This window comes from Rhinopithecus roxellana, chromosome 10 (assembly GCF_007565055.1).
Source record: "Rhinopithecus roxellana isolate Shanxi Qingling chromosome 10, ASM756505v1, whole genome shotgun sequence".
Lineage (NCBI taxonomy): Eukaryota > Metazoa > Chordata > Mammalia > Primates > Cercopithecidae > Rhinopithecus > Rhinopithecus roxellana.
In genome coordinates this window covers 97,170,606-97,458,963 of record NC_044558.1, presented here as the reverse complement: position 1 = coordinate 97,458,963, position 288,358 = coordinate 97,170,606, and the positions used below count along the sequence as shown (strand labels likewise).

At 46.0% G+C, this 288,358-nt stretch overlaps 6 protein-coding genes, 1 long non-coding RNA gene, 1 other non-coding gene and 1 pseudogene across 17 annotated transcripts; 4 read left to right on the top strand and 5 right to left on the bottom strand.

Moving 5' to 3' along the window:
- The first annotated feature begins 10,490 nt into the window (after positions 1-10,490).
- FICD (FIC domain containing) lies at positions 10,491-16,514 on the top strand. 4 transcript variants are annotated; one of them, XM_010360611.2, is made up of 3 exons: positions 10,491-10,668; positions 12,220-12,578; positions 13,708-16,514. In XM_010360611.2, the coding sequence occupies exons 2-3, from the start codon at positions 12,278-12,280 to the stop codon at positions 14,787-14,789; spliced, it is 1,383 nt and encodes a 460-aa protein (XP_010358913.1). In that variant the 5' UTR covers positions 10,491-10,668; positions 12,220-12,277; the 3' UTR covers positions 14,790-16,514. The 4 variants fall into 4 exon arrangements, with proteins under 4 accessions (XP_010358913.1, XP_030794582.1, XP_030794580.1 ...); XM_030938722.1 differs by having other exon boundaries at positions 10,505-10,668; positions 13,711-16,514; XM_030938720.1 differs by having other exon boundaries at positions 10,505-10,668; positions 11,493-12,578.
- A 1,346-nt stretch (positions 16,515-17,860) lies between these two features.
- Positions 17,861-57,109, bottom strand: SART3 (spliceosome associated factor 3, U4/U6 recycling protein). The gene is made up of 19 exons (XM_010360600.2): positions 56,555-57,109; positions 44,519-44,645; positions 43,318-43,422; positions 40,555-40,739; positions 39,838-39,889; positions 38,423-38,547; positions 34,328-34,483; positions 33,458-33,596; positions 32,884-32,991; positions 32,097-32,174; positions 31,903-31,961; positions 30,760-30,869; positions 27,598-27,710; positions 26,599-26,675; positions 25,534-25,702; positions 21,406-21,860; positions 20,766-20,918; positions 19,627-19,817; positions 17,861-18,947 (listed from the first exon to the last, which is right to left on the bottom strand). The coding sequence occupies exons 1-19, from the start codon at positions 56,864-56,866 to the stop codon at positions 18,770-18,772; spliced, it is 2,892 nt and encodes a 963-aa protein (XP_010358902.2). The 5' UTR covers positions 56,867-57,109; the 3' UTR covers positions 17,861-18,769.
- A 1,181-nt stretch (positions 57,110-58,290) lies between these two features.
- On the top strand, positions 58,291-65,104 carry ISCU (iron-sulfur cluster assembly enzyme). Of its 2 annotated transcripts, none has more exons than XM_010360580.2 (5): positions 58,291-58,504; positions 60,031-60,144; positions 61,035-61,145; positions 62,940-63,018; positions 64,580-65,104. In XM_010360580.2, the coding sequence occupies exons 1-5, from the start codon at positions 58,391-58,393 to the stop codon at positions 64,663-64,665; spliced, it is 504 nt and encodes a 167-aa protein (XP_010358882.1). In that variant the 5' UTR covers positions 58,291-58,390; the 3' UTR covers positions 64,666-65,104. The 2 variants fall into 2 exon arrangements, with proteins under 2 accessions (XP_010358882.1, XP_030795141.1); XM_030939281.1 differs by having other exon boundaries at positions 58,295-58,504; positions 62,940-63,061.
- Positions 65,105-92,904: 27,800 nt separating this feature from the next.
- TMEM119 (transmembrane protein 119) lies at positions 92,905-109,909 on the bottom strand. 3 transcript variants are annotated; one of them, XM_030939252.1, is made up of 2 exons: positions 109,457-109,909; positions 92,905-95,449 (listed from the first exon to the last, which is right to left on the bottom strand). In XM_030939252.1, the coding sequence occupies exon 2, from the start codon at positions 95,433-95,435 to the stop codon at positions 94,584-94,586; it is 852 nt and encodes a 283-aa protein (XP_030795112.1). In that variant the 5' UTR covers positions 95,436-95,449; positions 109,457-109,909; the 3' UTR covers positions 92,905-94,583. The 3 variants fall into 3 exon arrangements, with proteins under 3 accessions (XP_030795112.1, XP_030795111.1, XP_010358866.2); XM_030939251.1 differs by lacking the exon at positions 109,457-109,909 and adding an exon at positions 102,826-102,921; XM_010360564.2 differs by lacking the exon at positions 109,457-109,909 and adding an exon at positions 101,063-101,211.
- Positions 109,910-126,191: 16,282 nt separating this feature from the next.
- Positions 126,192-137,857, bottom strand: SELPLG (selectin P ligand). Its single transcript, XM_010360556.2, has 2 exons — positions 137,643-137,857; positions 126,192-128,268 (listed from the first exon to the last, which is right to left on the bottom strand). Exon 2 carries the CDS (start codon positions 128,261-128,263, stop codon positions 126,995-126,997), a length of 1,269 nt encoding a protein of 422 aa, XP_010358858.1. The 5' UTR covers positions 128,264-128,268; positions 137,643-137,857; the 3' UTR covers positions 126,192-126,994.
- A 75-nt stretch (positions 137,858-137,932) lies between these two features.
- Positions 137,933-146,323, top strand: LOC115899985. 3 transcript variants are annotated; one of them, XR_004059630.1, is made up of 4 exons: positions 137,933-138,532; positions 139,975-140,035; positions 144,645-144,849; positions 145,958-146,323. It is a non-coding gene; the product is annotated as an uncharacterized LOC115899985 (long non-coding RNA). The 3 variants fall into 3 exon arrangements; XR_004059629.1 differs by lacking the exon at positions 144,645-144,849; XR_004059628.1 differs by having other exon boundaries at positions 144,645-146,323.
- A 2,684-nt stretch (positions 146,324-149,007) lies between these two features.
- On the bottom strand, positions 149,008-274,079 carry CORO1C (coronin 1C). 2 transcript variants are annotated; one of them, XM_030939249.1, is made up of 11 exons: positions 274,062-274,079; positions 205,012-205,211; positions 181,921-182,043; positions 165,141-165,270; positions 161,521-161,702; positions 160,099-160,218; positions 158,854-158,958; positions 156,224-156,369; positions 152,799-152,856; positions 152,441-152,686; positions 149,008-151,420 (listed from the first exon to the last, which is right to left on the bottom strand). In XM_030939249.1, exons 2-11 carry the CDS (start codon positions 205,204-205,206, stop codon positions 151,301-151,303), a joined length of 1,425 nt encoding a protein of 474 aa, XP_030795109.1. In that variant the 5' UTR covers positions 205,207-205,211; positions 274,062-274,079; the 3' UTR covers positions 149,008-151,300. The 2 variants fall into 2 exon arrangements, with proteins under 2 accessions (XP_030795109.1, XP_010358838.1); XM_010360536.2 differs by lacking the exon at positions 274,062-274,079 and adding an exon at positions 234,952-235,106.
- LOC115900168 lies at positions 171,908-171,968 on the top strand. Its single transcript, XR_004059838.1, has one exon. It is a non-coding gene; the product is annotated as a U7 small nuclear RNA (small nuclear RNA).
- A 10,804-nt stretch (positions 274,080-284,883) lies between the features above and the next one.
- On the bottom strand, positions 284,884-285,003 carry LOC115900198 (annotated as a pseudogene).
- Between the last annotated feature and the right edge of the window lie 3,355 nt (positions 285,004-288,358).

The window sequence follows — 288,358 nt, the reverse complement described above, 5'->3', positions numbered from 1 at the left end:
GCTCTTCCCCACACAATGCCACTTTTCAGCAGAAAGTAGCCAGAAAGAGTCATCATCCAACACCCCCTAATAGAAGTTAGGGTTACCACTCCAGAGTGGGGAATGATACAGGAGTTAAGAAGAAATTACTTAGGCAGATAGTGATGGTACGTAAGTCCTCAGTAAGGGTTTCCTTTTAATGAAAAGCAGCAGCCCCAAATCATTTTCCTTTCTAACAAAGAGCAGCCTGTAAAATCAAGAGGCAGACATAGATGCCAGCAGTTGAGCCAATCATGTTAAAGATGGCGGCTCCATCTCCCCTTCTCTTTGTCAACCACGTGTATAGTAAAGACCAGACACGATGACCCCAGTCAACTGGAAAGCCTATTCACATAACAAGATTAGGGTGGGGTGGCCAGCCTTTCCTGTGCGCTATATAAACGTCATACGTGATCGAGCCAATCTATGAGCCCTTTGTAAATGAGACACCACCTCCTCAAGCCTGACTATAAAATCCAGTGCATTGGTTCCTGGGCAGTCTTTCCTCTCAGAAGTCCCAGAGAGAGAGGTGGTTTTCTTTCTCTTTCTCCTGCCTATTAATCCTCCACTCCTAAACTCAAAAAGAAAAAGAAAAAAAAAGGTACAGCCACTATGGAGAACAGTATTGCAGTTCCTCAAAAAACTAAAAATAGATACGACGATATGATCTGACAATTTCACTCGCGGTTATATTTAAAAGAAAGGAAATAAATATATCAAAAAGACATCTGCATTCCCACGTTTACTGCAGCACTATTCACAACAGCCAGAATATGAAATCAACCTGTGTCCATCAGTGAATGAATGAATAGAGAAAATATGGTATATACACACAATGCAATATTATTCAGCCATAAAAAAGAATGAGCTCCTGTCATTTGCGGCAACATGGATGGAACTGGAGGTCATTCTGTTAAGTGAAATACGCCAGGCACGGAAAGACAAAGATCTCATGTTCTCACTCATATGTGGGAGTTTAAAAGGTATATCTCATGAAATTAGAGAGTAGACTGGTGGTTAACAGAGGCTGGGAAGGGGCAGGGGGGCATGATAATGAAGAGAAGTCGATTAATGGGTATGCATATGCAGTTTGATATAAGAAATGAGACTCAGTGTTTCATACATCAGTGGGGTGACTATAGGTTACCATGATCTATTGTATATTTCAAAATAGCTAGAAGAGAAGAATTTGAATTTTTCTAGCATGAAGAAAAGACAATATTTAAGGTGATGGGTATCCCAAGTACACTGATTTGATCCTAACAAATTACATGAATGCATTAAATTATCAAATGTGCACACTGAAACTATGCACATCTATTGTGCATCAATTTTTAAAAACAAAAACTTGATTGTCTGCAAAGACTCTGTTTCCCAATAAAGTCTCACTCACAGATCCTGGGGTTAGGACTTCAACATGTTTTGAGAGGCACAGTTCAACCCATAACACATATTTGCACATAATAGAGTGCTTAAGAGCTTCAGATCCCCCTTAATCAGATCAAATCCCAGCTCCACCACTTATAGGCTGATGGCCTGTGACACGTCACTTCATTTCTCTGGGCTTCGGTTTCCTCATCTGTAAAATGGATCTCATAACTCTACCTACCTTGGGGGGTATCAAAGGGGCATCAAAGGATTCAACAAAATCATGTATTTGTTCAACTAACGTCGATGGCACTCCTGTGGCCTGCCAGCATCAGGCACTGGCACTGTAGCTGTGAACAAAAGACAAATCCCTGCCCCCGCTGAGTTTATGAAGGACAAAGGGGCTGCAGAGACACTTTATATTTTTAAAAATAGGCCAGGTGCAGTGGCTCATGCCTGTAATCCCAAAGCTTTGGGAGGCTGAGGCAGGAGGATCGCTTGAGGCCAGGAGTTTGAGTACAGCCTGGACAACATGGTGAAACCCTGTCTCTAACAAAAATACAAAAAGTTAGCTGGGTGTGGTGGCACATGCCTGTAGTCCCAGGCATTTTGCGTGAGCCCAGGAGGCGGAGGTTGCAGGGAGCCGAGATTGCAGCACCGCACTCCAGCCTGGGCGACAGAGTGAGACCCCCTCTCATATAAATAAATAGATAAATAAATACATAAATAAATAAACAAACAAACAAACAAGTAAAATATCTAGGCTAGCAGAGGGCAAAGAGTGAGATTATTTCTATGTGCATCATTTACGGCTGAAAAATAGAAAAATGACGCAAGTGATAGCCTCAGCAAAACAAGTGCATGAAGTAAAAGAGGTGGCTGTTAAGTGAATCCCTATAAAAAGAGAGGGGGGAAAAGGTCTGTAACAATGAGATCGTCCTAACTCATGGCATGCTCGCAGCATGGTGCCTGGCACCTGGTGATCTTCTGCTGCTCGTGATTATAACTCTCCCGAGAAAGGAAGTCGCAGGAACATGTCCACTGTATGCCGGTGTGAAGCCCAGCCAGCCATGCTCCCAAAGGGCCACCTTTCCCACCACAGTCCCAAAGCAGCCAGGAAGGCTCAAGAAGGAACAAGGAAGGCCAGGTTGGTGGCCTTGGAGGAGTCTGCTCCCTTTCATCCATCCCCAGGCTGGGGGTTAATTTTGCAGCTGCACCCCCAGTCAGTGAATTGTTCTCAAAGTGCATGGAAACACTGCTGTTGGAAAAACTGTGAAGAACCATAAGGGGGCAAGGAATAAAAATGCTGAAAGAAGCCAGACCCCAAAAGCCATCATATTATAGGATTCCATTTACAGGAAACATCCAGAAGAGAAAAATCTATACAGACAGAAAGTAGATTGCCAGGGGCTGAGGGAGAGGCTTGGGGAGAAACAGGAAATTGCTACTAAAGGGTCTTTGCTTTCTTTTGGGGGTGATGAAAATTGGGGTGATGGTTGCACAACCCTGTGAATATATTAAAAACCACAGAATTGTACACTTCAAATGGGAGAATTGTGTGGTATGTGAATTATATCTCAATAAAGCTGTCATTTAGAAAAGAAAAAAACAAAAAAAAACAGTTGCCTCGGCTCTAAACTTATTTCTCCAATTCCTGTGAGAACGACAAATCACTGCCATCTCTCTGATTAGGGCTGAATTCATTTCACAATAATTTTTAAAAGAGTATTTTCTCAACACCTGAAATAGGCCCTTTGATGTCTGTCCAAAGCCCTCCTGGGAATTCTTATCTATTTAAAAGAGGGAATGAGTATTACGAGCTTGGCTTTCTTGGCTAGCCAGACACCCATGTTAATTTCCACACCTCCACGTTACTATGGCAACAGAGAGCTTCCACTGAGAGCTTTTGGGGGGGCATCAAAATGGACTGCAATTTGGACTCAGGAGGGTCCACAGCCTCTCTGCCCAGCAGCCCCCAGACCCTGGCTACCTTGAATCAGGTGAAACAGAGAAATCAGAGAAGGGGGAGGATGTAGGCTCCACTGGGTCTTCACTCCATCCTGGCCCAAACTGAGTCACCGTCCCCATGCAGGAAGAGAAGTGTTAGTCACATCTTTCAGAGGCTGTGATCTAAAACAGCGTATTGAGCACCTGAATCAGTCTCCATGTCAACATGACCATATTTTTAGGCAGGAGTAGGCAGCTTCTCAGGCCAATTAGAGTAGTAGAGCTAAAAAGCAGTCAGTAAACAGCTGGGAGAAAGGCAGTCAGCCACTGGGAGTCCACTGTTCTCACGGAGGAGTCTCACAAATGCAGAAGCTCCCTGCCTTGAGGTACCCGAAGAGTCCACCACACAAGACCCAGGAGGCCTGAAGTCCATCCTGTCAGGCAGAATCATTGGGACTGAGAAGGGAAGAGGCAGCGCATAAGACAGGCAGCCTCGAAGATGCACCCCACTGATCCTCATCTCCTGGTGAGCCTTATGTAGCCCCCTTACACCTTGTACCAAGATGGATCTGTGTTGTGGCCAATAGAGTAGAGCAAAGGTTAAAGCATGCCTTTTGAAGCTAGATCATAAAAGACATCACACTCTTGGGTCATTCATGCTGGAGGAAGCCAGCTACCATGTTGAGAAGACATTCAAGCAGTCCTGTGAGCCCACATGAGAGGAACTGAAGCCCCCAGCCACCAGCCATGTGAGCCACCTTGAAAATGGAGCCTTCAGCACCAGTCAAGCCTTCAGATTATTGCAGCCCCAAACAATGCCTTGACTTCAATCTCAAGAAAGTCTGCCAGCTAGAACCATCCAGCTAAACTGCTCCCAGATTATTGACCCACACAATATAATGTAAAGTAAAAAATATTTGCTATTGTTTTAAGCTACTAAGCATTGGGATTATTTGTTACACAGCAATGGATAACAGACATAGGGTGGATGTCAGGAATTGTCTCAAGAAGATGACTTTATGAAGATTTTTCCTCCTTGTTCCTTCCCCTACCCTCAAAGCATTTTTACAGTAGAAGGTGACATGTTAATGGGTAGGGAATCCAGAGACTTGGATTTGTATTCTGGCTCTGTCCTTAGTTTTCCCACCTCCAAAGGTGAGGAGCTAACATGTAACCTGAGATCTCTGAAAGCCTAGGGTCTCATAATGGTTGAAACCTTAAGTTTTGAGTCAGGAAGACTGGTCATGAACCCTGGCTCTGCCACTTGCTTGCTGTGTGACCTCAGACTAATTACTTAATTTCTCTGAGCCTCATTTTCACCTTCTATAAAGTGGGTTTAATAATATCTACTTCGTGGCATTGTTACAAAAATTCAAGCAAATACCCTACAAATTACTTAGCACACAGTAAGTGCTCAGTTGTTACCACTACCAAAAATGAGACAGCATGGTGGGTACGATTATTTCCACTTGTAGCTAAGATATAGGAGGATCAGAGGAGCAGTCAGAGGATTTCGTTGGTCTGGAGCAAAGCCCCATGTGGTTGTTTTTCCAAAGCCCCCCCAAATGATTCTTTGAGAAACTTTGTCCTAGAGAAACTTCCACACATGTGCCAAAAAATCATACAAGTATTTCACTGAAGTCTGTGATAGGGAAAGATTGGAAACAATCCAAATTCTCATCAACAGGTAAATGGGAAATAAATTGTAAATGGAATACTATACAGCACTGTAAAACTAATGAACCAGAACTATGCATATCAGCATAAGCATAAATCTCTAAGACATAATTCTGAACCCCAAAATGCAGAAGGATCCACAGAGTATATATCATGTGTAAAAATCTGCAGAATATCATTATATATTATTTATGGATACATGCATATGGATAAAAGCAAAAAACCATGCATGGGGGCAGTAGCACCAAATTCAACATGATAGTGACCTCTGGGAGGGAGGGAAGGGCATGTGAAGGGGAGGCTTCAGTGTATTGGTGACATGGTATTTCTTAAACTGGATGGCAGGTACACAAGTGCCCATTGCACTATTGATGTCTTTTGGATATCAGAAATATTTCATCATTTAAAAATAGATGTAGCCAGTTGTGGTGGCTCATACTTATAATCCCAGCACTTTAGGAGGCTGAGGTGGGAGGATTTCTTGAGCCCAGGGGTTAAAGACCAGACTGGGCAACATAGTGAAACCCCATCACTACAAAAAAAAAAAAAATTGTTTAAATTAGCTGGTCATGGTGGCATGCACCTGTAGTCCCAGCTACTTGGGAGACTGAGGCAGGAGGATCACTTAAGCCCAGGAGGTTGAGGCTGTAGTGAGCCGAGATCGTGCCACTGCACTCCAGCCTGGGTGACAGAGTGAGACCCTGTCTCTACAAAAAAAAAAAAAAATTTAATTAGCCAGTCATGGTGGCACACACCTGTAGTCCCAGCTACTTGGGAGGCTGAGGCAGGAGGATCACTTAAACACAGGAGGTTGAGGCTGTAGTGAGCTGAGATCATGCCACTGCACTCCAGTCTGGGTGACAGAGTGAGACCCTATCTCTACAAAAAAAAATTTTTTTTTTAATTAGTGAGTCGTGGTGGCACACACCTGTAGTTCCAGCTACTTGGGAAGCTAAGGCAGGAGGATCACTTAAGCTTAGGAGGTTGAGGCTGTAGTGAGCCAAGATCGTGCCACTGCACTCCAGCCTGGGTGACGGAGTGAGACCCTGTCTCCACAAAAAAAAAAAAAAAAAAAAAAAAAAAAAAAAAAATTAATTAGTCGTAGTGGCACACACCTGTAGTCCCAGCTACTTGGGAGGTTGAGGCAGGAGGATCATTTAAGCCCAGGAGGTTGAGGCTGCAGCGAGCCGAGACTGTGCCACTGCACTCCAGCCTGGGTGACAGAGTGAGACCCTGTCTCAAAAATAAATAAATGTGCATGGAGAAATATGGAGTAGAATTGTGAATGTGTATTTTTTTCCTTCTCGTTTTTTGTGGATTCTGTATCTGTAATGATCTCATGTTGTTTTTAAGAAATAAAATAGTTGTTTGACAGGTGAAAACCAGTTACATTTAATTTTTTCCAAGCAAGAAGTATCACTTCCCCAAATGATTTGCTCTGAAAACAACACTTATCGGCATGCCTGAGTTTTGAAATATTGGTGATTTGAGACCATATGACACAAGAAACGTCCTGAGGCCAGAACACAAGCCTTTAGCCCAGGGACACTCACATGGGATCCCCCAAGCCCTGTTTCTTGGGGATACCTCAGAAACTGAGTCTGACCCCACCAGGTATGTCTTTTTGTTTGTTTAGAGATGGAGTCTCGCTCTGTCGCCCAGGCTGGAGTGTAGTGGCGCAATCTCGGCTCACTGCAAGCTCCACCTCCTGGGTTCACACCATTCACCTGCCTCAGCCTCCGGAGTAGCTGGGACTACAGGCGCCCGTCACCACGCCCGGCTAATGTTTTGTATTTTTAGTAGAGACGGGGTTTCACCATGTTAGCCAGGATGGTCTCCATCTCCTGACCTCGTGATCCGCCTGCCTCGGCCTCCCAAAATGCTGGGATTACAGGCGTGAGCCACCATGCCCAGCCCCACCAGCTATGTCTTAAAAGGAGGATTAATCAGTAGCAGGGAGAAGGGCTGCTGGGCTCTCTTTTTCAGCCACAGCATTAAGTTAGAAAGAGAAAAAAAACCAGGGGTAGAAGTGAAGAAGCAAGAACAGGTGTGGTGTATGTTCTTTTTAATGATGTCGAGTCATTCTGCAGCCAACTCAATGCCATGTAGCCTCAAGCCGGGGAGTTTTGTTTTTCCTAAGCAATAGAATCTGACTCTGCCAGCAAGAAGCGCTTGACTGCTGTTCCTTAAACATGCAGAAGGGTTTTTTGTCTTGTTTTGTTTTGCATAATGGACACATTTCCCATGCAGCGACTTTCTGGGTTCTTTGTCACATGTCAAGGTAAGCGTTTAGAAAACTCCTCCGTGGGCCACGGGGAGGCAATTTTCACCTAATACAGAATGCTTAAGATGGAGGAAGCCAACTTTTCAATATCGCTTCAGGGACCATATTTTGTGCATTCAACACAGCTGAATGCAGACAAAGTCAAGAGTTAAAATTTAGTGTAAACTCCCGACAAGGAGATTGAAGGGGGGAAGTGATGTCTGGTGAATTACTGTCCCCTGGTGGCCACACACAGTAATGGGATCATTTTGCTGTAATAATCCTTCTGAGTCTTCCTGTTTTCCCCTGCCATCTTCCACTAACTTCTACAAAGGGGTTGCAATCTGGCGGCCCTGGAAAGCCAGCTGGCAGCCATGCCAATTGCCTTAAAATCTGGAGATACTGCTTAAAAAATCTAGGCCTCACATTTCTTTTGAAAAATTGAAAACTCTGTCCACTTTTAGACTGCATCTCAGCTAATAAATATAGGTTCCAGCTGAGAAGCTGCTGCCCACTTTAGACAAGGTATGTGCTCTCAAATCTGCCACATTCCCCACCTCTCCCTATTGTCTCATGGCCAGTAAGTTTCACTCATTAGCAGTTCCTGCATAGCTTCTGGACTTACTACTCTACTCGTAGCCTAAGCTAATTAAAGAGCTAACAAAGAGAGGAGGGTGCCTTCAGAAGCAGACAATTACATTGCTTTATACCTGGGTGTGGACAGGGGTTGACAAGTCTCATAATACCCGGCTCAGTGAGGATAAGTGACTTGTTCAAGGTCACTCAGCTAGCAAGCGGGGGGCCTTGCATTTCAATGCACATCTGTCTGATCCCAGAGCTTCACTGTTTTCTAACATACCAACAGTCACCCATACCTACCAGGCCCTCCTCTGGGGAAGGTTTTTACAGTGACATACTTGGGCCATCAGGAAGTGCAATTCAGAGGACTCCAAGAGAAAAATGTTCATGACCTTTGTTGAAAAGATTAAAAATGAGAAGCCACCAAAATAATCACCACCCTGATTTTGTTCCTTAAAAACTATGAATCTTCTGGTCAGGCACGGTGGCTCAAGCCTGTAATTCCAGCACTTTGGGAGGCCAAGGCAGGCAGATCACTTGAGGTCAGGAGTTGAAGACCAGCCTGGCCAACATAACGAAACCACGTGTCTATTAAAATACAAAAAATTAGCCGGGTGCAGTGGCACACGCCTATATCCCTGCTACTCAGGAGTCTGAGGCAGGAGAATCGCTTGAATCCAGAAGGTGGAGATTGCAGTGAGCCAAGATCAAACCACTGCACTCCAGCCTGGGTGACAGAGCAAGACTCTGTCTCAAAAAAAAAAAAAATTAGCTTGTGTGTGCCTGTAGTCCCAGCTACTAGGGAGGCTGAGATGGGAGGATCACTTAAACCCAGGACATGGAGGTTGCAGTGAGCAAGATCACGCCACTGCACTCAGCCTGGGCAACACAGTGAGATCCTATTTCAAAAAAGATAGATAGGTGATAGATTGATAGACAGATACATACATACATACATACATACATAGTTTGCTCTGTGCCAGATGTATAGAATCTCATTTCACCCTCACATAAAACCCTGTGAAGCGGTAATATCATCACATTGTGTGCAGTTTACAGAAAAGCCTAGACAGATGATCAACTAGATCAAGTCACTTGCTGAATGTGATTCAGTTTGCAAGTGGCAGAGCTGGGATTTGAACCCAGGGCTGTGTGACTCCTAACAGTGACACCCACGACCACCACCTAGCCCTGCCTCCAAGAGCAGTACCTGTCACAGAGGAAGTCAGATCTTGAAGCACCAAGCCTTCTGCAAATCCTGAACTGGATGCCAAAAGCAAGGTAGGCTGTTTGTCCCCATTTTACAGGTGGGGAAAGTGAGGCTAGGAGTAACATGCCCAAGGTGACACAGAGAGTAAATGGCAAAGTCTGAATTTGAGCTCAGGTCTCTCTGACTCCCCAGAATCTGAACTGCTAATTTCTAAATACTTAGCGTTTCTGGGGCACCTCCCTAGATGTTTAATTTCAGTATTTGTGGATTAAGATGGAGGTTTCCATTCTCTGCTTCAAGGAAAAAATTTCTCTATGGGAAGCCAAAAGAACTAGCCAGATCCTTCTGGAGAGGATACAAATTAAAAACTCAGGGAGGACCGAGGGGGTGGCTCGTGCCTGTAATCTTAGCCTTTGGGAAGCCAAGGTGGAGGGAGAGCTTGAGGTCAAGAGTTCAAGACCAGCCCTGGTGATATAGCCAGACCCTGTCTCTAAAGAAAATAAAAAATCAGAAATAGGTCGGGCGCAGTGCCTCACTCCTGTAATCCCAGCACTTTGGAGGACGAGACAGGCAAATCTTCTGAGGTCAGGAGTTCAAGACCAGCCTGGCCAACATGGTGAAACTCCGTCTCTACTAAAAATACAAAAATTAGCCAGGCGTGGTGATGTGCGCCTGTAATCCCAGCTACTCAGGAGGCTGAGGCAGGAGAATCGCTTGAACCCGGGAGGCGGAGGGTGCAGTGGGCCGAGATCGTGCCACTTCCCTCCAGCCTGGGCAACAGAGTGGCTCCGTCTCAAAAAGAAAAAAGAAAAAGAAAAAGAAAATTCGCCGGAGGTGGTGGCACGCACTTGTAGTCCCAGCTACTTGGGAGGCTGAGGTGGGAGGATTGCTTGAGCCCAGGAGGTGGAGGCTGCAGTGAGCTGCAATTGCTCCACTGCACTCCAGCCTGGGCGACATAACGAGACCCTGTATTCTAAAAGAAAACAAAAGTTGTTTAAGTCAGGGAGGAAAAGACACAGGGAGGGAAAGAGAAAATTAGAAGGCGGCGGCAAATTCAGCAGCACGGGGTGGAGGCTAAGAACAGGGGCTGCGCAGTCAAGGAGGCTAACAGGGTGAAGGGGTGGAAAGCATCTGCTTCTTCATTTCACACCCGGGAAAAATGAGGCACATGACAGCGGATCCGGGACGAGGAGACCCGAGGAAGGGACCGCCGCGGAACTTCGAATTTCCGGGCCCGCCACCTAGCGTGCAGCAAATCCCCACGCGCGTCGGATTTCCAGCACCTGCTCCTCCAGTCTGTGGCCTAGGCCCCGCCCCTCCCGCTGCTTATTGGCTGCTACGTGAACGGGACAAACGCAAGCGACAACCAATGGGAGTGGCCCACGGCGCGTCTTTCGCTGGGAAGCCGACGCGGACGCGGAAACCCGGAAATGCGAGGGAAGGACGAGTGGAGAAAGCCAATCCGCCGAGACGAGGGCTGCGGGCGGTTCAATGGCGAGTCGCCGAGGGCGGGGCCAGAGGCCGGCGGAGAAGGAGGACCCGGGAGCTGGCGGCCTCGGAGCTGGGAGCGCGGGGAAGGCGGTTGGGGTTCTGACAGTCACGCGCGGTGAGAAGAGGGCAAGCCCGAGGGGCTCAAGAGGACGGAGCCGGGAAGGGTGCGGCCCGGCCGCGAGCTATGGGCGGGGTTCGGGAAGGGGAGGCTCTGCAGTCTTGGAGGGGACTTAGACCGGCCCCCTCTCCTCTCCCGGCCTCAGTTCCCCTTTTCTTGGGAAGTGCGGGGGAGAGATTCGCGCCTCCCGGAACGCACTTCTTCCCCGCACACACCCCTGGCACCGGCGAACTGCCCCTTGCCTGTACCGCCCCGTCCAGGAGCCTGTCCCCTCGGGAAGCCGGCCCAGACCCCTGGACCCGCGCAGCACTCCAGGCGCACCCCTGTTAAAGCTCATCCCAAGCCATTTCACATGTTCTGTGGCAAAGGGCCAGGCTCCATCCACATAAGATTCCGAACCCCCTGATCCATCAGTCATTCCCGGGTCAGTACCAGCCCAGAGCAGGTGCACAGGCCCTGCTTAGTAATAAGGTAGAAGCTGAGACCCGGGGACCGGGCTCAGAGGCCCTGCTGTTTCCTTCTGGATGCCTCTGTTTACCTCCTGTGGGCCTTCTGGAATTTAACTTATGCTCTCTGTGCCTTGGTTTCCCTTGTCTGTAAAATAGAGCTGGGGTAGCTCTTCCTTCATAGGGTGGCATGAAGGTGAAATGAGGCAATGTGTGACCAGTACACAGCTCAGCACCTAGCACACCATAGTTGCTTAATAAGTGCTTATTGTTAGCATAGTGTTTGCATACCTGGGCCCCACCACTCCCACTGCCAGCCCCAAGTACATACAAGCCCTGTTGTCACTGAGGCCAACCAAGCACTATGGCCCGCAGCCTGAGTTCCTTTCGAGATGCTCGAACTGCTCCTCCTCCTGGTGGGGTCCCTTCTGGACAGGCCGGAAACGGAAGGCCAGAGAGAAGGGCACTGTGGGAGCTGTGGCTGAATATCAGGGTGAGGGCAATAAATGAGGCCACCCAACAGTTGTGCTTATCAAAGATTGGGCGTCAGAACTGCTGTGGCTGATCTGCATGTGTGCCTGTCAGTCATTTGCGTCCCAAATGTTTGACATATGTCCACAAATCCAGTGTCTGTGGTCAGAAGCCACAGGGATGTATGGAAAGGGGGAGCACGTTAGAGCCGTGGGGTTCCTGAGTTCCAAGTCCTAAGGCTGTCACTTGCTCCCGGCGAGACTTTGGGCAAGGGACTTCACCTCTCTGAACCTCAGTTCCCTCACCTGGAGAGTGGGATGAAAACATCAGCTCAAGTCGTTGAAGACTATGACCCATGGGAGGCATTTGTTGCTTAGCACAGGGCCTGGATTATGGCAAGTGCTCAATAATTGTTGGACCACAGTAGTGTTATTTTCAGTCACACTGCTCAGGAGGTGGCACCAGTCCTTCTAGGCTGGTCCCTCCTCTAGTGAGATCCACTCCTTGACTTGCCCCCACCCCGTCTCTCTAGTGAGCTAAAAGCAGAAGTCTCCAAACCCATCTTCCTGGCTGAAGTCACAGCCGTGTCCTGAACGTGTCTGTTTCTCCTGCAACTCCTGGCTCCTTGCAGGTCCTGCTCTCTCTCAGCTGCCTGTGGACATGCGCAAAGGGCCCTCTCCTGAGTCCAGATGATGCTTACACCGATGGCTTCAGTGATGGCGGTGACTGAACCGAAATGGATCTCGGTCTGGGGCCGCTTCCTCTGGGTGACGCTGCTGAGCATGATGCTGGGGTCCCTGCTGGCCCTGCTGCTGCCACTGGGGGCTGTGGAGGAGCAGTGCTTGGCTGTGCTCAAAGGCTTCTACCTGCTCAGGAGCAAACTGGACAGGGCGCAGCATGCCGCCACCAAGTGCAGCAGCCCATCCACGGAGCTCAGCATCACCTCCAGGGGCGTGACGCTGCTGGTGGCCAAGACCAAGGCCTCTCCAGGTAAGAGTGACTGGCTGTCTTCCTCAATGTTTAACTGAGCAGACAGACATAGAATGTGTGCCGTATCCTGTGTGCAGGGTCCTGTGTGTAGGGCATCGGGGTATTGTGAACAAGTCAGCCCTGGGCTCCTAGTATAGACAAGGTGATGTGACTGAGACAGTGTCACAAGTGTGGTGATGGGGAAGCACAAAGGGCTGTAGGAGCATACCAGGAAGGCTCCCTGGAGGAAGTGACACCTGAGCTGGGACCCAGTTGTTAAGTAGGAGTCATCCAAGGAGAAGGGCATCCAAGGAAAAGGACTCCAGGCAGAGACCAGAGGTTGTCATAACTGACATAACTGTCATAAGAGAGCCTGGGGGCATTCAAGGAACTAAAGGAAGTTGAATGTGTGGAGCTGATCCTCAGGTGGCCGAGAGGGGCCAGGACAGGAAGGCTATGGCTAGAGCAGGCCCCCCACCTCCACCAGTTCTCTGTGGTGGGGACTGAATGTGCATTGTTAGATGATAGTGGCATCCCTGGCCTCTCCCCATGAGATGCCTGTAGCACCCCTACCACCACCCCAGTTATGACAACTAACCAGGTCTCCAGACATCACCAAATGTCCCCTGGGGCGCACAATCAAACCACTGGGTTAAAAGAGTGAAACAACAGTCCTGCGATGGTGAAGCCCCCAGCGTCTAGGAAGAGTCGGGAGTTATTAACACCTTTGGGCCTGCAGGAGCAGGAACCTGTGTCACCAACACAGGACGAGCTGGAGATGTAGGAGAGGGCCTACGTTGGGAGCTGTGGCCAGTGGGAAAGGCCCAGCAAAGAGGCCCCAGGCAGAGTAAATGCCTAGAACTTTCTATGTCCAGAAGGCAGGAGGCTAGGAAGCCAAGGAGGTGCCTCCCTGAATATAGAGTGTGGCTCTGGGGACACCCGGATAGTGACTGGCATACCACCACACGGCTGGGGGATCAGTGGTACTGGGCACGTTGAGTACACACGATGCGGCTGGAAGAAGCCCCCCAAGGCCAGGGACCAAGGCTGGTCATCATGGTTTTCCGTGGAGACTAGCACAGGTGACAGCCCCCCTGAATGTCCTCTGCCCCCTAGCCTCCCTCACATCGCTTCTGTGGCTCTCTTCCAGCAGGTAAGTTGGAAGCCAGAGCCGCCCTGAACCAGGCCCTGGAGATGAAGCGCCAGGGCAAGCGGGAAAAAGCCCAAAAGCTCTTCATGCACGCCCTCAAGATGGATCCGGACTTCGTGGACGCGCTCACCGAGTTTGGCATCTTCTCAGAAGAAGACAAGGACATCATCCAGGCGGACTATTTGTACACCAGAGCATTGACCATCTCGCCCTACCATGAGAAAGCGCTGGTCAGCCGTGATCGGACGCTCCCACTCGTGGAGGAGATCGACCAGAGGTATTTCAGCATCATCGACAGCAAAGTGAAGAAGATCATGTCCATCCCCAAGGGAAACTCGGCTCTGCGCAGGGTCATGGAGGAGACCTACTACCATCACATCTACCACACAGTGGCCATCGAGGGCAACACCCTCACCCTCTCAGAAATCAGGCACATCCTGGAGACCCGCTACGCGGTGCCCGGGAAGAGCCTGGAGGAGCAGAACGAGGTCATCGGCATGCATGCGGCCATGAAGTACATCAACACAACCCTGGTTTCGCGCATTGGTTCCGTCACCATCAGCGACGTGCTGGAGATCCACAGGCGAGTGCTGGGCTACGTGGACCCCGTGGAAGCCGGCAGGTTTCGGACGACACAGGTCCTGGTCGGACACCACATCCCTCCCCATCCGCAGGATGTGGAAAAGCAGATGCAGGAGTTTGTACAGTGGCTCAACTCTGAGGATGCCATGAACCTACACCCGGTGGAGTTTGCAGCCTTAGCCCATTATAAACTCGTTTACATCCACCCTTTCATTGACGGCAATGGGAGGACCTCCCGCCTGCTCATGAACCTCATCCTCATGCAGGCGGGCTACCCGCCCATCACCATCCGCAAGGAGCAGCGGTCTGAGTACTACCACGTGCTGGAAGCTGCCAACGAGGGCGACGTGAGGCCTTTCATTCGCTTCATCGCCAAGTGTACTGAGACCACCCTGGACACCCTGCTTTTTGCCACAACTGAGTACTCGGTGGCACTGCCAGAAGCCCAACCCAACCACTCTGGGTTCAAGGAGACGCTTCCTGTGAAGCCCTCACCCTAGAAATCCTTCCTCCGTGACAAAGGATGTCCTGAGGTTCGGGGGGAAAAAAAGAAACAGCATTTCTAGAAACCTAGTCACTTCCCAAAGCAAAAGGAGAAACATTCTTTACCTCCAAATGTTTAGTTTAAAAAAAAAAAAAAAAAAACACTAAGTTATGAAGCCTTGTCTCTAAAATAACTTATAATTCAAGCAAGCTATTTATTTTCTTTGGAGCAAGCTCGTCAGTGTTGTGTGGTGTCTGCTGTGTCTTGCTGGTGGCCGTGCTTTAGGGGCAACAGTGCCACCATGTGATCAGAACACAGGTTCTGGAGCAGAATTTGCACTAAGGGGGAGGAGCGGCCAGGTGTGGGACAGGGCCCAGAGCCACTGATATAACGCCTCCAAGTACTTCTCTGAAACGGGCTGAGAGGTTCTGTGACTGCAATTGGGAAGTCAGACCCAAGTCGCAGCTGAGAGAAATGGTTGAAAGCTCACTTTCTCGAGGTTTAGATTAGTGGTGACTTTAACTTCCAAGCAAACTTCATAGAAGAGAAAATGAATGCCGACATTCCTTACCTCCAGGAACTTTTTGAGCCATCGTTTGCAAACTTTAGTGCCAGCGGCTGTTTTTTTCCATATCGAGACTATTTTTCTAATTAAGAATAGGGGGTAGCTATAAAGAGCTGTATGTTGGAGGGGGAAACATGGGGGGTGGGCAGTTTGGTTTTCTTTGTGTATTGGTGTTTCTCTCACACTTCATTTGTAGTAACTCAAGCCAGATGTTTTCGTCTAAAAGTTCTCTGGGCTTGTCATTCCACCTGTATCATGCTGCCAGCCAGGTGTTATGCTAGTAGGCATCTGCCCTCACCCCTCTGCCTGAGTTTTCTGTAGGTAGATGTTAACCTATCTGAGAAAACAAGTGCCACGTGGACACCAAATAAGCATTTGTGATAATGAATTAGAGCACCAGTTTCTACTGAATGGAGCAAAAACCTTCAGCCATGGCCAGGCTGCATCCCTCTGGTCCTGGAGTTTCATCTACTTACTGCCTGGACCCCCACCTTCCACAGTCTTTGCACTGTCCCATGTCCCGTCCCCCATGGGGAGGCAGAAGAGATTGCCTCAGAGTGGCCTTATTTTTCGCGCAACTTGTGAAATGATGCAGTGCTCTATGTAATATGGCCGAGTTTCCAAGCTGTCATCCAGTGGAAGTAGGATCTTCTCTTTCAATCATATGGCACAGGTGCCAATATGACTGCTGCTATTTAGAGTCAGAGTGGTGGAAGTCACTGGGTACCTTTCCCAGTGACGGAGCCCGTGATGTCTAACACTGTACTGCACTTTGTCAGCGTGAGTGATGGCGAATACGCAGTGTTGTCTCTGATTTGGGAATTCCATTCCTGACAGTAATGAGGCCACTGCTCTAATGTAGTTTATACAGTTATTCTGTTGTATAAATAGCACATTCAGAGTAGTGTTTGAAAGGTTAAGGAAAATAAGTGAAAAGATATATGAAATGGCTCCAAATGATAATTATTCAAACCTCTATAAAATATGTTTTCATACTCTTATGCTGCCAGAGGTACTTCTTAAACTCTTCTCGTCTTGGTTTTATAAGCACACCAAGGAGGTCTGACAGATGTGTTTGCTTCTACTATAGAGCAAGAGAATTTGCACTTTAGCTATATGTGAAGGATATTATTTTAACAAATTCCTGATTCTAATAAAGTTATTTTATTACATGAATGCCTGAGACTTTGCTGTCTTATTTGGGAGATGCTCCCCTCTGTCATAAGGGCAATGGGGGTATTCTGACCTTCGGCCCTATTCATAATACTGTTCTGGGAGAGCAACAGATCCAAGATGGTGATTTCCATGGGCAAGCGAGCCAGAAGTTGGATAAACTGCCTACCTAGGTGGATAAGGACAAATTACTGATTTTTTTTTTTTTTTTTTTACTAAGACTCAACTGGAGTAGTTTTTCACGTTTCTATTTACCATCAGTTCTGGATTTTCTGCAGAAAACACAAACCCACTCATGTGGTCCTGGAAATCCATTTCTAGAACAGTCAACACCCCGAACCTAAACTGGATTCTGCTCAAGCCTGAAAAGGTTTGCCCCTGGAACAAGCCTGGGTTGACACCTGCAAGTATGACATTAAGGTCAGAATATTGGCTGCAGGCAAGAAAGCCAAACCGTTAATGTGAAGCAGCGAAAAGTAAGGCCACACTCACCCATAGTGATATTAACGGCTCTTCATGTGTCAGGTCCCCAACCATGAGGGCTCCCTCTGAGCTACCCAAATCATCTCACCAGCTGAACAGCCTTCCAAACAGCATCACAGAGAACACTGCAGGAGGAACACGTGGGACAGCAAAGGTTCTTGCTGCTGTCAACAGCCAGCGCTTGAATTTAATTCAGAAGTCTAGTAAAAAGTTTGTTTTGTGTAAAAAAGAGACGGAGGGGAACCTACATTTTAAAAGATGTAAGAGGCTTACGAACCAATAATTTACAGGGAGGAGAGCTGATATTTATAGGAAGGTGGAAATTTGAGTGGACAGTTGACATTAAGGGATTACCACTAATGTTTCTAGGAGTGAAAGCTTTTCAGTCCTCCTGAGACACCTGCCACAACATTACTGGATGAGCACAATGACATCTGGAACATGCCTCAATATAACAGAAGGTGGAGGGGAGACAGACATAAAGGAAAAGGGGCTGGGAGTTGAGGAATGCTGGAAGCTGAATGGTAGGCACACAGGAGTTTATTTTACTGTTCTGTCTACTTTTTAATCGGTTATATTAAAAAATGTTAAGTTAAAAAAATATAGAAAAGCCCGACTGATGCACAAAAACTTAAACTTACACAACAGATAAATGAGGAGTTGATTCCCATGACATACACAAGGATTCCCTGACGTCTTTCTCCAGAGTGTGTTAATAAAGTAAGCTTCCCCTACTGAACTGGCAATGCTGTTTTCAAAGCAATAAATATTTGATAAAAGATGTGAGGTAAAAAAGCTCAAAAGCTCCAGTGTCAAACTGCTATAAACTGAATTGTATAAAAACTGAAGACACATCACAGCTGAAATAATTTAAATCAAAGTGACAATGGGATTTGACTTACAGAAGTTCTATTTACACATCTATTAGGTAAAGCAAGGTACACTCACTTCAAAACACATCTGTATGTGAATGCACATCTAAGTACCATTCAGCAAGAAGTTTTGAAGAGAACTTCAGTTTAATAAAGCTAAATGGGGAGAATTGAAGTTTGCATTTGACATGGTATTAAACAAAACCAAAGGGCTGAACTCATGTTTAGACAACACAGGTCACTAGTCACTAGGCAAAGAAAACAGTCCACAGCAGGTGGCACAAATAATTCCTATACAAAACAAATGTTGCAAATATTCTGCTTTTAGGAAACATGAAACAATGGCTGACATGTCATTTACAAATACATAATATAAAAATGCACAGCCCCCTTGAACAAAAATCCAGCAAATGTTATATAGATGACTTCCCTCAGACCCACCCCCATAATAGGCCATTCTGGTGAATTACTAGCATCTGCCATTTCATCTTTTAAAATTAAAAGAATGACGGGCACGTGTGCTGTGCAGGGTAGAAGAGAAGTGTCATACAAAAAGGGGCCGGAGCTGGCCAGAAACATTTGGACAACTGCGTCTCAAAAACCGTGTTCTCGTTTCGCTTCTGTGCCTCAGTCTTTAAGATACAAAAGTATCTTAGGACACCACATCCTGGGCCCAGGGAGCCTGCAGAGTGGTCACTTTTCTGCCACTGCCCTCAATATGAGGGAGCACTGAAAGGCTCTTGACTTAGAACCCCTTCCCCCTTTCTGTCTAAAGCAGAGGAGCCATCTGTGGTTGCGAGCGGGCAGCACACCAGGCCTGTCCATCCCCAGTGCACCGCTGGGTGGTGGGAGGTCCGCCGGGCCAGAGTGAAGTAAGGCATTTCCTGTCTCCCAGAGTCCCGTTCACTTTCTCAGAAACAGCTTGGCAAAATCGGCATTGGACATCTTGGGTGCCTCGGTGGCCGCTGGGGCGGCAACTGCAGGAGCCGCGGCAGGGCCATTCTCGGCCTGAGGAGCTGCAGCACTTGGGCGCTGCAGGGCACGAGGCAGTAGAGACAGCTGCGTCCTTCCCTTCCCCCTCCTAGAAGAGCAAACACTGAATCGACCTTTTGAAGCAACAATTTGTGGCCCCTCATTTATTTGTGAAAATAAGCCAAGATAGTTTTAAATATAATCAGAAGCTAAAAGGGGGGGAAAAAAGGATGAGATAATCCCTGCCTCCTTAATTCTGGCTGTTAAGTAAAAACTGCTTCAACAGACTTGGCCTTGTTTAGTTTTGGCAAAGATCAACCCTGAGCACCAGTCGCACTCAGAGGGGATCAGTGTGACTATCACCTCTCAGAACTCGCCAGTCACCCGGCAATTCTGCTATCTCCTCCTCATCCCTGGCAGGCGAAAAGCACAGCTTATGTGGATCATATAGCTAGGGCTGTAGACGCACACACGTGGGTATAAGATTTCATTTTAAAAACAGCTCCAACTGGCAAAGGGGACTTGAAAATAATCACTGCCTTTAGTTTTGTCTGAAATAAATGACAAGTGTAAATTGGCCAGTACCAGGCAGAGGTCACTGCCTAGGCTTGCATCCTGCTCTGGACGCCTTGCTCCAGTGGAACCACAGTGATTACCACAAGGTATAGCGCGTCTTGGCTTTTCTGTCCTAACAGGAAACTAATTCATCCCGGGTTAATCTCCCTATGGTCCATGAACTGGTGCCAGCCAGGACGAAGTTCGCACTGGTCTACCATGCAAGCACTTACGCTCCGTATGTCTGTGGCAAAAGCATGGGGCCACCTGCTGCCTTCCTGGTCTCTGGCTTCTCTGGAACCTTCCTCTGAGGAGGGTTGCTGATTGCCACTTTGATGACGTTCTCTTTGATAGTCATGCCGTCCATCTTCATCACAGCCTGCGACGCCTGGGATTCATTTTCATATTCCACATAGGCCAGGCCCTGGAAGAGGCAAGATTCAGAACCAAGTCAGATCCCACAGACCAGGGACGCAACCTCCTCCCGCAGGGCAGGCACTGGGCTTCCTCCTGGAGACCAGCAGACCAGGCCACAGCAAATGACCAGCCAACAGGTTACCTTCCCCACCACTGCATCCTCTGTCTACAGGCTTATTTCCCCACCCTACTCTCCTTCCCAACTGTTGCTACGCACTGTAACTTCAGATAACCCTTCCAAGTTCAGTACACCTTGTACGTGCTGCAGAAGTAGAAAGAAGGAAACAGACAGACGGACCAGTATAAATCCAGCAAATAAACCAAGAGGTGGATGGGACACAGGGCCAGCAGCCCAGGTGCCCAGGTGAGCCCTCATGTTTCTATGCCTTCACCCACTCCCTCATTTCATCCTCTTTTTCTCTCCATTAACCTGGATAAAGGGTAGGGAGAGTGGGCGGTGGGTAGACAATAACAAAACCACTTACTACACAAAATGGGGTACAAAAGGACTTAGCTGGAGACTGAGCGTGCAAGAAGGAAGGACAGCAGAAGAGGCACTGCAACGGAGGGACTCAAGGGACCTGGCTGGAGGCCCCAGGGAAAGAGAGGCCTGGGACAGAGGGAAGAGGCTGCAGGAGGGTCCCCACCCCAAAGCCCATGTGCTATTGGTCACAGGGCTTCCCCCAAGCCCCACAGCCAAGGGCCATAGTGTGGTGAATTCATGATCATCTATTTCCAACTGCTCTATTCTTTTTAGCACAATTAACTACAAACCAGTTAATCTGACTCCAAATGTAAGCAGAGCTAAATGTGCAGATCTTTCTGTGAAATTAACTTTTGTTTCTCAGCAGACAAACTAGGAACCCATTCTAGAGGCTAAATCATCTTTGAATAGAGACAGACAGGAAGTTTGCCCAAGCCTTGAAGACAAGGCACGATCTGCTCTGACTCTGACCTTTGGTTTGCCAGCCCGGTTGGTGACCAGCCTGAGGTCCTTCACGGTGCCATGAGCCTTACAGATTTCTTCTAGTTCTTCTTTAGTACAGGAGAAAGGCAGGCCTGAGATGAACAGCTTGTGTTTCTCTAGGGAAGTGCTGTACCTGAACACCTATAGGAAGAAGGAAGACAGAGAAAAACCATGATTCGAGGCATGACACAGCTCACCTGACTCCTCTGACACCAGCCTTGTCCCCAGGAGCAGCCCAGCCAGGCAGACTAGAGCCAAGCCATGCTCTGAAACTTGTTAACGGGGCCACCGGGGTGAGTCACTTAACCTCTCCAGGCCTCCATGTCTTCCTCTGTAAAACGGCAAGAATAAAAGTGGCCATTCACAGAGTCTGATGAGGAGTCAATGAGGTGACACACATAAAGCATTCAGCACAGTCCCTTGCATTACTAAGCACCCAGCAAGAAGGTGCCATGCCATGAGTCAGACCTCAGTCAGCTGGCTCAGGACCGACCTTGGCTCACAAGGAAGTTTACATCCAAACACAGCATAAAACTTCCATGTCTACCCTAAATATCACTGCTGCAGGAAGAAAGTGCCTGTCTAAAGCAACCATGATGAAAGGTATTCTTTTTTTCCATAAACCTACCTTAAAATCAGGGTTTTTGCTCTTATCCACACAGGGGGAAACAAACATTGGCCTCCCTTCTACACTTTTCCGGTCCATCTCCAGTGCCTGAAGGGCTGATTTCTCCTCTTTAAACTCCACGTAGCAGTAGCCTCGGAAATCCCCGCGATTGCTGAAGATGGGTCTGATCTGGACCACCTCCCCACAGGCCTCAAAGAGTGGCCTGAGCTTCACGTCCGGCTCCTGCATGCTGTAGGGCAGGTTGCTGACAAAGACGGTGATGCTATCCTTGCTGCTGTCGTGCAGCACCTTAGGCATGTCCCTCTTCAGGGAGGCTGCCTTCTCCTTCTGCTTCGAAGGGGGTTCCACATCTACAGTGGCACATTTCCCAGCAAGCCCTGCTGCTACTTCTACGTTTTGTGTTTCTCCAGCTGCAGGGATGCTGTTCTCGACCCTTCTGCGTTTGGAAGGCTGCTCTACAGGTTTTCAAAAGAAAAGTAGCCATGGTTAACTGTTACTTCTCTTCAGGGAGCTTGAACAGAGGTGAGGCAAGCATCACCCCTGAGAAGTCTTTTGTGACCCACCTGACCTGTCCCACAACTTTCTGTGCCCCAATTACACTCGGGCAAGTGGGCTCAATCAAGTGGAAGTAACAACATAAATCCCCACTGTCCACTCTTAAATTATACAAAAGGCAAATTATACAAAAGGTCAGTGGATCTCAAAGTTCAGAAGGCAAATTCCAGGGCCCCTCTCCTATAAAGCCCAGGTCAACAGGGGTGGGATAGGACAGGAGAATCTGCACTGGAAAAGCACCCTAGTGACTGATGCCCATGCCCCAGGGAGCACATTAGGAAAAGCACTACAAAGGGTCTGTGGTTTCTAAAACACTTTCAGTAAGGTCTTGTGTCCTTAAGAGAGCCTAACCACAATCTTCTACTGCAGCCTGTCCTCACCACTGCCTCCACAGGGCCAGTACTGAAGTTCAACAGACATCAGCCTCCGGCAAACAGACCTCCCCATCAGTTCACCCACTGACTTTACAATGCAATGTAAGCCCTGCATACTGCTACTGTATTCAAGAGTGTCCCTGGGCTGGGTCCAGCTGACTGGCCCACCTACCACCGCAGCCTCCTCAACCACTGCCCCATCCCTCTCCCACGCATCCGAGTTCAAACCCAATTATCTGCTGCTCACAGAGAATGCCAGGCTGTGCTGTGCCTTCAGGCTGTGCTGTGCCTTCAGGCTGTGCTAACATTGGCTCCCTGTCTAGCTCAGCCCTTCCCTTCTTGCTGCCAGACAGTCACTCGGTCTTCCCCCTGGATGCCGCATCTCTTCCCCACAGTCTTCCTAGTATGAAGCTGACCCACTAGTGCCTTCTTTGGCCTCCACCAGTATTAACAACTCCATCTCCCACAGTCCTGATCACACGCCATGCCCTGATCACACGACACTGCGGTCACACATCACATTTGCCTTACTCTGCTAAACTGTGAGGCCAGAGGAGCAATAAGCCACCCTCAGTCATTTAGGACAGCCCAAACAAGGTGTACAAGCAAGGTCAACTCAACGATGGATGATTCCATTCCCAGTTCTCTCTGGCTCACACATCTGTACTAAGAAAGTGTACAGAGAGTCCTTTCACGTCCAGAGACAATTCTTTTTTTTTTTTTTTGAGGCGGCATCTTGCTCTGTCTCCCAGGCTGGAGTGCAACAGCATGATCTCAGCTCATTGCAACCTCCGCCTCCCAGACTCAAGTGATTCTCCTGCCTCGGCCTCCCGAGTAGCTGGGAAAACAGGCGCCCACCACCACGGCCAGCTAATTTTTGTATTTTTAGTAGAGGCAGGTTTTCACCATGTTGGCCAGGTTGGTCTTGAACCCCTGACCTCAGGTGATCCGCCCACCTCAGCCTTCCAAAGTGCTGGGATTACAGGCGTGAGCTACCACCCCAGCCACCAGAGACAATTCTTTACCTTGACTGACTCTCTGAAATAAATATGACCCAGAGCCGCCCATCCCTGAAATTACAAGGGTGAAAGAAACTGCTGGAAAATTCCACTAAGTCAGAACCATTAAAAGCAGGGCCAAGGCCGGGTGCAGTATCTCATGCCTGTAATACCAACACTTTGGGAGGCCAAGGCGGGAGGATCACTTAAGGTCAGGAGTTCCAGACCAGCCTGGCTAACATGGTGAAACCCTATCTCTAGTAAAATACAAAAATTAGCTGGGTGTGGTGGCGGGCGAACTGTAATCCCAGCTACTTAAGAGGCTGAGGGAGGAGAATCGCTTGAACCCAGGAGGCAGAGGTTGCAGTGAGCCGAGATCATGCAACTGCACTCCAGCCTGGACAGAGCGAGATCTTCTCCTATACTCCAAGATCATGCAACTGCATTCCAGCCTCAACAGAGCGAGACTCCCGCTCAAAAAGAAAAAAAAAAAAAGCAGGGCCAAGCTTGGCAGGTCTGTGCAGGGTAGGGGCTGCAGCAATGCTGCGGGATGCTAGAGCCTGAATGGAAGGAAGAAGACGAGCAGGCATGGGGCAGTGGCAGGGACCCAGCCTAGATCTGGAAGCCTGAGTGAAGGAGGCAAGGGTGTCCATGCAGAGCCGTGCCTGACCCCGGGTGTAGGAGACCAAACAGGGTGGGGATGGCACCCGTGAGAAGGGGAGGCAGGGACAGGAAGTTGATTACATACCTACAGGGGCTGGGTGGAATAAGTGAGGATGCTGAGGATAAAGGCAGCCAAGTTTCTCAAGGTCAGAAAAGGGCATGACATGGCTGGGCGCAGTGGCTCACACCTGTAATCTCAGCACTTTGGGAGGCCGAGGCATGTGGATCACTTGAGGCCACAAGTTCAAGACCAGCCTGGCCAACATGGCGAAACCCCATCTCTACTAAAAATACAAAAAATTAGCCAGGTGTGATGGTGCGTGCCTGTAATCCCAGCTACTTGGGAGGCTGAGGCACAAGAATCACTTGAACCCAGAAGGCGGAGGTTGAAGTGAGCCAAGATCACCCCATTGTACTCCAGCCTGGGCAACAAAGCGAGACTGTCTCAAAAATAAATGAGTAAATAAATTTTAAAAAGAGAGAGAAAGGCGTTGCAAGTACGAAAGGGAACCTTGTGGTGTTAGACTGGAACTGGAGGTACTGGTGTGAAATCATGATTTTCAGCATACACAAATAGTTACAGAAGTAAATACGGACATAAATATGTCTGCGTACACATGCACGCACGCGCGCGCGCGCGCGCACACACACACACACACACACACACACACACACACACACACACTCTCTCCCTACCCTCGACCACTCAGGCCTAGGAACAATACCCAATAGCAGTGAGCACAACCAGCACCTCCTAAATACCACTCATCACTCAAAGGAACCTTGGAGAAATGATGTCCAGGACTGAGTTATGGAAAGTACAAGATGACCCTTGGGTATTGTGTGCCAGAAGGTAAGGAAATGATCAAAGAACAAGGGGACAGGTCAAAGGGACACAGAAGCCTGTGTGATGGAACTCTTGCTAGCCAAACCTGGGATAAGTAGAGCATCAACATAAATAATTATCAAAAGGGTTGTCACCAGCAGTGGAACAAAGCGAATCACAGTCCACCTGACGGGACTCAATGAGCAGGCCACAGGAGCGATTGTGCACTATTCCTGCCCGAGATGCATGAGCGGAATCCAATCCCTAGGGAGCATCAGACACACCCAGGCTGAGGGACACAACACAGCAACTGGCCTGTCCCCTTCCAAGAGTGCAGGTCATCAGAGTAAAGAACAGCTGAGGAGTGCTCCAGACGGAAGGAGATCCAGGAGACAAGACAGCTAAACACAACAGTGCATCCTGAACCGGATCCTTTCACTACAAAGGACATTATCAGAACAAATGGGAGCCTATGGCTGGGGTCTGAGGATTAGATGGGAGTAGCTAACCCCGGCTCTGATGGTTGCATTCTAGTCATGGAGAAGAGGGCCCTTGTTTGTAAGACATACACCCTAACAGTGATCAAAGGGTGATGGGTATCAAGCTGGTAATGTATTCTCAAATGGTACAGGGAAGAAAGTTCTTCATACTGTTTTCGCAACTTCTCTAACTTTGATACGTTTCAAAACACAATTTCTCAAGAGCTCCTTACCTTCTTCATCATCGCCCCACTCTTTCTCATCGTCCTCATCTGCTCCGCGCTTCTCCGGGCCTCTGGTCTTTTTCTTCTTTTTCAACGCTTTCTTCTCGGCCCGGGCTCTTTTCCGTTGTTCAGCCTTTTCTTCTTCTTGCTGCACAAGGGCTGCTTCCTTCTCTGCAGCCTAGAAAAATGGGAAGATGATGCATCGCTGGATGTGGCAGTTACATTCACTATACTGATTTGTCATGAAAGGGGAGAGGGAGTGGAGGTTCATTACTAAATGAAAAGCAGAGATCTGGAGAAAAATGTGGACAGGCTCACAGCTGTTCCACACCAGGGCTCATTCAGGTTCTTTGGAATTCTGGATCTGATGTCTCTGTTAATATTAGCAATTTCCTCACCCTAATCATTACTCATCAAAAGGAAGCGAAAAAAAATCCGTAAAACTGGCCGGGGGCATTGGCTCACGCCTGTAATCCCAGCACTCTGGGAGGCCGAGGTGGGTGGATCACGAGGTCAGGAGATCGAGACCATCCTGGCTAACATGGTGAAACCCCGTCTCCACTAAAAAAATACAAAAAAATCAGCCGGGCATGGTGGGGAGCCTGTAGTCCCAGTTACTCAGGAGGCTGAGGCAGGAGAATGGCATGAACCCGGGAGGCGGAGCTTGCAGTGAGCCAATATGTGCCACTGATCTCCAGCCTGGTGGTGACAGAGTGAGACTCTGTATCAAAAAAAAAAAAAAAAATCCATAAAACTAAAGCCCTAAATAAGTTAGGGGTGTTCATGTTCCACTCACTAGGCTAAGTGAGGCTCTTCTTTATTCTTTTTCATCAATTCTAGTAAATTTTAGAGTAAAATTCCCTCACTACATGAAACAAGTACTTAATATTGGGGCTGAAGTTTTAGAACAATCTAAAAAGACAGGTTTAAGCATTGATCTAAATATTTTATAATTAATACTGAGTAAAAGACACTTAGGAAAATGTAAAATGTCTTGACAAGAAACATCCATACCAAACCGAGCCAAAACAGCTACCAGAGGTGCCAAAGACTTCAAACAAACACTGTCATTACCTTCATTCTCTGCTCATTGACACGAGCTAATCGGGTTTCAGTTTTCTGAACAGCTATATCCCAATCTTCTAAAGAACCTTGAAAGAAAGAGAAGCAACACTTTCACTCTTTAGGATTCTGAAGGATACAATCACATAAATTTTTCTTAATTTCTCTATACCTCCAGAAGAGATCTCTCCCATCAAATAAGAAGAAAATGTAATCCATGTAGCACTGAAGTTCAGAATTCAAATAGTCCTTCTGAGTGGGTTTAAAATGTCCCTTCCCTTTCAGGAGAGACTTGAAAACCAGAATATGATCTATTAAGGGCTCTAGACGGCAAAGAATATGAAAACGTTCTAACGCAAAAAGTACATTTATATTAAGACTGAAGAATTTTAAGAGCTACTCAAATGTTGAGGCATTTATTTCTTATTTTTTGGTGGTCTTTGATTCCCAGTTCTGAGGGATCCATACTCAAAATCCAGACCAATACCCACAGATAAGTTCATATTATTTTTCTATCTGAAGGCTCCGAAATTTAACAAGGGATGCAAAGAACACACTGAGCCATCTGCGTCTCCAAGGTCCTTTGTTGGACAGACGTTGTACTAGAGCACAGTGCCTCTCAAAGGAGGGATTCTGCCCATCAAGAGACATTTGGCAATGTTAACAGACATTTCTGGTTGTCATGTTTGGTTGCAGTGAGGAAGTTGCTACTGGCATTTCAGGGCTAGAAGCCAGGGATGCTGCTAAACATCGAACGCACAGTCCCCCCAACAAAGAATTAGAACTCTATGCTACAGTGACATCACATAGTCCTCCTGGTAGCTGCGGAATTTGAGAAGAGCTGCAGGAGGACTCATTTTCAGGACACTTGTGACAATCTAATCATAGGGTACCACTTAAGGGGTGGCAGCGTAAACACAGTCTGTCGCCAGACTATAACCAGATGCTCCTACTTGAGACCAAACAGCAAATGGATTAGGCTCCAAGCCAGAAGAAAGCCGGGGGTCCCACCTTCTGTCCTCTCCATGGTGAGTAACACTTCACAGACGTGCTCTGGGTAGTCACTGGTGCACTGGACAGCCCGGTGCAGGGCCTTCCGGCAGTGCTGGGTGTCACCATGCGCTCTAAGGCAGAAAACAAAAAGTTGCTGCCACCAGGACACAAAGTGGAAGGCACTCAAAGAGAGAGGCCGTCTTCTCCCAGGTAGAAACTCACTCTTCAGTAACTCTAGCTTCTGAGAAGACCTTTGCTTTCAGATCTATCCACGATGCTTTCTCCTTCCACAGTCTCTACAGTCACCTACTAAGGATTTCCCTGAAGCACTCTCTCCCTCAGCCATGCAGGGGCTACTGGAAAGCGTACCTGAGAATGTGATCTGCAACCACCACTCTGCCTTTACAGCATTCACATGTGCGCACATGGCGGGGGAGTCCAACAGCTCTCTGTAACCTGATACAGTCCCCAGGGAAATTTTACTATGGAGTCCTACTGAGGGGAGAGTCATGAATCCAGGGAAGTGTCAAATTTCATATCCAGAGTCAAATCTTTTTTTTTTTTTTTTGAGACAGAGTCTCGCTCTTGTCACCCAGGTAGGAGTGCAATGGCACGATCTCGGCTCACTCCAACTTCTGCCTCCCAGGTTCAGGCAATTCTCCTGCTTCAGCCTCCCAAGTAGCTGGGATTACAGGTGCCCACCACTACAGCCAGCTAATTCTTGTATTTTTAATAGAGATAGGGTTTCACCAGGCTGGCCAGGCTGGTCGCCAACAGATCTTTTTTGTACACTGCTAATCACAACAGCTACACAACAATTCTGTTAATCATAACTGTTATGAAACAGTGTATTCGTATATGTTTTTAAAACATTTTAAATATACATAATTATATATACATATTATGATACTCAGAAAAAAGTTCAGAGCACTGGTTCTCAAAGTAGGATCCAAGTACCCCTGAGGCTCTCCCAGAGCCTCTCAGGAGGCCTGCAAAGTCAAAACTCCTTTTATAATAATAATACCAAGACATTACTGGACTTTTTCACTGTGTTGACATCTTCAAGACAGTGCACAAGTAATGGTGGCCCTTAGCACAAATCAAGGCAGCAGAAATCTTTTTAATGCACTGTGTGATGAAATACTAAGTACACTTAAAGCCCTTCTCATACTGAAGTACAACAGTGATTGCAAAAAAAAAAAAACATATTACCATTTGAGTTGCGAGCTGATCAAGTCACTTTTTTCAAGGACACCATTTTTACTTGAAAGAAAACTTGAGTGACAAACCACAGTCAGTTACTCAGACCTGGGTATTTGGCAGACGTTTTTGAAAATTTACAAAGTGAGGCTGCCACTCTGGGGAAAACCACTGACAGTATTTGTTGTATGTGATAGAATTCAAGCTTTCAAGTGAAAATTAGAATTTTGGAAAACTTGTATCTGCCACCACAAGTCTGACAGCTTCCTACTTAAAATACTTTTCTACTAAGATCAGTACAGATATGAACAAATACGATTTTTTAATACTATAGAAGAAAATGTGTCAACATTTGAAAGAGCTGCATGATTTAGTGAATTGAGATTTTTCCAAATAATGTCGTAGAATTATGGCATCGTGTAAAAGATAAAATAGACAAATGGGTACTACTGTAACAGAATCTGTCAATATGGTTTTAGATTCCACATGCAACACTGAAGTTTTGCTATAATATGTATGAAAGAAGAATACCTACGATTATCTGAAAATGCTTCTAAAATACCTTTCTTTTCTAACCTCTTATCACACTCTTCAATGAAAACAACAGATCACAACAGACAGAATCGGTAACAGACATGAGAATTTAGCTGTCTTCTACTAGGCCGGGCTAAATATATCCGCAAAAATAGAAAACAATGCCACTTTTCTCACTGTATTATTTTGGAGTCTGAAAAACAGTCACTGTTCAAAAAAGTTATTAATGCTAAATAATTTGTTATATTTAAATGAATGAAAATGTTTTTTACATTTCTCAATTTATAAATTATAAATATCAATAGATATAACTCACATACATTAAAAGTGTTTTGGGATCCTCCAATTTTAAGAGTGGAAAACAGATCCTGAGACCAAAAAAATTGTGAACTGCTGATCTAGGGGAATATTCAACAAGCTTTAACAGTGGTTTTCTCTGGGGTGGGATTATAACTGTCACTTTTAGCCGGATACGGCGGCTCACGCCTGTAATTCCTACACTTTGGGAGGCCGAGGCGGGAGGATCACTTGAGGTCAGCATGACCAACATGGTGAAACGGTCTCTTCTAAAAAAAAAAAAAAATACAAAAATTAGCCAGGTGTGGTGGTGCACACCTGTAATCCCAGCTACTCAAGAGGTTGAGGCAGAAGAATAGATTAAACCCAGGGGGCGAGGTTGCAGCTGAGACTGAGCCACTGCACTTCAGCCTGGGGGAGAGTGTGACTCCCCACCTCCCCCCAAAAAAGAAAAGAAACTGTCGCTTTCTATCACATATTTTTGTAAATATTCTGACTAATATGGGCACACAGTGTTTTTTAAATAGGGAAAAAACATTCAAAAAAACCCCCAGCAATGTAGCAATGTTATGCAATGAACAATGTTCAAAACAATGTTCAAGACAGACTGAAAAGGTGCTCACATTCTTTATGTTTTCCCCATGTTATAAATATTGTTAGGCATATCTTATTTCATTCAAACAGTTTTAAAGGCTTGTAACACATGTATGCTATAATTGCATTTTCATTACAAAAAAATTTAAACATAGAAAAGTCTCAAAGAATGAGTCATGGTTATGACTGGGTCAGTAATTTGAGGTTTTTTTCTCTTAGCTTTTCAGTATTTTCTACTTTGCTATAAAAGCAAATATAAAAAATAAATAGCTCCAAAAGGTCAAATAAAGTATCATGCCCAAAAATCAAAACAAAAACAAATTAAAAGAAATGCACAGCTATAAGAGTTCAAGGCACAAAATATGATAAAAATTAAAAATGTACCCACTACTGAAAGAGACAGAATGAAAGAAGTTCTAAACCCCCAGCAATGTAGCAATGTTATGCAATGAACAGTTCTAAAGAGCTAGTCCAAGCTGGTAGGAGTCAGCCAGGAGTGAAGACGGGTGCACAGCTGACAAGCACTGCCTCCCTCCCCACCCCAAGATCAGTTACCTTTCCAGGTTGTAATACTCTAGCCACATGTTGGCGTACTTGGCGTTTCCTCTGGTCATGATGCTATCCCAGAGTTCCCGAGCTTTCTGCATGTTATTGCACAGTCGAGCCTAAAGTGCATCAGCAGGCTGTTAGGAGACCTGAACCTTATGATGTCGACACCCATCATACAACATACTTCCAACAGACACACATAAAAAGCACCCCACAACTATTACTGTTACAGATGTCCCTGGGCATTTCCCAGGCCTCCCTCCAGTGGTAAACGGCCCAGCCCAAACACTTGAGCCTTTCTGCAGCCACAAGCTAATCTGCCTATGTTTCCTGAGAACTGAGAGAGACAGCACGCAGTACTTATGCGACAGTACTGGATAGTCATTTGTTTTTTATTTTTATCAAGCTTAACTACAAGTGTTTGAGAGACAATATTTAAAAAAAAAAAAAAAAGCTGCTCTAGTATTAAATGCACACTCTGCTGCTAATGCTTACAAACTGTGACTTGGGCAACCTGTAATTCTCAGTTTTCTCATCTTTAAAATGGTTAAGAAATAAGCATCCCATATAGAAACTACCTGACAAATGTTAGTTTCTTCTATCTGATGCTCCCTCAGAGGAGAAAACATGATTAGAATTATTACAATCCTACCTGCTGATCAAGGCAGGTTCCGTGTCTTACTGACCTTGGAGCCCCTGACCCAGTAGAGACATTCAAATGATCATATCCTCTAATTACTTGTCAAATAATCTGTCTTCTACATTAGATAGAAGCCTTACTAGCACAGGAATTCTTATTCCCACAGCACCTAGTACAGTGCTGACAAACAGTACACGCTCACTGCGCTCTCACAAATGAAGCAAAGAGGCAGAGACGGAAGTAAACGAGTGAATACCTAGCATTTAAACATTTACTGCACAACTTCTAGCTGGGAGCTAATATTTTCACCAACATATTTACAAACATGTGTCAAGCTAGATAAATAACATGAATCCTTGTAGAGCCTAGACCATTACCTAGGTAAATAACATAAATCCTTATAGAGCTTAGGCCATTATCTGGGATTCTGACTCAATTTTAATTAAGGTTTAATAGGATGCTATTCAACAATGGTGGGTGAAAGTGGTAGATTTGTCGAAAAGGTTTACCTCAATCCTAGCCCAGTTCTGCATAATCACGCAGCTTGGATCACCACTTTCATTGAAACCTTCAAAAACAGAATTAGTAAAATTAGAAAGGAACTTGGAGACAAATAGCCTCTAGCTGGAAAGGTACATCAACCAGGAAATAGTACAGACCAGGAAATACAACTGGGCAAAACCACAGGCTGGGGCATACTTACGCTCTTCCACCTCCTGCTTCAGATACTCCAAGGCACGAGTAAAGGCGGCCCTCAACTCCTCCAGCTCTTTACTGGAGTCTAGTGGAAAGTGCAAAAAAAGGCTTTAAGAAACCACATAGCCTGGCTTTATTTGTCTTGTTTTTCATCCTATGCTGAAACTGCCCAGAGACCCATTATGTACCTGGCATCATGCAGGGGACACAGAAATAAAACTGCCAATTCCTGCCCTCATCACATAGTCAGGGAGAAAGAAATTAGAACAGAGTAGAGTATGGACAGCACGGTGAAAAAGGCGAACACAGGGCGCTGTGTGGGGGGAGTCTCCCCCAGCTGGGGTGACACAGGCAAACAGAAGAATGGCTAAAGGCTATCTGTATGAGGTGACAGCTGACACGAGTGTGCAATTACAAGTTAGGGGTTTTCTGGCTGTTTTCGGGGGGGGACATGAAGGGGCAGAGGATCCCACAGAGGTACAAACATTTTTCTAAAACACAGCAGTCTTATTTCAAGAAGTATTTAGGATAAACAAAAAGACCAGAAAAGAGAAATGAGAGCTAAGACTAAAGAGGCTGGCAGAGGCCAGTATAAACCATTACTCTCTTGCCTTACAATCCACAGCATGACTTGTTAAAGATAGAAATCGCTAAGATTTCTGGGGGAGAAAGTCACCAATGCCTAGTTTACATCATTTGCCGAATCACAATGTATCTGGGGAACTGGGACATCTCGCCAAAAGTTGTGTTAAGAACATGTTCAGCTCTGAAGTGAAAAACATGCGCTTCAATACCTTGTTTGAAATCAACCCTTCTCCTCAGGTAATCAAGGTATGCCTGCCAAATCTCCACATAATCAGTGGCCTGGATGAAGCCAGCATTCAAAGCTTTCTCGAAGGTTACTGGAGTTGGAGAAAAAGTCAGGATTTGTTACCAATTCAAATGGAAGCTAATATAAAGTTACTACATTCTACTGACTATAAAACACTACATGACTTTAAAGACTAATAGATGCAACAGGATGAAATGAGCTAGACAGGAATGTTGAAGAGAGAAGGTGCTACAACACTCTACAGACTGTGTTCTAGAAAAAACTTCTTTCACAAGACGTCCTGCAAGAAAAGTTCCAGGTCAAGGAAGTTTGGAGAAAAGACTACAACTTCTTAGAAAATGCAATGAATATGAGCACGTTAAAAAGCTCACAGAAGCCACAAATATAACCAGTTCATCTCTCAGAGCCCTTTTTGTCACTACACTCCAAATCGCAAAGAAAACCCCAGGGAACATTGATGTAATGACTTTGTCACCGCTCTCTGTATCTCACTTGGGACAAATAGCTTAGAAGTTCTCCCACAAAAACATCCGCACCAGAAATTACTTGATGATCAACTCCATGTCTCTCCATGGCCAAGAGGTACCGACTCCATAAGGCAACTGTCCAGGGGCAGTTTCTAACAGCGCGGTTATGTACAGACAAAACCAAATCCTTTACTTTCAGTTGCCGATCCTATGAGAAAGAATTCCAGAATTAGGAAATTAAACTTTATTAAGAATTCACCATCAACAAGACAGTGCCAGCACAACCAAGCGATGAAAGAAATGTCCTTATAAACGTCTCTTGTGACCTGGTTTCCTCAAAAAAAAAAAAAAAAAAAAAAAATCACTAGGGGGAGTGGAGGAAAAGGACAGAAGCAACTTATAGGTTAAACCAGCCTTAAGAGACGTCAGCCAACCCTACTGGATAGACCTCATTTGGATCATTTTATACATATACACTGAAATATTTTATATACACATACTGAAATATTTACCAATGAAATATCATTTCTGGATTTGCTTCAAAATAACACATAAAGGGCAAGTAGGTGAGACCACAGATCAAAGTAAACTAAAGCTATAATTGTTAATAATTGTTGAAGCTGGGTGAGGGGTACAGGAAGTTTCATTTTACTCATCTGTCTACTTTTATATGTTTACATTTTTTCCATAATAAAAAGTTAAAAGAAAAATATCAATTTGTTTTAAGTCCCCAACACAGACTATATGCTAATTTTACTTACAGTTAGTGACCATTTTAAAATAACCTGAAGCACTAAAACTTCCTAAATGAGTTGGCAAAGAGGAGAAAAAGTGGATGGAGGAAAAGCAAGAGCAGGGCCATATACAACAAACTCCTGGCACTCTAAGTAGATTATAAATATTGGCAAAAATAAAATGAAATTAGAACAGTGATCTTACTAGGTACTGACTGTAACGGATCCATAAGTCTGGGACAAGGCAGTTCTCGACCAGGGCGCGCTCAAAGATCAACTGAATGCGAGCAGGATCGCCAATTTTCATCTCAAAATCGATATATGCTTGATATTCTGACAGCCTTGGTGCCTCTGCCTGCAACTGGAGTACAGGAAAATTGTATTAAAGTTGAATTGAGTTACTGGCAGGAAGCACAACACATCTGCAAATAAGATAAATTTTGGCCAAACTGGCTATAGTAACTACGAATCGCCAAATCCTCACTCTCAGAACAACTCCACTACGGCCTCTACAACTTCTTGAGCACAACAAGAGTCTTCTCATCTGGTCCAAAGTGCCAGTTCATGGCAGTCATAACAAAGGCTCCATAAACCCTTTTCTAAATCCATTCCTAGACCACAGGGAATTTAAGTGGCCCATCAATCAAGAACTGAGGGAAAGAGCAACGCAACCCTTTGCCAGTGGCCACTGGTAACCACCCTTCCAAACCAGAAGCCATGTTCTTGGACTACTGAGTCGAGTTAATACAACCAAACTGGAAAATCGTGGTGCCTGATGCTATTTCAGGTTTCTTATTCCAAATATCAGTTCCTGGAAGAATGCAGGTAAATGCAGAAGATGGAAGCAGCTGTGCTGAATGTTTAATGATCCAAAGACATACGATCAAATTCTTTTTAGAAAAAATCTTATTCGACATGTTTTCTCTTCAGGCATATTTTGCTGATGGCCATGACATAACTTAATGATTGGAGTTTTGAGAAGAACAGGTACATGCAAATCATTTACACATGAAAAAGAAAGGAAGTAGTAGTGCAGAAGAGTAAGAAAACACACAGGCTCCGTACTCAGAAAGGGGATGTTTCACAGCCTCCATTTCTAGTAACGAGGAAGAATTAGTTACCCAGACACACTGTACCATTCAAAACAACTAAAACTACTAAATTAAATATAATATCTTCCTAAAATTCATCAACAAACTGGCAAAGAAACAAGAAATACTAAGGACTAAGGACAAAATCTAAATGAGGGTGGCAAGCTAAGTAAACGTTAACCTTTTGCTGGCTTGACATATATTAAGAATTTGATCTTCACAATCCTATTGTTGGCAAAGAAAGATAGAAAAAACAGTCAAAAAGCCCAAAAAACCTCAAGCCAGTCCACACATGGACCTACTGCAATGAAATCAGAGGACAGCAAACCAAATCAATGAGATCTTAAAAGCAGTCAGAGAAAAAACAGTGACTACCTCTGAAGAAGCAAGATTTATATAAACCGCTGACTTCTCAACAGCAACAACAGACATCAGAAGACAGAAAGATACAATCAATTGCTGAGAACACACTGTCCGTCCAGAATTCTTTTGTTGTTGGTGGTGGTCTAGAATTCTATAGCCTAAGAAAATAATTTTCAAGAAGGGAAGTAAAGACCTTCTTGAACAGAGAAAATCTGTTACCAGCAACTCTCCCTCGCAGGGGACTCTAAAGGTCACATGTTGAAGACACTGGACAAATTTATAATATTATTATAAAGCTTTACAGAAAGACAAGATGTAAGTAGCAGAAACCTATACTATGTTCATAGATTGGAACATGTAAATTCGTCCCCAGTTCCCCAAACTGATCTCCAGGTTCAATACAATTCCAATTAAAAAAAAAAAAAAAGATTTTAAAAACATAACTACAAAAGCTGATTCTAAATCTGATGGAAGCATTGAAGGCTAAAGAAAAAAAAAGCCAAGATACTCTTGAAGAGGAACAAGGTGGATGGGACTCACCCTATCCAAGAGCAAAACATTATAACTCTCATCATTACAAAAGTGTAACATAAGCCAGTGGGATAGAATAGAAAATCCAGGAGAAAGACCCACACATACATGGACAGCTAATCTATGACAGATGTGGCACTGCACATCAGTGAGGGCAGGAAGGAATAATCAAACTCAGTACTAGAACAACTGGTTCTCCATATGGAAAAATGAAACCAGACCCAGTCTCATACCACTTAAAAATCAATTCCAGGTGGATGAGGCCCTAAATATGAAACAGAAAACTATAAAATTTTTATAAGAAATTAGAGTTAACTAGGTAATATTTTTCAAATAAGCACAACAAAAGCACAACCAAAAGGTAAAGAATTTTAATCTAATTGGATTTATCACTAAGAACTGTTCATCAAAAGACACCATTTAAAAAAAAAAAAAAAATGAAAATGCCGTCGCGGTGGCTCCTGCCTATAATCCCAGCACTCTGGGAGGCCGAGGCGGGTGGATCACCTGAGGTCAGGAGTATGAGACCAGCCTGGACAACATGGTGAAACCCCATCTCTACTAAAAACACAAAAATCAGCCGGGCGTGGTGACGAGGGCCTATAATCCCAGCTAATCAGGAGGCTGCGGCAGGAGAATCGCTTGAAACGGGGCGGGGGGGGGGGGGGGGGGCGGGTAGGGGAGTTGCAGTGAGCCGAGATCACGCCACTTCACTCCAGCCTGGGTGAAAAAGCGAAAACTGTGTTTCCAAAAAAAAAAAAAAAAAAGGTGAAAAGACAACAAACTAGGGAGAAAATCTGCAACACATACAGCCTCAAATAAGACTTAAGACTCAGCACTCCCACAAATCAATTAGAAAAAAGGGAAATGGGTCAAAGACTTTTTTTTTTGAGACAGAGGCTTGCACTGTTGCTCGGGCTGGAGTGCAGTGGCATGATCTCAGCTCACAGCAACATCCACCTCCCGGCTTCAAGCGATTCCCCTGCCTCAGCCTCCCAAATAGCTGGGATTAGAGGCACCAGCCACCATGCCCAGCTAATTTTTTGTATTTTTAGTAGAGACAGGGTTTCACTATGTTGGCCTGGCTGGTCTCAAACTCCTGACCTCGTGATTCGCCTGCCTCGGGCTCCTAGGATTACAAGCGTCCAATGCGCCCAGCCCAAACACATTTTTTAAAGAAACAGGGTTTTGCTTTGTCACTCAGGCGAGAATGCAGTGGCATGATTACAGCTCACTGCAGCCTTGACCTCCTGGGCTTCACCTCTGGAGTAGCTGGGACTACAGACACACAGACACGTGCCACCAAGCCCGACTAATTTTTTTTTTCTGTAGAGACAGGGTCATGCTACGTTGCCCAGGCTGATCTCAAATTCCTGGGCTCCAGCAATCCTCCCGCCTTCGCCTCCCAAAGTGCTGGGATTATAGGCATAAGCCACTGTGCCCAGCCTGAAGACTTTAACACGCACAAAAACTTGAATGGCCAATCCACGTGAAAAGATGCTCAACTTCATTAGTAACCAGGGAAATACAAATTAAAACTACAATTTCAAATTCATCAAATTAAGTAGAATTTAAGTATGTCCAATATCCAAGATTGGCACAAGCAACGAGAACTCTCAGATAACGCTCACAGCAGTGCACACTGACAACCTGGAAAACACTTTAACAATACACTATGATCCAGGAAAGTCCTTCCTAAGTATTCTAGAGAAACTCTTTCTCATGTGTACAAGGAGACACACACAAGAATATTCAGAGTGGCACTGCTCCTCCTCCTAGCAAAAAACTGGAAATGACCCAACTATCCAGCAACATAGATAAATACATTGCAGTACACAGACAACTTTACAGCAGTGAAAACAAATGCACTGGAACTATACTTAGCAACATGAGTAAAACCCAAAAGCATGTTCAATGAAAATAAAATATACAGCATGATTCCAATATATAAAAGTTCAAAAGCAAGCAAAATTAAATATATTAATTAAGGATACTTTCATAGCTTGTAAAACTATAAAGAAAAGCAAGGGAATGATTATCACAAAAGTCAGGAAAGTGATTACCTCTCGGGAGAGGGAGGAGGAGGCAATCGGAGAGGGGCACATAGGAGACTTCTAAGGTACTGGCAATGTTCTATTTCTTAACCTGGGTGGTAGGTACATGGATGTTCACTTTATTATTAGTATGTAAACTGCATGTATACATTTATACACTCTATATATTTCACAACAAAACATTTTAAAGATGCTGTTTAACTTGCAACTATCCATCAGGGAAAGGTTTGTAGAGAGAGGTTTACTAAAGTCAACACTTACCAGTGCTTCTTCATAGGGTTTATATTTCTCCAGCTGCTGTAGTGCTTTGTTATAGTTCTGAATTACCGACTCTGGTACTGGGTCTTCTGACCATTCTTCATACTCTGCAAATGTGGCCTCCATATCTATTGAAAGATGGATTCAGCCCCGTGGGTGTTGCCATTGGGCTTTATCAACCCAAATACAGATTAAACCATGAGACTCAGGTGCCACTAGCCCCTCCCACATCTGTGGCCATGGCAGCTCTTACTGATCAAATTTTGATTTCTGCTGAGCCCAAACCTGTCTGCAGAATCTGTCTCAAAACAATGTCCCAGGCAACCCTCCCAGCTATAATTAATCAGTCAATGACACTAGTAGCAACAATTTAACAACACTTACCCAGTGTTGCCTATGTTCTAACACTTCACATCCATTAACTCATTCAGTCAGCTCCACTCTACTAAGTTATCTATTGTGATCCTCATTTTGCAGTTGAGGAAACTGAAGCAGAGGGTTCAGCTGCTTGTCTACAGTTAATGGTAGAGCAAGGCTGTGAACCCAGGCAGTCTGGCTCAAGTTCACACTCTAATCACTATGCTAGGCTGTTTCACGCTGGTAGGTGAAGTGAAATCTGCAAGCCAGCTCAGCTCTAGCCTTTGCTGCATGACACTCAATCATTTGATTAGACAACTACTTTATAACGTGTTAAATCCAATAAACCATGAAGAGAAATAACCCCTGGGCTCCAGTAAAGTTGCCCAGAGGTTCTGAGTATGTACAACACACGCCTGTGTCTAGGGAACGAACACAACAGCCAGGCCAAACTCTTCCCATACTCAGAAAAACCCTCCCAGCACACATACACTCACAGCTCCAAAGACTCAAAGGCTTAGATTGCCAAAATGTATTTACCCAATAAGGAAACTCTTTACCAACCCCCAAGAAACTCACTTATGATTATGAGTACTTCCAATCAACTGCACTTCTGAACCAAATCCCTCCCACCGAGGAATGATCTAAACCCACGTAAAATTCCTGCTGTTACGGAAGAGATTACTTATGAAGATAAAATGATTATAATGGAACTCTTGTTCAATGACGTTTCCCCCAAAAATACAAGTGTCATTCACTATTCCTTTCAGAGGCCCTATCTCTGCCTTTCCAGCTAGGTCTCAAAGGAGAAAAGAGCTCTCACCTGGGAATCAGGGAGTCTGGCTTCCAGTCCTGCTTCTGACCCTCACAACCCTCTTAAGCACTAACATTCAAGATGTTTTTACCTAGGACCTCATCCCGAGAGACAATATCCAAGGACAGTAAGAACACAAGCTTTACCTGCCTCACAGGATGGTGGGAAAGGTCTAACTACATGTCGTTCCCCTAAAGTATTTTAAAAACCACAGAGGGCTGGCTATTGACATGTCAGTTTCTCTTACCATAGAGTGGGATCGCCAACTGTCGCCGGAAAAGACTGTGGACTTTCTCAAGCTGTGAATCAAAGGTTTGTTCCCGGTCAAAAGGGGAAAGGAAGCCAGCTACGGGCTAAAGAAGCAAATTAGTAGTAAATAGCAAACTGTGGTTCTTTCTTTGTTTTTTCTTTTGAGAAGGGTCCTCACTGTCACCCTGGCTGGAGTGCGGTGGTGTGATCACAGCTCACTACAGCCTCATGCTTCAGGCTCATGCAATCCTCCCACCTCACAGTCCTGAGTAGCTAGGATCACAGGCATATGCCATCACACCCGGCTAACGTTTTATGTTTTGTAGAGATGGGGTCTCACTATATTGCCCAGGCTGGTCTTGCACTCCAGAACTCAAGAGATCCTCTGGCCTCAGCCTCCCAAACTGCTGGGATTACAAGCATGAGCCACCGCACTTGGCCAACTCTGGTTCTTTCTACTTCAAAAAATATCTCAACAAATTTTCAGTTCAAGCTAAAAAATTGTATACGACCTCTTCCATACATATTGTACCAAATGCTAGAAGGGGTATAAAAACAGGTTATCTATCACCCAACCACTAAGGGATTGGCAAAGACCATTTGGTTAACTATATGAACTGCAAGATTCATCCTGGACATGTGTTTCAAAATAATCCTTCCAAGGAGACTTACAAAGACAGCCCCAGCCCGTTCAGAGACAACCACAGGTACTCACCCGAGCAGCTTCCACGATCGCACTTTCAAACTCTCGGTAAGCCTCCCAAAGGGCGAGTCCTTTGGTCATATGCAAACCAACAGACGAGAGAGCCCTTTCAAACACGGAGCGAACTTTCTCAAGGCCACCTTTCTGACCAATTCCACCAACTGAGTACTGGCCATACTCTAGCCAAATGTTAGGACCTAAAAATAAGAAGTGTTCAATTAGTTTGGGATATAAAATACCCAAATATCAAAACTGATGCAAAACAAAAGAAATGTGCCTACCAAAAAAGTTCTCAGACAGCAGCACTAAATGACAGTGAAGGCCTAACAGCAGAGATGACCATAAAGGACCAAAAAACATTACAGTCTGGGGAAGACCACAGATCCTCAGAAAAAGATAACTGGTGCTATTAACAATGGCTGTGAGAGAGAAAGAAGTGGGTAACAGGATCATCAGAAATCATGGGAACACCATGCACTGCTAAAATTATCAGTGGTTCTAAAAGAAGACTCATGGGCCACAGAACAGAGGTACAGGTATAGTTTTTAAAAATACATTTGGCCAGGTGCAGTGGCTCACGCCTATAATCCCAGCACTTTGGGAGACTGAGGAGGGAAGATCACAAGGTCAGGAGTTAGAGACCAGCCTGGCCAATATGGTGAAACCCCGTCTCTACTAAAAATACAAAAATTAGCCGGACGTTGTGGCAGGCGCCTGTAGTCCCAGCTACTTGGGAGGCTGAGGCAGGAAAATCGCTTGAACTCAGGTGAGGGGGAGGTTGCAGTGAGCCGAGATCAAACCACTGCACTCCAGCCTGAGTGACAGAGCGAGACTCTCAAAAGAAAAAAAAAGAAAAAAAAGAAAACACACACACACACACACACATACTATACTTGTATATTCATAAAACACCTCTTATTTTCATTATACAGATCATAAACCAAAAAACTGTGAATTCTTTTTAGCTTGCAAAGATACACAAAAAACTCTCTATCTCAGAACAGTCTATATGGTAAGTAGCAATGCTTCTCACAAGGGGGACTGCTCCCAGTGGGAAATCAACAAGGAAGAGGATATGAAATCTGAAAGGGGAAATTGTCTGATTTTTGAGACAGAGTCTCATTCTGTCACCCAGGCTAGAGTGCAGAGGCATGATCTCGGCTCACCGCAGCCTCCACCTCCTGGGTTCAAGCGATTCTCCTGCCTCAGCCTCCCGAGTAGCTGGGACAACAGGTGTGCGCCACCACACCTGGCTAGTTTTTTGTATTTTTAGTAGAGATGGGGTTTCACCGTGTTAGCCAGGATGGTCTCAAACTCCTGAACTCGAGATCCACCTGCCTCAGCCTCCCAAAGTTCTGGGATTACAGGCGTGAGCCACCACCCCCAGTCTGAAAGGGGAAATTTTTTAAATGCCTTTTTTTATTTTTTTTCTGAGACAGAGTCTTACTTTGTCGCCCAGGCTGGAGTACAGTGGCACAATCTTGGTCCAATGCAACCTCCGCCTCCTGGGTTCAAGCAATTTTCATGCCTCAGCCACCTGAGTAGCTGGGATTACAGGCCTGCATGCCATCACGCCCAGCTAATTGTATTTTTAGTGGAGATGGGGTTTCCCCATGCTGGGCAGGCTGATTTCAAACTCCTGGGCTCAAGTGATCTGCCTGCCTTGATCTCCCAAATTGCTGGGATTACAGGCATAAGCCACCAAGCCTGGCCTTAAAATGCTTTCCTCTGAGACAGAATCTCACTCTGTTGCCCAGGCTGGACTGCAGTAGCACAGCCTCAGCCACTGCAACCTCCACCTCCTCAGTTCAAGCAATTCTCCTGCCTCAGCCTCCTGAGTAGCTGAGATTACAAGCACGTGCCACCATGCCTGGCTAATTTTTGTATTTTTAGCAGAGACAGGCTTTTGCCATGTTGGCCAGGCTGGTCTTGAGTTCCCAGTGTCAAGTGATCCACCAGCCTCAGTCTCCCAAAGTTCTGGGATTACAGGTGTGAGCCACCACACCCAGCCTTAAAACGCTTTTTAATAGCATTTTGTCCACAGCATTGTCTGATGTGGTCCCCAGTTCACATACAGAAAATATTTAAGACACTTATACTATATACAGGGGATGGTAAAGAGACTTAAAGGGAGGTGAGTCTTCTATACTCCACTTGCACTGGTAAGATGTCAATACCAGCAGGCGAGGGAGGTCTCTGTGGGGACAGAACGATTCTGTATCTGGACTGCAGCAGTGGTTAGATGAATCTACACATGTAATAAAATGTGTTTTTTTCCCATTGTTCCAAGGTCATTTTCCTGGTTTTGATTTTGTACTACAGAAACAAGATATTGGAGGAAACTGGGTAAAGTGAGTACACAAGACTTCTCTGTACTATTTCTGTAACTTCCTATGACTCTATAATTACTTCAAAACAAAAAGGTTTTCTTTTAATGTTTTCATCTTTTTTTTTTAAAGCATCTTGTCCAAAACCTCTAAAAACCTATTCAATGTATAAAAGATCAGCAGGAAATACCATGTAAGTTCTGTCAACACATTCTGAGTGTGAGCGTATTCATTCCCTTACTACAGGTGCTTCTTCCACTTTTATTTTAAAACTAAACTTCCCCAATTACAGAACAAAGACAATGATAAGACGACTGAACTTAAATCTTGCTAATTGTGAGACTAACGTTCCCTTTTCCGGGTAGCAGCATCTCATAATACAGTCCTCAACAGCAGACCGATCTACATGACATTTTCAGATATCCTAAAAAAGTCCACGGGAACTTACAAATGTAATCCTTCACAGCTTTCTCAAAGAGGTCATACACATGCTCTCTGTCCAGGCCGTCCTGGGCCATGCTGATCTCGTCATGCAGCCACTCCAGCCAGAGCTCTACGAGACAAGAGTACTTCCCACATTAATACCAAAGGGGAGGCTGAGAGCGGGGACTTTACAAGAGACATCAGCACGCAAATGTTTCATCCATCTTACACAACCTGGCATTGTTCCAGAAATTTACTTCTTAAAACCTGAACTAAGCACATAGGAGGTTTTATGCTTCCAAATAAGATCAAATCACTAAAATCATAATATCCTCCACTTGTTAGGCATTTCATATTTGGCAAAGCACTTTTCTCATTCAGTCTTTATCATAATCCTGTAAGGCTGGTGATAGTAACACTAAAAATAATGACATCTATTTAAGGATTACAACATGCCAGGCATGTGTTAGGTATTATAGGTAGAATAGCCCATCCTATTCTGTCATACATTACAAGGCAGAAACTACAGTTGCCATCATTTAACTGCTAGAAAAACTGAGCCTCACAATGTTTACATAATCTGCTTAAGGTCACACAGACAGTAAACGATGTAGCCAGGAATTAATCTAGGTCATCTGACTCTAGCATCTACACTCGGCAGTTATGCTTTGCAGAAGGGAAAAGGGGCAGAGTGGGATCTAGAACCAAAGTGTCCTAAGCACTGCCCAAAAGATCACTTATGAATATTCATGAAGACTGAACTAAAGAGTTGTTCAGTGCAATTATGTTTCTAATACGCAAATAAGTAGAAATAACCTAAATGCCCAACTATTCTGGAACAATTAACGTATGAAACATTTACATAAAAAACTGTCTGTAAAAGTTTAAATATATTTATAATTTTCTGGTTTCAAGAGAATGGATTAAATAAATACTGAAATGGGAAATAGAGAAATGGGATTCAAGTTTAATTACATTACAAATGTTTCCCATAACGTTATCATTAAAAAATCAGAATTCAAAATCCATGTTATATGATCATAACTACATTTTGCAAAAAACTACAAGATAATAAACTAAAAATAGCTAACCCTGATGGGTTTTCTTCCTTCCACTACACTGTATGTTCCAGGTTTTCTACAAGGAGCATGTCCCATTTTCAACATTGAAACAAATATACAAGTCTTGTTTCTGTTTCTAAAAGCAGCCTGACTGCTGAAGCTTACCTTCAGTCAAGGGAAAGATCTCACTCATCTTCTGGCGGGCCATCCTCACCTTGGTAAGCTCCCCTTCCAGCCGGAGCAGCCTGATCAAGTCCACGTGGCAGTTATAGTCATAGACGTTGATAGACAACTAACAGGAAAAGAAACAAGTTGAAATTTAAAATGCCATCATCAAGTAACTTAGCTTTTGTCACTACTGGTAACTACACACATACCTGCCACAAACAAAATAAATGTGCTATCTGAGAAAACCACTGAAACAGCAACCCAGCATGTACCCACCGGCAGAAGACAAAACAATGAAAGGGGCTTTAGAAACAAACATAAAGCTCCCTCAAATCTGTTACAGTTCCTGCCAGAAGACATCGGGGTTCTCTCAGAAATAAAGGAGGCATTCGAATGAAACAAATAAAAAGTATGTGACCTCAGGTAAGTTATTTACTTTCCTAAGCCTCTATTTCCTCATCTATAAAATGAGGATACTACTGTTTCTAGTTCATACCAGGTCTTCCAAAGATTTTTTTAAAATTCTACTATTACACTGGTCTTTAAGAAAAACTAAAAACCAAAAAGGTAATTTTATAGCATCCTTCAGCACATGTGAGATACACTGTAAGACCTCTTTTATTTTACTAAATAAAAAAGATGGAGGCCAGTTACGGTGGCTCACGTCTGTGATCCCAGCACTTTGGGAGGCCAAGGCAGGTGGATTGATGGAGCTCAGGCGTTCCAGACCAGCCTCAGCAACATAGTCAAACCCTATCTCTACCAAAAATACAAAAAATTAGCCGGACATTGTGGCATGCGCCTGTGGTCCCAGCTACTTCAGAGGCTGAAGTGGATCACCTGAGCCTGGGAGACAGAGGTTGCAGTGAGCCGAGATCACGCCACTGCACTCTGGGCCTGGATGACAGAGCAAGACCCCATCTCAAAAAAAAAAGAGATGGAAATCCATATTAGAGAAAGAAGAGTGGCAGCAGGTTGGTATCTGTTGATGCTGAGTGACAGGTACATAAAGTTTTATTTGTACATTTGAAACTTTTCACACTAAAATCATTTTAAGTTACCATATATCTGAGACAAAGAAAAACAAAAAGAATGTCACTAGCAGACCAACCCTTGAAGAATAGCTAAAGGAAGTTCTTCAAACAGAAAAGTTAAAAGAAGGAATCCCAGAGCATCAAAAAGGAAGCAAGAACAACGGTAAGAGCGGAAATACGGGAACTATGACAGATTACCCTCCTCTCTTCATGAGCTTTCTGAATCGTATGTAATGAAGCAAACATTGTAAGGACTTCTGATACCCAACACAGTATTATTTAAAAGTGGGGATGGAAAGAGAACTGAAATGGAAGATTTCCACACTTCATGCAAGTGGTAAAACACTGATACCATGTAAGTCAACTCTGTATATTTTAATACCCAAACCAACCACTGAGAAAACTATTCAAAGCAATTACACTAAAAATCACTTTAAATAAATCAAGATGGCCAGGCGTGGTGGCTCACACCTATAATCCCAGCACTTTGGGAGGCTGAAGTGGGCAGATCACGAGGTCAGGAGTTCAAGACCAGCCTGGCCAACATGGTGAAACCCCATCTCTACCAAAAAATACAAAAAATTAACTGGGTGTGGTGGCACATGCCTGTAGTCCCAGCTACTCGGGAGGCTGAGGCAGGAGAATCGCTTGAACGCAGGAGGCAGAGGTTGCAGTGAGCCAAGACTGTGCCATTGCACTCCACCCTGGGTGACAAAGCAAGACTCCATCTCAAAAAAATAAATAAATAAATCCAGATGAAAATCTGAAAAATATTCAAATAATCCACGGGAAGGCAAGAAAGGAGAAACAGAAGAATGAGAAAAAGAAAATAAACAGAAAATAGTAAAATGGCAGGCTCTGGTCTGAATAAACCAACAATTGCCTTAAATGTGAATGGTGCATATATGCTAATTAAAAGGTAGATAATGGTAGAGTGGATAAAAACACAACCCAACTATATGGTGAGTACAAGAAACTCACTTCAAATTCAAAGACACAGGTAAACTGGTTGAAAGGAAAAGGACAGAAAAAGACAACATGCAAGCATTAATTAAAAAGTTGAAGCGGATATATTAATATCACATGACGTAGACTTCAGAGCAAAGAAAATTACTAGAGATAAAAAGGATTATATTATATAATGACACATAATAATAAATGGATCAATCTACCAGAAAGACATAACAATCCTAAATGTGTAGGAACCAAAGAAAGCCTCAAAATTCATGAAGCAAAAACTATTACAGAGCTGAAAGAAGAGACATAGCAGCAATCACATTTGGGAACTTAAAATATCCCTTTTCAGCAACTGATAAAACTACTAGACACTTGAATATGATGAACCTGGTCAAAAACAAGATGAATAAAAGAAAAAGAAAATGAGAAAGACAAAATAAAATTTTTAAAATTTTAAGTTTTTGAAAAGAGAGAAAATTGTTTTTTTTAAAACTAGGCAGAACAGGGTTATAGAAGAACTCAACAACGCCATCAATGAACATGATCTAATTAATATATGGAACAGCCCACCCAATAATACAGAATATATATTTTTCTCAAGTACTTATAGAACATTCACTGAAGCCATATCCTTGGCCATACAACAAACCTCAACAAACTTAAGAGAAATGAAAACCATAGAGTATGTTTTCTGACCACAATGGAATCCAATTAGAAACCACTAACAGTAAGAAAATCTCTGAACACTTGAAAATTAAGCAATACACTTCTAAATAATCTACAGGTCAAAGAGGAAGTCTCCAAGAAAATTTACAAATTAAAAAAAGTGAATGAAAATAAAATTGAAACAAATCAAAATAAGTAGGATGCTACTAAAACAGTACAGAGGAAAATTTAAAGAACTAAATTCAGTGTATAAGAAAAATTATACACCATGAGCAAGTGGCATTTATTCCAGGTATGCAAGGCTAATTCAACATTTAAAAATCAATTACTGTAATCCAGTATATCAAAAGGCTAAAGAAGAAAACTCATGGTATCAACAGATGCAGAAAATGCATGTGACAAAATCCAACAACCATTCATGGTAAAAACACTCAGCAAGTTAGGAATAGAGGGAAACAAACTCAACCTGATAAAGAGCATCTATAAAAAATCTATCCCATAAGCTGGGCTATAGGGTTACCTTAACATCATTCCTAACGGTAAAAGATTGAATGCTTTCCTCCTGAAATCAAGAAGGCAAGGATGTCTGCTCTCACCACTCTTTTCCAACAAAGTCCTATAAGTTCTAGCCTGTTCAATAAGACAAAGAAAAGAAATAAAAGGTACACAGCTCAGAAAAAAATAAAACTGTCCTGATTTGTAGATGATATGGCTAAGTAGACAATCTTAAGGAACCAATTAAAAAAAAAAAAAAAAACTCCAAAAATAATGAACTGAGCAAGGTCACAGAATACAAGATAAACATACAAAAAACAAAAACAAAAAAATGAACATGCGGAAACCAAATTTAAAGACATAACATCATTTACAATCACTCCAAAAAACCTAAATAATTAGGTGTAAATTTAAAAAGTTTACAAAATCTGTATGCTGAAAATTACAAAATGCTAAGGAAAGAAATCAAAGACCTAAAAAAATAAACATTTCATGTTCAGGGATTGAAAAACTCAACATAGTCAAGAAGTAAATTCTCCCTAAACTGACTTACAGGCTTACTGAAATGCCAATTAAAATCCCAACAAGGTTTTTTGTAGACTTGGACAAGCTTATTCTAAAATGTATATAGGATGGCAGAGGCCCCAAAATAGCTAAAAATAATCTTGAAAAGAATAAAATGGGAGTAATCACCCAACCTGATTGATACTAAAACCTACCATATAGCTACAATGATCAAGGCGGTGTGAGAATGGCAGAAAGATACATAGATGAATGAAGAGAAGAGAACCCAGTAACAGACTCACACAAGTATGCCCAAATAATTTTTGACAAAAGCAATGCAACAGAGGGAAAAAAAGGTCTTTTCAAAAAATGATGCTGGAGCAAATGGATATCCATAGGCAAAACAAATACACCTTGACCTAAACTTCACACTGTACAGAAATAACTCAAAATGGATCACACTTAAATGTGAAATGTAAATATAACATCACAAAACGTTAGGACAAGAGAAAAATTTCAGGGCAACATCAAGGATCCTTATGGTGATAGAACTGATCTGTATCTTGACTGTATCAATGTCAATATCCAGGTTATTACATATTATATTATAGTTTTGCAAAGTGTTATCATTGAGGGAAACTTAGGGTAAAAAGGACACCAAAAATCTCTGTATTATTTTTTACAAGTGCATGGAAATCTGCAATTATCTCAAAATAAAAAGTTGAATTGTTTAAAAAGCTTTTGTGCAAGTTGGGATATAGGGATAATTTAAGTCTGTACACCAAGACTTCATTAGTATCTACTCTTCCAACATCTGCCACATTTTAGGTATATTTCCCTCTCCAGAGATAAAAGATTACCTATACTTCATTCAAATTACACTCTACCATCTGACAACATACCATAATAATCCAGGTACTACCTATTTAATTAAAATACAGAAAGATAACCAATGAATATGATTACTTGAACTTCAGGATAAAAATTTTAACAATGAAGTAGCCAGTGAACCTTTAAATGGAGTGGGGAGAAGGACCAACCATTCAGAGAATACTAATATGAAGGATTACAGGGTTTTGTTCAAGCATTTAGATTTTAAACAAGAACTCATTATCTTTCTCTACTAATTATAATAGTAAAACCCTTCCATGGCTTGCCAGTATCCTAGGAACAACGTGCAAATCCCTGCCTCATGTTCAATCCCAGCATGCTGGGCTCATCTCTCCAACTACATCTCAAACCACTGGCCTCTCAACATGGCAGCCAGCTTCGTGTAACTCAAACATTCCAAAGTCTCTCCAACCTCAGGGCTGGGCACCTGCTGCTCCTTCAGCCCAGAAGGATCTCTCCCCTTCTCTCTGCCTAGCCACTCCTTCTCATACTTCAGGTATAAACTTCACTTCCTCAGAGGGGTGCTCACTTAAGCCACTCTTTCTTAAGTAGCCCCCTACCTGCTGCAAGCTGTTTTCCATCTCATCATCTTGTTTATTTCCATCATCACCTAAAGGCTTCATGAGATAAGTACCTTGTATGTCTTATGCCTTGACTTGGTTACATTCTTTACCTACCTGGCACACAGAATTCAATAAATCACAGGTCAATCTCACTCAAGAGCACTAACACAAAAATCCTAAATAAAATATTAAAAAATCAGAAATATGGCCAGGTGCAGTGGCTCACACCTGTAATCCCAGAACTTTGGGAGGCCGAGGCAGGCAGATCACGAGGTCAAGAGATCGAGACCATCCTGGCCAACATGGTGAAACCCTGTCTCTATTAAAAATATAAAAATTAGCCGCATGTGGTGGCGGGTGCCTGTAGTCCCAGCTACTCGGGAGGCTGAGGCAGGAGAATCACTTGAACCTGAGAGGTGGAGGTTGCAGTGAGCTGAGATCACACCACTGCGCTCCAGCCTGGGCGACAGAGCGAGACTCCATCTCAAAAAATAATAATAATAATAAATAAAATAAAATAAAATAAAAAATCAGAAATGTATAAAGAGAACAATACATAATGACCAAATTGGGTCTATCCCAGGAATGCAAGGGTGTTTTCACACTACAAAATCATCCAGTATAATTTTTTCCACCATCAAATTTGATGAAAAAAAATATGATTATCTCACTGAAGAAAAAGCATGTGATTAAAACATCCATTCATGAGTCAAAATTAAGAACTGTCAAACTAGGAATAGAAAGGCACTTCCTCAACCTGATTTTAAAAATCTACAATAAATATGACTCCTAATGATAATATATTAAAATTCCTTTTAAAAAACACAAAAAGCTACCCAGTATCACCCTCTATTTAACCCTGTACTGGAGGTCTGGGGTTGGAACAATGAGACAAGGAAAAGAAACGGATATAAAGAGAGAAAAGAATGAGAACTGTAATTATAGTCAGATGATATCACTGTATGGTAAACTAAAACTCCTCTACAAACAAATCATTTGGAAATAATAAACAAGATTAGCAAGGTGACAAGCAACAAGAGCAATGTATAAAAATCAATTACATACAAAGAGACAAATACTGTATGATTCCACTTATATGAAGTATCTAGTCAAATTCATACAGACAGAAAACTACAATGGTAGTTACCAGGGGATTGGGAAGGAATGGGGAAGGAGAGCTGTTTAATGGGTACAGAGTTGCATCTATGCAAATGAAAACTTTGGAGATCTGCTTCAGAATAATTTGACTATACTTAACACTACTGAACTGTACACTTAAGAATAACATAGCAAATTTTACATTATGTGTTTTTTACAATAAAAAAATTACATTTCTATAAACCAGCAAGCTTTAAAATGCAATTTTAAATAGAATAGCATAAGCATCGAACACCATAAAGTACCTAGAAATACATCTAACAAAAGATGTGTGAGACCTGTATGGCAAAATGTTTTTAAACTTGATTGAAAGATATGAAAGACTTGGCTGGGTGCGGTGGCTCATGCCTGTAATCCCAGCACTCTGGGAGGCCAGGGTGGGCAGATCACTTGAGTCCAGGAGTTCGAGACCAGCCTGGGCAACACAGCAAAACTCTGTCTCTACAAAAATTGTAAAAAATTAGCTGAGTGGTAGCACATGCCTGTGGTCCCAGCTACTCAAGAGGCTGAGGTGAGAAGATTGCTTAAGCCCAGCAGGTGGAGGTTGCAGTGCGCTGAGATCATGCCACTGCACTCCAGCCCGGGCAACAGAGCGAGACCATGTCTCAAAAATGGAAAGAATATTCAATACCTAGACAAATGGAGTTATATGCATATTCTGGGTTAGAATAATCATTATGGCAAAGACGTCAATTCTCTCCTAAATAATCCATAAATTCAATGCAATTCAAATACAAAAACCAACAGGGTTTTTCATAGACCTTGACAAAATCATCCTAAAATTTATATGAAAGAGCCAAAACACCCTGCAGGGAAAGAAAAAAAAAATCAGGTAGGAAGATTTGTCTTACCAGACAGCAAGCCTTAGCAATAAGTTAATCAGTGGAACTGGCACAGGATAGACAAACTGAAGAGCCCAAAACAGACCCACGCAGTTGAAAAACATTATGGCTCAGGTGGCAATGGCTGTTTCAGCTAAAATAAATTTATGACCTACAACTGTGACCCCCAGGTTGAAAAATAGTGACTTTGAGAAACTCTTCTTTGTTTTTTTTGAGACAGGGTCTCACTCTTCCCCAGGCTGGAGTGCCGTGGCACAATCACGAATCACTGCAGCCTCAAATCCCTGGGCTCAAGTGATCCTCCTGCCTCAGCCTCTCGAGTAGCTGCTACTACAAGTGCACGCCACCACACCCGGCTACATTTTTTAAATTTATTTTTTGTAAAGAGGGGGGTCTCACCATCTTGCCCAGTCTGGTGTCAAACTACTGGGCTCAAGGGATCATCCTGCCTCAGCCTCTCAAAGTGCTAGGATTACAGGTGTGAGCCACTGCATCTGGTGAGAAACTCTTGTACATGATGTGAACTGCTTTGTATTTATCAAATTACATGCCAAAGATAATAATCAATTATAGATAAGAACTCTCATTTTTAAATCTTAAGACTTTTAGCAATGTTCTCCTGCTTATGACTCCTAAAACCAGACAAACTGAACTCATCCGATGATCACATGATAGCTGAAAAGCACTGGACCAGATCAGGACACAAGTGTTCTAATCCCCACTTGTTCTGTTTCCCTGTTTGTACCATGAAAGAGCTGGGCTAAAGCTCTGGTTCTTAAATGGGCTACCATGACACACTGATGTTTCAAAATCATGTATCAAGTGTGTCACACAAAGAAACCGCAGTTTGGGATATTTGAGAAATGAAGTTTGAGAAGGATATACTTTCTTCATTAAAGACCATTCAAGGCTCTCCGCGCCACATCACCACTCTGAACTCACTAGAGGTGCTTGTGGAGCACAAACAGGAGTGGGAGAGCACTTGCCAGTCAGTGTCACGAATATCTATGTATGCAAGCACCGCTCACATGAATACCATGTGTACATCAGCAGAAGAAAAAGGTGTAAAAGTCGCTAAAGTCAAGAAGCTGCCTTTAAGGTGTGGCTTTTGGTGTAAACTTCTGATTTTTTTTTTTTTTTTTTTTTTTTTTTTTTTTTGAGACGGAGTCTTGCTCTGTCGCCCAGGCTGGAGTGCAGTGGCCGGATCTCAGCTCACTGCAAGCTCCGCCTCCTGGGTTTATGCCATTCTCCTGCCTCAGCCTCCCGAGTAGCTGGGAGTACAGGCGCCCACCACCTTGCCCGGCTAGTTTTTTGTATTTTTTAGTAGAGACGGGGTTTCACGGTGTTAGCCAGGATGGTCTCGATCTCCTGACCTCGTGATCCACCCGTCTCGGCCTCCCAAAGTGCTGGGATTACAGGCTTGCACCGCGCCCGGCCTAAACTTCTGATTTTTAGGGTAAAATGATGAAGATACTATATAAGGATAAATACTCTGAAAGTACATATATTAAATACATACTGAAATGCATTTAAAAGAGCTATTTCTACATAGTTCAACCTATACTGATAAATGATAAATATGCTGGTCTATTCTGGTCTTAGAACATCATTAATGACTTTTTTTTTTTTTGAGATGGAGTCTTGCACTGTCACCCAGGCTGGAGTGCAGTGGTGTGATCTCAGTTCACTGCAACCTCTGCCTCCCGGGTTCAAGTGATTCTCCTGCCTCAGCCTCCTGAGTAGCTGGGATTAATAACATAGACGCTTTAAAGGAAACTTAACCAATCACAAAATGATACGTTAACTGATTGAACTCCCTAGCAATGTGAAGAAAGTGTTACACCTACCTGTACTAGAAAGGGGGAGAAATAAGAGAGGTCTGATGGAAAGAAAACAACTGGTGCGATCAAGGGAAAGGCAGGAAAGGGAGAATGGAGCAGCAACTATCATGTGCCAAACCGTGCCAGGAGCTTTACCCACATTGTGCCACACCCCACAACAGCCCTGTGAGGAAAGCACTATTACAACCTTCATTTTACTAACTGGGACACCCAAGGCTCTGCGAGCTGAAATAACTTGTACAAGGCCTTTCTACCACTCAATGGAAGGCTGGGGATCACACAGGGTTGCAAAGCCACAGTCTCTGTACTGCTGCACTGACAAATCTGCTGAAGCGACCATGAAGTGCCACTTTTAGTTTCAGCACACAAACACAAATAATGGAAAATATTTGCTTTTGTTACACAGATACCATAGCAAACTGCCAGCTTCCATAAAATATAATCGTGGCCACGTGTGGTAGCTTACGCCTGTGATCCAAGAACTTTGGGACATTGAGGCAGGAGGATGACTTGAGCTCAGGAATTCAACATCTACCTGAGCAACATAGTATAAGAACCTATCTCTACAAAAAAAAATTTTAATTAGCCAGGCGTGGGGGCTCATGCCTGTAGTCCGAGCTACTTTGAAGAATGAGCTGGGAGGATCACTTGAGCCTGGGTGGTCCCAGCTGCAGTGAGCCATGATCACGCCACTACTCCAGCCTGGGCAAGAGTGAGATGCTCTCTCAGAAACACTCAGGGATGAGAACCAGAACTCTCAAATATGGCGAGGCCAAGTTTCTCCCAGACTTATTTGGAAGCGATTCATCATGATGCTCTACCATAAGAGCAGCTACGGCAGGAAGCAGCAGCTGTGGGACCAGGTGAGGTGGGTGGGAGGCTTGGAGAAATTAGAAAAGTCCATTTCTAGACCCCAGGACAAACAGCATAAGGCCAGAGGGCCTTCATCACTTGCCAGGTCCCATACTGTGTGGTCACATTCTAAACTCCATCCCACCCTTGGTGATTTGTGGCAGGACAGGCAACTGCAGGGTACTAGTGGCCAGGAGACCTCTGCTCTCCCCTTTCTTGCTCCTTAGCAAGCTGTGTGCCCTCATCAAGGACTTAACCTCTCTGGTCCCAAACCTCTCTTTCCCCCATCTCACAGAATAGGCTCATCGAAAGGCCCAGGACTAGCAGTCTGAAGAAATGATATCAACAAGGGCAGGGACACAGTCAATCTGGTACCCAGTGTCACACTGTACTTGCTGAATAAGACTAAGTTAGCTTCAGTACACTTATTTATAAAAAGTAGAAATGGTTAACTACCTGCCAACCCCAACTGGTTCCTCTGTCAATCAAATGTAATGGGTGGGACAAGCTATACCTATGGATGACATCACTATCTCATAATGTAACAAAAATATCAGTGCCAGAGGGAGTATTATAAGGAAACTGACACGCAGCAACGTTTAGTGAGTAAACTAGATTAGCAACTTCACATTCACTGAGTGATTTCACATCCAGTGTGGCATCTAGTCCACATTTTCAGTGTAAATCCCACTATGAATGACTTAAAGCAAATCATTTCATCATTTGTTCTGAACCTCTGTTTCTTCATCTGTAAAAAGAGAATGTGGGCCGGGCGTACTGGCTCAGGCCTGTAATCCCACCGCTATGGGAGGCCAAGGTGGGTGATCACCTGAGGTCAGGAATTCAGGAGAAGCCCGGCCAACATGGTGAAACCCCACCTCTACTAAAAATACAGAAATTAGCCGGGCACAATGGAGTATGCCTGGATCCCAGCTACTGGGAAGGCTGAGGCAGGAGAATCGCTTCAACCAGGGAGGCAGAGTTTGCAGTGAAACGAGATGGTGCCACTGCACTCCAGCCTGGGTGACAGGGCGAGAGTCTGTCTCAAAAAAAAAGAAAAAAAGAGACTCAAAAAAAAAAAAAAGAGAATGTGCTCCATCTCTTCTGTTTGCCCCCTCCAAACACACCCTACCCTCTCCTCCCTGTCCTGTGTCCCCAAGTATAGATCCCATATACAGGTTTTCTGGCTCTCCAGCTTCCAGATGGGTCTGCCCAGCAGAAGGCACCAGCAGAAGTTTGGTGGAAGGAAGAAAGGGAGGTCAAGGTATTTCTTCCCCCACCCTAATCCTTGACAGGAAACTGGGGCTGCATCCCTTGAACAAAGTTAACAGCAGTTCTCAGGTGCCCTCTCCACACAACTCAGATCACTCCCTTCACCCCTTCAGGCCCAAAGACGGACACCAGGTTCTGGAGTTACTAGCCATGGGATACTAAACCTTCACTCCTAATTTCCCTACCCACATCTTTACTTTCTCTCAGATCATCCTAATCTAAACGTGCCACCTATTTCCTGCTGAGATCCTGGATTATACAGTAGATATCACCACCTCGTAAGGTCACAAATGAGAGACCATGTTATGACTAGATGCTAGGCACTGGGCTATAGTTACTGTTACAACAATTATATTATGCAGACATTGTTGCTCCCAATCTGCAGATGAGGAAGCCGAGAGGATCAGAGAAATTAAGAAATTCTCGCAAGCACATACAAGGGTGGAACAGCTAGAACTGAGGCCTTAACCTCCAGCACAGCAAACCTTTCCATTTCTAATATCACCATCGTAGTCAATATTTTTCCTACCACAAGTTTCATCACCGCCGTCATTCCTACATAACAAAATAACACTCTCTTGTGAATGAGTGTATTTCTACTGTTGGACGTGTGGCTAAGAGGGCGAGTTCTGGAATGGGATCAAAGTACGAGGCCTGACTTGCAGGAAGTATTATCTTGAACAACAGACTTTCCTCCACGAGCCTCAGTTTCCTCCAGTAAAATGGGGATAGATAACAGAGCTTCCATCACAGGGTGGTGGCGAGGATTCAATGGGATAACATTTGCAAAGCACCGGGCACGCAGTAAGCACTCAAATGACAGGAGCTACGGTCATGAAAAAGGGGTTTGCAGCCTTGGCGGCTTTATGGCCGCCGAGGACTAGGGAGGCGGGCCAGGACACGGGGACCTGAGGACCTGAAAGACTGGAAGGTGCCCGCTGCCCACCCCCGGGCCCACCTGCTCCTCCAGTCTCTCAATCTCCAGCTGGTTCTTCTCCTCCTCTTCGTCATATTCCCACTCGTACTCCCCGGGGGAGCTCTCCGCGGAGGAAGCCATGGCGTACTCATCCCCATCGCTCTCGCTCACGCCTTCCTCCTGCTGATCCCACCCTGGCCCCATGGTCTTGTATGTCGCAGCGGCCACAGCCCGCGATAACACCTTCCTTCTTGTCCTGGCCGCCTTAACCTCATCCTCCTCTCCGTCAGCCTTGGGCCCAGCCGTGGACTCAGCCTCGGGTTCTGAAGCCGAGGTTGCGGCCGCAGTCGCCATCTTGCGCTTCTAATGACTCTCGGGTCTTCCCGCGGCCGCCGAAGACCCGCTGAGGAAGAAGCTGCCCGCAGCGCGCGCCTTATCAAAAGCCCGTTTTCTTGACACTGAAAGGGAAGCTGGGAACCTTAGATAACGGGAAAATCTCCAAATACACTAAATTCATTTTATTTTATACCCCTGTAAAAACTCCCACCAGAGAAAAAACTCATTATCACGGCATACGTTCCGTCACAACTTCGGACAGAAGTTGGGTCTTTGGGCAGGAAGTGGAAGCCATAGAGGAAGTCATGGAGCGAGAGTGGTGTCTGTAGTAAAGAATTTGGCGCCATCTTGAGAAGGTCAAAATGATTCTTAGAAAAGATACCTTAATCGCCTAGTGTGACCTGGCGCTTGGGTTTAGTCTCCCCAGCAACTGCACCTCAAATGCAAAGAAAACTGCAAGTCCTCGGGGAAGGATCGATTTCACCATTCAAGAGAAAAATCCATTTCCCAAAGAGATTCCTCCCCTTTATGTAAACGTCTGGTACCTAGGAGACGTTAAATACACTTGAGTTTTCCGGTTTTATAAGCTCACATACTGCAAACCAACAGTAAATACGCATTTCTTTAGAAATTCTTAACTGCCAGGCACCGACATATAAATTGAGTTTGCTGTTGTTTTAGAGAGAAAAATAGACATATACTCTTTTTTTCAATCAGGACATGGTGTTCGTTTCCTTCTTTTTTTTTTTTTTTTTTTTTTTTTTTTTTTTTTTTTTTTTTGCGCCAGGTGACGTCAATCCGAAGAGACCAAGATTTACCTGGTGTTTCCTTCTTAAGCTTCCCATTTGTTGAGGTAGGCAAGTACTGGAGTGTGTCTCTCTCTACCTTGCTCCCTCATTAGCAAGCTTAATGGTCAGGAATTACGTCGGTTTTGCTTTCCGTTGGATCCCCGGGTCTAGTAAAGTGCCTTGACACATAGTAGGTACTCGACACAGATGCTGGCTTCATGATGACGGAATTGTACTCGAATTAATACAAAAGGGAAGATTCAGACTTAGCGAGCGGGTATCATTCGTCTAAGGACATACAGCCAGGAAGGAACCGAACCAGGATTCTAACCCAGGACTACCCAAGTTCGAATTCTAATTGAACCTAAGCCCTAAGCGACCTTGGACGGAGTGACCAAACTGCCCTGAATCTCAGCTTCCTTAGCTGCAAAATAAGGTTAGGAAAAGTGGACTCGGTGGTCCTCTGCGCCGCATTCCCACACTGCAGAAGGCTGAGGTCCTCTCTCAACCAGAATCCAGCACCCAGGCCGAGCCCTCCAGCGACTTCAGACCTTCCCGCTCCCGCCCCCGCCCGCCCGCCCCCGAGAGGCGTGGTCAAGGCGGGGCCAGAGGGCGGGCGCTTGCACGGAACGGTAAGGCGCAGGCGCAAAGCCTCGGTGACGCCAGAGAGGCGCGCTCCCAGCTCAGAGCCGACTCGCAGACGCGCCCCGCCCCTCGGTATCGCTCTGGACTGGCGCAGGCGCAAGCCGGCAAGATGGCGGCAGCTGGAGCTGGCCGTCTGAGGCGGGCAGCGTCGGCTCTGCTGCTCCGGAGCCCCCGCCTCCCCGCCCGGGAGCTGTCGGCCCCGGCCCGACTCTATCACAAGAAGGTAGGGACAAACGAGGGGACACGCGGAATGCCAACTCGGCGGAGGCCTGGGCTGGAGCGGCGGCCGCGGGGTTCTACGTAGCCAGGACTAGCGGTCTCCTCCCACGTCTTTGCCCTGACTCACTTTCCCTTGCTGCGCAGTGAGGTTCACTGCAACTGATAAACAACAGTTACCGCTCATTGGGCTGCGACTTCCAGGGGACCCCGCCGCTGGCCGCGACTTCGTGCGTCCCAACTTTAAATTCGCCAACAGCCCAGGAGGCAGGGTCTGTTGGGACTTGTCTTTTAGAGTCCAGGGACAGACACCCCCGGAGCGGGCTCCGGCTTCCGCCACGCTGCTGCCCTGGCCAGATGACCTTGCGCTAGTCACTGCGCCTCTCTGAACTTGTTTCCCCAGGTGTAAATGAGGGACTCTCAGCTGTCTCTTACAAAGGATACTGTGCGTGGAGTCTTGTCATGGTTCCTGGCACATAGGCCTCAGCACGAGGAGACCGTTTCTGTTACTGCTTTAAGAGTGCATAGGGGAGTCAGGCTTGTAACCAACATGCGTAGTGTTTTTGTTTTGTTTTGGGGTTTTTTTTTGGCGGGGAAGGAGGGATAGATGCATAGTTTGCAGCCCCTTGCTGTCTGCTGACGCAAAGTCCCCCAGACGTGAGACTCCCACTCTAGAAACAACTAAACAATGCCATAAATCAACGTGGCACAAAAAGTCCCTCCGTTAGATACTATCCTATAGGTGCCTTTACTTGGAGTCAAAATCCTCAGTGAGATGGGGAGGAAAAGGGGACTGGAAGATCGGGGTGCTTACTACTAACCAGTAACCACATTAAGGCCTTCTGTGTGCCAGTTCGAATGGATGTTGATTCTGATCTGGCCTCTGCCCTTTCTCCAAGGGCTTATTCAGTCCTCCCCCTCCCGGGGGTGTGTTTTGTTGAGGGTACACCCCGAGGAAACTTGGACTAGCAGCCTTTCAGCAGCCAGGGTGCGCTGCTGCACCAGGGTGATGACAGGCTCTGAACTACGGTGATGGCACTGTTTTTATTTGAAAAGACACATAAACGTACACATTCCATAGCATTGTTCTCTGTGTAACAGTCACCTTAAGGCTTCTAAGAAAGTTTTCCCTCCCTGGGCCATGGTTATTTTTAGAATTTTTAAATAGTAATCATCCTTTGAGGATCGTTTTCATTTGAAAATAACAAAACTGCTGTTTGAGCCCAAGTCTGGTGATGTAGGTGGGTAAAAATCAAGTATTTTTGTAAAAACCCTATGGAATTAAGACATGATTTCACTGATTTATTTTTTCTTCTAGGTATCGCTAATCTGTGAAGTAGTTGTAGAGGAGACACAAAAGGAATTGGGGGTCACAAATGGTTCTCACTGACATGAGTGTAGACCTTTCTACTCAGGTGAAATTTGGTGATTGCCTGCCAGGTTCAAGATGCTGACTTCCGGGAGCTTGCCATCATACCAGAGACCAGTACCAATAGAGAGTGAACACGATTTATCTTAATCCTCTCATTTTAGGTTGTTGATCATTATGAAAATCCTAGAAACGTGGGGTCCCTTGACAAGACATCTAAAAATGTTGGAACTGGCCTGGTGGGGGCTCCAGCATGTGGTGACGTAATGAAATTACAGGTATGGCTAGTCTTTAATAGTGATAACAATAATCCCTTTAAGTTTACAAAGCACTTGCACATACAGCATTTCACTCGGTCTCCATCTTTATTCCTGTGAGATGGGATGAGTCCATGTTAGACATGATTGGAACAGGGCCTCAGTCATAGCTCTTCTGCTAGGCTAGTGTACTATGCCGACTTTTTCCGAAATAGAAAAGTAATCTCATTTGTGTACTCACTGTATAAGTTTAAATTCCAACTTCAGCCAACGAAAGAGTTTTGTGAATTTTACTGATCAAAGGAAAATCCCAGTGAGCTAGCAGTCCCCAATGAGATAAGAAACACAGTAAATTAAACCTGTCCCCAGATTGGGGGCAACATGAAGATAGTGTCTAGTGCTTTGGGTAAACTGTTGTTGTAGCGCCAATCTGCTGCTTCATGGTGAGTGGGCAGCTTGCCAGATCTTCATACCTATCTTGGAATACAGAAACGAAACAGGAGGAAACCACTAAGTATAATCTGCTGCCCAAGAAAAAAGTATTAACCAGAGACCTTTATTGTGGACTCTGTCTGTATTTAAAGAGGCAGATTGCCCCAGCAGCTGTGAGCAGACTGCCTCTAATAGAAGTTCATAGCCAAAATGCAAGCCAGAGTCGCAAAACAAAATAATACTGGGGTGGAGGGACATATTTTTCAGCTGATCCTTGTCAGTTGGGCCTGGATAGTTGTCCCTGCATTTCACTTTTCATCACAGCTCTCTGAAACAAGGCAAAATCAGTAATTAATGCCATCACTTAGTATGGAAAGCAAGCCCAAAGCCTTTGGGGAAGGCCCCAGTGAATCTTCGTGAGTGCCAAGTTCCAGAGGGTGGTCCCAGGACTCACCACTTAACTCTTGTCTCTTTTCTAGATTCAAGTGGATGAAAAGGGGAAAATTGTGGATGCTAGGTTTAAAACATTTGGCTGTGGTTCTGCAATTGCCTCCAGCTCATTAGCCACTGAATGGGTGAAAGGAAAGACGGTAAGGTTGCTCACAAATCTGACAGAATGAAATTGCATTCACCCCAAGCCTGTCTCTTGATGGGTCTAATGGGTCAAAAACAACCATGACTGTTTTTTAATATTCTAAATTTTTAAAGTTTCTGCTATACAGATGTTGGTTATATTATTTCTTCAAATTGGGAATTATGGATCGTTCTAGATGTTGTTTGGGTTTTTTTCTGGTTGATCATTTTGTTTGTTTGTTCGTTTGGGTGTTAATTACATACAAAAAAGATCCTCACCTGTCCCTCTAACAAAATAGAATTTAAAAGAAATCTTTGGCTTTCTCTAAGGTTGCCAATACTCTTATAATTTGTCAAGTCAGAGAGTTGTTATATGGTAGTTATTTTCTTGCTTATTTCCTCTCATGTTTCAGGAAGGGTTCTAGGTGGTTTACAAGGATTGGTGAAATAAACTAGCCTGTGTTAAAAGAGGGATTAAAGAATCAAAAACACAGCAAGGGTAGGGGCAAAGTGAACAACGAAATCAGAACAGTGATCTAGGTGGCTGATCGCAAGCCCTCTAAAGGCAGAGATAATAAAGAGCTAGAACTTCTCTTTCATCCCTTTCTCTCCGAAGTGTCTTTCCCTGGTAGCTGCAGAGGTCAAAGGTCTCAAAAGCAGTGAAGAGCTGGACTTTCTAAAATCCAGTTGCTGTCAGAACCTCTCAGAAAGCCAACCAGCAAGGCACGCATCTTTGCTGCCCCAGGGGACCAGGTGCAGGGAGCTGAGTCATGGAGGAGCATGCTTGGGAGCTGGCCAGCTCCACGGCAGAGCGGTTTGCCAGGCCACGTGCCACCTGCTTCCTGTGGCTCACGGCCTTCTGGCTGGCAAGCTCCTGTGGGCCAGGAAGCTCAGACCTAACCTGCTCTGGCAGGAGGTAGCTCTGAAGTGATTTGTCAGGAACTGTCCTCAGGTGAAGGGAGAAATGAGACAAGGCACTTATGCTCCCAGAACCTGGCCCTTAGGGGACTGTGAATTGTGATCAGAAAATGGGAGAGAGAACATTTCTTTAACCTTGAGATCGCCCATCTGAGTTTCAGGAGCAGAACCTGAATCAGCCAAGAAGGGTTAGCAGAATTGGGAAATTGAACGATAGTCAGACATAGCCAAGGAGCCCAGCTGTTGGGAAATCTGGTTTTCTGTAAGGCAGTGGGGCACTGTTCCACATGGGCAAGGATCTGCTTGCCTCACATTATCCCCCCGAGCTGTCAACCAGACCCCAGGCATCCTCCTCAGTTGATCTGGAGGAGATGCTCCTATTGGCAAAGGGTGACACCAAAGAGAGCATTCAGCCTGACCCGGCTGTGCCACTGCCACTCTGCCACTTACCTGATGTCCCAACCTCTCTGATGTCATTTGGCACTTCTAGTCAAAAGGATTTATTCTGACATTTCGTATGAGGACATCAGAGAAGCTGATATTCACAAAACCAGTATCGGAAATCACTACCTTTTAAGGAAAAGATTCCTGACACAGGCCACAAGCAGATCCCTAAGAGACTTCTCACAGGTTCCACTCCTGGCTTAGAGAAGTGTCTGGGCGGTCTTTGCTTACCCAAACCAGGTAGTGCAGCTGTGTATACTTCATGCTTGAGAATCCCAGCTGCAGCTTTGATAAAGTGGAGTCCTGAGAAGACCCTCAGCCCTTTGAGTTATTAAATAGAAATCATCCCCACCAACCCTGAGGGCCTTTTTGGCCTCACTTTTTTATTGTCTGGCCCTCACAAGATAAAGCGTTGCTAAAACTGCCCATCTTTCCATTATGCCTCTCAGGTGGAGGAAGCCTTGACTATCAAAAACACAGATATCGCCAAGGAGCTCTGCCTTCCTCCCGTGAAACTGCACTGCTCCAGTAAGTCTCTGCTCTCCATACCAGTCAGCTGGGACATTTGGCGGTAATTTCAACTTGCATTTGCAACAGTCCTTTTAGGTCATGGAGCCCATGTTTATAACCCTCAGAATTAGAGCTCATGAGTCTGTCCTTACAACCTGCAGAGGGTTAGAGCCCCCATGGTCTCACGTTCATCCCTAAGAGAATCATGCCAGAAGGAGATATGCACCAGCCATCATACTGAGCACTTGATGGGCGTCATTTCTAAACCTCACAGATATTCTTGAGTGCACAGTAGACGTCATTACTTTCCGCTTATGGATGAAGGAGCTGAGGCTTGGGTTAAGACACCAACGTCACATGGCTAACAAGTGGGAGAGCCAGAATTTAAGCTCCAATCTTTGATTTCAGAATCTGCTGTTTCTAGCAGAGGAGAAAACTCAGCTTTCTCCATAATCCTGTTTCCTGTGTATTTCTTCACTTCCTGTCTGGATGCTATTACTGTCAGGGTCTGCATCTGTATATATGGAACAACTAAGCCCAGCAGTACAATGTCCCCCTCTCTGCTATCCTAAAAAAAGGCTCAGATGCCTTAAGACTTATACTTGGCTTTCCAGTTTGGTCTCTGTATTAAATCTAATGCTTTTTCCATCATTTCTTAACCTTCTCAGGGAAAGAAGGAATGAGAAACATTAGCCTTAATGCATCGATGGAGGTTTACTAACCAAATTAGTTAAAAATAAGCAGAGAGGCCTCTTGCCAGAGTAACACTCACAAGGAGAAGAGCCAGGTGCCGGGGCAGACACACTAACTCATTCTTCAGGAAGCCTGGTCAGACCCAAGTTCTTTCCACTTGATCTGGAATTTTAAGTACCCATAAAGAAAGGTCATCACTTGTAAACATTTTCACATGGTTTCAGGAAATCCCTCGCCCTTTTATTAGGCATTTTTAGGTACTGAAACCTCTAGCTGATGTTCTCTGCTATTTGCTTGCTTTCTGCTGTCATTCCAGCTCTCTCGGTTTTTATTTTCCCCATAGCCTCACTTTGAATATTGACTCCTAAATAAAAGTGGTGAAACTCTCAATCACTAGAGGGTGATGTGGCAAATGCCATCCCATCAACAGATTGACATGATCTTTTTTCCAAAGGTCATGTCAACTTTTTATCATGACATGATTTTGTCCAAAGCCAGACTTTGATGGGAGCAGGCAAGAACTAACATTTGCTGTGGTGTCCCTGCTATGTGTTAGACATCTTCTGTAAGTCCCCACACTATCCTGGCAAGACAAGCATGATTATCCCGGTTCTATAGAGTAGAAAGTAGGTTCGAAGAGGCTAAGGAACTAGGCTGGGATCACGGATATTTAAACCCTATTCTGTCTCCAGGGTTACCCACAGGAGTAACTCAGCTCAGGAAGCAGCTGCTGAGCTGCCTGGCAACTCCTCACCCCAGCTTTCTGGCTTGGTTACCCCGTTAGTCCCCACCAGCACCACTTCCTCCAAGCTCTTAAAATTTCTATTCCCAAAACCACTTCTTTCGAATCTGGAAACTTAGGCTTCTTTCCTTCCATTACCTGTAGTGCTGGCTGAAGATGCAATCAAGGCCGCCCTGGCTGATTACAAATTGAAACAAGAACCCAAAAAAGGAGAAGCAGAGAAGAAATGAGCCCTCCCTCAGCGAAGCCTCCAGCAGGCCACACCAGCTGTTTCCCACCTGCTGTGCAATCACCTTAGATGTTCAGAAGCCGCTCCCTCTCCACTGAAGAGCTATGAGATAACGCACAATACTTGCTGTTCACGTTATGACTCTCATGCAAGCAAAATACACAGTTTCATTGTTCTGAATCCCGTGGTTTCTTTCAGTCCACTTTTATCGCCTTAACCTAGTTAATGTATATTTTGAATTGTGTGTATGACCTCAGAACTGAAATTGATAAGTTGCAAGTGTTGATAGCCCATGAAGTGCATAAGTATCTAATTTTACCTGAATTGATTTGGGGGGAAATTACCAGTAGAATGCCTTTGTCTGAATATACAACTAATTGTTATACATAAAACAGATCTGCATATCTATATATATAAAAAATAATAAAACAATGGAAGATAATGGTGTTCTCTAATAAGCCTTGTCTCTTGGGCCCATCATTCACTCCATTCCAAAGTGGTGCCCAAAGCCCCCTGGGGTTCCCAGATGTTGGACCGCAATGACATACACAGCTCTCCAAGCAAACAACAGTAAAGGTCATGGACAAGACTTTTTTCCAAACACAAATACACATAATATTTTTTTGGAACAAGGATGAAAGGAGATGATTATCGCTTTTCATTGTTCTTTGTGAGGTAATAGTTGACAGCTCAAAGTGAGTCTTGAAGATTCTTTTTGTAATTTCACTGGTTGCTCAAATCTAAGAAGCATTGGCTTAGCACCCTAAAGATACGTGAAGAGCACCTCGGGAATGAGTTTAAAATGCAGATTTCTAGGCCCAAGTTTCTGACTTCTGTCTGGGCAGGTAATTCCAGAGCCCCTGACTTTTAAGAACCACTTTAAGAACCAAGGTCATAGATGAGCCAAACTTTAGGGAAGAAACTTCTGAATGCTCTGTTCTGCATAGGTGTAGTATGTAAGTGGTTCATTCTGAACTATCTGTACCTGCATAGTACACCTAAGGTTGTTTAAAAAAACATTCATCCAGCCGGGCGCGGTGCCTTACACCTGTAATCCCAGCACTTTGGGAGGCCGAGGTGGATGGATCACGAGGTCAGGAGTTCAAGACCAGCCTGGCCAACATAGTGAAACCCTGTCTCTACAAAGAATACAAAAATTAGCCAGGCGTGGCGGCATGTGCCTGTAATCCCACTACTCCGGAGGCTGAGGCAGGAGAATCACTTGACCTGGGACGCAGATGTAGCAGTGAGCCAAGATTGCACCAGTGCACTCCAGCCTGGAAGAAAGAGCAAGACTCTCAAAAAAACACCAGACAAACAAACATTCATCCCTGGCTTGGGCATAAGTCTAAGCACGGTTCCTCCTACCCTGATGTCTCCTTATTCTTAGCTACCCATAGTCATGCAAATCTCAATAAAGGATGCCCTATCTTCTAGTGAAAATGGGTTATTGAAATATTGACTCCCATAGTCTCAAATGTTCAACTTCAAAAGTAAGATGTGTTTGTTTTTTCTGGTGGTGGTTTTTTTGTTCAGGCATAGGCTGGCTGCCTCTTAAATATGCCTCCCTGACTTTTTTTGTTTTTTTTGTTTTAATGCTCTGGGTTCTGGTGGAGGGCACAGAACTTCAAAGACTGTTCCCTCTGTAGTCTGTGAAGGCAGCCACAGACCGGGGACTTTATAGGAATCTCAAATTAGAACCCGGGGTAGAACCATGTAAAATTGTCATGTGTGGCATGTTCTGCAATTTAATTCACAGTCCCTCTAGACTGAGCTTGTCTCTCCCTTGTTTATTATATGTGGCACCACCACAATTCCCCACCACTTTTCTTTGTGATTTTTTTTTAATTTAAATGAGACATTTCTGTCCCAGTTAACGTCCTCAGAGTTGACCATCAGGAGGAGCTTATAAACAACTGAAGCAATATTCCCAGAAGAGCCCGAGTCTCCAAACATGGTTGTGCTGCTAAAACGAATGGATATTTTTTAAACTCACATTAAAGACACCCTTTCCCAAGACAAATCTAGTTAGAGCCACATGAGGGCATCATGTGCCCTTCAGTGAGCTCAAGTCTAGGGGTTTTGCAGCCTCCAAATAGGTCTTAACATCTCTAAATAAACCCCTCCGTGGAAAACCTCCAAAGGTAAGTTACAACAGTCTTGTTAAGCATCTGTGCTCTGTGCCAGGCCCTTACATTTGTAATCTTGTTAATTCTTATGACAGCCCCCTGCGGTGGGCATTGTTTCAGACAAGGATACTGGCTCGAGAGGCCAACTGACCCTCAAGCCAGCTGGCTTGATTTGAGTGACCCAAAGCCCATTCTTCTGCCTTACCCCTCCTGGCAGAACTGCATATCTGAGGTTCAAACTGCATATCTGAGGTTCACCTGTGCCTTGAACATTCGATGAAGTAGCTGAACCAACACAGGTTGAGCCTGATGCATTCACTTGGCCAACTGGCTGCCAAGCACCATGGCCCTCACGCCAACCCTGGCTCCCACCAGGAGCCTAATTAAATCCTGAAGCCAAGTTAAAGCCAATGCTCTGAAGGTGGGGCCTGGGCACTGGCATCACCTGATGGGCTGGGTGAGTTTATGGGTGGATGGATGAATGGATGGATGGGAAAGCAGAGGCTCGGAGAGGTGAAATGACTTGCCTCAAGGCACACAGCTAGGAAGTGGTAGAATCAGCTCTGGCTGAGGTCTTCTGCCCACCTCCCACCCTCTCCTGGGTGCCACACTACAGCTATGACCACATCTCAGATGTAACCTTTCCTCATTGTGATTCCTGGACCAGGGCTACCCGGGACCACATCCAAATGCACAGTTCTAGAACCTTACATTAAGCATTGTCCTGTAAAAACTACTTGGCCCTAGGGTGAGTTTTCTTAAAAAGACAAATAAATGAGGAGTACTTCTCAATACTTCAGGCCCTTTGAACTTGAGGCAAGAGTGCAGACCTTGTGTCTATCCTTACGACAGAAGAGAAGACTTCTAGGTCCCGCCAAGTTTTGGTGGCGTTAGCGGGCTCCTACAGATGAGTTCCAGCCCCAACCAAAGATGGATGTGGAGCACATCCCCTGCCAATGGCTCTTTGTGGCCTGTCTGCTTGCTTTCCCCACCCTCCGAGATAACATCAGCCAGCCCCTCAAAAGGCCACCTCCCCAGAGAAGATCATCTCCACCCAGGGAGGAAGCAGCAGGGCAGAGTGGAGTGAGCTTGGAGTGTTGAATCAAATGCTGGCTACTGTTGTGTAACCCTGAGCAAAAGGCTCCACCTCCTCAAGCCTCAGTCTATTCATCTGCAAAATGGAAACGATAATAGTACCTACCTGATCAGGTAGACCTGATAATACATGGATAATACATGAGATAATACATGGAAAGCACATGGCACATAGAGTTCATTGTTGGGCCAGGTACAGTGGCTCATGCTTGTAATCCCAGCACTTTGGGAGGCCAAGGCAGGAGGATTGCTTGAGCCCAGGAGTTTGAGACCAGCCTGTGAGGCAGGATAGGTAGTCAAGGAAGTGACCATGTCCTCAAGATGCAGCATCCGTGGTGACTATACAGTCAACACAATAAGCCTCAGCATTCACATTGTAATTGAGCTCACTCAAGCAAAGTGATCTTCAGTAGGGACTTTCTCCTCTAGAAAGCATACGCACTTTGATTTTACTGTCCTCAAACTGACCCTTTGTGCATTAAAAGAGTAAAAAACACACCCCTAGGTGGAGATTTAAGATGCTAATGAGACATGCAACATATGAACAAGCACATACAGCTACTGTGCATGGGCACCAAGAGGACCACCGAGAACATGCTTACTAGTAATGCCTCTCTCAACCCCTTGTGAATAATCATGTAAAACCCCCTCAAAGGGAGTCTCCCAGCAACAATCAATGCTGTCTTATCCTTACAAGCAGTCTGCCCTGAATCCCGTCTCTCTCAGGGTGTCCTGTCCTTTCTGTACCTAACTTTCAAAATGTTCTTTTTTCTCTGCAATAAATTACTCTATACTGCACCTCCCCTTTGCTATGTGTCTCTTGTCTATATTCTTTTAAACTAAGAAGGCAAGAACTGAGATCTCGCAACAGCTGTCAACACCTGGGCAAGATGGCAAGACCCCATCTCTACAAAAGCACCACTGGCCTCCAACCTGGGTGAGAGAGTGAGACCCTGTCTCAAAAAAAAAAAAAAGAAGACGAAAAAGGAGAAGGAAGGAAGGAAGAAAGGGAGGGAGAGAGGGAAAGGAAAGAAAAGAAAAGAAAAGAAGAAGGAGGAGGAGGAAGGAGAGAGAGGGAGAGAGAGAGAGAAGACAGAGAGAGGGAGAGAGAGAGAGAAGACAGAGAGAGAAAGAGAGAGAAAGAAAGAAAGAAAAAGAAAGAAAGATGGCCGGGTGCGGTGGCTCAAGCCTGTAATCCTAGCACTTTGGGAGGCCGAGACGGGCGGATCACAAGGTCAGGAGATCGAGACCACCCTGGCTCATACGGTGAAACCCCGTCTCTACTAAAGAATACAAAAAACTAGCCGGGCGACGAGGCGGGCGCCTATAGTCCCAGCTACTTGGGAGGCGGAGGCAGGAGAATGGTGTAAACCCGGGAGGCGGAGCTTGCAGTGAGCTGAGATCCGGCCACCGCACTCCAGCCTGGGCGACAGAGCCAGACTCCGTCTCAAAAAAAAAAAAAGAAAGAAAAAGAAAGAGAGAGAGAGAGAGAGAAAGAAAGAGGAAAAAAATAGTTCATTGCTGTTGAGGTGGTTCTCATTATTATAGGTAACACTTCAGCCCTGACTACATCCTGGGCACTGTTGCTGGGTATTTTACAGAGGTCAGCTCATTTGCCTCACAAAAATCCTAAAATACTATCAATATCCCATTTTATAGGTAGAGAAACTAAAAGGTAAAGTGATGTGTCAGCAAATGGTAAGATCAAGATTCTAGCCCAGAGCTGTTTGATCCAGAGCACAAGCACCCTGCATGCTATGACTGTATTTTCTCTACTGCTATTTCCACTATTACTATTTGCATTTATTACTACAGGCACACCTCAGAGATGTTGCAGGTTCAGTTCCAGATCACTGCAATAAAGTAAATGCTTCAATAAAACGAGTCACACAAATTTTCCCAGTGCATATAAAAGTTATGTTTACACTAAACTGGAGTCTATTAAGTGTGCAATAACATTATATCTTAAAAAAAACCCAATATGCGTACCTTAATATAAACATACTTTATTGCTTAAAAAAAAAATGCTAACAGTCATCGGAGCCTTCGGTAAGTCATTATCTTTTTGCTGGTGAAGGGTCTTGCCTCAATTTTGACAGCTGCTGACTGATCAGGCTGGGAGTTGCAGAAGGTCAAGGTGGTTGCAGCAATGTCTTTTTTTTTTTTTTTTTTTTTTTTTGAGATGGAGTCTCGCTCTGTCCCCCAGGCTGGAGTGTAGGGCTGCGATTGATCTTGGCTCACTGCAAGCTCCACCTCCCGGGTTCAAGCAATTCTCCTGCCTCAGCCTCCTGAGTAGCTGGGATTATAGGCATGCGCCACCATGCCTGGCAAATTTTTTTTATTTTTAATAGAGATGGTGTTTCACCATGTTGGCTGGTCTTGAACTGCTGACCTCAGGTGATCTGCCCTCCTCGGCCTCCCAAAGTGCTGGGATTACAGGCGCGAGCCACTGTGCCCAGCCATAATTTCTTAAAATAAGACAACAGTAAAGTTCATTACTTTGATTGCCTTTTCCTTTCACAAAAGATTTCTCTATAGCCTGTGATGTTACTGGACAGCATTTTACCCATGGTAGAACTTCTTTCAAAATTGGAACTTATTGGCCGGGCGCGGTGGCTCAAGCCTGTAATCCCAGCACTTTGGGAGGCCGAGACGGGCGGATCACAAGGTCAGGAGATTGAGACCATCCTGGCTAACACAGTGAAACCCCGTCTCTACTAAAAAAAAAAAAATACAAAAAACTAGCCGGGCGAGGTGGCGGGCGCCTATAGTCCCAGCTACTCGGGAGGCTGAGACAGGAGAATGGCGTGAACCCGAAAGGCGGAGCTTGCAGTGAGCTGTGATCTGGCCACTGCACTCCAGTTTGGGCGACAGAGCGAGACTCCATCTCAAAAAAAAAAAAAAAAAAAAAATTGGAACTTATTTTCTCAAACCCTGCCACTGCTTCACCAAATTTCTTTCTTTCCTTCTTCCTTCCTTCCTTTCTCTTTTCTCTCTCTCTTCTTTCTTTCTCTTTCTTTCCTTTCTCTCCCTCCCTTCCTTCCTTCCTTCCTTCCTTTCTTCCTTCCTTCTCCCTTCTTTTCTTTCTTTCCTTTTTTTCTCTCCTTCCTTATTTTAAGTCAGAGTCTTGCTCTATTGCCCAGGCTGGAGTGCAGTGGCACAACCTCGGCTCCCTGCAACCTCTGCCTCCTGGGTTCAAGTGGTTCTTGTGCCTCAGCCTCCCAAGTAGCTGGGACTACAGGCGTGCACCACCACGCCCAACTAATTTTTGTATTTTTAGTAGAAATGGGGTTTCTCCATGTTGACCAGGCTGGTTTCAAACTCCTGTCCTCAAGTGGTCCACCTGCCTCAGCCTCCTAAAGTTCTGGGATTACCAGAACTTTAACTTTAATTTCATGAGCCACCATGCCCAGCCCACCAACTATACTTATGCAATGTTCTAAATAATTTATTGTTCTTTCAACAATGTTCACAGCATCTTCACTGGGAGTAGATTCCATTTCAAGAAACAACTCCTCATCTACAGACTCTAGTTCTAATTCTAGTTCTCTTGCTATTTCTACCACATCTGTTGTGTGGAATCTCCCTCTGTCGCCAAGGCTGGGGTACAGTGGTGAGAAACTCCTCATCTACAGACTCTAGTTCTAATTCTAGTTCTCTTGCTATTTCTACCACATCTGTTGTGTGGAATCTCCCTCTGTCGCCAAGGCTGGGGTGCAGTGGTGAGATCTTGGCTCACTGCAACCTCCACCTCCCAGGTTCAAGCAATCCTCACGCCTCAGCCTCCTGATTAGCTAGGATTACAGGTGCATGCCACCACACCTGTCTAATTTTTGTATTTTTAGTAGAGACAGGTTTTCACCATGTTGGCCAGGCTGTTCTCAAACTCCTGACCTCAAGTGATCTACCTGCCTCGGCCTCCCAAAGTGTTGGGATTACAGGCATGAGGCACCATGCCCAGCCAAAATGTGTTGTTTAATTTTAATAGAGATGGGGTCTCATTATGTTACCCAAGCTGGTCTCAAACTCCTGGCCTTAAGCTATCCTCCTGCCTTGGCCTCCCAAAGTGCCAGGATTATAAGTGTGAGCCACCTCATCCAGCTGAAAATCTGTTGTTTAGTGTAGCCATCTTCATCAGTGATCATAGCTAGGCCTTCTGAATAACTTAATGTGCTTCTCCATCAGCACTTGCCCCTTCCCCTTGCACTTTTATGTTATGGAGATGACTTCTTTAAACTTCATGAACCAACCTCTGCTAGCTTCCAGCTTGTCTTCTGCAGATTCCTCACCTCTGTCAGTCCCCACAGAATTGAAAAGAGTGAGGGCCTTGCTCTAGATTGGGCTTTGGCTTACGGGAGTGTTGTGGCTGGTTTGATCTTCTCTCCAGACAGCAGTGATGTGCTATCCACATCAGCAATAAGGCAATAAGGCTGTTTTGCTTTTTTTTTTTTTTTTTTTTTGAGATGGAGTCTTGCTCTGTTGCCCAGGCTAGAGTGCAGTGGCATGATCTTGGCTCACTGCAACCTCCGCCTCCCAAGCAGCTAGGATTCAAGCAATTCTCTGCCTCAGCCTCCCGAGCAGCTGGAATTATAGGCACGTGCTACCATGCCCAGCTAATTTTTGTATTTTTAGTAGAGATGGGGTTTCACCATTTTGGCCAGACTGGTCTTAGAACTCCTGACCTCGTGATCCACCCACCTTAGCCTCCCAAAGTGCTGGGATTACAGGCGTGAGCCACCGCGCCTGGCCAGCTGTTTTGCTTTCTTATCACTCATGTGTTCACTGGAGTAGCGCTTTCAATTTCCTTCAAGTACTTTTCCTTTGCATTCACAACCTGGCAAACAATTAAGTACAAGAGGCCTTCCTTTCAGCCTGTCTCAGCTTTCAACATGCCTTCTTCATCAAGTGTAATGATTTCTAGCTTTTGATTTAAAGTGACAGACATGTAACTCTTCCTTGAACACTTAGGAAGCCGTTGTAGGGTTATTAATTGGCTAATTTCAATATGTTTGTGTTCCTCTAGGAATAGGGAGGTTACAGGAAGGGAGAAAGGGGAACAGCTCATTGGTGGAGCAGTCAGAATACACACATTTATTGATTGCGGTCACTGTCTTATATGGACACAGTTCGTGGTGCCCCAAAACAATTACTGATGCGTGATGAAAAGGTTTCAAATATTATGAGAATTACCAAAGTATGACACAGAGACACAAAGTGAGTATACACTGCTGGAAACACAGTGCTAATAGACTTGCTCAAGACAGGGTTGCCACAAGCCTTTAATGCACGCATAAAAAACACAGTACCTTGGAAGCACAATAAAATGAGGTGGGCCACAGATGACCATGACTGATACTATTGGTCCTATTACTACTATTGTTGCTACTGCTACTATGAACGATTTTAAAAATATTATCGCCTCAAGGCTTCCAAGCTCTGGTGTCTTTGGCATAGAACCAACCCTCACAGTCCAGCCTCCAAAATTCTGCAAAGCAGTGGCCTGTCTGCATCCATGCAGGAGACACCCTAACGTGATTTTTGTCACACATGGCTTGACAAGCAAGCTCACCCCACAGCGAGTGGCCGACCACAGGCCACAGTTATTCCCCAGACCCATTCTCTAATACCACCATCCCACCCAGTGATCTTTGGAAATGTCACATTAGACACTCCAGCCCGTAGCCTCAGCTCAAAGAAACCCAACTCCCAGAATAACTCCAAAAGGCACCCCAGGTGAGGACAACTTTACTATCTGGAGCTACAGGTGCAAAGGGACTTCCAGGGGCCTCCCATCCTGCCCCCAGGACCTCAGTCCTATCCATCGAAGGAAACTCCAGTGGGGAAATGGGGCTGGATTCCCTTCTGCCCCAAACCTCTTCAATAGATAGCCGTATGTCACCGGTCCCTTTGGGCAAGACCACAGGACGTTAGGTAACAACTTTGGGCAAGGTCTTGGGGGCTCAGGTTCAGATCCCAACTCTGCTGTGATCTCTCCATGTGACCTTACACAAGTACTTAAGCTCTCTGAGCCTTGGTTTCTCTTTCTGAAAAATCAGGAGACAACTAGCTCCCAAGTCACAGGATTATTGCAAGGATTAAATAAATTATCCCATGTAAAGTGAAAAAAGCACAGTGCCAGGCATGTAGAAGGTGTTCAGTAAATGTTGGTTACCACCACCATTACCATCATCACCATCCTCACCATCACCATTATCATCACCATAAAAATCATCAGCTCTGCTGTAGTTGTTATTGCTACCAATCCCTGCTATGGACTAAGTTATATCACCTCAAAATTCTTATGTAGAAGCTTTAATCCCCAATGTGACTATATTTGAAGAGAGGGTCTTCAAGAGGTAATTAAGGTTACATGAGTTCATAAAAGTGGCATCATAATCTGAAAGAACTGGTGGTCTTATAAGAAGAGGTCTGGCCTGGCACAGTGGCTCACACCTGTAATCCCAACACTTTGGGAGGCTGAGGTGGAAGGATCGCTTGAGGCCATGAGTTAACGACCAGCCTGGGCAATGCAGCAAGACCCCATCTTTAAATATGAAAATAGCTATGTGTGGTGGTACAAGCCAGTAGTCCTAGCTACTCAGGAGGCTGAAGCAGGAGTATTGTTTGAGTCCAGGAGGTCAGGGCTATAGTGAGCTATGATTATGCCACTGTACTCCAGCCTTGGTGACAGAGATCCCATCTCAAAAATAACAAAACAAAACAAAAAGGAAGTCTATCAGTGTGCACTCACAAGAAAGGCCATGTGACATGTGAGAAAAGTGACCATCTATATGCCTGAAAGAGGCATATACCAGACATGCCAGAACCTTGATTTGGGGCTCTGTTGTGTAAGCTACTCAGTTTGTAGTATTTTGTTATGGCACCCTGAACACTAGTACAATCACCATCATTATTATCATCATCACAATCATCATCATCATTGTCATCATCACCACCCTTATTATCACCATCACCACCCCCATCACCATCACCATCACCACTATCACCATCACCACCCCCATTATCACCACCTGCATTATCACCACCCCCATTATCACCACCTCATTATCACCATTACCACCATCACCATCACCACCACCACCACCCCCACTATCACCACCCCATTATCACCACCCCCATTATCACCATCACCATCACCACCACCACCACTATCACCACCCCCATTATCACCACCCCCATTATCACCATCACCATCACCACCACCACCACCATCACCACCCCATTATCACCACCCCCATTATCACCATCACCACCACCACCACCACCACCATTACCACCTCCATTATCACCACCCCCATTATCACCATCACCACCATCACCATCACCACCACCACCACCCCCATTATCACCACCACCATTATCACCATCACCACCCCCATTATCACCATCACCACCATCACCACCACCACCACTATCACCACCTGCATTATCACCACCCCTGTTATCACCATCACTACCATCACCATCACCACCACCATCACCACCCCCATTATCATCACCACCACCACCATCACCACCACCACCACCATCACCACCCCCATTATCACCACCACCATTATCACCATCACCACCCCCATTATCACCATCACCATCACCACCACCACCACCATCACCACCCCCATTATCACCACCACCATTATCACCATCTCCATTATCATCATCACCACCCCATTATCAACACCCTGATTATCAACACCACCACCATCACCATCACAATTGTTACAGGGTGGATTCCGCAGGAAATTGACCCTGAGATGGAGATTAGTGGGGAGGTGTTTATTTGGGAATGGTTCTGGGATCAGCACTTATGGAAGGGGGTTAAGAAACCAGGATTGGGCAGAGGGAGGAGACAGGATGCAATGTAGTTCCAACAAAGGCTTCAGTCAAGCCCATGGAGAGCTCTAACTCAGATGGCCCCTCCAAGTTGTCCTGCCCTGGGGCCTCTGTCACTTACAACCTATACAGTTTATCACTCTACTGGGTTCAGGACATAATCTTCCCCCTCTTTTTCCAAAGGAGATTTGCACTTTACAAGAAGAGGAGCTAAGGACAATGCTTACACCAACGAATAAACCACTGGAATTCCAGGCATCTGTTGGGCTCACTGGGGGCAAAAGAGTTTGTGGGAGCTTCTCACACTGTTCCATTGGCCCTTCAGCCCCAGAATCTTGCTCACTTTCCCACAACAGCAGGGCCCCTGGGGACCATCTCCCATCAAGGGGGTGCTCATCCACTCCAACCCCCAGTGACTCTGGACAGGGTAGCCCTGTTTCCTGGCAAAAACTGCTGGAGCAGCCCGCAGGCTCTGAGTCTCCCCTTGTCTGTTCCCACCCTTTTTCTCCAAGGAGCTGACACAGGGGACAGTCTGCTGGTGTGGGCAAGTCCCTCTCTGGCTGAGCTAACGGAGCTGAAGGCCTCAAGAGAGAGGGCCTGGGTCAAGGATGCCTGCACTGAGTGCCTGCAGGCAAGCACGGGCCTCTCTCACTTGTCCTTCTTGCTTGGACAACCCGAGGGGTTGTTTGCACGACTAAAGGAGATCACATGGAGAAAGTGCCCAGCACAGCCATGCACACGGCAGGTGCTTACGATGCTCATTTGCCTGAAGGACAGGCTCTTACTGTGGTGCAAGGGAAGGAGTCGGGAGGGCGGCAGTCTCCTGCTCAGCAGTGAGCAACAGAACCTCTCTCCTGTTATTGTATTAGAGGTTTCCACGGAACCTCTCTCTTTGGCCTCCAAGACCTGACCTGACCGGACTCTGCCCACCTCTGTCCTCACTCAGCCCCCTCCTGTCTCAGCAGCCTCCCTGCTGTCCCTTAAATTCACCCAGCTCAATCCCATCTCAGGGCCATTGCACTTGCTGGTCCCACAGCCTGGAGCCGTGTTCCCCAGAGCTTCACAAGGCTGCCTCCTCTGTTCAGGTCTCACCTAAATGCCATCCCCCAGCTAGGTTCCCCCAACCATCTAGCTAAATAGAGACACATGCCTAGTCACTATGCCATCATACTGTACATTTCATTCACAGCATATATCACGCTGGATTTATCTGGCTCAGGGAGAGGGCACCTCTGAGAGGTCACTATTACATTTCTGATGCCTGGGAGAGTAATTACATAAAATAACACAGGAGGTGCTCCTTATACAATAACTACACAGGAGATTCTCTTTGTACAATAACACAGCATGTACTCCTTATACAATAACAACACAGGAGGCGCTCTTTATACAATAACACAGGAGGCGCTCCTTATACAATAACTACACAGGAGACGCTCCTTATACAGTAACAACACAGGAGGCACCCCTTATACAATAACTACACAGGAGACGCTCCTTATACAGTAACAACACAGGAGGCACTCCTTATACAATAACAACACAGGAGGCGCTCCTTATACAATAACAACACAGGAGGCGCTCCTTATACAATAACAACACAGGAGGCGCTCCTTATACAATAACAACACAGGAGGCGCTCCTTATACAATAACAACACAGGAGGCGCTCCTTATACAATAACAACACAGGAGGCGCTCCTTATACAATAACAACACAGGAGGCGCTCTTTACACAATAACAACACAGGAGACACTCTTTATACAATAACACAGGAGGCGCTCCTTATACAATAACAACACAGGAGGCGCTCCTTATACAGTAACAACACAGGAGGCGCTCCTTATACAGTAACAACACAGGAGGCGCTCCTTATACAATAACAACACAGGAGGCGCTCCTTATACAATAACAACACAGGAGGCGCTCCTTACACAATAACAACACAGGAGACGCTCTTTATACAATAACACAGGAGGCGCTCCTTATACAATAACTACACAGGAGGCGCTCCTTACACAATAACAACACAGGAGACGTTCTTTATACAATAACACAGGAGGCGCTCCTTATACAATAACAACACAGGAGGCGCTCCTTATACAATAACAACACAGGAGGCGCTCCTTATACAATAACTACACAGGAGGCGCTCCTTATACAATAACTACACAGGAGGCGCTCCTTATACAATAACAACACAGGAGGCGCTCCTTATACAATAACAACACAGGAGGCGCTCCTTATACAATAACAACACAGGAGGCGCTCCTTATACAATAACAACACAGGAGGCGCTCCTTATACAATAACAACACAGGAGGCGCTCCTTATACAATAACTACACAGGAGGCGCTCCTTATACAGTAACAACACAGGAGGCGCTCCTTATACAGTAACAACACAGGAGGCGCTCCTTATACAATAACTACACAGGAGGCGCTCCTTATACAGTAACAACACAGGAGGCGCTCCTTATACAGTAACAACACAGGAGGCGCTCCTTATACAGTAACAACACAGGAGGCGCTCCTTATACAGTAACAACACAGGAGGCGCTCCTTACACAATAACAACACAGGAGACGCTCTTTATACAATAACACAGGAGGCGCTCCTTATACAATAACTACACAGGAGGCGCTCCTTACACAATAACAACACAGGAGACGTTCTTTATACAATAACACAGGAGGCGCTCCTTATACAATAACAACACAGGAGGCGCTCCTTATACAATAACAACACAGGAGGCGCTCCTTATACAATAACAACACAGGAGGCGCTCCTTATACAATAACTACACAGGAGGCGCTCCTTATACAATAACAACACAGGAGGCGCTCCTTACACAACAACAACACAGGAGGCGCTCCTTACACAACAACAACACAGGAGGCGCTCCTTACACAACAACAACACAGGAGGCGCTCCTTACACAACAACAACACAGGAGACGCTCCTTACACAACAACAACACAGGAGGCGCTCCTTACACAACAACAACACAGGAGGCGCTCTTTACACAATAACAACACAGGAGACACTCTTTATACAATAACACAGGAGGCGCTTCTTATACAATAACTACACAGGAGGCGCTCCTTATACAGTAACAACACAGGAGGCACTCCTTATACAATAACAACACAGGAGGCGCTCCTTATACAATAACAACACAGGAGGCGCTCCTTATACAATAACAACACAGGAGGCGCTCTTTACACAATAACAACACAGGAGACACTCTTTATACAATAACACAGGAGGCGCTTCTTATACAATAACTACACAGGAGGCGCTCCTTATACAGTAACAACACAGGAGGCACTCCTTATACAATAACAACACAGGAGGCGCTCCTTATACAATAACAACACAGGAGGCGCTCCTTATACAGTAACAACACAGGAGGCGCTCCTTATACAGTAACAACACAGGAGGCGCTCCTTATACAATAACAACACAGGAGGCGCTCCTTATACAATAACAACACAGGAGGCGCTCCTTATACAGTAACAACACAGGAGGCGCTCCTTATACAGTAACAACACAGGAGGCGCTCCTTATACAATAACAACACAGGAGGCGCTCCTTATACAATAACAACACAGGAGGCGCTCCTTACACAATAACAACACAGGAGACGCTCTTTATACAATAACACAGGAGGCGCTCCTTATACAATAACTACACAGGAGGCGCTCCTTACACAATAACAACACAGGAGACGTTCTTTATACAATAACACAGGAGGCGCTCCTTATACAATAACAACACAGGAGGCGCTCCTTATACAATAACAACACAGGAGGCGCTCCTTATACAATAACAACACAGGAGGCGCTCCTTACACAATAACTACACAGGAGGCGCTCCTTACACAATAACAACACAGGAGGCGCTCCTTACACAATAACTACACAGGAGGCGCTCCTTACACAATAACAACACAGGAGGCGCTCCTTACACAACAACAACACAGGAGGCGCTCCTTACACAACAACAACACAGGAGGCGCTCCTTACACAACAACAACACAGGAGGCGCTCCTTACACAACAACAACACAGGAGGCGCTCCTTACACAACAACAACACAGGAGGCGCTCCTTACACAACAACAACACAGGAGGCGCTCCTTACACAACAACAACACAGGAGGCGCTCCTTACACAACAACAACACAGGAGGCGCTCCTTACACAACAACAACACAGGAGGCGCTCCTTACACAACAACAACACAGGAGGCGCTCCTTACACAATAACAACACAGGAGGCGCTCCTTATACAATAACAACACAGGAGGCGCTCCTTATACAATAACAACACAGGAGGCGCTCCTTATACAATAACAACACAGGAGGCGCTCCTTATACAATAACAACACAGGAGGCGCTCCTTATACAATAACAACACAGGAGACGCTCCTTATACAATAACAACACAGGAGGCGCTCCTTATACAATAACACAGGAGGCGCTCCTTATACAATAACAACACAGGAGGCGCTCCTTATACAATAACAACACAGGAGGCGCTCCTTATACAATAACAACACAGGAGGTGCTCCTTATACAATAACAACACAGGAGGCGCTCCTTATACAATACAGGACATGCTCCTTATAGAATGATAGGGGGTGCTCCTAATACAATAACAGCACATGGGGTGCTCTTTACACAATGGCTGCACAGGATGATGCTCCTGAAACTCTCTTGTTTGCCCCAGGCCCTCAGCCATAGTCAGGGACCTGGAGAAAGCTCAGAGGCAAGATTTCTAATTTCTAATTCCCTGGGCAAATCTCTCTCCCTCTCTGTATATGCCGTTTTCTCTGCAAACCTAAGGGACTGCATGTGATGAACCATATTTCCTTCCAGCTCAAACGAAAAGATTCCACAGACTTGGATAACTTCTCCTTTTAGCCAATAACCAACTCATGCCAGAACATGATTCATCTCTGCTGATTCTGCCTAGCAACCAGGCCTTCTCCCCACATCCCAGATCAACTCTTCCGCAAGAAAAATTCCTCGCCCACCACACACCCGCCCAGCCCCCAGCGTCCCGGAGAGGAATGCAAGGCTTCAAGATCCCCTCCTCGCCTGTCTGCCAGCAGCATTTTAACTCAACCTCAGAATGTCTCCGGCTCTGTCTGGAACAACTGGGGAAGCTGTGCCCCTCCTGGGATTAGTACAGGAAACAGCAGCAGAAGTGAGCCTGGCAAAAGCGCTGACCCAGCATGTGGAGATCATTTCTATTCTGATGCCTCACCCTCCTCTTCTGCTCGGTTCCTCAGGCCTCTTACAGTGTCTGTATTTGAGGGAGGGAGGAAGAAATGGGGCAAGTGAAAGAGAGGAAGGGAGGTTCCATGCTTGAGACAAAACCAGCTTGTTCAGATTGCCTGGGGGTGTTTTTATCCAGTTTCCCACAGTGAGGAAAAAAACTGTATCATCATTTTAGTAGGTCTGGATAAACATTTGATCAGCTTCAATACCCATTTGTGACAAAATTTTGGCAATCTAGGAAGAGAAAGGAATGTCCTTAACTTGATACGGGACATTGACAAGAAAACATCTTGCCCACTACAGCAAACATCTTGCCCACTGGCAAACCTTTGGAAGCATTCCCATTAAGATCAGGAACAAGGAAGGGTGCTCACAACTACCACCACAGTAACCACTATCACCACCTCCACTATCATCACCATCACCATGACTACCTATACCACCACCAACGTCGCCATCACCATCATCGCCACCACCACCACTACCACCATCCCTCCACCACCACCATCACCACCACCACCTCCACCACGATGACCACCACCACCACCATCACCACCACCACCACCACAACCACCTCCATCACCACCACCATCACCACCACCATTTCCACTACCATCATCACCACCACCACAACCACTGACACCATCACCACCACCACCATCACCACCACCACCACCATCATCACCACCACGACCACTACCACCACCACCACCTGTTTCACCTTCATCATCACCACCATAACTTCTACCACCACCACCACCTCCACCATTACCACTTCTACCACCATTGTGACCACCACCTCCACCACCATCACCATCACCATCATCACTATGTCCACCAACATTACAACCATGTCCACTGTCACCTCCTCCACCGCCACCATCACAACCACCTCCTTCACCACCTCCACCATTGCCCCCACCACCACCACTTCCTTCACCATCATCTGACCACCACCTCTTCCTCCACCTACACCATCACCTCTACCATCACCACCACCACCACCACCACCATTAACACCATTACCACAACGATCACCATGACCACCTCTTCCACCATTACCACCTACACCACCACTACTATCACAACCACCATCTCCACCTCCGCCTCTTCCTCCACCTCTACTACCAACACTTCTGCCATCACCATCACCACCACCTCCATCATCACCTCCACCATCACCACCTCCACAACCACCATCATTACTATCTCCACCTCCACTACCACTGTCTCCCTCGCCTTCATCATCACTACCTCCACCTCCACCACCACCACAACCAGCACTCTATTGAATTAGACGTTTTAGTGATTATAATAAGGCACATAAAAATATAAATGAAGTGAAGAGTATAGAAAGGAAGTGGTAAATCTTCCTTTCTGTGGATGCTTCGATCATCTACCTAGAAACCATTCTTGAATGAGCACTGGACAGAGTCAGGTGACCTGGACTAGAGACTGGCCTTGGCCGTGACCTTTCTGGGCAACTTGAGTCTCAGTTTCCCATCCATAGCTTGAGTGGAGGGACTAGAACAACTGTCTGCAAACTATGCTTCACTGAGCCTGAGGGCCCTATGGGGGCAAAGGGAAGTGAGCCTGGGTATCTCATCCCTTTCAAGGGTTTAGCTCTACTTTCATTTGACTTACATGTTAGGATTCCTTTATTTGAACAAAGGGTTCTGTGCCTCAAAAAAGTTGAAAATCACTGGATACACAACCAATGCAAGTATAGACCACAGACAGAAACAGGTAATTCACTGGGGAGAAGCCAGAGAAGCCAGAGCTCCATAAGAGAAAGGCCCCTGGCCGGGTGTGGTGGCTCACGCCCATAATCCCAGCACCTTGGGATGCCAAGACAGGAGGATCACTTGAGCTCAGGAGTTTGAGACCAGTCTGGGTAACATAGCAAGACCCCCATCTCTACTAAAAAGAAAAAAGTATTAGCCAAGCATGATGGCATGCATCTGTGGTCCTAGCTACTCCGAGGGAGGCTAAGATGAGAGGATCACTTGGGCCTGGGAGATCGAGGTTGCAGTGAGCTGTGATTGCACCACTGCACTCCAACCTGGGATGACAGAGCAAGGCCCTATCTCAAACAAACGAACAGAAAGAGTCAAAGCCCTGAGCCTCTCACTGGACGAGATGACTGTTTCTTCAACTGCCTACACTGATGGGCACATGGGTGCTTTGCTTTTTTTTTCACTTATTCTTTTTTTTTTTTTTAAGATGGAGTCTTGCGCTGTTGCCCAGGTTGGAGTGCAGTGGTGTGATCTCAGTTCACTGCAGCCTCCACCTCCCAGGTTCAAGAGATTCTCCTCCCTCAGACTCCCAAGTAGCCGGGATTACAGGGTCCTGCCACCACACCCGTCTAATTATTGTATTCTTAGTAGAAATGGGGTTTCAACATGTTGGCCAAGCTGGTCTTGAACTCCTGACCTCAAGTGATCCTCTCACCTTGGCCTCGCAGAGTGCTGGGATAGCAGGAGAGAGCCACTGCACCCAGCCTAGCCCTTTCTTTTCACTTATTCTGAACAACACTGGCATGAACATCCTTGTGTGCCCATCTTAGCATCCAAGCACAAGTATTTTTGCACGCAAGTTCCAGAAAAGAATTTCTGGGTCAAAAGGCAGCACATTTACAACACTAGGTGGATGCAGCCATGTGACTCTCCAAGAAAGACATTTATCTCCATCCTAGTCTGCTCCAAACCAGACAGCACAAAGAATCAGATCTGAACAAGGACAAGATGTTCTTATCTTATGAGAGGTCATGGGAAGAATTCAAGAGTGTTTCTAACTGGCTCCTCAATAGCTGGCCCAGTCCTCCAGCCAGAGCTCTGCTGCAGGCCAGAATGTGGGGAAACCGGCCTTTGGCCCACCCTGCTTGACTTAGGCTATATAGCAGAAAGAAATTCCGGAGAGTGAGGGGTTGTGAGATCGTGGAGAAAGGACCAAAGGAACTAGGTTTCTCCTAGGAGTCTCTTAAAATAGCGGGTGGGCAGAGGAGTTGATCTCTCTGGGATGGATTAAAGTGAGGAAAGAGTCCAGTTTCTCCTGAGACTTTGTGCAAGAATTGAGTGATTTTTTTTTTTTTTTTAAGATAGGGTCCCACTCTATTGTCAGGCTAGAGTGCAGTGGCACAATCACAGCTCACTGCAGCCTCAACTTCCCGGGCTCAAGTGATTCTCCCACCTCAGCCTACTGACTAATGGGACTACAGGCATGCGCTACCATGCCCAGCTAATTTTTGTATTTTTTGTAGAGATGGGGTCTTGTCACGTTGCCCAGGGTGGGCTCGAACTCCTGGACTCAAGCAATCTGCCTGCCTCAGCCTCTGAAAGTGCTGGGATTACAGGCCTGAGCCATCATGCCTGGCCCAATTCTTTTTATTTAGGGAAAAATGCCACCCTGTATCTCCTTTTCCTCCAGCGCTAACCATAATACTGCCCTGGAACACAGGGTTTGGGACTCATCAGCTCCCTGAAATCCAGCACAAGCCTCATTCTTCCCTTTCTCTGTCCAGCTGTGGTCCAGAAAGGGCAAGCAACCCTTTCTGTGCCAGGTGGCACAGCCAAGGAGGGGGCAGGGCCAGACCTCCACCCTGGGGCTCCCAACCGAGGGCCAGGAGCTGCCCAGGGACCCCGCCCACCCCCCACCTTCATGTGGGATTCTGGAGAGCCCCAGGGCTGCAGTCCTGGACTCCAGACTCCGTGGACACTCAGCACCTCCCGCATGCAGCGCCTGGAGCAGGAGTAAGAGTATGAGTCCAGCAGGCCTGGCGTGGTCATGCACCAGCCACGAGCCCCCAGCCAGGCCACTTCAGCTGCCGTGGGCTTCCCGCACTGTAAGATGGGGATAAACAGCAGCCCATTGGGTCATCCTTCGCGGGGCTAGGATGCTACGCGACCCACCAGCTTGGGTTCTCCTCCCGGGCTGGGTGCGGACATCTGCAGTTTGTGAACAGATAAGAAGGGCTCAGCCCAGCGGAGGCGTTTGTGGTCAAAGCCTCCGGGCGGACCTCAAGGGACGCAGTCCCCGGCAGCTGTGAAGACATCTGCTGCTGCCAACTGAGCTGTGGGGCCACTCAGACATTGGATACGTTAGCCGTGGGCCCCATTCCCCATTCATTCATTCATGCATACATGCATGCATTCATTCATTCATGGGATTGCAGCCACGGTGGAACAGTGGTTAGTGCTACAGGGTCCAACAACCCCAAAAGGTTCAAAGCTGGGCGCAGGCACTTTCTGGCTGTGTGACCTTGGTCATGCCACTTCACCTCTCTGAGCTTCCGCACCTTCCTCTGTAGAAGGTGGATAACAGCAGTGCTTCCCGCAGCTTTGTGAGGACCCGAGGTATAGAAACTGCTTAGTGCCATGCCTGGTGCACAGAAGTGATAGAAGTGATAGAAATCCTAACGGTGAGATTTAAACGCTGAGGAAGAACAGAGGCAGGAGGTATGGGGGTCGAGTGGGTGTCCCTGAGCCCCTCATATCACAGCCACCCTCTGGAGGCAGGAGCAGAGGAGATATCCAACACCTTTGATGCCACGCATCCCCTGCATCCCCTCTGCTCCTAGTTTGAGAGCCCAGCCTTGAAGAGGGCATAGCATTCCCTTCTCAACATTTATTGAGCATCTACTGGGTACCTAGCTCCACACTGGACTCTAAGCAGCAGGGCTCAGAGGAGGAGCCATGCAGTCTCACCGATCAGAACTGCCCGAGGGAGGCAGCGTGCTAGTTAGAGCTTCCTGAGGGCAGGGCCAGCAGGGATCATTGGAACTGCCCTTATTCCATCCTGGGCCCTGGGCCACACACCCCACCAGCATTTTCTCCTCGGGGCCCCCAACAGGGCAGGACCTCAGGACCAGGTGAAGTCCTGAGGCTCCAAGAGGAGGCCCAAGTTGCTCCACATCACAGCCTGGATGTGGAACTCTAAGGCTGGGATTTGAACCCAAGTCTCCTGGCAGGTGAGTCAGACACCTTGCGCTCTTCCCCCACTGGGCCTGGAGGATGTTGCTACCTAGGGTGCATGCTGACAAGTTTATACAGATGGGAACAAAACAGAGAGAAGGGGGAAGTTCCAGGTCACCTGGTCATTAACCCAGCTGGATCCCCCTTCTCTTTCTGCCCAGAAATAACCCTGGCGCCTGCCCCAGACCAGCCCTAGCCTCTGGGCTCCCCCACACTTGTCACCTGCTGCATCTCCAGCTACACTGGCCCAGACAACATCTAAGCTGCACCCCAGAGGAAGACAGGGAACAGCTGAGGCATGACCCCTCACCTCACTGGATGCACAGCCCCTGCAGAGGCATGCATGGATTGGGGGGCTTTTTTTGCCACCCAGAGGGTAGAGGGAAACTGTCTCTTCTCCGGCCACATCCTTCACCCCTCCCTGGGGTCTGCAGGTCTTCCCTGGCTCCTGGCCCTGCTCTGGCGTCTCCAGCACTTCCACTGCCCTCCCCGCTAAGAAAAGATGTTAAGACGTAAAGTTTCAAGCACCTGAGAACACTGATCTTATGATTCTGAAGCTTCTAAACTAGACCTGGAAAGAAAAGGTGACTCTAGAACAGCCGGCTGTTTAGAGATAGAAGTTTCCCCCTTTGCCCTTCTGCGGGCACTGACTTCACAGTTCGCAGCTAACCACACCTCACATTCCCACAGGGAGCCCATTCCAAGCACTTTAAGTAAATGAACTCAAATCTCACCTCAACTACACTCCAAGGTAGGTACCACCATTATGGCCATTTCACAGATCAGGAAATGCAGGCCCATAGGGGTTAAGTGACTTCTCCAGGGGAGATGGTAGAACGAGGATTCCAGCCTAGGGCATCTGAAACCCTGCACCCCTAACCACCACACACACTTCTGGGAACATTTGTAAAGTATACCCATATTTCTTAGCCTCACTGTATTCTGCGGGGAGACGAGAGGCAGGGCAGGGGCTGTGGCCCCAGTGCCCTTCTACCTCCCTCTGCCCTTTGCTGTCTGTAATCTTTGCCCCCTGTGATCCCCGGAGGGAGAAGAAAAAGAATGTAATCCCCATCCCTCCTCTTCCCCCTCCAGCTCTGCCGGTTGGGCCTGACTCCCCAAACTCTAAGGGAGAGGCTGCAGGTGGTCACCCCCAAGTCTGGACTCTCCAGCCTCCCAGGGCACCCCCAGGTGTCACTACAGGGCCCCAGTGGGTGGTAGACATCCCAGGGGCCTCTGGCATCAGTGTCCCTGGCCAGAGTGGATTTAAGAGCAGAGTTGTTATTTGCTTTGCAGCTGCTGCCATAAACCCTGGACGCCCCTGGGGAGAGGGAGCAGCTGCCGGGAAACCTCCCGGGCCCTGGAGCCATCACCAAATCCCTGCTGCTATTTCTGAGCAGCCAAAGGAGTTCTGAAATTAAAACCTCCTGAAAAAATGGCAATTCCTCGTCCCACTCCAGACAGATGAAGATACTTCTCCCAAAATAGATGAAGAACCAAGGAGGAAGCAGTGCAGAGCTGGACACAGCTCAAGACTTGCCACAAGAGACCTGATTCCTGCCCAGCTCTGCCCCACCCGAGCCCCTGTCTGGTTCTCACATGCCCACCTGTAAAATAAAGGGCTGGGATCTTCAACTTTAGTACATCAGAATCTCCTGCAGACCTAAAACAGCACTCGGGGGTCCAAGTGATGCTGATGCCCTCTGAACCTTAGAAGTTTCCCTAAAGTCACTTTCAGCTCTCACATCCCCACTCTTTAAGGTTCAACACTCCAACTACTGGCTGTGTGAGTCACCTGACCCCTCTGAGCCTCCACTGAGCCTCCATTCTTCTCATCTGTATAATGGAGAGAAAGAATGATCAGCTCATCTTGAAGGTTGTGAGGAAAAACATCAAATAACATTAGTAGTTCATAGCAACTTTCTTTGTAATATCCCCAAACTGGAAACCATCCAAATGTCCATTAGCAGGTGAATGGATAAATAACTTGTGGTACGTCCATGCGACAGAGTGCTACTCAGCAATGAAAAGGAGTGAGATATTGATACATACAAAAATATGAATACATCTCAAAACATTTATGCAGAGTGAAAGAAGCCAGGCAGAAAAGACAACACACATTGTATGTTTCCGTTTGTAGAAAATTCCAGAAAAATTAAAACCATTCATAGTGACAGAAAGCAAATCAATAGTTGCCTGGTCATTAGGGGAGGGAGGAAAGATGAGAAGGAAGAGTAAGCAAGGATTATGAAGGGGTACCAAGGAACTTCTGGAGGTGATGGAATGTGCATTATTTTGATTGTGATGACGGTTCTAGTGTAAACACATGTCAAAAATCATCAAAATGTACACTTTTTTGTTGTTGTTGTTTGTTTTTGAGACGTAGTCTCACTCTGTCACCAGGCTGGAGCGCAGTGGCGCAATTTCGGCTCACTGCAACCTCCACCTCCTGGGTTCAAACTATTCTCCTGCCCCACCCTCTTGAGTAGCTGGGACTACAGGCATGCACCACCACGCACAGCTGATTTTTGTATTTTAGTAGAGACGGGGTTTCACCATGTTGGCCAGGATGGTCTCGATCTCCTGACCTCGTGATCTGCCTGCCTCGGCCTCCCGAAGCGCTGGGATTACAGGCGTGAGCCACCGCGCCCGGTTGGGTTTTTTGTTTGTTTGTTTCTTTTTTGTTTTTTGTTTTTTTGAGACAAGATCTCGCTCTGTCATCCATGCTGGAGTGCAGTGGTACAGTCACAGTTCACTGCAGCCTCAACCTCCTGGACTCAAGTGATCCTCCCATCTCAGCCTCCCAAGTAGTTGGGACTACACACGCGCCACCATGCAAGCTAATTTTTGGGTTTTTTTTTTTTTTTTTTTTTTTTTTTTGTAGATACGAGGTTTCACCATGTTGCCCAGGCTAGTCTCAAACTCCAGGTCTCAAGGGATCCTCACACCTCTGCCTCCAAGATCACTGGCATTACAGGCATAGCCATCAGCATCCGGCCCTGGTTAATTTAATTTTTTTATTTTTTTATTTTTTTTTGGTAGTGATGGGGTTGGGGGGGCGGTCTCACTACATTGCTGGGCTGGTCTCGAATGCCTGGCCTCAAGTGATCCTCCTGCTTTGACCTCCCAAGGTGCTGGGATTACGGGCATGAGCCACTGGGCCTGGCCAAATTGTACACTTTAAATATATGCATTTTATTCTGTGTCAGTTAACCCTCTGTAAAGCTGTTAAAAATATTATTGGCAAAGCACCAGCCATGTGCATAATAGCCCTTTTACAAATGGCAGCTATTTCTGTTATTAATCATTGTAGCTGCGTCTAGATCATTCTTTGATTAATTTTCATCTGTTCCACTAGAATACAACTTCAGGTCTATTTTGCTAACACTGTGTTCCCAATACCCGGCACATAGTAGGTGCTTATGAAATAGTCATGGTTGGAAATCAGAGAAGCTATGAACTTGCTACTTTCTCCTGGGCCACCTCAGAACCCACAGGGTTAATTAATCCCAACAGGAGTAGATTGGATGATTCTAGGCCTGTGTGAATGAGAACCAGGACAGGCGTGACCCACAGTCAACACCCCCGGGAGAAGGAGGACAGGGGAGGCCGAAAAAGGGATGCACGACCAATGATGAAACACACACCCCACTGCACCGATAGTGGAGGGCTTGGCCTTCAGATCATAGATACGTTCTAAAATGAGGCAGCTGAATAGCCTTGAGGAACTAGACAGACCTGGGTTTGAATCCCAGCTTTGCTGGGCTGTGTGACCTCAGGAAAGTCACTGCAAGTCTCTGAGCCTCAATTTCTTCATCTGTGCAATATGGGTACTGATATTGCTCAGCTCTCTGTGGGGAATGCAGTGAGGGTTAAATATGGTTAGGGATGTGTGGTACATTGATTCATATGACCCCCTTCGGCCTTACACACTTGTACATATACACACACAGAACCCCTACTGTGTGCCAGGAACCATGCCAAGCGCAAGAGAGGCAGTCGTGGGCCAACCCCCAGGCCTCTCTCCTTGTGGACTTTGCATCTTGGCAGTAACAATTGCTCAGCTGTATCCTCAGAGATTCTGATGTCATTGGTCTAGGTGGGGTCTGGGAGCCAGTATTTTAATTTTTTAATTTTTTAATTTTTTAATTTTAATGGGGTCTCACCATGTTACCCAGACTGGTCTCAAAATCATGAGCCCAAGCAATCCTCCTGCCTCAACTTTCCAAAGTACTAGAATTACAGACATAAGCCAGCATACCCTGCCTAGATGTCAACTTTTTTTTTGAGACAGAGTCTCTCTGTCACTGAGGCTGGAGTGCAGTGGTGCGATTATGGCTCACTGCAGCCTCAACCTCCTGGGCTCAGTCAATCCTCCTAACTTAGCCTCCCAAATAGCTGGGATCAAAGGTGCCCACCACCACTCCTGGATATATATTATATTACTATTTTAAAGACAGGGTCTCCCTATGTTGCCCAGGCTGGTCTCGCACTCCTGGTACAAGTGATCCTCCTGTCTTGGCCTCCCAAAGTGCTGGGATTATAGAGGTGAGCCACCTAGCACCTGGCTAGGAGCCAGCATTTTGTTAAACTCCCAGGTCATCCCGACGTGTAGGTGAAGACCTCTGCTACCTGGGATAGGGTCATTCCGTCTTTACGCACGTGAAAACGGAGGCCCAGAGAGGTGAGGCAACTTGCCCAAGGCTCCACAGCTAAGAAAGAGTGGAGCTGGGACTGAACCCAGACAAGGTGACCACGGGACCAGAACCACCTTAAACATCACAAGAGGGTTAAAGACTATGTGCCCAGTAGAGATGTGCCCACTGCCCGATCTCGCTCTCACCTTTGACTTGATCCCAGCCAGGGAACACCCAGCACTCCTGGGTTGATCAGAGCAGAGCAAGGGGCTGGGAAGGAGTCCCACTTCCAACCAGTGGCCCTTTAGCACCCCCAGCACCCACACAGTTGACCAGAATCCCCCATCTCTACCCTGAGCTGGGGTTGAGGCCTTGGGGTAGTTTTGCTGCTCCTCCCCCTCCCCCTTTAGAATGACAGCAGGCCTGGATCAGGGACAGACTCACAGGCTGGGGGCAGCTGTGCCGTTTTACAAGCCCAGAGACAGTGGGGGACTGTTCAGGCCCTGGCAGACTCCTCAGCCCCTGAGAACAGTGGAACCCTCTCCCCCAGCCTCAAACCCAAATCTCCCCCAATCCTGTTTACCCCCTGGCAACTACCATCTCCCTCTATGGCTCAGTGTTCACTGGTGCCCAGTCAGATGTGTGCCCATAAAATGCCCCTTCTAGGTAACCCCATAGCAGATGTAAGAGCAGATGGGAGTGGCTTTAAGCAGGAGAGGAGCCCTGCTGTCTCCTTCCCAAGAGATTCATTCATTCATTCATTCATTCATTCATTCATTCATTCTTCAAAGAAGCATTAGAGCCCAGTGGAGAATTCAGACGCTGGGATCAGATTGCTGGGCTGGAATCCTGGCTCTGGGACCTGGGCAGCCGACATCATCACCTCTCTGGGCCTCAGTTTCCACATCTGTGACATGAGAATAATAACAGTGCCCACCTCAGAGGGCTGCAAGTCTCAACGAGTTAATGATGCCAAGTACTGAGAGCAGGGCCTGGCACATAACAGGGGCTCATTAATTGGAAGCCATTATTATCACTGAGCCAAGGGACTGTGGAAGGGGGGCGGGTGGAAGCTATCAGGGAAGGCTCCCAGGAGGAAGGGACATCTAGGCCAGAAGCTAAAGGATAAGGGGGAGTTAGCAAGGTGGCAAGGAGTTGGGAGGGGTGGAAAGGTGTCATAGGCAGAAGGAACAGCAGCTGTAAAAGCTCAGAGGTGAACTGCTCTGGTGCTCGGGACACCTCCTTCATCCACCCCCCACCAACCTTGGGGTTCACAGGCTATGGCTGAGGTCACGAACTCCATGTCCTCTAGAGGGTCCTGCTGAGCCTTAGTGAAAGGTTGCAGACTGGAGCCGCTGATCGGGGAGCTCACCCCTGCCTGCTCCCCCAGGGTCTCTAACGACTGCTTCTGTTTTACTAGATTTTTGTGTATTCAAGCGAAGCTTCATGCACTTCCCAGTCACAACACCTAAGACATCTGGGAACAAGAAGAAATCACAGCCTGTGACACCCAGAGAAGTTGAACGATTTGGTCAGAGCCACGCAGCACACACAGGTATTCCTCTTCCACCCTCCCGCTGTTCTTGGCAGGCCTGGCTGGGCTGAGAAAGGGAGGGACCTTCCCCACTGAGTGAGACAGAGGCCATTGTGTGTTATGAAACCCAAACCTCAGGGGCCCCCTCCGGGTGGAGGTGGGGTCGGGGCTGCAGGGGATGGCCCACTGCCCCCCAACCCCAGGGACCCAGCACATGCTCCCAGCCCCAGCCACATCTGGATTCCAGCTGGCAGCTCCTGAGGCCCAGGGTGCGGGGAAGAAGTCACTGCAGGAACTTGCCATCAAAGACCAAGAGGAGGTTGGTGGGTGGGGAGACAAAAGGCAGAGGCCGACTGCAGGGCCAGGGCTGCCTCCTACCCCCAATCCCAGCCAAGGGTGCGGTGAGGGGGGCATTGTCCATGAGACCCGTCCCAGTCCTCAACCACCTGCAGGGGAGACAGAGAGGTGAGTGACCCTCCCATGGCCACAGTAAGTGCAGAGCTGGGCCTGGAACCTGGGTCTGCGTGGCCACAAGTCCAGAGCTGGTGCTCCACCCCTGGGGACATGAGTTCCAGCCCATTCCTCAGGAGCACTGGTCTTTCCTTTCTTTCCCACATCAATCTGTCCCTTCAGCCTCCAGGGCTGGGCTGATGTGTCTCCCCGGAAAGTTGTCCCCATCCCCATGCAAGAGCCCCTCCCCAGCAGGCCTCTTCCCCCCAGCCCCCAGAAAACCAGTGAGACTTCAGGCCAGAATAAAGGTTTATTGTGCTGGTGCATTATATCTCAGCGCCCAGAGAGCTGTGCAGAGGTTGGGGGAGCCCCAGATGGAGGGATGAGGGAGAGGACCCCCCACCAGAGCCTCCCTGAAGCAGGACGGAGCCCAGGCTCCCTGTCGAGGACTGACAAATATTGTGGACACAGGCTGCCAGACAATGTGTGAGCGACGGGGGGTGGCCAGGGCCCCCCTGCTCCAGGCTGGGCGTCAGAAACCCTCCCCCAGCCCCTTGGACTCCCCCAGGGCGGAGGTCCATTCAAACACAGGCCCCCAGCTTCTAGGCTGCTTTGGAGGCCAGGTAGGAAGAGTTCCATTCGTTCACCCCATCCCAGCAGCAGTAGTGGGATGAGAAGCTCACCCCCAGGGAGAGGGTGCTTGGGGAGGGCTTGAGAGGGTTTAAATGCCCTACACCCCACATCCCTAATCCTGGACCAACCAGAAACAGGGGGGCACCTTCAGGAAAATTAAAAGCAGTATTTCCCAGAGTGGGTGCTGCAGGATTTTACCCTGTAGCTGTTTTAAAAAGCAGTTTGGGCCAGGTGGTTCGCGCCTGTAATCCCAGCACTTTGGGAGGCCGAGGCAGGTGGATCACCTGAAGGTCAGGAGTTCCAGACCAGCCTGGCCAACATGGTGAAGCCCTGTCTCTACTAAAAACACAAAAATTAGCCAGGCGTAGTGGTGGGCACCTGTAATCCCAGCTACTGAGGCAGGAGAATCGCTTGAACCTGGGAGGTGGAGGTTGCAGTGAACCAACATTGCACCACTGCATTCCAGTCTCGGTGACAGAGCGAGACTCCGTCTCAAAAAAAAAAAGAAAAGAAAAAAAAAATCTTGTTTCCGAAGAGTGCCTCAGGGAATCCAGTTTAGGAAATGCTCATTTAGGGACCTGTTGTAATGTGTGCAGGGGTCCTCTCACAGAAGTGTCCTAATTAACCACACCCACTTCTGCTGCTGTAGCTCTGAACACAGGCAGAATAACACTAAAATATTCAGGATTGAAACGACACAAAAGGGTGATCATTTGCAGTTCCAAAATATTGCTTCACGCCAGGCTGCATGTTGCCTTACGAACGCTGGGCACCTCAGCGTCTCTCATCCAAACTCTTCCAAAACTCCCACTTATTCTTTGCTCCCTTGATGGAAAAGCAGTGATGTTTGCCCCAGGAATGACCTGAGACATGATTCCCAGTTGATGTGGCTGATATAGTGGACTGTTTTTTGTTTTTGTAGAGATGGGGGTCTCGCAATGTTGCCAGGGCTGGTTTTGAACTCCTGGTCTCAAGCGACGTCTGGACTTGGCCTCCCAAAATGCTGGGATTACAGGCATGAGCCTCCGCACCCAGCCTCGAGGGATGTTTTATCCTGGCTGTCACAGGGACACATGCCCTCCCTCACCTTGTCAGGGGAGCTGTGCTTTAGGATGTAGCCCTTTGAGGCTGCAGAGGTGAAGGAGATGGCACTTGGTGAGAATCCTCCGGGGGACCGGCATTTCTGCCTGCTGTAGAATCAGCACATGCTGGGATTGGCACCACAAGGTGGCCAAGGAGGGAGTGTCAGGAAGCAGTCAGGGCTGAAGGTCTTTTCATGCCCAGGGAGGTGACCACTTGGGGCCCCGACAGTCAGGGCTGGCAGCCCGGGAGGACTATTAGACACTAGGGTGGACGCTGCTGCAAGCACAGGGACTTTCAGGGGGATGCACTGGTCCCTGGGCTTCCTGGGCTAACAAGAGAGACCCTTCCAGCTCCCCTTGGCCCTCACCGGCCACCAGAGCCCCCTCAGGCACCCCTGAACACAGCTCCTCCTGCACCTCTGGTGTCTCCACTGGGACCCCATGTCCCTGGACTTCCTGGTCCCCCTCCTGGCTGCCCTTCTCCTCTTCCTCCGCCCCCCTGCCCTCCACCATCCTGGCTCCCTCCCCACCGCCCAGTGCTGCCCTGGTGGGGGACTTGAGGTTCTGGGTGGCGGCCAAGATGTCGGCCTGGAGCTGCCGGGATGAATCCAGGGCTTCCTCGGGCCGTCTGTCGGGGCCTCTGTCGGGAACCTCACTGAAGGCCCGGGGGCCCCCGGCCCGGTCACTCTGGTCCACGTACTTCTTCTTGGGGAAGGATGATGGGTAATAGGCCGAGGCCTTGTGCTTCTGCCGGGTGATGACCGCGGCACAGACGATGAACATCAGCAGAAAGGCCAGGGAGCCCACCACAGCAATCAGCATCACGTACTGGCGGAAGAAGTCCACGATCCCATCCAGGAAGTTGGTAGGGGGTGACGGGCCCCCCAGGCGTGTGGGCTGGGGCCCCATTGATGTGGGGCTGAGGGCCGGGGTCCAGGGTGGTGGGAGGCTCGGGGAGGAGGCCGACGAGCCCTCGGCCTCCCCACTACCTGCCATGTCCTCCAGGAACGCGGCCTTCAGGGGCACAGAGCGGGTGTCGGTAGTGGGCACAGACCCCAGGAGCAGCAACAGAGCGATGAGGAGGCTGGGGGCTGCCGCCAAAACCATGGTGCCCCCAGGACCTGTGAGACAGGAGGGAGGAGAGAAGTCATGGCGGGACTCTAGAGTGTCAGGATTCAGAAACAGGCTCACCAGCCCCCAGGAGGAGCAAGGAGCATGAAACACCTTCCTGCAAGTCCCTTCCATTCCCGGGGCCTGAGCCCGGCTGGTTCAGGTGTGGGGTACAGATGTGCTCCCCCACTTCCCTGGAGGTCCCAGAGGGCAGAGGCTGAATCTTATTCATCTTGGCCTCCTCAGGGTTTGGCCCCATATCTGGTATACAGTAAGTGCTCAATAAACATACCCCGACTGACTTGGCTGAATTAATAATGATAACTTACACTTCCGTGGCTTTATGTGTCAGCCACTATTTTAAGTTTCTTACATGGAATTTCTCAATGAATCCTGATCACTGCCCAGTGTGGGAGGTTCTATGATTAGGCCCATTTTGCAGATGAAAAAACTGAGGCTGAGAGGGACATGATGACTTGCCAGGGAAGAGCTGGGTCTGGATCCAAGCAGAAAGGGAGAAATGATGGCAGGGCGGAGTAAGTGAGAAACCGAGTGAGTGACTGAGGTTGCCGAGTGATACCTCACCCCCTACCCACAACCCTGGGACCCTTCCCTCCAGCCCCTAGCCCCTCTGTGGTCCTGTTCCCCTCAGGGTCTCGACCCCATGCACTGGGCAGCCAAAGTGGCTCCACACAGTCACATCCTAGTGGTTCACGGGCTTTCTCAAACCTTCCCCCAGCCCAGCTCTACCTTATTCTGCAAAAGATTCCTAGCTGGGCGAGCACAGTGGCTCACACCTATAATCCCAGGACTTTGGGAGGCTGAGGTGGGCCGATCACCTGAGGTCAGGAGTTTGAGACCAGCCTGGCCAACATGGTGAAACCCCATCTCTACTAAAAATACAAAAATCAGCTGGGCATGGTGTCATGCCCCTGTAATCCCACCTACTCAGGAGGCGAGGCAGGAAAATCACTTGAACCCTGGAGGCGGATACAGTGAGCCGAGATTGCACTACTGCACACTCCAGCACGGGTGACAGAGCGAGAACCTATCTCAAGAAAAAGAAAAAAGAAAAAAAATTCCTAGGGTTTGAAGCCTCCAGGTCTCTGAGCTAGGCAGTGGTCATGGATGCCAGGGGCATGCATGGACAGCCCCCTGTGGCTGCCCTCACCCCCAGCTCCAAGCAGGAGCCAGGATGGGCCCCAGGGTGGAGAAGTCCTGGTTCCCAAAACAAAGCTGAGCTGCGGATGTGCCCCACCCCCACTAGATGGGAACCAGATGAGCCAGGGGCTTCCCTGCCCTGATGGAAGGCTGCTCCCGGGTGAACCCCAAGACCCCACCTGGCCCAGACAGCCCAGCTGATGAATTAATTCCTCATAGCCAGAGTTGACAGAGGAGCTGAGTTTCAAAACACTAACTCTCCCAGCCAATGTGGGCTGGGGGCTCCCAGCTGCTCAGACAAACCTAGGCACAATTCACTGTGCTGTCCTCTGAGAACCCCTGCCCGGCCCAGCAGAGGGCTCAGGTCCCCGAAGCTGGCTTGGGTCTAGAAGCTCCAACACAGAAAAGCCTTAGGATCTCCTGTCCTGAGGCCTGAGGGGACTGAGGTGGAGAGACAGAGGCCCAGAGAAGGCAAAGGGCAGGCCTGGGGTCACACAGCAAGTTCTGGGCTGGAGGAGGAAGTCAGGTTCCCAAGGCCTTGGCTGTGGTCACATCTCCAGCACCTGGGCCTCAGAACCTGCTTGGTGAAGCAGAGGACGCTACCTTCCCCACAAGTACCGTGAGGATTCCGAAGGTGAGGTAGGAACCAGGGTGGGCCATTTAGGGGCTTGTTCCAGGTCACCTGAGGCTTCTCCGTGACACGGCTTTCATTGAAATTAATTGCATCAGCTGGGTGTGGTGGCTCATGCCTGTAATCCCAGCACTTTGGGAGGCTAAGGTGGGAGGATCACCTGAACTCAGCCTGGTCAACATGGCAAAATTCTGTCTCTACTAAAAACACCAAAAATTAGCCAGGCATAGTGGTGCACACTTGTGGCCCCAGGTACTGAGGAGGCTGAGATGGGAGAATCACCTGAGCCCGGGAAGTTGAGGCTGCAGTGAGCAGAGTTGGCGCTGCACTCTAGCCTGAGTGACAGAGCAAGAACCTGTCTCAAAAAAAAAAAAAGAAAGAAAGAAAGAAAGAAAGAAGGAAGGAAGGAAGGAAGGAAGGAAGGAAGGAAGGAAGGAAGGAAGGAAGGAAGGAAGGAAGGAAGGAAAGAAAGAAAACAAAAAACAAAAAAAGAAATTAATTGTGCTGATGTAAGTGTGAATAAACTGGCTTAGATGACAAAAAAAAATTTAAAAATAATTCCAGGACATAAAAAGAGGCAAAAGTGGCCAGGCGTGGTGGCTCACACTTGTAATCCCAGCACTTTGGGAGGCTGAGGCTGGAGGATTGATTGAGGACAGGAGTTTGGGCAACATAGTAAGACTCCATCTCTACAAAAAAAATAAAAAGTGAGCCAGGCCTGGTGGTGTATGCCTATAGTCCCAGCTACTTGGGAGGATCACGTGAGCCCAGGAGTTCAAGACCAGCCTGGGCAACATAAGGAAACCTCCGTCTCTATGAAATACATTAAATTATTTCAATTTTTTAAAAAAGAGACAAAGCTTCTCGGGGACTCATTTTAAATGAGCTGGTCGCCCATGCTTTCCTCACGGGTACTCATCTACGCCCTCTTCATGCCTTTAATCCTACAGGAGCCCTGCGGCAGCTTCATTCTTTCCATTTTACAGATGAGGAAACGGAGGTTCAGAGACAGACAGTTACTTCCCCAAGGACACACAGATGGTGAGTAGCTGAGCTGAGATCCGAACCTTCCTCTGTCTGATCCCAGGAGTTTACACACACATTCACACACACCACACTCACATTCATACACAGCCATACACACACATGCACACTCACCACACACACAACCATTCACACATGCCACACACTCACACACACCCATATACACACATGCACAGACTACACATGCAATCATACACACACATGCACACACACCACACATAACCATGCACACACATGCCACACACTCACACACCCATATACACACATGCACAGACTACACACACAATCATACACACACATGCACACACACCCCACACACAACCATGCACACACGCCACACATACCCATATACACCCCACACACGACCACGCACACACATGCTGCACACATACACCCCTAAACACACATTCACATACTACACACAATCATACACACACGCACACACCACATACACATGCATACACTCCACATACACACAACCATACACACCACACACACACCTACACGACCACACACACCTGCACACATCACACACTCTGAGCCAGGAATGGCTTGTTCCCGCTGGTGGACATCACTGTCAGATGCTAAATGAGGAAGGGACCCCCTGCCCTCTCTGGCACCCGTTAGCAAAGGCTCCTACAGACAACCTTGAGCTTTGGGGTCTGTGACCCGCCAGTCACCTCCCTGACTCCCACCCCCAGTCAAGCCCAGGAGACAGCTTTCATGGCAACAACTACCACTTCTCACTGCAGAGGGCAGCTGGGACCAGTGGTGTCTGGAGACCCACTCAAGTTCTGGCTGGGTCAAGGATCCCGGCATCATCACGTCCAGCTCTGCGGTCACACACACACCCGGCTCCTGTGGGCCTCACTTTCCCCATCTGTAAGTTGGGAAAGGGTGACCACAGGTAGCACCTCTCAGAGCTGTTAGGGACACATGAGACAACTTTCAGGGAGTGCCTGGTGCGGAGTAGCTGAGCCCCGAGGAAAGATGGTGTCTGGGGTAGCTGAATTCCTTCCCTAGCCGAGCTCCAGGTTCAGCCAACAATTTCCCACCCTGAGCCGACGAATGAGCACCATCGCCGGATGGGAACATGCGCTTACTGTCTGCTCCAGCCACCGCCCAGGGAAAGACCAACCTTTTCACCCCATTCAGTGAGACCTCCTCAGCTCTGGCCGCCGAGGAATGCGGAACCAAACACACACATGCACACACATACACATATGCATGCACACATATACCTACACACACATATACATGCAGCGCACACACACACACAAAGTCGGAGACAGAGGGCAAGAAAGGAGAACACGCAAACTGCCACTGGCTCTTTAAGGCTGAGACCCTGACTCTCAGAGTCCCTTGTACCCCACAACCCCTTTTGGCTTCCAGGGAAAGGTGAGGGCAACGTGTGGAGGACCCAGCCCCACCTGCAGCCAGCAGAGCCTCAAAAAAGATGGCTGTGTGGCCCTGGATGGCCCCTGCCCTCTCTGAGCCTCAGTTTCCCATCTGTGAAATTAAGCACTGTCCTGGACAACTCTGAAGTCATCATTCTGCCTGCCAGGTACCTCCTACCTCCCCACTGGACCCTAATTTTTTCAAGGACTCAGAATCTCACAGGCCATTAGGAGCTGGGGTCAGGCCCAATGCTTCTTGCTTCACCCTAGAGGCAACTCAGGTCCAGAGACTGGAAACAGCCTGCCCAGGTCACAGCAAGACAGAGAAGTCTGTCTTGGTATATCCCAGAGGAGGTAACTTCCCGGCTATGTGTCCTTGGGCTGAGCATGTCACCTCTCTGAGCCTGTTTCCATATCTGTACGATGGGGATAAGAGCCACCTCCCTGGACTGCTGTTAGGACAAGATGCGGCCGTGCCTGGCGCATAGTGGGTGCCAATTAGCAGGTACCACGTGATTGCCCAGGACTCCCCGCCTGGAGACATGTCAGACAGGGCTGGCGTTGTGTAAGTGTGACAAATGCCCTAAGACGGTCCTGAGTATGTGGAGGAGTGCAGATCCACCCCTGAGGCCTGGGGACCCCAAGACTTGAAGGTAGGGGGCCGGGGGCTGCCCCACCCCCACCCAGAGACTGGTGGCCTTTGGGGGAGGGGTGGCCCTTGGAAACCTGGCTTCAATTAGTGGCCTTGTGCCGGGGAGGAGGTTCTGGTTGGAGCGCTGCACAAGCCCCCGACCCCAAGGCCAGCCGAGGACAGGGACCTGGGGCCCCTGGAGGTCTGGATGGGCACAGCTCCCCTCCCCACACACACACACACACACACACACACACACAGACACACACAGCAGCAGCATGGACACACAGTATAAAGACACACAACACAGGCACACCGACTCACACAGCACCAAGACACCCGACAGCACTCTCATGGCCCATGCACACAATACACAGAGAACACACACGGACACACAACACATACACATACACAACCCCCGACACACAGCCGATCCCCGCACACAGGACAATACCGTCCACATCACCCTCACACGGATCCTGGAAGCAACAGCCTGGCGTCCACTTGCAGAGAAGTGGGAGCAACACGCCCCCTACACCAAGGCCCCAGCTGCACACACAACACTCTGGCCCACCCCGGCCCACCCCAGCACCGCACATGGGACTCAGATTCCACCACACTCGTGCATACCACACCAAACACACACTCAAAGCCCACACACACTCAGAGAGGTTCCCCACAGTGCCCCGACAGTCCCCAGTCCCTAAGCTCCAAGACAGCCCCAGGCTCTCAGGACAGAGGAGAGGACCCCAGGACTCACCAGTTCCTTGGTGCACAGGACTGGGTGCTCCCGCCGAATGGAGCGAGAGCGGGGGGCGCCTGGGCTGGGAGAGATAGTCCGTGCTGGTGCCCGGGGCTGCTCTGGGCTGGCGCCTGCCCGCCCTCCCTCCTCCCGTCCCTCCTCCCGTCCCTCCTCCTTCCTCCCTTCCCGGCTGGGCCGCAGGGCCAGCTTGATTTCATTAAGAGGGTTTGGGGTGGGGACGGGGGAGGGGAGGGGCTACTCTCGGGCCACACGCAATCCCACCCTTGCTCACACTCCCGCTCTGGGGAAGACCAGATGCGGCACTTCCTCCCTGACCTCGGGTCCCCAGGGCAGGCTGACACAGACAGACAGACAGACAAGGCTGTCCTGCAGCGCTCCCCCAGACAGCGAACTGGGGTTCTGCCCACCCTGCTCCCCAATACCCTCCAAAGGGGACAAGGTCAGGAAGGTTCAGAGACCTCTGGAAGCGGGAAGGAAAATTCCCCGTCCTTGTGTGGCTCAGGCTTCCAGGCTCAGGGTGCAGCGTGGCAGCTGGGATTAGTTTTAGAGAGAGGCCTGATGGTGGGTCTGAGCCTGAGACACGGAGCCCAGCTCTGCCCTTCCCTCTCCAGACCTCAGTTTCCCATTTGTAGGGATGGGTGGGAAGCTTTCTGGGCTACCTCTGACTCTGATGTTCTGGGATCTGTGGCCTCACAATGTCCCCAAATGATAGTAGCTTGAATAGGAGTTGGAGCCCCATTTCACAGAAGGGGAAAGTGAGGCAGGGTGAGTTCTAATGGTTCAAGCAGGGCTCTGAGGTGACTTGGAACCAGGACATCTGGCTGACCTGAGGAGTCCTGTGGATTAGCAGCCCCTTGCATTAATTAATTAATTCATTCATTCCTGCGTTCATCCAGCAAGTGCTCAAGGAATGCCTGTAGCAGGCCACACACTGTGCTAAACAGGTTCCAGAGGCGAATCAGGCACAGCCCAGCCTTGGGGAGCTCACTGACTCCCAGGGAGAAGGACACAGAGGTAAATTACTTTTTTAGCAAACAGAAAGGGATCAGGTCAAGGGCTCAGAGAACCCCAAGACAGAGAGATGGATCACCCAAGGGAAAGAGGCAGGAAGCCATCCTGGAGGGTATGCCTGTGAATGAGTAGAAGCGGGCAAAGCAGGCCCTGGAAAGGCGTTCTGCATGGAAGGACTGGCGTAGGTAAAGGTGTGGTGGCTGGGAATGCCACCACGCACAAGCCACTGCAATTAGATTAGGCTGGAGCATGGACCAAAGAGAGGATCACGTAGTAAGGGTCGGAGACATTGACAGGAGCTGGGCTACAGTCCCGGAAGGTCATCCAGGAGGCAACAGGGAGCCAGTGAAGGTTTGGAACAGGGGAGTGCACTGTGAGTAGGAACCAAACCTAGATTATCATTGTTCCCTGCAATGGTCTCAGCAGCCCTCACTCACCCCCAGAAAACTGGGACAGTCATTTGCTTGGGAAATAAAATCAGAGACTTTCCCATCTTCTCTGGAAATCACCCCAAACCCTGCATCTTAGAGGGAACAGGGGACCATCCACCAATAAACGCACACACACATTCACGCACACACATGTCCCCGGGGCAAGTGACCACCCACAGACATGTTGTAGCAGCCGCACCCACTTTAAGGTGGCCAGGGGTGTTCCAGGCCTACCTGACCTATCTTAGACCAGACATGGGATAGGCAGGGGCAGCCAAACCTCCCCCAGGGCCCCCCAGCAGGGGAAGAAGACCTTACCCAACATTTTGAGGGCTGCAGTCTGGGGACCCTGGGATGTCGAGGAGCAGGGACACAACCAACCCAAATAGAGCCTGCTCCCTGCACAGGTGGCCCCGGAGGCCCAGCCTGAGGGAACCTCCCCTTCCCCTCGTTCTGTGCTTCTCCCTCCTGGGCAGAGCATCCCACTGAAGGAGGGGTGGTAAGGGTTGGAGACATTGGCAGGAGCTGGGCTAAAGTCTTGGAAGGTCACCTAGGAGGCAATAGAGAGTCAGTGAGGGTTTGGAGGGCTCGTTCTGGGATCTGTGGCCTCACAATGCCCCCAATGATAGTAGCTTGAATAGGAGTTGGAGCCCCATGTCACAGAAGGGGAAAGTGAGGCAGGTGAGTTCTGATGGTTCAAGCAGGGTTCTGAGGTGAGTCAGTGGCAGGCCCTGGAGCCAGGATGCCTGGTTGACCTAAGGAGTCCTGCAGATTAGCAGCCCCTTACATTCATTCATTCATTCATTCATCCATCCAGCAAGAGGCAGACAGACCCACTTCAAATTCTGCCTCCACCATGTCCTGCCCCACATGGAGCCTCTGTTTCCTCCTCTGTAAAAATGGAGATGGAGACTCCCTACTATTTGGAAGCTGGCGAGGGAAGGCAGAGGAGCTAGGGAGCATGCACATGCTCAGCGATGTCAAAAGCACAGGCCAAGGCCAAGGGTATGAGTTCTCTGTTGCTGCTGTAACAAATGACCACAGATTAGAGGCCAGAAGCCACTCACATTCGTGGTCTTACAATTCTTATGGTCAAGGGTCCCAAACAGGCCTCGTGAAGCTAAAAATCAAAGTGTCAACAGGGCTTGCGTTCATTCTGGAGTCTTTGAGGGAGAATCTGTTTCTTTACCTTTTCAAGATTCTAGAAGCTGCTGACATTCCTTGGGTCTTAGGCTTCTTCCTCCACCTTCCTGGCCAGTGGTAGCAGGCAGGGTCCTTTTCATACCACTGTCTCTCTTCTGGTTCCCTTTCCCACGACAAAGGCCCCTAGTGATGACATTGGCCCCACCCTGATGAGCCAGGATAATCTCCCTACGAGGCTTAATTTAACCACATCTGCAAATCCCTATTGCCAAATAAGGTGTGACACACTCAGCTGGGTGCAGTGGCTCACACCTGTAACCCTAGCTACTCAGGAGGCTGAGTGGGAGGATTCGTTGAGGCTAGGAGTTCAAGATCAGCCTGGACAATCTAGTGAGACACTGTCTCTAAAAATTTTTTTACATTACCTAGGTGTGGCACATCCCTATGGTCCCAGCTACTCGGGAGGCTGAGGTGGGAGCATTGCTTGAGCCCAGCAGTTCAAGGCTGCAGTGTGAGCTATGATTGTGACACTGCACTCCAGCCTGGGTGACAGAGCACAACCTTGAATCCAAAAAAAAAAAGGTAACATACTCCCAGGTTCCAGGGATTAGGCTGTGGGCATCTTTATGGGGAGGGGCATTATTCTGACTGCCACCCCAGGTTGAATATTATATTACTGGCTCCCTGTATGGCTGGAATCATCCACCCGCAAAGCACTGGGTTTTCTCCCCCAGCACCGTGCCTCAAACACAGTGGGCCCTTTATGTCCTGTGGGGAACTGAATGAATGCAGGAAGCCCATTTGGTGAACACAGAAACTGAGGTTTGTGGTGGTGCAACCTGCCCAGAATGAGTTAGCATGTTGGGAGGTCCGAGCCCTTTTCTTCTGCCCCAGTGCCCGTGTCAGAAAATCTGGAAATGGGACCACCCCCCTCCCAAGGGGCCCGTTCCCCAAAATAGGGCTCCTACTCCCTCTGTCCTGTTGAAGTGCTTTACCACCATGTCAACATACCATACATCACACACCACACATCACATACCACACACATGCACACACACACACAGGCTGTCCTTAAACTGAGCATCCCTACCCACAATCTGAGGGCAGAACAATGACAATGTCAGTCACTGATCAGAGGCAAAAAAGGAGCCTGGAGTCCCAGTCCCAGCTCAGGCAAAAACTATGGGCAACGGAGCAAATTACTGCCTTTCTCTGGGCCGCAGCTAAATGTGGGGTTAGACTAGATGCTCGGCACAAGCCTGCCAGCACTAAGACTCCAATGCTCTAGTACACTAATTTCATTCATTCTACAAATATTTCTTTTTTATGTCAATATATTTTAATATTTCTTTCTTTTTTTTTTTTTTTTTTTTTTTTTTTGAGACAAGGTCTCACTCTGCCACCCAGGCTGCAGTGCAGTGGTGCAATCACAGCTTACTGCGGCCTCGACCTCCCGGGCTCAGTCAATCCTCCCACCTCAGCTTCCCAGGTAGCTAAGATTACAGGCATGAGCCACCGCACCCAGCCAATGTAGTTTTAAATTTCTAAAAAAAATTTGTGGACACATGGCCGGGCATGGTGGCTTACCCCTGTAATCCCAACACTTTGGGAGGCCGAGACGGGCGGATCACGAGGTCAGGAGATCGAGACCATCCTGGCTAACACGGTGAAACCCCGTCTCTACTAAAAAAAAAAATACAAAAAAATTAGCCGGGTACGGTGGTGGGCGCCTGTAGTCCCAGCTACTCAGGAGGCTGAGGTGGGTGAATGGCGTGAACCCGGGAGGCAGAGCTTGCAGTGAGCAGAGATTGCGCCGCTGCACTCCAGCCTGGGTGACTGAGTGAGACTCCATCTCAAAAAAAAATTTTTTTAAATTTAAAAAAATTTATGGACACATAATAGTTGTACACATGTATACAAATATTTATTTTGACCTTGACTGCACACAGGCCAAGGTTAGGCCCTGGGAGGCAGTGATGGACAAACAGAGGCACAGAGTTTACAGAGTAGCAGAAAAACTTGCAATGAGTAAGTAAACAAACAAATGAATATCTAACTGCAAAGTGGGCTAAGAGTTGGAAGCGGTAGTTCAGGGCCCAAAAGAGCACTTGTCTGGGAGGCTGGTCTGGCCCTGAGCCTTATAGGGGCCTCCATGAAGAGGTGACAGTAGAACTGCTCTTGAAGATGAGAAGGAGGCATTTAGAAAGGCAAGGACGCAAGAGGGTGCCCAGTCACCATCAGTGCGTGCAAAGGTCCTGAGGTGGGCGGCAGTGCAGCACCTTCCAGGCAGCTCTTGAAGATTATTGTCATTGCAAGAGTCCAGGAGCCAGGTCTTCAGGCACCAGGAGCTCAGCCTGTTTTGTGAACTGCCATAACTTTGCATCCAGGACAGTGCCTGGAACACCGTGGGTGCTCCATAAATGCTTGTTGACTGTGTGAATGACTGCTCTGACCTCCACGCTTGCATTTTCTTTCTTTTTTTTTTTTAATTATACTTTAAGTTCTAGGGTACATGTTCACAACATGCAGGTTTGTTACATATGTATACCAACACCGCATGTTCTCACTCATAGGTGGGAATTGAACAAAGAGAAGGAACACTTGGACACAGGGTGGGGAACATCACACACGCTTGCATTTTCAGGTTTACACCAAATAGCGCTCTGAGGGTTCGCTCCAGCGGCTCCTCGTTCATCCCAAGAGACTCACATTCCACGTTCTCTAGTTCAGGGGGCCTGTTGGGGGACCCGTTGGGGGGTCCGGCCGGGATGCTCCTGTGGACTGTACTACCATGGTTCCCAGAGGCGCAGGCAGGCCTGTGGCATGGAGCAGGCTGTAGCCTGTAATTTCAGAGGCCTAGAGTGGCACCTGGGCCCTCTGCCCAGCCGGGAAGGGATTCAGAGACCTCACCCTGTGCCCGCCGTGCAATTAGCCCCTGGGGTCCCCACCCTGGTGGGCAGCCATGGCTAAGGAGGCAGGGAGGGTGAGGGGAAGATCCACTCTGCCTCAGTCTCTGCCAGGGTCCTCCCCATCTGCTCTTGAGGCGGCCGCCCTGCCCACCACAGCCCCTAGCTCCAGCCCCTCGTGGGTGCAGGACGTCTTCTAATTACACAGCCCCAGTGGCCACTGGAGCCTGTCCTCTGGGCAAAAATAGGCCAAGCCTTTCATGTGGCAAGAGAGGCCTGGGCTGTGGCCCCATTACAGCCCAGGCCTGGCCTTTGGAGGGACACCCGTGGAGTGGCCTCCCGCCTGGCACTCCAAGGAGGCAGAGTAGCCTTGTCCCTGAGGATGCTGGCAGAGTCCCGAGGTGGGGTGGGTTTTTCTCCCACCCTCTTTGCCTCCCTGGCCATGGCTGCCCAGCATGGTGGAGCTCTAGGTGTGTTGTGAAACCTCCCTGGGCCTCAGTTTCCCCACCTGTAAACCAGACATTTTCACTTATTCCCCAACTGTTGACTGAGCACCTGTGTGTGCCAGGAACTATGCTGGGCACAGAGAGAGAGCAATGAAGGAGGCAGATGCTGCCACACCTTCACTTGGGCTGTTCCTCTTGCCTGAAGCACTGTCCTCCACTGCCCCTTTGCCTGACCACTCCTACGCACCCTGTATCTATGTCATCACCACCTCCAGGAAGCCCTCCCTGAATGCCAGCCGCTGGAGAGGGCAACCAACAGCCTCCTCTACATTCCTTTACCCTCTGGACTCCTAGCTTTGAGCCCTGAGCACACTGGGCTGTAATGCCCTGTTTACATGCATCTCTAGATTGGGAGCTTCTCAAGGCCAGAATCCAGGCCTTTACTGTCACCGTATCGGTGTCACCCACACCTGGAATATAGTAGATGATCAATAAATGCCCTCCCACTAGCCAGTGCAACCTGCTCATGCTATATAGTTGAGGAAACTGAGGCTCAAGGAGGACACAGGATTCATTGGGGATACACTGATACTATTTTGCTTATTTGTGGGTTGATTCAACCAATATTTACTGGGCAACTGCTCCACACCAGCTCCTGCATGGACACTGCAGGGCAGCCAACAGCAAGACAGAACAGACTCCTGCCTCAGAGAGCTCCAGGTAAGGGAGGCAGACAAGAAACAAATCAACCAGCAAAGAGGGAAGGTAGCCCGACGCTGTGAAGTGCTGTCAGGGAGTAGCTGGGAAGCAGGTGGGACAGGTACCTGGGCAACTATTTTAGCCATTGTGCTCAAGGATGGCCTCAAGAGAGAGGTGTTTGAATGGACACCTGCAGAATCAGGAGAACCAGGTATGCAAGGCAGGAGGAAAAGCTTCCAGGCCAAGGGGATGACAAGTACAAGGGCCATGAGGCAGGAAAGGGCTTGGCATGAAACCTCCTCTGGGGAAATAAGACTGAGCACTGCTGATCCATTCTTACCAGGGGGCAGTTAGAGCTAGGAAATTGGGAGACTGGCATTAGCTCCTGGCTCTGCCCCTCCCACACTGTAACCTGAGCCTCAGTTTACCTTCCTATCCCAGGAAGGGTCAGAGGAGGCGTCTGTAAGCTCTGAGGTTCTGTGATTCTCAGTAAATTTTCCACTTGTTTCAACAGCCATCCCTCCTCCCACCCCCAGCAAATAACTGGATGCTCACCCACTGCTGGTGGGAGAGAAAAATGGCACAGCCACTTTGGAAAAAATGGTTTGGCAGGTTTTTTTTTGTTTTTTGTTTTTGTTTTTGTTTTTGTTTTTGAGACGGAGTCTTGCTCTGTCTCCCGGGCTGGAGTGCAGTGGCCGGATCTCAGCTCACTGCAAGCTCCGCCTCCCGGGTTCACGCCATTCTCCTGCCTCAGCCTCCCGAGTAGCTGGGACTACAGGCGCCCGCCACCTCGCCCGGCTAGTTTTTGTATTTTTAGTAGAGACGGGGTTTCACCGTGTTAGCCAGGATGGTCTTGATCTCCTGACCTCGTGATCCGCCCGTCTGGGCCTCCCAAAGTGCTGGGATTACAGGCTTGAGCCACTGCGCCCGGCCGGTTTGGCGGTTTTTATATAGTTAACCATCCACTTCTCATCTGACCCAGCAATCTCACTCCTAGGCATTATCCAAGAGAAATGAAAACACGCATCCACACAAAGACACAAACACAAAAGATAAAAGCGTCCATGGCGGCCGGGCGCGGTGGCTCAAGCCTGTAATCCCAGCACTTTAGGAGGCCCAGACGGGCGGATCACGAGGTCAGGAGATCGAGACCATCCTGGCTAATACGGTGAAACCCCCGTCTCTACTAAAAAATACAAAAAACTAGCCGGGCGAGGTGGCGGGCGCCTGTAGTCCCAGCTACTCGGGAGGCTGAGGCAGGAGAATGGCGTGAACCTGGGAGGCGGAGCTTGCAGTAAGCTGAGATCCGGCCACTGCACCCCAGCCTGGGCGACAGAGCGAGACTCCGTCTCAAAAAAAAAAAAAAAAAAGTGTCCATGGCAGCTTTACGCATAATAGCAAGAAACTGGAAGCAGCCCAAATATCCATCAACAGGAGAATGGATGCACAGAGGGTGCCATGCTTGCATGATGGAATACTACTCACCAGTGAACAGGAACAGGTGTGGACGAATGCCACAGACACATGGAGCAAAAGAATTCAATCCAAAAGAACACACATGTCTCCATGAAGTTCTAGAACACAGGCAAAACTAATAGGCCAGGCAAGGTGGCTCATGCCTGTAATCCCAGCACTATGGGAGGCAGAGGCGGGGGAATTGCTTGAGTTCAGGAGTTCAAGACCAGCCTGGGCAACATAGTGAGACCTCTGTCACTACAAAAAAATTTAAAAGTAGCCAAATGTGGTACTAATCACCTGTAGTCCCAGCTACTCAGGAGGCTGATGCAGGAGGATTGCTTGAGCACAGGGGTCAAGGCTGCAGTGAGCTATGGTCACGCCACTGCACTCCAGCCTGGGCAACAGAGCAAGAAAAGAAAACAAAACAAAACCAAGCTATGGCATCAGAAATCAAAACAGCAATTACCCTTGGGGAATACTGCCCAGGATGGGCACAAGGATCCTTCTGGGGGTGTACCTGTGTAAGATCTATACCTGGTTAGTGGTGGTTAGGTGGGTGGTTAGTGGTGGTTAGGTGGTTAGATAGGTGGTTAATGGTCATTCGGTGGGTGGTTAGGTGGGTGGTTAGTGGTCATTAGGTGGGTGATTAGGTAGGTAGGTGGCTACTGGTCATTAGGTGAGTGGTTAGGTGGTTAGGTGGGTGGTTAGTAGTGGTCAGAGGTGGTTAGGTGGGCAGTTAGTTAGGTGGGTGGTTAGTGGTGGTTGGGTGGTTAGGTGACTAGGCGGGTGGCAGGGTGTTTAGGTGGGTGGTTAGTGGTGGTTAGGTGGACGGTTAGGTGGTTAGGTGGGCAGTTAGTGGTGGTTAGGTGATCAGGTGGGTGATTAGTGGTGGTTAGTGTTGGTTAGGTGAGTGGTTAGTGGTAGTTAGGTGGGTGGTTAGTGGTGGTTAGGTGGGTGGTTAGTGGTAAGTGGGTGGTTAGTGGTGGTTAGATGGGTGGTTAGTGGTGGTTAGATGGGTGGTTAGTGGTGGTTAGATGGGTGGTTAGTGGTAGGTGGGTGGTTAGTGGTGGTTAGATGGGTGGTTAGTGGTGGTTAGGTGATTTGGTGGGTGATTAGTGGTGGTTAGTGTTGGTTAGGTGAGTGGTTAGTGGTAGTTAGGTGGGTGGTTAGTGGTGGTTAGGTGGGTGGTTAGTGGTAGGTGGGTGGTTAGTGGTGGTTAGATGGGTGGTTAGTGGTGGTTAGGTGGATGCACACATGGAAAAATCAAGCTGTAGTCTTCAGATGTGTGCCCTTCATGTAGGTTATGACTCCCTTAAAAGGTTTTTTTTAAATAATAAAGCACCCTGCATCCCTTTCTTTCGGGGAGAGTGACCCCCCCCGGCTGAAGGCCAGGGATCTCAGAGCTTCCGGTGGCTGCAGTGGCCCGGCCAGCTGCACACTCCATGTCAACATTTACATTCCCCAGGGCCTAGTGTAAGATGCGGCTTCATCAGCCCAGCATGGAAGCCAGATGGGCCCGGCAGGAATGTAAACGCTCACCACACTGCAGACCTGGCCTTGGTGCCCTGCTCTGCCAACTGTTCACTGGTGCCCTTGGGCCAGTCGCTACCAGGAGCCTCACTGGCCAGCAGGAGAAGGAACAGAGGCGGTGCTGCTGAAGACGCTTTTCGGCCATGGTGGAAATAGGGGTCCTGTGTGTCTTTGAGTCCTTGAGCGGGAGAGGGGCTAGTGGAGAGTCAGAAGCAGTGAAGGCTTGAAGCTGAAATTAAGGGGCCCTGAGCTACCCAAATTTTCAGGTAAGTCACCTCACATTTCTCCTGCTCTCCTCTACTTCCTTGCTTTACATGAAAACCATCTCTTCCCTCTTCCTCTCCCCTCTGCTCCCTCCTCCTCTTCCCTTCCTTTCTCTTCTCTCCCCTGCCCTCTTTCCCTTCTCTTCTCTCCCCTCCCTTCTCCTTCCTTCCCTCCTCCCATCCTCCCCCCTTCCTCCCATCCTTCCCCTCCGTCCTCCCCTCCTCTTTCTCTCTCCCACTTCCTTTCCCTTCCTTTATTCCTCTCTCTTTCTCTCTCTCTCTCTCTCTCTCTCAACAACTTATTAAGCACATACTATGCACCAGACACTTTCCAGGCAAAGAACAATACAGATTAAAAATCTCCATCCTAGCCGGGCGCAGTGGCTCATGCCTGTAATCCCAGCACTTTGGGTGGCTGAGGTGGGCAGATCACCTAAGGTCAGGAGTTCGAGACCAGCATGAGCAACATGGCAAACACCTGTCTCTACAAAAAATACAAAAATTAACTGACCACGGTGGTACGCACCTGTAATCCCAGCTACTCAGGAGGCAAAGGTGGGAGGATCTCTTGAGCCCAGGAGGTCGAGTCTGCAGTGAGCTGTGAGCATGGGTGACCTAGCAAGACCCTGTCTCAAAAAAAAAAAAAAAAAAAAAAATTCCTGTCCCAGCCAGGCACAGTGGCTCACACCTGTAATCCCAGCACTTTGTGAAACCAAGGCAGGAGGATCTCTTGAACCCAGGAGTCTGAGACCAGCCTGGACAACATGGCAAAACCCTGTGTCTACCATGAAAAAAAAAAAATAGCCAGGTGTGGTGGTGAGCACCTGTAGTCCCAGCTACTTGTGTAGCTGAGGCTGAGTAGGGACAATCACTTGAGCCTGGGAGGCGGAGGTTGCAGTGAGCTATGATTGCGCTGCCCAATAGAGCAAGACCCTGTCTCAAAGAGAAAACAAACAAACAAACAATCCAGGTTCCCAGAGGGACCCCACAGAAGACGGCTGAGCGTTGAAAAGCTTGCTTCGAGAGGCCCTGAGGTCTGGAGGAGGTGGGAGTCAGTATGGAGGTAAAGAGCAGGGGTGGGCGGCCTCCATACAAAGACCCTCAGGAGGCGGGCCAGCGAGCAGGGAGATGCCCAGAGGAGGAGCCCCAGCGGCGGGAAGGGCAGTGTTAAGGTCCTCAGATGGGGGCGACTACGTGTTCTGGGAGTGGAAGAGAGCCTGGTGTGGCTGGAACAGAGTGAGTTGGGGGAGAGTGGGAGAATGTGGGGCTTCTGCAGGCATTGGCAGGGGTTTTGGCTTTTTACTATGAGTGAAGAAGATCAACCGTGGGTCCCCGAGTGTGTAAAGCTTCACCACTCCCTTCCTCTCCTTGCATAAAGCCCCCTCGTCCCCTTCCTCACTGCCCCGCCCCCATTCACACACAGACACCCTCTGGGGACCCTGATCAAGAGACAGCGCAGGGCCCCATCTCTGGGGAATGGAAGGAGCTCTGCAATAAGACCCCACGAAGGTGACCAGCCTGGCCAGCATGGTGAAACCTTGTCTCTACTAAAAATACAAAAGTTAGCTGGACGTGTTCGCTTGAACCCTGGAGGCGGAGGTTGCATTGAGCTGAGATTGGGCCACTGCACTCCAGTGTGGGTGACAGAGCAAGACTCTGTCTCAAAAAAAAAAAAAACAAAAAAAACCCATGCAGGCCATGAGTACCCCAGGCCTCCCTTGGCCCCTTCCACACCTGACACCAGCTTCCAACCCAGCTGTGGCTAAAAGCTTGGCACCCCGGGGTTCCTGACCAGCCACCTCCTCCAGGCAGCTGCCACAAGTCAGCCTTCTGCCCCTAGGCCTAGGAACAGCCTCACAGAGAGGGTCTTCCACGACACCCAGACACACCCACCAGTGGGAAAGAGCCACATCGGGGGTGGCAGCATGGAGGTCAAACCATCAGGATGAGCCAAGACCACCTGCCCTTCAGGGACCTCTGAGTTCTGCTGCTTCTGAGCTGGATGACCTTGAGCTAAGTTACTCAGCCACTCTGACCCTCGGTTTATTCATCTGTTAAAATGGAGGTAATAACATCCACTTCTCTGGGTTCTTGTGAGAATTCAGTGAGCCCTTGGCAACTGGCACTTGATAAATATGCTAATAAAAATAATAGTAGCAACAGTAGTGACACCTGGACGGAGAGTTTTTTTTTTGTTGTTTTTTTGTTTTTTTTGAGTCAGAGTCTCGCTCTGTCACCCAGGCTGGAGAGCAGCGGCGTCATCTGGGCTCACTGCAACCTCCACCTCCCAGGTTCAAGAGATTCTCCTTCTTCAGCCTCCTTAGTAGCTGGGATTATAGGCGCCCGCCACCATGCCTGGCTAATTTGTGAATTTTTAGTAGAGATGGGGTTTTGCCATGTTGGCCAGGCTGGTCTGGAACTCCTGGCCTCAAGTGATCTGCCCACCTTGGCCTCCCAAAGTGCTGGGATTACAGATGTGAGCCACCGCGCCCGGCTGACAGAGAGTCTTTATCACACCATCTGGGCAGCAGCTAACACAGAAGCCTGGTATACAGCAGGCACTCCACAAGGCTACAGGGTGGAAAGTGACACAGCAATCAGTCACCTAGCCCCTATCCTCGGGGGAATGTGCATGCAGACCCAGGGCTCACCTCCCCACTTCAAACCCACAGCCCAGCTAGGGCTCAGGGGTGCATGAAGCCAATTGACCTCCCCAGGGCTGACTCCAGCCCTTGTGAATTGGACACACGTGGGTGCTGGCCAGGGGGGAAGGGCCCCAACAGCTGGAAACATCTGCTTTGAATTGTCAGTTGGAAGCACGGGCCAGGCGGCCAAGGAATTTGTGAGCTAATTTTAGGCCACAAGACAGCTCTGCAGGGCGGGGTCTCACTCCCCAAACCACAGGGGCGGGGGCTGTGGGGGCTGTGGGGACATGGAGGCCTCCACAGTACTCCTCGGATGGTCCACGCTGACCCGGCAGCCAGGAGCTCTCTCTCCCAGGATGAACATTAACTGGCACCGACTGTGTGCCAGGCTGTCCATGTTCACTCCACCCTCCAAATCCCTAGGAGTAGGAAAGATGCTTCTCCCCATTTCCTGGGTGAGGAAGGGAGGCTGCCAGAGGTTAGCAAGTTGCCCAAGGTCATGCAGCTCCTAAGCAGTGGAGCCAGGATTCGAACCAGGGTCGCCTGACCCAAGACTTCAACCTAAGGCCGCCCTGCTCTCTGCCCCTGCCGCTTAAATTTTGTCAGTCCCATTGCGTCGCCTCAGCCCCCATGCCCTCTGCAAAGCCTCCCTTGCTAATCCCTTTATTCAGATGTTTCCTGATTCCCTGCCGTGTGCCAGAAGCCAGGCAGGGACAGGGAGAGAGTGGACATGAGGGACAGAGGCCCCACCCGCAGGCAGTGCAAATCAATCTATCAACATCACTCTGACCGTCACCAGTGCCTTGAAAGGAAAAGGGGGTGTCCTAGTGAATATCTGGGAGCAGGGTTGCAGAGTGGGCCTCTCTGAGAAGGTGACATCCAAGCCGAGGCCCAGAGGATGAGAAGATGCCAGCCGTGCAGACATCTGGGAACAGGGCCCTGGGCAGAAGAAACAGCAAGTGCAAAGGGCCTGAGGCAGCACCACCTGAAAAAGAGCAAGACACCTCATGGAACCGGCGCAGAGTGGGAGGTGACAGGAGCTTTTCTCCACCCATCCAAGCAAGATGACTGTCAACAGATGAGATGGCATCTGAGCTGGGCAGGAGTCAGGGCCCAGAAGCGTCTGTTGGTGGGATCGGACAATTCTGCTAGCCCACGCATTAGTTTGTATCCAGAGATTTGCGGAGGCGCTGCTGAACCTCTCCGGAAAATAGGTTGAAGCCTGTGCCTCTCAGGGGCTTGGAGGTCAGGCAAAAAGCCAGATAACAGGAACTCCAGAAAGAGCGGCCTCAGGGGAGTAGCGGGCATCTCAGAACCAGGGCTGAGACTGGCCACCGTTACGAGAACTCACGCTCCCTCGGCCACCGGCAGGGTCCCTGTGCCTGTGAAAGGGGCTGTGCTTATGCTACTTTTGTGCTTAGCTCTCCCTGCCATGGGGCCCTTTCCTTTCTCCTTTTTTCTTGGCAGGAGCAGCAATAAGGCCGTCCCGATGCACATCTTGGTGTGGCATTCTGGTTCTGCCAACCTTGGGTATAGGTATGCCTGGTTCTGGGGGGCCTGTGCGTGTGCTAGAGAAGAGAGAGCAATCACTGCAGCCTTCCAGCCACCAAGACATGTGCAACGACCATGTTCATAATGACACAGAAGCCCCTCTGGGTTTCCAGAAATCTTTGGGAAGGGGGTTTCTGGGGATCCCACACTGCCGAAGAGGAAGCCGCAGAGCTGGGTTTCTCTACCATGGCACTTTCGGACTTCTGTGTTGTAGGGGGGCTGTCCTGTGCACTGTGGGATGTTGAGCAGTATCCCTGACCACCACCCACCAGATGCCCCCTGATTGTGACAACCAAACATGTCTCCAGACATTGCCAAATGTCCCCTAGGGGGCAAAATCATCCCCGGGTAAGAACCACTAGCTCAGAGCACTCCTGTTTGGGCATTAATAACTAGAGGATAATGCCTGGGGCCCCTAGATTTCCTAACACTTTGGGTTTCTTTCTGTCCATTTGGGAATATTAGAAAAACACAGAAAAGTTGAAAGAAGCAAATCAAGCTCACCCAAAATCCTACACTCAATGGCTAACCTCTCTTAATAATTTGGTATATTTCCTTCTGGTCATGTTTTCTTTATACTTGATAATCCTACTAGCCATGATTTATGGACTTACCTTCTAGCCACGATTTATGGAGGACTTACCTTCTGCAAGGCATCATGCTAAGTACTTTCCATGCTGGTCTCATTAAATCCCCCCAACACTCCTACAAGATGATACTATTATTATCCCATTTCACAGATGAAAAAACTAAGGCTCAGAGTTCATTTAACATCATGTCATGGGCATTTTTCCACATTATCCTTCAAAAACATCATTTTCAATTGCTGAATAATGTTTGATTAATCAGACACCTGGGGCTGCCTTATTTTCTTTACTTCTTCCAAGTTGCTGGCATATTCCACAAACATTTCCTGGGTCACCTACTCTGGGCTAGGATCACACCAGAGGCTGAGGGCAAAGATGAGTCACAACTCCTTCCCACAAGCACACACCATTTTATGCCCAGGGACTGTGTAGGCGAGTGCATGAGTGAGCGGTCCAGAGACCTTGTGCCCCTAGATGCTCAGCAATCAGGTCTCTGTCCACTTCTACCCCCAGGGGGCAGTGCAGCATGATTACTACAAAAGTCCTCAAGGCTAACCAAGTTTGGACCCGAATTCACACGACGCACAATGCCTCCAACACCAGTTTGATCTTTTGTCGATTGTCTCTAGGGGCAGTTGGGCTACATCGGTGAAAGACATTAGAAATAGTTGTTCACCAGTGGCTCATGCCTGTAATCCCAGCACTTTGGGAGGCCGAAGTGGGCAGATCACTTGAGGCCAGGAGTTCCAGACCAGGCTGGTCAACATGGCAAAACCCCATCTCTACTAAAAATACAAAAAATTAGCTGGGTGTGGTGGTACACACCTGTAATCCCAGCTACGTGGAAGGCTGAGGCAGGAGAATCGCTTGAACCCAGGAGGTGGAGGTTGCAGTGAGCTGAGATCACGCCACTACATTCCAGCCTGGGAGATAGAGTGCGACTCTGTCTCAAAAAAAAAAAAGTTGTTCACACAGGAGCTGTTTGTCATTATCTGGTTTCTCTCCCAGTGGATATAAAAAATATTCCATCATGTGGGGTGTGAGAACATCTTTGCCATTACCAAGAGGGGTCATATTGGAAAAGGCTCGTGTCCTTTTCTGAGGAGTGCCACCTCTCCCCACGGCTGCAGGTCCCGCCTCTGGGCAGATGTAATCACAGTCCTGCCTCCAGGTTTTCCCTCTCTCCCAAGCTGCAGCCTCCTGCTGCCTGGTGGGAGGCCTCTCTCGGGTCAGTACCCATTACATCAACAGGGTTCATTCACCTGCACTCTGCAGGCCAGGCTGGAGTGTGGTCGTGCAATCATAGCTCACTGCAGCCTTGACCTACCAGGCTCAAGCAATCCTCCCACCTCAGCTTCCTGAGTACCTGGGACTGCAGGTGTGCGCCACCATGCCAGGCTAATTACTTCATTTTTTGTAGAGATAGGGTCTCGCTATGTTGCCCAACCCAGGCTGGTCTCGAACTCCTGGCTCAAGTGATCCTCCTGCCTCAGCTTCCCAAAGTGTTGGAGTTACAGGCGTGAGCCATGGTAACATACGATCCGGCCAGGCTGTATGTTATATTGTGTGATTCCGATGATAAGTTCTGGAAAAGACCAGTGGTTACCCTTGGTGGGGAGGGAACGATTTGGAGGGGCTTGCAGGGACCCTCTAATATGATAGAAACGTGTCTTATTTGGGGGGAGCCATTGATAGTCTTTGAGCAGGGGAACAGCCACAGAAGGTAAGGACATTCACAGGGGACTTCCAGGAGGTGTGGCTTCCTTGGGCTTCCCCATCACCCAGTCCCTGGGAGGGGCAGGGACAGCAGCTGGGGCAGCTCCAAGGAGCATGCCCAAGGCCCTCTGCCCTCACACACGCCTTGGGAATTCCCCCCAGTTCTGCTTCTGGCTCCTTGAAGCTGTCCCTCCAGCGGGGAACTAATACAGATGGCTCCCATCTCATAGAAGGAGAAATCGGGGCCTGAGAAGGTGGTGGCATGCCCAAGGCCTCATAGAGTGAGTCCAGGGGTGGTGGAAGGAGGCAGCCCCCTCTGCTCCCTCAGCAATCTTTGGCACCACCTCCTCCCTGGCACCCAGCTCTGTAGAGGCTTTGTGGATGGGCAGTGGCCAGTGGCTGCCTCCCAGTGATCCCCTCTCCCAGCTGGGGATGCTGTGAGCACAGAGTGGCCTCCAGAGAGGAGCTCTGTGGCCGACGAGAAGTCACGCCAGGACCTGGCTTGGAGAATTGGAGATCTGGAGATTTGGGGATCCAACCCCTTCTCAAGGAGTCAGCCTTTGGTGACTGGTGGCCCCAGAAAGTCTTAGGATTTTACTCCCCAGTCTGTGATTTTTCATGCTGTGTGGCCTTAGGCAAGTCACTGAACCTCTCTGGGCCTCCTTTTGCTCATCCATAAAATGAGGTTAAAAATAAGACCTAACCTCACAGGGTAGGTCGACTTCTGCTATTGTCAAGGATAATTGTTTACAGTGCCCCAGGCACTATGACCATCCCATGTTACAGATGAGGACTGTGAGGCTCAGAGAGACAGATGGCAAAGACAGAACCAGGCATCTGATTGACTTCTGTCTCCTTCCCAAGTCTTCTGGGGAATGAAAAATCCCTGCCTTGTGTGACTCTTATCTGAGTGGGAAGGACAAATAAGCAGTGGCCGCTTGGTGGCATGAGCAGACACAGAGGTGCCCACTCTACACATGGAAAGATTGAGGCCCCAGATGGAGGAGGAATGATGTGGAGTTACCTGTTGGCCAACGACGCTGGTCTCTGTGCCCAGGACTGGGGCAAAGACGGGTGAAATATTGCCCCACAGGAAGTAGGGCGATGGGGGATGAGCAAAGGAGGAACCCAGAGACACGGCTGGATCCAAATAGATCTCCAGGGCCTGGGGTAGCTGAGCCCTAAAAGTGGAGACAAAAGGCAGAGAGGGCAGGAGGCGTGGGGCATGGGTGGGAGGAGTGAGAGGGCCGGATTGCCCAGACAGGCAGACGAATAGGTGAGTGGGCAGCAAGTGAGGAAGCTGGAAACTTCCTGTGGACTTGGGCAGTGGGGAGCCATTGATAGTCTCTGAGCAGGGGAACAGCCACAGAAGGTAAGGACATTCACAGAGGACCTCAGGAGGTGTGGCTTCCTTGGGCTTTCCCATCACCCAGTCCCTGGAAGGGGCAGGGACAGCAACTGTGGAGCTCCAAGGAGCATGCCCAAGGCCCTCTGCCCTCACACATGCCTTGGCAGACCTCTGGGCTCACACAGCCTCGTGAATTCACCTGCTTGCCTGCTTGCTTATTGGTTTGCTTGCTTCTTAGGGTGTATTTTACACACAGTAAAAAGCACCAGTTGTAAAAATGCAGTTCAATGAGTTTTGGCAAATGCAGACACCCGTATGACAACCAACCAGACCAAAATAAAACATGTTTCCATCATACCAGAGGGTTCCTGCGAGCCCCTCCTAATCATTTCCCAGCCCCAAGAGTAACCACTGATCTTCTCCAGAACTTCTTATCATTAGAATCACGCAACATACAGCCCAGCCGGATTGTATGTCACCACGGCTCACGCCTGTAACCTCAACACTTCGGGGAGCCAAGGCAGGAGGATCAGTTGAGCCAGGAGTTTGAGACCAGCCTGGGTTGGGCAACATAGCAAGACTCCCATCTCTACAAAAAAAATAATTAGCCTGGCATGGTGGTGCACACCTGCAGTCTCAGCTACTCAGGAAGCTGAGGCAGGAGGATCGCTGGGGCTTGGTAGGTCAAGGCTGCAGTGAGCTATGATCACACCACTGCACTCCAGCCTGGGCAACAGAGTGGGACCCTGTCTCTAAAAAGAAAACAAATACAGCCCTTTGTGTCCAGCTTCTTTCAGTCAGCATGGTGTCTTCAAGACTCGTCCATGCTGGCGTGTGAATCAGTGCATCGCTCCTGTTTATTCAGAATAATATTTCCTTGCATGGATGGACCACAGTTTATTTATCCATTCACCAGCTGATGGATATTTGGATTGTTTTCAGTTTGGGGATCTTATGAACAAAGCTGCTGTACACATTTGTACCAGACTTTGTATGAACATCTGTTTTCATTCTCTTGGGGAAATATCTAGGAGTGGGATTTCTGGTTTGGATGGGGAGTACATGGTGAGTACATGTCTAACTTTATAAGAAACTGCCCAACTGGTTTCCAAAGTGGCTGTATCATTCTGCATTCCCACCAGCAACATGTGAGTGTTCTAGCTTCTCCACATCCTCACCAGCACTGGGTGTTGTCAGTCTTTCTAATTCTAGTCCTGCTGGAGGGTGTGAAGGGGCATCTAACTGTGGCTTTAATTTGCATTTCCCTGATGGCTAATAACCTCAAGCATCTATCGCAACAGCTTTTCTGGAACCTCCACCTGGAGGTTGAGCAGACCCTGAGACTCAACTTGGCTGAACCCCAGCTCAGGATGCTCCTCTCACCACCAGCCCTGCAACCTCCTTCCATGGCTTTCCCAGCCACCCCGTTGCACCCCCATCAGGACAGCTGCCCAAGTCAGAAACCTGAGATTTCAACCTCCTTCTTCCTCACTTCCAACCCATCAGCAACTCCTACCCTTCCTTCTTCCCAATTATCTTTCAATTCCACAATTTCTTTGCACCCTGCTCTAGTCCAGGTTCTCCTCATCCTCACACAGCCTCTTCCTCCTCCTGGCTCCTTCCAGCTGCCCCCACCTTGTCCATTCCCCTAGGGCAAACTCCTGTGCCCATGATATTGCTCCCACTGCCTGGAACTTTCTTCCCTCTATCCCTCCCCTCCCAAGTCAATAACTCTGTGCCCTTCAAGTTTCAACTATGATTTTTCTAACCCATGCTCCCTAGCTCTGGTCCCATTGCTCTCAGCATTCTCTCCTCTGGGCTCAGGGCACAGCCATAATCTGATCTTTTCCTGGGTGATTATTTAATCAATCTGTCCCCCTGTAGACCATGAGCCCCAAAGGGGTCTCAAACTCCTGGCCTCAAGTTATCTGCCCACCTTGGCCTTCCACAGTTCTGGCATTACAAGCCTGTCCTACTCACATGGCATCCCAGGGCCTCTCACAGTGCCTGGTACATTACATAGTAATCGGTGGCTTGGTTGAGTGGCAAAGAGAGATGGGATCTGGGGAAAGAATTTGGGGAGCCCCTGCCAGATCCGCTGCTGGATGAAGCACCCCCAGGGTGGCAGCCCCAGCCTGTAAGAGACAAGGGATCTGGAACAAACCGAGCCCATCATCCCCCGCCCCCCATTTCCTGTCTGCCCTCCTTCCTTCCCTGCTGGCGGAGCTGAAGTCAGCACAGCGTGGTTTCCTACCCGTGCAACCTGCCAGCACAAGTGGTTCGGCTTTCTGAACCTCAGTTTCCCTGGCAAGAAAATGGAACAATCATTGCAACCACATTATGGGGTTGAGTCCTAAATGAGATAATGCAGACAAACTGTTTGGCAAGGCACTAGGTATGCAGTAAGTGCTCAGTAAAGGCCAGCTACTTGCCCCTGGCCAACCCTCTTAGTCCTAGGCCCCAGCTCTGCTGTGTTGTGTTCTCTGCAATGAGAGGGCTGTGCTGTACTCGGTTACCCTCCCAAATAACAGCGCCTTCCCTCAGCAGCCAGGAGCCACAAAGGGTGACTAATGGGGGACTTCCAGGAGCCAGGGCAGGTCAGCAGGGCTGAGGCTTTGGGGCGTGGGATTCCCCTAGAATCCCGCTGTGATCTCGAGGACAGCATGACACAGTGGCAAGATCCTGGCTTTCAGGCCTGGGTTCCAATCTCAAATCCTCTTCATGACCTGGGGCAGGTGACTTCACCTAGCTCTCAGCCTCAGTTTCATCTTCTGTAAAATGGGGAGAATACTAGAACCTTCTGTGAGAGCTGTTTGAGGAGATTCACAGGGATATTGCAGCTGTGTGTGTGTTAAGGATGTGTTTGCTGAATGGATGAGTGGGGTGATTCAGGCTGGCAGTCCTCAAGGGCATGGGAGGCCCAGGCAGGAGGGGAGGGCACCGGGCTGTACAGGAGCCAGACTCTATCTGCTCATGAGAGCTAATCAGCAAAATTTTCAGAATTTTGTGTCAGTTGTTTAATAAACTAAATTCTATTATATTAAAAGCCAAGGTCATCAATACTCAAAACTCACTAATTCCTAATAATTGTACTACATTATTCGATGATCGATGCTCTTGTTACTAACATTTATCATATCATCGACTATGTAATGGTTGGTAGCTCAAAATCGGCTGTGGGAGTATTTTCATGGAAGACATTGGCAAACGCTACAAATCAGGACTTTTTCCCATTGGAAGCCAGTTGTTAAACACTTACCAGCACGCCACTGGCTCTGGGGCTCCTTCCTGGCTAAATGATCTCCAAGTCTGGACCAAGGGAAACGCAGGCTTCCACCTGCTCTAAGAGCTGGCGGCGGGCGTCCCCTGGTGGCCGCTTCAAGCACTCGGCTTCGCCCACGCTGAATGAAATCCCACACCTTGGAGAAAGAGAAAACTGTAAAGGGAAGGTAGCCCTCTTCCAACGCAAATGGAAAGCTGTGGTTACACAGCATCCTCAGGAGCTGTCAGGGAATAGGGGAAACTCCCAGGAAGACGAGGTGACAAGATCCCTTGGGAACAACTCAGAGGTCCCCATGTCCTTCAGCCTGAGTCCACAACCCCCTGCTGTGGAGCCTTCAGCTCCTCTTCTCTGATTTTTCTGATCCCTCCCAAAGGAGAGGTAGACTCAGTCTCTCCTGACCCGTCAGCCTGGCGACTCCGGGTGTTGACTGACCCAGCCCATGGCAGACACTCCAACCCTCTTCCATCAGCACCCCCAGGACACTTTGAACACACCTGCCTGAGTGTATCAGATTTGATCCTTCTAGAAGTTCAGGGAAGGAGATAGACACTGCATTTCCAACATGTGTGGGCCCTCTCCCCACTCCTCCCCAATGCTGTCCCATGGCCCCTCCCCCTGACAGCTCTTTGCTGCCTTTCCCTTGTCTCTTCATCCAACCCCTCTCTCCCAAGCCGCAGTCCACCCCTGCCAGACTCAACCTTCTCTGTGAACTTCCCTTTTCCAGGCTAACTTTGGGGGCAAGAAAAGAAGTCCTTCACTTCCAAGGAATAGGCCATTGAAGGTTTTTTTTCTTTCTTTCTTTTTTCTTTTTCCTTTACTTTCTCTCTCTCTCTCTTTTTTTTTTTTTTTTTTTTTTTTTTTTGAGACAGCTTTTCACTGCTGTTGCTGCCAAGGCTGGAGTGCAATGGCATGATCTTGGCTCATGCAACCTCCACCTCCCAGGCTCAAGTGATTCTCCCATCTCAGCCTCCTGAGTAGCTGGGACTACAGGCACAAATCACTGCACCTGGCTAATTTTTGTGGGTTTTTTTGTAGAGACAGGGTTTCACCATGTTGCCCAGGCTGGTCTCAAACTCCTGAGCTCAAGCCGTCCTCCTGCCTTGGCCTCCCAAAGTGTTGGGATTACAGGTGTGAACCACCACACCCAGCCGGAGGTATTTTTCAAGAAGAAAAATAAAGATTATCCCCTGAGATGACTTTTATTCCTCTCCTAGAAGGTAGAACAGAGTCTGTTTTAAGCAGTAGCTTCTTTCTCTCTATATGGAAATGACTGGAAGGTATTTGGGAGCAGAAGACCAAGAACTCTCTATATCCTAGTTTTCCAATCTGACGGAAACTGCCTTTGCAAAAATTATAACTGAGGAAATTATGACAGTGAAAGAGACCAGACCTAACAGACTCCAACTTGCTTCTAACCGTTAAGCTGTCCTTGTTCATTCCTTCCCGAAGTTACGCTGAACTAACTTTGGGAAAAGAATTCAGTTCATGTTTTGACTCTGAAACAAAATTAATAATATCCTTTCCCCCTGAAAAGATCCCCTTCTTGCCTGGGGACCAGTCTGCCTTTGCAGGACTAACACATTAACTACAAGATTAAAAATTATGGTTTAGGGGTCATGCAGCCTCTGGCTCCAAGACTCTAAGCCTCCCCAAATTGCTTCTGGGGATAACATCAGTATTGTAAAACCTAAGATCACTGCTTGAGATATTTTGCAGACCCTGCACTGGATGGATCAGTTGACACCACCTAGACTGGTATTCTGGCTCAACCAGTTCCACCGTCACACCCACGAGCAGAAGACATTAAGAAAACCTCACTGCGACCCCTATGATTCTATCTTCAACCTGACCAATCAGCACTCCCCACTTCCCAAGCCCTTACCCACCAAATTGTCTTTAAAAACTCTGATCCCGGAATGCTTGGGTAGATTGATTTGAGTAATAAGAAAACTCCCTTCTCCTGTACAGCCTGTTCTGCGTGAATTACTCCGTCTCCATTGCAATTCCCCTGTCTTGATAAATCGGCTCAGACTAGGCAGCAGGCAAGGTGAATCCCTGACCCTCTCAAGGTAGTGTGGGTTTTGAATGGGGTAATGCAAGTGTTGCTTAAATAGCAGGGCCAACCTGGTTTACTGGGGCTGAGTTTCACAGAATATGGGACTTTCAGTGCTAAAATCAAGAAATTCCCAGGCAAACTAGGACGACTGGTCACCCTATGCTTAAAATCAGACGTCGGCAAACTGACAGAGCCGAAATGAGTTTGCCGCCCATTTGTAAATAAAGCTTTATTAGAACACAACCATGCGCATTCATTTGTGGATGTATTGTCAATGGCTGCTTTTGTGCTACAAGGACAGAGTTGAGTTGTTGCAACAGAGGCTACGGTGTTGCAATAGCTAAAGCCTACAATATTCACTGTCCGGTCCTTTAAGAAAAAGTTTGTTAGCTTGAACTTTTCCATTTGACAGCAAGTCAGTGCTTCTGTGAGTTGTACAAAAGGTTGCAGGCTGCATCTAGGCTCACCAATAAGCTACTGGCTGTTAATGGGAGACAGAGCCTGAGTGAAAAGGAGAGGTCAGGGTGAGCTTCTGGAGAGTGGGAAGGATTCCATGCTTGGCCAGACTTTAATCAGTCAGGCCCCCGAGTCCTCTCCTAAGCCCGTCTGTGCACTTCCTTGTAAAATCCAGTTCTGGGCCAGGCGTGGTGGCTCACACCTGTAATCTCAGCACTTTGGGAGGCCAAGGCGGGCGGATCACCTGAGGTCAGGAGTTTGAGACCAGCCTGACCAACATGGAGAAACACCATCTCTACTAAAAATACAAAATTAGCTGGGCATGGTGGTGCATGCCTGTAATCCCAGCTACTCAGGAGGCTGAGGCAGGAGAATCGCTTGAACTCAGGAGGCGGAGGATGCGGTGAGCCAGATCGTACCATTGCACTCCACCCTGGGCAACAAGAGCAAAACTCCATCTCAAAATAAATAAATAAATAAATAAATAAAATCCAGTTCTAGCAAGAACTCTGCTAAGTCAGCTTAGCAACAACCCTTCCCTCACCACTCCGTATCTGATCACTTCCTATATCTGATCACGTTCCTCATCTGCCACCATCCCCCAGGTGATGTCTGAGCACCTTGGCCTGCCTCCAGTATGAATCCTGTTAGGTCAGTGTAGAAAATGACTGAAAATCCATCCCCAACAGTCAGTTTAGCCAGAATTCCCCTTCCCCTGATGTTTCCTCTGGGTAATTTTCCAACTGCAGATGTCCAACCCTGCTCCCGGCTATCAGTTCCCATTTGCCCCTGCTGTACTCATAGTTGAGCCCAAATGCCCCCACTGCAAAATCCCATAGCTGCAGTCCCTGCAGTGATCGAGAGAGTCTCCCTCACCTTAAACAAAGTCTTCCTTACCATGCTTTAACAAATGTCACTGAATCTTTTTTTTTTTTTTTTTTTTTTGAGTCTTACTCTGTCACCCAGGCTGGAGTGCAGTAGCGTGATTTCAGCTCACTGCAACCTCTGCCTCCTGGGTTCAAGCAATTCTCCTGCCTCAGCCTCCCGAGTAGCTGGGACTACAGGCACGTGCCACCACACCCCACTCATCTTTGTATTTTTAGTAGAAACAGGGTTTCACCATGTTGGCCAGGCTGGTCTTGAACTCCTGACCTTGGGTGATGTACTCACCTTGGCCTCCCAAAGTGCTGGGATTACAGGCGTGAGCCCCCGCTCCCAGCCCCCCCTTTTTTTTTTTAACAGGAGGATAGATTGATGTTTAGATGGATATTGGTCTGAGGTTTGGGGGGGACCAAACTCTGTGGGCCAAAACTGGGTAATGGAGGAAGTGGAATAAAGTGGTCACTGGTGGGGAAAGGGCAGCCCTCCCTTTGGCCCCCAACAGCCTGAACTTTTCCCGGCCACCCAAGGATGTACAAGACCCCCCGTTGTCCAAGAGGCAAAACTGAAGTCAACCTAACAGCCCATGAAAGAGGCTTCCTGGGGGGCCAGGGGCTGAGGGTGGACAGCTGAGGACCAGCCCCCACCCTGCACTGAGGGATAGAGAATTCCGGGAAGGCTGCCTGAAGGAGACAGCCTTGATACCTTGAAGGATTCAGCTATGGTTTTTCCGTCACACATTTATTGCCAGCACTGTGCCTGCAGTTGGGATACTGCAGTGAACCAGAGTCCACCCTGGAAAGTGGCCACAGGGAAAGGCAAGAGAGGACGGCTGGGGGGTTACTTGTCTCTAGAGGGAAGCTTCTTGGTCCACACAGTCCCAAAGAAAGGTCTGCCCTTGGGCCCACGAAACCCATCCCAGCCCTCACAGGCTGAGCCTCACCCTGGGTTTTCCCAGAGAGGTGCCCAAGAAGTCCCAAGCTGCCCCAAGTCAGAGGAGTAGCAGGAAACAGCCTCAGGAGTCTGTCACTCTTCAGTACTCCTCCTTTAGAATGTCCACTTCCTGTTTGGTGACCATGACAACCAGAAGACAATGGCGGTGTGTGTGGGGTAGGGGAACTCCGTCTTCCTTGGGTACGTAGGGAGGAGACTCCAGTGACCAGGAGAAGCGGGGAGAGCCATGGGAGACGTTAGAGGGACCCAGATAAGATGGGGGACAGGAAAAAGGAGAGAATCTCTCTCAAGTAAATGGCCTCCTTCCCTGGACCTTGGCTGAAATGTGGCTGGAATGTGACCGGGCTTCATTTGAGGAGGGAGGAAAGAGGTGGCTCCACTTGCCAGTCTGCTTGGCCCCAGGCTGCTTTTGTCCTGTTTGGGTGGCCAGGGTTCCTTCCCTGAAGATCCCCATCCCCAGGGGTCTCCAAGGAAGCCCAGAGCTGTGGAATGAGGTCTGGGCACTCAGGGGAGACCCAGGAGAGTCCGTGGAGGCTGGGGTATTGCCAAAACAGATGGCAGAGGGAGCTAAGGGAGGAAGCTGTGCAGGGTGAGGTCATCCCCGTCACGGTCCTCCCCAGGCTCTGGCGTCAGGCCCTGGCTCTTGGCCTTGGGCAGGCCCCCATTGGCTGTGGCGGAGGACCCCTCACCCCCATCAGGCAACAGGGACGAGATGCAGACCATCTCGGTGGGGGAGTAATTACGCACGGGGTACATGTGGCCCTTGCGGGAGAGGCGGACTGCCAGCACCACAGTGCACACGAGGAAGATAGTGGCCACCAGCGCCAAGATTAGGATGGCCAGCAGGCACTGCTTCACAGAGATGTAGTCTGGGGACCCCACTGGGTGGTTGATGGACAAATTGCTGGCTGCCATGGGAATGCCCTTGTGAGTAACAGAGGACACAGAAAAGGGTATGAACAGACCCCTTTTGGTAGTAGGTTCCATGGACAGGGCCTCTGTGGCATTGGATTCTGTGGACAGGGCCTCTGTGGCTGCCAGTGGAGCGGTCTGTGCCTCTGTGGCTATGGGTTGAGTGGTCTGTGCCTCTGTGGTTGCCAGAGGAGTGGTCTGTGCCTCTGTGGCTGCTGGTGCAGTGGTCTGTGCCTCCGTGGCTATGGGTTGAGTGGTCTGTGCCTCCGTGGCTATGGGTTGAGTGGTCTGTGCCTCTGTGGCTATGGGTTGAGTGGTCTGTACCTCTGTGGCTGCTGGTGGGGCACTCTGTGCCTCCGTGGCTGCTGGTGGAGTGGTCGGTGCCTCTGTGGCTGCCAGTGGAGTGGTCTGTGCCTCTGTGGTCGCCAGTTGAGTTGTCTGTACCTCTATGGCTGCCAGTGGAGTGGTCTGTGCCTCTGTGGCCACCAGTTGAGTTGTCGGTGCCTCTGTGGCTGCCAGTGGAGTGGTCTGTGCCTCCGTGGCTGCTGGGTGAGTAGTCTGTACCTCCATAGCTGCTAAATCCATGGACAGGGTCCCCATGTTGGCCAGCTCCGTGGTCAGCTCTGTGACTGACCCTCCTGTATCCAGGCCAGTAGAATGCCTTGCAGCAGGCTCCACAGTGGTAGACTCAGGGATTCCAGGCCCAGTCAGAGGAGTGGTGTTGGTGCTGTTGCTCAGTATTTCTGGAGGCTCCGTTTCTGGCAGGAAATCATAATCCAGGTACTCATATTCAGTGGCCTGTCTCCGGTTCCGGGCAAGCAGGGGACCCAAGGCTTTCTTGGCTTCATCTGCCCAGGTGTCCCACAGCTGCAAGCTGCTGCCAGGGCCCAGTAGGATCAGCAGCAGGAGGAGTTGCAGAGGCATGGCACCTGGGGGGAGACAATGGGTGGAGGGACATCAAGACAGCTTCACCCTTGGGCTTAGCAAGCACCCTAGACCACCACCCTCTACTGCCACAGCTGGAAGCATGTCTCGTCTGGAGCAGGGGCTGGGGATTTAGGCATCCCTGACATGCCTGGGATGGAGAAGACCCTCAGCTAGTAGCAGTTGTTATTATTACTAATCAACATGAATAAAGCCATCCAAGAGGGCCCTTTAACTTCTTCTAGATATGCATAGAAATTGATTTGCCTCCCTCTCCATTTTTGTTAAGCCACTTTATTTGTGGACAAGACAATCCATTGGGGTGTAGAAAGAATTAGTGCTTTGCTTCTAATTCTATTAACTTTTCATGTCACTCCTTTTTTTTTTTTTTTTTTTTTTTTTTTTTGAGATGGAGTCTTGCTCTGTCACCCAGGCTGGAGTACAGTGGCGCTATCTCAGCTCACTGCAACCTCTGCTTCCCGGGTTCAAGTGATTCTCCTGCCTCAGCCTCCTGAGAAGCTGGGATTGCAGGCATGCACCACCACGCTCAGCTAATTTTTGTATTTTTAGTAGAGATAGGGTTTCACCATGTTGGCCAGGCTGGTCTCGAACTCCTGGCTTCAAGTTATCCACCCACCTTGGCCTTCCACAGTTCTGGGATTACCGGCATGAGCCACTGCGCCTGGCCTCATGTCACTCCTTCTTAATTTCAAGTATTGTATTATTTATAATCTATCATAAGAGTAAAGTAGTACCTGCATAGATCATAAATAGATTGCCCGCTTATGAAGTCCATAAGCAGAAGAGTTTGGAAACCACAGACCTCCCAGATACAGCTGCTTATTGGACCTTTGAGGCCTCTTGGAGTCTGATTCTTCCTGCTGCCCCCTCTCCCTGCCCACTGCCAAGCCACCTCTACATGCCTGTCTTCCTCCTTCTCCTATCTTGCTTCCACCCTCCCATAGCCCTTGCCAGTCCTCAGAGTCTCAGTTTGTCTCATTCCTTCTCAATGTCTTGGCTTGGTCCCATGTGCTTTGGTGGTGTTCTCACCTGCACAATGCACAACAGGGATGACGGTGCCTACTTCATAGCCTATTGTGAGGATAAAATGAAGGGATGCATGCAAGACCCTTAGCACTTTGTTTGCATGACAACCTCTCAGCAAAGGTTGACTGATTTAGTTCTTTCAGTCAACCTGCACTGTAAGTCTTCAAGGGCCCAGAGCCATTCAGTTACACTCTCCATGGCCAGGAGAAAACTCAAATCTTTTCAGAACAGCCCTGCTCTCAGGGAGCTTATGGTCACTGAGTGTGCCTGTGGGTAGGATCACTGTCTATTCAGAGACTCTACATTGTCCTCCCTACTAGGTAGCCAGAAAAGACAGCGCCTCTTGTTTGGCCATCTCATTGACCTTTCTTCTTGGCATTGTGAACACCTGTGCTTTCTTATTTGCTCTCTTTCCCCTCATGTTCTCCTTGGCACTGGCTGGTGTTTACAGAATTCAAACTTTTGTGCGGAGAATCCTATGGTGAGTGACAGCCACGTTCTGGGGCAGGATTCAGTTATTCCTGCATTCCCTGGACATAACGCCCTTCAGCAGCACACAACCCTTAGAATAGTGTCTGATGCAGAGCGGGCATTCAAGAATGGCACCTGGACAATTTCCAGTCTCTTCCTTTGTACTTCATTCACATGATCTGGAGGAAGGAGCAGCTGCTCATCATTCCTCAGGTGACTATAACTCACTCACAGGCCCCTCACCTTCCAGGTTCAATCTGTCCTCTTTCACATGTTAGTTAGAATTATGTTGGTTTCTTTTCTTTTTTCTTTTTATTTCTTTTTTTTTTTTTTTTTTTCGAGACAGAGTCTCGCTCTGTTGCCCAGGATGGAGTGCAGTGGCATGCTCTCGGCTCACTGCAACCTCTACCTCCCGGGTTCAAGCAATTCTCCTTCCTCAGTCTCCCAAGTAGCTGGGACTACAGGTGCACACAACTATGCCCAGCTAATTTTTGTATTTTTAGTAGAGACAGGGTTTCGCCATGTTGGCCAGGCTGGTCTCAAACTCCTGACCTCAAGCGATCTGCCTGCCTCGGCCTCCCAAAGTGCTGGGATTACAGGCCGTGGGCCACCATGCCAGGCCTATGTTGGTTTCAAATATGCAAATATGATCACATCTTAAACTAATTTATTCCATTTATTAATTGACTTATTTATTTTAGAGACAGAGTCTCACTTTGTCGCCCAGTCTGGAGTGCAGTAGTGCAATTATAGCTCACAGCAGCCTCGACCTCCTAGGCACAAGTGATCTCACCTCAGCCTCCTGAGTAGTAGCGACTACATGCACATGCCACCATATCCGGCTAATTTTTAAATTTTTTTTGTAGAGACGGGGTCTTGCTATGTTGTCCAGACTGGTCTCAAACTCCTGGCCTCAAGCAATCCTCCTGCCTCGGCCTCTCAAAGCACTGATATTACAGGCATGAGCCACCACACCCAACCCACATCTTAAAATAATTTCTTAGGCCAGGTGCAGTGGCTCATGCCTGCGATCCCAACTCTTTGGGAAGCCAAGGCAGATGGATCACCTGATGTCAGGAGTTCAAGACTAGCCCGACCAACATGGTGAAACCCTGTCTCTACTAAAAACACAAAAATTAGCCGGGCATGGTGGTGCTCCCTGTAATTCCAGCTATTTGGGAGGCCGAGGCAGGAGAATTGCTTGAACCTGGGAGGCAGAGGTTGCAGTGAGCCAAGATCATACCACTGCACTCCAGTCTGGGAGACAAGAGCAAAACTGTCTAAAAAATAAAAATAAAAACAATTTCTTAAACCAAACTTTACGATATTTGCACGAGAGACATCTGGCCCTCACAATTATCCCCATTTTACCAAGGACGACACTGAGGTTAAGAGAAGTGAAGTGACTTGCCCAAAGACACAGCTGGTGAGAAGTCAAGATCAGATTGAAACCCAGTGACGTTCGGGAGGGCATGAAGCCGTCAGCAGAGACCTGACCTAGTTGAGGAGACAAAAGGCTGGGCTTGTGGACTTGGGTGGAAGAGGGAGGGCAGAGTAAGAAAAAGGAGGAGCTTGAAGGCTATGTCCCCCAGAAAGGCCCGCCACATGTTTACCAGGTGCCATGCAGGGCACAGGGTTGAAAACATAGACTGTGGGGTCAAAAAGGATGTTCAAGTCCTAGCTCTGTCCCTTACAAGCTGTATGACCTTGACGCAGATGCTTGCCTCTCTGAGCTTCAGTTTTCCCATCTGTCAAATGGGGATAAGAAACAGTGTCCATCTCATAGGGCTGTTGAGAGAGTGCAACAAGGGGCTGGATTCAAAAGTTCCAGGCTGGTGGGCGTGGTGGCTCATGCCTGTAATCCCAGGACTTTGGGAAGCCAGGGCGGGCAGATCACTTGAGCCCATGAGTTTAAGACCAGCCTGGGCAACATAGTGAGATTCTCATCTCGACACAAATAGAAAAATTAGGCCAGGCATAGTGGCTCATGCCTGTAATTCCAGGACTTTGGGAGGCCAAGGTGGGTGGATCACCTGAGCTCAGGAGTTCCAGATCAGCCTGGCCAACATGGTGAAACCCCGTCTCTATGAAATACAAAAAAATTAGCCAGGAGTGGTGGTGTGCCCCTGTAGTCCCAGCTACTGGGGAGGCTGAGATGGGAGAATTGCTTGAGCCTGGGGAGTTGGAGGCTGCAGTGAGCTGTGATCATGCCACTGCACTCCAGGCTGGGTGACAAAGCAAGACCCTCTCTCAAAAATAAATTTAAAAAATTTTAAATAGAAAAATTAACCAGGCATGATGATGTACGCCTATAGTCTCCGCTACCGGGGAAACCAATGCGGGAGGATCGCTTAAGCCTGGGAGGTTGAGACTGCAATGAGCCGAGATTGTACCAGTGCCCTCCAGCCTGGGCAACAGAGTGAAACCCTGTCTCAAAACTAAACAAGAAAACAAAAGTTCCGGGCTTACGGTAGGTGCTTAATAAATGTGACACACACATACACACACACACACACACACGCACACTTTTGCCTCCCAATTTGCCTTCAGAGCGGCAGAGTTTCTTTGGGGTAGAGTTCCTATCTGGGGGAAGAATCTACAGCCCAACCTTGGCCGCACTTTCCTGGGGGCAGGGACTTTAGGAAGAAGCCACTAGCCTGGAGACATATTTCATACTTATGAGCACACTCACAGCCACCAAGCCCCACTTGGGCAGTTCTCTGTTCCTGGAAGGCAAAGCCCTTAGCCACTTCCTGGAAGCACAGAAGGTGGGGGCAAGGTTGCAAGGCCTGGTCCCCCTGGTTCCTGGGTTGGGGGAGGCATCTTGGTGAGTCAGGGCTGGACTTGCAGCAGCCCGGAGGCTGGGAGAATAACACGGAAACACGGAGAGCGCTGGGGCCCAGTTCTTCAGGTAGGTTGTCACTGTCGCCGACCCCTCCCCTACACCCATCCTCCTGCACCCAGAGACAGCTGGTGTGGAGGAGAGGCTGGGGCCTGAGTCCCACGTTTGCCCCCACTTAGCGGCTGTGTAAACTCGGGCAGGTTGCTTCACCCTCTCTAAGCCTCACTTTCCTCATTGTAAAACAGGCAATATTGCTAAAAAAAAAAAATCATCATGAGAATTGAATGAGTGTGTGGAAGGCCCCAGACGCTGGCTTCCAGCGTGGGGTACTTTATCTGGGGACTCTCTTCGGGGCTGCAGGCAGAGGAGCAGAGGAAAGGGAGGTCTCAGACTCAGGGGTATGGAGATGGCGGGCTCTCCACCTCCCCCGTGGCCATTTGGGCTTCGAGAAAGCAGAGACTTCCTTACCTGTTGTGATAAGACCTGGTGCACTGGGAAAGCCCAGATCTCCTTTCCTGGGCCTGTCTAAAGCAACCACCTTATCCGAAAGGTTCCTGGTGTCACTGCTGAAAGTCCCTCATCCCCAGAAACCCCTCACTCCCAGGCAAACTGGGTGTGGGGGAGTGTTGGTCACCCCAGCCTGGTCCCTGCCATCCCATGGACTTTAAGACACAGCAGCCTGGAGGCAAGCCACAGCTGAGCAGGCATCAGCCCGTCTAACAGAAAGAAAATCTGAGGCTCAGCCAGGCACGGTGCCTCGAGCTTGTACTCCTAGCACTTTGGAAGGCCAAGGTAGGAGGATGACTTGAAGCCAGGGGTTCAAGACCAGCCTGGGCAACATAGTGAGATTCCTGTCTCTACAAAAAAATTAAAAATTAGCCAGGTGTGCTGGTGCATGCCTGTCATCCCAGCTACTCGGGAGGCTGAGGCCAGAGGATGGCTTGAGGCCAGGTCAAGGCTGCAGTGAGCTATGATCGCACTACTGCACTCCAGCCTGGGTGACAGAGTAAGACCCTGTCTCTAAGAAAAAAAAAAAACATATTTTTTTAATGAAAGAAAAGAAAACCCGAGGCTCCAAGAGATCTTGTCTCAGCTGAGGCCACACAGAACGGGGAGGAGCGGAGTTTCCTCACTGTGTATGGCAGGCAGCATAATGCCTCCTTCATATTTGCTACAGTAAATGTATTATACAACAACAAAAAGGACATATGCAGAAGCCCCTCCGTGGAGGGATGACTTCATCCTCTCACTGGCTGCTGACTTCAGTCCTCCTCACCCTGTGTTCGCTGGCTCTAATGGTGCCATCACACCGATCAGCAAGCAAGGCCCAGAGTGGCGGGATCACTCCCAGGCCCCACCTTCCACCTCTCCTCTCCCCGGAAGGCAAAAAAACAGTCCCACAGTAGAGGGGCCAGGGCAGGGCTCTGACAGAGGGGTCTCCAGTGGCCACATCCTATTTGTCTCAACACCTGCCTAACGGAGTAGGTCAGAGACTGCTCGTTTTGCCTCTTTGGCCCTAAAACCAGGCTGCTTCTGGCCCAGGCCCCATCTAGACCCCATGTGGGCCGCATCTAGGCTGTGTGGAGGAGCAGGCTGCAGGGAGCCCAGACTCCAGCTCCAGAGACCCCCGCCGTGTGGCTGCCCTAAGCGGCTCAGGAAAGATCCTCAGGGGGCTCCACGTTGCTGGGAACCTTGCACTGAGAATCCTGAAACTGGGAGTCAGAGCAGGCAGGATCTTGGAATGTTAAAACTCAAAAGACTGAGCATCTCAGGGTTTGGATCAAGTAGTCACCAAGAGAAGGAAAGCCCCCAGATAACTGAGGCACAGGCAGCAGGTCTGAGTCTGGGTAGACAGGACAGGCCTTGCCCTGCCCTGACCTGGAGTCACATCAAACCAGGTCAATCCCAGCTCTGTCCCTTAGAAGCTGTGTGACCTTGGGCAACTCACCTCACCTCTCTGAGCTGTGGGTTCCTTAGCTGGAATACAAGGACAATGGTAGCCCCCGCTTTTTATGGGGTTGTTGTGGGTTGAAGAGGGCCAGGGAAATGCTGAGTCCTCCCAGAAGCCTTTCCAGATTGCCCCAGGCATGATTAGTCACCTCCCGCGTTTAAATCATTTCTGCTGTTCATTTACTTTCTAAAAATGTATTCACATTGACTCCTAAACTTCCAGAAGACAGGAACCACAGCTGTCTTGCTGATCAGGCCACAGGCCCAGGATTTAGCTGATGGGCAGGCACACACCTCTCGAAATGCTTGTCACAGTGGCTGGCAGCCACTGTGGCTGTCTGCTCTGCTGTCCCCACCAGACCAGAAGTTTCTGGAGGGCAGGAGCTCTCCTGGCATCCCCAGGGGCCTCACTAAATGCCTCTGCAGAAGAGGCCATGTGACTGAGGCAGGGGGACATGTATAGCACTGCACAGCACGTGCTGTCTTCAGACTTTTCACACCACATTAGACAGCTGACACTTTCCAACCTCTTTCCATCATCTACCCCAACTCACATCAGGGAGCCACTGTAGACGTGTTTTCCCTACTTATCATCCCCCTCATGACATGTTTATTTATTTATTTACTTTTAGAGATAGGGTCTGGCTCAGTCGCCCAGGCTGGAGTACAGTGGTGCAATCACAGCTCACTGCAGCCTTGAACTCCTGGATTCAAGCAATCCTCCAAGTAGCTAGGACTACAGGTGTGTGCCACCAGACCCGGCTACTTTTAAATTTTTTGTAGAGATGGGTTTTCACCGTGTTGCCCAGGTTGGTGTCAAACTCCTGGGCTCAAGAAATCCGCCTGCTTCAGCCTCCCAAAGTGCTGAGATTTACAGGCATGAGCCACCGTAACCAGCCCTCCTCAAAAAACGTTAATAGCACAGATATGCTGTCTATCTGTTTAATGTTTGGTGGCTTACAAACCACAGTGTTAGTAGAAATTTTGTTGTTACACCCCATTCCCCCCACCTCCAGCCTGCCAAGAACCAAGTTACACCTGTTGGAACCCAAATTTGCTGGCCTGACACAGAGGCAGTAAGGTACTTGGCACAAATGAATTCAATGAGACCTACATGTGGTTAGTTGAACAACCGTCTTTAAACAGTTTTCTAAAGACCCCTGTGCGGACAGACAGATTAACAAACACAGACCCCCAACACACACACACCAGCCATCTTATCTCCTTCTAGACCACTGACCCCCACTGCCATCTTCCTGTTCAAGTTCAGCAAAGGAGATCGAGACGCAGGCCTAGGGTCACCACGAACTCCACGAGCATCCTGCAGCCAGAAGCCACGCCGCCAGAGGCAGCTGCTTCTCCCCTGCGAGCCTCAGTTTTCTCATCTGGAAAAGGGGCACCTTCCACCCTCCAAGGTTCTTGGATGATTGATTCTGCAGCTCCTCTGAATGCCCCGCTCTGGGCCCAGCCCGGCAGCCCAGCCCTTCCGCTGAGGTTTAACTCCCCTGGCTGCTGGCCAAGCCTCTTGAGGGAGGCATCAACCGCCCAGGGCGCCGCCTGCCCAGGCAACCCCAGAGGAAGAGACTCTGGGGCCGTCCGAGGGCCTTGGATCCACCTTCTGAAGCTCCAGCCCACTGAAGGGCCTGGCTCTGGGCGCCTCAAAGTCAGAGATGGAAAAAAAAGGAAAACAGAAGAAAGAGGAAAGAGGAAGAGAATTCCAGGCAACAGAAGCCCAGATACAGACACTATGGTGTGTGTGTGAAGGGAATGTGTGTACAGCAGGGCGCAACCAGCCCCCACCTTTTCCTTTTAGTGTCCTGAAAGTATCTCAAATACAAACTAATAAGACTATTCTAATTTTTTTTCGTTTTTTTTTTTTGAGACGGGGTCTCCCTCTGCCACCCAGGTTGGAGTGCAGTGGCACAATCTCAGCTCACTGCAACCTCCCCCTCCCAGGTTCAAGTGATCCTCCCACCTCAGCCTCCCAAGTAGCTGAGATCACAGGCATACACCACTATGCCTAGCTAAGTTTTTGTATTTTTGGTAGAGATGAGGTTTCACCATGTTGCCCAGCTTGGTCTCAAACTCCTGAGCTCAGACGATCTACCTGCCTCGGTCTCCCAAAGTGCTGGGATTACAGGTGTGAGCCACTGCACCCAGCCAAGTATTCTAAGTATTATTATTATTATTGTTTTCCCTTTTGCTAACAATAGTATCCTAATTCTAATATTTTAATAGTTTGCCACAGGCAAGTGTCATTTTCTCAGTCTTATAAAAAGTGGGAAGAATGCATCTTTCTCTGAAAATCACTTTTTTATGCATCCATAAAATATGTGGCTTCAATACCAATCCTGCACTCCCTCTACTTTCTGGAATCTTCCAGACCTAATCTCAGCTCTGCCCCTAAACAAATCCCTTCACCTCTCCCGGCCTCAGTCTCCCATCCAGGAAAGGAGAGGGTAAGATCATTTCTAGGGAAACACTCATGGTTTCTCTGATTTTCAAATTCAGAATGCCCCCAAGCCAGAAACCACAGGCAAACTGGTCAGGGAGCGAAGTTAAGTTAACGGGAGGCTGGGGCTGGTGGGTCACGCCTGTAATCTCAGCGCTTTGGGAGGCCAAGGCAAGAGGCTTGAGGCCAAGAGTTTGAGAACCTATCTCTAGGAAAGGTAAAAATATTAGCTGCATGTGGCGATGTGTGCCTGCAGTCCCAGCTACTCAGGAGGTTGAGGTGGGAAGATCACTTGTGCCCAGGAGTTTAAGGCTGCAGTGAGCCATGATTGTGCCACTGCACTCCAGCCTGGGTGACACAGTAAGACCTTGTCTCAAAACTAGAAGAAGAAAAAAAAAAGTTGGCTGGAGCACAATTCAGAAGAGACACCAAAATAAGGCCACAGACTACAGGACGGCTTTAGTCTTGAGTCAGAGGGGCCTCAGTTTGCCCTCCCCAGGGGCTGCAGCTCAAGAAGGGCCTGGCGGTCCTCCCGGGCCTGCCAGCAGCTATAAGGCAGGCCCCTGGTCCATGGGGACCTCCAGCCACTCCCTGTGGTTTTGCAAGCCAGCACTTACCACTGTGCTCAGCAGAGCATGGGACAGCTGCCTCGTGGGCCCAGAAGAAGGGGCTTCTCTCCTTTAGTGATGAGGTCCCAGCCCACGCTGCTAGGCACTGCTGTGGCACCCCCTGCGGCAGTACCAGACCCGAGCAACCCCCAATGGCTGTGTGTGGAAGGAGGAAGCGAGAATGTGGTTACTTAGGCAGGGCCATGTGACAGCCCACACCCCCTTGTTTGTGACAGCTTTGGTGACACTGTTGATAAAGACAGGGTGAGTAGGAAGGCACCTCCTTGGTCTGACATTGCTCTTGGTTTCCCATAACTGTCAAAACACTAAGAACCAAGTAGAAACTTTCTGGGGAGAAGTTCTTCGGCTGGGGGTGGGGCCCAAACTGAGAAGGACCACAGCATCACTTCAGCAGCAATGGACAGTCGGGGCCACAAGGGCCCCCGAAGGACAGGAGTGACCAGACAGAAAGGAGGATGGTCTCGCTTCTTGCCCAAGATTGGCGGGCGGTAGAGAGGGGGTGGAAGGTGGTCGGGGAGTAAAAAACACAAAATATGAATCTTCAAAGGGTTTGCAAATATGGTGTATTTCTTCTTGCAGGACTCAAACCACTCTCTCTAGATGCACAGCACAGGCCCTTTTAGCTGCAACCAAGAGCCTCTCTAGGGAGCTGGACTACAGACTCCACAAGGGCCAGGCCTGCTTATCTTATTTCTTCATCCTAAATTTATTCATTTGACCAACTCTGGCACTCCAGACTGCATGCCCTGAGGTCCAAAGGCCAGCAATTCTGGGCTGTGGCCCTCCGGTAGCCCTTCATCTGCTGGGGAGGCTGGCGAGTAAACAAGTCAATGGAACATTATGCCACAATGACACAGCGCAGTGAGTGCCATCCTGTGGTAAGCAAGGGAGGGGCCTCTCCTTCCATCCTGGGTGGGGGAGGGAGGTTAACAGGAGGAGCTTCTAAGAAGTGGCACTTGCGATGACAAGCCAGGTGGGCAGCCGAGGCACAGAGCACAGCAGAGGCAAAGGCTGGGAGGCCTGAGAATACCCAGACACTTCCGGAAGGGAGGAAATAGGGGGTCTCCCAGGGTCTGCCCTGCAGCTTTGCACCAGGCAGGGGCTCAGGACATGCACAGAAAGATACTCATATCTTGCCTTGCACACAGGTTATTTTAAAATGAAAACCAGAAACCCAGCAGGTGTTCGCCACGACACAGTCTCAGTCACCTTAGAAAGACGCAGCTGGAAAGAGCCAAAAGCTCACCCTGCCTGCACAGACAGGGAAACTGAAGCCATAGGAGGGGAAGTGAGACCCCTAGAACCCAGGCCCCTCACCCTTCCCCAGCAGGTTTGGAAATAGCCAGCCTTCAGGGACAGGGGACTGAGAAACTCTAAACAGACCCAAGTCTGCCTGGAGGTCACTCTCTGATTAGGGGAGGTGAGTGGTTGCAAGCTGTCACTTCCAGCCTGCCACGTGGTTTTCTGCAGCTTGTGAGCTAAGAATGGTGGTTACATTTTTAAGTGGTTGGAAAATGTTTTGTGATGCATGAAAACTGTGTGAAACTCAAGGTTCCGTTTCCATAAAGTTTTCTTGGGACGCAGCCACACTCATTGGTGTGCACATATTGTCTCTGGCTGCTTTCACGTTGCAGCAGCAGAGTTGAATAGTTTCATCACCTGCAAAGCCTCACAACACAAATGCTTAACATTTCCTGAGCCTGTGGTCAATGCCAGGCCCTGTGGTAGGTAGGTGCTCTGCATGTATCAGCTCATATAATCCTTGAAGCTGCCTTTAGAAACGAGGAGACTGAAGCTCAGAGGGAGAATGTGCCTTGCTCAAGGTCATACAGAGTAATGGCAGAGCCAGGACTCAAGTCCAGGCAGATGGAATAAAGCTCTTGATCTTAACCCCTAGCCTGGGATGGTGCAGGCTGAACGGTGAGCTCTGGTACATCAGCAAGTACTATATGTAAGGAAAAAGGAGTGGCTTAGTGGCAGGTAAGCTATTTCTTCTGTGTGTGTGACAGGGTCTTGCTCTGTGGCCCAATCTGGAGTGCAGGGGCGTGATCATAGCTCACTGCAGCCTCAAACTCCTGGTCTCAAGCAAGCCATCCTCCTGCCTCAGCCGCCCCAGTAGCTGTTACGGGCGCACACCACCACACCCAGTTCACCTATTTCAAGGTGAGACTTGAGCAGTGAAATTTCCTTCTCAGAGGAGCAAATATTGCTAAGAGAAATTTGGTGTATGTCGTCTGTGTGAAGACCGTAAAACCACACTTCACCGCACCTAACATCTGTGAGAGTCAAAGATTCAAAGTGAACACATTTCTGCTTCTAGGAATGAAGCCCAGAAAAAAATAGTCAAGATGTCTTCCAAGATTGAAGCAATGATATCTGAGGTAAGAGAAATATTGGGAAAAAACACAGACTCCCATACTACAGAAACCTGTCCCTCGATGGAATGTGATGCAGGCATGAAAGTCATATGTATATTCAAGGCTTATAAAGCACTCAAGACCTGTTAGGCAGAAAAGAGAGGGTACAGAAGTATATAAACCGCATAATTCAAGTGTGCTTGGGTGCTGAGAGGACAGACTGAAAGAAATGCTCACAGTCCCTATCTCTGGGTGGCATAATTATGAATGGCCCTTTCCTTTCAAATATATTTTCTTTTCTGTATTTGTATATAGAAAAATGTATATAATGATGTCTATGCCACATTTTGGGTTTTTTTTTTTTTTTTGAGACAGAGTCTCGCTCTATCTCCCAGGCTGAGTGCAGTGGCGCGATCTCGGCTCACTGTAACCTCTGCCTCCTGGATTCAAGTGATTCTCCTGCCTCAGCCTCCCTAGTAGCTGAGATTACAGGCACTCACTACCATGCCCCACTAATGTTTGTATTTTTAGTAGAGACAGGTTTTGCCATGTTGGCCAGGCTATTCTCAAGCTCCTGGCCTCAAGTGATCCACCCGCCTCTGCCTGCCAAAGTGCTGGGATTATAGGCATGAGCCACCATGCCTGGTCTACTAATTTGTCTAATTGTCACAACTGCCTCATGAGGTAGTTTGCTATTAGTATCCCCATTTTGTAGATTAAAAAAAATAAAAGTTCCAGAGAGCTTAAGTAACTCGCCTAAGGTCACAGAGCTGGTTAGTGGCTAAGCCAGAGTCTGAACCTACGGTGTACTATGAAAGAGCCTGCATTCAATCACAATAAATATTGGTTCAATATATAAATGATTCCAGCTCCTCCTTGCAGAACTTGCCTGCTGTGATTGGTCTAAGAGGACCCAATGCTCCCCACCTCCTCTCAATGTGAGCTATTTGGGGTGTAGAGCAGGAATTGCAATCAGCAAAGACAGTAGGTGTTAGGTTCCTCTCTACACTGGAGCCCACTAGTGGGCTAGCCTGGGAAGCAAGGGCTGTTTATGGGTCTTCTGGGAAAAATGTGCTCCTGGTTGTAACTAACTGCCTGCTACTGTTGGAACAGCCCCATGTTAAAGCAAAAACATGGCTCACTGGGCTCCTACTCGAAACTCTCTTACAAGTGGATCCTGAGCAACTAGAGATTTGGTATTCAAACAAACAACCTATAACCTCCTTATACTTAAATGATCATCTGTGCACTAAATTCAGTCTTCCTTCCATTCGCTGATGGACGAAAATGCCTGCAACCTCATGGTGGCCCCCAGTCCCAAGAGGCACCACCACAGCCTGCACAGCTGCATGTATGCAGTGGCCTATTGAATTGCGTTTTGCTTCTTTGTTGTTTCGGGGTGGGGGACCGTTCCCACCAGTGACAAGCACAGCTGTAATAAAGCCTCACACTCTAGAGACAAACAGAGGAAGTCTTGGGTGTCAAAAGCCAGCGCAACTTAACTTCAGCCTGGTATTTACCAAGCTTAGGTTGGTCAACAGTACAGTCATTAAAGAAAATGAAAAATTAAACATTTGTGGAATCCCGGAAATATGTGGCTAGGCAAGGACTGTAACTGACAGGCCAGGTATGGCCTGAGATTTTATAATCTATGTGTAACTTGCCAGGAACTGTTATCCCTCCCTGACAAGGTGCTGGCTTCCATGAGAACCTGTGTCCGCTTCCCTAAAAATGGGGAAAAAAGGGGTGGCGTCGCTCATAGAATCCCACCTCCCTTCCCAGTGTCACGATCCCACTGAGGAAACTGAGGCTCCCTGGTGGCGCAGGAGGGCACAGGCAGACTGGAGCCTAGCCAGACTGCAAAGCCCGTTCCTTCCTCCGAGGAAAGCAAGAGTCTTGCTGGTTGTGCCACTTGTTTCTCAGGGCAGTGGTCTTTTCAGTTTACTCACAATGGGACCTTTTGTTTGAATGAAAGAAACGGTCTCATGAAATAGAATAAGAACAGAGCTCCTTGCAAGGAAGGCCCAGAAGGGAGGGGAAGTCACGCCCAACTGCCTGCCCTCCCCCGCTCTCCTGCTGCGAGGCGGGCTCACGGGGCCACAGCTTGCAGATTTGAATCATCCAAAGGGGAAATGGTCCACTGTGGGCCTGGTCCAGCCAGGATTCAATTCCCTTTCTCAAATGGGAACAGAGCTCTGGGGAGCTTACTTTCGGCCCCAGATTTTGGTTGCCAGTCTGGGTGGCACTAGGAACCAGTTTCTGGGCTGGAGATTGCAGCATGAAGCCATTTCTCGAGTGGAAGAAAACAGGGGCTCCCCAGCTCACTGGGTCTGCTTGGGCTGGGGGTGGCCAGCGCTGCTTGTCCCAGGCCTGGAAGGCCAGAGGGCAAACAAATGTTAGAAATGTACTCCAGACTCTATGATTCTTCCCCAGAGGGTAGCGGCTGGAGGAATCCATGCCTCTACCTCATCCTCAATCACCTGGCCTCAAAGACCCCTGGGAAGGGGTCTTTAGGGGAGAGACCTTGGTGTTGTTTGAGAAGGCCAGGGGCCTGGCAATAGGAGTCCTGGGATATTTCCTGGAATTTAAGATCAGAAATAAAGCTGGACCTTAGGCATGGACTTGGGGAGCTACAGGGACCCAGAAGCCCTCTTCATCACTGTATACCTGCTCTTCCTGCGTGGTGCCTGGCTTCCCCAACTCCCAGGCCCCCATAAAGGAAAACCCAGATCTGATGCCACTGATGGTGGCTCCAAGGGGCTCACAGGTCACCTGGAGTTGACTGTGGTCCGGGACAGTCTTATTCGGTGAGAAAAGCACTGCTGGGCAGATAATGCAATATGTACTCCCAACCCAGATAATGTCTATATTTTCAACTGTTCAGTCATTCAGTAAGTACTGATTGACACATCATGCCAGATTCTGGGGATCCTGGTGAAGGAAACCAGTGCCTGTCCTCATGCGGCTTATATTCAATTCAGGGAAGACAGTCAAAACTCCAATGAGATGATAGATCAGCTATCAGTGGTACTAGGGTGCTACGGGCACTATTTACGTATGGGGGTCAGATGAAATGCTGGGAAGGGCAGACACTGGAGGTGGGGAAAGGATGGGCACTCCCGAGAGAACAGCACATGCGAAGCTCAGAGGTAGGAAGCCTCCTGAACACAAGAGAACATCAGGAGAGGATGAGGGGCGGCAGGGCAGGCAACACAGGGCCTCCTAAGCTAGTGGTGAGGATTTAGTTTTTATTCTGAGTGGGATGGGAAACCACGGAGGGTTTGAAGCCTTAGATACAGGGGTCAACGAGCTTTTTCTTAAAGGGCTACACAGTAAATATTTTAGGCTTTGTGGCCATACAATCTGTTGCAGCTACTCAACTCTTCAAGTATAGAGCAAAAGCAGCCACAGACAAGGCATGGTGTGTTCCAATAAGTTTTACTGATGGACACTGAAATTTGAATTTCCTATCATTTTTTACTTGTCAGTAAATACTGTTTTTCCCCCAACCATTTAAAAATATAAAAACTATTCTTAGCTTGTGGGCTACAAAGAAGCTTCCGGCAGGTTGGAGTTAGCCCATGGGCCTTAGCATGCCTTCCCCCACCTTAATACCTGAAAAGGTGACTATGGCTGCAGCTCTGAGAACAGATTCAAATGGCTGGGGGAAGCTGGGTTAGGAAGCTGTGATTGTTAACCTTGTCAACTTGATTGGGCAATGGGGTGCCCAAATATCTGGTGACACATTACCCTGGGTGTGTCTGTGAGGGTTTTCTGGATGAAATGAACATTTGAATCTGTGGGTTGAGTAGAGCAGGTTGCTCGCTCTGGTGTGGGTGGGCGGATCCATTCCATTGAGGGCCTGAATAGAACAAAAAGGCTGAGTAAGAAGAAATTCCTCGCGGGTGTGGTGGCTCGCGCCTGTAATTCCAGCACTTTGGGAGGCCAAGGTGGGCAGATCACCTGAGGTCAGGAGTTTAAGACCAGCCTGGCCAACATGTGGAAATCCTGTCTCTACTAAAAATACAAAAATTAGCCAGGCGTGTTGGTGCATGCCTATAGTCCCAGCTACTTCGGAGGCTGAGGCAGGAGAACTGCTTGAACCCAGGGGGCAGAGGCTGCAGTGAGCCAAGATCATGCCACTGCACTCCCGCCTGGGAGACAGAGTGAGACTCCATTTCAAAAAAAAAAAAAAAAAAAAGGAATTACTCCTGCCTGACTGCCTTCAAGCTGGGACCTCAGTTTTTAGTTGCTTTCTGAAAAACTCAGCTCTCCTGGGTCTCTCTGGTTTGTTGACTGCAGATCTTGGAGCTTAGCAGCCTCCATAATCACGTGAGTCAATTCCTTATAATACGTCCCGATCTCTCCTCTTCACTCATGCAGACAGACCCTATTGGTTCTCTTCTTCTGGAGAATGCTAATACAGAGGCTCTGTCCACACAGAAATGATGGGAGCACAGGCTAGGGGAGTCACTGTGGAGGTGTGAGAAGTAGCTGGGATATGGACGCACTGTGAAACAAGAGCCTGGGTGTGGGATACGAGAGAAGAGACGGGAGTCAAGGAGGCTCAGAGGTAGAAGAGCATGAACTTCCTCCTGTAGACAAAAGGGATATTCACTTGTATCTCCTTCAGAGATTGACAGAAAACATCACTCTAGAAGCAAAACAGGGAACAGGTGGCTGGAGGCAGAGAAACCAGTTACAAGGCTGTTCAGACACCAGACTGGTATCTACATGGGGAGGCACCTGGCGGGTGGCCAGATCCCCAGATGGAATCTCCACCTTGTGGCTTATGAGGCATTCTGGGCCACTGCCTCTTGAAGACACTGCTTAGGGTGGTAAGAACTCATTTTGCATTTGGGGAGCTGTAGGTGGGGATGGTGATAAGTAGCTCAGCATTTTGTTCACAAAGAGGTATTATTCCAACTTGCACAACCCAAATAGCATCTCCGCACGGAAATGAAGCTGCAACAGCTCCCTGTCATGGAGGGGGCACTTCCTAGTTCTCAGACCTCATCACTAGAGCCCCCAAGCTGTGATGTTGTTGCTGAACTCCCTCAGGGCACTGAGCATCAGCCTGAGTACCTCTCCTGACTGGACCAGGGGTCACTTGCTCCACTACAGTTCTCTCCAGCCCCGTGACACTCTCACTGTAAATACAAATTCTCACCCAGTGAATGCCAAGACGAATCCAACCCTACCTAGTGGGGGAGAGGAGATTAGGAAATGGGCGATGAGAGGTACACGGCTTCTGGGAAGGGAGCCCTGCTGCTGGGGGCCTGAGAGGCACCCAGTGGAGAGGAGCCTGGACAACCTTGGCAACCAGCCCCCTGACCGCGTTCCACAGCATTTCGGGGGTCCAGGCACCGTGTGTGACCCCTTTCTACTGTAACTAGGCCTGCTCCCTGCTCTTCCCCTCAAAGACACAGATGACTGCTCCTCTCTGGCAGCCCAAAGCCTTCTCTGCCCCCACAACTGCCTGCGGGCCTTTGTCTGAGCCACTTCTCCCCAGTTCTGTTCCAAACCCACCAGAAAGTCCTTCCCTAAAAGTCCACTTACTCTTTGAGATCAGTGTGAGGAAGCTACTCAAAGAACAAAACTAAGCACCCAGTGGTGAATGCCCAAGCTCAAGTGTACAGATTTTTTTCTGATAGCAGAAGAGACCTGTTTACTTGTCTTCCAAGTTGAGTCCTGAGGTGGAATAACTTCCTCCTCTGACTTCTGCCCTCAGGCTCCAGAGGCAATGGCCCCGACATTGCTTTCTGGCCCCTCACCATGAAGCCTGTCAGGAACCCGTGTGCCTCACCCTCTATCTGCCACTCACTAAACTCAGGATCCTAAAATCTGCCCTCTTACCCATTTTCATTCACATGAATTAAACTCCAACTACAATGAATTTGAAGGATCCCATCTGCCTCTCTAAACTCACCTTCCTCCACATTTCAGCAGCCACCTTATCCTCAAGGATCTTGGATGTGCAGTAATTCCCATCTCCCACCCAGCCCTCCTGACACTCGCCACAGGGGAACTTTCACCCGGCACAACACAGACAGTGTCGCCTAGCGAACACACCCCCACCCCACGCCCCAAAGTCCGAAGTTGAGAATAAGCCGTTTGCTGGTGGACTCGGTTCCCGCAGGAGGGACAAGGATGGCTGCCATCTGCACATCAGCTGCCTGGGACTTAACATTTCACACGTCACGTTTCAAACAGAGGCAGCAGCTGCAGCTGAGATGAAGCATATCCAAGTATATTTAGCCCTTACTATATTGGAAGAAAACATTTCCCAGTTCCGATGACCATCATTTTCTGCCCTATTAAAGTCTTACATAATTTAATTTTTATATAGCCAATCTGTCTTTTCCTTTGTGATGTATTGCATTGCTTTAGGGCTTACATTTTTTTTCTCTTGTCTGAAGTGTAGATTAAAAGGGACTTACTTTCTTCTAAATAGAAAAAGAAAAGGTTTTATTTTAACTGTGGACTCCCATTAAGAATGTATATTGGTGTCCTGCTGCCCCCACAGCTAACCAAATGTTGCTGCACCATTTCAAACATCTCCACTGATTTATGCTTATCTTAATAATTATTAACTTACCACTAATACATTAATTTTAATAATGCCTTTCTGGAAATAAATATATTTATAGGAAATGTATAAATTCAGAAAAATAGGATTAAATAGAAATTACACACAACTTTACTTCCCTATAGCAATAATAACATTTCTGGTATTTATTCTACACATAAGTATACATTGTGTATGCATACATCCTTTAAAAAGTTTGTCACAAACCATCTGTTCTGGGGTGGTTTTACATATCTGTATTAGGAAACCTACACTTTTCACTAGAAGTTCTGGTCCTGAATGTTCTTATGGGGTCTAATGGACTTCACTTTCTTCCCCATCTTACTTTTAAATGGATAAGCCAACTAACATCATTTACTGTAGAGTGACTCCATGGGGTAGAGAGCTGATGAGAATTACTTTGTAAACACACTTTTACTTTTTATGCTGACATCAGCAACACAGTTCACTGTAGGGCACTTGGAATACACAGAAAAAAGTTGGTAATGACATCCAGCACCCAGAAATAATATACTTTCATCCTTCAACCTAGGTAGGTATATATTTTAAACCCAAGTTGGAATTGACTCTATTTTACTATTTTTTTTAATGTTTCCTATTCAATACTTTTTTTTTTTTTTTTTTTCTGGAGACGGAGTCTTGCTCTGTCGCCCAGGCTGGAGTGCAGTGGCACGATCTGGGCTCAGTGCAAGCTCCACCTGCTGGGTTCATGCCATTCTCCTGCCTCAGCCTCCCAAGTAGCTGGGAGTATAGGTGCCCGCCACCACGCCTGGCTAATTTTTTTTGTATTTTTAGTAGAGATAGGGTTTCACTGTGTTAGCCAGGATGGCCTCGATCTCCTGACCTCGTGATCCACCCGCCTCGGCCTCCCAAAGTGCTGGGATTACAGGCGTGAGCCACAGCATCTGGCCTCAATACTCTTTCTAAATGACTTTAAATAACGAAACCACATCAAACATTCAGATGCCCTGAAATTGTGGAGACAGCACTCCCAATATTGGCTGGATAACATAAGAATATGACAAGTAACTTACTGACCCCCTTCTGCAGAGTTGATTTTACTCTTCTAATTCCTGAATATACCTCCCACTAGTTCCCTGGGACAAAATTTCCAAAGGTGAGAACCTTGGGTCTTAAGAAAACATTTAAGGCTTTTGATACACTTGCCAGACTGCCCTCTGGAAAGGCTGTCCACCCCGCACATGCCCCCTTCTCACAGGAAAAAACTGCCACCCCTACATTCTTTGGCAAGGGCCTTCTTTTTAATGAACAAAGGAGCACAAAGGGCATTGTCCAGCCTGGACATCAAGGGTTGCCCGTCTGAAGCAGGAAAAGTGTGCCCTTGACAGTGACTTACGTCCGTGACCCACTGCCAGCACTGGGATACTTTAATGTGCCAGCAGAAAGAAAAGGGGCCACTCAGAGTTAACAGATTCTTAAGAGCCAACAAAGAGTTTTTCTGGATGTAAAATACCAAGTACAGCAAGGGAAGTGACCTTAAAAAAAAAAAAATGGAAGTTCCCCCCAGACGAGGTCTGGCTGGCTGTCTGGGGCCAGCATGCTGACCTTCAGGTCTTCTGGCAACGAATCAAGGTGGCCCGAGTGAGAAAACAAGTTAGTCATAAACAGACCACCATGCGTCTCCCGGCTGACTGCGGGCACCTCGGGTCTACAGAGGGCCCTGCCAACTTCTACTTCCTGCAGCCACGGGTGGACCAAGAACATGGCTGCCATTCTTCTCACAGACTAAAGCAACTTTAAGATAAGGCATTTGAGGAAGGGGAGCGTTATGCTGACTATTCATCATATTCACAAACATTCAGAAAAAGCACACAGTGGGAAATTCTTTGCTACAATCACTGAAATGTCACGAGACAATGTCATAGTTCAAAAGGGAAGCCCTGCAATTCAACTGACCCTAGAAGCCTGCTGAAATAAAAGTCACAGCTGAGCCAAGAGAATATTGCTTCTACTGAAGAAAAATTGCTTTCAAAGGCTCTGTCAGGAAATCAACTCATAGTATAACAGAACAGTGGCAGCCATGCAGCGAGGGTTCTTTGTGTGGCCACACAGGTATTCCTCTCATCTAAACTACATGGAATTACCATCCTCCTCGCAAGAAAAGGGACTCAGAGGGATTAGGAACCCCATCCCAGGACACACTGCTGGCAAAGGTCTGAGGCAGGATCCAAAGGCCCAGGTCTGTTGGAAGCCAAAACACAGTGCTTAACTGGCTTGGAGACCTCACTTGCGCTTGAGCTGAGCCACCCACATGCGCTTCCCCTGTACTTACCCCAGCGAGGAGTATGCCACCGTGCTCATCCACCAAAGTCAGAGAAGCTATGTCAGGCAGAGAGGTGGGGGCTGCCTCACAGACAGCCAAGGTGTGAAATAAACACAAACACCATTTTGTAATCAATGATTTTTATCTCTGAAAATGGAAGCAAGTGTTTTGACAGAACACTATGGCCACTCTATAAGAGCCAACGTAGGAATAATTCACTGTCCTCTTCCGGGATGTCAGGGCTTAAAAAAAAAAAAGACAAAACAAGAAAATAATCCACAATGCTTTGGGCGCCTACTCTGAGCTTGGCTGGGCTTATTCATTAAATAAGTCATAAGCTACAAACTAATATCAGGGTAACTTTCCCTTGCCCTCCTGCTTCTCTTTGAACCACATGCCCTACGGTGTTTCACCACCATCAACAACAACTTTGTTTACTTCATTAATTCGGTATCAGAACCTTAAAACATTTCTGAATCTTAGACACAAAGGTCCTCAGCAGATTACACTGATAAAGAAACAAATACAGGTTTGAATATAAGTCATTGTCATTATTGTTTTCTTTACATCTCATGATCCACTTCAATATTAAACACACACATACACACACACGAAACCACATCAAACATTCAGATGCCCTGAAATTGTGGAGACAGCACTCCCAATATTGGCTGGATAAGAACATGGTCCTTTTTCTATACGGGCATTACTCAAAGTTCAGCTATCACCACACTCTGCCTTCACCCTGACTCCCTGAATACAGACGTTTCCAACTAGTCCCATGCCCACACCAGCACAAGCGTGTGCAAGAATTCCCTTCGTGGTCCCAGTGGCACTACACATTTCACGTTCAATCACAGACAGCCCTTCCAAAACAGAGGCTCCTTACATCTTGTTTCCCAAGCATGCACTATAAGAAACTGGAAATGGGACAAAGTTCTAGCTAACCGAGGAATGAACAGGCAACCAGAGCTCAGTCTCTGGCCCCCTCCAAGTTCGGGAAACCTCTGTGCTTTGATGCAGCCTTGGTGAGAGATGGAGAGGCAGGGCAGATTAGTTGTGCAGAGGGACATGTTTGTACACATTAAAGCTACAGCAGAGGTCTGCATTCCTGTTTCTGCTTCACTCTCGATCATTCTCCTCAGTCTCAATATTCATTCAATCGCACCCTCTGGCCTCATCTTAGCTTAATGTGGTTAGAGCTAAAGGGCAGACAGGAAAGAAGGAATGGCTGGGAGAGCCCTGAGAGAGGTCACAGCACATGTGAGGAAGAGGGTAGAGCAGGAGCTTTGTTGGTGGAAGAAGAACCACTTCCTCCTCCAGCACAGCATGGGGACAGCACGGGGACACAGGATCACCCAGGGCAAATACCCCTCTCCACATGCCCTCATTTTCAGTCCCCACCACTGTACTCAAGAGCTAGGCAAGCTGCTGAAAAGGGCAAGAACGAACGCTCAGCAGTACACACGTCTTCCTGTCCCGGGCACCCTTGTCAAGTACTGACCAAAACCTGAAACATGATGTTTAAAGTCATGAATGCAATAGATCCTAGGTGTGTAACAAACTGCAGAAACACATGCTAGTTTGGGTTAGATTATAATCATCTGAAGCACAGGATAACCAAGAAGCAAAATTCCATTCTGGTACAAACACCCGATTTCTAGAAAAGAGAAAGGAAAGGAAGAAATACGATGTGAGTTTTTTTGATCAGAAGACTCCATGAAATGAGAGCGGTGGTAATACGAATCCACGTGATTTTTCAAGTCTTCCTGTTGTACAGTCATCAAAATGACCAGGTTTGTGCTGCAAAGGAGCCAGCACCATGTGGCTACTGCTTTGATTGTTCTCAGATGAATGTTTATACAAAATAATATCTTATCTTCATTTAGTTTATAAACATACACAGTGCTGTCCCTTTCAAATTAAGGAAAAAAAAACCACACACAAATACTGCAAAGTAGCAAAATACAAAGGAAAACAAAGCTACTTTTGGTTTTGGCAACATTAAAAAAGAAAGAAATATAAAAAGCAATGTGGCATTGGTCCCTATTCGTTTAAAAAAAAAAGGGTACTTGGGCATGACACAATCAGAATTAGTTTGTTTTCTAAAATTCAGAGTATCTGGGATTTTAAAAGTAGCACTTTTTAAAAAGTTCAACAAGTCACATTACACTTAAAACATCAAAAAAGCTTTCTGATAAAAAGCTCAGCTTTTAAATCACGTTTTGTTTCTGCAAATTTGGGAGACAAATTGAGTTCTTACTGGAATGTGGCCTATGGCTGGTTGACAACTCTGAAATGGAATGTCTCCAAATGGCAGTGCCTCCCTTTCCGCCCTCCCTAGGACCACACCAACAACCAGCTCCCAAGCACAAGTTCTTGCTCCCATTTTTTTGTAGGGGTGGGGGTGGGACCTTCAGGCTGCTATCTTCGCCATCTGCTGTTCTAACTTGGAAATACGCTCATCTTGATTGCAGATTGTGTCTTTTATAGATTTGATCTCTTTTAAAATCTCATCCAACTTGGCTTCATTTTGCTAAGAAAACAAACAAAAAAAGGAGGCAGTGATTAAAATGCAGCAAACAAAGTTCAACACAGTTCAAAACTTGTAAGACATAAAATGCAGTTTTCTATTTTGCAAACGGCAAGCCATAGTCACCAAGTTGAAAAGAGACGTCAAAGCCCTACTGCATCTGGGGCTTTGAACCCAATGAGCACTGGCCGATCTATCTGAAACCCCATGGCAAAGCGACAGTGTGTCACAGTGCCACTTCTGATCCCGAAGCCTGTGCATTTACTCAAATAAAGGGTCTCCTGGGTCCCAATTAGACTATAGGACAAAACAGGCTCCTTCAAGAGTGCCCTACGTCACAACCACCCCAATCACTCCATCAAGAGTAACTTCTATCTGAGCAGAGCGAGGGCTGACTCTCCCAGAGGCTACAGAGCTCCTGCCATTTGTGAGGGAGGCTCCTTCTTGGGAGCGAAACCCTTGCCCTGTGTGTCCACTCCTTCTCTCTTACCCAGGACCTGCTCTCCCGGCAACAGCAGCACTCTTCAGTGGCCGCAGCGAGTCAAAGGCAGGCTCGATTCCCTTCACCCCACCCAAAGGGCTCTTGCCTAAATCCCCCTTGTCGCCAAACCCACACAGCCAGATCCTTCTGTCGTAACCACTCAGCTACATCTGAACACTTGCCACTCCCTCCTTCCAGGGACCTCCTCTCCCTGGTGCCTATGACCCCACGCTCCCATGATATTTTATTTCTACCCAAATCAGAGAAGGGAGACTGATACCTATCCAAATCTTGGTGGTTTGTGGCCACACTTGGCTCCTTTAATGGGGCTAAAGGAGCTTTAACTCCGTTAAAGGAGGCAAGTGTGGCCACAAACCACCACCATCACGTGACCGAAGATCTTCTCCCACTTTTTCATTTACTGAAAACCCCCGTGCACCCAGCTGGGACAGTACTCGCCGACGCCCTGGACCACAAGGGCTTTCCAGATGATAAAGCCCGAACCAGCCAAGCACCCCTGCACTCCAGTCAGTGGTCCTCACCACACTGGCTGTGTCTGTAGTTTTCTTGGGGACGCTGATCAGGTCGCACTTCTTGTTTGCAGTGGGCTTGCTATCCAGAATGTTCTTCTTGACCACCTTGAGATCCCTGTTTTTGCCTGGAATATACCCGTGCTTCAAGGAGATGAGGATTGGGTCTGCATTCTTGCCCTCGAACCACTCTTCTGCCTCCAGCGCGGCCTCTGGCCCCGCTGTGTCAGGATACAGGTCATCTTGGAAAAGGTCAGACTACAAGAGACATTTGGCACCCACGGGTAAGGAAGAAGAAAGGCTTGGGATTTTTGAATTTCATTTTTACATTTGTTTAAAACATGGATTGTCTAGAAAACTGAGCACTCACCTTCCTGGGAACAGTCATGATAATAGGTTCACACTTTCTCTCATGAAGTTTGAAGAATCTTCAGAGGGGAAATAAAGGCAAAGTTGCATTTAGTGAAATATGAGGTTGACTAACAGGATGAATAATGAGTTTTCTACAACGTTGTCTGAAATGTCAAGTGCTTCTTTACCCATCCCCGCATCTGATCCACCCTGGGAATAGGCAGAACTTAGTGTTCCTGGTTGACAGATGACAGAACGGAAGCTGAGAGTCACTATGCTAGGAAATGGCAGACTGGAGACAAGAACCATGAGTAGAGGTCTACGTATGATGATGACAAATGCCAATTATCTGGGGGGCAAACTGTGGTAGAAATAATAGCAACACTGAAACTGACTCACTTGTGAAAAAATTACCATGTCAACATACAGGAAAGAACACACATCTGTTAGACTGTATCTACAATGCAACGTGGGTACAAGGTCTTCTACCAGCTTGAGGTGGTTGAACATGTGTAAGTATAAATATGACTTTTAGAAAACAAACAAACAAACAGAAATCCTAGGATTATGATTTTCCCTTCCAAGCAAACCACCTCGTACATGACACTCAGAAAAAATGTGAAACTATCCAAAATGTGGAAAGAGAATGTAAAGCAACTTGCACTGTAATATTGGAAGAAGGGAGCAAAGAGCTCTGTAATGGGGAAGAAAGGTAAAACATTTTTGTTTGTATCGTACAAGAGAACTGAACAGACCAGAAACGACTTCTCTTATGATGACCCTGATAAGGTCAAGTCAATTTTGTCAGTCAAGATGGGAAACAATAAAAAAAAGTCTCTAAAGCTCCTGGCAAAAGAGGTGGCCTTAGTGAGCATTCTGACCAGATCACCAGATCAAATGGCTGGTGTGCAAGGGGGGAGTTGAGTGTGGGCGTCAATGCCGCTGGGGAAATGTTTTTTGAATTCCAAGAGTTAAGTCAGAGAAGACACTGCCACATCAAATATGCAAAACCAGTGAAACTCATTTCTCCTGGAAACCTGCAGCCTTTGGCATCTGACACTGGGCAGGAGTCCATTGAAGACAACCTGGCAGATACATTGTTCTAACGCATCAGGGGAACAAAAGCTGAATAGAGCTCAGGGTGGTAAAGGTTTATAAAATCATCATCCTCTTTAAAAGGAAGGTTGTGTCAAATGTGCCTCTTTACTATTTAAACCAAAAACCAAGAGTCCCAAATAAACCAAAAACCTTTTTTTTTTTTTTGAGACCGGGTCTTATTCTATCGCCCAGGCTGAAGTGCAGTGGCACAAGCTCACTGAGGCCTTGACCTCCTGGGCTCAAGCAAATCCTCCCACCTCAGCCTCTGGAGTAACTGGGACCACAGGTACATACTACCACACCTGGCTAATTTTTTTAATGTTTTGTAGAGACAGGGTCTCACTAGATTGTCCATACTGCTCTTGAACTCCCAGGCTCAAGTGATCCTCCCACCTTGGCCTCCCAAAGTGTTGGGATTAGAGGGTGAACCACCACTCCTGGCCCAAAAACATTTTTAAAGACCGATTTAATGAAAATTCTGTGGTTAGTATAGCGAATAAAAAGACTGACTTGGCTTTGACTTCCAGCTGTACTACTAAAACCCATGAGAGTGTGACAACCTCAGCAAGCCTTAAGTGCTTCATCCATAAAACGGGGATAAAAGTAACACCTACCACATAGGATTGTTATGAAAAGTAAGAGGTAGCAAGTAGCATATTTAGCACAGTGCCTGCCATATAATAAATGCTCAAGAAACACTTTATAAATCGGAGACATTCCAAACAACTGTGTTTATAGTCTGTCGAACTTTTAGATGACAACAAATGTGTTTTGAAATACTGGATGTAATCATAAACTCGAATTCAGTCTATTTTGAACCACATTTTGATTAGTTTGGTTTAAACCACAATTTTCAATTATCTGTAACAGCTTTCCCTCATTATTCCAACTAAAACAAACAAACAAAAACTCCCATATAGAGTTTTGGTTTGTTTGTTTTTGTTTGTTTGAGACAGAGTTTCACTCTGTTGCCCAGGCTGGAGTTCAGTGGCACCATCTCGGCTCACTGCAACCTCCACCTTCCAGGTTCAAGTGATTCTCCTGCCTCAGCCTCCTGGGTAGCTGGGATTACAGGCACCCACCACCACACACAGCTAATTTTTGTATTTTTACTAGAGATTAATATAAAAAGGGGCTTACAAAAATTCTTTTACTTTTATTTTGAAAGATGTAAGTATCAATTCTTTAATTGTGAGACCAGAACAGCAAGGTTTTTAAAAGTCCATAAAAACACAGTGTTATACAAATGTTTGGTATGACCCTACATGTGATGACGTAATGCTAATTATTCTGTTGTTTGAAATGGCTAGTGGTCACTGAGTCTCAGAGGGTACATTTGTTGACTAGCATGAGAAAAAAGCCTGTCCCTTAGGAAGCCCAGCATTTAGAATATGAATTTTTTAAAAATCAGTAGTAGTACAGAGAGGTAGAAATTAAATCATAGCTGAACTTCCTAATCAAGCTAACCTACCGCCCCACTGTAGGACCTTTGGTTTCTCTATTTTAGGACCAGTGGGGCCCCAAATACAGTTCTGATTCTGGTTCTTCCACTTATAGGGTAGGAAAACCACCCCCTTTTCCATCCCCGAGCCAGGCTCTCCCCTACTTGCCCACCAGGGAACACTGACCATGGCCTCAGTTTGAAGATTAAAAATGTAGCTGGGATTATAGGCACCCACCACCACACCCGGCACATCTCACTTTTTATCATCATCTGAATGCCTGGTGATACCAGAGCAATACAGCTACAAGACATTCTATGAAGCCCAGCACATTTCACTATTTCTGTAGGTGTGCAATACACCCCAGCTATGCCACTTAATTGCTGCACTTCAGTTATCTGGGCAGGAAATGAGGTATTAATTCCACAGTACACACAAGGATAGAAAGACATGGGCTTCATAGAATTTCTTGTAGCTGTATTGCTCTGATATCACCAGGCATTCAGATGACGATAAAAAGTGAGATGTGCCGGGTGTGGTGGTGGGTGCCTGTAATCCCAGCTACTTGGAAGGCTAAGGCAGGAGAATTGCTTGAACCAGGGAGGCAGAGGTTGCAGTGAGCTGAGATCACAACACTGCACTTCTGCCTGGGCAACAACAGAGCAAGACTCTGTCTCAAAAAAAAAAAAAAAAAAAAAAAAGTGAGATTTTTTTCTAATGAAGAAACTCGGTTTTAGTGAGTATCCTTAGAAAGTGCCATCTGATGGCAATGGGTACAATTCTACTACTTTCTTGCTCAGAATGGTCAGATATTTTTGAGATCTGAAGTATATGCTAGTCTAAGTACAAATAATTGTCACACAGTTACACCAACCTAGAATACTTGACAATCTCGATTCTTTACCTGGCAATCTCACATTTGTTGACATCAAGTCCCCTCTTGGGCATGTAACCCATCCCTCTCTGAGGCTCCTTGCTGCTGAATGTGTTGAGGTAGTGGACGTACGGGGATTCATCCGTGATCTCAAAATAGCGAATACTGCTGTCACCCTGTAAGAAACCAGAGACAAGTTTGTGTCTGATTGTTAACTGAAACCTCTGGATTATGTGGGTGTCTCTTTCCTCTATAAACCCAGCATTAGTTGGGACCCCACTTCAGTAGCTGACCTTTTCTTCCTCATAAAGAGGCTTGCCTAAAGCATATGACAGTTTCTTTTCCTCACAAAGTAACCCCTCACTTATCAAATGCTAGCATGCCTTTTAAGTGGTCTCTTTGGCCTCTACAAAAGGCTTCAATTTTACTCCCCTGAGCCTAGGCACCAGGCCAGGGTTAGGGCAAACACGTTAATGCCTCTGCCAAACAGCTACATTGCAATTCAACTTCGAAAAACAAACAAACAAACAAACAAAGACTAAGAGAATTGCTGAGAATGCAATTACTGATTTAAGTATAACGCAATGCTGTTCACAGACCTAAGGGCACCAATACCAGGCACTGAGTTGATGATAAAAAGTGAGATTTTTCTTTTTTTTCTTTTTTTTTTTGAGACGGAGTCTCGCTCTGTCGCCCAGGCTAGAGTGCAGTGGCCGGATCTCAGCTCACTGCAAGCTCCGCCTCCCGGGTTCACGCCATTCTCCTGCCTCAGCCTCCCGAGTAGCTGGGACTACAGGCACCCGCCAGGTCGCCCGGCTAGTTTCCTGTATTTTTAGTAGAGACGGGGTTTCACCATGTTAGCCAGGATGGTCTCGATCTCCTGACCTCGTGATCCGCCCGTCTCAGCCTCCCAAAGTGCTGGGATTACAGGCTTGAGCCACCGAGTATCCTCAGAATGTGCCATCTCACAGCAATGTGTACAATTCTACTTTCTTGCTTAGAATAGTCAGATATCTTTGAGTGCTGAAGCACATGTTAGTCTAAGTACAAAGAATTGTCACACAGTTACACCAACCTGAACAATGATGGCAATCTTGTCTGGCAGAGAGGAGATATACATATATGTAAGAAAGAAGAAGACAAAAATAGCTAGGTGGTATCATGCCTCAACAGTGCTCCCAGTTCTCATGATTTCCATTTGTCTCAATGATTGAGATATCTAAAGCAATGGAAAAGAAGCTAAACCCTTAATAGTCATTTCTGCATACCCAAAAGAATTTTCCATCTAATGTTACTAATATCTGAGTAACTGCTCATTTTGTTTGTTTTAATTCAGTCAAGGGCAACAATGGCAAGGTAAATGTACTTAACACCTGTTAACATCTGCAGTAAAATGGCTTTCAAGGAAACAGACAAGATCTCTGTTTCTAAAACAATGACCTATAAAAATGTAAAGCAGGTCTGGCCGGGCGCGGTGGCTCAAGCCTGTAATCCCAGCACTTTGGGAGGCCGAGACGGGTGGATCACGAGGTCAGGAGATCGAGACCATCCTGGTCTACACGGTGAAACCCCGTCTCTACTAAAAAATACAAAAAACTAGCCGGGCGAGATGGCGGGCGCCTGTAGTCCCAGCTACTCGGGAGGCTGAGGCAGGAGAATGGCGTAAACCCGGGAGGCGGAGCTTGCAGTGAGCCGAGATCGCGCCACTGCACTCCAGCCTGGGCGACAGAGCCAGACTCCGTCTCAAAAAAAAAAAAAAAATGTAAAGCAGGTCTGCAGCATGCTCAATCAGCTATGAAAAGCAAACATCACCAGCTTTACCACCCAGCAAAGGGCTATCTAACAGGTCTAGGGACTACCTCAACAGCTCTACTGTTATTAATTTGTTTATTTCAACTACAAAAAGTTCTAAGGGAAATTGAGCCTACAAAAAAAAGGGGGGGAATTCTAAGGTTCCCACTTACAAAAATGAAATCATAAAGCTACCCACAGTGTAGGCATGCTGAGCTCATAAGGCAGAAGGAAGGTTTTTGGAGTTCAGTGTGGAGTCTCCCTGTAACTGTAATCACCCCTGAGCTTTAGTCAGGCCTCATATCTTCAAGCCCAGGGCCCTAGCACTGAACCCCCAGGAACAAGAACCCTCTGGAGAGTCTCTGAGGCCCTCAAAAGTTTGCATCCACAAAGCACCATTCTCCTTCCAAGTCTATGGTGTGTGGTACTAAGTATACACATGCTCATCTAGGGTTATCCAACAAATTTCAGCATTCGATGTGGCCAACTGGTTGCCCATCCCTGACACAAGTACAGATAAATCTAAAATCACCAATCAGGTAGCACTGCTAGGTGAAAATGAAACACCAGTGTGTCTTCTTTTTTTCACAAGAGCACCCTGATTGGTGCATTTTCCCCAACACTCCAGCCCAACCCCTGCTTCAGTCAAAAGTATGGAACATGGCGTGTTATCACTGCACAACTGGCAAGCTGCCCACAGTCCAGTCTCAAGACCTAAAAAATACCAAATTATCTGTCCTTAGCTTATAACGTACACACACAAATTAGAAAAATTAAACAGATACAACACATTGCCCCTCTCTAAATCTCTGAAGGATAAATGTTTCCACTGACAGCATTTAACACCAAACATCAAAATTACTGTTTACCTTTCCACATAAGTAAATGATGCTGGTGTCAGGGTCATAGAAAGGCAGCAACACCCCATTGCTAGTGTCCATCTCATGAAGAGCAATTGGTTCCTGCATATTTTTCTGGGGGGAAGATAATAATACATATATGTGTGTATATTCACGTTTTTAAAAATAAATTTTTATAACCTTATTATACATTCTTCTATCCCAATTAAGCAAGCCATTTTCCTAGAATAATAGAAGTTTGAACTATGCACATACAATACTCACACATGGAAACAGCAACAGGGATGCTAAATGAGATCCAATTCACTAAAAATTTCACTGATTGGACAACATAATGCACACATACATCAGTGTGATTTCATGACAATGATGAGAGCGCCCTTATCCTTTGTTACTGTTTTCTTTTTCTTTTTTTAAGACTGAGTCTCCCTCTGTTGCCCAGGCTGGAGTGCAGTAGTGCTATCTCGGCTCACTGCAACCTCTGCCTCCCAGGTTCCAGTGATTTTCCTGCCTCAGCCTCGTGAGAGCTAGGATTACGAGCACATGCCACCACCCCTGGCTAATTGTTGTATTTTTAGCAGACACAGAGTTTCACCATGTTGGCCAGGCTGGTCTCCAACTCCTGGCCTCAAGTGATCCAGCCACCTCAGCCTCCCGAAGTGATGGTATTATAGGGATGAGCCACTGCGCCCACCCTATTTTATTTTTTAAAAGTACTTTTTAAATTATAAAATATGTGTGCTTTTAAAAAGTTGAAAGATATAAAAAAGAACATAAAAATCATTCCATATTCCAAAATCCTACAGCCCAGTGGGTGGCAGAAGCTATTATCATTTTGATCTATTTCCTTCCCACACATGTACACACTGAGATTGAGATGATTCTATGTATGTTGTATTTTTCCCCACTTAAGCTAATTATGAACATTTTCCCAAGCATGACTATTTTGATTTAGACAACTGATCGTATTATTTATGAAATATGAACTTATTTCCCAAATCCAAAACACTAGATTCTTCATTCTTTTTAAAAAATATAGTCAACAGCCTCTTCAGGATTATCAAAAGTATGTCTTTGAAATACATTTACCAGTAAGTCTCCAATGAGGATAAGAACTTTACATCCAATTTAAGACAAGCAGGTGTTTAGAAAACTACACTAAGAATCCCATAATCTACTTACTCACCGGAAGACCTGCTCAGAACAGACAGAAAACTCAAGTGAAAGCAAGCAGAAAAGCTGGGGAGGGCGTACCAGATTCCAGAGAGCCAGCTGCCGCTCACTCATGCGGCTGAACCCAGTGGTGAAGACATTGCCATCGGCCAGGAAGATGGCTCTCATGGGTCTTGCTCCTTCATGTGCTTTCTCCTTCTCCTGGAGAGCAAAAAGGCACATGCCACACATTAAACTGCAAGAAGACAAGGTGAGTGGGGAAACTCGGGCATAGATCCAACTTCACCCACTGCCATTCAGGTTCACCTGGGTGTAGGAGGGAAGTCAGTGTTAACCATCCCCCTTCCCCAGATGAGGAAACAAAGAGATACTATGTGATCTGTCCAAGGCCGCTCTGTGAGGCAGCAAGAGTGCCAGGATTTGACTCAGAAGCCTCACTCTCTCCACCATATCCCGCTGCCAACCCAAGTCTATGCACTGGGAAAATCAAACACATGAAAGGACCCTGACAAATGTTTGTTTCTCAAGAGGATAATAACGTAAGGAGATTAGGTACGCCCTACCATTTCTACCAATATCATAGGGCAGAAAGAAGCCTTGTCTAGTTGACCCCTTCCTTGACCTTGGTAGTTTAATGAATGCACTAGGACAACCCTTGGAAGATGTCGGGTGGAGAAAACACTTTACACAGGGCTGGGCAAGTCCCCAGGGCTCAGTAAGCACCGGCTACTATCATCACCCAACTCTTGAAAAGAAATGCTGCCAAAGAAGAACCACATCCCAGGAAGGGCCTCAGAGTGTGGCAAGTGAGGTGTTCTCAGACTCACTACGTGTAGTTTCAACACTGACTGAAGACCCGAATGTCCATCTTTTGTCAGGGTATGTGATTTTGTTGGGGTCCAGTTTGGTTGGCAGAAACTAAGACACTGAGCTGATGAGAGAACCTATTGCTTTTCACCCGGCTCTTTTTTTTTTTTATTTTTTTACTTTTAGTAGACAGCATTTCACCATTTTGGCCAGGCTGGTCTCAAACTCCTGACCTCAAATGATCCACTCACCTTGGCCTCCCAAAGTGCAGGGATTACAGGCGTGAGTCACCATGCTCGGCCACCTGTTGCATCTTTAACAGTTGTGTTTGGAAAAGGGTGAGGAACTGATTCATCAATATTCAATACTAAGCTGCAAAATCAGGAATGCAGCCAATTGGTTTAATTGATCAAGACTTATAAACTCTTAAGGACTCTAGTGAACTGATACAAACTATTTCTTTGTGAAAAAAGGCTACAAAGTGAGAGACTTGAGTAAAAGCTGGAAAATTTACAACTCTGGAGAGAAGCACAACTGGGGAGACAGAAGCCTTTATAAGCCTTTTCTTATTCACAGTTGGTGTCTACACACAACAGGGTCCCACTGACCAGTACTGCTGCCTGCCTTAAAAAGCAGAGAGCTCACACCCTCACTCAAGTGCCCCGACTACTGAGTTTTCATACTAGGAATACTCACAGCAACTATCTCTTGTTTCCTGGGATCAATGACTCTCACTTTCTTGTCTTTGGAAGCTGTGCAGATCAGACTGCCATTCCGGTTCCAGCTCACATTGTAAATCATGTCTGAATGCATATCGTCCAAGTTTATAAGGGCTTCCCCTGTTCCTACATTCCAGATGATAATGGCATTATCACAGCCTAAAACAGGCAAAACCATCAGAGATGAGAAGATTAGAAACACCTATACAACACACTCAGAAAACTACAGATACAGTGAGAATATATACATGTATATGTAGAGAAAGAGAGAGAGAAAAGATGCGGCTGATTGTCAGAGACCCTACTAGAGGCCCTACTTACTAAGAGAGTTAAAAACTGAAGTGACAAAGAAAAAGTTTGTATAAAAGAAATAAAAGTGTTAAAGTAAAAACACAACTTGTTAAGTCTGGGTTCATATGAAACAATCAACCAAACAAAAACAAAGAAAAAACCAAAGCAGAACCCTATTTTCTTTAAAGAGTTAACTGGGCTGGTAGACCCAAGTGACTTCAAGTTTCCTTTTCTAGTAAAACAAGCATCAGGGTGAATATAGCTTATTTCTCTGCCAAATAAACTAAAAATAAAAGGTTTAAATAACTGTTTAGGGCACTCAATAAAAACTCTGGGTGGCAGGTTATTCAAACCAGTGAGGCTCTAAGACACAGCTTTGGGATATTAAAGTATGGTGCAACAGTGGAAGGGAAAAAGCCAAGAGTAAGGCCTGTTTGCTCACAACAGATCTGTACCTTTAAATGAAGAGAAAAATAGACCAAGACTGCTCTGATCATGGTGAGAAGCCCAAACTGTAATCAAGTAGCTACATGGATTCAGAAACGGATTCTGAACGAGGCCCATGATGTCAACTCAGTCACCACCTCAGCTCACCAACTCCTTCCTTCCTTCAAGGGTCTGCCCCAAGCCTCCAGGCCCCTTTAAAAAGAGGCAGCATGTGTTGCTTGCTGGCCGGGCGCGGTGGCTCATGCCTGTAATCCAGCACTTTGGGAGGCCGAGAAGGGCGGATCACGAGGTCAGATGGAGACCATCCTGGCTAACACAGTGAAACCCTGTCTCTACTAAAAATACAAAAATTAGCCAGGTATGGTGGCGGGCGCCTGTAGTCCCAGCTACTTGGGAGGCTGAGGCAGGAGAATGGTGTGAACCCGGGAGGCAGAACTTGCAGTGAGCCGAGATCGCGCCACTGCACTCCAGCCTGGGCGACAGAGCCAGACTCCGTCTCAAAAAAAAAAAAAAAAAAAGAGGCAGCATGTGTTGCTCCTAGGATGTTAGTTCAAGGATGAAGCAAAATACGGGAAGGACATCCTAGAGGTGGATTCTTGCCAATAAAGCAATTTTGAAATCATTTAGAAAAAACAGCCACTAATATCCAGGATACTTAAGTTACCTAAGGGTTAGAAATAGAAAACTGGCTGGGCGCGGTGGCTCACGCCTATAATTCCAGCACCTTGGGAAGCAGAGACAGGCGGATCGCCTGAGGTCAGGAGTTGCAGACCTGCCTGACCAACATGGAGAAACCTCGTCTCTATTAAAAATACAAAATTAGCCAGGTGTGGTGGCGCATGCCTGTAGTTCCAGCTACTTGGGAGGCTGAGACAGGACAATTGCTTGAACCCGGGAGGCGGAGGTTGTGGTGAGCCGAGATCACGCCACTGCACTCCAGCCTGGGCAACAAGAGCGAAACTCCATCTCAAACAAACAAACAAACAAAAAAGTTGAAGCTAAGCTCTGGGATGGACAATTGAACCTTCCTCTGCCTTATTCCTCATAGGCAAACACATAGGCAAACAGGTAACTTCAGCCACGGCAGCTGGATCACATAGTCTAAAAATATGCAGAACACGACAATCACCCATTCTCCTTCACATGTAAAAGGGAGAATGCAGACCAGTCTGTTGCTGCTGCCCTATGTTGAGCCTTGATGAGAAAGGTAGCAGGAAATTTTCCATGATGGAATTCCAGCTCTGGAATTTTTTTCCTCTCCTTAATCAGACTGAGGTTCTGAATAGAACATCAAAAATCATTCCCAAGTATAGTCAATGGTGACTATAAAAAACATGGCATCTTTTTTGAAAAGTGGGCCTTAGTTTCAATAGGTACTTGGCATTATAATTTTTTATGTAACTCACTGTGAATCATAAACATTCTGTATTCCCGATTAAAAACTGAACTGCCCCCACTCCTTTTTACTGGTGAGGGGAAAGACCTTTAAAAATTCTATCTCTAACATTAGTATCACTTTTTAAATAAACCACTTTTATTTATTTTTATTTTTTATTTTATTTATTTATTTATTTTTTGAGACGGAGTCTCGCTATATCGTCCAGGCTGGAGTGCAGTGGTGCCATCTCGGCTCACTGCAAGCTCCGCCTCCCAGGTTCACGCCATTCTCCTGCCTCAGCCTCCTGAGTAGCTGGGACTACAGGTGCCTGCCACCACACCCGGCTATTTTTTTTGTATTTTTAGTAGAGACACGGTTTCAGCATGTTAGCCAGGATGGTCTCCATCTCCTGACCTCGTGATCCGCCCGCCTCAGCCTCCCAAAGTGCTGGGATTACAGGCATGAGCCACTGCGCCTGGCAACCACTTTTATTAAGGTATAATTTGCATACAATACAATGCACCTATCTTAAGCATATATTTGGTAAGTTTCAACAAATGTATATACTCATGTAGCCACTACTATGATCAAGATACAGAATATTTCCATCACCCCACAAAGTTCCCTCATGCTCTCTGTATTGCTTTCATAAAAGAAAATGAAATCTCCAATTTTAGATAAAGGAAAAGATTTCTGTACAACACTAATGTCCAGAAATAGGGGACTAATCAAGTAAAATGAGGTATACCCAGAAAATGGATTAGTATGAAGTCATTAAAAATAGAAAGAGTGCTTAATGGCACTTGAAAAGGGTCACAGCGTACCACCAAGTACAGAAAGCAGCCCATGTGTAAAGTGTACGAACCCATCTCTGTGTGTAAAATAATTTATGTATGTGCACAGAAATATCTTTCAGAAAGAAACATCAAAAAAGTAATAATGATCTTCCCTCTGAGTGGTGGGATGAAAAGTGATTTTTTTTTCCTTTTGTGTATACTATAGAGAACATATACTAAAATATACTAATTGTATAGCAGGGGAAAATGAGTTTTTTTTTTTAAAGGAAGGAGCGTATTTGCCTAATGGGGTCTCCCAAAGCCAGCAGCACCACCACAGACGGAACCCAGGGTTTCTAGCTCCCAACCAAGTATACCTTCTACCATATCAGAAATAAACAAAACTATGGTTCATGGAGGGCCCTGGCAGGAACCATGAAACCTGCTGAAATTATAGCAGGAAATACATAGCTTTCCTCAGGTTGTCAAAGTGGCCTTGAAAGACACGCACATGCATGCATATACACACACAAGTATGTGTGTGGGCTGGGGGAGCAGTGCACCTCACCCAATCCTCTTCACCATGGTTTCCTAATAATCTGCTTTAAAACCATAGAGCACACAACCAAAACACATTTCCTTCCCCCCGCTCAGAGAGCCACAAGAGTGGAAGACAAGGGGAGGACCGCTGAGCTCAGCTCCCACCTGCACTAAGAAGCACATTGCGGGCTGTTGGATGCCAAGCCACGATGCCGACTCTCTTTGAGTGGCCTTCCAAAATCACCACAGGTTCAGTCAGGGAAAGCGTGAGTCCATTTTCTGGGATCTGCCATACCTGTTGGAGAAGGAAGAAAGATGATCCACGTGAAAGCTAGTGCCTTTCATTATCACATTTACAGTGACCATCCACTTTAAAGATTTGCTCTATATAAACAGAACATACAGTGATATGTGGATGAAAGGCAGAATGTTGTGAAATGACTGTGCTAGGCTGTTTTTTCTTTTTTTGAGACGGAGTCTCACACTGTTGAACGAGCTGGAGTGCAGTGGCGCAATCTCAGCTCACTGCAACCTCCATCTCCCAGGTTGAAGCAATTCTCCTGCCTCAGCCTCCCAAGTATCAGCTGTTTTTAAAATGTAATATGTTACCAGAGATCAGGATACCAACAAAGACTGCAAAACATTACCTCTCAGCTTTTATTTAATATTATTTGGGATTTTATTCTAAATTCCTTGTGAAGTTCAAAACTCTCCAGTTAGAAGCATGCACAAACTTGAAAGAAAAATACAAAATGATTGAAACACTCAAGAAAAGGATTGGGATGAAGACACTTAGCTAAGTCTGTGGTTCTTGATGGGACGATGTAATTTTTAAAACATATTTTCTTTTCTTCTTCTTTATTTTTTATTTTTTGAGACGGAGTATCACTCCGTCACCCAGGCTGGAGTGCAGTGGCACGATCTCGACTCACTGCAAGATCCACCTGCCAGATTCACGCCATTCTCCTGCCTCAGCCTCCTGAGTAGCTGGGACCACAGGTGTCTGCCAACACGCCCGGCTAATTTTTTATTTTTAGTAGAGACAGGGTTTCACCATGTTGGCCAGGATCGTCTCGATCTCCTGACCTTGTGATATGCGCATCTTAGTCTCCCAAAGGTGCTGGGATTACAGGCGTGAGCCACTGTGCCCGGCCTTAAAACATATTTTCTATAATTTTACACTTGGAAAATAAAAATACACTTAATATTTTTATAACATGTATTATAGAAAATATTACAAAAGAAAAAATAAATTAGACCTCATCAAAATTAAAAGCTTTTGTGCTTCAAAGGACACTATCAAGAAAGTGACAAAAAAAAAACCCCGCAGAATGGGAGAAAATAACTTGCAAATCATACATTTGATAAGAGACCTATAGCTAGAATATATAAAGAACTCTCAGAATCCAACCAAAGGACAAATAACCCAATTTAAAAATAGGCCAGTCATCTAAATAGACGTTGCAAGGAAGACATATAAATGGCGAAAAAGCACATGAAAAGATGTTTGGCATTATTAGTTATTACAGAAATGCAAATCAAAACCACAAGCTCTTTTCATGACCATTAGAATCAAAAACACAGATAACAAGTGTTCACAAGCATGTGAAAAAATCAGAGCCTGCGTACGTGGCTGGTGAGAATGTAAAATGGTATAACCACCATTTGGTGGCAGACTTTGGAAAACAGCTTGGCAGTTCCTCAAATGATTAAACAGAGTTATCATATGACCCAGTAATTCCACTCCTAGGGATATACCCAAGAGTATGGAAACTATGTGTCCATGCAAAAACTTGTACAAGAATGTTCGTGGAAGCATTATTTGTAATAGCCCAAAGGTGGAAACAACCCAAATATCCATCTATTGATAAATGGCTAAACAAAATGTGACATATTCATACACTGGAATATTATTTGGCCATAAAAAAGAATGAAATACTGATACATGCTACAACATGAACAAACTCTAAAAACATTATGCAAAGTGAAAGAAGCCAGACATAGAAGACCGCATATTGCGGGATTCCACGTATGTGAAATGTCCAGCAGAGGCAAATCCATAAAGACAGAAAGCAGAATAGTGGTTGCTTAGTATTGGGGAGTGTGGAGGGAGGCAGGTGGAGGAGTGATAGCTAAAGGATTTGGGTTTCTATTTGAGGTGATGAAAATTTTCTATAATTGTCTGTGGTGATGGTTGTGAATATTCTAAAAATCAGTGAATTGTACATTTTAAATGAGTGAATTATATGTGAATTATATCGCAATAAAACTTGTGACTTAAAAAAAAATCCTCTTGACTGGTGAAGACATGCAGAAGACTCGCCATATCTTAACTGGGGACATGCCTGGGCACAGACGGAGAAAGGGACAGGGAAAGTATGAGTGGAAGGAATGAAAGACTTTACGTTTAACAATGGAAGAGAAAGGTTTCAAAGGGTTAAGAAACAAACAACCTCTAAGAAAAGGGCTGAGTTACAGGTAAGCTGAGTAGCATCAAGAACCCTACAGAAGACCAGGTATTAAATATTATTTAAGCTTATTAAAAAGCTAAAGTTTAAAATCATTATCTTCTACATGAAGATTAAAACAAGTAAATTTACCATCAGAAAATGATTTTGAGGAACTAGCTCATGAAAAATTTAAGAACTTCTCAGTGAAAAATCATGTTCAACACTAGAACACGTGAGAAACAGAATTTTCCTTTGTGGGAACTTTAAACAAGGAGACAAACAATTGTCTGTTTTCAATTGCTTAGTGGAAGGCAGAGATCTAGACTGGATGAGTGTTTAGGGTTCAGCTCAGTTCAACTGTCCTGCAAAAAATGAGAAAAGTTTGCCATTCTGAAGAGTGGGAAAAGGTCATGAGTTGAGTGATTTGTTCATTTTTACAGCTCAATTCTGCCCAGGCTAAATATAACCCCTTATGCAAATCATGGCAAAAATAAACCTGCATTTTGAGGGCCCAAGTTTAAAACATCACCTAATTTCCCCAAAGCCCCACCATCATTCAGCAAATTTTAAGCAAGGCAGGTGTGAACAAGCATAGAAGGAAAAGGATGACCTACCCTGCCCTCTCCCTCCCTCTGCGGAACAGACCTTGACCCAGGCCTCTTTCCCCTGTGGAGAATGTAGGCATCTGCTCTCCTCCAGCACTGCATGTTAGCTTTCATCCTGATATGCACTATTTTTATTCAAGAATTTACGATTAGTGAAACAACTCCACGTTGAACTTGACTATTTGAATATAAAGCAGGACTGACATTTTGAACAGAACACACAGAAAACAGTGACTACTAATTTGATCAAAGCATGAAGTCGATAGAAAAACAATTATGAAATGGGACTTTAGTGACTCAACAGGAAATGCATTTTGCAAGATGCACTGTGACCCCACTTAGAACTGACAGAGTGGTAATACTACCTTCGATCTCCAGATGGCACCCCAACCATGGCCTGCTGGGTTTCCTCGCAAGGACTGAAAACGCTTCTGTGTCTAACTCTGAGCACAGCCAGTGCATTTTCCAAATTACTAATGAGACATGGAGTGATGGGAGGCTTTGGTTATAATGAGCATTTCCAAACTTAAAATATGAGGGCAGAAGCAGAGCTCACAATGGGGACTCAACCTTTTCCTTTCTCTAGCTTCTCCCCATCATCTTTTCCTGGATTAGAAGAAAATTTTAATGATGAAGCAAAACATTTATTAATTTTTAAAATAAAGAAACTCTGTGTGTTCCTTCTTTACCACACCTCCAGCTGGTTTAATGGTTCCCTCAGCTGGGTTTATGCACATAAGACAAGCACCTAACCCATGTTACTACCTTGGTTAACTCTTTCTTGTAACATGTTTAATGAGTTACAATAAATTCTATTGTAACCCATCTAGTACTGGGTAACTAAATACAGGCCCTGCTCTTCAGAAGTTGATGGTCTAACAGAAAGCAGAGACTTCTATCAGACTGAAAATCAAAGACAACAAATCCAAGTGGTGTGATACAGAGCGTTAGAGAGTGAGCACCGGAGTCAGGCAGAGTCTGGTTCAAATCCTGCCTGGGCTACTTACTGTGATGATCCTGGCAAACATCACTGCATAGAGAAAACATTAGTACCTATGCCTGAGAAGTGTGCTAAGAGATTTAAGGAATTAACCCTCAGCACAGAGCCAGACACACACATAGTGCCTCCAGAATGCAGAGACAGTACATAGCAGGGCTGAGATGATGGGCTCTGGCCAGACTGATGTGACTGAATTCCTGATTCAGTCACATATCAGTAGTGTGACCTTGGGGACATTCACCTAACCTTTCCAGGACTTAATATTGAATCTGCCCTCTGTGAGGCGGTTTGAAGACTAACATGGTAACATGAAACTGACACATTTAGAAGAATGCCTGGCGTAAGGCAGACACTGGGTGTTAGTTGTTATTATTGCCTGTATATTCACTAGGAACCACACAGTGCAACCAGTGCTATGCTGGCATAAGCCAACCGCACTACTATGAAATGAGCTTCCTGCTAATCAAGCTTGGTCCACCAAGGAGGGCTCCCTGAGGAGGTGACCTCTAAAAGATAAACAAGACTTAGGTGAAAGTAGAGAAGAAAATAAGGAGAAATTGAATATCCAGTCTCAAAATAAAAAACACAGATGTGTAGAGCAATTTTCTAAAAAGTGCATGCAGCATTTAAACAATGCCATAAAGAAGCTGGCTCAGGAGCTTCTAGGGAAAAAGCATCAGAGTGAAAAAGCTAATAATACTATAAGCACAAGGACTGCAATGTGAGAAGAAAGTTGAGTGAAAAAGTCTCTGAAATGAAATGAGAAGACAATTGAATTCTTGCGTCCACTGGTAGAGGGGGTGGTTCTCTACGGTGGACTGTGGAAAGAGCTGGGGGCTTGGGGGCGGTCTGAAGGTCTTTCCACACCAGCATACACGTGCTCTGGCTGACGCCCACAGGCCCTGCTCACAGGACTGTCATTATGTGGCTCTCTGCCCTCTTCAGGGTTGTCTGCTACTTCGGGTGACAGCTTGCAGGTTTGGACTGATGTTCCTGCAGCTCAGGGACAACAACAAACAGAAGCACCACTTGGTACATGTTTGGTCCTTTTGTATGTAATATGGGATGCTGGTCTGGGTGTCAGAAGACACAGGCTCCTGTCAGAGCTGGGACACTAATTGGTCATGTTAGCATTAAGGAGGGATTTCACTTCCGGGAGCCTGCATTTCCTTGATAGTGGGGACAGCTGTGCTTACTCAGGGGTTACTAGAAGGGTTAAATGAGCTCAAACATTTTGCATGCCCCAAAACACTAGCCTAACAGGAAATACTGCAACGAGGGAGAAGAGCATGGGGCTTTCTTTGGAGCTAGACAGATCTGGGTCTGGCTGGGCCTTTTATCAGCTGTGTGACCCTTGACAAAACTGTCACTCTCTGAGCCTGTTTCCTAAGTTGTAAAATAGGCCACACTCATGGCTTACTGTGCTGATACGATAACTAAATATAACCATGTACATAAAGGCTTAGAATAGCGCATGGCAAAAAAAAAAAAAAAAAAAAAAAAAAAAGGAGCCTACTATATTTTCATGATGACTTTTCTTGCTATTAATATGACCACTATGACCTCATATATATTTCTAGGTCTGAACATCAGAATTTCTTAGAAGGAGTCCTGTCTTCAAATTAATTCAGCACTGTACCAAATTAATTAATACTAACTAATTTACACCCAAGATATCTTATGTGTGAAAGCTCTGGTTTATACCTAGGCCAATTACCACAGTAACGACAGATCTGATCTCTGAGTAGGCTTAGCTTTTCTTTGTTCTATGGCTACAGACTGGTATTGTAATACCAACCAGCTTTCTCAAAACTGTATGCAGTGAGTGCAGAGGAAAACAGACATAAAACACCCAGAGTAGGCATCGCAGCACAGCAAAGAGTACAAGTCATCCCTACTCCCTTTTTTAATTTTATTTTCTTAATTTAAATAATGCTGTGTGTTCCTAACATTTTTTATTTGGACAGCACATTACTATGGCAATGTTTTGTTTTGTTTTGTTTTGAAAGGACAAAAATGAAATCAGAGGAGCTGCGGGGGCTCAGGTCTGTTGTCCTGGCGCATAAGGAGGCGAGGCTAGGTGCTCGAGGCCAGCCTGCACAACATAGAAACCTCTCATCTATATAACCAAAAAAATGAAATCAGTTCCAACAGCTCCTACATGAATAAGTGAATCAATCAGTAAAATCCCATTGTGGTTCTAGAAAAAAACAACTTTAAGCACATATTCAGAACTACTGTATCATGGGCATCCTTTTCACATGTGAAAGCCTGGATATGGAAAAAGAACAACTCAAGAGAACAATCCCAACAAGAAAAAAGGAAAACTAAAACACTTGGGTTTCTCTCACGTACTAATTTTAAAGTACAATTAATTTAATAGTTTTATTTTTCAAATACTGCTTTCCAGACACTGCTTCCCTATTTTAATCACCCATCATGAACTTGCTACTGTGTGCTAGGGCTTAGAGTTACAGCCGTAAAAAGGGTTACGCCCCCAAAAGACCCTATTTTTCTAATGCTAAGGAAACCAATTCCAAAGGGGAAATGAAGAAAAGACATGAGACAGGAAAAAGCTTAAAGATGTGGTTAGCAGCTGCAGAGCAGCACAGCGTCCCACAGATGCCCACAAAGGCCTGCATGTAGGGCATCAGGGCATTCCCAAATGAACCATGACGTGCAGAGCGGCACCAAGTTCGGGAAAACCAAGAACCGAGTGTTGGGTTCCAATCTGCCAGGGTTATAATATCCTTTGGCAAATGGCCCAGATGCAATCTGTACAAAATGGAATTAAGACAAAGCCCTCCCCTGCTGAATGCCTGAGAGGAACCAAAACATCAACTTCCATTTTTATTTCAGGGCAAAACCTATATTAGAAAGCATTAAAGCTCTTTCAGAATTTGTCTAGCAGGTTTTCCAGTCTTTGTCAAATGCCTTCCCACCCGCCAAAAACAAACTATATTAGGAAAATTTATAATGGAAGCAAAAATGGATTAGATAGGGTATTTATTTTTGTTTATTTCTGCAGAAGAATAAACTGATTTGAGAGAAGGGGGAAAGCGTCCTTTAAACTTAAAAATTTGGACTATTATATAGCTGGAGACAATTAAGACTATCATTTTGCAAGATCTTTCCACCTCCCAGACTCTGGAAGGAACAATTATGCAACTCCATTGTCCGAATTAGCCATTTTTTGCATTTGTGTTTGATTACTACCTTGCAGATAAGGAACAATGTTGAATCAACATCATTCACTAAACTTAACTTGGCTGCTCTTTGTATTATTTAAAGCACTATTATTTTCTTGGAGCTAAAATTTCCCCAAGTAAAATACTTAGGTAGCCACAATCTTACTCTCTTTGAGAAGATACTGCTGAGGAAAAGAACTCACAGAGCCAAAACTTTGCAAAAGTTAGGAGTGAAGTGTAGTTTCCAGGAGTAGGATTTACACAACTGCTGTGTGAGAGTATAAAACGCTATTTCACAAAGTAGTACATGAAAGGTAAACTGTGTCAATATAATTTACTTTTAGGCTGCAAGAAGCCCCGCCTAAACAATGAGGGGGTGTATCTTAAGATTGGTATTCCCTCTCCTAAAACTGCAAAGTGGCTGTCACTAAATCAATGCCCACAAAATTAGCAAATCAACACTTCAATGCTTAGGACTTCATGGATTTATATACCATAAGTAATCCCAAAAGCAGTTTTTAAAAAATTACTTTTATTCTTTTACAGCTCATTTGATAAACTGGTTCCACTGTATTTTTCTACAAAATATCTATTAAAGGTACTCTTGCTGCTAGGAATCCACCATAGGTATACATCAAAATCCACATTACAAAAAATAACAGCCCATTATACGTTTACAGCTTCCTTTTGACTCTCTCGATAGGCATAATTATTATTATCATACCTCCATATTATATGTAAGGCAATCGGGGCTGAGACAATTTAAGCGAAGCGACCTGCAAATGCTCAAAACTCCTACTCTCGGGCTCTCCTTGGTATCCTTCTTCTACTAAAATTAAGCATTGTTATACTGTCTATTATTTGTAGCTCATGAGCTACTACCAATAGCCTAGGCTTGAGAAACTACACAGAGCTTTTCTGTTAAAAAAAAAAAAAAAGGGCAGGGGCGGACGGGGGTGTTGTCTGAAACCATTTGATCTTAGTACAGTGTTCTTTTACCTTCAGAAGAGCAAGGTGGAAAATAAGGTATTAAGAAGCAGGTAGGCTAGGAGCAGATCAAATATTTCTTTAAACTTTCATTTCAACTGCTAAGCTATACAAGCTTCAATTACTCCAATAACAACATGATATGGGGGATATTAAGTGATTAAAGGGTGATTTAAATATCAGTTCCATACTTAAAGATTTTTTTAAATTAGAAAGATTTATCCCAAAGCATTACTTAATTTACAAAATGTGCACTCCAGCAATGCCAGTAAAAGGGCGACATTGAGGATTCTGGGAGATGGCAGAATCTCAGTGGCAGCATTGTTTGAGGGTTTTTCCAAAGTCCCTCCATAAAAATACAGAGCTAGCAGAAAACAAAACAAAACAAAACAAAAATCCAGGGACAACATTTACACAAACTAGGTGATATCCCCAAAATTCAAGTGGGTGGGAGCAAACACCAACAGCCACACGACCTGCATGTGATCGGCCTCGGGTTTGTGTGGGAGGGGACAGCAAGGGGACACCTGACAGACCTGAGGGCAGCAGGCTGGTGTGAGATCAGCAGTAGAAACTGGGAAGGATTTTGCCTTTTCCAACAGAAGCTGGGCATAGGAGTACTGAATTTAAAAGGTCTGAAGAGGCAGGCACAATCTAGACCCCAGCACTCTCAAAATCACCCAGAGAGGGCTCCCTTCCAGGATGGGACCACAAAGCAGACACTCCAGGAAATGAAATCGAATTTCAGCAGGATAGAAATAAGAGGGATAAAAGCATAAGAGAGGCTACATAAAAGCCAGGCCAGGAAATCTCAGAAAGCAAGGCACCATGTTTCTGAACACTATCTGAAGATGTCAGAGAGGGAGCTCTGTGAAATTAGAGCAGCTATCTGAACCAAGCCACCATCTAAAAAGCTTGGGAAAATTAAATCCACATAAAAATAAGCAAGAAAAAAAAATCAAGGTTGAATTCCAAAATTACTGTCAGAACAAAAGAAAATAAGACACAGAATAACATCCTTTTAGATAATATAAATATGCTAAAAAGACATGCTCAAAAGAGATAAAAACTACATTATAATAATTCAAAATAAAGTAATATATAAAACATTATAAATCAGAACTTGAAAAACTCAAAAAAATAAAGTGACAGAAATCAAGAAAAAAATTAGAAATAAATGAAGACAAACCAAGAAAGAACACAAGAGCAAATAAACACAACAAATAATGCCCCCAAAAGAAATAAAAGGCAAAGAGCAAAATAATAATAATAATAAAGTCTAAAAAAAACCAAAAAACAAAAAAAAAGGTTTGGGGCCTAGCATGGTGGCTCACACGTGTAATCCCAACACTTTGGAAGGCCAAGCTGGGAGGAATGCTTGAGGCCACAAGTTAGAGGCCAGCCTGGACAACATTGTGAGAAACCTCATCTCTATAAAAAAAATAGAAAATCAGCTGGACATGGTGGTAAATGCCTGTGGTTGCAGCTACTCGGCAGGTTGAAGTGGGAGGATTGCTTGAGCCCAGGAGGTCAAGGCATGATTGTGCCACTGTACTCCAGCCTGGGTGACAGAGCAAGACCTTGTCTCAAAAAAAGAAAGAAAAGGAGGGAAGGGAAGGGGAGGGAAGAAAAAGAAAAGAGGTTTGGAGAGAAACTGACAACGACTAAAGAGAAGTAAAGAAGACAAAGCATATGGGTAACAAGAGCCTCTGATAAAGAAAACCAAAGCAAGGAAACAGAAAAAAAAACAAAAAACAAAAACAAACAAAAACAAACAAAAAAAAAACATTAAAAACTGTAATTCAAGAAAAAAAAGACGGGAAACTATATATTGAAAGAGCATACCATGGTATCTAGAGATAACAACTCAGAATGACCAACAATCTTCTAGTAAAATTAACTATATTTGAAGAAGAAAAATCTTACGAACACTTAGGCAAAAAGAGCATATGATTTATAAGGGAAAGGAAATTAGATTATAATCTGACTTTGACAGCAACACCTATGTCAAAAGAAAATGGAATAAGGTATTTAGATACTCAAGGAAAAACTGTGAGTCAGTAATTTTATTTATTTATTTAGAAACAACATCGGTCTCACTCTGTTAACCAGGCTGTAGTGCAGTGGCACAATCACGGCTCAATGCAGCCTTGAACTTCCAAGGCCCAAGAGGTCCTCCCACCTCAGACTCCCAAGTAGCTGGGACCACAGGCATTCACCACCACACCCAGCTAATTTTTTATTTTTTGTAGAGACGGGGTTTCACCATGTTGCCCAGGCTGGTCTTAAACTCCTGAGCTCAAAAAGTCCACTTGCCTTGGCCTCCCAAACTGCTGGAATTACAGGTGTGAGGCACTGTCCCTACCCAATAATTTTATATTCAGAAAAACTCACTTTCAAGTAAAAAGATCACAGATAAGTTATTATCAGTATACAAGAACTCAGAGAATATTGTTCCCATGACCTCTTCTTAAGGAATCCACCCAAGAACAAGCTTCAGATGATCCAAATGCCTGGTGCGAGATTGACACAATGATTGATGGAGTGCACTTCAATGTAGTTACTCACAGAACCAAGAGAGGAGAGACTGTTGAATGTAACAGCTATGTGGTCTTGAAAATACAGAATACATCATTTTTAAATGGAGAGAGAATAGACGTAGCATGGGTTTTAAAAAGTTGTTTAGTTTTTTAACTAAAAGTTGTTTAGTTTTTTAACGATTTTCAGTAATCATAGTACAGTAGTGGTATTAGTATTTTCACTCTGAGACTATTATATGTATAATGTGATAAGATAAATGAGATAGATAAGGATACTCTAATTCTCCTTCTGTATCCCTAAGACCCTGCATTCTGTGTGTGGAAGAAAGGAGATGGAAATGTGATTAATATTAATGAAAGAGGTTAGGTAAATACAGGCATACCTCGTTTTATTGCACTTCACAGATATTGTGGTGGTGTTTTTGTTTTTGTTTTTTTAAACAAACTGAAGCTTCATATCAGTCCTAAGGCAATCTATCTGCACCATTTTTCCAACAGCATGTGTTCACTGTCTCTGTGTCGATTTTGGTAATTCTTGCAGCATTTCAAACTTTTTTGTTATTACTGTATCTGTTACAGTGATAAGTGATCTCTGGTGTTACTACTGTAATTGTTTGGGGGCACTATGAACTGCACCCATGTAAGACAGTGAATTAATCGATAAACGCTGTGTGTTTTCTCACTGCTCCACCACCTGCTCTCCCTGTATCCCTGTCTCTTCCTCTCCTTGGGCCTCCCTATTACCTGAGACATAACAACATTGAAATTAGGCCAACTAATAACCCTAAATGACCTTTAAGTGTTTCAGCGAAAGGAAGAGTTGCACGTTTCTCATTTTAAATCAAAAATTAGAAATGATTAAGCTTAGTGAGGAACCCATGTCAAAAGCTGAAACAGGCTAAAAGCTAAGCGCCTCTTAAGCCAGTTAGCCAAGTTGTGAATGCAAAAGAAAAGTTCAGGAAATTAAAAGTGCTACTCCAGTGAACACATGAATGATAAAAAAGCAAAAACAGCCTTTATTTTAGTGGTCTGGATAGAAATACAAACCAGCCACAAGATTCCCTTAAGCCAAAGCCTAATCCAGAGCAAAGTCCTACCTCTCTTCAATTCTATGGAGGCTGACAGAGGTGAGGAAGCTGCAGAAGAAAAGTTGGATACTAGCAGAGGTTGGTTCATGAGGTTAAGGAAAGATGCCATATCCATTATATAAAAGTACAAGGGAAAGCAGCAAGTGCTGATGGAGAAGCTGCAGCAAGTTATCCAGAAGATCTGGCTAAGATCATTGATGAAGGTGGCTACATTAAACAACACATTTTCTTTCTTTTTTTTTTTTTTTTTTTTGAGACGGAGTCGCTCTGTCGCCCAGGCTGGAGTGCGGTGGCCGGATCTCAGCTCACTGCAAGCTCCGCCTCCCGGGTTTATGCCATTCTCCTGCCTCAGCCTCCCGAGTAGCTGGGACTACAGGCGCCCGCCACCTCGCCCGGCTAGTTTTTTGTATTCTTTAGTAGAGACGGGGTTTCACCGTATTAGCCAGGGTGGTCTTGATCTCCTGACCTTGTGATCCGCCCGTCTCGGCCTCCCAAAGTGCTGGGATTGCAGGCTTGAGCCACCGCGCCCGGCCAAACAACACATTTTCAATGTAGATGAAACAGCCTTCTACTGAAAGATGCCACCTAGAACTTTCATGGCTAGAGAGAAGTCAACATCTGGCTTCGAAGCTTCAAAAGATGAGCTGCCTGTCTTGTTAGAGGCCGACGCAGCTGGTGACTTTAAGTTGATGCCAATGCTCATTTACCGCACCAGAAATCCTACGGCCTTTAAGAATTATGCTAAATCTACTCTGTCTGTGTTCTAGAAATGGAAAAACAAAGCATGAATGACAGCACATCTGTTTACTGCATGGTTTACTGAATATTTTAAGCCCACCATTGAGAACTACCGATCAGGAAAAAAAAAAGATTCCTTACAAAATATTACTACTCATCAACAATGCACCTTATCACCCAAGACCTCTGATGAAAATGTACAAGGAGATTAACGTTGTTTTCACCTGCTAACATCAGTTCTGCAGCCCTTGGAACAAGGAATCATTTTGACTTTCAAGTCTTCTTATGTAAGAAATACATTTCATAAGGCTACAGCTACCACTGATAGTGATTCCCCTGATGGATCTGGAAAAAAGTGAATTAAAAACCTTCTGGGCCCGGTGCAGTGGCTCACGCCTGTAATCCCAGCACTTTGGGAGGCCAAGGCGGGCGGATCACGAGATCAGGAGATGGAGACCATTCTGGCTAACACGGTGAAACCCCGTCTCTACTAACAATACAAAAAATTAGCTGGGCATGGTGGCACGCGCCTGTAGTCCCAGCTACTCGGGAGGCTAAGGCAGGAGAATCGCTTGAACCCGGGAGGCGGAGGTTGCAGTGAGCCGAGATCGTACCACTGCACTCCAGCCTGGGCAACAGAGCAAGACTCCGTCTCAAAAAAAAAATAAATAAATAAACCTTCTAGAAAGGATTCACCATTTTAGGTGATATTAAGAAAATTCATGATTCATGGAAGGAGTTCAAAATATCAACATTCGAGGAGTTCAAGATTTTGGTGGAAGAAGTAACTGTAGATATGGTGGAAATAGGGGAAGCAGAGAATAAAAAGTGGAGCCTGAAGATGTGAGTGAACTGCTGCAATCTAATGATAAAATTTGAACAGATGAGGAGTTGTTCCTTATGGAAAAGCAAACAGTTTCCTGAGATGGAATGTACTCCTGGTAATGATGCTGTGAACACTGTTGAAATGACAACAAAACATTTAGAATATTACCTACATAAACTTAGTTGATAAGGCAGCAAAAGGGTTTGAGAGGACTGACTCCAATTTTGAAAGAAGTTCTATGGTAGGTAAAATGCTATCAAACAGCATTACATGCTACAGAGGAAGATTTCATGAGAGGCCGAGTCAATCAATATGACAAACTTTATTGTCATTGCCTCATCCAGCCCAACCTTCAGCAACCACCACCCTCATCAGTCAGCAGCCATCAACACGGAGGGGAAACCCTCCACAGCAAAAAGATTACACTCTCTTTGGTAATACAGTATTTGTAAATTAATTACACACACACACACACACACACATACATATTTTTTTAGACATAATGCTACTGCATACTTGATATAATTTTCCCTTAAAATAAACCAGTACGTCTGAAAGAAATGGCTTGGGCAGGGATGTCCAAAGTGAACCTGAAACACCTCAGCATATCACACAGCAAGGAATCTATCTATCAAAGACTACAAGGGTTATTTCAAAAGGACTCAGAAATCTTGAAGAGGTTTCCACTGGAAAAGGCAAGAAAGTCAGCTTTGAGATAAGAATTATAATGGATTGAACCCATCAAATATATTCAAATCCATAATTTCAAAATGAAAGGAAACAGGGGGAAAAACCCTAATTTGTCACCTTCTGAGGATAACAATCAATTCATTATCTTGAGAACTGGGTAAATAAAAGGAAAGAATCAAGCACTTATCCTGCTTTCCTAAATGAACTATACTATTTGGTAACTAAATAGTAAGCAAGTCAGGGCATCATCTTATAAAATTTTACTAGCTAAAAATTGAAAACAAAATGACAGAATTTACTGTCACCATATTGCGACCCCTAGTGAATGACTGGATATAGGCACAGAATGCACGAATCTAAAAAGAATGAAACCCAGACATCGTGACATCATGTGCTTCCTAGCGTATGGAAGAACGTAACAGGAACAACATAGTCTTGCCAAAAGGACAGAACCTGAATCTGACCGCACTTCAGGTTCCAGCTGCCAATCTGCAGGAAATTCAGAGGACAGAGGAGCATGTTCCACTGCAACATGAGGATACAATCAGCAAAATCCAGATGGCTGAAAAGCACAGGTCAAACGTCAGGGCTTTTGCATAGATACATTGTAGGAAAAAGAAAATGATGAAGGAGGAATCTTTAGATTAAGACTTAAAGTTTTTAAAACTGGCAAGACCAATCTATAGAGTCTAGAGTGATCACCACTACAAATCACTTGAGTGATTACCACTACAAAGAAAGGCAAGGAAATGAGTATTACAAAAGTCAGGGGAGTGGTTACTTTGAGAGGGAGGAGGGTTGTTGTGACTGGGATGGGGCACATGGAGAAGTCTGAGGAGGTTGGGAAAGTTCTACTTTTTGACATGGAAGGTGGTTACATGGTGTTCGCTATGTCATAAATCACTTAACTCCCTGAATTCACTTTTTAACTATTTGGTGTGTTTTTCTGTTTTATAATACACACTTTTTTTTTTTTTTTTTTAAAGGATAACATGACCAGTAATGCTAGAGACAGGGAAAGCCAGAGGATGGATCAAATCTGCTTCTTCAAAAGAGGTTCAGACTCTCCGTCTAAGATTCTGGCATCCGAGTTGGGCGTGATGGCTCGTGCCTGTAATCCCAGCACTCTGGGAGGCTGAGGTGGGTGGATCACTTGAGGTCAAGAGTTCAAGACCAGCCTGGCCAACATGGTGAAACTCCGTTTCTACTAAAAACATAAAAATTAGCTGGGCGTGGTGGCACAGGCCTGTAATCCCAGCTACTCGGGAGACTGACGCAGAAGAATCACTTGAACTGGGAGGTAGAGGTTGCAGTGAGCTGAGATCATGCCATTGCACTCCAACCTGGGCGACAAAACGAGACTCCATCTCAAAAAAAAAAAAAAATTCTGGCATCAGGTCTAAATAATATTCCTTTCTCTTAGCAAAATGTGTCCGTAGCCATTAAAATGATCAATTTAGCAAGGCACATTAAACAGAACAATTCCCTTTCACAGCAGCATATTTCCTTAATATGCTTTAGCTGCCAAAATTATGAGATCACAGGAGGAGACATTCCCAGCCAAAAGCCCATGAGGGAAAGCGGGTAAATGTTTAAATAACATAGTTCAGGAATTAATTTGTGTTTATGTAAAATAATTTTAATTAATAAAGCTTTCCAAACAATGTTTCAGTCTACAGCCAATAGAGAGGAAAATAAAAGTAGCATAGTTCTCCAAGCTGTCTACCTGACATGTGCGAGACTGCTTACCAAATTAATTAGAGACCATCTTCCCTTATTTCAGGGGCAGCAATACTCCCATTTGTGCTTATGCCTAACCTTTTCAACCTATTTTGGGCTAGCATTAAAAACTGATCCAAACCAATAATCACATTTTAAAGTTAAAAATCATAACTAAGAACAAGAAATCATATTAAAGTACTCCAAAGCCTTATTTCACACATAACCTACTTTTGGAAACTAAAGGAGGGAATGTGAAGTACTTAACTCACCTTTCACGTTTTTTGTTTGTTTGTATATCTTTATGAAAAGGACTTTCTTAACCAGGGTCCACTGGACAGAACACAATTTCTGCCATTAGCTTGGAAACAAGCAATTGCAAAAACTGTCTGTTACCACCTGTGACATATCCCATTTTATCTGCATAACTTTGGCATCTTACGTCACTGTCTTGTACAGTCTGTGCCAGCAATTTTTTCTCTTCTTTTGGGGCGAGGGGAAATTCATGTGGTCAAATGGCATTACAGAATTACTGAAAAGTCATTTTACTTTCCCTAAAATCTTCTGACAGAGAAGATGTCAACTGTCAACAAGCACATACACAAATACACTCACAGAAAAGACTGTAATCCCAGCACTTTGGGAGGCCGAGGTAGGTGGATCACTTGAGGTCAGGAAATCGAGACCGGCCTGGCCGACATGGTGAAACCTCATCTCTATTAAAAATACAAAAATTAGCCAGGTGTGGCAGCGGATGCCTGTAATCCCAGTTACTCAGGAGGCTGAGGCAGAAGAATCACTTGAACCTGGGAGGTGGAGGTTACAGTGAGCCGAGATCATGACACTGCACTCCAGCCTGGGTGACAGAGTGAGACTCCATCTCAAAAAAAAAAGACACTGCAGCACAACCTTTTGATTTAAGGGCTTGTTGAAAGGATTATCTGTAATTAAACTTAAATGTAGTAAATTCTTGTAAAATCCAACAGACAGTCAAAACTGCTATAACTTTCTGCTTTTCAAGCCTCTATACATACACACATACTCACACACATGCTTTTGAAAGCAGTAGGTGAGTCCCACCGGCCTGCATGCATGCAACACCCTGGGAACTTACCATGACCGTGCAGTCCTCTGAACCGCTGGCAATGACCTGATCGTTATGTGGGCACCAGTCTATGTCCAGCACTGGTCCTGTGTGGCCACATACTGTAGGGTAGGATTTGTCAATTCGACCAGTCTGAAAGAAGAGAGAAACAAACCTACTATGTAACATCAACACCGCAGAGGTTATACATTTTCTTAGGCCCATTTCTCCTTTATTACCTCCACCCAAAACTCTCAATTGTCTGGATATGATGACATCGTATAGTCAATATCAACTTTCACTTCTAGAAAAAGCCACTACCAAGGACACGCCATCAAATTACAAGAATCCAAATCCCTAGAACCAAAAAGATGTAATCAACTGCACTAGCAGACATAGCAAAAGAGAATATGAAAGTCTTTTTACCAAAATACAATTCTAAATAGCCAAATTGCAAATTAAAAGGATGTTCCATGGCTTTTTAAAAAATCCCTAAACCTTGGTATTATTCAAAATGTGAAATATAACTTTTAATACAATAAGACAATATCCTCAAGTATATAAATTACCAGTTCTGGAAATGAATGGCACTATGAAAATTTAAAGGCTGGGTGTGGTGGCTCACACCTATAATCCCAGCACTTTGGGAGGCTGAGGCAGGTGGATCAGCAGGTCAGGAGATTGAGACTATCCTGGCCAACATGGTGAAACCCCGACAAATACAAAAATACAAAATACAAAAATAAAAAATACAAAAATTAGCCGGGCAATGACCGGATCGTTATGTGGGCACCAGTCTATGTCCAGCACTGGTGCCCACATAACCAGTGATGAGCACCTGTAGTCCCAGCTACTCGGGAGGCTGAGGTAGGAGAATCGCTTGAACCCGGGAGGCGGAGGTTGCAATGAGCTGAGATCGCACCACTGCACTCCAGCCTAGTGACACAGTGAGACTCTGTCTCAAAAAAAAAAAAAAAGAAAAGAAAAGAAAAAAGAAAAGAAAATTTAAAAAGTTAAAGTTAAAAAAAAAAAAAGAAAGAAAAGCTTTAGCTATCACTCAAGGTCTAAAGAGCCTACTACATTTTAATGTCTCAGTCTCTCTGCTATCTTCAATCAACAGAAATGCCAGCCAGACAGTCTAGTTAACACCAACTTAGACCTCACCCATTAGCCAGTTCCACATCTGATTAAGACTAAAATGCTTAATGTTGGTCATAAATAGCTACCACGATTTGTTCATGTCACACATTTGAATCTAGCAAATCAACCAGGGTTATCAGACCACTTTTGTGTCAACTAAGACAACTGCTGTTGTTAACAACAGGTGCATGAAAGTGGTTTCCCTTTTAAAACAGCTTAATGCCAGTCCACGCTGAAGCTGTGTATGCTCTAAGAGCAGGTGCACAGAAAGGAATCACTGCAATGTATGGCTGAATCTATTTTTTGTTGTTTTTGCCCTTATATGGCAAATCATCCCAACACTGGGGCGAGCTTCTTAGCAATTTTTCAAGAACATAAATTTCTACGATTTCTCCAATTTAACTTGACTGTGCAAATCTCCAGAGAAGCAGAACGCTAACATGTAAAGACCACAGGCTCTGGAATCAGACAGGTAAGGGTTCAAATCCATGCTCTACTGATTAAACAGCAGGTGATTTTAGACAAGTCATGTAATCTCTCTAAGCTTCAGCTCATTTGTCATCTGTAAAATAGTTAACAATGATACTTAACTCCTGCAATTATTGTAAGGATTAAATGAGAGAACCCTTTTAGATAAATCACAATTCAGTATTACAATTATCTGTAAAATATGTAAAAAAATTAACCACAGTATCTGGAATAAAATATTCAGTAAAAGCTGTCACATTATTAGTTCTTCTAGTACAATAATTTACTCCATCATTAAGAATTAACAAATATGTGTTGTGAACTTTTATGGACCAGACATTGTGCTGAGTGCTGGAGATACAGATGTTAACAAGGCAGTCCTGTCCTGGCTAAACATGGAGTCCAGTGAGAGGAGAGAGACATTTAAACAGCCAATTACGGTGCCACATAGGAACACAGAAGGAGGACATTCAAGCAGGTTTGTGGGGACACAGTCTCTGGAAAGGTTTTCTTCTGGGAAAGGTAAGTTCCAAGTTGAGACCTGAAGATAGCCCTGTTTACAGACCTAAGGCCTAGGTTTCTTCACGTTCCTCTACTTTCCCTTGCAACCCAGTTTGGATCTCCCAAAATGCATCACCAAAAAAGGACTTCAACAAAGGAATTTCCAATGAACACCATATCATATAGAATCTGGGTGTCATAAAAAGAAGCCACACGATTCATTTACAGGCAGCAAAGCATAAATGGTTAAGAACCAGACTGCCTAGAGTGTAGTCATGATTCTGCCATCTTCTAGCTGTGAAGTCCTAACCAAATTACTCCATCCTTCAACCTCAGTTCCTCATCTATAAAACTAGAATGTTTAACAGTTTATTCCTTAAGAGCTGATGTGAGGACCAAATGAGGCAATCAAGGTAAAGAACTTGGTACTGTCCCAGCACTTGAAGTACTCAATAAACATTACCCAAAATTTAACAAATGCTGGAATCTACTCTACCACATTTCTGATGGTGTCTCTCCTTAAAGAACGACCAGCTACTAAGTCTAAGCCACGCGGTTTTGCTTATCTTATTGCATTCTCACAAAAATCATGCAGGTAAGATGTAGATTTCATTTGTACTCCTTGATATTATTGCTCAAGCTGATGGTAGTGGGATCACAGGTGTTCATCCTATTTTACATAATTAGTTAATAATGTTATATAATTATCAAACTATAGATACAGTAACTCTTTTGAATGTGTGCTCTCTTTCTCCTTCCTTCCTTGTCTCTCTCTCTCTTGTTCTTGTCTCATGTTGCCTAGGCCGGAATGCAGTGGCCATTCACAGGCACGATCATAGCTGATTGCAGCCTTGAACTGCTGGCCTCAAGTGATCCTCCTGCCTCAGACTCCTACATAGCTGGAACCATAGGTGTGTGTCACCATGTGTGGCTTGAATGTGTGATATTTCATAATTTAAAACATCCTAAGGCTGGAAGGTCAAAATGAAGTTTGACACACAGTTAAATAGACATACTAAAAGCAGAGAACTAAAAGAATGGAACAGAGGCAAAAATTAAAGAGATAATGGTTAAGAATTTTTCAGGTTCAATCAAATGCATAAGTCTTTAGATTTAAGAGGCACGAATCCCACCTAGGGCAGTATAAGTGAAAACAAATTCTTATCTATTCATATCCTAGTGCAATTTAGAACACCTAGAACAAAGAGAAGATCCTAGAAGCAACAACAGAGAAAGGACAGATTACCTACTGACAGAGTAATTTGATTGTGAGCAGACTTCTCAGAAGCAATCAGAGAAACAAAGAAATGGAAAATACCTTGGAAATGCTAAGAAAAACAACCACCCTTGTATTCCATACCCAGAAAAACTATCATTCAAGAATGATGACAAGAAAAAAGCAAACAAAAGACATTGTAGACAAAAAGAGACAGAATTTACCATGGGCAAACCCTTGTTCAAAAAATTAAATTCTCAAACTTGTCTCAAAGAATTGCTATATTAATTTCGAAGAATTAAGTTCAAGAACTCATTTCAGGAAAAGAAAGTAAAATATAAAAACTGGTATAGCAAAACAACGGTGAGCAAATAAATAAATAAAGCAAATACAAACAGGTACTATGTAAAACAGTACTAATAATACCTACTTGGAGTACAGATTTTAAAAAGAGAGAAATAAAATATTAGACAACAATACCATTTAAGGTAAAAGGCATATGATCAGACTTAAAAATTGACTAATTTTAGACTTTAAGTAAAGATGTACAAATGAAGAGTAAATACTGAAAGGAAAGAGAGAATGTATAATTTCTGGTGGAGATGTACTAGAATAGCTAGAACTTAAAAACTGGCTCAATCCAATAGAAAGAGAAAATAAAAAGAAAAAAGGGACCAAAGAAAGTATGAATGCAACTCATGAAAAGGACAGACAAGTTTTTTAAGAAAAAAAGCAGGAAAACTAGAAAGCACAAAGACGGTGGAAATAAAACCAACTATAAATCATGATTTGTAGTAAATGCAAGATTAAGTTCACTAGATAAAGACAAGGCCTCTCAGATTAGATTATAAATCCAGCTATAAAACATATTTTTTTAAAATAATGGCACCAAAAGGCAAATAAAGGAGGGGGGCATATTAAAAAGTATACCTGGTAGCCAGGTGAAATGCACTATTAGAGATTCATATCACTACCTGACATCTAAAGAAACAATTCACTGGAAAGTTATACTGCTACTAAAGTGTAATTCATCTAACCATACAATTTCAAAATAATTAAGGCAAATGTTGACAGAACTTGAAGAAGAAAATGACAAAGTCGTAATCTTAAGAGATTTCAACAAAGATTTAAGAAATTAGACAAAATTAATATGTAGATTTTATAAAGATCAACAAGTTTGATCTAATGAATATATATAACCTTGTACCTAACATTTAAAAATACACTTTTTTCAAACACACATTAAACATTTTTTTTAATTATCAATTAGGAGACCACTGAGCAAATCTCAAAAAATACCAAGGAGTCAATAGCACGTAGAGCATGTTCTGAGTATAATGCAATACAATTAAAAATTAATAGAAAAATAAACCAAAAATCTCCAGTACCTTTGAAAATATTTTAATTTACTAAATAATTCAGTTTTATAAAAATCACAATGGATAACAGAATAAAAGTTAAAACTGAGCAATACACAACATATCCAAATGTGCAAGACACAACTAAAACAGATCTTAGTGAAAAATGGACAGTCTTAAATGCATATAGTAGAAAAGACCGAAAATTAATGCATTGAGTTGCTATCTTGAGAAGTCAGAAAATGAACAGAGTACATCCAAAGAGTGTAAAATTATTAGAAAATACACCAAGCACAGTGGCTCATGCCTGTAATCACAGCATTCTGGGAGGCCGAGGCGGGCAGATCACGAGGTCAGGAGTTCAGGACCAGCCTGGCCAACATAGTGAAACCCTGTCTCTACTAAAAATACAAAAAATTAGCCAGGCATGGTAGGGGGCACCTGTAATCCCAGCTACTCAGGAGGCTGCGTCAGGAGAATTGCTTGAACCTGGGAGGCAGAGGTTGCAGTGAGCTGAGATCGCACCACTGCACTCCAGCCCAGGCAACAGTGCAAGACTCTGTCTCAGAGAACAAAAAAAAAAGGAAGAAAAGAAATCAGTGGAAAAAAACCAAATAACAAAATCAACTAAACTGGATAGATCAGGAAAAGAGATAGGCACAAATGAATACCAATAATTTTATAAGGGACATAACTTACAAATAAAGTAGAAATGTACAGAGTATGAAAATACTACGAATAATATTTGACTATATATATATTTGAATACTCTAGATGAAATACACAATCTCACAGAAGTAAAAGTAACATCAAAACATATTCAAGAATAAATAAATGTAAATTAGATCTATAACCATAAAAGATCAGTAGTATCACTCTACCCATCACCAACCCCTAATAAATCAATCAATCACCAAACACCAAAAAACACTAGGCCCAGATGGTTTTACAGGTGAGTGTCACCAAATATTCAAGGAAGATATCATTTCAAACAAACCTTTTCAGAGAATAGAAAAAAGAAAAGTGTCCCTGAATTCATCATATAAGGAACATAACACCTTGACACAAAGAACAGTATAAGGGAGAAAAATTGAAGCGTATATGACATAAATACTGATGCAAAGCTCCTCACAAACAACAGCAACAAAAGAAACCAAATTCAGCAGTATGAGTTGTTCTTTAAAAATGTAAATGAACAGACAAGTTACAAAGTGCAAGAAGAGGTATGCAACATACATACCCAACAAAATCAACAACCAAACAGAATGATGGGCAAATTACACGAGCAGAGAACTCATAGGGAAGAAAACCTGAAGAGGCAACAGATGTGTGAAAAGACACTTCAATCTCACTGATAATTAGAGAACTACAAATTAAAACAACAAGGTGACATTTTATACTCATCAAAACTGGTAAACATTTAAAAGTCTAAATACATGTGCTGACAAAGATGTCAGGAGAGAGGAACTCATAAACTCCTTACAGAATACCTTGTTACAATTCCTTTCAAGAGCAATTTGGTAACAGAGGTGAGGATGTCCAGCCCAGCAATGCCACTCCTAGGTGGTCCGGGTGAGAGAGATGCTCCCATATTTTGTACAAGAGGAATATGTATTGCCACATTGTTGGAAATAGTTGCAAAATAGAAGCAATTTCACTGTCCTTCAGTATGGGAATAAATATTTACATAAAAGTTTAAGACACACGAAATAAAAGTATATGTTACAGATAAACATACATGTAATAAAAATATGACACATATTTGAAGAAAAGATTACCTCTGGGGAAGGAGAAAATAAATGGGAATGGTATTTTACCTGTATCTGTTTTGCTTTACTTTTTTCAAAAAGGGGAAATATGAAGCAAATATGGGAAAATATTAACATCTGTTTAATCTTGCAAGTACATGTGTGTCCTTTATTTTGATACATTTTTTTATTTTGAAAAAAGAATTTAAAATATAATAAAGTTAAGAAATACATCAATGCATTGCTATTAACTTTGCATTACAAAATTTTTTTTACTCCCAAGGAAAAAAGCTTTTCTACCTGAGCTGTTTTGTTTTACATCAGGGTCTTTGATTCCTAGGCTCTGCTCAGGAAACCACATTGGGCATCCTTGATGGCCAAGTATAGTACTGAGCTCTGAACTTCCAAGAACACCAAATGATTTTTTGCAATCTGGGCTAAGAAGAGCTTTTGTTCAAACATAAAACAATTTTGAGGGGAATCTGGAAGTACTAGTACTAGTTGTTCTTAATTACATACTAAGAAGCTTCTTACTAAATGACTTCTTTTTTGAAGTTAAAATTAAATAACCCTGGCTAAAAGTTAATAGCTATTCACCAGTATTCTTCAGTCAAGATATTTGACAATAATAATAAGCATTACTGCCATTTCCAGCTCATCCCCAATAAATCTACAGCCTGAAAGTACTAGAGCTCAACATTTTCTCTGGAACCTGAATGTCACTGAAAGAGCAACTGTCACCTATTTCCATCCTTTCTATCAAAACAAATAATAACAATGGCTAACACTTTTTAAGTACTTAAATTACATGCTAGGAACTGTCTCAAGACCTTGATTAACTTTCTCCTTATGACAACCTTTAAGATGTGGGAACTTTATTACCTTATTTTCTTTCTTTTTTTTTTTTTTTTTTGAGATGGAGTCTCGCTCTGTGGCCCAGGCTGGAGTGCAGTGGCGTGATCTCGGCTCACTGCAAGCTCCGTCTCCCGGGTTTCCGCCATTCTCCTGCCTCAGCCTCCCGAGTAGCTGGGACTACAGGCACCCACCACCTCGCCCGGCTAGTTTTTTTGTATTTTTTAGTTTACTTTCTAAATAAAGAAACGGAGGCACAGAGAAAGTCAAGAAGCAAAGATCTAAAATATCACTGACCAACCATACTAGATTTGATAGGGAAAAGAAAATTTCCACTATGTCATGGGTTGTAAAAAAAGGCACACAAGTAATGTTTAAAATTATTGGCAACTGGCCATCAGAAACAGAGTTAATAAAAAATGATATTCTACAAGCAGCTGCTTCCTCTGGTTGTGATGTCACCATAAATCCTTAAAACAGAGAAAGCAGTATTCCACTGTAGCACAAGAGAAAAGCAATTGACTAAATATCTGTAAATATGTGAAGAGAGTATGGGAGTAGATGGCATTTTAAAGGTACACTGATTATTTGGCATGCTGGATGTTCACAAACACACAGTCAAGTATCAGCTATCCTGCATTCAAGGGCTTATACCTCCAATTATCTTCTTACTCATAATCAGATCAAAACAAAAGCACAACAACGTATTTCACCAAATCACTATATGTTATTAAAAATGCAAAGCTGGCCACTTACAAACTGCTGAGGGCTCCAGTTCATGGAGATTAAAGAAAACCAAACTAATAATGGCCTTATATGGTAAAGACGAGGAAACATCATTCTGAAGACATTCTGCACTAGGATCTAATGAGAACACAATTCTCATTCGTCCGCACAACACTCATCATGTAGTGAATAAACCAAAGAATCCATGTATAATTAGCTAGATTGTGAGGGGCCATTCAGAAAGACATCCACCACATGTCATGGTGACAGCACAGCTTACCTGAACCTCTAAGCGGCAAATTTAAATGAATGCAGAGGCTGAAAGGAAGATGTACAAGAATTAAAGCCAGCTCTTAGATATCTTTTCAAACTAAAAAAATGACTTATTTAAGAACTTCCCACCAATCTTCCAAGGCTTAGAGACAGAAAAACTTCACTTTACTAACATATCAGTCCATTATTTCATTAGGGATAAATCACCTCTGTTGCTTAATCTAGAATATTACTATTTTTCTGGCATGGAATTGAAGTAGTTTAGCTGAAAATGTAATAGCCATTTGGACTCCTTGCTTTAAATAAATATTGATTCACTGATTACTTACTAGTCCCAATCACATGCCATAGGATAGCTTTTATTATATCTCTCTAGCTAAAACTCCAAATGATTGGGATTACTAGCATGTCAACCCAACAAGTGGCAAAAATGGCCAGCACCAAGTTTCCCAAAGGCTCTGGCCCAGAGCCAGTTCATAAACTCGTGGGACATTGGTGAAATAGGTCAGGACACTGGCCTACAGATGTTATTATCTGAAAGATCCAGTACAGCCTGCCCAGAGCCAAGCAACATGAGCTGAAAGGAAAATTCAGCTTCCAAAGCGTGTATACAGCTGGCACAAGGGAGAGGTGTAATGGCACAATTTCCACGTGGCTGGCCAGAGCTGAGGGTGATGTCTTTCAGCATGTTCCAGCCAGCAACCTTCACCATGGCAGAAACCGTCCCAGATACAAGCACTATCATTTGCTTTGGGGAAAACACTTAAAAATCTTGAAGTAGCTAGAACACAGCCGACTTCCTGGAGACTGATACTTCAACTAAACCCACAGAGTTAGGCAACATTTCCTCCAATGGGCATTTTGTGGGGACAAGGGGAATGAAAATCAAAATGTAAGCATCAGTAAAAATATAACTTTATCACATTGCTCTAAAAAGGAAAGTTCATAACTTAAATAACTTAGCAAAAAACATTCCTCTTTAGGCAAACTAAATTCAACATAAACCTTAAGAAATATTTCTACCAGCCTGTGCAACATGGCAAAACCCTGTCCCTACAAAGAAATATAAAAATGAGCCAGGTGTAGTGGCGTGCACCTGTAGTCCCAGCTACTCGGGAGGCTGAGGTGGGAGGATCACCTGAGCCCAGGAGGTCAAGGCTGCAGTGAATTATGATCGCACCACTGTACTCCACCTTGGGTGACAGAGTAAGACCCTGTTTCAAAAAAAATAATAATAAGGCCAAGTACAGTGGCTCACACCTGTAATCTCGGCACTTTGGGAGGCTGGGGCTGGCGAATCACTTGAGGTCAGGAGTTCAAGACCAGCCTGGCCAACTTGATGAAACTCCATCTTTACCAAAATTACAAAAATTAGCTGTGCGTGATGGTGTGTGCCTATAGTCCCAGCTACTCAGGAGGCTGAGGCACGAGAATCGCTTGAACCTGGGAGGCAGAGGTGGCAGTGAGCAAAGACTGCGCCACTGCACTCCAGCCTGGGTGACAGTGAGACTCTGTCTCAATAACAATAATTATTATTATTATTATTTAATTAAAATTTAAAAAAAGAAAAAAGAAGAAATGATATTTCTTAATTGTAAGGGCATTTCCTATCAATTTTACTGGTAAATCACAATAGCTTCCACTAATTAACAATGTATCCCCCCACCTTTTTTTTTTTTTTTTTTTTTTTTTTTTTTTTTTTTTTTTTGAGACGGAGTCTCCCTCTGTCACCCAGGTTGGAGTGCAGTGGTGCAATCTCAGCTCACTGCAACCTCCGCCTCCCGGGTACAAGCGATTCTCCTGCCTCAGCCTTCTGAGTAGCTGGGATTACAGGCACATGCCACCAAGCCCAGGTAATTTTTGTATTTTTTTCACCATGTTGGCCGGGTTGGCTCAAACTCCTGTCCTCAGTTGATCCACCCACCTCGGCCTCCCAAAGTGCTGAGCCACCATGCCCAGCCCAGTATATCTTATTTATCGATCTCGCATCTCCTTCTAAAAAGGAATCCACATTTAAGAAGTACACTCATCCTACATATTGAGGGCAGTACTGAGTGCAGTAAAAAACTGTTAATGTACACAAACATGTACAGAAAATTCTGACAGATGCGTCTCAATAAAGTTCTATGCTCGGGTGTGTTTTTAAAGCAGCTAGTGGTGTATTACACATGTACAGTAGTCATGTTCACCTTCCCAAACTCTCAAAATTCAACACTGGGAATTTTGCTTCCAATATGTCCTACATATTACAAAAGATCATTCAGAATGACTGTTTCTTCATGTAAGAATGATTCCTCACATAATTATTTCTGACCCACACATTGGTTTGCGGTTGAAGACACTACCAATTGGTGTTAAAATGGATCAATCTAAGCCGGGCGCGGTGGTTCACACCTGTAATCCCAGCACTTTGGGAGGCCGAGGCAGGTGGATCACCTGAGGTCGGGAGTTCGAGACCAGCCTGGCCAACATGGTGAAACTTCATCTCTACTAAAAATACAGGATAGGCATGGTGGCTCACACCTATAATCCCAGCATTTTGGGAAGCTAAGGCAGGTGGATTACCTGAGGTCAGGAGTTTGAGACCAGCCTGGCCAACATGGTGAGATCCTGTCTCTACTAAAAAAAAAAAAATTATCCAGGTGTGGTGGCAGATGCCTGTAATCCCAGCTACTCGGGAGGGCTGAGGCAGGAGAATCACTTGAACCCGGAAGACGGAGGTTGCAGTGAGCCGAGATTGTACCGCTATACTCCAGCCTGGGTGACAGATTGAGACTCTGTCTCAGAAAAAAAAAACTAGCTGGGCACAGTGGTGGGCACCTGTAATCCCAGCTACCTGGGAGGCTGAGGTGGGACAATTACTTGAACCCGGGAGGCAGAGTTTGCAGTGAGCTGAGTTCGCACCACTGCACTCCAGCCTGGGCGACAGAGCAAGAATCCGTCCCTGAAAAAAACAAAAAAGATGGATCAATCTGCTAATCACTGGTTCCTGCAAGAAAGGAAATGTAATATTTTGTTAAAGTCACACAATGCTTTACCCAGCAGGCTTACTCTCTCTCATAACTAATGTATGTTTTCACAAAGTAATAAATTCCCATGGGGATAAAAAGTGACACACATTCATTCAAGTGATAAGTCAAATCAAATATTCCCCTTTAAGAAGCTCAAGGTATCCCACACACAATTTCTTTCAAGTTTGCATTCTGGAGTGCATCGTATAAACCCAAACCTTCCTAGGGTGCTGCATTCATACTGCTTTCTACATGGTTTCCCTTATCTAATCCAACTCAGGCAGCTGTCTCACTTCCAGTACTTTTCCAACTCCTGATCCTCTATCCCTATTATCCAGACTGGTTATAACACCCGAAGATATAAGGGCCTGAGAGCCCCCACCCCATCCTGGGGAAGGCAAGCAAAGATACTGTACATGACCTGACTCAAGGAACAGTTAAAGATTTCCACATTGTTCAAACCCCTACCTAATATTCATCTAAGTTTTCATTTTAGGAAAAAATGAGTATCAAAATCACTTTATGTGCCCAAATTTCAATCATAACTTATTTTAGGCTTTGGGTGATACATACTGAGAATTCTTCAACTCAGCAAGGAGAATCTTAAGTCACACATGTGCTCAGAAGTAGAGGAAAAGTGTTCAGCCCAAGCATAAGGGCTCCATTCACACTGTGCAGAGTTCAAAGGAGTCAAAAGGATATCTATTGAAGTGGGTTTTCCATTTTTTTCAACTTCCTTTTTCTTATGACAATATTATTTATGTGGATACATGTTTTGTTGGAATCTCTTAAGCCCCTGCTGCTCCACGGGGAGGAGCTAGACTGATTGTGGTCATGGGACAAGGGGACAGCCACATGGAAATAAAACAGAGACTCAGCAGCAGACCAAAAAGATGGGCGCACACAATATATGACTTACGCACAGGCTGGTCCCTGAGAGTGACAGCTCATGGCCCAGGAACAAAACATTCTGAAGAGGCTTTACTTTAAGGGAACCAGAAACACCAATCCTGAGGTAAAAGGAGGTGCTCTGAAATAAACCCTTCAGATTGAGTTACCCTGTAAGGTAAGGTAAGCTAGAAACAAAAGCTGCTGGGGAGAGGGAGGATGGGCCTGTAGGGACTTCACCTGCCTGTGAGTGAAAAACAGCAGTCTTTTTGGACAGAAGTGAAAATGCCAAACAAATAATTTTAGCAACACAGATCCTCTCTAAAAACTAGGTTTAACACTGAATAGACCGTATTTTAAAATCAATTAAGAACCTAAGGGAAGTTATTGTAAAACTACAAACATTTTATTATCAGAAAGCAAAAACATGGAAAAGTTAACATTTCCTTACTCCACCTTGCCCAAATATGCGATAGCAACCAGAGTAGCTGTATTTCCTAACTTCCTGACTTAAAGAATTTATAAAGTGAAAACCTAATACTTTCTGCTCATTACTGCACACAAGTAATTCCATATGATGCTTCCTGGGCTAAGAACAAATAAAAACTTGGAACCCAAGATGAGGCAGAATCTAGTTAAAGTAAAATTGAGCTGGAAAGCAAAAGAACTATAGATGTAAATGCAATATGGGAAATTAAGCATTCAATATCAAATCAGAAAATAGAGAAACTGGTTGTCTAAGCCCTCATAGTAAGCAAATGACACTGGAGACTGATCTACTGAAACGCTCTGTGAATGCTGAAGAGCTCCAGGGCTAACCCTTCCCGTTGCAGCTCTGCACTGGTTTAATCCACAGGCCTCAGAATGAAAATCCACCCTCCTTGGAGATGAAAAATAGAAAAATATTACAACCTTTTTTGGGGGGTGGGAGGCTAATGTCTTGGGCTCCATGATTCAGTCAGTTCACAAAAGCAAGAGGACTGTAGTCTAGACTCAATTCAGTCAGCCAGAAATGAAACCCAAGTCACCGTTCCTCCAAGAAAGCAGACATGTTTTCCATGACACGCCCTCTCAACTCAGTCTTCCCTGGACTCAACTCAGGTCCCATCCCTAACTGGCAAAGGTGCTCAACTTAGCAGGAGCAGATGATTTGCTACATGTGGTTGTAAGGTGGCTTCTAGGCAAAACCGTGACTGCAGAAATGTGTTCATGACACCTTGAGTTTATTTCAGAGTAATGTGTATTCAGATACCTTTCTTTACTGGAGATATAGCAGCTTTCCCAGACTGGGGTTACCATGTTTACACAGTGAGGGCTTCGGCTGGCAGCAATTGCCGGCCTGCTTAGCACAGAAGGCGCGCTCCACAAACCCAGGAAAGAGTTAAACGTTCTTTGCACTTGACTCAGTGGCTTCTCTTCACCACACACTCTCAGATCCCACCATTCTCTGAGCCACCCGTGCAGCCAATCAAAGCAAAGGAAGGAAATTATCCTGGCCGGCTGACAGCCACAGCGCTCTGATGGCCATATATGGTAAAAACCACTGTCAGAGCCCTGTCAGGCCTGCGGGCCGGCTGCTGTGGACATATCAGTGAACTGCAGCAGCAGGAGAAGCTGGCCAAGGAAACGCACAAAGGCTGCCTGCTCATCTCCAGGGGAGGGGGTGGGGTGGAAACCATCATCTGCCAGGGCACACACTTACAGTGAGTCACAGCCACTCACTGTCATCAAAAATAGCCCCGGGGTACATTGGGAAGTTCGTTCTGCCAGGACTTTGTGCTCCATTGTTAACTGGGGGTGAGCAGGGTGCCCACCCCACCCCTCCCAGCAAGACTGTGGAAAACACAGTCACTAGGAGAAAATGAAAAGGCCCTTCTGTGGCACTTCATGTGGTAATGAGGCCAGGCCGCGCTCGTGTGGCTGGCAGCTCGTGACATAATTTGGAAGTCATTGTTCTGCACCTGGTGCCCTCCCCCTGCATCCACTATCCCTCCCAGTCCTGTCCCCCAGCTTTTCATGGCCCATACACTTGGCAGTTGAAGGTGCTCCAGGCATCAGACAGAATCTATTTCAGGAGGCAGTGAATGGGCATCCCATGACATGTCAGGACACTGGCCGGCTCTGAACAAAATCCTCTGCCCCTAACACCAAAGCTACCAAGTGCCAAACGTCCACATCTGTACAAAGGGCTACTGGCACTGCCACTGTTGTCTAAAACAGAGTACCGCAATGTGTAGAAATGGAAATTGCCTGTCAGCAATGCACAGTAAGGCGGACATGCAGCCAATGCAAATCCAGCAGGTGCTGGCAGAGACTGCGGATCACACAGAAAAGCACCGTCAGGAGACTGCCATTCCCTCTCAAGTAGCCCATGAAAGAAGGCACTTATCAGCATGGCGCCTGGCACTTAAAGGAAGCCCGCAACAAATGTGAACTGCTGCAATTTCATCACTGCCACTGTGTCCTCACAAGGCATGGTATAGACCAAGTACTTTCCAAACCTAAGACAATTCTCTGAGCTGACAGAATGAAAGGCCTGATAAGTTAGTGTTTTTGTTACTAAACTCTCTAATCCCAGAGAAAGAATGCAAAGGATTCAGTGTCCATTAGACTACAGTTGTTGTCGTTTTTGTTTTTTTTTTTTTTTTTTTTTGAGACAGAGTCTTGCTCTATCGCCCAGGCTGGAATGCAATGGCACGATCTCGGCTCACTGCAACCTCTGCGTCCTGTGTTTAAGCCATTCTCCTGTCTCAGCCTCCCGAGTAGCTGCGATAACAGGCATGTGCCACCATGCCTAGCTAATTTTTGTATTTTTAGTAGAGACGGGGTTTCACCATGTTGGCCAGGCTGGTCTCGAACTCCTGACCTCAGGTAATCCACCTGCCTCGGTCTCCCAAAGCGCTGGGATTACAGGAGTAAGCCACTGCGCCCGGCTAGATCACAGATTCTATACCCAAAAAAAAAAAATTGTTCATACTCAGAAAAAAAAAGTAAGAAAAATATACATGTACAAATCAAATAAGGATACAGCAACCTAAGTTCTAATCCACAAACAACCTCACGGTCTTAGACAACCACTCAATCTGAGTTCCAATTTCTACAACTGTAGAACAGAGGAATGATCCCACCCTACCAAGTGGAAAAATGGAGACACTGTTCATGAAGAGGACAATCCACGTACAATCTGCTGACATTCTGCAGTCTCATTTCTATGAAGGTGACAGAAGTCACTGCTTTTTCCTAAAGATGATACAAAGGAAAGATGCCATGCTGATCTAGTTATAACAAAGATCCTAAAATATAAAACAGTGCTTATTCTAATTCTTTTCCCCATAACAATCAAGGAAAATACCAATTTTGCCAAATTCACACTGAAAATGAAAGAAAGGGTCACGAAACATAGGATTTTCTACCAAAAAGCTATCCTTCAGCTTCTTTTGACTCATAATGTTAGTTCACATTATGCATAAATGATTTGCTTCCCTTCCAATCAAATATTCTATTTCCGCAATACTATAAAAATCCACCTAAACTAGAGATCCTGGAGTCTGAAGGAGGAATGTGCTGACCACCTACTTCTTTGCCCTCCTGGGGACAGAGCCCCTCTACTAACTTAACAGTTTAAAAGCTGGGTTGGCTTCTCTTCTGTTTCATCTTTAGCTCCTACACAGAGAAAAAAAAAAAAAAAAAAAAAAACCTGAATTCAAACTGAACCTTCTCTGTGATGTCTTCCTTACCTCCTAAGCCTAGGGTGAAACTGATCTCTCACACTCCAGTGCTAAAGCACTTCATGCACAAAGCACCCCCCTGGAGAGATCAAGCATAGTTGTTGAAGCTTCTTAAAAGCCTGGCTGGGCGTGGTGACTCACGCCTGTAATCCCACTTTTGGAGGGCAAGGCAAGAGGATCACTTGAGATCAGGAGTTCGAGACCAGCCTGGCCAACACAATGAAACTCTGTCTCTACTAAAAATATAAAAATTAGCCAGGCGTGATGGTACGCACCCATAGTCCCAGCTACTCATGAGACTAAGGCAGGAGAACTGCTTGAACCTGGGAGGTAGAGGTTGCAGTGAGTAGAGATCGCACCACTGCACTCCAGCCTGGGAAACAGAGCAAGACTCTGTCTCAATTAAAAAAAAAAAAAGCAAGAACCCACCACAGGTCCCTGCACATGCAGGCACTAAGGAATGAGTATGTGAATGAACGAACATGATTTTTCTAAAGTACTGTGTGAAATTTCACAAACATTTAAGCAATAGTTAGCTCTTTATATGTGCTCTGGTAATATTACTGGTAATATTTTTCAAAATCTCAATATGTAATAAGTTCATTGTAAAAAAAATATTTTTAAGTGCAGGTAATTATAAAGAAGAAAATAAAACATCACTTTTAGTCCCATCCATGTTAACATTGCACATTCTTTCCTGAAAACTAATAACACAATTGAAGTTAAGTACGAGATAATGACTATGATCTTATAACACATTGTTTAGGTTATATGAAGGTATCATGGAATACAGGATAACAAAATCTTGCCACATAACATAACTTTCTCTTGCTACTGTAAGGAATCCCTCAATTATTCACTTAGGACTTAAGAATGTTTATATCTATATAGATATTATATTTCTATGTAGATTTTTGTTTTAAAGGCTAGGTGGAAATACAGTGTTCAAAACTACCAGAAAGCCTTTTAGGTCATTGTGAATTACTCATATATGAATTGTGGGAACTAACATTATGAGTCAAGTAATACAGTCTAAGAATATATGTATTAGTTATCAAATGCTGATTAATAAGTTATCCTAAAATTCAGCTGATTAAGACAAACATTTATTACAGAGTTGCTGAGGATCAGGAATTCAAAAACAGCTTATGTGGGTGGCTCTGGCCCTGGGTTTTTCATGAGATAGTGTCAACCCAGGGCTGCAGTCAACTGATGGCTTGACTAGGGCTGCAGGATCTACTTTCAAGATGGCTCATCGCTTGGTTGGTTAAGTTGTTGCTGGCAGTCGTCAGGAGGTCCTATGGACCTTGCCACAGAGCTGCTGGAGTATCCTCACAACATGGCAGCTCCAAAAGAGACAAAGCAGAAGCCAGTGAGCTTTTATGACCTAGTCTCAGAATTCACACTCCATCAATTCCACCATACCCTGTGGTTACACAGGCCAGCCCTATTCAATGTGGGAGGCCACCTACCACAATATAGTAAGGAAAGTTTTTGGAGAGCCTGCACAAAAGCCTACCATATACATAGCCACCCAGTTTGCATCCTCTATCCAAGTGAGTCAAGAGATCAAGAGCAAATAATTCTAACCACTTCCTCCATCTGTTAAGTGAATAATAATTTTAATAATGTGATAACGCAGCCTGTGGTACCAGTGGTATGAAGAAGCAACTAAGAGAACCCAATGGATGAGTTCCTCTGTTTCAGTAAATAATCAAAGGCAACATCTGAGCTGGATATTGAACAGTAAGAAGAGACCACCAAGTAGGATCATTAGTGGAATACTGACTGAAATGAATCAAGATCTCTTCCTCAACAAACATGACAGAAACATTCTGAAGCAGCCCTCATCAACCTAGGTTCTATAAGACATTAAAGTCCTAATGTCCTAATATATGCTATTATAGGCAATGAGCTCTTTTCCATCCTATGCATCTAGAAGACTGGCTATGTATCATCCTTGGGAGAACTAAAAAAAACAGTCACATTCGAATGATTTTCTGTAGAGCTAAATTCTTTCATAAAACCCTAGATGAAAAACTGCAACATGAGTTGAAAAACGGTTCACAGACATAAATAAAGCAAGATCCCAAATATTCCCACACAGCTCCTAAAATAAATGAGAGAAACACAGTTGTGTATAAGCAAGTACCACATAGCTACAACAAAGAAGCTCATGGGAGAGAGGAAGAGATCATGACCCAAAAAACTAAGAGACCTGGCCATACCCATCCTACCCTGGCCAGAGCAGTGCTCTTGTCCCAGGCAGTTATTGTGAGGGTGAAATCAGCTATCACTCCGATTCACCAAAGTTGCTTCACAGTACTTCACAATACTCAAGGAAGGAAGGGAGAAAGAAAGCAATTTAGGAAGACAGGAGCCATCTAGTTTGCATCCTCCACCCAAGAGAATGTCAAGAGATCTAGAGCATATAATTCATACTGATTCCTCCCACTCTTACTTGTTTAAGGCAGGATTTACAGGCTTGTTGTGATATGAAGTGTGTGTGGTGGGGGGAGGTGAGGGGTTGTATGTGTATCTATCCAGAAACACTGGTGTGTATGAGCCTCCACGGTTCACAATAGGGAGGGAATGCCTCAGTTCTATCTACATCATGAGTGTGGCTACTCCACAAAGGAAAGGCTTATTCATGCCAACGTGGTAGATTACACAGAGGGCTGAAAACCTGTGTGCTCTTGAGACAAGGCAGCTTGTGCAGTTGTGGCAAGAAAAAAAAGTATCCCTCATAGCCAAAACCACAAAGCCAACTTGTGTTCAGCAAGACTGCTATTATTCATCCTCTGAAGGACTAAAGAATAAGTAAATGCACTAAGCCACACCTTGAAAAGTCATGGCAGAGTGGCAAGCCACAGCTTGATGAAAGCATTACAAAAGAGAGCGAGAATCACGTGTGCTAATCTAAATCACCCCACCTCAGGACTGAGGACTTTCCATATTCCTCCAGCAGCAACCTCTTCAAAAATCCCACTTTCCCTAATAAAACCTTCCTAACAAAAAACCTCATAAACCATATGCTTAAAGTAAGCATACATTCATTCTTAAGCATGCTGCTTGCTGCATGTGTGTGTGTCTTTGTATATGCATGGGCTTTGATGTATTTATCCCTATTACTCTTTTCACTTTAGATGTTAAGTCCTGGAAGACAGAGACCATATCTAACTTATTTTACATTCTCCCAGAATCTAACCACAAGCCTCATGAGGTTGCAATAATAAGACTTATTTACTGCTGACACTAAATAGCTTTCAAAAGAAATTCATGGAAAACCATGTTTTCAAATGGGAGCCTTTCTGAAAGGGTCATAATCCACCTTAATTCCAATGTGTACATATTCAATATTATTATGTACAGAGTCCCAAATGCATCACCAAAACTAACTTGCCTATCTATAACCAGAAACAAAAAAGGGAAAACATTCTCAGAAGCCCATGAGATAACTATTAAAAGCCATACCCACCTCTTAAGGTTCACATTTAAAATCATCCCAGGCTGCTATCAACATGTATTGGAGCCTAACACACATCTAAACATCATTTCTATCTTAATTTCAAACACAACTTCATATTATAACTGGGAATTTAGTTTTTCTTTGCCTTTAAACCAAAGCGACACCTCACGATAGAACTATTTCATAGTTGCCAAGACACTAAAGTTATAGGAGTCTCTTTTCCAGGGTAAAGAGCCCTAGTATTACAAAGCCCTGTACTGAAAAGGGATTAATGGGTTCACCATGTAGTTGGAGTCCCCATCATATTTCTTCTTCGAGGCTGTACTTCTAACGAGGAGACAAACACCTCAGTGCCAGCAACCTGCTAGGACGCTTTCTTAGACATAAGTGCTCCTGAAGGGCACAGGTGCTGGCACACAGCATGTACTCAGCTTATAGGCAATCAAACCAACTAATCACATATTAAGACTCACTCATATTGTATAAACAATCAAATATCAGCTGTAAAATGTATAACTATTATTCAAATATTCATGACTATACCAAAACTATAAGGTAGATATCAAGAAGGCAGTCAGCCCCATAGAGAAATGTAGGTTTTCTGATAACATGGAAGATGGTTCTATTTTCTACCAGCTACTGATGCCTGGTAACCAGCCAGCATCTCAGGTAGGAACAGCAACTCAGAAGAAAAGAAAGGCAAATGTCACCTGACGCTCCAGGGCTCACGTGCCAAGCCCTGCCACAGCAGACCCTTCTGAGAACTACCCAGGCACACAACTGTCATGAGGGACCACAGGACCACTCCTCTTTGCTGGGCTCAGCTTTGCCTTAGTGAAAAAGCAGTGAGGAGTAAAAAGGCATCTACTTTCCAAAGTTATACATTGAATTAGGGGGACAAAAATGGAACAAATGTGTTTGCTGAATTTTGAGTACACACCAGCTGCATTGGAAATCACTTCATAGCTGAGAATCATGGGAGGTGAGAAGCATTTCTGACATCAGCTAGAATTACCAAGGCAGAAAATAACTTTTTTTTTTTTTTTTTGAGATGGAGTCTCGCTCTGTTGTCCAGGCTGGAGTGCAGTAGTGCGATTTCAGCTCATTGCAACCTCCGCCTCCCGGATTCAAGTGATTCTCCTGCCTCAGCCTCCTGAGTAGCTGGGACTATAGGTGTGCACCACCATGCCCAGCTAATTTTTGTATTTTTAGTAGAGATGAGGTTTGACTATGTTGCCCAGGCTGGTCTCGAACTCCTGACCTCACAGGTGATCCACCCGCCTTGGCCTCTCAAAGTGCTGGGATTACAGGCGTGAGCCACTGCGTCTGGCCAGAAAGTAACTTTTATACACAGCTGCTTATGTTATAGAGAGAGAAACGGAGGAGCGGAAGGATAAAGAGACCCATCCATGTCCCACTACAAGTCAGTGACTGAGCCAGGACTGAACTCCACAGCTCATCAATTCCCAGATTTGTGATCCTTCGTCTATGTCACTGCCGCTAAGAGCTAAACACACACACTATAATACACAAAAATCTCACACAGTACACATGAACCTATCAATTACAGAAACCCAAGTATTGATCTTATTTCCAATAATTGTCACAGGGCTTAGTTTACACCAATGTCACCTCCTCTAAAACAAACTAATATTTAAGGAGCAAAGCTACACAGACAGTATTAAAGCCTGGGAAAGACCCTTGAGGCTCCTCTAAAAAGCAAAACCTCATCTAAACATGACAATCTATAAAGCAACTTATTCTATCCTAGTTCCCGCAATGCTGGTTAAAGAACGAAATACAAGAACATATTCATGAAGTGCAGGTCATTGAATGCAAGGGAAAACCAAATCATAAGATCAGTTAGCTGGGGCCCTGCATACAGGTCTCCTTCAAATGGGTAAGTGAAACTCAGTTTCTCATGGTTTGTAAAAGCAAAGACACAGAACCTTTGTGGATGTGAAAGTTGAAAGGAAATGTCTGAATTCAGAGGAAGATCAGCCATTCATTATGTCTATTTTGTGCTTCTTAATTGGGTTGTTCCATTTCTTTGAAGGAAAAAAATGTCTTACATTTATCCCTCAGTCTACAAAAGGGGAAATAAAAACTCGTAACTCCAAAACAGACCGTGGTGCTCCAGTGTCTGACCTTAACTGACAAGCTATGGCTATCTTCTCAGTTGGCTGCCATAAAGCTTACCAGTAAAATGTCAGGTTTCCAAATGTCCCTTGCTCTTGGGGAAGGAATAAGCTAAAACAATGTGGAGACCAAATGCAACTGGCCTTGAGTTCAAATCCCCACTCCAAAACCAGATTAAGAACAGTTATAACAGTGTAGTACACTTATTTGCCACTGAACAACAATTTTTTGAACGGAAATAAAAGTATCCAAAGAGAAAATAAATTTTCAACTTAATGAAAAGATTTATCTTCGCCAATAAGAAGGTACATTTGAAAACACATATCAAATTTGTTCCCCAAAGGCACCCATCTCCCTTCTTCGGTTAGGACATGGTTCTACTGTGTTATCTATCTGGCCACTGAAGTAAAAATTAGATGTTATAATAAAACAAGTTAGTCACCAGCATCTCTGAAACAAAAGTCCAAGAGAATTGGACATTTTCCCAATGAGAGCTTTCCCAAGGAAAAAACATTAACACACAATGGGAAACAACCCTTTGACAGAAATTCACTTTATTGTAACCACTCTCAGAATCACATGGTCCATTGTGATGAGATGCACCCTGAATATAAGGGGCTCAGACACAGCAGGGATCCACTTCCCCTGCTGTTTTCAGCAGAGTGGAAACAGCTGTCATAGGACTCAACATCTGCATCCTCACCAGCACCAAGTCCTTATCATTGGAGCTCAGGACTCACCAAACTCACTTTCCTCCTAAAAGCTAACCAGAAAACAACTGTGCCCTCCTCACAGCTTTTTTTCTTCATTATTTGCAATTCTGGGATTTGCTGATAAAGTAACTATAGATTTTGATCTGCCGCATTCATGATTAGTCAGCAAGTGCACAAAATTCCTATCTAATCTCCCACCTGGGAGTAGGCTTTCTGGGAGGATAAAGGAAGGAGGAGGGCTTGGAACCCCACTGAAGTTGAAGAACACATAGAACCATTCTCAGTAAAGATCCTTTATTTCTCCCACTTGTTAACACTGTTTAAATCCTATGCTGAAACTTATTATTGTCCAGAATTGAAATCTGTATTGAGGACATTTTCTTGAGTTCTTGTTCTATCTCCTACTCAAAAAAAAAAAAAAAAAAAAAGAAAGAAAAATGAAAAGAAAAAGGGCTCATCCTTATGACTTCACAAAAAAGAGAATATTATCTTACAAATTTCTGCCCATTTGAAAATGTAACTGTTTTTAAAACTTTACTTTGGAGTAAAAGCCTGTTTTTAAAATTGCACTCTAAAAGAAAAATTTTTATGAAAAGCAGATGATTAAGAATGAAATCTTAAAATTCCTATGCCTGCCCATGCTCACAACATCATTATAATAATTTTTTCATCCATAGAGGGCATCCCCAGAACAGAGGTCACTACTCTATTTAATGATTCTCTGTTAGAGAAAAACTGATGTGGTTAGTAAGGCATGTGGAACTTAACCTCAATTACATCAGAGTCTAATGGTTTCACAAATACAATTCTTAGTGAACTGTCAATCTATTAAGGAAAAAATATGGAGACTATCAGAGGGTGTCTACCAGAATGGAAGATCAAATTACCTACCTTGTGCAGAGGGAGGACAAGGAACGCTCCTCCCCCACTTGCCTCTATGATTATGGCAACAAATCTGGGATTGACAGCACAAAAGGAACTATCCCAGGTCACACGAGAAACCCGGATGTCATCATAGCACTGGTCATTTTTCACCGCTTGCCCAAATACATGCCGAAACTTGCTCTGTCGTACCACTCGCCTCATCGTGTCTGCAAAGAAAGAGTGAGAATTATGTTAGAATTGTGCACCAAACTGAAAAGCTTTACTTTTACAAATGAAATATTCCAAGTAGGAAAAACAGAATGGTATGGCATTTTGTCTGCTCTCCTAAAAAGTAGCCAAATTGCAATCCAAATTTCTTTTAGCAGTACATATCCGGAGACAACTGCAAAATGCGTCAGGGAAAGAATTACAAAGAAATGAAAAATTCCTAATTCAAGATCCAGAAACAGCTCATCAGTTTTAATTTCAATAGAAAGATTAAGGGAAAGAATTAAAGACAATTAGCCTTTCAGGGTTGGGTGGGAGCTGACAAATAACGCACTTCAACCCTTCCCCTTTTATAGATAAGAAAACTCCAAAGTGAAATTCGCTGTAGAGGTGAGGCTGAAGAAAGCAGAAAAACAAGTTACAATTTTGTGGCTTTGTCCTCAGCCTGCCAAGGTAATTTTTCAGATTGTAAACATTTTCCCTACACATCAACACTCTGCTGTCTGAGAATTATGTCTATTCCCCAGAGTGTTTCAACAAGAATAACTATGGGAGGAATTCAAAGACACAGCCATCACCCTTGACTTCAAAAGCCTTCTAATCTCCTTTTAACACAGACGTAATAATCAGAGCAACTCACTACACCAAACCGCCTAGTGCTAAGTGGTACACAGTGAGAAACAGGAAAAGTCAGCCTAAAGCAGCCTAACAGGTAAGAGCCAGGTCTGGGAAAGCAGAGCAAAAGTATTTAAATGGAAAGCAATGTGATCAAAGTGATGTTTAGGGTGACAGTAAATGTGGCAGAAGCACACTGGACGGCTCAGACAGGAATAAGCTCAAAGCCAGGTACTGGGCTAGGAAGCTATTTGACAGTAAACCAGACTTGAGGAAGGCCTGGAGTGATACAGTAGTTAACAGTTGGGACCGAGGAAAGGAAAAATGCAGGAGCTATTGTGGAGGGGAAACAAAACCAGGCTGGCTTTTCACTGAGCTGATCATCCACCACAGCCACTTCCCTAGCAAACCAGGGACTCTGAAGGGGAGGGGAGGTGATACAGAGCTACGTTCCTAGGCTGCCTTATGTGTCATTTCAGACTCCAAATTCCACTAAATTGTCTGATAGACACTGACAGCTTTGTGCTTTTGGATCACCAGGCCCTCCCTGATTAAGATTTCCTAGACTGCACCCAATGTAATTTTCCTATGTGCTACTGTAGGACATTCTGTTCATGTTGGTTAGATAGAAGGATCCTGGATAAAAATCTAAGTGGAAATGGAACATGCTTCAACATCGACAACTCAGCTGAAAATCAGATCCTCATATACAGAGGAGAGCTAACACCTGTCCATTCATGCCAGACGGGACACATGGTGGGCTGTTGCTAATTCTTTTCCTCTAATTCCCTTCCTCATGGCCCTGAGCCCACTGCTAAATGCAGAGACGAATTTATTTTTGCCAGAGTCTCTTACCCTTCCAAGGCATGTGTGAAAGTGGCCTCTCTCCAATGCTGGGGGCATGTAGCTGGGCTGAAGTAACAGACCCTTGGCAGGCAATTAAGCATACACGTTCCTCAGCCCAGCTGTTATTGCCTGACTTTCTCAGTTGACTACCAGGGCCATATATTTTGAGTCTTTTGTAGAGGAGATGGCAAATGATATGTGGCCAGGGTCCTTCATTTTGGAATCAGTATGAATACTTCTTAAGCGTGAGATAAGACAGCTTCCGTAAGGTGGTGAAAAGCAAAAGGAAAGCACATCTATACAAAAGCCAACGTACAGCCAACTGGTCTCGGGATCCACTTCCCCACACAACCATCTGCAACCATCTGCACAAGTTATAGAAGCTGCAATCCCCACAAGCATCTTCAAGCAAGTATTTCAAAAGTTAAGTTAATGTAGAAGAAAAAAGGATTGCACCATGCCATAGTTAACATCCTTCATAAATAAAACGTTCTTACAAATTCATACAATTAAAACCCAACAGAAAATTAGGCAAAGGATATGAAGAAGTAATTTACAAAAGGAACACAAACAGCACTTATCTCCTTCCTAAAATCCTAATAAAATGAAAGCAGGGAAAAACTTGAAAGGACAAGAGGACTGGAAAAGAGCCTACAAGAGAGCAAATGTGACAACAAACTTTCCAAGATGGAAAGCTGTCATGCACATGTAACTGACAGAAGTGTGAGTGTCCTCTATTCAGCTGAGTCTCAGGAGGAGCTCACAAAAAGGACATCAAGGCCCACTGTGAATCCCCAGAACACTCTAAGGAGAAATTGTGTCTCCAAAGACAGGGATGTGGGAGAGGGGCTGCAGAGAAAATGACTGAAAGCCTGAATTAGGAGCAGCTGGACACCCAGATCCGCTCCATTCAGGGCTGCACAACCAGGGAACTGGCCTGCCCTCTCCCCAGCAGAAGCCAGGAGAGGCCTGACTGTAGGCCCTGGACTGGATGACACCCAGCACAGGTGTGAACAGGTGCCTCACTGACAGCCTGGTTCTATACAGTGGGGCCTCCAACCCCTTGTTGCTCCTGGCTCCCAAGATATCACCTGCCCCACCCAACAATAGATCAGACATCACCGCCCTCAGTGAGGTCCACCATTCAATGTGCCCCTCCACCCACACAGGCATAACATCAGCTTTTAGAACCTCACTTTTAAATGTGAATGGATATTTGAGGAAGGCCTCTTACTTGAAAAAGACAATTTTTCCTCTTCACTCAAATAGGCCAGATACCCTCTAACCTCACAAAAATATGAACATTAATATAAATATTTAAAATGCTTTGTCTTCACTGAAAGATACTATACAAATCTTCTGGCTGACATACATACTAAACTACCTTAAAAAGTGATTTCCACCAGGCGCGGTGGCTCACACCTGTAATCCCAACACTTTGGGAAGCTGAGATGGGCGGATCACGAGGTCAGAAGATCAAGACCATCGTGGCCAACATGGTGAAACCCCATCTCTACTAAAAATACAAAAATTAGCTGGGCGTGGCAACAGGCGCCTGTAATCCCATCTACTCAGGAGGCTGAGGGAGGAGAATTGCCTGAACCTGGTAGGCGGAGGCTATAGTGAGCCGAGATGGCGCCACTGCACTCCAGCCTGGGCGACACAGAAAGATTCCAACTCAAAAAAAAAAAAAAAAGTTATTTCCATATTATGCATACTTATTTTTGTCCTAAATACATGTGGATAGAATGATATAAAAGTTCTTTTGCTACAATCACAGAGTAGAATGTTAGCTATAGAGCGGAGAGAGTAGGAAAAGTCAGTGCTTCCACAGTGCTGTGCTAAGACAGGCATCTCTAAGCGGAGCTTGAAGGGCAGTGTGAGCCCATTCACTTCCAAGGTCAAATCTGATCTGGGCTCAGCTGTGTACATGTGGCATAGCCGCTTTTCTTGCACAGAATGTCTCAGGCCCTCCAGGCACACAATAGAGAATAGCAATTAAGAGAGCAAACTCCAGAGTCAGACAGCCTTGAAAGTGAGAAGCACAGCTGTACTACTTACTTCCTGGCCATGCTACAGTACAGCAAGTCACTAAATCTCCATTAAGTGTTAATTCCTCTATCCAAAAATGGGTACAATGCATATAAAGTTGAAGTGATCATTAAATGATCAATTGGTGATGGGATGGTGGCAAGAGATTCTTATGCTATAATAGTACCTTGTACGGTTAAATACACAAAATTAATCACTCAATAAATACTAGCTACTACTGTCATCCTAGTAACTGACATAAGATAATCTGGATTCAAATCCGAGCTCTGCAACATATTAGCAAATTACTTAACCTCTCTGAGCCTCAGTTTCCCATCCACAAAATGAAGGGAATGATACCTATAATAAGAATGCAGGCCGGGCATGGTGGCTCCCAGCACTTTGGGAGGCTGAGGAAGGCAGATCACTTGAGGTCAGGAGTTCGAGATCAGCCTGGGCAACATGGTGAAACCCAGCCTCTACTAAAAATACAAAACTTAGCCAGGAGTCCCAGCTACTAGGGAGGCTGAGGCATGAGAATTGCTTGAACCTGGGAGGCGGAAGTTGCAGTGAGCCAAGATCACGCCACTGCACTCCAGCCTGGGTGACAGAGCAAAACCTTGTCTCAAAAAAAAAAAAGAATATAAACCAACCGCAGACAAAGCCCAGACCCAGATGACTTCACTGCTAAAGTCTATGAAACATTTAAAAAATACCAATTACTCACAAATTGTTTCCAAAGATAGAGAAGGGAACACTTCCAAACTAATTGTATGAGGCCAGTATTATCCTGTTACCAAAACCAAACAAAAACATCTCAAGAAAATTACAGACCAATATCTCTTATGAATACAGATGGAAAAAATCCTCAACAATACCAGCAAACCAAATCAAGCAACGTAGAAAAAGAATTAGAATTATACACCACAATCAAGTGGGATTTATCCTAGGAATGCAAGGTTGGGTCAACATCTGAAAATCAATTAATGTAACACATTATATCAATAGAAGAAAAAAAAATCACACAATTATCTCAGACACAGAAAAAGCATTTGAGGCTGGGCACAGAGGCTCATGCCTGTAATCCCAACACTTTGTGAGGCTGAGGCAGGGGGATCACTTGAGGTCAGGAGTTCAAGACCAGCTTGTTCAACATGGTGAAACCCTGTCTCTACTAAAAAATATAGAAATTAGCCAGGTATGGTGGTGAGCACCTGTAATCCCAGCTACTCAGGAGGCAGAAGCAGGAGAATTGCTTGAACCCGGGAAATAGGGGTTGCAGTAAGCTGAGACAGTGCCACTGTACTCCAGCCTGGGCAACAGAGTGAGACTCTGAATCAAAAAAAAAAAAAAAAAAAAGCATTTGACAAAATTAAATACCCTTTCATGACAAAACACTCAAGAAACTAGGAATAGAAGGGAATTTCCTCAACCTGATAATGGGCATCCATGAAAATACCACAGCTAACTCAATATTCAGTGGCGAAAGATGCCTTCTCCCTGAGATAAAGAGTAAGACGAGCTTGTCCACCCTTGCCACTTCTATTCAGGATTGTAGTACAGGTTCTAGCCAAGGCAATCAGGCAAGAAAAAGGAATAAGAGACATTCAGATTGGAAAAAAGTAAAACTATTTCTGTGTGCAGAAGACATGATCTTATATACAGAAAATCCTAAGGAATCCACTAAAATAACTAGTAAGTTCAGTAAGGTTGCAGGATACAAGATTAATATACAAAAATCAACTTTTTTTTTTTTTTTTTTTTTTAGATGGAGTCTTGCTCTGTCACCCAGGCTGGAGCACAGTGGTGCAATCTCGGCTCACTGCAACCTCCGCCTCCAGAGTTCAAGCGATTCTCCTGTCTCAGCCTCCCAAGTAGCTGGGACTACACCACACCCGACTAATTTTTGTATTTTTCGTAGAGACAGGGTTTCAGTATATTGGTCAGGCTGATCTCGAACTCCTGACCACAGGTGATCTTCCAGTCTTGGCCTCGCAAAGTGCTGGGATTACAGGCATGAGCTACCATGCCTAGCTGTATTTTTACAAACCCAGAAGAAACAATCCAAAAATGAAATTAAGAAAACAATTCCACTCACAATAGATTAGAAATAAAATACTTAGAAATAAACTTAATCAAGGAGGTGAAAGACCCGTACTCTGAAAACTCAAAACACTGTTGAAAGAAATGAAAGACACAACTGAATGAAAAGAAATTCCAAGTTCAAAAATCAGAAGACTTAGCATTGAGATGGCAAGATTCCCCAAACTAAGATACAGATTTAATGCAATCCCTATCAGACTCCCAGATGAATTATTTGTAGAAATGGATGAAGGAATTGCAAGGGATCCAAAAATACCCAAATAACCTTGGAGGGAAAAAAGAGAACAAGTTAGGAAGACTCCTATTTCCTGATTTCAAAACCTACCTCACTACAGAGCAACAGTAATCAAGACAGTGTGGTACTGGAATAAGGATAGATATTTATATCAATGGAAAATAATTAAAGCCTAGAAGTAAACTCATACATCTTTGGTCAACTGATTTTCAACAAGAGTGCCAAGACAATTCAATGGAAAAACTCTTCTCAACAGATGGTACTGGAACAATATGTAAAATAGCTAACTCAAAATAGATCAAACACCTAGATATAAGAGCTAAAACTATAAAACTCTGAGAAGAAAACACAGGAGTAAATCTTCATGGCCGTGGATTGGGCAAAGGATTCTAAGACATGACACCAAAAGCACAAGCAACAAAAGAAAAATTAGAAAACCTGGATTCCATCAAAATTTATAACTTTTGTGCCTCAAAGGACACTATCAAGAAATTGAAGACAACTCATAGAATGGGAGAAAACTTTTGCAAACCTTATATCCGATAAGGCACTTGTATCTAGAACATATAAAGAACTCCTACAATTCAATAATAAAAACACAGTCCAATTTAAAAATGAATCAAAGGACTTGAACAGACATTTTCCAAAGAAGACATACACATGTCCAATACACATGAAAAGTTGCTGGACATCATTAATCAATGGAGAAGTGAAAATCAAAACCACAATGAGAGACTATTCCATACCCACCCGGATGGTTAAAATAAAAAATTCTGAGAATAACAAGGGTCGATGAGAATGTAGACATATCAGAATCCTCATACACTCCTAGTGGAAATGCAAAATGTTGCAGCTGATGTGGGAAAGTCTGGCAGTTCCTCAAACAATTAAACAAAGAAATACCGTAAGACCCAGCATTCCACTCGTAGGCATACACTCATAAGAACTGAAAACGTAGTCAAATACTTGTACATGAGTCTTCATAGCAGCATTATTTACAATAGCCAAAGGGTAGAAGCAACCCAAATACAGACTATCCATTGTATCCAATGGATAAACAAAATGTGATATTACCTGTACAACAGAATATTATTCAGCAATAAAAAGGAATGAAGTACTAATACATGCTACGACTTGGATGAATCTTAAAAACATTATAAACGAACGAAACCAGTCATAAAAATCTACATACTAATTTATATGAAAGTCCAAAATAGGCAAATCTAGAGAGACAGAAAGTAGATTCATGGTTGCTTAGAGCTGTGTAGGAGGGAAACAGGGTAATACCAAGGGATAGCTAACTCGTAAGAGTATAACATTTCTTCTTCTTTAAAAAAAAAAAAAAAAAGTATTTATTTATTTATTTATTTTTATTATTTTTTTTTTTGAGACGGAGTCTTGCTCTGTTGCCCAGGCTGGAGTGCAATGACTCAAACTCAGCTCACTGCAACCTCCGCCTCCCAGGTTCAAGCAATTCTCCTGCCTCAGCCTCCCGAATAGCTGGGATTACAGGTGCCCGCCACCACACCCAGCTAATTTTTGTATTTTTAGTAGAGATGGGGTTTCACCATGTTGGCCAGGCTGGTCTCGAACTCCTGACCTCAGGTGATCCGCCCACCTCGGCCTCCCAAAGTGCTGGGATTATAGGCGTGAGCCACCGTGCCCAGTCTATTTTGTTTTTAGAGACAGAGTCTCACTCTGCACTCTGTGTAGTGTTCAATCATAGCTCATCGCAGCCTGAAACTCCTGAGCTCAAGCAGTCCTCCCACCTCAGCCTCCCAAGTAGCTGGGACCACAAGCGTATGCCACCACACCAGGCTAATTTTTTTTTTTTTTTGGTAGAGATGGGGGTCTCACCATGTTGCCCAGGCTGGTCTCTTAATTTTTTGGCTTTAAGGAATATTTCCATCTCAGCCTTCTAAATTGCTTGGATTACAGGCATGAGCCACCATGCCTGGTGTGTTTCTTCTGAGGTAATGAAAATGTTCTATTAAAAAAAAAAAAAAAAAAAATGAACCACTCTCTGACAGGACATTTAAAATCATACCTAGTATTTCCTTGGAATTTGTGCCTATTGTGTTAGTCCAGGATTTTTTCACTTACTTTTTTTTTTTTTTTTTTTTTTTGAGAATTAGATCCCTTTATAAAATGCTTTAGTTTTAGGGGGACATTTTAGTCATCTAATTTATGATTTGATCAGTTTGGGACAAGATAGCTGATAATAGAACTCCTAAGTTTGATAATATGCCATCTTAATTCGGAAGTTTACAACTGAACATTTTCGGCCGGGCGCGGTGGCTCAAGCCTGTAATCCCAGCACTTTGGGAGGCCGAGACGGGCGGATCACGAGGTCAGGAGATCGAGACCATCCTGGCTAACATGGTGAAACCCCGTCTCTACTAAAAATACAAAAACTAGCCGGGCGAGGTGGCGGGCGCCTGTGGTCCCAGCTACTCGGGAGGCTGAGGCAGGAGAATGGCGTAAACCCGGGAGGCGGAGCTTGCAGTGAGTTGAGATCTGGCCACTGCACTCCAGTCCGGGCGACAGAGCGAGACTCCGCCTCAAAAAAAAAAAAAAAAACACACAACTGAACATTTTCTTATTTTCTTTTGAGGTAATGAAAATGTTCTAAATTGACTGTGTTGATGGTTGCAGATTATTTGATTATATATATATACTATAAACCAGCCTCCCAAAGTGCTGGGAATACAGGTGTGAACCACCGCACCTGTCTCACCTTTTGGATATTATCCTCGGTGTGTGTGTGTGTGTGTGTGTGTGTGTGTGTTTCTAGTGTTTTATGCGTGCTCTTTCAGGTTGTTCCTTTTGTTTTTGTTTGAGACTGAGTCTCACTCTGTTGCCAGGCTGGAGGAGTGCAGTGGCGCAATCTTGGCTCACTGCAACATCCGTCTCCCGGGTTCAAGCGATTCTCCTGCCTCAGCCTCCCGAGTAGCTGGGACTACAGGTGCATGCCACTACACCCTGCTAATTTTTGTATTTTTAGTAGAGATGGGTTTTCACCATATTGGCCAAGATGGTCTCGATCTCTTGATCTCGTCATCCGCCCGCCTTGGCCTCCCAAAGTGCTGGGATTACAGGTGTGAGCCACAGCACCCAGCCTAAAATTTGTCTTACATGTTGGGTGAACATTTTAACCAAGAACAAGTAAAAATAAGGGTCTACCTCTATGGTTTAAAGGCTTTGTCAGAGAAAATTTGTACTCTTGCAATAATCATCTTATTAGTCAGCTGATAATCTTCAACCTCTAGGAGAGTGTAAAGGCATGCTCCTTATAATACTACTATGTGAAGTTAAATGTAGAAAATTTATATGCCAGGCACGGTGGTTCATAGTTGTACTCCCAGCATTCTGGGAGGATGAGGCAGGAGGATCACTTGAGCCAAGGAGTTTAAGATCAGCCCAGGCAACATAGTAAGACCCTATCTCTACAAAAAATAAAAAAAATTAGCTGGCTCTGATGCTGTAGTACACCCCCGTGGTCCCAGTTACTCGGGGAGCTGAGGTGGGAGGATTGCTGGAGCCCAGGAAATCAAGGCTGCAGTGGGCCATGATCATGCCACTGCACTCCAGCCTGGGTATCAGAGCAAGACCACGTCTCAAAAAACAAAATACAAAGGAAAGAAAAGGGCCGGGCATGGTGGCTCACGCCTGTAATCCCAGCACTTTGGGAGGCCGAGACAAGTGGATCACCTGAGGTCAGGAGTTTGAGACTAGACTGGCCAACATGGCGAAACCCCATCTCTACTAAAAATACAAAAATTAGCTGGGTGTGGTGGTACACGCCTATAATCCCAGCTATTCAGGAGGCTAAGGTAGGCCAATTGCTTGAACTTGGGAGGCAGAGGTTGCAGTGAACCGAGATTGCATCACTGCACTCCAGCTTGAGTGACAGAGCAAACCTCCATCTCAAAAAAAAAAAAGAACAGTTATCTTATAAGTTATTTAGGAAACATGATGTTGGGTGTTAGGAGGAAAAAATGCAGACAAGACAGGGTATTTATATTGCAACAGCACCAAATAAAATGCACTCAAAACACCTGAGTAAATGTTACATTTTTTTCTCTATTCCCTCTACTTCCATCTCATAAAAAATGACAATGTTGACATTTTTCCTGTTTATTGAAAAGCTATCTGTTTAAAGATTCCAGCAGATGTACTTCTATGGTTCATACAAAAGGAAACACATCCTGCTAGGAACACATACAGGAAAACCCCTACTAGTAGCAAAATCCTGCTCAGCCCATTTGCTGAGACCATTCCAGGGCATCAATTACTCAAGTGTTCAGTGGGCAGAGAATGCTCCCTCGGCCAGTGGCAACCGCAAGAAGAGTCTAAAATGTCCCATTAGAGGAAAAGACCATGTTCCCTCCAAGCCACTGTTACCTGTATGGCAGGTACTTTAACGTAGAAGAGATCCGATGTGTTATTTAATAGAAAAAGGCAGGTAAGACAGCAGATGAGGAGACAATTATCCTAAACTCAGCTATTTAAATGACAATGACAGTAGTTAAAAATTCCTTTTAAGAAGCTGGAGACTGGGCAAGGTGGCTCACACCTGTAAATCCTAGCACTTTGGAAGACTGAGACAGGTGGACTGTCTGAGCTCAGGAGTTTGAGAACAGCCTGGCCAACATGGTGAAACTCCGCTCTACTAAAAGACAAAATATTAGCTGGGCGTGGTGGCGGGTGCCTGTAATCCCACCTACTCAGGGGGCTGAGGCATGAGAACTGCTTGAACCCAGGGGCTGGAGGGTACAGTGAGCCAAGATTGTGCCACTACACCCCAGCCTGGTCAACAAGCAAAACTCTGTCTCCAAAAAAAAAAAAAGAAGAAGAAGAAGAAGCTGGAAATGTAATAATATGTAAGCCTACACAGAATACAGAATACACATTCACAAGAGAGCAGACACCCAAAGCAAACATAGGAGGTACTCTGATTAAATATAAAAATTTGGCTGGGCATGTTGGCTCACGCCTGTAATCCCAGCATTCTGGGAGGCTGAGGTGGGGAGATCGCTTAAGGCCAGGGGTTCAAGACCAGCCTGGACAACATAATGAGACACTGTCTCTACGAAGGCTGATGCAGGGAGACTGCTTGATTCCAGGAGTTTGAGGCTGCAGTATGCTATGATCATGCCACTGCACTCTAGCAAGATCAGGTCTCTTAAAAAAAAAAAAAAAAAAAAGTAAACATTTCTGAATATGAGATAGCTGAGCTTTTTCAAATTTTCTAAATGAAATCCAGCAGTGACACTCAAAGAAAGAATTTACCTAACAAACGGCATATTTTTACTGCATGCAACTCTTTAACAGATTCATACATAAGACATTCCAAGAAAAAAACATGCCTTATCTATTTTAATAGAAGCTGTTTAAAAAAGGAAGAAAAAGGACCACATGCAACATTTGCTATAAAGCACAGCAAAATGTCAGATACACAACAGCTCTCCTCATACACAGCAGTTTTGGCTGAAAGAGATTCGTATTCCACTGCCGACACGAACTTGTTGAAAAAAAAGTTTTTTGTTTTTTTTTTTTGAGACGGAGTCTTGCTCTGTCACTCAGGCTGGAGTGCAGTGGCACGATCTCGGCTCACTGCAAGCTCCGCCTCCCGGGTTTACGCCATTCTCCTGCCTCAGCCTCCCAAGTAGCCGGGACTGCAGGCGCCCACCACCACGCCCGGCTAGTTTTTTGTATTTTCAGTAGAGACAGGGTTTCACCGGGTTAGCCAGGATGGTCTCGATCTCCTGACCTCGTGATTTGCCCGCCTCGGCCTCCCAAAGTGCGGGGATTACAGGCTTGAGCCACTGCGCCCGGCGAAAAAAATGTTTTTTCTGGAAAAACTACTGACCACTTAGCATGACCGACTGACTGCAAGTATGAATAGCCTTGATGTTGGTTCAATTGATCATGACACCAGGAATGGTAAAAATTAAGGGAAAAAAATTCACATGCATTACAGCCTTCCAAATAGTTTCATCCCATCATTATTAATCCAGGTAACAGGTAAGATGCCAAGAATGAGGCATACCAGTAAAAGTGCATTTTGTTTCAATTCAATAACTCAATATCCTTTAGTTTTTAAAGTTTCTAAGAATAAAGAGAAAATGCAAATAAGATCTACCAAGAAGCCTCCAGGCTCTGGCCTCAGAGGTAGGACTGGAGAGGGTTCCGAAGCTCATCAATTCCAGGCTCATCACATTTCAGCCTAGAGACTATAACTCCTCCAAAGATAAAGAACTTCTGAAAAAGAAGCAGAGACCTCAAACTTCCAAGTACAGGGCAATTCCAACTTTTCGGCCCATGAACTGTCACACTTTTCCAACCATCAATCCCAAATCATATATACAATTCAGTTTCTCCACATCCGCCAACAATGGGACTTAGAGCGCTATCCTGCGGGTGCTGCTTTGACAGCCCCCAGTCCAGCTGGCCAGTTGTATAACACTTAAATATGAAACTGCACTTTGCGTACACTTTATAAACATGAGTAAAAATGGAAAAATCAAAATACAGAAACCAGCTGTAGGCATTCAAATGTACTGAGACAAACAACAGAGGGCATCTGTTATGACCAAGGAAGCAAATCTTGCTTCTCACTGAAAATCCTTAGTTTAGTCAGAGGACTATGTGCTCAGTTGTCCAAGAAAGGAACAACCTGGGCTGGACATGGTGGCTCACACCTGTAATCCCAGCACTTTGGGAGGCCAAGGTGGGCAGATCACAAAATCAAGAGATTGAGACCATCCTGGCTAACGTAGTGAAACCCCATCTCTACTAAAAACACAAAAATTAGCATGGTGTGGTGGCGCACAACTGTAGTCCCAACTACTCTCCGGAGGCTGAGGCAGGAGAATCGCTTGAACCCGGGAGGTGGATGTTGCAGTGAGCCAAGATTGCGCCACTGCACTCCTCCAGCCTGGCAACAGAGCGAAACTCAGTCTCAAAAAAAAAAAAAACAAAAGGAACAACCTGAAAGAGCACGCATAAAACACTAGAAACACACACATACACACACTCCGAGGATAATATCTAAAAGGTGAGACATTACAGGTGCGGTGGTTCACACCTGTATTTCCAGCACTTTGGGAGGCTGAGCTCAGGAGTTGGAGACCAGCCTGGGCAACATGGCAAAATCTCATCTCTACCAAAAATACAAAAAATTAGCCGGGCATGGTGGTATATACCTGTGGTCCCAGCTACTCAGGAGGCTGAGGGCAGGAGGATCGCTTGAGCCTGGAAGGCAGAGATTGCAGCGAGCCGAGATCACAACACCGCACTCCAGCCTAGGTGACAGAGTGAGACCCCCCAAAAAAATAAAAATAAAAATAAAAGGTGAGGTATAGCCAGGCGCGGTGGCTCAAGCCTGTAATCCCAGCACTTTGGGAGGCCGAGACAGGCGGATCACGAGGTCAGGAGATCGAGACCATCCTGGCTAACACAGTGAAACCTCGTCTCTACTAAAAAAATGCAAAAAATTAGCCGGGCGAGGTGGCGGGCGCCTGTAGTCCCGGGCGCCTGTAGTCCAGGCTACTCGGGAGGCTGAGGCAGGAGAATGGCGTAAACCCGGGAGGCGGAGCTTGCAGTGAGCTGAGATCCGGCCACTGCACTCCAGCCTGGAGGACAGAGCCAGACTCCGTCTCAAAAAAAAAAAAAAAAAAAAGGTGAGGTATAATAAAGAGGTATCATACTTTCTAAAGTTTTCAAAGACGAGCATTCCTATATTTACATTTTATAATCTATACTTATTTTAGGAACTTCTTACAAAGAGAGGTTGGGGACCACATAACGTCAAACGTAAGCACTCACCAGCAATGTGAAGCAGAAAGTCAGTGAGCGCATTGCAGAGCGGAATGTGACGCTGTGAAAATGACTGCTGAAAATCAAGTCTGACAAGAAGTAAAATGAGCAGCAAAACAGTAACACATAACAAACCTGAAGACAAAAGATAAAATTCCTAAAATTGGACTGCGTGTGGTGGCTCATGCCAGTAATCCCAGCAGTTTGGGAGGTTGAAGCAGGAGGATCCCTTGAGCCCAGGAGTTTGAGGCTGCACTGAGCTATTACTGCACCACTGAACTCGAACCCAGAAGACAAAGCGAGACCATGTCTCTTAAAATAAAAAAAATAAAAAAAATAAAAGCTATAATTCTCTCACACCTTATTAAAGAGAGACCCTTTTATCTTTTATGAACTAAAAGATGCCATAATGAGGCCTGTAACTCACTTAAAATATAGGAATGACACTACAGAAATTTTGCAGTTACTAAAATGTGAGAAAATATAAGGACTTCGAAATCATCTCTAGCTCTTCAATGACAGAAATATATATTTCTATTACAGAGATAATGTGCAAGGATGACATGTTTACAATCCTCCACATCTCCCAATTTTCTGCTTATCACCAGCATCTTTATAAACACAACCACCTCTTTTGGTCCCTGGAGCTTTGAAAAAGCATTGCTGAAGAAACCTCCCTTGGGAAGACAAAGGCAGGCGCTACCTGCCCACCAGGGACACACTGCGGGACACGCTGCGGAACCACATAAAATCGCCTGAGGCAGCAGCCATCTCCCTAAAGTGCACCACAGGAGACCAGACTCAGAAGCTGAATTCTGTGTCTCTCTTCAAAGAGCAGAACACAACTCAAAGAGCCAAATTAATCCCAAGAGGTCTTAAACCAACTGCAGAACTTTTATAGACATGAGTGACCTAGCAATCTCACTTAAAAATTAATCCTCGAAGCCGGGTGGGGTGGCTCACGCCTGTAATCCCAGAACTTTGGGAGGCCGAGGCGGGCGGATCACAAGGTCAGGAGATCGAGACCATCCTGGTCAACACGGTGAAACCCCGTCTCTACTAAAAATGCAAAAATTAGCCAGGCGTGGTGGCACATGCCTATAATCCCAGCTACTCAGGAGGCTGAGGCAGGAGAATCGCTTGAACCTGGGAGTCGGAATTCGCAGTGAGCCAAGATCGCCACTGCACTCCAGCTTGGTGACAGAACGAGATTCTGCCTCAAAAAAAAAAAAAAATTAATCCTTGAATATGTTTCTAAACATTCTTTCTATATTGATGACCTACTTTTCTTATCAACAACTGGTAAAAAAACACACTGTATGACTGTTCAAACTTGTTAAGTCTGTTTTTCACTACTTAGTCATATGGAGTAGACAATAAAATTTTATTAATTCTTTGCCAATATTGTTATACCAGGAAATGAAATTACTGGATGCTCATATCTTAAAAAGGGATGGGGGATATTTTTATTAAAAACTTCATAAGGCTAGTCACAGGCAAAACTAGCAGTGTCAAAAAACAAAATAATCACCTTCACCTGAAGAATTTCAGCCTTCCCTTTTTAACCCATACCTTGGGCAAGCAGAGATTAAATGAATTAAATGAATATGTACTCCTGACAGTGTTTCAAAGGAACATCAAAGGAGAGTAGGAAAATCTCTGACTTGGATGTCAGACACAAATTTATCTTGACATAGTCACCGACCCAGCTAGATCATTTTGGTCCTCAGGTTGTTTGTTTCTTCATCTATAAAATGGAAGAACTAAAATGAATGATTTCTAGGGTCCTATCAGAGTCTACTGGGATACAGTCCACATCCCCCCAGTAAAAAAGACACAACTCACTGCAAACCAGTTAGTAAATTACTTACTAACATCCACAGGGTTATACATATTATACATATACTCAACTATGAATGTTGAATAGGTCCTTAATCCCAGTCATTCTTTTATTCAACAACTATTCACTGGGCTTTGACCTTGCACCTAGCACCATACTAGACATGAGAGACATAACTGTGAGCAAGCAGCCTGGCCCCTGCTCTCATGGAGCTTACAGTCCACTGCAGAAGACACACCACAATCAGATATTCATGCAAACATTAGCATGCTGCTGTGGCAAGTGCTGGAATGCAGAAGAACACAAGGTAACTGAGTCAATAATCAGGGGAACACAACCAGTCAGAGAAGCGACACTTAAGAAATCAAAGAACGAGAAGTCAACTGGGCAGTAAGAGAAGAAAAGTGAGTCCCAGCTGGGAGGAACAACAAAATATCAAGAGTCTGTATCAAAAGCAAGCACTTGTCAGAATCTGGACTACTTAGCCCGCAGGGACTGGAGCCCAGAGGCAAAGGGTAGAGGAGGCTGGAAGATCAGCAGAACCCAGATCACAGAGGGCTTTCTAGGCCATGTTAAGGATTTTATCTTTACTTGCAGTCTTGGGAGCCACAGAAAATTTTTTAAGTATGAGTATGTGACATAATTAGATTTGCATTTTAAAAGCTCACGTTGAATGAAGCTGGAGAATGGATCTGCAGGTGGGAGCATCTGAGAGTATTCAGGGAAGCTAGTTAGGAAGTCACTGCACTTGTCCAGGCCACAAGTCACAGTCCCAGCAGAAACAGAGATGATGGAGTCAAAAGACTTGAAGTCAACTGAATTTAAAACTGTTTTAGATATGAAGGGTGCATCAACAGTGATGCCTAATTTGACTCATGCAACCAAATGCTTGGGGTGCCTTCCCACCTTCTCTTTGGTGTGGAGAAAGACTTCGTAACTACCTCTTAGTAGTAGCTTCAAAGAGCCTTCTGTTGACAAGTAAAGTATCTGAAAAGAGTAAAACCATGGGAAAAATACTTTAAAATTTATTTTTTTAAATGTAATTACCTTTTCACATTAATAATTGGATCCATGGCTTTAAAATTACATACTTTTGCTCACAAAAGTGTGTGGAGCTTGAAGAAAAACATATTGAGTGTGCTATTTGAAAATGAAAACTAGGCCGGGCACAGTGGCTCACACCTGCAATCCCAGCACTTTGGGAAGCTGAGGCAGGTGGATCACCTGAGTTAAGGAGTTCAAGATCAGTCTGGCCAACATTGTGAAACCCCATCTGTATTAAAAATACAAAAATTAGGCTGGGCGCAGTGGCTCACGCCTGTAATCCCAGCCCTTTGGAAGGCCGAGGCCGGTGGATCACAAGGTCAGGAGATCAAGACCATCCTGGCTAACACTTTAAAACCCTGTCTCTACTAAAAATATAAAAAATTAGCCGGGCGTGGTGGTGGGTGCCTGTAGTCCCAGCTACTCGGGAGGCTGAGGCAGGAGAATCGCTTGAATCTGGGAGGCAGAGGTTGCAGTGAGCAGAGATTGTGCCACCGTACTCCAGCCTGGGCAACAAAGCGAGACTCCACCTCAAAAAACAAAAAAAAAAAAAAAAAAAAGAAAGAAAAGAAAAGAAAATGAAAACTAACACTGTTTAAAATAAAAATCTCCCTATGTTTCTGGAATTTTCAGACATCCTATAGAAATAGGAAAGCATAGTGCTTGCAATCTTACTACACCTTAGGAAAAATAATTTTGTCTGCCTGATCCCTTTTGTTAAAATTAAAAATACTTATCAGCATATGTATCTTCTAAAGGGGAGAAAAAAAAAACCAAAACACTCAATATCAGTATCTACAATAGAGTACAAGAAACTGTAAGAATTTAACTCACTGGAGACAATGTAGTTACTACCAAATAAATATTTTAGCACCATTCAATACCTTTAGAAGAAGGTCTCAGGCTCTTCAGGAAGAAAACTCCACACATTCAATTTCACCAATAAAATGAAAATATCTCTAGGGAAGTGAAGACAAACACAGCCCACTTTCAGAAGGAAACATTTGGGCTAAATATTCTAAGAGTGAATACTATCAGAAGCTTTTATCAGCCGTAGCTGGTAAAACTGCAGCCCTAACTCTCCCAAACCCATTTTCCTTCCAAAATGTATCAAGACTTGAAAATTATAATCTTTAATTCTCTATGTTAAATTAATTGGACATCATAATAGTAACCAAAGACAAATTATCTATTCCTCAAATGAAAGTAGGACAATAATTTTAAAATAATTTTAAGTAGAAGGCCAGCAAAAAGATCCAGGGGCTTCCTATCCCTAATACGTTTTTAAACAACTACATTTATGGTTTATGGTACTCTCTAAAAACTGCCAGAAATAACACACACACACACACACACACAAATGCAATTACAAAATAATTCATTTTTTGTGACCACTTATCGTGAATACAACATAAACAAAAGTCTACAGTTTTTCAAACTTTAATATGTATAAATGAACTCCTAAGCAACGAGATCATTTTAACAGTTGAAGTGGTGCACAATTCACCCTATCTTAACTTACTCGGTTCTTGTCAAATTCTCAAGTCAAATGAATTCTCAAATACATTAAATCCTTGGGGCTCCAGGAGTCACTCAAATGCCCTAGGGCCTGCCCTATGTTTTCTCTGGTGCTGGGCGGGGAACACCTAGGGGTCCACTACAGACAAACCTCCACCTTCACCTCCTCCTCCTCCTCCTCCTCCAGGGAGAACATAAGGCAATGACAATAGCGCATTAAAGGATGAGAAACTCAAGAAGAGAAAGATAGTGAAGGAAAACTGCTTTTTCAATGGCTACTTTAACTTTAAATCCCCTTGACAGGAATTATGGTTCTTCTCATAACTATCTTCATTCTTAAATGAAAGTATGCTTCCGTTGGGATGTTACTTTATTGACTCTAAAGTCAAACTTGCTAACCAGGCCGGGCACAGTGGCTCACGCCTATAATCCCAGCACTTTGGGAGGCTGAGGCGAGAGGATCACTTGAGCTCAGGAGTTGGAAACCAGCCTGAGGAACACAGTGAGACCCTATCTCTACAAAAATATTAAAACATTAGCCAGGCACAGTGGCGTATGCCTGTAATCCTAGCTACTCGAGAGGAGGATCACTTGAGCCTGGGAGGGCGAGGCTGCACTGAGCTTCAATCACACCACTGCACTCCAGCTTGGGTGACAGAGCAAGACCCTGTCTCAAACACTCATACAGACACATACACGCACACACAAACTTGCTAACCAGAGCTATAAAATACAGCCATAAGAAACCCATGCTGCCAATATTTTTAATTTATTCAAGAAATCAATTAAGTAAATTTTCAATGAGTACCAAAATGTTGTTATCCTGCGTTTTATCAGAATATATGCTTAAATAATCAAAACCCCAAAATTTGCTTTACAAATAAACCATGTTTCAATAAAGGAATGTGTATACATGTCTGTGTGTGTAAATTTACACATATAAACATCTTGCTAACATATTTATTTACAATGAAAATTATGAAGTTAGCTTACAATAACATAATAAGACTTTTTTTTTTTTTTTTTTTTTTTTTTGAGATGCAGTCTCGCTTTGTCACCCCGGCTGGACTGCCCAGGCTGGAGTGCAGTGGTGCAATCTCAGCTCACTGCAAGCTCCGTCTCCCAGGTTCACGCCATTTTCCTGCTTCAGCCTCCCGAGTAGCTGGGAACACAGGCACCCACCACCACGCCCAGCTAATTTCTTGTATTTTTAGTAGAGACAGGGTTTCACCATGTTAGCCAGTTTGGTCTCGACATCCTGACCTCAGGTGATCCACCCGCCTCGGTCTCCCAAAGTGCTGGGATTACAAGTATGAGCCACCATACCCGGCAAATATTTATAATTAGTAGTCCTAGGCTATAGAAAACATCTTTATTCCTTTCATCTTCTAGGAAAATGGAAAGACTGACAATATCACAAGTGTATCATGCAAAGTTGAAATTAAATTACTCAATTAACATTTATTGAGCGGCTACTATGCAGCAGGCAATATGCTAGGAAATGGAGGCACCAAAATGTGTAAGATATCCTCTATCTTTAAGGAACGTGGAATATAGCAGTATTATAAGGTGTTCACTTTCACAAACTAGAAAATAATTCTATACTCAATTTCTAGTCATTCAATCCAAATGTAATTAGTATTAGCATAGAAATCACTAACACTAGTGGTACCCACAAACTACACTTTCATCTACCTTTATAACTCCATAACCAAACCATAGTTACATTTTACTCTAACATATTGTATAAATGCATAACCTATTATCATCACTTTCCACAATCAGGGCCATCTCATCTACCCATCTTACACTACTCTTCCCTAATTACACCAGTTCTGAGTCAGCCCAGTACTATTAGGCACATCCTCAGGCAGGATCTCACTCCCAGTGGCCACAAACACTGACTCTCCAACGCCTGTCTCCTGAATTCCCACAGAGCTCACAGCCTACACTGCAGAATTCACCATCAAAGAGTCATGTGCTTGAGGGCTGAAGGAGGCTTGTAATGTATTTTTTAAACTCTTACATAATTTAAAAGTAAATCAAAACACTAAGCTTGCCATAACAGACTTTGTGAATATGAATTTTTAAAATGACACCAGAAAAATCAAGTCCCTAATATATTTTGCATAAAATGTTTGAATGAGAAGAGTTCTTTGAAACCAGGTAGTTCAAACCCTTCACAGAGGCACTAACAGAATGGAGAGGTCAATAATTTCCCACTGTTTGAGAAAAAAGTGGCTTTTTGGTAAGTTTATAAAAGAACAGAAAAATAGACATGAAATTTACAATCACTACCATGCCCTGATCAACTTCCCAAAGGTCACAGAAACCAAGCCACTTTGCCAAAACCTAAGACCCTTTCAAACTGTGAAGTTCCCAAACGGAAAAGGAAAAAAAAAGGTTCATAAGCATTTTGAAAAAAAAATTAGCAGAGTCACTGTTTTGGAGTAACAGGAAGAACCTTTCTAAAGCAGGCATGGTTTCTTCCTGATTCCAGGTATCAGGACTAGCCTCCTTACATGGGCTCTGCCTGACTTCACATGCCTCTGCTCAACTTTCCCCTTGAAACCTTGCTGCAATGACTGAACGCAAATATTCCAAAGAGACAATCTGTTTATCAGTAAGGAACCTCCTCTTTAAAAATATTAACATTGTACACCTCTAAAAGGGTTAAAGAACATGAGTGAAATGACACGAATAAAGCCTGTAGTCATCCCAACTCTGAATAACAGTGGTAGTCTAGTAGGGAAATGAATTTGAACCATGTGCTTTGCTACCATGATTTAAAGGAAGTGAGCTTAACCAGGGGAGTAGAAGCTTCAAATTAAGAGAGAGATGAAGGAGGATGAAGAACAAGGAGGGCCAGCACAGACCTGGAGGGCTGCAGTGGCATGAGGCCTCTGGACACCAACCACACAGCCTGCACAGGGAGGCTCTCAGGGCATGCGGCATGAGTCCTTTCTTCTCTTTCACATGACTACCAGCTCCCAAGATCCAGAATTCCACTATCACCACAAACAATTTCAAAAACTGTTGTGAATTCAACAGATTCCTTCAGTCTAGCCTGGGAACGTACCCACCACTTACAATGCTGAATCAAAACAATAGATAGAAACTACTAGTAGTAGATCTGAGTTACAAATAACTGAGTTAGACTCTGGAACACAACTCAAGTCTTGAGTTGGAGACCAAATATACACACTGCCTGCCTCCAAAACAGAAATTTCATCTGGGTTCTTGCTCATTCACTTTCAGAGAAATACACAGTTAATAACCATCCTTTGAAGGTATGATATGTTATTTGTTCCACTTGATAAAGTAATTCAGTCCACTGCACTCAAGACATTGTCATAATGCATAAAAAGATCAAACTAGCAGTCTTAGGGAGACTTCCAACTTACCTTTTCCTGCGGTAGCACTGTAAAGCAACAGTGGCCCACAGAAGAGAGAGCCTAAAGGACAGTTACTCTATTTCTAAAACAGACAACGTGCATCTTATTAAATAACACCCCCAAAGAACTGTGGCCAGTCATCATTGGCTTCAGCCTCTCTCTTGCTTGCCAAGGAAAACTAGGATGACAATGTTAAGCTAAAGATACTACTAACCACAAAATTAATTTACCATCTAGCTTCTAAAGGGACTAGTTTCCTAATAAATCCCTCTGCTTAACAGAGATGACAGCGCACGTTCACATGTGTTCCTCAGTCCCCACTCTAGCTGCATTTGAGTTTTTATATTAATAAATCAGTCAATTCTTTAAGTTCCTAAGAATGAAAGGAATTAGAATAATCTTTAACTAGGAAAGAATGCTTGACCATTACGAAAAGGAATTTAAGTATCTTTCCTGTGAAGTAAGCAAATAATGATTAAACATTTGTCGTAAGGAAGGGGAGCTTGTGAATTTTGTCACACACCCCTATGATGTCAAGAGTGGAAAATACACCCTGACGGCTTCAGTCTCCTAACACTTCCTTTCCCATGTGTGTCTACTATGGTCGCTCATGAAAAATCTACAGCTTTGTTCATCTAGAATGAAGGCCTCAGCAGTTATTGAGACATGGGGACACACACCCAGTTCACAATGGAGCAAGGAAGACTCTTACACCAAACCACCATGTGACCAGACTTGCAGTCTATCTTGGTTTCCCAAAGACAGAAGGACCACATTGTGAAACAATAATCAACTTTTGCTAATCCTAAGTGGTTTTCATTATGTCTGTTACAATCTATATATTAACAGTTCCAGTACTGGGCCTGTGTTGTTCCTATCTAAACTTGGTGTTTTCAAATACCGACGGCTCACTAATGCCAATTTTTCTGGCAAGATGCAATGCAAGGGCATTTTTGCAATAATAATCGGTCTTCCAAATACAAGACAAATCTTTAAAACCACTGCTTACTAGTGCTCAGATTATAAGATTGAGGAAATTTAAAAAGATCAATAAAATACTGTCAGGGAGCTTTACATTAAAAATAGGAATCAAGTTTACCAAAAGTTTATCCAAGAGATACCATGTATTTTCAAGTTTCCTAAAAATACATCTAAAAATCCTCCTAAAAACCTGGACCACACTTCATAGTTTAATACATGCACAACGTGAATATGTGGGAAAAAGCAACAACAACACAGGTATGAGCTACCAACTGTAGTGATTAACCGAAGAAAACCCTGCGAATAGGCTTGGTTTGCAGATCTGGCAAAAGACCATGGCGAAAGGTTAAGAGAATGGAACTGTTGCCCTGGGTCAAAGACTAAAAACGGAAAGCCATGTGAGGTTCACATTGTTAAATAAAAAATCCATACTATACTATAAACCCACATGACTAACTATAAAAATTAATTCATACTATACATGGAATGAGGTGGAGTTGGGGTAGGGGGAGAAAGGAAGGGGCAGTTAAGTTCCTGATCTTGGGCAAATCTGTCAAGCTCCTGCCAACAACGTCCACTCATCTGGAAAATGAGGAATAGACCAGCCCACAGTGCTTCCTGCTCTGGCTGTGATTCAGAGTCACCAGGGAACTCACGCCCAGGCAGCTGGATTCATAAAGGTCCACAGATGATCATCACAGGGCAGTCAAGAATGAGGACCTCTGTACCTGAGCAATAATCTCCCAAATTTCCCTAAAATAATATATCCTTTAAAAGATGGTGAGATACTGGTGCCAAATATAATCCATTATTCACAAATTTTAAAAAGGAAATGTAGATCACTGCCTGACCAAAGGGGAAAAAATATAACTGCCTTCCACATACAATGTATAGGCCTTCCTACTTCCATTTATATTTCAGTCTCTCTCACTCTGACCTTTGCATTATATTAATTACTCATTACTGCAGCAAATGGGAGGAACTGTGTTTTTGTTATTAATGTAAGATCTAAATGACAGGCCTAATTTAACATCCCATAAAACTACAGAGGCTCTTTTCCCACACAGAATGTTACACTTTATCACACCGTAACCAGAAGAGTAATTCAAGCACTGCAGTGCAATCTCCTTCAAATCCTAAAAAAAAAACCATCTTTTGCCAGGAACTTTCCTTAAAATGGACAGATAGACAGGCAGACAGATAGACTGAATACACAGACCTGAATAGAGAAGACTGTCTGAATAGACATTTCCAATTCAGACAGATGTAAAAACACTGAAGGTGTTTTTAAGACCGCCTTCCCATCCTAAAATTAGACATTTTCTGCCCTCTTCAGTGACTCAACTTTGATTCAAAGTCTAAAATCCTCAGGTAGGAGTGGGAATCCATACCCTTAATAGCTTAATGTCAGATGTAAAATGTATTAAACTTACTCTACTAGCTTCTCTGCAGTTCCATTCATTAACAAACATTTAAGAGTGAAGAGAGGGAACAGGAATGTATTCAGTACCTATTCTGTATTAGGGACTTCATACAATTTTCCTTGCTTAATCTTGCCAATGACCCTGCAAGGTAAACCTTTTACATCTCCACACTACAGAGGAGGAAAGCAAAGCTCAGGGAGGTGAGGGAACTGGCAAAGTCACAGCTAGCAAGAAGCAGAGCCAATAGTGAAGCCCAGCTCAATCTGGCCCTAAAGGCCTGCACCCTCACGGCCTCAGTTCCCCTAAATACAAAACTCTCTTAGAACGAGAACTACAGAAGGTACCCATAGCTCACTGTCCCTAATTAGACAAAAAAGTTGACATTTTTCTTTTTCTTCTGTACTTCCTTGCCACAATTCAAGCTTTAATGAACACAAAAAAAGAAAAGGTACCCTGAAATGGCCAACTGGTTTCTCCTAACTCTCAGAAAGGTGCTAAGTGAAATTTTTTTTTTTTTGAGACAGAATCTTGCTCTGTCACTCAGGCTGTAGTGCAACTCTGTCGCCCAGGCTAGAGTGCAATGGCGCAGTCTAGGCTCACTGCAGCCTCTGCCTCCCAGGTTTCAAGCGATTCTCCTGTCTCAGCCTCCTGAGTAGCTGGGACTACAGGTGCGTGCCACCACACCTGGCTAATTTTTGTATTTTCAGTAGAGACAGGTTAGCCATGTTGGCCAGGCTGGTCTCAAACCCGTGACCTCGTGATCTGTCCACCTCGGCCTCCCAAAGTGCTGGGATTACAGGCGTGAGCCACCGCGCCCAGCATGAAATATTTTTAATTAAAGTATTTTTAAAATGAACAGAAGAACATAAAATATAACTAAAGAACACTAATTTGAGTCAGACACCCCAAGAGAGGAGAGCATGAACGAAAGAATGAAGAGGCTGGACATGGTGTATCACGCCTATAATCCCAGCACTTTCAGAGGCTAAGGTAGGAGGCTTGCTTGACCCCAGGAGTTCAAGACCAGCCTGTGTAACATAGTGAGACCCCATCTCTACAAAACATTAAAAAAAAAAAAAAAAAAGAAGAAGAAGAAGAATGAAAAGAAAGTACACACCCTTAAAATCCAATTTACAACCATTCTCATGAGTGTGATAGGGGTAGTTCCAGTACTGACTGACCAAATACTATCAGGGTTGGCCTGTATGCATTTGGTGTGACTAAATCGTATTCGCTGGCCATCTACCCTACTGAGAAGACTGTGCGCCAGTCATTAATGTTCATCGGGGGAAAGAATCTGGACAAGAATGTTCTGCCCTTGGGGAAATGTTTTAAACACTCAGTTTTACATCTGAGCACTTTTTGGTAAGAGCTGGACTTGGATGCCAGAAAGGCAAAAGGGAGTTACCCCATTCATGTTATTTTAATATAGGCAATAAAGACATTCATGATAATCAGAGAAACCCACTGACCTCAGGATCTTTCCAGTTAACTTCAATAAATAATCATTCAGCAAATATCCAGTAGGCACTAATGACCAAGCTGTGAACAAGAGAATCTCAGTCTGCCTTCTGTGTGAATTGCTCTATTGCATTCTGCCTCGTATGGAAAGGCACCTTTCAGACTATAAGCTCAAATTCAGGTCCAGTTCTTTGTAGCAAACAGTCCTGATGAATGTACAATACACGAGGGCAGGGACGAATGTCTGCCTGTGAGATGAGGAAGTTTTCATGGAGGAAAAACCTCATGATCCATGTAGCAAAGGACAAGTGGCATTCTAGAAGTAGAAAGGGGATGAAGTAATAAGTTCATCACAAGATTTGAAAGCTGGGATGTTTCAGGGAGTGACACTGGAGATGAAGACATGGGAAAGGGAATAGTGAGACATAAAGCAGGCTGAAATCAGCGCCCACCTTACTCCACACCTCATTAAGAAGTCTGAACTTTATTCTGTGGGTAAAGGTGAGGTCGCCAGAGGATTTAAACAGGTGAATGGCATGTTCCCTGATGAATCCTTTTAGATCTATGGCATATCTTAAAATAAATTAATTCAAACCTTTCCCCAGTCCTTTCACATTATTGGGTTTAAATTTACATAACCAAAATATTGATGAGGGTGTGGTTTAAGGTCTAATTTCTAACTAGTAAGACTCCACTATGCATAAATTGGAAATCATAAAAATTTAAAATGTTTGTTTCTAAAAAGGGACACCATCAAGAAAATGAAAGACATGTCAGAATGCAAGAAAATTGTTGCAAATCATACAACTGATAAGGCACTTGAATCTAGAATACATGAACTGTTATAACACCAATAAAAAGACAACCCATTAAAAAAACGGGCATTTGAATAGACATTTCTCCAAAGATTACATATACAAATGCTCACCAATCACATGAAAAGACACTCAACATCATTAGCCATGAGCAAAACATAGATGGCTAGAATCAAAAAGTCAGAGAGTAACAAGTGTTGGCAAGAATGTGGAGAATTTAGAACCTTCATATACTCTTGGTGAATACTGTAAAATGGTGCAGCTGCTTTGGAGAATTCTGGCTGTTCCTCCAATAGTTAAATATAGAGTTACCATACAACCCATCGATTACATTCCTAGGTAAATACTCAGGAGAAATGAAAATATATGTTCACAGCATTATTTATAATAGCCAAAAAGGGAAAACACCCAAATGTTCATCAACTGATGAATGGATAAACAAAACATGGCATATTCATACAATGGAATATTATTTGACCATTAAAAAAAAGAATGAAGTACTATACAATACTACCACATACATAAACCTTGAAAATATGCTAAATAAGGGCAAGACACAAAAGACTACATATTGTGTGATTCCATTTACATGAAACGTCCAAAATAGGCAAATCCATAGAGAAAGTAGATTAGTGGTTGCCCAGGGCTGGGGAGGGAAGGAACTGGTGAGGGAGGACTTCTAAGGGGTATGGGGTTTCTTTTTGGGGGTGATGAAAATGTCCTAAAATTGATTGTGGTGACAGCTGCACAACTCTGTGAATATACCAAAAACCACAGAACTGTACACTTTAAATGGGTGAACTGTATGGTATGTCTCAATGAAGCTGTTATAAAATAAAAAAAGTTCCATTCTGCACTCTAGAAATACAAAGTGCTCAGAAAGGAGTACAGAATCTTGTTCACTCACTTTAAAGGATCTGAACTAGGGCAAAGAAAACCCAGAGAGATTCTATTACTTAACATTCTAGGTACTAGGTCATACTGAAATATGCATGAAGAATTCTATGTTTTAATACAGAAAAGGTATCTTAAGTTTAAAAAGGCATTCAAGTGTCAGAAAAGAGTTTTCATAATTCAAGGAGACGATAACAGAGAAGTCATAAATGGAAAACAAGCTTAAGAGGTTTTATCACATGGATTTGTACCTTGAAAATGCAAGCAGCTCTCAAATTTATTATTGCTCCACCCCTGGAAAAGAGGTCAAAGGTAAAACAGCCCAACTAATAGTATGTTTCTAAAGTACCAGTTTGTGACAAATCAACATGAGAAATTAATATTTTGCCATCATAAAGAAGAGACTCGTCGACATACCCACTTATATAACTAAGAATTGATATTTATCCTTTTGAACATTCCATCTCATAGGCATTAGAGTGACTCTCCTTCTCACGACTGGAGAGGATCCCAGAAGTGACAGTAAGTTAAACATAAAACTTTTATCAAAAAACCCAACAGTGTTTAAAAAAATGCTATTCACTGACACTGAATCTAATCCTAAACTATACATAAACAAACATAAATGTTGATTAGCACAATCTGCAGGCAAAGGAGCAAAGGATCACGAAAAATTCAATATTGTGTGCAGTGATGTTTCATCGGTATGTATCTATTAAAATTCATCAGGCTTTAATGTAACTTTCACAAATAATCAAAATAAATATGGACAAGATAGGTTCTGTATTTGTCAAAAATGTGTGTTCCTGATGTTTATACCAAATCTTTGTTCGATCCTCAGTACACATGACTACCCTCCACCACAATACACTGCACTTCAAGACCTAAGATACAACACAATTCTCAGTTTTATTTCACTTTTTTCCCTACTTATTTACGCGACTTCTCAGATCCAATGCTTGCTATTCATAGCCAAACATTATGACTGTGAAACATATCTCCAAACCAAAAATATTAGTTTCCTTAAATCATCTGAAATGTATAGAACCAAGTCCAAAATAGATTTTGCACATTTCTTCAGTTTTACAGGGAATGCAGAAGTGAATTAATATTAAACAGATATCTATTTGCCTTCACAACTGAACAGACGGTACAAAGCAACTGCTTATACTTAATCATGTTTCTGTCTATTCCAGCAGGCCCTGGTGTCAGGATAACGTTCTGCCAGATAAGGACAATGAGATGCATTATTATATAGAGTGACTAAGAGCCCTACAAGTACTGTTTTAGAATGTAATTCCAGGCAGAAAGGCTGCGGTAAGAGGGCCTAATATTTTCTGATAACTATTTCCAAGAGTAAATACATTCGCCACCCAGGACCAGTTTATTAAACGCACACTACATTCAATTCTTTTCAAATGTCTTATAGGAGGGGAAAGCCTTTGTATCTTACTATGCCGGGGGAAATGAACAACTTGCAATTTGCTTCGCACTCTGAATCCCACGTTTGCAACATTTAGAGCAAGCACTTCAGACACCACAAAACAAGGGCAGCCTACATTACGGCCAAATATAGGATGTGTTTCTAAACCGTGATGCAGTAAAGCCTACGATTCCTTTTCCAGCGTTCAAAATTCTTTGAACACTCCCAAAAAAGGATGGCAGGGCCAGCGCCTCCTTCCAAGAGGAAGCCCCTTTCTTCTCGGCTCTCACCGCAGCCTGCCACTTCCCCCACACATTCAAATCATTTGAGAGACGGAGAGCTGGGGAGCGTGCGCCGGTGGGGACAGGCGGGAGAGCTCGGTTTCTGTATTCCCACCCTCCAAGTCTGACCTCATCCTCAGTCATTTCGGCGCAGCGGGGCCCCACCTGCACCTCGCTCCTTTTTACTGCGTCCCTCGCCAGCTGCCCCGCTATTAGGGGAACACACCTCTGAATCACCCAGTTCACTAGGACGACAGCCTTCCTGCTTCGTTCCTCCCCTCCCAACCCCCAGCCAGTCCCAGCCCTCTGCTCCCTTGGCCAGGCTCAGCCTCTTCCCAAGCCGCCCCCACCCACATTACTCCAGCTCCAGCCCTGCTCCGCCCTGCCTGACCCCCAACCGAGATCTACAGGGCCCAGAGCTGGCCTCGCACCCGAAGCCAGGAAACCCGCAGGCCAGGCGGCCACCCTCGCCCCTCCCGACGCAGGGCCCAGCTCGCCCCGGCCCCACGTGAGCCCAGCCCCTGCCCGCCCCCACCCACTCGCTCCCTGGGGCGGCCCAAACCCAGTCCTCAGGCCTGGAGCCCCAGGGCTCTGCGCCTCACCCGGAGCAGCCCTTCCCTTCCAGCACCTCGCCCAAGCAGGCGATCCCTGACCCCTAAAAGCCTTCCCTGGGCAGCCGCGTCCCACCTCGGCCCGCGGCTCCGCACCCGGCCAGGAGCGTTCCGGACCTCGAAAGCCTCCTCCCCACAGGGACCCTGCTTCACGCTTCCCACGCCACCTGGTTCGGTCCCCAACTCCGTTTCCCCGAGCCGCCGGCAGCAGCCCCCAGCCTAATCCCTTGCACCCTAGCCCGTGAACCCGCGCCCCGCACGCCCACCCAGCCCTGTCCCCTCCACCCAGCCCTGCCCCTCGCCCCGCCGGCTCCTGTCAGCCCGCGCAGGCACATGCTCAGAGGACAGGTCCGCCCGCCCGACTCGCTCTCAGGCTGCCCCGTCGGGCGCGCGCCGCTCACCCGGGCCGAGGTGCCTCAGGCGCCGCCGCCGAAGTCCCTGCTGCAAAGCAGGGCGAAGTCTCCAACCGCTGCCGCCTCCCGCCTGGCACTGAGCGCTGTGCGGGGGAGGGGCGCGGGCAGCCGCCCCCGCCCCCGCCACCTCGTGTAGGCCCCGCCCCCGCACCGTGCGGGGCCCAACCAGGGCTGCCGGGCTGCGGTACGCCACGCCCATTTCCGGGAGGGGAAGCCCGCTTCCCACCCCACGTTCCACGCCTCGCTACGCCCCCTCTGGTCGTGCCGAGGGATGCAGACGGTGCCCAAGCGCACGCCCAGCTCTCCAGTCATCTGAGTGGCCAGAGGGCCACGCCCACAGGCGCCTCTAAGCCACGCCCACTACTCCTTAGACCCCGGAGCGGGGTTCTTAGAGCCCCGCTCACTGACCCGCTAGGCTCTGCAAGGCCACGTCCCCTAGCTCCTCAAAGGTTCCCCCAGAATCCCTTAATACAGGAACATTAGCTCCTCTGAGCCCCGCGCACTGCCTATATCCAAGTCCTTAAACCAGCCTTCTGGTTCCCTAAGCCCGGCTGCCCTCCCACTGCTTCAGAACTCGCCCAGCGGCCTCACAAAGCCCCGCCCCGTCTTCCAGAACCCCGCCCAAGGACTGCAACCCTATTCCTAGGATCTCAAGCCCCGCCCACTGCCCGATCTCAACGTTTAAACCTCAAGCCCCGCCCCGAATTCGCGAATCCACGCCTCTGGCCCCCGAGGCTCCGCCCTGGCTCCGTCACACCCTCTCACCACCTCCCCTGAGGACTGCCGAAGTTCCAGCCCTCCCTGAACCGTCCATTGTCACATTCCTAGTGCAGGGTGTCCGCCCCTGGTCTGGGCCACACCCACGTAACACCAAAGAGGGCCCGTGATTGACCCCATTTCGCAGGTGAGGGAATGGAAACTTCAGGGTTCCTCCCTTCCTTTCCCTGGCCGGAATCCCTTAATAACTCGGCGGCCCGGGCCTGAAAGTCGGAGCACGGGAATTTGAGCCTCAGCTCTGCTGCCGTCAGACTGTGTGACCTGGGATAGTTCTCTTACCTCTCTGGGCCTGAGTTCCCTAATCTTTAGCAAGAAGAAATTGTCCTGTTAATAGCCAAAATCCCTTTCTGAAATACTAAGCTCTGAAATACCGAGATTTGAGAAGACAGAGCCTGGGGAACCGAATTGACTGAGGGGTAGGGCTACTTGCTTCCCAAAGCAAGACGTCTTTGCCATTCACAGGGGTTTTTTTTATTTTAATCGTCGGCCTCAGAAACGTGTGTTATTTAAATCAAGCTCGACCTGAACTAAGACAGCTATCACAGCAAATTCTCTCTAAGGGTCAGTTTCTTTATCTGTAAAATGGGGATAATAACAGCCCCTCGCTCACAGGGTTCCATGAGATCATATTAGCAGCCATGATCATGGCATTACTTTTTGCCATTAAAAGGAATGGCAAAAACCGCGATTACGTTTGCACCAGGATAATAGTAATATGCTTAGAAGGGTTCCTGGCTTGTGATAAATAAACCCTCGACAGTCCCTGTTGCTGCTACTGCTGGGACTCAAGAAAATGAAAGGATGGGTTTTATTTTGCCTTCAAGCAGCCACTCCTAATAAGAGGAATTCAGCACCCTTCCTGCAGCAAGATTTGCCACTCACTTTATTTAAATGAGATAAACGTGATAAAACACCTACTGCAGTGCCTGCCATATGGTGAGGCTCAAAAACAATTCACTTGTTTTTGTTTGTTTGAGACAGACTCTTGCTCTGTCGCTCAGGCTGGAGTGCAGTGGGGCGGTCCACGGCTCACTGCAGCATGGACCCGGGCTCAACCTCCCACGTAGCTGAGACTACAGGCACGTGCCACCATGCCCAGTTAAATTTTTAACATTTTTTTGTAGAGATGAGGTCCTGCTGTGTTGCCCAGGCTGGCCTCAAACTCCTGAGCTCAAGAGATCCTCCCACCTCGGCCTCCCAAAGTGTTGGGATTACAGGCCTGAGCCACTGCGCCCACAATTCAATAGTTTTGAACAATAAAAGTTGATTTTTTAAAATTCACTAGTTAATAAATTAAACAGGGGCATTGATAGCAGTGAGTTCTAAGTGCTTTGGGGAAAATGAACATTGGTAAAGTGCTTTGAGTTCTAACTGGAAACCACCGAGTAAGCTGGCTTATTCTTTGGAAAGAGATTATTGCTAACATTTATCCATCACTTACACATGCTAGGCCCTATCTGAGTGCTTTACATGCAGAATCTTCTGAAATTGCTCAACAATCCTATGGCCACAGAAATAATTCTATTTTTTTTTCTTTTTGAGACGGGGTCTCACTCTTTTGCCCAGGCTGAAAGCGGTGGCTCCATCTGGTTCACTGCAGCCCCAAACTACCAGGCTCAAGCAATCCTTCCACCTCAGCCTCCCAAGTAGCTAAAACTACAGGTGCACACCACCTTGCTCACTAATATTTTTACTTTTTGTACAGATGGGGTCTTGTTTTGTTTCCCAGGCTAGTCTTAAATTCCTAGGCTCAAGATATCCTCCCACTTTGGCCTCCCAAAGTGTTGGAATTACAAGCGTGAGCCACCACACCCAACCCAGAAGGGATTTCTAATCCCCACCCATAAAGGTGAAGAAGCTGAGACTCAGAGAAGTTAAATTCCTTGTCCAAGTCACATGGCTTGAAGCACGTAGAACCCACATCCATCTAAATGCAGAGCCTGCACTCTTAGCCAGTTAGTCATTACACTAAACTGCCTCTGTGGCAGCAGGACAGAACAGAAAAACCATGGACTTTGGATTCTGGCCGGTTTAGGTTTAAATTCAGGTTCCACCTGTTACTCATTGTGTGACGTTCAGCAAGTCACTTCCCCTCTCTGAGCGTATTCTCCTTGCCTATATATCACCGGGATCATGTAAATGCTTCAGGAAGTGGTTTTGAATATTCAGGAGTTTAGATTTAATGAATTAGGACATGGCACAGCACACAACACAGTGCCCAGCACAAAGCAGGTGTTTTAAAACATGTTGACGTTTAAAAATCACAGGGTTCCAGCCAGGAGTAGCGGCTCACACCTGTAATCCCAGCACTTGGGAGGCTGAGGCAGGCAGATTGCTTGAGGTCAGGAGTTTGAGACCAGCCTGACCAACATGATGAAACCCCGTCTCTACTAAAAATACAAAAATTAGCCAGGCATGGTGGCACACGCCTGTAATCCCAACTATTCAGGAGGCTGAGACGGGAGAATTGCTTGAACTCGAGTTTGGAGGTGGAGGTTGCAGTGAGCCTAGATAGCCACTGCACTCCAGCCTGGGCGAGAATAGGACTCTGAAAAAAAAAAAAAAAAGGAAGTAAATAAAAATAAAAATAAAAAAATATTGGGGTTCCATGAGATCATAGATAAATGATGAAATTAGAAGTGATGGGCTGGGCACAGTGGCTCACGCCTGTAATCCCAGCACTTTGGGAGGCCGAGGCGGGCGGATCACGAGGTCAGGAGATAGAGACCATCCTGGCTAACACGGTGAAACCCTGTCTCTACTAAAAATACAAAAAATTTAGCCGAGCATGGTGGCGGGCGCCTGTGGTCCCAGCTACTCGGGAGGCTGAGGCAGGAGAATGGTGTGAACCCGGGAGGCGGAGCTTGCAGTGAGCTGAGATCTGGCCACTGCACTCCAGTTTGGGCGACTGAGCGAGACTCCGCCTCAAAAAAAAAAAAAAAACCCCATCATCTCATTGTTCTTGAACCTACAGCAATTGCTTTGTGGGCCTGAAAGAAACTGTGGCTCTGTCCAAGCTGGCTCTAAAGGGAGGGATCCAGGTCCAGGTGAGATGCTGGATTTAAGAGTTTTTTCCTGCTCTCAAAAGCTGGTGATTTCTAAAGTGGCCTAAGACAGGTGCTAGATGGAGAGGAATTTAATGATCAGGAAAAATAAGAATGATTCCAGACCCCACATGATATAGAGGCCAGCTCATGTATGAAGAGGAAAGAATTGTGGGCCCAGCATCCAGAGGCTCCTTAGCAAATCGTTTTTCTATTTTTTCTGATACCAAATGGGGACATTTGTTTTAGGTTGCTAGGGCAACCTAGAAGCTCAGTGAATTACCCTGTGGAAGCATTAACAAATAATAATATTATTAAATAAATGAGACTGGAAGTCCCTAGAGTAATCTCAGTAGACAAGACTCCTAATTGAGTGATAGAAGACAACAAAACTTGAAAAGCACTAAAATTCACTCAACATTGATAAATCTTCATTCCAACTACTTTGGATACTTCTTTCTGCAAAATAGAAACCGGAAAAGTACTGAATGATTAACCAGCTACAGACAAATGCCTTTTTTTAAATTAAAATTTAAATTTTGAGATAATTGCAGATTTACATACAAGTGTAAGAAAAAATACAAAGAGGCCGGGAGTGGTGGCATGTGCCTGTAATGCCAGCTACTTGGGAGGCTGAGGCACAAGAATCATTTCAACCCAGGAAGTAGAGGTTGCAGTGAGCCAAGACGATGACACTGCATTCCAGCCTGGGTGACACAGCGAGACTCTGTCTCATTAAAAAAAAAAGAGAGAGCGATCATGTGTGGGCCAGGTACAGTGGCTCACGCCTGTTATCCTAGCAGTTTGGGAGGCCAAGGCAAGTGGATCGCTTGAGCTCAGAAGTTTGAGACCACTCTGGGCAACATAGTGAAACCTCATCTCTACAAAGAATTTAGTGAAAAATAACCAAAAAAAAAAAAAAAAAGAGAGAGAGAGAGAGAGATCACATGTACCTGTGAGACAGTTTCCCCTAGCGGTAACATCTTGCAAAACTATCGTACATTGTAACCTGGATATTGACATTGATAAAGCCAAGATAGAAAATATTTCCATCACCACAAGGATACCTCATGTTGCCCTTTGATAGCCACACCCACTTCCACCTTCCATTCATCCCCTCCTTAAGCCCTGGCAACCACTCATCTGTTTTACATTTCTATAATTTTGTCATTTCTAGAATGTCATGTAAGTGGAATCATATAGTATGTAACCTGTGGGAATTGACTCTTCACTCTGCATAAATCTCTGGAGATGCATCCAGGTCGTTGCATGTGTGAGTAGTTTGTTCCTTTATTGCTGAGTAGTATTCCATGGTACAGAGGCAACACGGTTTAAATATTCACCCATTGAAGGACATATTGTTTGACCTGTTCACCCATTGAAGGACACAGGTTGGAGCTATTATGAATAAAGCTGGTATAAATGTTATAGACATTCATGTACAGCTTTTTGCATGAACATACGTCTTCATTTCTCTGTGAAAAATTCCCAGGAGTCCAATTGCTGTGTTATATGGTAGTCGTATGTTCAGTATTTTAAGAAACTGTCAAACTGTTCCCCAGAATGGTTGACCCATTTTACATCCCCACCCACCAGCAATCTATGAGGGATCCAGTTTCTTTGCATCTTTGTCAGCGTTTGGTGTTGCCACTATTTTTTACTTTAGCCATTCTGATAGGTATAGAGTAATACCTCATTGTGGTTTTAATTTGCATTTTCCTGTTGGCTAATAATGTTCGAAATCTTTTCATGTTCTTATTTGCTATTTATTTATTTATTTTTAAAATATTATTATTATTATTATTATTATTATTATTGAGACAGAGTCTTGCTCTGTCACCCAGGCTGGAGTGCAGTGATGTAATCTCAGCTCACTGCAATCTCTGCCTCTCAGGTTCAAGTGATTCTCCTGCCTCAGCCTCCCGAGTAGCTGAGATTACAAGCACCCGCCATCATGCCCAGCTAATTTTTGTATTTTTAGTAGAGATGGGGTTTTACCATGTTGGCCAGGCTAGTCTTGAACTTCTAACCTCAAGCAATACACCTGCCTTCGCCTCCCAAAGTGCTGACATTACAGGTGTGAGCCACCGTACCTGGCTCTTATTTGCTATTTAAATGTCTCTTCATTTCTTTCTAATTTTCTTTTCTTTTCTTCCTTTTTTTTTTTTTTTGACAGGATCTCACTCTATCACCCAGGCTAAAGTATAGTGGCCTGATCATAGCTCACTGCAGCCTTGAACTCCTGGGCTCAAGTGATCCTTCTGCCTCAGCTTCCCCAGTAGCTGGGACTACAGGCACACACCACCACATCGGTTAATTTTTAAATTATATTTTGTAGAGACAGGGGTCTCATTATGTTGCCAAGGCTGATCTCAAACTCCGGGCTAAGCAATCCTCCTGCCTTGGCCTTCCAAAGTGCTGGGATTACAGGCATGAGCCATTGCATCCCACCAATAGCACTATATTTTTTATTACAATGTCCATGAGTTCATGAGTAGTATATTGGAATACAACTAGTTTTTCTATGTTTACCTTATATCCCGGGGCCTTGTTGAACTCACCTATTAGTTCTACAAAGTGTTTTATAGATTCCTTGGGATTTCCTATAGAAACAATCATGTCACCTGAAAATAGAAATGATTTTAATTTTTTAGGCCGGGCGCGGTGGCTCAAGCCTGTAATCCCAGCACTTTGGGAGGCCGAGACGGGCGGATCACGAGGTCAGGAGATCGAGACCATCCTGGCTAACACGGTGAAACCCCGTCTCTACTAAAAACTACAAAAAACTAGCCGGGCGACGTGGCGGCACCTGTAGTCCCAGCTACCCGGGAGGCTGAGACAGGAGAATGGCGTGAACCTGGGAGGCGGAGCTTGCAGTGAGCTGAGATCCGGCCACAGCACTCCAGCCTGGGTGACAGAGCGAGACTCCGTCTCAAAAAAAAAAAAAAAATGATTTTAATTTTTTTCTTTCCAATCTGCATGTCGCTTGTGCCCGTTTCTTGCCTTATTGCACTGGCTAGCACCTCCAGCACTGTGCTGAATAAGGAGTGAAAGCAAATGTCTGTGCCTTGTTCTTGACTTTTGGCAGGAAGCATTCAGTCTTTCATCATTAAGCATAATATTAGCTGCAGATTTTGTGTGTGTGTATGTAGATGCTCTTTATCAAATTGAGGAAGTTGGCTGGTCCGAAAGTAGTAAGTTATCTCAATGGATTTTTTACAGTCAGTTACAGATCAAACCCCATGTACTACTCTTCCCCTCTCCCACTACTTCTCACTACTGCACTTGATTATTCTTTTTTTTTTTTTTTTTTTTTTTTTTTTTTTTTTTTTTTTGAGACGGAGTCTGGCTCTGTCGCCCAGGCTGGAGTGCGGTGGCCGGATCTCAGCTCACTGCAAGCTCCGCCTCCCAGGTTCACGCCATCCGCCTGCCAGGTTCACGCCATCCGCCTGCCAGGTTCACGCCATCCGCCTGCCAGGTTCACGCCATTCTCCTGCCTCCGCCTCCCAAGTAGCTGGGACTACAGGCGCCCGCCTCGTCGCCTGGCTAGTTTTTTGTATTCTTTAGTAGAGACGGGGTTTCACCGTATTAGCCAGGATGGTCTCGATCTCCTGACCTCGTGATCCGCCCGTCTCGGCCTCCCAAAGTGCTGGGATTACAGGCTTGAGCCACCGCGCCCGGCCGATTATTCTTAAAAAAAAAAAAAAAAAAAAAAAAAAAATCAAGGAAGTTCCCCTTCATTCCTATTTTGAAGAGATTTTTTAATCATGAAGACCTGTACTACACTGAATGATATATGATTTTTCGTCTTTAGCCTGCTAATATGGTGCATTACATTGATTTTTGAATACCAAGCCAGCCTTGCATCCCTGGAATAAATCCCACTTGGTAAAGGTAGACAATTCTTTTTACAGATTGCTGAATTCTGTTTGCTAATTTATTGTTAAGCATTTTTGTTTCTTTTTTTTCTTTTCTTTTCAGACAAGGTCTCACTCTGTTGCCCGTGCTGGTGTGCAGTGGCACAATTTCGGCTCACTGCAGCCTAGACCTCCCAGGCTCAGGTGATCCACCCACCTCAGCCCCCTGGGAAGCTGTAACTACAGGCATGCCACCACACTCGGTTAATTTTTGTATCTTTTGTAGAAATGGGTTTTTGCCGTGTTGCCCAAGTTGGTCTCCAACTCCTGGGCTCAAGTGATCATCCCACTTCAGTATCCCAAAGTACCAGAATTACAGGCATAAGCCACCATGCTCGACTGCATTTTTGTTTCTATACCCATGTGAGATATCAATCTGTAGTTCTACCTTTTTTTTTTTCTTTTTTGAGATGGAGTCTTGCTCTGTCTCCTAGGCTGAAGTACAGTGGTGTCATTTCAGCTCACTGCAACCTCCACCTCCCGGGTTCAAGCAATTCTCCTGCCTCAGCCTCCTGAGTAGCTGGGATTATAGGCATGTGCCACCACACCCGGCTAATTTTTCTGGGGTTTTTTGTTTGTTTGTTTGAGACAGTCTTGCTCTGTCGCCCAGGCTGGAGTGCAGCGGTGCAATCTCGGCTCACTGTAAGCTCCGCCTCCCAGGTTCAGGCCATTCTCCTTCCTCAGCCTGCCGAGTAGCTGGGACTACAGGTGCCTGCCACCACGCCCGGCTAATTTTTGTATTTTCCGAGGTTTCACCATATTGGCCAGACTGGTCTCAAACTCCTGACCTTGTGACCTCAGCCTCCCAAAGTGCTGGGATTACAGGCATCAGCCACCGCGCCCGGCCCAGTAGTTCCACCTTTTTGTAAAACTCTGGTTTTAACATCAGAGTTAACACTTGCTTAGTAAAATGAGTTGGAATATGTTTCCTTCTCTTCTATTTTCTGGAAGAGATTTTGTAGGTAAGTGTTAATTCTTCAAATGTTTGGTAAACTTCTCTAGGGAAACCATTTCAACCTAGAGATTCCTCTTTGGGGATCTGTTACATTACAAATTCAATTTCCTTAATAGTTACAGGGCTAAACTGTCTATTCCATAGTGGGTGAATTATGGTAGTTTTTGTTTTTGAAGGAATTGGTCTATTTCGCTCAAGTTATCAAGTTTGATGTCTGCAGTAATAGCAGTGATAGTCCTTCTTTCACTCCTGATACTGAAAATTTGTGTCTTTTTTTTTTTTTTTTTTTTTTTTTTTTTTTTGAGCCAGAGTCTCACTCTGTAACCCAGGCTGGAATGCAGTGGCGCAATCTTGGCTCACTGCAACCTCTGCCTCCCAGGTTCAAATAATTCTCCTGCCTCAACCTCCCAAGTAGCTGGGATTATAGGCTTGCTGCACCAGCACGCCCAGCTAATTTTTGTATTTTTAGTAGAGATGGGGTTTCACCATGTTGGTCAGGCTGGTCTTGAACTCCTAACTTCAAGTGATCCACCCTCCTCAGCCTCCCAAAGTCCTGAGATTACAGGTGTGAGCCACCATGCCTGGCCAGATGTAGAACTTTTTAAACATATGTATGTAGTGCTATGAAGTCCCCTCTCAGCCCTTGTTTACCTGTGTGCCACAAATTTTGATATGTTATATTGTCACTTTCATTCAGTTTAATGTGTTTCTTAATTTCCTTTGCAACTTTCTCTTTGAGACCTGGGTTATTTATAAGCGTGTTGTTTAGTTTGCAAGTGTTTGGAGATTATCTGTTATCTTTCTGTTCTTGGTTTCTAATTTGATTCCTTTGTGATTGAAGAATACACTGTGTATGATTTTAATTCTTTTACATTTGTTAACATTTGTTTATGGTCTAGGATATGGTCTATCATGGTATACGTTCTATGGGCATCTGAAAATACTGTGTATTCTGCTGCTGTTTAGGGGAATGTCCTATATATGTTGATCAGATCCCATTGGTTGATGATGTTGAGTTCTTCTATATTCTTGCTGATTTTCTGTCAAGTTGTTCTATCAGTTATTGAGAGAAGAGTATTGAAATCTTAAACTATAGGGCCAGGCGTGATGGCGCACACCTGTAATACCAGCACTTTTGGAGGCCGAAGTGGGTAGATCACTTGAGGTCAGGAGTTCGAGACCAGCCTGGCCAACATGATAAAATTAGCCAGGCGTGGTGGCAGGCACCTGTAATCTCAGCAACTCGGGAGGCTGAGGGAGGATACTTGCTTGAATCCAGGAGATGGTGGTTGCAGTGAGCTGAGATCCAGCCTGGGTGACAAAGTAAGGCCGTGTCTTAAAAAAAAAGAAAGAAAGAAAGAAAGAAAAACTACAGTGACGAATCTGTCGGATCTGTCTATTTCTCTTTTTTAATTCTATTAGTTTTTGCCTCACATGTTCTGCAGCTCTGTTGTTTAGTGCATACATGTTTAGAATTGTTAGGACTACTTGGTGGGTGGCCCTTTTGTCATTACACGATATCATTCTCTCTCTCTCAGTTTTCTTTGCTCTGAAGTATACTTTATCTAATACTAACATATATTTTTTTCCCATTCTTTTACTTTCTTTCTTTTTTTTTTTTTTTTTTTTTTTTTTTGAGAAGGAGTCTTGCTCTGTCACCAGTCTGGAGTACAGTGGTGCGATCTCGGCTCACTGCAGCCTCCGCCTCCTGGGTTCAAGCAATTCTCCTGCCTCAGCCTCCCAAGTAGCTGGGACAACAGGCACATGCCACCACGCCCAGCTAATGTTGGTATTTTTAGTACAGACGGGGTTTCACCATGTTGGCCAGGATGGTCTCCATCTCTTGACCTCGTGATCCACCCACCTCGACCTCCCAAAGTGCTGGGATTACAGGCGTGAGCCACTGCACTAGGCCACCACCCTTTTACTTTCAACCCACTTGTATATTTGAAGTGAGTTTCCTGTGGACAACATATAGTTGGTTCATGCTTTTTCAATCTACTCTGCCAAGTTCTGTCTTTTTTTTTTTGTTTTTTTTGACAGAGTCTTATTCTGTTGCCCAGGCTGAGTGCAATGGCATGATCTCTGCTCATTGCAACCTCTGCCTCCCACGTTGAAGCAATTCTCCTGCCTCAGCCTCCACACGCCACCACAGGCACGGCACATGCCATCACAATCGGCTAATTTTTGTATTTTTAGTTAAGACGGGTTTTGTGATGTTGGCCAGGCTGGTCTCAAACTCCTGACCTCAGGTGATCCACCCACCTCGGCCTCCCAAAGTGCTGGGATTACAGGCGTGAGCCACCACACCCAGCAATAAGTTCTGTCTTTAATTAGTGTGTTTAGACCCTTTACATTTAAGGTAATTATTGATATATTAGAGCTTAAGTCTGCTGTTTTATTTTGTGCTTGTGCTTGTTCTCTCTATTTTTCATTTCTCTGTTTCCTTTTTAATGCCTTCCTGAGGGATTTTTAGAGTTTCTTTTGATCTATCTATAGTGTTTTTGAGTGTATCTCTTTGTATAGCACTTTTAGGAGTTGTTCTAGGTACCATATTATAGATGGATGGATAGATAGAGAGATATATAGGTACCATATTATAGATGGATGGATAGATATATATATAGGTAGATATCCACAAAAAATAGAAGATACAAGAAAGAACCAAATGGAAGTTTTAGAACTGAAAAATATAGTAACAATCTAAAGAATCCAATGGGTAGACTCAATAACAGAGTAGAGGGGGCAGAGGAAAAAATCAATGAACTTGAAGACAACTATAGGAATTACCCAATCTGAAAACAATAGAGAGAAAATAGACTTTGGTCTCCAAAAAAAAGATAAAATAGACTTCATGTAGGTCTATGAAGTCCTTTCTCACCCCTTGTTTAGCTGTATGACACAAATTTTGATATGTTGTATTATCACTTTCATTCAGTTTAATGTTTTCTTTTTTTTAATTTCCTTTGAAACTTTCTCTTTGAGACATGGGTTATTTATAAGGGTGTTGTTTAGTTTCCAAGCGTTTGGAGATTATTCTGTTATCTTTCAAAAAACTATACAGAACCTCAGGGACCTTGGGACTATAACAAAAGACTTAGCATTCATGACATCAGAATTTCAGAAGGACAGGAGAAAGAGGGTGGGGCTGAAAAAGTACTTGAAGAAATAATGGCCAAACACTTTCCGAATTTGGAATAAAGATTCCAAAAATCTACAGAAGCTAAACAAAACTCAAACAGGATAAACCCACGGAAGCTCATGCCAACACACATCATAATCAAACTTCTGAAAACTAAAGACAAAGAAAAAAATCTTGAAAGTAGCGAGAGAGCAACTATACCCTACCTAAAGTAGAAAATCAATTTGAATGACAGTAGGTGTCTTATCAGAAACCAAGGATCTCAGAAGACAGTGGCACTGCTTCTTTTCTGTTTTCTTTTTTTTTTTTTTTAAGATAGAGTCTTGCTCTGTCTCCCAAGCTGGAATGCAGTGACATGATCATAGCTCACTGCAACCTTGACTTCCTGGGTTCAAGTAATCCTTCTGCCTTAGTCTCCCAAGTAGCTGGGGCTACAGGCATGCACAATCACACCCCACTAATTTTTAAATTTTTTGTAGAGACAGGGTCTTGCTATGTTACCTAGGCTGGTCTCAAACTCCTGGCCTCCAACCTCTACCTTCCAAAGTGCTGGGATAATAGGCATGAGCCACTACATCCAGCCAGGACAGCATTTTTTAAGTGCTGAAAGAAAGAACCATCAACCCAGAATACAATATCCAGTGAAAATATTCTTCACTAGTGAAGAGGAAATCAAGACATTCTCACATGAAGGAAAAGTAAGAGAATTTGTCACCAGTAGACCTTCCCTAAAAGAATGGAAAGAGAGGCCGGGGACAGTGGCTCACGCCTGTAATCCTAGCACTTTGGGAGGCCAAGGCCGGTGGATCACAAAGTCAGGAGTCGGAGACCAGCTTGGCCAATATGGTGAAACCCCGTCTCTACTAAAAACATAAAAATTGGCTGGGCATGGTGGCGTGTGCCTGTAATCTCAGCTACTTGGGAGGCTGAGGCAGGAGAATCACTTGAACCTGAGAGGCAGAGGTTGTGATGAGCTGAGATTGCACCACTGCACTCCAGCCTGGACAACAGAGCAAGACTCTGCCAAAAAAAAAAAAAAAAAAAAGAATGGAAGGAGGAAGTTCTCTAAACAGAAAGGAAATGATAGAAGAAGGAACCTTGGAACATTAGGAGGGAAGAAAGAACATGGTCATCTGAAGTGTGAGTAAATACAGACTTTCCTTCCCTTCCTGAGTTTTCTAAGTTATGACTGATGGTTAGAGTAAAAATTATAACACTAATCTGGTTCTAAATGTATGTAGAGGAAATATTTAAGACAATTATATTACAAACAGAAGCGTGTAAGAAAACATAAGGGAGATAAGACTCTATACCTGAACTGGTAAAATGATAACACCAGTAGTCTATGAAGATAGATAGATGATTGATTGATTGATAGATAGATAGATAGATAGATAGATAGATAGATAGATAGATAGATAGATACGTAGAGAGAGAGAATAAACATCAGATCTGATACTGATGACTTTCTACTTTTTTACATTTGTTTCAGTCATGTTTGCAATTGGTTGCTGAAGCATTTCTCTGATTGCTTTAAAAACATTGTCAGCTAATTCTAACATCCCTATCATCTTTGCTTTGGCATCCATTGATTGTCTTGTTTTATTCAGTTTCAGATCTTCCTGGTTCTCTGTATGAGTTATTTTCAATCAAAACCTGGACATTTTAAGTATTATGTTATGAAACTCTGGATATCATTTAAACCTTTTTCTTTTTTTGAGATGCAGTCTTGCTCTGTCACTCAGGCCAGAGTGCAGTGGCATGATCATAGCTCACTGTAATCTTGAACTCCTGGGCTCAAGGGATCCTCCTATAAGCCTCCTGAGTAGCTAGGACTACAGGTACCACCATACCTGGCTTAAAAAAAAAATTTTTTTTTGAGATGGAGTCTTGCTCTGTCACCCACCCAAGCTGGAGTGCAATGGTGTGATCTCAGCTCACCGCAACCTCCACCTCTCAGGTTCCAGTGATTCACCTGCCTCAACCTCCTGAGTAGCTGGGATTACAGGCACGCATCACCATGCCCAGCTTATTTTTGTATTTTTAGTAGAGACTGGGTTTTCCCATGTTGGCCAGGCTGGTCTCGAACTCCTGACCTCAGGTGATCTGCCCGCCTTGGCCTCCCAAAGTGCTGGGATTATAGGCGTGAGCCACTGCGCCTGGTCTAAAAAATTTTTTTATAGAGACAGGGTCTCGCTATGTTGCCCAGGCCAGTCTCAAACTCCTGGCCTCAAGCAATCTTCCCATCTTGGCCTCCATACATCTTCCATCCATTTTATATGGTGCTACTTGACACCACTACAGTGGAGTCGGGGGCAGGAGTTCCTCCCCATTAATGCCAGGAGGGGTGGAAGTTCCCCAATCAGCCTCTGATGAAAGCTGATGGGCTGGGTGGGAGGACTTCTCTTATTTCTGGGTGGAAGTGGGATTTCTGGTTCACTACCTGCTCTGCTGATACCTTCCTGGCTGGAAGAGGTAGAAGTGCCTCACTAGTGTTCCCCATGTGTCTTCCTTTGACACTATGGGAAGGTGTTCTCAGGCAGTGGTAACAGTCCCGATACTCCTTGCTGCCTCACCTGACAGCACTTGATAGGGGAGAGGGAGCAGCACATCGTTACTGTCAGATGGGAGTGGAAATGCACACTCCTCATGTGATGACCACTGGCACCACAGGGAGAGGCCTCATGACCACCTGGTGCGAATGGAAGCCCCACTCCCTACTCTGCCTTCTCTATTGCCACCTCATGGCATTGTGGGAGCATCCATGAGGAAATGCAGGTTGCACACTTGGCTCAGGGCCCACCATAGGCTGGGCGCTGAGTCCATGCATGGTAGCCATGATGGTTTGAGCTAATGCCAGAAGCCCTGGTATGATGACCAGTCCTGCCATTTCCTGGCTTTGTGATCTTGGTCAAGTTATGCCACCTCTTTGAGTCTCTGTTTCCTCATCTTTTCAGTGCAGAGAAATGATGCTCATCTGAGATATATGGAGATTATGTCTGTGAGAGCACCTGCCACTGATCCTTAACACAGATAAATACTACAGTCGAGCTGGTACTTATTAAGCATTTACTGCCCACCAGGCCAGTGATACCAAAATGTATCCAGGCATTAACTCAATGAAATGGTTTTTTTAATCCCCATTTTACAGAGGAAGAAACTGAGGCTCAGAGAGCTAAAGCCTCTTGCTCATGGCCACACTACTGGCCCCACTGCACTGAGTCTACTTCTTGATAGGGTGTGCCACATTTTCCATGTCTAAGAATAAGAGGAACCACTACAAGCTTAAGAAGATCTGATTCACCAGAGAAAACCTCTGGCTCAGGGATCTACACAGCTCCTACTCTGATTAAATATAAAAAATCAGCCAGGCGGTCGGGCGCAGTGGCTCACGCCTGTAATCCCAGCCCTTCGGGAGGCCTAGGCAGGCGGATCACGAGGTCAAGAAATCAAGACCATCCTAGCCAACATGGTGAAACTAAAATACAAAAATACAAAAAATACAAAAATACAAAAAAAAAAAAAAAAATTAGCTGGGCGTGGTGGCGCATGCCTGCAATCCTAGCTACCCAGAAGGCTGAGGCAGGAGAATCGCTTGAACCTAGCAGGTGGAGGTTGCAGTGAGCCAAGACTGCACCACTGCACTCCAGCCTGAAGACAGAGCAAGACTCCATCTCAAAAAAAAAAAAAAAAAAAAAAAAAAAAAAAAAAAAATTGGCCAGACGAGGTGGCTCACGCCTGTAATCCTAGCACTTTGGGAGGATCACTTGAACCCAGGAGTTTGCGACCAGCCTGGACAATATAGTGAGACCCCATCTCTAACAAAAAAATGCATAAAATAGAAACATAAGATGTTAATACAGAGGAAACTGGGTGTGGGGGTATATGGAAACCCTGTACTATTTTGCAACTTTTCTGTAAATCAAAGTCTATCCTAAAATAAAAGTTTCCTTAAAAATACAGTGCCTGACCATCCTGGCTAACACGGTGAAACCCCGTCTCTACTAAAAATACAAAAAAAAACTAGCCGGGCGAGGTGGTGGGCGCCTGTAGTCCCAGCTACTGGGGAGGCTGAGGCAGGAGAATGGCATAAACCCCGGAGGCGGAGCTTGCAGTGAGCTGAGATCCGGCCACTGCACTCCAGTCTGGGCGACAGAGCGAGACTCCGCCTCAAAAAATAAATAAATAAAAAATAAAAAAATAAAAATACAGTGCCTGACAGCAACTCAGGAGGCTGAGGCAAGAGAATTGCTTGAACCTGGGAGGCAGAGGTTGCAGTGAGCCAAGATCACGCCATTGCACTCCAGCCTTGGTGACAAGAATGAAACTTCATCTCAAAAAAGAAAAAAAAAAAAAGAAAAATACAGTGTCTGGGCTGGGTACAGTGGCTCATGCCTGTAATCCCAGCACTTTGGGAGGCTGAGGTGGGAGGATTACTTGAGCCCTTCGCAATATATCTTTGCAGCTCTTTTCATCAAGAGACAAAATCTGTTTCCCAGTGCTTGAATCTCGACTGGCCTTCTAAATTGCTTTGGCCAATAGGATGCAACAGAAATAACTGTTCTGGCATTTCTAGGCTTAGGCCTCAAGAGATCTTGAACATTTCCACTTGCTCCCCTGGAACCCTGATGCTGCCATGTTTGAACAAGCCCAGGCAACTTTACTGGAAGAAGAGAAGCATCAACTCCAACACGAGTGAGGTTATCCTAGACCAGCCAACCCCCATCAACCACAAACATACGCAAGCCCTGCAGAGACCCACTGAGCCCAATCCAAATCAACCAAACCTCCCAGCCTGCTTTCACCTTGTGAATAAATAATAAATACTTATTATTTCAAGTCACTGAATTTGGGGGAGGTTTGTTACACAGTGAGAGCTACCTGATACAAACCCAAAGATATCAGAAAAGGTGTTCTATTTAGACCCAATAATTTCACTCCAGAAATGTATCCTAAAGTAATTCTCATGATCACATACGCGATAGAGTCAATTCTCATTATTCGTGGTACTTTTTCTACAAAGTCACCAAGAATACTGAATTACCAAATACTAAACCATTGCTCCTAGGGGAAATACATGGTCAGGGGCCTGCAAGCTTTTGGTAACAACATTTTAGTCAACCAATCAGTATATAACCTATTTTTATGCGTGTTTCTGTTTAAAGACACCCCCCGCTTTTTTTATTTTTTTGACAGGGTCTCACTCTGTCGCCCAGACTGGAATGCAGTGGAGCAATCACGGCTCACTGCAGCCTCAACCTCTCCCAGTTCAGGTGATCCTCCCACCTCAACCTCCTGAGTAGCCTGGACTAGAGGCATGCACCACCGTGCCCTGCTAGTTCTGTTTTTGGTAGAGACGGGGTTTTGCCACATTGCCCAGGCTGGTCTTAAACTCCTGGGCTCAAGTGATCCTCCCACCTTTATCTCCCAAAATCCTAGGATTACAGGCATGAGCCACCACGCCTGGCCATATAAAGTATTGTTGATTAATATATATTGTGGGGCCAGGCACGATGGCTCACATCTGTAATCCCAGCACTTTGGGAGGCCGAGATGGGCAGATCACCTGAGGTTGGGAGTTCAAGACCAGTCTGACCAACATGGAGAAACCCCGCCTCTACTAAAAATTAGCCGGGCTTGGTGGCGCATGCCTATAATCCCAGTTACTCGGGAGGCTAAGGCAAGAGAATTGCTTGAACCCGGGAGGCAGAGGTTGCGGTGAGCTGAGATCATGTGATTACACTCCAGCCTGGGCAACAAGAGGGAAACTCCATCTCAAAAAAAAAAAAAATAATATATATATATATATATATATATATATATATATATATCTTCAATTCATTCACATCAAACTCACAGCCAATACCATAATACCTCATGTTTGAATGAAGTGTATCTAACACATGTATTTTCCCCATAAGGCACATTGCAGCCTTCTTGTGCTTAGGGATACTAGATAGACAGTACTTTAGCACTACACTTGGGGATCGCTTTAAACAGAAAAGTCATACCAAAAAAGCACACAAACGTTAAATATGTGGCAGTAAACATACTATGAAAATGTATGCCATGGTCCGAAAGTTTGTGTTCCACCCAAATTCATACACTGAAATCCTCAATCAGCCAGGCACGGTGGCTCATGCCCGTAATCCCAGCGCTTTGGGAGACCAGGGCAGGAGGAAGGCCTGAGCCCAGGAGTTCCAGACCAGCCCTGGCAACATAGTGAGACGTCATCTCTACAAAAAATACAAATATTAGCCAGGCTTGGGGGTGCACAGCTGTAGTCCCAGCTACTTGGGAGGCTGAGGTGGGAGGATTGCTTGAGCCTGGGAGGTTGAGGCTACAGTGAGTCGTGATTGTGCCACCATACTCCAGCCTGGGTGACAGATCAAGACCCTGTCTCAAAAACAAAAACAAACAAACAAAAAAATACCACAAAGTTTGGGTTCATGCAAATATGGAGGCTGAGAAGTGCCACAATCTGCCATCTGCAAACTGGAGACACAGAGAGGCCAGTGGTATAGTTTAGAGGTCTGAGAACCAGAGGCCCAATGGTGGAGATTCCAGTCCAGGTCTGAAGGCCTGAGACTCTGGAGCTCCAAGGGCAGGAGAAGACTGACGTCCCAGCTCAAACAGGCAGAGGGAAAGCGCATCCAACCTTTCTCAGCCTTTTTATTCTCCTCAGGCCCTCAGTGGGTTGGATGATCCATATTGGAGAGGGCCACCTGCTTTACTCAGTCCACTGATTCAAATGTTAATCTCTTCTGAACACACTTTCCCAAGCACACCAGAAATAATGTGTAATGAGATATGTGGGCATCCTGTGGCCCAGTTACGGTGACACATAAAATTAACCATCACTGGCCTGGTACGGTGGCTCACACCTGTAATCCCCACACTTTGGGAAGCCGAGGTGGGTGGATCACCTGAGGTCAGGAGTTCAAGACCAGCCTGGCCACATGACGAAACCCCATCTCTACCAAAAATACAAAAATTAGCCGGGTGTGGTGGCACCCACCTATACTCCCAGCTACTCAGGAGGCTGAGACAGGAGAATTATTATTTGAACCCAGGAGATGGAGGTTGCAGTGACCTAAGATTGTGCCACTGCACTCTATTCTGGGCAACAGAGGGAGACTCCGTCTCAAAAAAAAAAAAAAAAAAAAAAAAAAATCACAATGGGTAAGTTTCTTTTTCACGTTTCCTGTTCTGTATTTTCTAATTTTTCTGCAAAGTATATTTAATCATTGGAAATCAGAAAAGTTATTGTCTTTTTTGTTTTTAAATTTTTTGTTTGTTTGTTTGAGATAGAGCCTCACTCTGTCACCCAGGCTGGTTGCAGCTCACTGCAACCTCTGCTTCCCGGGTTCAAACAATTTTCCTGCCTCAGCCTCCTGAGTAGCTGGGACTACAGGCGTGCAACACCATGGCCAGCTAATTTTTGTATTTCTAGTGAAGATGGAGAATTTTTGCCACATTGGCCAGGCTGGTCTCAAACTCCTGACCTCCCTCCTCAGCCTCCCAAAGTGCTGGGATTACAGGCATGAGCCACCATGTCTGGCCAAGTTATGTCTTTTTTAAGAGAGAAAGGAATTCTGTAAATTCAAGGTATTGTATCAAGATCCTGAGCCCAATGTCACCCCTTGACAAGCTCAGTAGAACTCCAGCTGGAAAAATTTCCAGATAATGCTCTCGTGCAGATTTTTCAAAACTTAAGTATGAATCTTGGCACAAAATGTGCTCGCTCATCCACATAAATCTCATTACTGAGGCAATAAACCTTGCAATTGCTTGTGCTGTCTGCAAAGGCAAGAGCTGCAGTATCCAAAGCCCAGCCTGGCCAAGCTCCCCTCACTAATCAAATATTCAGCCTCACAGGAAAAGAGAATTACTGCTAATTAATAACAACAAAGGATTAGGCCAGTGGTTCTCAACCCAGGACAACTTTACTCCCCACCTCCCCCCAGGGGACATTTGGCAGTGTCTGGAGACAGTATTTGAGTGTTGTTGACTAGGAGGTGCTCCTAGTATCCAGTGGATAGATCCCAGGAATGCTGCTGAACATCTTACAATGCATGGGACAGTCCCCACCCCGCCCCACAGCAAAGAAGTATTAGTCCCCAAATGTCAATAGGAGTGAGGTTGAGAAACCCTGGCTGTTCGGACAGAAGGAGGCTTATTAGTTCTTCCTGGGCTAAGAGCTTTACAGGAAAGATCTCATTTAATCCTCACAGCAATTCTAGGGTATAGGGCCTATTATCATGCACATTTTACAGAAAAGGAAACTGAGGCTAAGAATCCCACACCATTTCTAGGCTGGGCGCGGTGGCTCATGCCTGTAATCCCAGCACTTTGGGAGGCCAAGGCAGGTGGATCACCTGAGGTCAGGAGTTTGAGACCAGCTTGGCCAACATGGAGAAACCCCGTCTCTACTAAAAATACAAAAATTAGCTGGGTGTGGTGGTGGGCACCTGTAATCCCAACTACTTAGGAGGCTGAGGCAGGAGAATTTCTTGAACTGGTGAGGCAGAGGTTGCAGTAAACCGAGATCGCGCCACTGCACTCCAGTCTGGGTGACAGCGAGACTCTGTCTCAAAATAATAATAATAATAAGAAGAAGAAGAGGGTATTTCTGACTTCAGGACTTGCACTGTGCTCTCCTCCATGCCCAAATTGTTGAGTTATTGCTCTGTTGTTGTTTTGTTGTTTTGAGATAAGGTCTCAGTCTGTCACCCAGCCTGGAGTGGAGTGCAGTGGTGCGATCAAGGCTCACTGCAGCTTCAAACTCCTAGGCTCAAGCAGTCCTCTTGCCTCAGCCTCCTGAGGAGCTTGGAGTGCAGCCACACACCACCATACCCGGTGAATTTTTGTATTTTTTGTAGAGACAGAGGTCTCACTGTGTTGGCCAGGCTGGTCCCAAGCTCCTAAGCTCAAGCAATCCTCCTACCTCGGCCTCTCAAAGTGCTGGGATTACAGGCATAAGCCACCATACCTGGCCTGTTTTTTTTTTTTTTTGAGACGGAGTCTCGCTCTGTGGCCCAGGCTGGAGTGCAGTGGCCGAATCTCAGCTCACTGCAAGCTCCGCCTCCCGGGTTTACGCCATTCTCCTGCCTCAGCCTCCCGAGTAACTGGGACTACAGGCGCCCACCACCTCGCCCGGCTAGTTTTTTGTATTTTTTTTTTTAGTAGAGACGGGTTTTCACCATGTTAGCCAGGATGGTCTCGATTTCCTGACCTTGTGATCCGCCCGTCTCGGCCTCCCAAAGTGCTGGGATTACAGGCTTGAGCCACCGCGCCCGGCCGCCTGTTGTTTTTAATTATGGAAAATTTCAGGTATAAACAAAAGTAGAGAAACCAATTGAACAAGCCCACATGGTCCCTCTCCCAGCTTCAGAGCTGCAGGCAGAACTTCAAGCACAACGTGCTTCCCTGCAATCAAGAATCCCTGAACAAGCCAAGATGAATCACACCAGGCCTGGGCCCTTGGGAACACATGAGCTCCTCCAGGTGGCTGGAAATGCGTTCCCTTTTCCTTTACAGGTTTTGATCATATCCCCCATCAGCTGTTGCCTTTCCCAGCAGAAAAGTTAGATGTAAGATCATCTGTTCTCTCCCTACATTAAGTGTCCTTTTCTGAGAGGTGAGAAAATAGTTTTCTCCCTAAGGAAAGCTGAGATGGGGAGAACATATGCTCAGAAACGGATAATCTTGCCACCAAAATTGTTAGTAGCAGGGAGGAGCTAGTATTTGCAATGTGGGGTGCAAAGCAGCTCCCTCCACGTCTGCCTGCATACATAAATCCTTATGGAAATAGGTGGCAATTTCTTTTATTCAAACAAATGCTCTCTAGTTTCTGCTTTGTTCGAGGCTCAACTGTGCTCAATCCTGGAATACAGATGACAGGCAAAACAGTCAGCTGGCTTCTTTCAAATGAAGTCAGGCCTTCATGAGGGATGGAGAAACTGGGCTTGCATCCCAGATAGGGGCTCCTATTAATCCCTATTAATGTTGGAACTGAATTGCATGTGCTGGGAAGCAGCAGAAGGGATTGCTGTGAACACGAACTTTGGAATTAGACAGCTCTGGGTTCCAAGTCCAGCTCTCCCACTAATTAGCTGTGTGACCCTGGGTAAGTCATTCAACCTCTCTGAACCACATTTCTTTGCCTGGAAAGTGAGGACTGTTCATGCAACATGTTGGAGCCCCTATTATGTTCCAATTAATATTTGCTATTATTTTTATTTTATTCTACTTTTTTAAGATGGAGTCTCGATCTATTGTCCAGGCTGGAGTGCAGTGGCATGATCTTGGCTCACTGCAACCTCTATGTCCTGGGTTCAATGATTCTCATGGCTCAGCCTCCTGAGTAGCTGGGATTACAGGCGTGCACCATCACACCTGGCTAATTTTTCTTTCTTTTTCTTTGTTTTGAGACGGAGTTTCACTGTTGTTGCCCAGGCTGGAGTGCAATGGCACGATCTCAGCTCAATGCAAACTCTGCCTCCTGGGTTCAAGTGATTCTCCTGACTCAGCCTCCTGAGTAGCTGGATTACAGGTACCTGCCACCACACCAGGCTAATTTTTGTATTTTTAGTAGAGACAGGGTTTCACCATGTTGGCTAGGCTGGTCTCGAACTCCTGACCCAGGTGATCTACCTGCCTCGGCCTCACAAAGTGCTGGGATCACAGGTGTGAGACACCATGCCTGCTCCTGGCTAATTTTTGTATTTTTAGTTGAAACGAGGTTTCGCCACGTTGACCAGCTGGTCTTGAACTCCCGACCCTCAAGTGATCCTCCCACTTTGGCCTCCCAAAGTGCTGGGATTACAGGCATGAGCCACCGCGCCCAGCCAAATGTTTGCTTATATTTTGTGACTACTCAGAACCCTACCATTTTTCATTTGTTCTTCCCAAAATCTCTGCCTGGGACACTGTGGTCAATTGCAAAAATAGCTATAAATTATTCTCCTGCATGGAGCCCTGTGGTGTTGCCTTCTACCCTGACTCTGGCCTTGACCACGGGCCATACCTTGGCCAAAGGGATATCAGTGAATGTGACACAAACAGGGGCTTAAAAAGAGCTTGCATATGGAGCTTGGTCTCTCTTGCTGCACTTGAATCCCAGCCACCAATTGAAGAAGCTCAGGCTGTTCTGCTGGAGAATGAGAGTCCCAAGGCCCAGGCATACCCCATCATCCCAGCCCACAGCTGTCAACCACCAGACATGTGAGGGAGGCCACCCTAGGCCAGGCATACCCCGTCACCCCAGCCCGCAGCTGTCAACCACCAGACATGTGAGGTAGGCCACCCTAGACTGTTAGACATTAGCTGACCTTCCAGCTGGCACACTCACAGCCAAACCAGACCCCAGAATGGTGAGCTACATAAATGCTATTGTTTTAAGCCACAAACACCTGGGGATGGTTTGTTAGACAGCAATAGATAACAAATACAAATACGTAATCTTCCCACTTTAGGGATGAAGAAACTGAGGCTCATAGAGGCTTGGCCAAGACCACAGAGCCAACACTCAATGTCTTTCCCTCTACCATGCAGTGGGTTCCCTTCTGCCATCTCCAGCTGCCTGAAGCAGGGCCCAGCATGAATGAGGCAGCTGGAAGAGTGAGAGCTGTGCTCACCCCCTCAGCCCAGTGGCCCCCTGGGAGACCCGGGCTGTGACCTTGGCCTCATTACCGCATGGGACCTGTAATCAGATGCTTAGAAGGTCTGCAGAGATCCACCCAGTCTGGATCATGGGGTAGAGACCCACATGGCAAGCTGGAGGATGTAGCCTCTTTGAGATCACACCATTCACTGGGGGACTCTTAAGGGTTCATCATGCTCCACTGGGTCCTGGCCATCTGCTCTGTCCATTTGATGGCCAGCAAAGGGGGCTACAGATGTATGACCTTTCTAAAATATGTATGAATAAAAAAACACTTTCCTTAGACAAGACAGAATAAGAATAGCAAAAATACCCAGCAGCTCCCTTTACCGAGCATGCCCTGCGTTGGAGACACTTAGGTCACCACTGTACACACATTGTCCTTTTTATCCTCCCCCAAATCCCATTGGGTGGAATATAAAGCTGCAGAGACAGCCAGACACGGTGGCTCACACCTGTAATCCCGGCACTTTGGGAGGCTGAGGCGGGCGGATCACCTGAGCTCAGGAGTTTGAGACCAGCCTGCCAACATAGCGAAACCCCATCTTCACTAAAAATAAGAAACAATTGGCTGGGTGTGGTGGTGCACGCCTGTAATCCCAGCTACTATGGAGGGTGAGGCACGAGAATCGCTTGAATCTGGGAGGCGGAGGTTGCAGTAAGCCAAGATGGTGTCACTGCACTCCAGCCTGGGAGACAGAGCAAGACTCTCTCTCTCAAAAAAATAAAAAATAAAGTAGCAGAGTTAAAAGTAAAGAGCACTGCTTGAGAACTCAGGCTGCCTGGGTTTAACTCCTGGCTTGGCTATTTACCAGCAAGTGATCTGACTTCCCTGTGCCACATCTTTCTCATCTGTAAAATGGGGATATAACCATAGTACCTAGTTCATGGGGCTATTATGAAGAGTAAGGAAGCTAGTGAATGTGAATTACTTGCTGGGCATGGTGGCTCACACCTGTAATCCCAGCACTTTGGGAGGCTAAGGCAGGCAGATCACCTGAGGTTGGGAGTTTGCAACCAGCCTGACCAACATGGAGAAACCCCATCTCTACTAAAAATACAAAATGAGCCAGGCGTGGTGGAGCATGCCTGTAATCCCAGCTAATCGGGAGGGTGAGGCAGGAGAATTGCTTGAACCTGGAAGGCAGAGGTTGCGGTGAGCCGAGATTGTGCCATTGCACTCCAGCCTGGGCAACAAGAGCAAAACTCTGTCTCAAAAAAAAAAAAAAAAAAAAAAAGGTGAATTACTTAAAACAAGATCTGGCATACAGCTGACCCTCAGTGCATGCTAGCTGTCATCATTAACATGACTTTACAGATGAGGACACTGAGGCTCAAAGAGGTGACTTCATTGATGAATTTCACTTAGCTAAGTCAGTGGTAGAGCTGAATTTTGCACCCTGGTCTGACAGATACTTTTTTTTTTTTTTTAAAGAGATGGGGTCTCGCTATATTGCCCAGACTACAGAGAAGTGGTTATTCCCAGGTACAATCACAGCACACTGCAGCCTCAAACTCCGGGCTCAAGCAACTTTCCTGCCTCACCCTCCTCAGTAGCTGGGACTATAGGTGTCTACCACTGCACCTGTCTCATTTGGTCTGACAGGCTCTTTATTTTGTTTTGTTTTTATTTTTTAGAGGTGGGATCTCGCTGTGTTGCACAGGCTGGTCTCAAACTCCTTGCCTCAAGCAGTCCTCCCACCTCGGCCTCCCCAAGTGTTGGGATTACAGGCGTGAGCCACCACGCCCAGCCCTTTACATGGGTTTTAAGGCCGGAATGTGATTTCTGAGAAATCAGTCTGCAATCCATTTGTATAGCCAGGACCTTAAAGAGGAAGTCCTCATTTGACTTTAGTGCAGGAACTCTGGCCTGCAGAGACAGGATCCTGTGCCGTGGACAGATAGTCCTGGAACTTCCAGAAGCCATGGGCAGATCATGAGGTCAGGAGATTGAGACCATCCTGGCCAACATGGTGAAACCCCATCTCTACTAAAAATACAAAAATTAGCCGGGTCTGGTGATAGGCGCCTGTAGTCCCAGCTACTCAGGAGGCTGAGGCAGAAGAACCACTTGAATCCGGGAGGCAGAGGTTGCAATGAGCCAAGATCGCACCACTGCACTCCATCCTGGCAACAGAGTGAGACTCTGTCTCAAAACAAAACAAAACAGAAACCTATGTAAAGACTTTTGCTACTATATTTATCACACTTTATTGCAATTATTTGCTCTTCTGATTGTCTTTCCTACTAATGCAAATGCTACCTGTGTGCTAAGCATCCGTATATATACATTGCCCCATCTAAACTGCACAAACACCCAGCAAGGTACACTGATTAGACCTACTCTACAGATCAAGAAACTGAGGCTTAGAGTGGTGAAGGCATTTGATCCCCAGAATGCAGCTGGAGTTCAAAGATGGGTCTAATTTTGTCACATGAGCCCATCCAGCACACCACGGGACATTTTCCTGCTAACAGTAATAAACTCAGCAGTTGTTAAACACATGCCACGTGCTAGGCCAGGTACTAAGTGTTTCACATGCATAGCTCATGTTTCCTCAAAACATCTCAAATAGATAAAGACAATTATTCCCTCCTTTAAAAAGAGGCTGGGCATGGTGGCTCATCCCTGTAATCCCAGCACTTTGGGAGGCCAAGGCAGGACGATTGTGTGAGCTAAGGAGTTCAAGACCAGCCTGGGTAACATAGCAAGACCTTGTCTCTATTTAAAATTTTAAAATTTAAAAAATTAGTTGTGTGTGTTGGTACATGCCTATAGTCTCAGCTACTTGGGAGGCTGAGGCAGGAGCATCACTTGAACTGGAGAGATGAAGGCTGCAGTGAGCTGTGATTGTACTACTGCCCTCCAGCCTAGGCAACAGAACGAGATCCTGTCTCAAAACACTACCACCACCACAACCTCCCACCCCACCCCCATCCACACACACACACACACACACACACACACACACACACACACACTAAAACTGGTTGGGCACAATGGCTCTTGTGTAGTCTCAGCACTTTGGGAGGCCAAGGCAGGCAGATTGCTTGAGCTCTGGAGTTCAAGACTTGCCTGGGTAACATGGCAGGAACCCATCTCTACAAAAAAAAAAAAAAAAAAAAAAAAAAATTAGCCGGGCATGGTGGTGTGAGCCTGTAGTCCCAGCTACATGGAAGGCTGAGGTGGGAGGATCATCTGAGCTCGGGAGGTCGAGGCTGCAGTGAGCCGTGATCATGCCACTACACTCCAGCCTGGATGAAAGATGAGACCCTGTCTCAAAAATAAAAAATAGGCCAGGCGCGGTGGCTCAAGCCTGTAATCCCAGCACTTTGGGAGGCCGAGATGGGCGGATCACAAGGTCAGGAGATCGAGACCATCCTGGCTAACCCGGTGAAACCCCGTCTCTACTAAAAAATACAAAAAAATAAAAAAATAGGCCGAGACGGGCGGATCACGAGGTCAGGAGATCGAGACGATCCTGGCTAACATGGTGAAACCCCGTCTCTACTAAAAAAATACAAAAAACTAGCCGGGCGAGGTGGCGGGAGCCTGTAGTCCCAGCTACTCGGGAGACTGAGGCAGGAGAATGGCGTAAAAACCCAGGAGGCGGAGCTTGCAGTGAGCTGAGATCCAGCCACTGCACTCCAGCCTGGGCGACAGAGCGAGACTCCGTCTCAAAATAAATAAATAAATAAATAAAAAATAATAAATAAATAAATAAATAAATAAAATAAAAAAATAAAAAATACGCCAGGCGTGGTGGCTCACGCCTGTAATCCCAGCACTTTGGGAGGCTGAGGCGGGCAGATCACAAGGTCAGGAGATCAAGACCATCCTGGCTAACACAGTGAAACCCCGTCTCTACTAAAAATACAAAAAAAAAAAAAAATAGCCAGGTATGGTGGCAGGCGCCTGTAGTCCCAGCTACTCGGGAGGCTGAGGCAGGAGAATGGCGTGAACCCAGGAGGCGGAGGTTGCAGTGAGTCGAGATCACGCCACTGCACTCCAGCCTGGTTGACAGAGCAAGACTCCATCTTAAAATATAATAATAATAATAATATATATATATAGAGAGAGAGAGAGAGAGAAACTAAGGCTCAGAGAGGTCCAGGAATCTATCCAGGGTCACACAGCTTTTAGAAGATGCCGCTGGGATTTTTTTTTTTTTTTTTTTTTTGAGACGGAATCTTGCTCTGTCACCCAGGCTGGAGTGCAGTGGCGTGATCTCGGCTCACTGCAACCTCCACCTCTACCTCTCGGGTTCAAGTGAATCTCGTGCTTCAGCCTCCCAAGTAGCTGGGATTACAGGTGCACATCATCACCTCACGCAGCTGGGATTTGAACCTACTTCAAACTACAACATCTGTGGACTTTTTACTCCATTTACTGCCTCTCTGAACAACCTCAAGTGCAGGGACGACCATGATTTCCATTCATCTGAATTTTCCCAAAGCCCAACAGGTTCACCAGGTATGAAATATTTACTGGGCATATTAGTGATGTAAGGAATGCAGCCCTGGATATGTCTCTACGTGCCCATGCAGGTCCCCTGGGTCTGCACATCAAATGGGGCATCTGTTCAGTACATGAGCCATGAAAACGGAAGCTGACTTCCTCATTATAACCCTTATCCTGGTTGTATGGCCTCTGACGAAGAATTACTTCTTCCTTCCTTTCTTTCTTTTTTGTTTGAAACGCGGTCTCACTCTGTTGCCCAGGCTGGAGTCCAATAGCGTGATCTTGGTTCACTGCAGCCTCTGCCTCCCAAGTTCAAGCAATTCTCCCACCTCAGCCTCCCCAACAGCTGGGATTACAGTCGCACACCACCACACCCAGCTAATTTTTGTATTTTTTTTTTTTTTTTTGAGATGGAATCTCACTCTGTTGCCCAGGCTGGAGTGCAGTGGCGTGATTTAGCTCACTGCAACCTCCACCTCCCCAGTTCAAGTGATTCTCCTGCCTCAGCCTCCTGAGTATCTGGGATTACAGGTGCGCACCACCACACCTGGCTAATTTTTGTATTTTTAATAGAGACAGGGGCCTCACCATGCTGGTCAGGCTGGTCTCGAACTCCTAACCTCATGATTTGCCCATCTTGGCCTCCCAAAGTGCTGGGATTACAGGGGTGAGCCACCGTGCCTGGTCTTAATTTTTGTATTTTTAGTAGAGACAGGATTTCACCATCTTGGCAAGGCTGGCCTCGAACTCTTGACCTCAGGTGATCTGCCTGCCTCAGCCTCCCAAAAGTGCTGGGATTACAAGTGTGAGCCACCATGCTCGGCTGAACTATTATTTAACAAGCCAGCTGTTTTCTGTTTTTTGGTTTTTTTCAGAGATAGGGTCTTGATATGTTGCCCAGGATGGTCTCAAATTCCCGGGCTCAAGCCATCCTCCCACCTCAACCTCCCAAAGTGCCTGGGTTGCAGGTGTGAGCCACCACGCCTGGCCCAAGCCAACTGTTTGTGCTTACACTCCTTTAAAAGCTTTTGAGGATCCAGAGAAAGCAAAGAGCAATTAACTTATAACAGGCTGAGCTTTCTCTGCTGCCCAGCTTTGGCTATTAGATGGTTCGGCTGGGCACAAGTAACAAACTGTGAACATTCTGCCCTGGAAGCTTCACGGCCACAAATAAAAAAACAAATCTTTCTACGGGAATGGTGAGGAAAGGGCTGTTGGTCACACATGGGGCTTTGAGAACACATCCCCCATCCCCAGAGCTGACAGGAACTCCTATCAGGAGACCACCTTAGATCATGCAGGCCAATTACATGTCAGTACAAGAACTGACAATCTTGCCAGGTGCAGCAGCTCAAGGCTGTAAGCCCAACACTTTGGGAGGCCAAGGTGGGAGAATCACTTGAGCCCATGACGTTGAGGCTGCAGTGAGCCGTGCTCACGCCACTGCACTCCACCACGGGTGACAGAGCAAGACCCTGCCTCAAATACAACAATGACAACACAAAAAGAGAAAACAAAAAATAACTGACAATCTGGTGATATGAAAAGAGAAGTGGCCAGGCATGGTGGCTCACACCTGTAATCCCAGCACTTTGGGAGGTCGAGGTGGGCAGATTGCTTGAGTCCAGGAGTTTGAGACCAGCCTGTGCAACATGGTGAAACCTGTCTCTACTAAAAATACAAAAAGCTAGCCAGGCATGATGGTACATGGCTGTAGTCCCAGCTACTCAGGAGGTTAACATGGGCGAATCACCTGAGTCTGGGAGTTAGAGGCTGCGGTGAGCTGAGATTGCACCACTGCACTCCAGCCTGGGCAACCAGAGTGAGAGTCTATCTAAAAAGAAACAAAGGAAAATAAAAGGGAACTAAAAATGGCATTCTAGATCATGAGTCTTAAGAATGCTCTGGTCTTTGATCTAGTATTATTAGCTCCACTGCTATGGAACAAATCACTCAGAACATATTGGCCTAAAACACCAAAGTCATTGATTACCTCTTATCTCCTGTGTGTTAGGAATTTGGGAGCAGCCTAGCTGTGTGGGTCTGGCTGAAGGTCTCTCATGAGTCTGCAATCGGATGAAGGCTTGACTGAGATCCCACGTCCACTTCCAAGGCAGTTCACCCACATGGCTGACAAGCCAGTGCTGGCTGTTGGCAGGAAGCCTCAGCTCCTTGTCAGGTGGGCGTCTCCACAGGCTGTTGGGGTGTCCTCAGCATAGCAGCTGGCTTCTCACAGATTGAGCGATTCAAGAAACTCAAGGGAGAAGCTGCAATGCCTTTAATGACCCAACCTTGAAAGTCACACAGGGTCACTCCTGCTATATTCTTTTTTTTTTTTTTTTTTGAGACGCAGTTTCAATCTTGCCCAGGCTGGAGTGCAATGGCACGATCTTGGCTCACTGCAACCTCCGCCTCCCAGGTTCAAGCAATTCTCCTGCCTCAGCCTCCTGAGTAGCTGGGATTACAGGCATGTGCCACCACACCCGGCTAATTTTGTATTTTTAGGAGAGATGGGGGTTTCTCCATGTTGGTCAGGCTGGTCTTGAACTCCCGACCTCAGGTGATCCACCCACCTCAGCCTCCCAAAGTGTTGGGATTACAGGTATGAGCCACTGTGCCTGGCCACTTCTACCATATTCTATTGTCTACTCGGGCTAGCCCCGATTCAGGGTGGAAGGCGACTGCACGGGGGCAGTGTCTTAGTCATTTGTAGCTGCCATAACAGAATATTGCAGGCTGGATGGTTTAAACAACAGCAATTTATTGCTCTCAGCTTTGGAAGCTGGAAGTTTGAGATCAAGGTGCCAGCATGGTTGGGTTCTGGTGAGGGACCTCCTCCTGGTGTACAGATGGCCGCCTTCTCATTGTGTCCTCACATGGTGGAGAGAGTGAGCTCTGGTCTCTTCACCTTCTTACAAGGGCACTCATTCCATCATGGGGACTCTATGCTCATTACCTCATCAAACCCAATTACCTCCAAATCCACCATATGAGGGGTTAGGGCTTCAATGAGAAGAGACACAAGCATTTGGTGCATAGCAGGCCTGAGAACGATAAGATGTGGGTTGTTGGGGCCATCTTGGAGGTACATTGCCAGTTCTGAGAATCCGGCCTAAGGATGGACGGCAGGTGCTACCAATGTTTTAGGCACAAAGATGTTCATTACAGCATTATTTGTAATAGTAAGAAATTTGAGATATCTATATAAGATTGGCTAACTGCAGCACAGTCATGCAATGGAATAATGGGTATATACGCAGATGCGCAGATAAAGAACCGGGAAGACATCACCACACTGTGAGCAATGATTACTTCTGTGGCTGGGCATGCAGCTGCGTAGTATATATAGAAAACTGAGGCTCACGGAGTCCCAGTGTGGGACCAAATGCAGGAAGGAAAGAAGTAGGTTCTTATTAATAAATCTATTCTGCCTGAGTTGCATTCTCCTTAGCTCCCTAGACAATGGAAGCTGGGGGGCCGGGTGCAGTGGCCCACACCTGTAATCCCAGCACTTTGGGAGGCCGAGGTGGCTGGATCACTTGATGTCAGGAGTTCAAGATCAGCCTGACCAACATGGTAAAGCCCCGTGTCTACTAAAAATACAAAAATTAGCTGGACATGGTGGCTCATGTCTGTAATCCCAGCTACTCAGGAGGCTGAGGCAGGAGAATTGCTTGAACCTAGGAGGCGGAGGTTGCAGTGAGTCAAGATCACACCACTGCATTCCAGCCTGGGTGACAAAGAAAGACTATAGCAGCGAGAAAGAAAGAAAGAAAGGAAGAAAGAAAGAAAGAAAGAAAGAAAGAGAGAGAGAAGAGAGAGAGAGAGAGGAGAGAGAGAGACGAGAGAGAGGAGAGAGAGAGAAAGAAAGAAAGAAAGAAAGAAAGAAAGAAAGAAGAACAGACAGATAAAGAAAGAACAAGCCGGGAGGGATGTCTGGTAGGTATGTATGTAGAGCAGAACTAAACGAAAATAACCAAAAGAACTACTAACTAATCCCTACCTAGCATACCTCACTCCATCCCTCCCCCCCTAAATACAGCACGACCTCGCCTTCTAGGCATCTTGAGTCGTTACTTCCCTTCCTTATGCCGTCTTTGCCCGTGCCGTCTTCTTCCCTCCTTACTTCGTAAGGAAGGAAGGAAGGAAGGAAAGGAAATGGAAGCTGGGCACTTTGGCTTCTGAATACCCACATAACTAAAACATCCCTTTAGCAAAACTGTCTTTTCAAATCAGAGGCTTAGCAGCCACCAATGGGATTTGATTCTAAGCAACAGCCTGTCCAGCTAGATGCCAGGGATTGACTCTCATCCACCTTTCTAATCCTTTCTGTCACCTACGCTGATTAGGACACTGAGCACTCCAGACAAGGAAAGACCATGGGAGGCCAGGCACGGTGGCTCACACCTGTAATCCTAGCACTTTGGGAGCCCGAGGCAGGTGGATCACGAGGTCAGGAGATCAAGACCATCCTGGCCAATATGGTGAAACCCGTCTCTACCAAAAATACAAAAATTAGCTGGGCATGGTGGCAGGCGCCTGTAATCCCAGCTACTCGGGAGGAGGCTGAGGCAGGAGAATTGCTTGAACCTGGCAGGCAGAGGTTGCAGTGAGCCGAGATCACGCCTTTGCACTCCAGCCTGGGCAACAGAGCGAGACTCCGCTGAAAGAAAGAAGGGAGGAAAGGAAAGAAGGAAAGAAGGAAGGAAGGAAGGGAGGGAGGGAGCGGAGGGGCCATGGGCTACCCCTTCTCCTGTTGATGATAAACAGGCATTCATCCTCTTCCTTCTTCCCCTCCCCTAGTTCAGTGGGAAATCACCAGTCATTTTTCTTGACCTCAACACATTCATGATCCAGGGATTGCAAAGAAAAGGAGACCATTTCTGGAAGAAATCTGTGGCTCTGTCTGTCCCTGTTTCCCTAAGGCTCCTAAGTTTCAAAAAGCTTTTTGCAGATGAAAATACAGGTTTGTCTCCCCTCCCCTCCCCTCCCTTCCCTTCCTTTCCTTTCTTATCTTTTTTTTTCCTATCTTTCTTTCTTAGATGGAGTCTCACTCTGTTGTCCAGGCTGGAGTGCAGTGGTAGGATCTCAGCTCACTGCAACCTCTACCTCCCAGGTTCAAGTGATTCTCTCTCGTGCCTCAGCCTCCTGAGTACCTGGGATTACAGGTGCCTGCCACCACGCCTGGCTAAGTTTTGTATTTTTAGTAGAGACAGGGTTTCACTATGTTGGTCAGGCTGGCCTCAAACTCCTGACCTCCAGTGATCCGCCTGCCTTGGCCTCCCAAAGTGCTGGGATTACAGACGTGAGCCATTGCAGTTGGCTGAAAATACAGGTTTCTTCCAGCCAGACTGCTGCAGTCCCTGCAGACCCAATGGCATCCTTTTCTGGGGTTTAGGACAATTATATCCCTAAGGAAGAAGAGGCTGATCAGCTGATAGAATGGGACGCTAACTTTTCCCCCACCTCAGTCAGCAAGCCAGATGTGACAGAGTAACAAGCCTTTCTGCTATGATTTTAACACTAATAAAGTAGTTTGACAGATGGGCACAAGCTGTGGTGACAAGCAGACCCTGCTTTGACTTCCATCTCTGCCAAAGATGTACTGTGTGGCCCTGAGCAAGTCACTTCACCTCTCTGTGCCTCCGTTGCTAACCTTAAAAAAGAAAGAGTAACACAGCCTAGCTCTCTCATGGTTGCTGCAAGAGTTACTGAGATCACATTTAAATACTTAGCAAGGTACGTAACCTAATAAGAGCATTAAAAATAGTTGCCATAATTATTATATTATTGCAAATTCAGAAGACGTCCTATTTGGGGAAGGAGATGATGGCAGGATGTAAATGCTGTAACTGAGAGTACCGCAGTGCTGTGAGCGACTCCCCTTGCTCCTGCTCTCTGGCTAAATTATTTCCGCTTGGGAATTTTGCTGCTTCAATTTTTTTATCACTTCGTGGTTTTGTTTTTGTTTTTATTTTGTTTTGTTTTGTTTTTTGACATGGAGTCTTGCTCTGTCGCCCAGGCTGGAGTGCAGTGGCATGATCTCGGCTCCCTGCAACCTCCGCCTCCCGGGTTCAAGCAATTCTCCTGTCTCAGCCTCCTGAGTAGCTGGGATTACAGGCGTGCACCACCACACCTGGCTAATTTTTGTATTTTTGGTAGAGATGGGGTTTCACCTTGTTGACCAGGCTGATCTCAAAGCCCTGACCTCAAGTGATCCACCCACCTTGGCCTCCTAAAGTGCTGGGATTACAGGCATGAGCCACTGCGCCCAGTCACTTTGTGGTTTGTTTATCCAGAAAGGAGGAAAAAGCTGGGTGTGGTGGCTCACACCTGTAATCCCAGCACTTTGGGAGGCTGAGGTGGGCAGATCACTCGAGGTCACGGGTTCGAGGCCAGCCTGGCCAACATGGCAAAACCCCTCTCTATTGAAAATACAAAAAAAAAAAAAAAAATTAGCCAGGCATGGTGGCACATGCCTATAATCTCAGCCACTCGAGAGGCTGAGGCAGGAGAATCACTCGAGCCCGGAAGGCAGAGGTTGCAGTGAGCAGAGATCACACCACTGTACTCCAGCCTGGACAATAGAGCAAGAGTCTGTCTGAAAACAACAAAACACAAAACAACAACAACAGCAAAACAGAATGGAGGAAAAGCATGGGGACTAACCTGGGAGCAGAGCCTAAGGAACCAGATTCAAAACCAGATCCTGCTGGCCTGGATGAAGTCTTTGTGCACATTAGGAAAAACTGCCCAGTGTGACTGTGGGGAAACTGCTGAGCCACCCTGGGCCTCAGTTTCTTCATCTCTGAAATGGGGATAAATAAGAAGACTCCCTCACTGGGATGGTCAGAAGATCGCTGTACGAACTGGTGCACACTCTCAAGCATACTGGGTTTTTGTTGGTTGGTTGGTTGGTTGTTTTTTTTCTATTTGAGATAGAGTCTCACTCTGTTGCCCAGGCTGGAGTGTAGTGGCATGATCATGGCTAACTGCTGCCTGGACCTTCTGGGTTCAAGCGATCCTCCTGCCTCAGCCTCCTGAGTAGTTGGGACTGCAGGCACGATGCCTTTGTATTTTCTGTGGAGAAGTGGTTTCACCCTGTTGCTCAGGCTGGTCTCGAATTCCTGGACTCAAGTGATCCTCCCACTATGGCTTCCCAAAGTACTGACATTACAGGTGTGAGCCACCTCAGCCTACAAGCATGTTACAAATACCATTTATGAACTGGTCTTTCCCTTAGGCAACACCACCAATACACACACGTTTTCTCTTAACCTGTGAACAAGGTCAGATCTTTTCCATCTCAAGGGAAAAATTATCTCCCCTAACCTTGCATTGACCTTCAGTACCAGTCTTAACTCCTTCACCAACAAACTTTTCAAGAGTCGTAGCCCACTCACTGCCTCCTCCTCTTCGCTTCTGCTTTAGCTCCTGCTCTCTCCCCACCCTGAATCTTCTCTTTCCAAGGTCACCGACAAATTCCTAGGGCTGGATCCAGGGCCTCCCAGTCCGGGTTTACAGGCCTGACCCGGCACTGCTCTCTGCTGCCTTTCCTCTTTCTCCCTCTGGCCACCTCTCCAATGTTCGTGTCCCCAGAGCCCTCTCCCTGCTCCTTCTATGTGCAGTTTCATCCTCTCCTAGGCAGGCCCATGCATTCCCAAATCCGCCGGGCCCATACCTCCAGGGCCGAGCAGCCAGTGGCCTCCCAGACATCTCCACGTGGCAGTTCCACAGGCCCCTCAGGTGGGAGCTTATCCCCGTCCTGACACTTGACTTCCCTCCTGGGTTCCCATCTCAGGAAACACCCCACTGTCCACTCAGCTGCCCAAGCCAGACCGAGGTGCTTCCCTCATCGTTCACCAGTCACCAAGGCCCACCAATTTAGGCCGGGCGCGGTGGCTCACGCCTGTAATCCCAGCACTTTGGGAGGCCAAGGTGGGTGGATCATGAGGTCAAGAGATCGAGACCATCCTGGCCAACATGGTGAAACCCCATCTCTACTAAAAATACAAAAATTAGCTGTGCACGGTGGTGCATGCCTGTAGTCCCAGCTACTCGGGAGGTTGAGGCAGGAGAATTGCTTGAACCCGGGAGGCTGAGGTTGCAGTGAGCTGAGATCGCTCCACTGCACTCCAGCCTGGTGACAGAGTGAGGCTCCATCTCAAAAAACAAACAACAATAACAACAACAACAAAATATTTAGCCTTCTGAAGTTCTCCTGCCATCATCCTCTCACCTCCATCCCCCCATCCCACTCTAATCCAGGCCATTCATCCATTCAGTGGTCCCTCATTGTGCACCTGCTGTATTCCAGGGACCATGGGAGACACTGGGCACGTACATCTCTCCCTGAATCCTTGGAACCCATTCTCACTGGTCTCACAAAACACTTCCCACCCAGAACCCTGTGTGAACTCTAGCACTGTGCTGTCTACAGAACTTTCTGCAATGCTGGAAATGTTCTCTATCTGTGCTGTCCAATAGGGTAGCCACAGGTAGCCATTGAGCACTTAAAACAGGGCACGTGTGACAAAGGAACAGAATTTCTCATTTAGTTTTATTTAAATTAATTTATTTAATTAACTGTTTTAATATTTGATTTATTTAAATTAATTTAATTTTAATTTATTTAACTAGTGGCTGCCATATGGGACAGTGCAGCTCTAGAGGGAAAAGCTGACCACACCTCTTTGCAGTAGCTGGGACTGCAGGTGTGCGCCACGATGCCTTTGTATTTTCTGTAGAGAAGTGGTTTCACCCTGTTGCTCAGGCTGGTCTCGAATTCCTGGACTCAAGTGATCTTCCCACTTGAGGATGGTACAGGTTCGCGCCATCATGCCCAGCTAATTTTTTTTTTCTATTTTTAGTAGAGATGGGGTTTCACTTTGGTTCCCCAGAGCCCTCAGGGTCAAGTCCAGTGATCTACAAGGCTTCGCATGGTCTGCCCACCTGTGACACTGGCTGCTTAGAGTTTGTAGAAGCTGGGGCGCTCACCTCTACCTCCAGGCCTTTGCACCAGTTCTTTTTTTTTTTTTTTTTTTTTTTTTTTGAGACTGAGTCTTGCTCTGTCTCCCAGGCTAGAGTGCAGTGGCGCAATCTCAGCTCACTGCAACCTCCACCTCCCGGGTTCAAGCATTTCTCATGCCTCAGCCTCACGAGTAACTGGGATTACAGACACCTGCCACCACGCTCGGCTAATTTTTGTACTTTTAATAGAGACGGGGTTTCGCCATGTTGGCCAGGCTGGTCTTGAACTCCTGCACCTCAAGTGATCTGCCTGCCTCAGCCTCCCAAAGCGCTGGGATACAAGCATGAGGTGAGCCACCGCACCTGACCCACCAGTTCTTCTTCTTTGAGTCTCGCTCTGTCACCAGGCTGGAGTGCAGTGGCATGATCTCTGCTCACTACAACCTCTGCTTCCCAGGTCCAAGCGATTCTCCTGCCTCAGCCTCCCGAGTAGCTGGGACTATGGGCTCGCACCACCATGCCCAGCTAATTTTTTTTTTTTTTCTATTTTTAGTAGAGATGGGGTTTCACCATTGGCCAGGATGATCTCAATCTCTTGACCTTGTGATCCGCCCGCCTCTGCCTCCCAAAGTGCTGGGATTACAGGCATGAGCCACCGCACCCAGCCTGGCCCATCAGTTCTTTACTCAGGTAGGAACACTTCCACACCCAACTCCCCACACAACCCCCATTTCTTCCCCTCACTCTTTCTTTTTTTTTTTTTTTTTTTTGAGATGGAGTCTCGCTCTGTCGCCCAGGCTGGAGTGCAGTGGCCGGATCTTAGCTCACTGCAAGCTCCGCTTCCCGGGTTTAAGCCATTCTCCTGCCTCAGCCTCCGGGTAGGTGGGACTACAGGCCCCCTACAGGTAGGTGGGACTAGCCACCACGCCCGGCTAGTTTTTTGTATTTTTTTAGTAGAGACGGGGTTTCACCGTGTTAGCCAGGATGGTCTCAATCTCCTGACCTCGTGATCCGCCCGTCTCGGCCTCCCAAAGTGCTGGGATTACAGGCTTGAGCCACCGCGCCCGGCCTCCCCTCACTCTTTCATACCCAATTCAGGGGTCCCTGTTGGACTTCTGTGATGGGGGCCCTACTCCATTCCATTTGGAAGCTTTGGGTCATGGCATGAGGCTGCACCAGTGATACCCTGTTCACATCAGCTGAGAGGTGTTCCCCAGGCATCCCCAAGGATCCTGCAGGGCAGTGGCCTCAGAGAGCTGAGGGGTGGCACCAACAAGAGCGAGGGTCCCTGGCCATTCCTGCTGAGAATCCAGCCTGTGTGGCTTTCATGGAGACAATCTGCATTATTAGTGGAAAAAGCACAGGGCTTTGAAGTCAGACAGGCCTAGAAGGAGGGTGAAGGTTCAAACCCCATTTCTGCAACTTGAACCCACTCACTATGAGCTCAGTTTTTTCTTTTCTTTTCTCTCTTTTTTTTTTTGAGACAAGAGTCTCGCTCTGTCACCCAGGCTGGAGTCCAATGGCGCAATCTCGGCTCACTGCAACCTCCACCTCCCAGGTTCAAGCGATTCTCCTAGCCTCCAGAGTAGCTGGAATTACAGGTGCTTGCCACCATGCCTGGCTAATGTTTGTATTTTTAGCAGAGATGGAGTTTCACCATGTTGGCCAGGCTAATCACAAACTCCCAACCTCAAGTGATCTGCCCACCTTGGCCTCCCAAAGTGCTGGGATTGCAGGCATGAGCCATCATGCCCAACCTCAGTTTTCATTTCTATAAAATAGGGTAACAGCATTTCCCAGAGAGGGTTTTTGTAAGAATTAGATATTGTAACCCTAGAAGTAGCTCCGTAGCTATTTTTTGGGGGGAAAGGGAAAAGATTTATATGGCCCAGATGCTCTTCTTATAATCCCACAGGTGGAGCCCTCCTCCCACATAAATGAGGTCTTGTCTTCAGTTTTAAGAGTGAAAAACCAAAGTCCAATCCCTTTATCTCTGGTGGCAGAGATAAAGAAACTGAGGGTCAGAGAGGGCCAGGAGTTTTCCAGAAACCACAGGGCAAGTGGACAGCAATACTGAGAATGCAGACCCACAGATGCCCTCAGGGATAACTGTGCCTAGAATCTGTGGGTCCAATGGAGGGAAGAAAGCCCCCCAGTGGCGCTCACCTTTTCCTGTGGGGTTTTCTGCCTTCTTCCTGTTGGACCTTGGGACTGGCTGGTCCCCTCTAGGGGAATCGGAGGCAAAGGCGCCTCCCGGAGTCCCCTGGGAGGCGCTCTGGAGCCTGTGCACCTGGAGACCCGCAGACACGCAGGGCCCGCAGCCGGGACCCTCGGAGCTGGAGAGCTCCAGGAGGTGCAGGCAGCGCGCCACCTCCTCCAGACGATACACGACGGGCCGTCGCACCTCCAGGCCCAGGCTGGGCAGGTGGAGGGGGTCCCCGGAGTCCGGGGGATGTGGTCCGGTGGGCGTCTGCATCGGTTCGAAGGCACTGCGCGGAGGTCCAGCGGGCAGCAGAGCACCCTGTGGGCGTGGTCGCGGGAGGCAGCGCCCGGCACCGCCATCCGGCCCAGAGCGTCCCTGCCCTGCCCCCTGGGGCTGTGGAGGCAACTTCCACGCCCATTTGCCATCCCTGAGCAGCTTCTGCGACCTGTGGGGGTGGAGCAAGGGTGACAGGGCTTTCTCCTCCCCTTTGGAAGTTTCTATGACATCCCAAGCCCAGGAGCTGCTGGCATTGTGTCCTCCTCTCACCTGTCATCTGGGGGTGGGGGAAACAGACTGAACTCACCAAACCACAGAGCTCGCTGTGCACCCCTGAATGGGCCACTGTCTCTTCCTTCATTCAACAGACAGATCTGGGGCTGGAGTCAAGAGCCTCCTTCTTCCCATTGTGTGCTTAGGCAACTCTCTGAGCCTCAGTTTTCTCATCTGTAAAATGGGAATATTAAGAATAATACCATTTTAATAGTGTTTTCAGAATTAATGAGAAAACAACCAACGTGTTTGGCAGCCAGAAGGCCTTCATCAGAGGGGCTATTTCTGGTTTTGTTTTGTTTTGAAACAGGGTCTCACTCTGTCACCCAGGCTGGAGTGCAGTGGCGCAGTGCAGCGGTGCGATCTCGGCTCACTGCAATCTCTGCCTCTCAAGTTCAAGTGATTCTCCTGCCTCAGCTTCCTGAGTAGCTGGAATTACAGGTGTGCCAGATGCCCGGACATTTTTTGGATTTCTAGTAAAGAGGAGGTTTCACCATGTTGGTCACAAAATCCTGACCTCAGGTGATCTGCCTGCCTTGGCCTTCCAAAGTGCTGGGATTACAGGCAGGAACCACAGCCCCCGGCTGGGGCTGTTTTGTCGAAGCCTTCCTCCACCCCTACCTTCCTGCCCCCTCAGCCCAAGGGAACCCCCTGCCTGGTCCACCCAAGAGCCCATCCCTGCTGAGCTTTGGGTTGAGCAGGGAGAATGGCTAAGGCCGAAGCTGGAACCAGCAAGAGACAGACTCTGTGACCTTGGACAAGTCACTGCCTCTCTCTGGGCCTCAGTTTCCCCATCTGTAGAAGACAGGTGCTATACTGCAACAAGTCAGAGGGGCAGCAATGACCAGTACATTTATGGAGCACTTACTGTATGCTTCACGCTTCATCTGCTTCCTAACAATGCTATGAGGCCACCAGCCCCATAGCACAGGAAGCAAGGCTCAGAGAGGTGGAGCAAGGCGTCTATGGTCACACAGCTATAAGTCGAGTTGGTAGCCTTGAACCCCAGCTCTCCTGTCTGAGTAGCTTGTTCCCCTGGGGGCCTTGGGCTAACTGTGGAGGGGCTTCCACCTCCCCAGACCTCCCTTCCTTCCCAGCCTCCATCCCAGGCTGTCCCCTGGAGGAGCAGCTGCCGCTGGCCCCCACCAGGCTTGGCAGAGAAGGCCAGGGCTGGGCTGCTGCTCTGCCTCCACCTAGCTGGGAAATGAGATGGACAAACAAGAGAGTCGGCCTGTTGTGGGAGGGCGTTCTGGAAACCTGCCCTGGCTCTCTGGGTCTACGCCCCGTAGCCACAGAAATGGAGACTCAGTTCCTTCAGCAATCTGTGCCCCTACTATGTGCCTGGCACTGAGCAAGGTTCTGGGGTGGGGTGGAAAAAATGGGACACCTGTCTGTCCTCCAGGAGCTCACCCTAAGTCACAGAAGCCCGTGTTTATGGAGGATTTACTATGCAGACTGCCTCCTTTAGTTCTTACTACAACCAAGTAATTGGTGCTAATATTATTCCAAATACGTATTTGGAAGATGAGGTCCAGAGAGGAAAAGTGATTTGTCCAAGGTCATACAACCTGGTCAGTGTTGGAGCGGAGGTTTGAACCCCAGACAGGCTGACTCCAGGGAGGACCTGAACTGTCTCTCTACAGGACTGTTCATAGAGTACCTACTATGTGCCGGTCATTGTAGGTCCTCTCCCACCCTCCCACAGACTGTACCCCTATTTTGCAGAGAGGGAAACAGAGGCTCAGAGAGGTTAGGAAACTGGGCCAAGGCTACACAGCCAGGAAGTGGCAGAGCAAAGATTCAAACTCAGACTTGCCTGATTCCCCAAACTTCTCAGGACCCAAGAGGAGAAAAGAGATCAGCCCTATCATTCATTCATTCAGTCAGTCAGTCAGTCAACAAGTGTTTATTGAGCACCCATTATGTCAGGTATAGGGCAGACAGCAATCAACCTGACCTAGCCCCTGCCCTCAGGGAGCTCACCGTCCTGGGCATATCCATGGGGTGCTCAGACTAAATATTTATCTCTTCAGCATTTAGGGGAGGGCTGTCAGGAATGGCTTCCTGGAAGAGGGAGCTCTGGAATTCTGTCTGGGCCATCTAGGTAAGACATTTAACTTCCGAGTTTTTTCATCTGAAAAATAGTAACAACAAGGCTCATCTTGTCCAGTGTGGCTCAAGAAATGTCATCCATGCCCGGTGCAGTGGCTCATATCTGCAAATCCTTCCACTTTGGGAGGCCAAGGCAGGTGGAACACTTGAGCCCAGAAGCTCAAGACCAGCCTGGGAAACAGGGGGGACCTCATCTCTACAAATAATAATAATAATAATTAGCTGGGTGTGGTGGCACACGCCTGTGGTCCTAGTTACTCAGGAGGCTGAGGTGGGAGGATTGCTTGAGGCCAGGAGTTCAAGGCTGCAGTGAGCTGTGATTGTGCCACTGCACTCCAGCCAGTGACAGAGCAAAACCGTCTGTTAAAAAAGGAAATGGCTGGGCGTGGTGGCTAACGCCTGTAATCCCAGCATTTTGGGAGGTCAAGACAGGTGGATCGCGAGTTCAAGAGTTCAAGACCAGCCTGATCAATATGGTGAAACTCCATCTCTACTAAAAATACAAGAATTCGTTGGGCATGGTGGCACGTGCCTGTAGTCCCAGCTACTCGGGAGGCTGAGGCAGAAGAATCGCTTGAACCTGGGAGGCGGAGGTTGCAGTGAGCCAAGATTGTGCCACTGCACTCCACCCTGGGTGACAGACCAAGACTCCATCTCAAAAAAAAAAAAAAATTGTCATTCATGATTACTGTTATAATCCCAGTGAGCCCCTACCAAAGGGCACAGAAAGTGGGCAGGGACAGAAGAGGGGTGATATCCCAAAGTCCAAAGTCCATGTTTTGGGAGAGGACAGGCAGAGAGTTCCCAAGACCCTCCGAGCCCAGGAATACAGGACAAACTAGTGAAAAGAATCCCCAGTGGCTTCAGACAGGGTGTCGCCTCTGTGGATCTGTGGCCAAACTGTGAGCTCAGCCAGGCCCCTGGGGCCTTCAGCAGGAATGAGGTCAGGTCAGGACTGTGGCTGGGGGAGGGAAAGGAGCATGCAGGTGTTCAAGAACTAAGGACAGCCACATAAAGGGTGGGGAAGGAGGGAGATTCTGAGCTTAGAGCTTTAGCACTGGTGTAACCTGAATTCAAATCCAGGTAGGACACTCATCATGTGACCTTAGGCAGGTGATGTCACCTCTCCAAGCCTCAGTTCCTCTTTTTTTTTTTTTTTTTTTTTTTTTGAGGCGGAGTCTCGCTCTGTCGCCCGGACTGGAGTGCAGTGGCCAGATCTCAGCTCACTGCAAGCTCCGCCTCCTGGGTTTACGCCATTCTCCTGCCTCAGCCTCCTGAGTAGCTGGGACTACAGGCGCCCGCCACCTCGCCCGGCTAGTTTTTTTGTATTTTTAGTAGAGACGGGGTTTCACCGTGTTAGCCAGGATGGTCTCGATCTCCTGACCTCGTGATCCGCCCGTCTCGGCCTCCCAAAGTGCTGGGATTACAGGCTTGAGCCACCGCGCCCGGCCCGCCTCAGTTCCTCTTTTAGATATTGTGTTATTAATATCTATATCACTACCTTGTCATGGAAAATCAGATCATTTTGACAATTACTTGATTGATTGATTGATTGATTGAGACAGTGTCTCTCACTTAATCACCCAGGCTGGAGTGCAGTGGTGCAATCATGGCTCACTGTGGCCTCAATGTCCTGGGCCCAAGTGATCCTCCCACCTCAGCCTCCTGAGTAGCTGGGACTACAGGTGTTCACCACCGCACCTGGCTAATTTTTGTATTTTTTGTAGAGACAGGGTTTCACCATGTTGCCCAGACTGGTCATGAACTTTTGAGCTCGAGCAATCCGCCCCCCCGACCTCCCAAAGTGCTGGGATTACAGGTGCAGTGTATAGCACTTACCAGGGCCAGGGACTGTTCTAAACACTTTCTACATATATTTTGTCAGTGAGAGGTATGTGGCACAGCAGCTGGCTTACGCCACATGAGTACAGCTGTTGTCACTCTTCTGCGTCATGTGATTTTGTTACAATGACTGTGTTTTACTAATCAGGAAAAACACCAGCAATAACAACAACCGGGAAAGTGAATTCCATTTTGGGAGCAGGATAGGGCCTTGGGCAGTTCTGTGGGCCTGACTGGGACCTAGATGAGGGCAAGAATTTCGGAGAGCCCAGTCCCTCTAGGGCTATGCACTTGACATCTTCTCTCAGGAACTTCAGGAAAAAAATAATGCAGAATTAGAAACCTTTCCTAGGAAGGATTAGGAACTCTTGTCCTAGAAGGCCAACTTGCCTCCTAAATAGAGCATGTGTGCATATGTGTATGTATGCATGTGTGTGTATGCATGTGTGTGCATGTATGTATGTGTATGTATATGTGCACGTGCATATGTGTGTATGTGTGTGTGCATGTGTGTATGCGTATGTGTATGTGTATGCGCACGTGCATGTGTGTGTATGCGTGTATGTGCACGTGCATGTGTGTATGCGTGTTTGTGTGTATGCACACGTGCGTGTGTATGTGTATGTGGGTATGTGTATGCGCACGTGCATGTGTGTATGTGTGTGTGTGCATGTGTGTGTGTATGTGTACGTGCACATGCATGTGTGTGTACGCATGTGTGTGCATGTGTATATGTGTATGCACACGTGCGTATGTGTGTGCGCACGTGTGTGTGTGTATGTGTATGCGCACATGCATATGTGTGCATGTGTGTGTATGCGTATGTGTGTGTATGTGCACGTGCATGTGTGTGTGTGTGGGGGCATGTATGTGTGTATGTGTATGCGCACGTGCGTGTGTGTGTGCACTTGTGTGTATGTGTATGTGTGTGTATGTGTATGCGCACGTGCATGTGTGTGTGTGTGTATGCATGTGTTTGGGGGTATCGGGGAGGTTTCCCAGATCACTGCCCAGCTCCTGGCCTTGCTCAGTTTTGTCCCCTTTCCAGCCTGGCCACTGGTGCCCAGCCTATCCAAGCCCTGCTGCCAGCTGCCAGTCCCAGCTGTTTGTTGTGGCAGATGTTTTTGGCTGTGCCATAGCAACGCCAGAACAGGATGTAACTTGGATCACAGCAGGCACAAGCCCACGCGCACAGGCCGCTCACGGCTTTCCCCTCCCTGACGGCCTGTTCGGAAAGACCGGTCAGGTCCAGGTCGAGGACAAATGGTGTTTGTTGTCTGGAGAGAGGCAGACCTCATGTCCCCTCGAGGTCAGTGGCAGGGGAGTGGGAAGACACAGTGCAAATCGTAGCTGAGCATCTCCTCCAATGAGCTCGGGTTTGCATCCATTGGCTCTTCCAGGAGATGCTAAGGGAGTTGTCAGTTAAGATGAGAAGCCGCCTGTCAGCAAGGTCTGGGCTTTGGGGGCCGGCCCGTCTTCCCCACAATTATTATAGCAACTACTCATTGAGGGATTACTTTGTGCTACTTATGCTAAATACTTTCTATAAACAAAGAATATAAAGATTCAGGGGCATTTACTTTATGTTAGTTACACAGTGCTACCCTGTTTTTTTTTGTTGTTTTTTTTTTTTTTTTTTGAGACAGAGTCTCGTTGTCGCCCAGGCTGGAGTGCAGTGGCATGATCTCGGCTCACTGCAAGCTCCGCCTCTCAGGTTCACGCCATTCTCCTGCCTCAGCCTCCCAAGTAGCTGGGACTGCAGGCGCCTGCCAACACACCCGGCTAATTTTTTGTATTTTTGGTAGAGACGGGGTTTCACCATGTTAGCCAGGATGGTCTCGATCTCCTGATCTCGTGATCCGCCTGCCTTGGCCTCTCAAAGTGCTGGGATTACAGGCGTGAGCCACCGCACCCGGCTCAACCCCTGTTTTTTTTTTTTTTTTTTTTTTTTTTTTTTTTAAGGAGTGCAGCTTTAATAGGCAAAAGAAAGAGAAAGGAAAACAACTCTCTCTAGTGAGAGAGAGACTTCTTTTTTTTTTTTGAGATGGAGTCTCGCTCTGCTGCCCAGGCTGGAGTGCAGTGGCCAGATCTCAGCTCACTGCAAGCTCCGCCTCCCGGGTTTATGCCATTCTCCTGCCTCAGCCTCCCGAATAGCTGGGACTACAGGCGCCCGCCACCTCGCCCGGCTAGTTTTTTTGTATTTTTTAGTAGAGACGGAGTTTCACCGGGTTAGCCAGGATGGTCTCGATCTCCTGACCTCGTGATCTGCCCGTCTCGGCCTCCCAAAGTGCTGGGATTACAGGCTTGAGCCACCGCGCCCGGCCGAGAGAGAGACTTCTAAGAGGAAAAGAGCCACCACCGGAGGATGCTCCAGATTTTACAGTCAGGTTTGAGGAGGTGGTGTCTGATTTACATAGCGAACAAGATTACTTCCCTGAACTGTAAACTTCCTGCACATTGCATACACAGAGAGGACAGGAGATCCTTGCTCTGTCGCCCAGGCTGGAGTGCAGTGGCATGATCTCGGCCCACTGCAGCCTCCACCTCCCGGGTTCAAGCAATTCTCTTCTCAAACAAACAAACAAAACACAAAGTTGGAGATCCTGTTGCCAGCACCCCATGGGGCAGTTGGAGGCTGGGGTCAGTCTAGAAGACTTTGGATAACACCAGGGGGTAGCCCCAGCCAGAAATCCTCAGTTGCTCTAGAACCTCTTCCAGCCCCATGTGACAGCTAAGTTCTCCATGAAAGGAAGCTGGTTCAAACATGTCCAGCAAACCAGGGGTGCTGGGGGATTCTCCATGTTCTCCCCAGTAAGCCTCACGTCCAAGTCTTTAAGAATGGCAGCCACACTAATGGTCTTTTTTACTGGCTGATGGATGCCCATTATTGATTTGACTTGGTTCTAAAATGGAGGCTGAGAGCCCTGAGATGAAAGGTCAGAGGTGGAGTCCGCTCCTCCACTCACCGTTCTGATGAATGTTGTACCTTGGTATCCAGACAAGGTCCCCATTATGAAGCGGCTACATTGTCTGGGGTAAATACCCGGGGTTTGTCATCTCGTACCAGGAAAATTTAGGACATGGACACACGAAGAGTTTGGGAGCGGAGGTTTAATAGGCAAAAGAAAGAGAAAGGAAAACAGCTCTGTCTCTAGTGAGAGAGAGGGGACTTCGAGAGGAAAAGACCAAAGTGCTAGTCTTTATAATACCACTGGGAGGTTATTCCCGTTTTCCAAATGGGGAAACCGAGGTGGAGAGAGATTCAGTTACTTGTCCCAAGTTGCAGAGTGTGTAAATTAAGGAGCTGTGATTGAGACCCAGGGCTGTCTTGCTCAAAACCCTTGATCGAATGGTAATGCTGCCAGGACTGGCTATAATTTACTAGACCCAGTGCAAAACAAAAAGGCCACGCTCTTGTTTAAGAACGATGAGAAATTTCAAGATGGTGACAGCAGAACGTGAAAAACAAGCGCAAGGTCTTCGCAAATTCAGAGTCCTATGCAACTGCCCTGAAGCCAGCCCTGGGCGCTATGCTTCCGTTTTCATACCATGCAGTTCCCTTGCCACCCTCAGACACTCAGAAGGGTGGGCACAAGCAACCTGGAGCAGCTGACAGCCCAGGACAGTAAACCCCTGCCTGGCGCCTGAGAGCTACAGCGATCCACAAGTACCATGTCTGTTCCCATGCAACGCCATCAAAGGGAGGGAGGGAAGGAAACAGCCTTCCACAAAAAAGCTCCACTGAGTTTCCTAGAGCCATAGGCCTGGGAGCTTAGTGAGCAAATTTTAGCTCAATTAAAAAAAAATTATTTCATTAACTCTTTTTTTTTTTTTTTTTTGAGATGGAGTTTTGCTCTTGTTGCCCAGGCTGGAGTGCAATAGCATGATCTTGGCTCACCGCAACCTCCGCCTCCCAAGTTCAAGCAATTCTCCTGCCTCAGCCTCCTGAGTAGCTGGGATTACAGGCGCGCGCCACCATGCCCAGCTAATTTTGTATTTTTAGTAGAGACGGGGTTTCTCCATGTTGAGGCTGGTCTCGAACTCCTGACCTCAGATAATCCACCTACCTTGGCCTTCTAAAGTGCTGGGATTACAGGTGTGAGCCACTGCACCCGGCCTCTTTTATTAAATCTTTACTTTTTTTCCCCCCCCAAGACAGTGTCTCGCTCTGTCACCCAGGCTGGAGTGCAGTGGAACAATCTCAGCTCACTGCAACCTCTGCCTCCCGGGTTCAAGCAATTCTCCTGCCTCAGCCTCCTGAGTAGCTGGGATTACAGGTGCCTGCCACCACACCCGGCTAATTTTTGAATTTTTAATAGAGGTGGAGTTTCATCATGTTGGCCAGGTTGGTCTTGAACTCATGACCTCGTGATCCACCCGCCTCGGCCTCCCAAAGTGCTGGGATTACAGGTGTGAGCCACCTAGCTCAGCCATATTTTTTAAATTATAAAAGTAACATAATCCTGAGGCTGACACAGGCAGATCACTTTGAGGTCAGGAGTTCGAGACCAGCCTGGCCAACATGGTGAAACCCCATCTCTACTGAAAATACGAAAAGTTAGCCGGGCATGGTGGCATGTGCCTGTAGTCCCAGCTATTTGGGAAACTAAAGCAGAAGAATCACTTGAGCTCAGGAGGCAGAGGCTGCAGTGAGCCAAGATTGCGCTACTGCACTACAGCCTGGGCGACAGAGAGAGACTCTGTCTAAAAAAAAAAAAAAAAAAGCCAGATGTGGTGGCTCACACATGTAATCCCAGCACTTTGGGAGACTGAGGCGGGTGGATGATCTGAGGTCAGGAGTTCGAGACCAGCCTGGCCAACATGACAAAACCCTATCTCTACTAAAAATACAAAAATTAGCTGGGTGTGGTGGTGCATGCCTGAGATTCCAGCTACTTGGGAGGCTGAGGCAGGAGAATTGCTTGAATCCGGGAGGTGGAGGTTGCGGTGAACTGAGATCACGCCATTTTACTCCAGCCTGGGCAACAGAGCAAGACTCCATCTCACACACACACAAAAGGAACATAATTCTGTTGCAGAGATTTTGGAAGACAGACAAAAGGAGGAACAAAATAAGCCTTGAACCCTGCCTGTCGAACCCATTGCTGTTAGCAGGTGGTGACTTTTCTTTCTTGCACAGAGAGCTTTCTGTCAGGATCCCTGGGATGACACAGACTGCCTTTCCTCTTCCCCAGTGCCTGGCCCACAGCAGGGGCTTCATGAACCAGAGAAGAATGCCAGAATGGCTGGATGTTACAAAGGGGATTGGCTTGGTTGACCTTTCGGATTCTTCTGGACGCTGAAAAACTCAGGATTCTTTGATTCACAGCAAATGCCTGGCAATGACCTGGGGTTCAGTCCCAATAGGCCAGGGCCTTGCCAGTCTCAGAAGTGACTGAGACATGGCCCCAGCCCAGTGGAAGTCGGTTTAGGCGGTCACAGGTGTCCCCAAACATTCCAAGCTTTGGTAAATGAAGCAGGGACTCCTTCTTAAAAAAGATCTTTGTAAAAAATCAAGTCAACATGAAATTGGAATACAAAATTAATATAACTGAGGATTTCCCTCAAATCCTGTGCTTTTTTGCTATTGATTCTACAGTCCTAGAACCAACTTTCTTTCTTTTTTTTTTTTTTTTTTGATTAAGAGACAGGTTTTCCCCAGCACTTTGGGAGGCCGAGACGGGCGGATCACGAGGTCAGGAGATCGAGACCATCCTGGCTAACACGGTGAAACCCCGTCTCTACTAAAAAAATACAAAAAACTAGCCGGGCGTGGTGGCGGGCGCCTGTAGTCCCACCTACCCGGAGGCTGAGGCAGGAGAATGGCTTAAACCTGGGAAGCGGAGCTTGCAGTGAGCTGAGATCCGGCCACTGCACTCCAGCCTGGGCGACAGAGCGAGACTCCGTCTCAAAAAAAAAAAAAAAAAAAAAAAAAGAGAGACAGGTTTTACTTTGTTGACCAGGCTGGAGTACAGTAGTGCCATCAAAGCTCACTGCAGCCTCCAACTCCTGGACTCAAGCAATCCTGCTGCCTCAGCCTCCCCTTCCAGAGTAGCTACAACTACAGGCACATGCCCCCACACCCAGCTAATTTTTAAAGTTTTGTGGAGATGGGGGTGTTGCTTTCTTGCCCAGGCTGGTCTTACACTCCTGGTTTCAAGCAATCCTCCCACCTCAGCTTCCCAAAGTGAGGGGATTGCAGGCATGAGCCACTGTACCGAGCCTGCAACTAACACTTATGGTTATCAATACTCCCTCCCTTAGTTAACTGACTCAGGTATCATAATAGCCTCTTATATGTATCAAAACACATACTGAACAGTAAGTTCTCGATTGCAAAAGAAGATTTTTTGCACCTGTCTGTATTTGTTCACAAGTTAAACAAACACACACATAAGTACACAGGGGCTCCTTTTCATGGCATATCTCATTTACACCCTCACTCTCTCAGCATCTGTTGAGCATCTCTGCCCTCTTAGCATTGCGCACATGCATTAGGGACTATTTTCCTTGGGGAGAAGATGGTGGGGTAGAAATTATATGAATTTGGAGTCAGGCACTCCCAGCCTCTGCCCCTTCCTGGCTGTGTGTCCCTGACCCACGTTATCTAACCTCTCTGAGCATCCACCACTTCCTTTGTAAACCAGAGTCATATCTGCTGTGAGGATTAACTTGGTAATACATGTGAAGGCCTTGCAACTAGGAAATGCTCAGTATATACTCCAATTCCAACAATAACGACCACCATTTAGTTATTTGATAGTCTTCCAGGCAGAAGGAGATTTGCATGCATTATCAGTGAATTCTCCAAAGGCCCCATGAAGTAGGTAGCATTGTCAACTTGTTTTGATCCGATTTCAACTACCACCACCACCACCACCACCACCACCACCACCACCACAATGTACCACTTGTGGGATAACTTGTTGTTTTTTAATCTTGTATTTTTATTTGTTTTTGAGACAGGGTCTTGCTCTGTTGCCTAGGCTCACTGCAACCTCTGCCTCCCAGGGCTCAGGAGATCCTTCCACCTCAGCCACTCAAGTAGCTGGGACCACTGGCTCACCACCATGCCTGGCTAATTTTTGTAGTTTTTGTAAAGATGGGGTTTCACCATGTTACGTGGGCTGGTCTTGAACTCCTGGGCTCAAGCAATCTGCCTGCCGTGGTCTTTCAAAGTGTTGGGATAACAGCCGTGAGCCACTGTGCCAGTCAAATTTGTCTTTTAGAGTCGGATGCTGGAGCATCCTCTCCTAGGCTGGGAGGTTGCTAATGTAAATGCCAACACGCTTTATTTGCTGAAGCGGTTTACAAAAAAAGGAATTTCGGGCTGAAAATGGACTCTTAACAAGGTACTTTAGGATGCACAATTTCCATTTAAAGGCAAAATATGGTGAGTATGATCTATGGAAGAGAAACACACCTTGTGTCACTCCAATAGCCTTTGGAGCAAGAAATGGGTCCAATTTTCCAGGGGCTGGGGGCTTCATCTCCAACTCACCTGCTTTCTTGCTGAAACCACAAGGAGATTAAGATGCATCTTCATCTGGCTTCTTTCTACTTCTGGGGTGGGAGAGACAGCTCTGGGAAGGGTTTCAGATGAGGAGGGAGCAGTTCCTATCTGGCTTCATCAATTTTTTAGATGTACCTGTAGGCAAATTACTTCCACTCTGTAGGCCCGTTTTTTCATAAACTGAGGATAATGCCAACAAGGCAGTAAATAGAAGGATCCCAAGGTAGTCCAAAGAGTCCAAGAAAGTTAGCAGGAAAAGGACTCTCCTCTGCCTCTTTTTTTTTTTTTTTTTTTTTTTTTTGAGATGGAGTCTCACTCTGTTACCCAGGCTGGAGTGCAGTGGTGTGATCTTGGCTCACCGCAACCTCCAACTCCCGGATTCAAGCGATTCTCCTGCCTCAGCTGGAGAGGAGAGTCCAGGGGAGCTGGGATTACAGGTGCCCGCCATCACACCCGGCTAATTTTTGTATTTTTAGTTGAGATAGCGTTTCACCATGTGAGCCAGGCTGGTCTTGAGCTTCTGACCTCAAGTGATCCACCCGACCCGGCCTCTCTAAGTACTGGGATTACAGGCATGAGCCACTGTGCCCGAGCCTCTCACCTCTTTTGAGATATGCATCACAGACCACAATGCCCAGTTTGGAGGATTCCGGGGGTTTCCTTATGTAAAGCACATAGAAGGAATGTGATAAACATAACTTGGTTTTAGGCGGCAAGGATGTGTGGGTGGGTGGTGTTTCCTGGGTGGGGCTCAGTTTGTGTGCTGTCAGTGGAGCTCTCCTTTAGAAAGGGCTTCTTTACCACACAGTGAACCCCCTGAGTTCCGAGTCATCCTCCGTGCTGCCTTTGGAGCCTCTCCCAAACAGCTTGCCAAGAGGGGCTTCCCCAGGCATAAACACAAACAAGCATGCGGATCCTCCCCAGCAAAACCACCTCCACTGTAGGTGTGAGCTGGGATCACACCCAGCTGGGAGATGGTTACTCTGAGGAGGAAATCAGGGTAAAAGCAGTCAATTACAGGAATACTGTCCTAGGGCCCTGAACAAGTAAGTATCGGATGAGTTTTATGAACACATACATTGTTAGGGTGGTGTGGGTGTTGTCTCCAAAAAGCATGTGTGCAATGTGATTGTAACTAGCAAAGCGTGAGCCTACTCAGTTGCATCACATTCTTATTTTCATGGTTTCTAAACTTGGCCATCAGAATTCCCAGGGAATCTCAGAAACATACAGACTGCTGGGGTCCATTCCACCCCATTCATGGCTGGAACCCAAAGAGAATTTGTTAGCTATCTTCAACCTTGCCAGGGAACGTGTCTTGAACCATGACCCTCAGTGATTTGTTTTGAAAACATTTTACAGAGAGGGCTGAATTATAGCTTGTAACACTATTAGAAGCATTCTGTGGCTGGGCGCGGTGGCTCACGCCTGTAATCCCAGCACTTTCGGAGGCCAGGGCGGGTGGATTACCTGAGGTCAGGAGTTTGAGAACAGCCTGACCAACATGAAGAAACCCTATCTCTCCTAAAAACACAAAATTAGCCAGGCGTGGTGTCCCAGCTACTCGGGAGTCCCAGCTACTCGGGAGGCTGAGGCAGGAGAATCACTTGAACCCAGGAAGCGGAGGTTGTGGTGAGCCGAGATCACGTCACTGCACTCCAGTCTGGGCAACAAGAGCTAAACTCCATCTCAAAAGGAAAAAAAAAAAAGAAGCATCCTGCTAAACTTTTAATATTCAATAAGCAATTCTTAATGAAAATTTGGCACCCCATATAGATTTACCTAGAAGGGGCTGGGCACAGTGGCTCATGCCTGTAATCTCAACACTTTGGGAGGCTGAGGCAGGAGGATCGTCAGAAACCAGGAGTTCAAGACCAGCCTGGACAACATAGTGAGACCCCCCATCTCTTAAATACATACATACATACATACATACATACATTTAGCTGGGTGCAGCAGTGTGTGGCTCTGGTCCAAGCTACTTGGGAGGCTGAGGCAGGCTTGCTTGAGCCCAGATCAACACTTCAGTGAGCCATGACTGCCACTGCACTCCAGCCTGGTGACAAAGGGGGACCCTGTCTCAAAAAAAGAAAGACTTACCTAGCAGGACTAAATGTGCTAATCAGCATGTGAGTAATCTGGTCCCCTTGACAACTGTTAATTCTTTTGGTAAAGTAATAAACTTACATTCTGGTTTATTCATCAGTCTTTTGAGTCCAGTTGAGAGAGCAAGTCCAGATGAAC

Excerpts from the sequence above, each read along its gene's own strand:
- SART3 (XM_010360600.2), bottom strand. The coding sequence starts at position 56,866 with ATGGCGACTGCGGCCGCAACCTCGGCTTCAGAACCCGAGGCTGAGTCC. Across the intron at positions 40,740-43,317 it reads AGCTGTGAAGGATTACATTT|GTCCTAACATTTGGCTAGAG; the intron begins GTAAGTTCCCGT and ends TCTTATTTTTAG. Across the intron at positions 32,175-32,883 it reads AAGGGTTGATTTCAAACAAG|ACTCCAGTAAAGAGCTGGAG; the intron begins GTATTGAAGCGC and ends ACTTTCCACTAG.
- ISCU (XM_010360580.2), top strand. The coding sequence starts at position 58,391 with ATGGCGGCAGCTGGAGCTGGCCGTCTGAGGCGGGCAGCGTCGGCTCTG. Across the intron at positions 58,505-60,030 it reads CCCGACTCTATCACAAGAAG|GTTGTTGATCATTATGAAAA; the intron begins GTAGGGACAAAC and ends CTCTCATTTTAG. Across the intron at positions 61,146-62,939 it reads AATGGGTGAAAGGAAAGACG|GTGGAGGAAGCCTTGACTAT; the intron begins GTAAGGTTGCTC and ends TATGCCTCTCAG.
- FICD (XM_010360611.2), top strand. The coding sequence starts at position 12,278 with ATGATGCTTACACCGATGGCTTCAGTGATGGCGGTGACTGAACCGAAA. Across the intron at positions 12,579-13,707 it reads CAAGACCAAGGCCTCTCCAG|CAGGTAAGTTGGAAGCCAGA; the intron begins GTAAGAGTGACT and ends GCTCTCTTCCAG.
- SELPLG (XM_010360556.2), bottom strand. The coding sequence starts at position 128,263 with ATGCCTCTGCAACTCCTCCTGCTGCTGATCCTACTGGGCCCTGGCAGC.
- CORO1C (XM_030939249.1), bottom strand. The coding sequence starts at position 205,206 with ATGAGGCGAGTGGTACGACAGAGCAAGTTTCGGCATGTATTTGGGCAA. Across the intron at positions 152,857-156,223 it reads AACAAATGTGAGATTGCCAG|ATTCTTCAAACTTCATGAGA; the intron begins GTAAAGAATCGA and ends TCCCCTCTGAAG. Across the intron at positions 152,687-152,798 it reads TCATGACTGTTCCCAGGAAG|TCTGACCTTTTCCAAGATGA; the intron begins GTGAGTGCTCAG and ends TGTCTCTTGTAG.